Here is a 242,913-nt window from a genome sequence, read left to right as displayed (position 1 = left end):
ATAAATGTCTTTCCCATTTAGATCAGACAGATTACGGTGTCTCGCCCAATGACGCCAAAGCCCACCTGCCAACCAGCCACCTGCAGTGTGTGAGAGAGAGAGACAGAGAATACCGTTGGTGAGCACAGCACAGAAGAGGAAGTAGAAGCTTGGATCAGGTTAGTTATTTCACAGAACCTACTGCAATTACTCATACCTTTCATACTTCGTTGAATGTGGTAATTGAGAAGTTTCACAGTTGGGTGTATCCCCTGGGTATATCCCCTGAGAGACACCGTATCAATGCAGGAGATCAAGAACTTCATTGATGTATGTGTGTGGCTCATGTTGAACATTTTCACGTGGTTCAACATCACTCTAGATCTCATCCTGCCCCTAGGATATGTATGAGGGTGTGTTATCCAGTTAAGAATTTACAGAATGTTTAAAACCAACTTCCCCTGACTTATTGTGTTGTTACCTGAGGGAGTATGTCAAATCATATAACTTTCCCCTAAGGGTGTGTGCACATTTATGCAAATACATGTATTTGCTCTATGAGAGAGTCGATTCTGTGGAAATCTAGGCTTACGTAGCTCCAAGGTCTGGGATTTCTGAGACTAGCTCCCTGAAGTTTTCACAGTCTCACATGACAAGAAAGTGAAAGCAGCTATGCATCCATCAAACTTTAGTCTGGGAGCTCGTTTTTAGGCCAGGTGCTGATGTGCCAACAGCACAATGTCACTGCTAAACCACCGTCCTTCTGGAGGAATAGAGGAAAACACTAGTCTTGCCAGAGTCCTTTGAGAGAAATGTGTTTTTTTCTTCCATTTCCAGTATTACTATACTCATACCAGATTTACACTATAGGGCCAACCTAAATCGTACTACAATGTAAACGGGTTGCAGCGCATTTGACAGAAACTTACAAGCAACTAGTGGTAAGTTACTGTATTTCATATTGCAGTACATCTACTGTAATCTAAATACAGTATCAAAGCAAGTTCTGTGTAATGAAACCAATACCATGGAATTTCCTACTTTATACTGTACAAAAGTAAATGCTACTGTAATCGATATGAGTGAATAATTGAGTGAGTGAATGGAATTCATTGAAGAGAGATGGGGTTTGTATTTTACAGTATTTTACTTACATGGGATTGGTGCAAGCATGTTGGTTGCTAAGTGGGTCATTCCACCACTACGATGCCTTTTGAGAAGTGTACTTTGATCAAAAAAACAACATTTGATGTCACCTAATTTTATCATTCTGTCATAAAGAGCACATTTTCAACTTGATTTTTTTTTAAATTGTGCATTTTGAGGTTAAGTAAAAATGACTATAGTAAGTCTAAATTAAGTGACAAATAAAGTAACAGGGTTGACAATTTCATCTTAAATCAGCCACGAATCCTTGTGTGACAGGTGGAATGGAAGCTTTTTGTGTGCAACAGGGAGTGGTAATTAAATGCAAGTTTCACCCCCCAAAAAATATTTTCAAAATATGTCTAGCCTGACTATCTATGGGTAACAGGGTTGATGTGTGATGCTCAATCCGCTCAGTTTTTTACCACAAAACACCAGAAAATTGCCAGAAGGAGTAGAACCAGTTCCCCTGCTTTTACACTTTTGATTTTACGTTTTAGATGTTAAATATTTTTTAATTTTTAAAATAATCACCGTAATAATAGAGTTCAGTTCACATAACAGGGTTGATCTTAAAATGAGGGACAAACATAATCACATTTTTACCTTAACTAATCACATGAAATAAATAATAATGTCTTTGTCAAAGCAAACAAATACCTAGGGCTTTACAATGATGGTGAAAATGTGGAGAAATGTTGGGGTTAACCTTTTACTGCAGTGGGCTAAATCAGGGTCACACAGTGTTTCTTGGTCTTAAACCAATCTACTTTGAAACAAAAGTATACATCTCACACACACATGGTTATGGGCTTTGCATCCCAATATTACACTTTATATACACTGCCAGTCAAAAGTTTGGTACTCATTCAAGGGTTTTTCTTTATTTTTACTATTTTCTACATTGTAGAATAATAGTGTAGACAAACTATAAAATAACACATATGGAATCATGTAGTAACCAAAAAAGTGTTAAACAAATCAAAATATATTAGATATTTGAGATTCTTCAAAGTAGCCACCCTTTGCCTTGGCATTCTCTCAACCACCTTCATGAGGAATGCTTTTCCAACAGTCTTGAAGGAGTTCCCACGTATGCTGAGCACTTGTTGGCTGCTTTTACTTCACTCTGCAGTCCAACTCATCCCAAACCATCTCAATTGGGTTGAGGTCGGGTGATTGTGGAGGCCAGGTTATCTGATGCTGCACTCCATCACACTCCTTCTTGGCCAAATAGTCCTTACACAACCCGGAGGTGTGTTGGGTCATTGTCCTGTTGAAAAACAAATGATAGTCACACTAAGCGCAAACCAGATGGGATGGCGTATTGCTGCAGAATGCTATGGTAGCAATGCCGGTTAAGTGTGCCTTGAATTCTAAATAAATCACTGAGATTGTCACCAGCAAACCACCACCAAACATCACACCTTCTCCATGCTTCATGGTGGGAACTACACATGCGGAGATCATCCGTTCACCTACTCTGCGTCTCACAGAGACACAGCGGTTGGAACAAAATATCTCAAATTTGGACTCATCAGACCAAAGGACAGATTTCCACAGTCTATTGTCCATTGCCTGTGTTTCTTGGCCCAAGCAAGTCTCTTTTTCTTATTGGTGTCCTTTACTAGTGGTTTCTTTCAGCAATTCGACCATGAAGGCCTGATTCACACAGTCTTCTCTGAACAGTCGATGTTGAGATGTGTCTGTTACTTGAACTCTGTGAAGCATTTATTTGGGCTGCAATCTGAAGTGCAGTTAATTCTAATGAACTTATCCTATGCAGCAGAGGTAACTCGGTCTTCCTTTCCTGTGGCGGTCCTCATGATAGCCAGTTTCTTCATGGTGCTTGATGGTTTCTGCGACTGCACTTGAAGAAACTTTGCACTTGACTGACCTTCCTGTCTTAAAGTAATGATGGACTGTCGTTTCTCTTTGCTTATTTGAGCTGTTCTTGCCATAATATGGACTTGTTATTTTACCAAATAGGGCTATCTTCTGTATACCACTCCTACCTTGTCACAACACAGCTGATTGGCTCAAACGCATTAAGAAGGAAAGAAATTCCAAAAATGAACTTTTAACAAGGCACACCTGTTAATTGAAACGCATTCCAGGTGACTTCCTCATGAAGCTGGTTGAGAGAATGCCAAGCGGTGCAAAGCTGTCATCAAGGCAAAGGGTGGCTACTTTGAAGAATCTCAAATATTTTGGGGATTTGTTTAACACTTTTTTGGTTACTACATGATTCCATATGTGTTATTTAATAGTTTTGATGTCTTCACTATTATTCTACAATGTAGAAAATAGTAAAAATAAAGAAATACCCTTAAATGAGTAGGTGTGTCCAAACTTTTGACTGGTACTGTACATCAGAATACTGAAATATAACAAAACCGTTTGACATAGAAACACAGGAATTTCTGCAAATTTATTTAAAAATAATATTGATTAATTATGATATTCTGAAGAATATTAATAATGTTAGACTGCAGGTAAGGGTATATGTGGGTTCAAATCTTCCTATAAGTCACAGATGGTGCACGGCGGGACATGTCAATATGCTGAATTTATTACTAGAAAAGACTTACAGCAGAAGTAGAACTGACATTGCACATCAATGGTGTTGATGCATGTTCTACAGATGTACTGAATAGTTTAGACACAAAACAAAAGGAGTTTGAGGAACTTGTCCAGGAAATATCTGGTTTAATTCATATAAAACTTGAGGAAGAGTGTTGTGAAATTATTTTCCTTCAAAATCAGGTTAAACTACCTGCAACACAACTACAGTTGGCAATTGACTATTTCAAACTGGGAAAACCCCTGGCCTTGATGGCATTCCAATAGAAATATACTGAACAAAAATATAAATGCAACATTTTTACTGAGTTACAGTTAAGAGAAGGAAGTCAGTCCTTTGAAATAAATGCATTAGACCCTAATCAATAGATTTCACATGACTGGGCAGGGGCTCAGCCATGGGTGGGCCTGGGAGGGCAATAGCCCACCCATTGGGGAGCCAGGCCCAGCCAACCAGAATTCATTTTTCTCCACAAAGGGGCTTTATGAAGGACAGAAATACTCCTCAGCACCCCCTTTCCCCCTCCTCCGATGTTTCCCAGGTGAAGAAGCTGGATGTGGAGGTCCTGGGCTGGCTGGCGTAGTTACACGTGGTCTGCGGTTGTGAAGCCAGTTGGATTTACATGACAAATTCTCAAAACGACTTTGGATGCGGATTATGGTAGAGAAATTAACATTCAATTATCTGGCAACAGCTCTGTTTGACGTTCCTGCAGTCAGAATGCCAATTGCACATTCCCTCAAAACTTGTGACATCTGTGGCATTGTGTTGTGTGACAAAACTGCACATTTTAGAGTGGCCATTTATTGTCCCCAACACAAGGTGCACCTATGTCATGAGCATGCTATTCAATCAGCTTCTTGATATGCCACATCTGTCAGGTGGATGGATTATCTTGGCAAAGGAGAAATGCTCACTAACAGGGATGTAAACAAATTTGTGCACAACATCTATTCATTAGAGTGCAACTTTACACAATCTACAGATATAAATAGATTTTTGGACAATTGACTCACTGTCCCGTATCATTTCATATCATTCTATCTGCAACAATTGGAACGTTTCACCAAACTGATTTCACCACAGGTCGTTATGAAAACAACCTGATTGGATACAAGTTCAGTTCAGTTCTCTTTTGGTTTTGATGTCTTTTGTCTCCATCTGTAGGAGGAGTGGGGCAACAGACAGAAACAAAGGCCAATCCAGAAAGAGGAGACCCTAGACCATACTCCCTGGACACTTCCCCCATACTCCCCAAACACTTTCCCACTACTTCCTGGAATATCCGAATTTCTGACTGATATGGGAATGTTCCAACTGTATTGCAAAAGTCTGGCTTCTGCAGCACTTCCGTGTAGATAACTTCCTCCCTGTCTCTTCTGAGTTTCCTTTTCTATGAGCCAAATTCTTCACATTGCAAAAGAGGCTTTGCACCATTCAATGACTTATGATGCAGTCCCTTACGGTTAGACATACGCTACTTTGTCTCACACTCTCAGAAGTATACATTCTGAAGATAAGGATGGAGGAGGGTTCTATTATACTGAACAAAAAATATGAACGCAACATGCAACAATTTCAAAGATTTTACTGAGTTACAGTTAATTTAACGAAATCAGTCATTTGAAATGAATTATGCTCTAATCTATGGATTTCATGACTGGGAATACAGATATGCATCTGTTGGTCACAGATACCTTAAAAAAAGGTAGGGACGTGGATCAGAAAACCAGTCAGTATCTGGTGTGACCACCATTTTCCTCATGCATCGCCACACATCTCCTTCACATAGAGTTGATCAGGCTGTTGATTGTGGCCTGTGGAATGTTTTCCACTCCTCTTCAATGGCTGTGCGAAGTTGCTGGATATTGGCGGAAACTGGAACATGCTGTCGTACACGTTGATCCACAGCATCCCAAACATGCTCAATGGGTGACACGTCTGAGTATGCAGGCCATGGAAGAACTTGGACATTTTCAGATTGTGTACAGATCCATGCAACACGAGGCCATGAATTATCATACTGAAACATGGTGATGGCGGCAGATGAATGGGCCTCAGGATCTCGTCAAGGTATCTCTTTGCATTCAAATTGCCATCAATAAAATGCAATTGTGTTCGTTGTTCGTAGCTTGTGCCTGCTCATACTCTTCACAACCACATTCCCTCAAAACTTGAGACATCTGTGGCATTGTGTTGTGTGACAAAACTGCACATTTTAGTGGCCTTTTATTGCCCCCGGCAAAACGTGCACTTGTGTAATAATCATTCTGTTTAATCAGCTTCTTGATATGCCACACGTCAGGTGGATGGATTATATTCGGAAAGGAGTAATGCTCACCATGTAAACAAATTCTTGCACAACAACAAGCTTTTTGTGCATTCGAACATTGGGATATGTTATTTCAGCTCATGAAACATGGGCCCAAAACTTTACATGTTGCATTTTATATATTTTTCAGTATGTATCAAACGTTTTATGAATTATTGAAACATCCACTACTAATTTTCATTACTCATATATACAGTTGAAGTCGGAAGTTTACATACACCTTAGCCAAATACATTTAAACTCAGTTTTTCGCAATTGCTGACATTTAATCCGAGTAAAAATTCCCTGTCTTAGGTCAGCTAGGATCACCACTTTATTTTAAGGATGTGAAATGTCAAAATAATAGGAGAGAGAATCATTTATTTCAGCTTTTATTTCTTTCATCACATTCCCAGTGGGTCAGAAGTTTACATACACTCAATTAGTATTAGGTAGCATTGCCTTTTAAATTATTTAACTTGGGTCAAACATTTTGGGTAGCCTTCCACAAGCTTCCCACAATAAGTTGGGTGAATTTTGGCCCGTTCCTCCTGACAGAGCTGGTGTAACTGAGTCAGGTTTGTAGGCCTTCTTCCTCGCACACACTTTTTCAGTTCTGCCCACAAATGTTCTATAGGATTGAGGTCAGGGCTTTGTGATGGCCACTCCAAAACCTTGACTTTGTTGTCCTTAAGCCATTTTGCCATAACTTTGGAAGTATGCTTGGGGTCATTGTCCATTTGGAAGACCCATTTGCGACCAAGCTTTAACTTCCTGACTGATGTCTTGGGATGTTGCTTCATTATATCCACATAATTTTCCATCCTCATGCCATCTATTTTGTGAAGTGCACCAGTCCATCCTGCAGCAAAGCAACCCCACAGCATGATGCTGCCACCCCCGTGCTTCACGGTTGGGATGGTGTTCTTTGGCTTGCAAGCCTCCCCCTTTTTCCTCCAAACATAACAATGGTCATTATGGCCAAACAGTTCTATTTTTGTTTCATCAGACCAGAGGACATTTCTCCAAAAAGTACAATTTTTGTCCCCATGTGCAGTTGCAAACCATAGTCTGGCTTTTTTTATGGGGGTTTTGGAGCAGTGGCTTCTTCCTTGCTGAGCGGCCTTTCAGGTTATGACGATATAAGACTCGTTTTACTGTGGATATAGATACTTTTGTGCCTGTTTCCTCCATCTTCACAAGGTCCTTTGCTGTTGTTCTGGGAATTATTTGCACTTTTCGCGCCAAAGTACGTTCATATCTAGGAGACAGAATGTGTCTCCTTCCTGAGCGGTATGATGGCTGCGTGGTCCCATGGTGTTTATACTTGCGTACTATTGTTTGTACAGATGAACGTGGTACCTTCAGGCATTTGGTAATTGCTCCCAAGGATGAACCAGACTTGTGGAGGTCTACAATTTGTTTTCTGAGGTCTTGACTGATTTCTTTTTATTTCCCTATGATGTCAAGCAAAGAGGCACTGAGTTTGAAGGTAGGTCTTGAAATACATTCACAGGTACACCTCCAACTGACTCAAATTATGTCAATTATCCTATCAGAAGCTTCTAAAGCCATGACCTAATTTTCTGGAATTTTCAAAGCTGTTTAAAGGCACAGTCAACTTAGTGTATGTAAACTTCTGACCCACTCAAATTGTGATACAGTGAATTATAAGTGAAATAATCTGTCTGTAAACAAATGTTTGAAAAATGACTTGTCATGCACAAAGTAGATGTCCTAACCGACTTGCCAAAACTATAGTTTGTTAACAAGAATTTTGTGGAGTGGTTGAAAAACGAGTTTTAATGACTCCAACCTAAGTGTATGTAAACTTCCGACTTCATGTCACGTTCTGACTTTAGTTCTTTTGTATTTTCTTTGTTTTAGTATGGTCAGGGCGTGAGTTGGGTGGGTTATCTATGTTTTGTGTTTCTATGTTGTGTTTTTCGTTTGGCCTGATATGGTTCTCAATCAGAGGCAGGTGTTAGTCATTGTCTCTGATTGGGAACCATATTTAGGTAGCCTGTTTTCTGTGGTGTTTTGTGGGTGGTTGTCTTCCGTGTCTGTGTGTTCCACACGGAACTGTTTCGGTTTTCAGTAGTTCACTTCATTGTTTTGTATTTCAGTGTTCAGTTCGTTCCATTAAATATTCATCATGAACACTTACCACACTTACCACGCTGCGCTTTGGTCCTCCTCTCTTTCTCCCAACAAAGATCGATACACTTCAACTATACATGATAAACTGTCTGACACAAAAGAGGGGATGATTTCTTTCCTACTGAAGCAGGAGCCAGGGGGACAGTCTCGCAAAAATATTTGAGGCCCCTCACCATTCAATGTTGCGATACAAAAATATTGGGCTAATGTATTGCTCATAGAATTAAAAAGGTCTTAACAGATATTATCAATCACGATTAGACAGGATTCTTAAAAGGAAGATATATTGGAGATAGCAGACAATTATTAAGAATCATTGAAAACTATGAGAATGCAGGGACTATCTTTACAGCAAACTCTTTATGTAAAATATTAAATAATGGTTATTTATCTGAGAAAAACAAGGTTGCCCACTATCACCATACAGTACTTGTTTGTTATGGCTATTGAATTGTTTGCTATAAAAATCAGATCCAAGGTATCAATGTATACCGATGATTCAAGTTCTCTTGCGTTCAATCTTCACACCTGAACAGTCTTATTGAGGACCTGGATTGTTTCTCCAGTTTATCTGGATTAAATCCCAACTATAATACATGTACTATATTACGGATTGGGTCTCTAAAAGAAAGACTTTAAATTGCTAAGTGGTCTCCCGATTAAATGGGTGGATGGTTCAGTTTATTTGCTTGGTGTACACATCCCGTGAAAGTTAAATGACAATTACCCTGATTAATTCTCTAGTGATATCGCAGTTTAAATATCTATTGATGGCACTACCTAGTCCAGGATAATAGTTTTTCAAATTGTGAGCAAATTTCATTTTATTTAGAATGGAAAACCAGATACATTTAAATGTGTATATGTATATAATGAAAACGATTAAATATCATGGAATTACACGGAAACTTTATCAAAATCCAAACTGGTTTTCCAGTAGGCTACTAAGAGAGGCACATCCAATGTTTAAAAAGGTCTCTTTGCTGTTATACAGATTTAAAACTATCAATTTCCAGTGGATTGACAATGGAACCCTGTCTTAAAGTATCCTTATTTTTAAATTAAGCTATACAGAGTTGGCTACAATTCCAATTTTATCCTCCAGAAGTGGCAAAACATATATTACAGCAAATAATATGGCTAATGTCACGACTTCCATCGAAGGTGGCTCCTCTCCCTGTTTGGGGGGTGCTCGGCGGTCATCGTCACCGGTCTACTAGCTGCCACCGATTCCTTTTTCTTTTCTGTTGGTTTTGTCTTGATTGTTTTTACCTGTACCTTATTTGTTGTTAATTCGGGGCTATTTAAACTTCCAGGGCCCGCCTGCTTTTGTGCAGGCATATTCCTCTCTGTCAGTGGTAGAGTTTTTTTTTGCTTATATGTACTTTTGCTGTTCGTTATTTTCCCTGGTTTTGGGGTACTTAACTGTTTATTGGTCATTGTGCCTGTATGTTGACTAGACCCAGCTGAATAAATACGTCTACAGTGGAAGCCTTGCTCTCTGCGCCTGACTCCACACCCACCACTCCTAGCTTTCGTGACAGCTAAACTCCAATGAACTGATAGAGGATGAACCAATTTTCTTGGAGAGAACACGAAAGGAAGGTATCATGTTTATGAATTACATTGTAAACAACGACGGTAGAATTATGTCACATGTAAGGGAAATGTTATGTTTGTGTATCAAAAATCAATCAAGATCAATACTACTTATAGTGACCAATTAGATGGGTTCATGCGGGTGACTGACTGATCGTGTATGGAGGAATCCTCACTTTCACTGATCCTTAACTTGGCAGTACGCCCAGAATATTGCTATGGGAACAACCGAGGTATCTCAGTTTCAACTTGGAGAGAGAGAGCCTCATGAGGTATTGGTCAGTCGCATGTGCGAGCCAACGGTAGGAATGAATGAATTATGCTAAATCACGCAAATATAACTTGTCCGTGCATAGCCGTATATAAGACAACTGTTGGGACTGCCCCAGCTGAGTTGTCTGATAGACCTGTACAGTGTGCAGAGTTTGTTGTAACCTCTCCAGCTAGCTGAAAATAAAGTGATTCATTTAAGATTGACTTCAGGTGTCCCTGGTGTTGAATTTCCACCACACACACATGCAATTAATCAAGGTGTATGGAGATGAATGCTCAAATCAAAATTATAACCAACTCATCGCATCTCTGCTACAAAAATGGCATCGGGTTTATGAACTGATATACAAAACAACAATCGACGCATCAATGCGTTCTTTTCAATTTAAGCTATTATATAAAAATCTCACTACAAAAATGATTCTCAGTATATGGAACAGTCAGACCGGTGCAGACTCGCGGAACCAGAATCAAAAGAGCATCTCTTTTAGTACTGTCGATCGGTGGCTTGTTTTTGGAGTTGGGTCCAGGAATGGAAATATCATTGTGCTCTTGGGTACATTTTTTATCAGTCCCTAGTGAGACACCATGGTAGAATGGAGGGAGATATTACAATGTTTGAATGATGGTTTACTAGGAAAGGTGAGATAGCAGATGTTCTGAAAGAGCTGCAAAACCTGGACCTGTACAAATCAGGTGGGCTAGACAATCTGGACTCTCTCTTTCTAAAATTATCCGCCGCCATTGTTGCAACCCCTATTACCAGTCTGTTCAACCTCTCTTTCATATCGTCCGAGATTCCTAAAGATTGGAAAGCTGCAGCGGTCATCCCCCTCTTCAAAGGGGGTGGCACTCTAGACCCAAACTGTCACAGACCTCTATCCATCCTGCCCTGCCTTTCTAAAGTCTTCGAAAGCCAAGTTAACAAACAGATCTCTGACCATTTCGAATCCCACCGTACCTTCTCCGCTGTGCAATCTGGTTTCAGAGCTGGTCAAGGGTGCACTTCAGCCACGCTCAAGGTACTAAACGATATCATAACCGCCATCGATAAAAGACAGTACTGTGCAGTCGTCTTCATCGACCTGGCCAAGGCTTTCGACTCTGTCAATCACCGTATTCTTATCGGCAGACTCAACAGCCTTGGTTTCTCTAATGACCGCCTCGCCTGGTTCACCAACTACCTCTCAGACAGAGTTCAGTGTGTCAAATCGGAGGGCCTGTTGTCCGGACCTCTGGCAGTCTCTATGGGGTGCCACATGGTTCAATTGTCGGGCCGACTCTTTTCTCTGTATATATCAACGATGTCGCTCTTGCTGCGGGTGATTCTTTGATCCACCTCTACGCAGACGACACCATTCTGTATACATCTGGCCCTTCTTTGGACACTGTGTTAATTAACAAACCTCCAAACAAGCTTAAATGCCATACAACACTCCTTCCGTGGCCTCCAACTGCTCCTAAACGCTAGTAAAACTAAATGCATGCTCTTCGACCGATCGCTGCCCACACCCGCCCGCCCGACTAGCATCACTACTCTGAACGGTTCTGATTTAGAATATGTGGACAACTACAAATACCAAGGTGTCTGGCTAGACTGTAAACTCTCCTTCCAGACTCATATTAAGCATCTCCAATCTGCTTCCTATTTCGCAATAAAGCCTCCTTCACTCACGATGCCAAACATTCCCTCGTAAAACTGACTATCCTACCGATCCTCGACTTCGGCAATGTCATTTACAAAATAGCCTTAGCAAACTGGATGCAATCTATCACAGTTCCATCCGTTTTGTCACCAAAGCCCCATATACCACCCCTCACTGCGACCTGTATGCTCTCATCGGCTGGCCCCCTCTACATATCGCCAGACCCACTGGCTCCAGGTCATCTATAAGTCTTTGCTAGGTAAAGCGTGGCCTTATCTCAGCTCACTGGTCACCATAACAACACCCACCCGTAGCACGCGCTCCAGTAGGTATATCTCACTGGTCATCCCCAAAGCTTTCCTTCCAGTTCTCTGCTGCCAATGACTGGAACGAATTGCAAAAATCGCTGAAGTTGAAGACTTATATCCCTCACTTTACTTTAAGCATCAGCTATCTGAGCAGCTTACCAATCGCTGCAGCTGTACACAGCCCATCTGTAAATAGCCCATCCAACTACTTACCTCATCCCCATATTGTTTTTATTTACTTTTTTTGCTCTTTTGCACACCAGTATTTCTACTTGCCCATCATCATCTGCACATCTATGACTCCAGTGTTAATTTTCTGAATTGTAATTACTTCTCTACTATGGCCTATAGATTTTTCTACTGAGTTATTGACTGTACTTTTGTTTATCCCACGTGTAACTCTGTGTTGTTGTTTTTTTCGCACTGCTTTGCTTTTTCTTGGCCAGGTCGCAGTTATAAATGAGAACTTGTTCTCAACTGGCCTATCTGGTTAAATAAAGGTGAACAAAAGGTATTGTTTTATTTTAGATTTTTTGTTTTGATGTGTTGTTTTGTTCCTGTTTGGACCCCAGGAAGAGTATCGGCTGCTGCTAATAGGGATCCTAATGAAATACTAAATACTAATAATATACTAAATACTAAACTGGCAGTGACTACAGGGCAAAACAGATCAAAAAGACATGGCAAAATGCTCAACCATTAAAGGTTTACTTGCTGCCACTCCAATCTGTCTCCTATCCATTTCAATTTGATGGCACAACTACCACATATCCGTTAAATTGGTACAGCACTCTCACTAACGGCTGCAACAAATTTAGCCTCTTACAAGTCATGCCTCAAAATATATTAATGAGACAGAAAAACACAATACGGTACAGTACTGTATTCTGTGGGAAGGAATTACAGTACCATTAGAAATACAGCAGTTCTTTCCCCGCCCACAAATTTGTCCCATAATGCACCATAATTTACAGTATGCTGCAGTAAAACATTTTACAGTATTTTACTGTTGATAATACCCCAAATTATACCCCAAATACCCCAGTTTTCCGTTACAGTGTAGGCTGGCTTAGATATTTTCTTTTCAAACAAGCTGTGAGGGGTGAGGGGCTTCTCCCAGCCCACTCAGCCCAGAGGTGGCAGGGACTCAGTGTGTTGGGGCGTGTCGTGGGTGGAGGTCGTCTGGCTGCAGAGACAAGAAACAGAGAACTTAAAACGTACTAGAATATACATCTCTGTGTTGAACAAGAAACAGTATAGAAGAACGTATATACACTGAACAAAAATATAAAGGCAACATGTAAAATGTTGGTCCCATGTTTCATGAGCTGAAATAAAAGATCCCAGAAATGTTCCATATGCACAAAAAGCTTATTTCTCTCAAATGTTGTGCACAAATTCCTTTGCCAAAATAATCTATCCATCTGACAGGTGAGGCATATCAAGAAGCTGATTAAACAGCATGATCATTACACAGGCGCACCTTTTGCTGGGGGCAAGAAAAGGCCACTAAAATGTGCAGTTTTGTCACATAACACAATGCCATGTAATTGGTTTGCTGACTGCAGGAATGTCCACCAGAGCTGTTGCCAGAGAATTGAATGTACATTTCTCTACCATAAGCTGCCCCAACGTCGTTTTAGAGAATTTGGCAGTATGTCCAACTGGCCTCACAACCACAGACAACGTGTATTGCGTCATGTGGGTGAGCGGTTTGCTGTTGTGAACAGGTTATGGTATGGGCAGGCATAAGCTACGGACAACAAACACAATTGCATTTTATCGATGGCAATTTGAATGGACAGAGATACCGTGACAAGATCTTGAGGCCCATTGTCATGCCATTCATCTGCCGCCATGGCCTGCATACTCACCAGATATGTGACCCATTGAGCATGTTTGGGATGCTCTGGATCAACGTGTACGACAGCATGTTCCAGTTCCCGCCAATATCCAGCAATTTCGCACAGCCATTGAAGAGGAGTGGGACAACATTTGTCGTAGCTGAATCAGAATTAGTTAGGTAACATAGATAAATAAGATGTTTTATTTACTTTCATAATATGCTTATGTGAGAAAGTTGTCATTAGAATGTCTCTTTTTGGACTATACTGTCGGCAGTTGCATTTTTCCTTTCTTCTCAAGTCACTTGGGGCCCAGAGAGGGGAGAGGTCAGGCTTGTCTTTTACATGTCTGGTAATATGCAGAATATCAGAGAGGGAGAAGTCAGAATTGAACATTGTCTTCATATGTAAATGTATCTGTTAAACCATGTGAAGGGATGATTAAGGGGGAACCAATTATCTCTTGGCTCCACGATGTCTGTGCACAAGTCACTCCCCTCAGTGAGCTTGTCCAGTGAGTGCGGAGAAGAGGGTGTGTATTTGAGATGGATGTATCTAAAGTTGACAATTGATATATGCCATTGGATGAGGTAATGTTTTGGTACTATGAAGTACCAAGAACGAGATCAGAACCTCGTCTTAGAGACCAAACTGAATGATAATTTATAGCTAAAGCTATCTGGCTATGGGATACACCTCTCTCAAATAAAGGGCCTTTTGTGAAGTTTCTGAGATCTGTGGTTCGTCAGTTGAGAGGGGTCTATCTTGTCTATAAAAGCTACTATAATTATTTTGTAAGCACTCTCAGAATTAATTTATAGACACTGAATTGATCTGAGAGTCAAAGGGCTATGGTGAAGCTCATATAATTAAAGATGGACTTGTGTGTGGTTTATAAACTCTCCTCATTTAGTAACAGAGGAAATTACCATGACACATTCCACAGGCCACAATCAACAGCCTGATCAACTATGCAAAGGAGATGTGTGGCAATGCATGAGGCAAATGGTGGTCACACTAGATACTGACTGGTTTTCTGAGCCATGTCCCTACCTTTTTTTTAAGGTATCCATGACCAACAGATGCATATCTGTATTCCCAGTCATGTGAAATCTATAGATTAGGGCATAATTCATTTCAATTGACTGATTTCGTTAATTTAACAGTAACCCAGGAAAATATTTGAAATTGTTGCATGTTGCGTTTAGATTTTTGTTCAGTATAATAGAACCCTCCTCCAAGTCGGAAGTTTACATACCGTTGATTGGAGTCATTAAAACTCGTTTTTCAACCACTCCACAAATTTCTTGTTAACAAACTATAGTTTTGGCAAGTCGGGTAGGACATCTACTTTGTGCATGACACAAGTCATTTTTCCAACAATAATTTACAGATTATTTCACTGTATCACAATTCCAGTGGGTCAGAAGTTTACATACACTAAGTTGACTGTGCCTTTAAACAGCTTGGAAAATTCCAGAAAATGTCATGGCTTTAGAAGTTTCTGATAGGCTAATTGACATCATTTGAGTCAATTGGAGGTGTACCTGTGGATGTATTTCAAGGCCTACCTTCAAACTCAATGCCTCTTTGCTTTACATCATGGAAAAATCTAAAGAAATTAGCCAAGACCCAAGAAAGAAATGTGTTGATCTCCACAAGTCTGGTTCATCCTTGGGAGCAATTTCCAAACGCCTGAAGGTACCACGTTCATCTGTACAGACAATAGTACGCAAGTATAAACACCATGGGACCACGCAGCCGTCATACTGCTCAGGAAGGAGACGCGTTCTGTCTCCTAGAGATGAACATACTTTGGTGCGAAAAGTGCAAATCAATCCCAGAACAACAGCAAAGGACCTTGTGAAGATGCTGGAGGAAACAGGTACAAAAGTATCTATATCCACAGTAAAACGAGTCCTATATCGACATAACCTGAAAGGCCGCTCAGCAAGGAAGAAGCCACTGCTCCAAAACCGCCATAAAAAAGCCAGACTGTGGTTTGCAACTGCACATGGGGACAAACATTGTACATTTTGGAGAAATGTCCTCTGGTCTGATGAAACAAAAATAGAACTGTTTGGCCATAATGACCATCGTTGTGTTTGGAGGAGAAAGGGGGAGGCTTGCAAGCCGAAGAACACCATCCCAACCATGAAGCAAGGGGGTGGCAGCATCATGCTGTGGGGGTGCTTTGCTGCAGGAGGGACTGGTGCATCATGAGGATGGAAAATTGTGGAGCTATTGAAGCAACATCTCAAGGCATTAGTCAGGAAGTTAAAGCTTGGTCACAAATGAGTCTTCCAAATGGACAATGACCCCAAGTATACTTCCAAAGTTGTGGCAAAATGGCTTAAGGACAACAAAGTCAAGGTATTGGAGTGGCCATCACAAAGCCCTGACCTCAATCCTATAGAAGATGTGTGGGCAGAACTGAAAAAGCGTGTGCGAGCAAGGAGGCCTACAAACCTGACTCAGTTACACCAGCTCTGTCAGAAGGAATGGGCCAAAATTCACCCAACTTATTGTGGGAAGCTTGTGGAAGGCTACCTGAAACGTTTGACCCAAGTTAAACAATTTAAAGCGAATGCTACCAAATACTAATTGAGTGTATGTAAACTTCTGACCCACTGGGAATGTGATGAAAGAAATTAAAGCTGAAATAAATCATTCTCTCTACTATTATTCTGACATTTCACATTCTTAAAATAAAGTGGTGATCCTAACTGACGTAAGACGTGGGACTTTTTACTTGGATTAAATGTCAGGAATTGTGAAATACTGAGTTTAATGTATTTGGCTAAGGTGTATGTACACTTCCGACCTCGACTGTATACTTCTGAGAGTGTGAGACAATAAAGTAATGTACTTCTAACCGTAAATTCGCAAGGGACTGCATCATAAGTCATTGAACGCAGCAAAACTTATTTTACAATGTGCAGAATTTGGCTCATAGAAAAGGAAAATCATAAGGGACAGGGAGGAAGTTATCTACACTGAAGTGCTATAGAAGCCAGGCTTTTGCAGTTGGAACATTCCCATATCAGTCAGAAATTCGGATATTCCAGGAAGTAGTGGGAAAGTGTTTGGGGAGTATGGGGGAAGTTTCCAGGGAGTATGGTCTAGGGTCTCTACTTACTGAACGGGCCTTTGTTTCTGTCTGTTGCCCTACTCCTCCTACAGATGGAGACAAAAGACATCAAAACCAAAAGAGAACTGAACTGAACTTGTATCCAGTCAGGTTGTTTTCATAACGACCTGTGGTGAAATCAGTTGGGTGAAACGTTCCAATTGTTGCAGATAGAACGAGATGAAATGTTACGGGACAGTGAGTCAATTGTCCAATAACATCTATTTATATCTATAGATTGTGTAAAGTTGCACTCCTGAATAGACCCAAGTCTACTGTAGCCTGATCCTTGGCTTGGTGGCCCCCCTTTCCCCTCTAAAGGGGAAGTGCAGTACACTGGAGACACCAAGGGCTGTGTGTAGGGGCCCACAGTTCAACAGGGTCGTGGGAGGGTGGGTCTGGCTGTGCATGTGACTGTATGTGTTCGAGTGCCTGCATGCACGTGCATCAGTGTATGAAGGTGATAGAGTTTAAAAAAAATACAAATAAACAGGAGTCAGAGAGAGAAAAGGAGAGAGAGAGGTTAATAGTAGCAGGCATAGGGGAAGTGGGATCGGTCAAACATGTTGGAGTCGACGTCTGTTTCCCCTTTGAAACCACAATGGAGGGAGACAGAACACTTCTTATCAACCGGGCCAGTCTAGCCCTGCGGTGAGCGAGGAGAGGCAAGAGGCCTACTACACTCACCCCCCCATATACTCATACACATAAACACACAGTCTTGTATAACTAACAATGTGGGGACACACAATTCAGTCCCATTCAAAATCCTATTTCCCTAACCCCTTACCCTAAACCTAACTCTAACATTAACCCCAAAACCTAACCTTTACCCTAGCTCCTAACCTTAGCTCCTAACCCTAGCTCCTAACCCTAAAGCTAATTCTAACCCCAACACCAATTCTAACCTTAACTGTAAACCCCCTATAAATAGCATTTGACCTTGTGGGAACTAACAAAATGTCCCCAGTTGGTAACATTTTTGTTTGTATAACATTCTTGTGGGGACTTGTGGTCCTCACAAGTATAGCTAAACACGTCCACACATATACATGTACACACTGTCTGGAGCTGGGGTCTGTAGGGGGTAATTGATGGCTTCCTGCTCAGTGCTGTGAGAAACATGCCAGTGAGCCCGCCTCTCCCTGACCACAGGACTACCGGTACGCCCAGGCGTGTGTGTGTGTGTGTGTGTGTGTGTGTGTGTGTGTGTGTGTGTGTGTGTGTGTGTGTGTGTGTGTGTGTGTGTGTGTGTGTGTGTGTGTGTGTGTGTGAGTGTGAGACAGCCCAGGCCTGGGTGGTGGATAAGGGACTTCCTGTCATATTTCACCCCACATTGAAGCCCTCTAATCTGGGTAGGACAGAAGCATAGGACTGGTGTCTCAGAGGAAAGAGGGTGTCCACTCAAACAGGCTTTGCAGAGACAATGAACTCCCTCTCTCTCCCTCTGCCTCCTGCACAACCATGACAGACACACACACACACACACACACACACACACACACACACACACACACACACACACACACACACACACACACACACACACACACACACACACACACACACACAAACACACACAGCTATGCTGTGAACCTCATACACTACATGACCAAGAGTATGTGGACACCTGCTTGTAGAACATCTAATTCCAAAATGATGGGCATTAATATGGAGTTGGTCCCCCTTTGCTGCTATAACAGCCTCTGGGAAAGCTTTCCATTAGATGTTGGAACATTGCTGCGGGGACTTGCTTCCATTCAGCCACAAGAGCCTCTGTGAGTTCGGGGGCTGATGTTGGACGATTAGGCCTGGCTCGCAGTCGGAGTTCCAATTCATTTCAAAGATGGGGTTGAGGTCAGGTTTTGGTGCAGGCCAGTCAAGTTCTTCCACACCGATCTCGACAAACCGTTTCTGTATGGACCTGGCTTTGTGCACGGTCATTGTCATGATAACACAGGAAAGGGCCTTCCCCAAGCTGTTGCCACAAAGTTGGAAGCACAGAATCGTCTAGAATGTCATTGTATCCTGTAGCGTTAGTATTTTCATTCGCTGGAACTAAGGGGCCTAGCCCGAACCATGAAAAACAGCCCTAGATAATTTTTCCTCCTTCACCAAATTTTACAGTTGGCACTATGCATTGGGGAAGATAGCGTTCTCCTGGCATCTGCCAAAACTCAGATTCGTCCGTTGGACTGCCAGAGGCGGAAGCGTCATTCATCACTCCACAGAACGCATTTCCACTGCTCCAGAGTCCAATGGCGGGGAGCTTTACACAAGTCCAGCCGACACATAGCATTGCGCATGGTGATCTTAGGCTTGTGTGCGGCTGCTCGGCCATGGAAACCCATTTCATGAAGTTCCTTATGAACAGTTATTGTGCTGACATTGCTACCAGAGGCCGAACTCGGTAGTGAATGTTGCAACCGAGGACAGATGATTTTTACATGCCTCAGCACTCGGCGGTCCCATTCTGTGAGCTTGTGTGGCCTACCCTTTGGCGCCTGAGCCGTTGTTGCTCCTAGACGATTCCACTTCACAATAACAGCACTTACAGTTGACTGGGGCAGCTCTAGCAGGGCAGAAATTTTACGAACTGACTTGTTGGAAAGGTGGCATCCTATGACGGTGCCACGTTGAAAGTCACTGAGCTCTACAGTAAGGCCATTCTACTGCCAATGTTTGTCTATAGAGATTGCATGTCTGTATGCTCGATTTATACACCTGTCAGCAACTGGTGTGGCTGAAATAGTGGGTGTGGCTGAAATACTAATTTAAAGGGGTGTCCACATACTTTTGTATATATAGTGTAGTTCAAACATAGCCCTGATCCAGCATGGCTGTGGACCACACTTTGTGTCCCATAATCAGCCAATTCTGGAGGTACCATTCTAATCCTCCTCTGTTGTGTGCTCCTGTTACTTAGCTACCGGTGGCTGCGGTTGCCTGGGCTCATCACGTTTCCCTGGCAACCATGCCAATTGCATTGTCTGCGATCCTGCGGTGGTTTTTCTGGGCCTGTCCCAAGGCTGCCCCCTCCCCCACACAGCCATCCACCCAGCCGCACTCCACTCTGCATATCAGGGGGAAGGCAGGACACAGATGACAGTGCCCACACACACACACACACATATGCATGTACACACACACACACACACACACACACACACACACACACACACACACACACACACACACACACACACACACACACACACACACACACACACACACACACACACACACACACACACACACACACACACACACACACACACACAAACGGACAAACAGGGCTTCCCAGTGCACTAGACTTGTGAGCACACACACCAGGTGCGTGTCTGTAGGCTAATCTAATGGATTGTGTAACCTGCAGGCTGTTTCCTGTTTCCTGCTGCAGGATGACAGTCAGGAGAATTCTCATGCACAGCATTTGTTTACGCTAATCATTAACAATGCAGCCGGTTTGTGCCTCGGAACAGGGACGGCACTCTCTCGTCTTTTTTGTTTGTTTACACGCTTTGAAACGAGAACCAGTTAATTGAGTCTCACGGCTATCAAAGGAAGAACAAATACTGCAGGGAGTAACTGTGTTAAATCTGGTGCTGAGGTGTTGCGATTCTCCAAGGGGACGCAAACAACAAAAAGCAGCCCAGACACCCCTGCTGTTTCTAAGCTTCTGCTATTACCATTAACTCTTGTTTACTCTTCCACCAGCCACACATGTTGATGATCATGAGAGAAAGAACATCAAAGCCTGATTTATTCATTTATTTAAGGGAGTTGAGGTGCCTTGCAATGGGAGGCTGACGTGAACACACATACTGTTGTTGTTCTCTGTGAAAACCAAAAGCACCGACCGAATGCTTAACCAGTGATTTTCACTAAACAGGAGGGCTGAAGCAGGAGTGGAGTATATCTATTAACTTATTGATTACAACGAGATGCCGAGGACCAGAGTGGTACGTACTGTAGGTGAACACAATGAATAGGGTGGAGAGGTGGGGATTAAAGGGTTGGAGCTGGGAATCAATGGCATTTATTCTCACTACTCTCAAATTCTACAGAATGAGATCATTTGTTTTAGGTAAATTTCAAATGATGAGCTACAGTCAAACAATATAGTATTATTCAGATCGAGAAGTGCTGACTTTATTTTATGAGCTGCACTTGCACACATGTAACACCAGAGGACAGTGTGGCATAAACATTCTCCATACAGATTGGGTGCAAAAACAGTGGTTTTGGATCAAGAGATTGTTCTATGTCTACTGAACAAAAAATATGAACACAACATTTAAAGTGTTATTCACATGTTTCATGAGCTCAAATAGGCACAAAAAAACGTATTTCTCTCAAAATGTGTGCACAAATGTGTTAGTGAGTAGTTCTCCTTTGCCAAGATGATCCATCCACCTGACAGGTGTGGCATATCAAAAAGATGATTAAACAGCATGATCATTACACAGGTGCACCTTGTGCTGGGGGACAATAAAAGGCCACTCTTAAATGTGCAGTTTTTCACACAACACAATGCCACAGATGTCTACATTTTGAGTGAGCATGCAACTGGCATGCTGACTGCAGGAATGTCCACCAGCGCTGTTGTCTGAGAATTGTATGTTAATTTCTCTACCATAAGACGCCTCCAACAGCGTTTTAGAGAATTCGGCAGTACGTCCAACCGGCTTCACAACCACAGACCACGTGTAACCACGCCAGCCCAGGACCTCCACATCCGGCTTCTTCACCTGCGGGATGATCTGGGACCAGTCACCTGTTCAACTGATGAAACTGAATAGTATTTCTGTCTGTAATAAAGCCCTTTTAAGGTGAAAAACTCATTCTATTAGGCTGGCCCTGGCGCCCATGCCCAGTCATGTGATATCCATAGATTAAGGCCTAATAAATGTATTTTAATTGACGGATTTCCTTATATGAACTGTAACTCAGTAAAATCGTTGCATGTATTGTTGCATCTTGCGTTTATATTTTTGTTCAGTATAGATTTGTGGCGGGGAGAGGTTGAGTTTGGGTTTGAGTTTATTTTTACAGGGACAGTGCACATTAATCAACGTTTCAGTAAAAGTGCCGGTTTTAGCCAGCCGGCTAATTTTCAACCGCAGTCCCTGGGCAGGTTGGGGTGTTGAAATAAAAAAAAAATGTATGTATGTATTTGTTTATCTTGTGCAAAATGCCATTATGGAACATATTCCTTCAATACAATTGCTCAGAAAGAGATTTTATAATACTTTTTTTCCCAAAAATATTGGGTAAAAAATTATTGCCAATTTTTTTTTCAATAGCCTTCAATATCTCACCATGCGAGGATAATGGTAATAATAATTTTTCTATAATGTTTTATGAGTTGGAGAACAATGGGAGGGATCTTAGACCATTCCTCCATACAGAATCTTTCCAGATCCTTGATATCCTTCGTCTGCGCATATGGACTGCCCTCTTCAATTCAAACCAGAGGTTTTAAATGGGATTTAAGTACTGAGACTAAGATGGCCATTGCAAAATGTAAATTTGGTGGTCAATTAACCATTTCCTTATGGGTTATAGTGTTCTTGGGGTTATTGTCTTGCTGGAGGATAAACAAGTTTTGGGTTTAAGTGTCTTGCTCATAGGCACATAGACAGATTTTCACTTTGTCGGCTCGGGTGTTCAAACCAGCAACCTTTCGTTACTGGGCCAACACGCTAAACGCTAGGCCTCCTAACAAGATTTTTGGCAAAAATGTCCTTTTACTGGATAAAGTTAATGATGTCATTGACCTTAACAAGGGCCCCAGGACCAGAGGAAGCAAAATAACCCCATAACATCAAAGATCCACCACCATATTTTTACAGTAGGTATGGGGCTCTTTTCTGCATATCAATCAATCAAAAATATTTATATAGCCCTTCTTACATCAGCTGATGTCACAAAGTGCTATACAGAAACCCAGCCTAAACCCCAAACAACGCAGGTGTAGAAGCACGGTGGCTAGGAAAAACTCCCTAGAAAGGCCAGAACCTAGAAAGAAACCTAGAGCGGAACCAAGCTATGAGGGGTGGCCAGTCCTCTTCTGGCTGTGCCGGGTGGAGATTATAACAGAACATGGCCAAGATGTTCAAATGTTAATAATGACCAGCAGGGTCAAAGAATAATAATCACAGTGGTTGTCGAGGGTGCAATAGGTCAGCACCTCAGGAGTAAATGTCAGTTGGCTTTTCATAGCCGATCACTCAGAGTATCTCTACCGCTCCTGCTGTCTCTAGAGAGTTGAAAACAGCAGGTCTGGGACAGGTAGCACGTCCTGTGAACAGGTCAGGGTTTCATAGCCGCAGGCAGAAGAGTTGACAGGCAGGATATAACCCCACCCACTTTGCCAAAGCACAGCCCCCACACCACTAGAGGGATATCTTCAACCACCAATTTACCATCCTGAGACAAGGCAGAGAATAGCCCACAAATATCTCCCCCACAGCACGAACCCAAGGGGGGGTGCCAACCCGGACAGGAAGATCACGTCAGTGACTCAACCCACTCAAGTGACGCACCCCTCCTAAGGACGGCATGGAAGAGCATCAGTATGCCAGTGACTCAGCCCCTGTAATAGTGTTTGAGGCAGAGAACCCCAGTGGAGAGAGGGGAACCGGCCAGGCAAAGACAGCAAGGGCGGTTCGTTGCTCCAGTGTCTTTCCCGTTCACCTTCACACTCTTGGGCCAGACTACACTCAATCATAGGACCTACTGAAGAGATGAGTCTTCAATAAGACTTAAAGGTCGAGACCGTGTCTGCGTCTCTCACATGGGTAGGCAGAACATTCCATAAAATTTGAGCTCTATAGGAGAAAGCCCTGCCTCCAGCTGTTTGCTTAGAAATTCTAGGGACAGTAAGGAGGCCTGTGTCTTGTGACCGTAGCGTACGTGTAGGTATGTACGGAAGGACCAAATCAGAAAGATAGGTAGGAGCAAGTCCATGTAATGCTTTGTAGGTTAGCAGTAAAACCTTGAAATTATCCCGAGCCTTAACAGGAAGCCAGTGTAGAGAGGCTAGCATTGGAGTGATATGATGAAATCTTTGGTTCTCGTCAAGATTCTAGCAGCCGTGTTAACACTAACTGAAGTTAATTAGGTGCTTTATCCGGGTAGCCAGAAAGTAGAGCATTGCAGTAGTCTAATCTAGAAGTGACAATAGCATGGATACATTTTTCAGCATATGCATCTTTCCTTCGACGCAAGACCCACCACTGTCAATCATTTTTACCCCTATCTTTTTTAGAAAAAATCTATTACTTGTTAAACAAAATCTCTTTCTCTGGGCAATTGTATTAGAATAACATAATATAATTGGCTCCCAAAAATGTTGTATCATTTATTTTATACAGTCTTTTTTGCTCATCTTTATCAACGGAGCCAATAATTACATTGCCTTCGGAAAGTATTCAGACCCCTTGACTTTTTCCACAATTTGTTACGTTACAGCCTTATTCTAAAACAAATCTACACACAATACCCCATAGTGACAAGGCGAAAACAGGTTTTTAGACATGTTGACAAATAAAAAATAAATAAAAACCTTATTTACATAAGAATTCAGACTCTTTGTTATGAGACTCGAAATTGAGCTCAGGTACATGCTGTTTCCATTGATCATCCTCGATATGTTTCTACAACTTGATTTGGAGTCCACCTGTGGTAAATTTAATTGATTGGACATGATTTGGAAAGGCACACACCTGTCTATATAAGGTCCCACAGTTGACAGTGCATGTCAGAGCAAAAACCAAGCCATGAGGTCAAAGGAATTGTGCGTAGAGCTCCGAGACAGGATTGTACCAAGGCACAGATCTGGGGAAGGGTAGCAAAAAATGTATGCAGCATTGAAGGTCCCCAAGAACACAGTGGCCTCCATCATTCCTAAATGGAAGAAGTTTGGAACCACCAAGACTTTTCCTGGAGCTGGCCGCCCGGCCAAACATAGCAATTGGGGGAGAAATGCCTTGGTCAGGGAGGCACCTAATGACTCTCAGACCATAGATTCTAGATTCTCTGGTCTGATGAAACCAAAATTTAACCTGAATGCCAAACGTCACGTCTGGACAAAACCTGGCATCATCCCTACGGTGAAGCATGGTGGTGGCAGCATCATGCTGTGGGGATTTTTTGTAGCGGCAGGGACTGGGAAACTAGTCAGGATCGAGGGAAAGATGAACGGCGCAAATTACAGGGAGATCCTTGATGAAAACCTGCTCCAGAGCACTCAGGACCTCTGACTGGGGCGAAGGTTCACCTTCCAACAGGACAACGACCCTAAGCACACAGCCAAGATAACGCAGGAATGGCAACGGGACAAGTCTCTGAATGTCCTTGAGTGGCCCAGCCAGAGCCTGGACTTGAACCCGATCGAACATCTTTGGAGAGACCTGAAAATAGCTGTTCAACGACGCTCCCCACCCAACCTGACAGAGTTTGAGAGGATCTGCAGAGAATAATGGGAAAAACTCCCCAAATGCAGGTGTGCCAAGCTTGTAGCGTCATACTCAAGAAGACTCGAGGCTGTATTCGCTGCAAAAGGTGCTTCAAAGTACTGAGTAAAGGGTCTGAATACTTCATTAAATTAGTAAAAATGTCTAAAAACCAGTTTTGATAAAGCTGCCAACAACAGATGCAGCCATACAGGTGTTGACTGAGTGTCACCTCTGAAATAAAAGAAAAATTATGCATGATGAGGAATAAAAATATCCAGTGTTAAATGGACTGGAATATTCCCCTAGCAGCATGGTGTAACGGCAGATTTCCTCCTCTTCGTCTGGAGAGGAGGTGTAGCAGGGATCGGACTAAGACGCAGCGTAGTAAGTGTCCATGGTTTTAATATAATAAACTGAACAAGACACAATAGAAAATAACAAAAGTAAATCTAACCAAAACAGTCCCGTGTGGCACAAACACTGACACAGGAAACAATCACCCACAAACCAATAGTGAAAACAGGCTACCTAATCATGGTTCCCAATCAGACACAACGCAAAACACCTGCCTCTGATTGAGAACCATATCAGGCCAATATGACAAACCTAAACATAGAAACACAGAACATAGACTATACACACCCAGCTCACGTCCTGACCAACTAAATAAAGACTAAACAAAGGAAAATAAGGTCAGGAACGTGACACATGGAGGGTTTTGACAAAGTTTGCATCCATTTCCATGCTTAATTAAGGCATTGTTATGCACACCCACTAAACCAGGTGGACCAGGCATTGGTTATCATCGTCATTTTCAAGAAGACTTGCGGCTGTAATCGCTGCCAAAGGTGCTTCAACAAAGTACTGAGTAAAGAGTCGGAGTACTTATGTAAATGTCATATTTCAGTGTCATATTTTTTATTATAAATTAGCAAACATTATTAAAACCTGTTTTCGCTTTGTCATTATGGGTTATTGTGTGTAGATTGATAAGGGAAAATCTATTTAAATACATTTTAGAATAAGTCTGTAATGTAACAAAATGTGTAAAAAGTCAAGGGGTCTGAATACTTTCCGAATGCACTGTAAATTATTCAATGCCAACTGTTATATTTCATTACTAACAAACCTAAATTTCAAGTCGCAACCTATTTCTTTGAACTCTCAACTTGCTTTTAATTAACCTTTGGTTAAACCTACTGAATAATATCAAAACAAACGAATATTTTATGAAAATTAAATCCATCTTTTCAGCTTGTTCCAATTCCAATTCTCTTTGGAGATAAAGTTTGTTCCATAAAATGAAATAAGTCAAGGGGTCTGAATACTTTCCGAATGTACTGTATGTAGGTTCAATGATCGCCATAGCCGTGGTTATGATGATCACTGGAAATTGTACAGTGGCTTATGAAAGTATTCACCCCCATTGGCATTTTTCCTATTTTATTGCTTTACAACCTGGAATTAAAATAGATTTTTGGGGGGTTTGTATCATTTGATTTACACAACATGGCTACCACTTTGAAGATGCAAAATATTTTTTTCTTGTGAAACAAACAAGAAATAAGACAAAAAAACTGAAAACTTGAGCATGCATAGCTATTCACCCCCCCAAAGTCAATATTTTGTAGAGCCAGCTTTTTCAGCAATTACAGCTGCAAGTCTCTTGGGGTATTTCTCTATAAGCTTGGCACATCTAGCCACTGGGATTTTTTGCCCATTCTTCAAGGCAAAACTGCTCCAGCTCCTTCAAGTTGGATGGCTTCCGCTGTTGTACAGCAATCTTTAAGTCATACCTGTCATGATCGTCGTAACGTGGAAGAGAGGAGGACCAAGGCGCAGCGTGATAACAATACATCTTCTTTATTTGAAGACGAAGACGAAACGAACACTATACAAACTAAACAAAAACAACAAACCGACGAACGTGAAGCTATATAAACAATAAGTGCAGACACAGGCAACTTACACATAGACAATCACCCACGAACTACCTAATGAATATAGCTGCCTAAATATGGTTCCCAATCAGAGACAATGATAGACAGCTGTCTCTAATTGAGAACCAATCTAGGCAACCATAGACATACACAACCCTAGACTACACACTGCCCCATAAACATACAAAACCCCTAGACAATACAAAACACATACATCCCCCATGTCACACCCTGACCTAACTAAAATAATAAAGAAAACAAAGATAACTAAGGCCAGGGCGTGACAATACCACAGATTCTCAATTGGATTGAGGTCTGGGCTTTGACAAGGCCATTCCAAGACATGTACATGTTTCCCCTTAAACCACTCGAGTGTTACTTAGCAGTATGCTTAGGGTCATTGCCCTGCTGGAAGGTGAACCTTCGCCCCGGTCTCAAATTTCTGGAAGACTGAAACAGGTTTCCCTCAAGAACTTCCCTGTATTTCGCACCATCCATCATAACTTCAACTCTAACCAGTTTCCCAGTCCCTGCCGATGAAAAACATCCCCACAGCATGATGCTGCCACCACCATGCTTCACTGTGGGGATGGTGTTCTCGGGGTGATGAGAGGTGTTAGGTTTGCGCCAGACATAGCGTTTTACTTGATGGTGCCATATTCTTTAAAAATTAATAATTTAATAATGGATTTAATGGTGCTCCGTGTGATGTTCAAAGTTTCTAATATTTTTTTAGAACCCAACCCTGATCTGTACTTCTCCACAACTTTGTCCCTGACCTGTTTGGAGAGCTCCTTGGTCTTCATGGTGCCGCTTTCTTGGTGGTGCCCTTTGCTCAGTGGTGTTGCAGACTCTGGGGCCTTTCAGAACCGGTGTATATATACTGAGATCATGTGAAACTTAAATAAAGTCCACCTTTGTGAAATCTAACTAATTATGCGACTTCTGAAGGTAATTGGTTGCACCAGATCTTATTTAGGGGCTTCATAGCAAAGGGAGTGAATACATATACACGCACCACTTTTCCGTAAAAAAAGAAATATATATATATTTTTTTTTCACTTCACCAATTTCGACTATTTTGTGTATGTCCATTACATGAGATTTTTATTTGGATTTATTTAAATTACAGGTTGTAATGCAACAAAATAGGAAAAAATGCCAAGGAGGATGAATACTTTTGCAAGGCACTGTACATATGCTTTACATACAAGAGCTGTGTGCCACAGACGAGGCTGGTGTGAGGAGCTTTAGGAGGACAGGCTCATTGTAATGGCTGGAATGGAATAAATGGAACGGTATCAAACACATAAAATATATGCAATCCACGTTTGACTCTGTGTCATTTATTTTTCAGCATGTCTAAGTTTATTTTAAAGAAGTCAGTATGCTTCTCTGCATCTCTGCTAAAATCTGGGTAAAAGATTGAAAGAAATGTGAGTCTTCTTCATTACATTTAGTAATTGCTTTCTTTTCTAAAGTCTATCAAACTTGTCAGCAGGCATGCCAGCTAAAATAGTTAGACAAGCTAGCTACTCTAACTTGATTGATATATATGGCTTTTGGGCTTTTTGGTAGCTAGTAATGAGGTTGGGAGATTGGGAAACTATCTGGGATAGCTAAAGCCAACTTCATAAAATTGCTAGGTGGCTAGTGGTATTACAAAGATTTAAAAAAAAAAATATATATATATAAGGCAGTGTGGATCTTCCATCCACAACACACAGAGGCGTCATGTCCACAGGGTGCATGTACCCCCTCAGATTTGTCCTGTAAAACATATACATATGTTTTACAGGACAAATCTGAGGGGGTTGTGGATGGAAGATCCACACCGCTTTATATGGCTGCCTGCGTATGTGCTCTACTAACTGTCCGTAGCGGAAGAGGACTAGAATCTGACATGGCCTTCACAGAGACAGACTGCCATTTCTGTGGGAGTGGGAGGTTAGTGTTCAGGGTTGACCACACTGACTGGTGGGTTGAGGCACCACCTATGACTTAGGAACGGGAAGACATCCTGACTATTCATTGCTATAGATGAGAAAGGCATGTGATGGGAAAGAGAGTGATACCATAGAAATATGAACATGTTTACAACAGATGGCTCATTGAATCCTCTATGGACAATCATGTTTGCACTGTGTGTCCGCTTGCAGATCGAGTTTGAGGGGCAAGACGAGAGATAAAGACTGAGATATGTGATGAAAAGTAGGAAAGAGAGATCAATAAGAATGGGTGAGTTGAATAAAGGAGAGAGAGAGAGAGACTGATAGCTGATAATATAACACTTGAAATGTATATATTTTTTAACCCTTTTTGAGAGCAATGTTTACTGTTCATTCGTAATATTTTTTTGTTGATGTTAAATTTACTTCTTCTGACTTTTGTTTATGGTTTATTTCACTTGATTTGGCAATGTAAACATTGAACTGAGAGAGAGAGCGCGGTCCAGTTGCCAGGACCATAAATACAAATTCCATCTCGACACCGTTGCCCTAGAGCACACAAAAAAACTATATACAGTTGAAGTCGGAAGTTTACATACACCTTAACTAAATACATTTAAACTCAGTTTTACACAATTCCTAACATTTAATCAGAGTAAAAATTCCCTGTCTTACGTCAGTTAGGATCACCACTTTATTTTAAGAATGTGAAATGTCAGAATAATAGATAGAAATATTTATTTCAGCTTCCATTTCTTTCATCACATTCCTAGTGGGTCAGATGTTGATTTACACTCAAATAGTATTTGGTAGCATTGCCTTTAAATTTTATAACTTGGGTCAAATGTTTCAGGTAGCCTTCCACAAGCTTCCCACAGTAAGTTGGGTGAAGTTTGGGCCATTCCTCCTGACAGAGCTGGTGTAACTGAGTCAGGTTTGTAGGCCTCCTTGCTCGCACACGCTTTTTCAGTTCTGCCAACAAATTTTCTATAGGATTGAGGTCAGGGCTTTGCGATGGCCACTCCAATACCTTGACTTTATTGTCCTTAAGCCATTTTGCCACAACTTTGGAAGTATGCTTGGGGGTCATTGTTCTTTTGGAAGACCCATTTGCAGCCAAGCTTTAACTTCCTGACTGATGTCTTGAGATATCCACATAATTTTCCGTCCTCATGATGCCATCTATTTTGTGAAGTGCACCAGTCCCTCCTGCAGCAAAGCAACCCCACAACATGATGCTGCCACCCACGTGCTTCACGATTGGGATGGTGTTCTTTGGCTTGCAAGCCTCCCCCTTTTTCCTCCAAACATAACGATGATCATTATGGCCAAACAGTTCAATTTTTGTTTCATCAGACCAGAGGACATTTCTCCAAATAGTATGATCTTTGTCCCCATGTGCAGTTGCAAACCGTAGTCTGGCTTTTTTATGGCAATTTTGGAGCAGTGGCTTCTTCCTTGGTGAGCAACCTTTCAAGTTATGTTGATATAGGACTCGTTTTACTGTGGATATAGATACTTTTGTAACTGTTTCCTCCAGCATCTTCACAAGGTCCTTTGCTGTTGTTCTGGGATTGATTTGCACTTTTCGCACCAAAGTATGTTCATCTCTAGGAGACAGAACGTGTCCCCTTCCTGAGCAGTACGACGGCCATAACATGGTGTTTATACTTGCGTACTATTGTTTGTTCAGATGAACGTGGTACCTTCAGGCATTTGGAAATTGCTCCCAAGGATGAACCAGACTTGTGGAGGTCTACAATTTGTTTCTGAGGTCTTAGCTTATTTCTTTTGATTTTCCCACGATGTCAAGCAAAGAAGCATTGAGTTTGAAGGTAGGCCTTGAAATACATCCACAGGTACACCTCCAATTGACTCAAATTATGTCAATTAGCCTATCAGAAACTTCTAAAGCCATGACATCATTTTCTGGAATTTTCCAAGTTGTTTAAAGGCACAGTCAACTTAGTGTATGTTAACTTCTGACCCCTTCGAATTGTGATACAATGAATTATAGGTTAAATAATCTGTCTGTAAACAATTTTTGGAAATATTACTTGTGTCATGCACAAAGCAGATGTCCTAACCGACTTGCCAAAACTATAGTTTGTTAACAAGAAATTTGTGGAGTGGTTGAAAAACTAGTTTTAATGACTCCAACCTAAGTGTATGTAAACTTCCGACTTCAACTGTATATAGTTTCACAGACATATTCTTGCATTTCTTCTGGTTTGTGCGAAATCGTTGAGAATAACATAAAACCAGTCTGCACACCACCAAGGCGAAATGTTTTAGTCTTGACTCTTTGTTGACAGTGTTGGGGGATGGGTAATGTTATGATGCTCGAGTGCCAAATTTGTTTCTATTTGTCTTTGTTACTTCTTTAATATATTACCTAAGTGTATGTAAACTTCCGACTTCAACTGTATACCTCGGCCTAACCATCAGCCCCACTGGTAACTTCCACAAAGCTGTGAACAAGGCAAGGGCCTTCTACGCCATCAAAAGGAATATAAAATTTGACATACCAATTAGGATCTGGCTAAAAATACTTGAATCAGTTATAGAACTCCATTGCCCTTTATGGTTGTGAGGTCTGAGATCCACTCACCAACCAAGAATTCACAAAATGGGACAAAGACCAAATTGAGACTCTGCATGCAGAATTCTTCAAAGATATCCTCTGTGTACAATGTAAAACACCAAATAATGCATGCAGAGCAGAATTAGGCCGATACCCGCTAATGATCAAAATCCAGAAAAGAGCTGTTAAATTCTACAACCACCAAAAAGGAAGCGATTCCCAAACCTTCCATAACAAAGCCATCACCTACAGAGAAATTAACCGGGAGAAGAGTCCCCTTAGCAAGCTCGTCCTGGGGCTCTGTTCACAAACACAAACAGACCCCATAGAGCCCCAGGACAGCAACACAATTAGACCAAACTAAATCATGAGAAAACAAAAAGATAATTACTTGACACATTGGAAAGAATTAACAAAAAAACAGAGCAAACTAGAATGCTATTTGGCCCTAAACAGAGACTACACAGTGGCAGATTACCTGACCACCGTGAGCATAGCCTTGCTATTGAAAGAGGTTGCTGTAGGCAGACAAAGCTCTCAAGAGAAGACAGGCTTTGTGCACACTGCCCACTAAATGAAGTGGAAACTGAGCTGCACTTCCTAACCTCCTGCCAAATGTATGACCATATTTGAGACACGTATTTCCCTCAGATTACACAGACCCACAAAGAATTTGACAACAAATCCAATTTTGATGACTATTTGCACATCGCATGTAGCCATAATATGACATTTTAAATGGCTCTATTCCTTTGGAACTTTTGTGAGTGTCATGTTACCTGTTAATTTTTTTATTGTTTATTTCACTTTCGTTTATCCATTTCACTTGCTTTGACAATGTAAACATGTGTTTCCCATGCCAATAAAGCCCATTGAATTGAAGAGAGAGAGAGAGATGAGTTTAATCTGAGAGTGGAGGGAGAGTAGAAGCAGGGAGGGAGGGGACAAGGTGAGCCCCAGGGCACAGCTGTTGTTGAATGAGAGAGGAACAGACAAAAGCCCTGGAGGGCATGAGGAGACAGAGAGGTCTGAGAGAGACAGGCTGGGGGCAGAGAACGGTGTTGCAGGGAAAATACCTACCTCGCTCTCTCTCATTCTCTCACCCTCACACACAAACACACACACACACACACGCACACATACCAGACCAGACCACTGACTGAGTCAGAGACAAATTGGAACAAATAAGGTTTGGTTCAAAAGTCTCCCTGGTGCAGGATAGATAGATACCTACTGATATATAATGGGCGTGGCCATGTCTGTTTCTACAACATCGTGTGCTGTATTGTAACATCAGTGCAGTGGATAGTGGATACTCATGTACATGTGGGACAACGACATTATTTTGGATACTGTATGTCATTATTTCACGTGTACAACTGTTTGCTGTTTTATTTACTCTCCTTTTTGTGTAACTCTGCAAACACTGCACGCACACACACCCACGTGCGCACGCACACATTTTCCAATGAAGTAACGGAAATATCAAGCCCTGGTTTACAAAGAAAATCGCAAATGAATGAGGCAAATCTCTTCCCCTGTCTGGGCTATGATGCAATCAGTGTTAGCAGCTCTCTCCCTGGACCTGGCAGGTGCAACCACAACAGGTCTACACAGAGAAAGGGCTAGGGCTTAGCGAGAGAGGGCGAGTAGGATGGAAAGATGGAGGAAGGGGGGGGGGGGGGGGGGGGGGGTTGTTCAGAAAACCTGGACATGGAGGCTTGCTGGGTGGGGGGGGGTGTCCTTTTAATTACGGCTAAATGGACTCGCCAAAAGTGTGAAAGCTGGTGTAAAATTACTCACCCCCACCCCCGGCTTGGGTCCCCTCTCACCCCACCACACCCCCACCTCCAAGCTCCATCAAGGCAGCTGCATGGGAAGCACACGCCGGCCCTGACCTGGGGGCATAACTTGATAGGCTGGAGAAGGTCAGAGGTCATGTGAGTCAATAGGTTCTGTGACATCTTCCTTAGACAGATGGACTGAATGTGCAGCTCAGCAAGCTGATAAAGGCTCCCTTTTAATAGTGTGTGTGTGTGTGTGTGTGTGTGTGTGTGTGTGAGTGTGGGGTGTATTTGTGTGCACTCTCAGAAAAAAAAACTGTGATGTGTAAAACCATTTGTCCGTGTAGGAGAACCCTCTGGAAAAAGGTTCCAGATAGAACCCATTCAGGTCAGATAAACCCTTTCTGTTACAAATAGCACCCTTTCAAGGGTTCTGTGTGGAATCAGAGGTTTTATGTAGAATCGAAAAGGGTTCTATCAGAAACTTTTTTTCAGAGGGTTCTCCAACAGCAGGGGTAGGCAATTAGATTCAGCCGCTGGACGATTTTAGTCCGAGAGGATGATCGGGGGACTGGAACATAGTTATAGTAATTTGTACACTGCAAATTGACCACAAGTAAGCCCAAAAAGAGATTGTATTTCAAAATTCAACATAATCAACGTATGAAATGATTGTAACACAAACACATCTCTTTTTATTTGTGGTAATAATTAGGAACAGATTTCCTGAATTAAAATCATTTCAGCTGAATTCCTAATGATTTTAATCTTCTTCTTTTGTTTACTAAAAACTTTGGGGGGCCAAAGAAAATCCCTCCTGTTGCCGACCCCTGTCCTACAGGGAAAAATGGTTCTAGGTGGCATTCTTTTTTTCTGAGAGTGTAGACTATTTGTGTTTCTAACGCTCATACAAATCTGTGTTGGAAATTCTCACTACTATCCTGTCATTGAATCTCAGGCAATCTTTGGCATGTTGTTCCTGGCCTGCACACATGGGGACTCGGTCTCTGTCACACACACATACACACACCTGGACATAATCGCATAGTATGAGAACAACCAAGCACAGGCACACAGAGCAAACGAAAGGTTGTGTTACTGCTCTGTTGTCCTTCTGGGGTTTATATTTTTACCGTTCTGACTCCAGTGACTCTGTCCTCCTTCTGATGTACACCCCCCCCCCCCCCCTCCCACCCCACACTGACACTTCGCTTCGTCCCGCTATTGGGACATTGGGTTGATACAGACACAATTTTTGCGGCATCCCTTGTTGCAGGACGTAGTTAACTGACACTCAATATTAGTAGCTCCAGTGTGTGTCTGTCTGACCGGCAGGGACAAGTCTACCCAGCGATCATAGATTTGCATATTTTCATCGGGGGGGGTGGGGGGGGGGGGTTGTTTCTAGGGGATGCAGTACTCTGCTCCGAGTGGGGGGATGGGGAGATGGTATGATGCTGAGCCTGTACGCTCCCTCCCTTCCAGCCTGCAGCAAGGAAACAGGGGATAGTAATGCGAGAGGGAAAGAGCGCGATGGAGGGAAAGAGAGAGCGAGAAGGGAGGGAGGGAGAGAGGGATGGAGGGTGAGTGGAGAGGTGAACTCTCAACTCAGAAGGCTGTCCCCTGTAGCTCTGTGTGACGACCACACACACACACACACACACACACACACACACACACAAATAATCTGGACACATCCTTCATGAACAAAGAACAATACAGTCCTAGGATATCTTTGGTATTTATTATATTATATAGGCCTGTGGACTTGGCTGTTTAGTGTAACATTTAAATGACCCTGTGCACAACTGCTTCGTGAGTAGGCTAATGAATATTTGCTTCCATTGCCGACGTTCCATAATGTCCCCATAGTTGAACTCTCCCATTTTGAGAAGTGGCCTAACCTTACTGTATCACATTTACATGTTTTAGGTTGATACTGTATGAAAAATGATGGATTCATTTGAGGCGCTGTGCGGGGCCCCGGAGCATGGGGTGCCGTCTTGTTTAGCTGCTACATAAGATGGATAGAAGGTCATTAAATAGCCATCATGGTCTGCTGTACAGGCCTCAGACACCGCAGTTATTAAAGCCATGCTTATGGATCAGTGGGGCGACTGCTCCTTTGGTGTCTAATTTACCTGTGGGATGCAGTCTTGGATGGATGGTAGGAAGGTGCTAGATAACAGTCTTTGCGGTACAGTCAGGTGATTTATTTACAGCAAGGCTATAGTGTTCAGCAGTCGACTTGGATATTTACAGATGGATCCTCAGAAAAATAAGAAAAAGCTGGAATATATCGCTTTCTTGCAAACACTTCACAGTGTAAGGCCTACAGCTGACAACAAGTATATCACAAACAACTTTCAGCCATTTACCACTTCCTCGCCCTGAAGGTTTGTAACAGACTTGCATAAATACTAGTTGGTAACCTACCTCGATTGGGTCATACCAACACAGTTCACAGAAAGGGGACATTGGCCTAGATTCAACCCACATAGCTGATGGTTTGCCCGGGTCTAAGGTGCAATTGCATCGGCACTATCAAATCAGTGAGCAGCTTGATCATTGTCACGAAGACACACCTGTCACACTCGCGTTAGAAGTTCAGACCTAGATGGAAAAACTCCAGGTGACGATGGTTTCAGTATAGGATCAGAACACATTGTCTCCCTCGCTTGTGCTACTGGATGGTGACATAATTGCCAAACGGTATTGAGCATGCATTCTGCCACCAAAGTCAGGAAAGGATCCTATGCAAATGTGCAACTTTCACCCTTTGAGTTTATTGAAGAAGTATATGGTTTGCCAATATCCTTGCTATGAACCTAGAGAAGGCTAGGTTCCCCTCTTTATTACATCTGGATCAGGTGGGGTTTGTACCAGAGTGCCTGTCCTCCAATCACATGAGACTTTTTCACGTAATGTCAAGGGCTAGCAGTATCGCTGGATGCAGAGAAAGCTTTTGATAGAATAGAGTGGTCTAACCTGTTCTACGCACTCTCTAGATTTGGTTTTGTGCCTTTTATCATACAATGGATTAGGGCACTATCATGAACCTGTTGCTTCAGTTAAAACTAATGGTATGATATGGTGTTAGATCATTTAGCTTGGTAAGAAAGACCAAAACACATATTGAATTATCACTCAATATAATATATTTTGGCTTGCTTAGAACTAACTTTTTGAAGTGTAGGTAAAATGCTACAGTTGTCCACGACGCATCTTGAACATGCAACTTTTGGTCCGTAGCTGTACTCCCATCTAGCAACAACCGTAGAGGCCATTAGTTCCGAGAAACCATCAGTATTACCACACCAGCATGAATAGGCACCCAATCAGGCGCGTCACCTCCCCGTAGGACCTGTGTTACATTCAGTACGGCAGAACGGTGTGCAACGTTGAATTAACCGGAAACGGAACTGTCCCAAACTACTAGTTGAATAACCTTGTGATTATGGCCACCATATTGTGTGCTGCACGAGTTTTACGATTTCAGATGGTCACACCCATGTTGATCAGGCCACACCCACCAAATAGGAGCAAACGTCCCTCAAAGCAAAGACAGTACAGTTTAAAGATTGGCAGAAAGTTATTCTCCAATAGAAATCCCCGATAACACTTGTAGGCAATGTCATGGCAACGTTGGCTAGCCAAGCTCATCCGCAGGCCACTGCAAACCGTCACACAATGTAGCAAACGTTGAAGTGAAATAAACACAACCCTGGCCTCGCCATACTAGGAAGCACGTGGTGTTGGACAAGCGGGAAACAAATAAGCAGGCGATTAACGTTTCTAACGTGAGTAATACATTACTTATATTAAATAGTTAAACGACTGCAAAATGCATAATACGTTTAAATTAAGTTTCATAAACCAAATTTTGGTGTGAGACTGAGCAACTGACGGTGATGGTGAAAACGAACATGCACAGAAGCAAATTGAATGGAGCTGCTGGGCACCAGATTACTATACCATATGTGGTTAGTTGATAGGAAAAATACCTATCCAGGCGTTGTAACATATGTTACAAAATGACTTTGATAGGCTAATAAAATAATTGCTGGGGTAATCCTACAGCATAAGAACAAAAGTTTATCAATTAATTCTGTAACAGGTACTGTAGTCAATCAAATGAATGCATTGTTGGATGGAGTATAAGGGGGAACATTAATTTAGTGTTTTCTTACTGTGCGAGGCTGACGCTAGGCAATTGCTCAGAATAATAAATACTTGTTAAACAAAATCTTTCTTTTCTCAAAAAGAGTGGGGTGAAAACAATTGTCACCCGTTTTCAATACTCGGGCACGCTCCACTTGCGACAATAACAGCACCGAGCCATTTTCCAAAATGTTTTATGAGATTGGAGAACACATTGGGAGGGGTTTTAGACCATTCCTCCATACACTCCTGCTCGACGCCGGTCTACTAATCACCGGGCCTGGCAACCCACATTGCGCACACCTGGCAACCATCATTGCGCACACCTGCTCCTCATCGTTAAGCACACCTGGACTTCATCACCACCCTGATTATTCTCCCTTCACATAGCCCTCAGTAAGCATCCGGTAGTATTGGTTACGTTCAGTACATTTCTCCTGTTTTGTATTTTCTTAATGTTTGTTACTATTAAACTCACCTTTTACACCTGCTTCCTGACTCCCTGAGTATACTTTACAATGGTGTATTTATTGTACAGAGTCTTTATTTTGCTCAATGGGTGCCAATCGTTTTGAAGATGACTGTTCGAGGAAGAAATGTATTTATTATTTAACCAGGTAGGTCACAGAGACACATTTTTATTTCTAGTGAACCTTGGCTAAGAAAAGCAGCATATGTTTTGTTATAGGCTACATGTATTTAGAGCCATATCTCTGGATTTTACTCGAAGTGGTCATTCTTTTCTACTCTATCCACAGCGTTCGAGCTGCACTGCATAGAACCTAAACTGAACAAAAATATAAATGCAACAGTTTAATGATTTTACAGAGTTACAGTTCATATGAGGATATAAGTCATTTTAAATAAATTCATTAGGGCCTAATCTGTGGATTCTACATGACTAGGCAGGGGCTCAGCCATGGGTGGTGGGCCTGGGAGGGCATAGGCCAGGCCCAGCCAATCAGAATGATTTTTTCCCTACAAAAGTGCTTCAATACAGACAGAACTACTCCTTGAGTGTCCGGGTGGCTGGTCTCAGACGAAATCAGCAGGTGAAGAAGCCGGATATGGAGGTCCTGGGCTGGCATGGTTACATGTGGTCTGCGGTTGTGAGGCCGGTTTGACGTACTGCCAATTTGTCTAAAACAACGTTGGAGGTGGCTTATGGTAGAGAAACGAACATTAAATTCTTTAGCAACAGCTCTGGTGGCCATTCCTGTAGTCAGCATGCCAGTTGCATGCTCCCTCAACTTGATATATCTGTGGCATTGTGTTGTGTGACAAAACTGCACATTTTAGAGTGGCCTTTAAATGTCCCCAGCACAAGGTGCACCTGTGTAATGAGCATGCTATTTAATCAGGTTCTTGATATGCCACATCTGTCAGGTGGATGGATTATTTTGGCAAAGGAGAAATACTAATTAAAAGCGATGTAAACAAATTTTGTGCACAACATTTGAGAGAAATAAGCTTTTTGAGCGAATCAAAAATGTCTGAGGTATTTTTTTTCAACTCATGAAACATGGGACCAACACTTTACATGTTGTGTTTATATTTTTGTTTAGTATACATATATATTACCAGCAATCATATGCAGCTTCCTTATAATGTATTTCCAGCTGTGAACCAACACCTTTGCGCAACAAGTCAAAACAGATATTGATCTGGTGGGGGTTTCAAAGCCAAACATGTATTTCCTTATTTGGCTTCCTGTGTTCTAGATGGTGATGTATAGATGAAAGCATCAGAGTATTGACTCAGTCTGACTGACTGATAGACTGTGCTACAGTGTAGGTCTGCTTTTGAGAGCAATAGATATGGGACACAGCACAGAGACCTCAGTAACAAAGACATGGGTTATATCGAAGCTCTGTTTCTACCTTTTGCGCCTGTCTCTCTGAGGGTGTGTGTGTGTCTGTCTGTGTGCGTGTTTTCTCTAGCGTGCACAGCATGCCCTCTTATTGTGTGCATGCCAGTGTACCATCGTAATCAAAAATGATAGCTTCCCCAGTTTTGTTTGCTGAGCTGTGCATATCAATGTGTGTGTGTGTGTGTCCGTACACGCATGTGAGTGTGTGTGCTGGTATGATGTTAGTCTGTGACAGTCTTTCCTAGGACCCTGCCTGCACACACATAGAGGCAGGATGGCGAGGATCAGGCGTCCTAAACGCCCACTTGCAGTCCCTCCAGCTGACTGCCGTCATGGCAACGCAGAGCTCTAGCTAGCCGAGCGAGTGAGGGAAGGAAAGGGAGCAGAGCAGCGAGGTCCTGGGTTTGTGTGAAGCCAGGAGCAGGGCAGCCTCAGCAGGCAGGCAGGGGGGATGCATCAGCCATTGGCCCGGACAGACACCAGACCATTTCTGTGTGTGTGTGTCTGTGTGTCTGTGTCTTCAGGGGTGGGGGGTTAGGGCTTGAGTTTACTCACTGTGTTAGGTCAGGGGGAGGAAGAGATGCTCTCTCCAATTATACAGGAGGAACAGGCTAGTGTGTGTGTCTGGGGAACTGAACAGGGCTGTGTGTGTGTGTGTGTGTGTGTAGAGGGGTGGGTCGCTAAAAAGGGCTGACTGTGTGTGCGTGTGCGGTTTGGGGGTACTGAGTAGGTCAGTATGAGGTCGATTTTATTCTCAACGGAATCCGGTCAGGGATGGGAGAAGATACTAACTCCATTAATTCTGAGGCAGGTGTGGTGTGCGTGCGTGCAAGGCACCGTGAGCTTTGTTCGGCATACCACTAATTCAGAGATAGGATCATCCTCTGTTTCAATTTAGACTCAATAACTCCCTGCTGTGCAAGTCATCCTATTAATGACCATTTAAACAAACAAACCTTATGAAATCATATGGTCAGGGTCTTAATTCATAGCAAATGTCAGAAGCATGTGTGGCCTACTAAGGTCACCTTTCATTGACTTCTTTGCTGGTTAGTTTCAGGCAGTCGCCATGTGAGGCCAAAGGAGCAGACACTATATTTTGCTTGATATGCACAGTGAGAGACAAAGCACAGATTTTGCAGAGTTGAATTGTAGATATCACCTAGTTTAGGTTTGTTTATATGTGCTATCGCTGTAAAAAGTGGAACGGGGCTGTTTATCTGAAGTGCTTTTACTGATTGGTATAATTAAAAGGATGCTTTGGTTCATTCAACATATTCCATTCAATTGGTCTGAAATTAAATAACGAATTTGACAAATCAATGCGATTTTTTTATTATTTTTTTATTTAATGAAAGTTTCTAAATTGCTTTCAACCCCTCATGCACATTGCATATTGCATAGAGGTCTGTTCAATGTAGCGCAGGGCAGCTTATCTGAAGAGTTTGAGGAGTGGCTTTAGTTATTTTTGGCCACCCGTGAGAGTGTATATCATTCCAGTTAATATGTTCTGTTTTTGTTTATTTGTATTATTATAGTTGCACACTCCCTGCACTGAATCATAAATGATACCTGCATAAGTGCATGTGAAACTAAAGAACCTGGTAAATGTGCAAGTCTTATTTAAATAAAGTTATTGGAGTCATTATTTCAATTTATGGAACAAACTTTATCTCCAAAGATAAAAATCTAAATGAACAAGATGAAAAGATGGGTTGTATTTACATGAAATATTAGTTTGTTTTTAAATTATTTAGCAGGTTTGACCAAAGGTTAATTAAAAGCAAATTGAGTGTTCAAAGAAATAGGTTGCGACTTATAGGTTTGTTAGTAATCAAATATTGGCAACAGTTGGCATTGAATCGTATATTTGGTTTCAACAAATTGATATTTTTTTAATTGAGAAAACCTCATTTATTTACTTGTAACTATTTAAAAAAAAATTTTTTTTTAGGTTGGTCCAGAGTCTTTTTTTATAGAAGTGTTTGTGCGTATTCCTCTGTGTGGTGTGAAGGCCTGTGTTTCTGTACACATTATATGTAAATGCATTTACACACTACAACACTTAACCTAGTGTTTCACAATCTTGTGAGGGAATAGACAAATATTTACATTCGAATAACAATGTCAGCTAATCACTGGCTCAATGTAACAGAACCAAAACAAGACAACTCAGTCAGGACAGCCCCGTAGAGGTGAGAACGACCCCGGGCCCCAGCCAGCGCTTGGGATTTCCACAGACTTTTCACAGAAACAGGAATGAAGTGTTAACCACACAGGACTAACTTGTTTTTTCCCGAACCGGCCGGTCACTAACTTCCAGGAGCCCTGAGATGAAAAAAGATAAAAATAGGCAGAGGGAGGGGAAAAAAAGATGGCTGCGTTTTGTAACACACTTTCTCTTGCCGTGGTGAAGGTCTATTCTATTTTCATTCCCTCCGTTGCAGTTTTTTGTCTTTATTCCTCTGGGGCAGGGACTCTTATTAATAGATAAGCCTGTGAAGCACACCCAAAAAATGGTTGAACCTCAATGTAACATTAATACAACATCAATGCAAAGTTATCTCCTGAGTATAGCCTATCTTCATTGTTGTTGTTGGGAGCCTCTCCCCTGCTGTATTCAGTTTCCTCCATGGTTTGGTGGTGGGGTTTAGGGAGCCTGGTGGGGCCTTTTGTTTAGTCCCTGTGGTCTCACAGGAACAGGTGTCACCCCAACAGCCCACATGCAGCGGTGGCAGAGGGTTGGAACTACGCCGTGACAATGAGACTACTGTGGCAACAACAGGCACATGTGTGTGCACTGACTGTACAGGCTACATTGACACAGGTATTGACACAGGCACAAACCATTGCACTACAGAGCATCATGGTCAAATTAGATGGCATTTCAAAGCATCCTGTTGTACTGTAGCATCCCAGCCATCCACTTTATACATGGGTGGGACTCTAGTGCTCTCTTTGACATACTGACTGCTAGGGTCAGTGGTTGAGCAATAAGCATGACATTTACTTCAACACAAACTGTGATGTTCTGTAGATAAGCTCTTAATAACAGAACTTCAACTTAGACAGTTGATTGGCCAAAGGACAAGGTAACAGAGACATTCTTTGGAGATAAACTGGAACAAAGTTGTGGTGTATTTTTGTTGGTGTAAATGAGAATTGTCATGCCACATATCTGGTATATTCCATAGATGGTAGCTCAACTGGTGACAGTGGTCTATATTTTCTAACTCCAGGGCAATCTCATTCTTTAAACAAACTCAATATTCAGCCAGATCACTAACAATACATTACAAAAAAACTGTCTTTCTCATACAGAATACCAGTTTAAGGGTATGAAGGGGTTTGGGATGTCCTGTTCCGGGGCTTGTACACCCAGACAGGGCCCCCTCATTGACACAAACATACTGTAGCAATTTGGGCACACAGTATCCATGCTCCTGTCTGTACCCACTCAAGGTTACTCGCAGCCCCAACCCAAAAACACAGCCTCCAATTGAGTTGTTCCCAAGCATACAGCCTTTGACAGCATTAGAAGCCCCTGAATTAATCAAACAGTCAAGTAACCATGTTAGTACTGGTATAAGTAGTGATTTTACCCAGATGGTTCTGAGTGTCCTCTATACACATACATGAAATACTGTATACTATACTTAAATAGTATTTTCATTAAATATATGGGGAATGACTTGCACTGTACAAACACACATAGTATGGTATGGGAATTACAGCAAGAGCTATAGGTTTTTCATTTTGGACAACGCACCTTGTATATTCTGTGACGTATTTCATCAAGGGAAGCAGAAACAGTGGGTCAATATACTAGGTCATAAAATGCCATTGATCCAACATGATGTTCCATGGCCTGTGATTGGGCTGTAATGGGATCTTCTGTTTGACTGTTCATCTAAACGATTGGATGTTATGAGCTGTTATCAATAGCAATAACAGTCTGGGTGTTTCTTTAGGGTAAGGTAGCCTCTCCTATGTAGGCAAACAGAGTCTAGACAGTTGTTTTATCTATTACTATATGACATACTATACAGCTGACATGTTGAGTATGTAGGCTACAAAATAATATGCATGGCCTGGTGAATGAAGAATAGGAATAGTTACAATCTTAAATTTGAGGACTCTTGAGTAAAATTGGGTATATTGGATGATGTGTGGTGGCCTCTTATTTTGATGTGTGAGTGTTTTTGGGCTTTGCGTCAGTGATTACATCTGGACATTGGATGGAGCCACAAAAGGCAACTGACTGTTGAAAGAAAACTAAACAGTAAACTGAAATGTTTTTCCTAAACAAACACGAAGATCAGGTGGAGAAAAGCCACTCCAGAACATATTGCTGCTGCTTGTGTTCAAACCGGCCACACTGCTTTTTCAACACATTCTCCCGTCTATCTCTAGCCTATCCGATAAACATCAAATATGTGAGGAGTAGAATAATATCAATAATGAATAATTAATAATGTTTAATCAATTCATTAATACTTAATTCCACGACAGTATTTATATTATCATTATGCTATATCAATAGGTTATCCCTTCATGACAATATGGATAGTGAAAAAATGAGATATTATTTTACAATGGACCAGTCATGTGCTTAAGCTATGCATGGCTCAAAACCCTGCATTTTATAGAAATTAGGTTTTTGTTACAATGGGAAAAAACATTAATTATTCACATGACCAATTGCCCATCAAACGAAAGAAACGGTGCCAACGGCTATTTGGTCCCGCATGGGACGGTCGCGCAACCACGCTTTGTGTGCGTTTCGGCTACTGGGACTGCACTTCCTGGATTTCGGCTAGACATTGCGCGCACCCATGTCCCATCGACGCGACGGAGTTCGTGTGGAGAAGAACAAGAGCCTGTCCATAATATATACCATTTGCTCATATTAAGGCTTATTTTAGGCTAGATCAATTTAACGCGTTATCCAGTAGAGAAACAGGAGAGACATCGATGCGCTTTGATTTCCGTCTACGTAAGACGGTTCGGGACAGCGGCGTTCTGGTCCGATTCAAACAGGTGGAACACGAATCAGGTGGAGTTGGGAGGAGGAGGGTATCACGACAGACCGGGCTGCTATAGCCATTCCTTCTAATTAGTTGTGGACCCGTGCTAAAATATGCACTCCTTATTCTAGCCTTACTTAACGTCAAATAGGCTACCACGTTGTGTTGTATGTGATATTCAAACAGCGAATCTCTATAGATTGGAGACCTTTAATACACAGGTGGGAGATACCCGTTTAATAGGACGGCCCCTCTTTCAGTTCCTCAGCGCAGGATATGAGCTACTGACATTTGTTATTACCCTTTGGGACAGGAGACGAACGGTTTCCGCTAACAGGTGTGAGAGCACACCAATCGTCATTGCCTGATACGGAATCCTTCCTCATTGCTCGCAGAAATATAAATCTAACTCGTATATGGCTCCCCTTCTAGCCAGGAGAGGGACATTTAACAGTTAATTGAAATAAATCGATAAATCGAATAAAATAGTGTATTATTAGTGTTGAGTTATTTTTGAGACCCCGTCCTCCTATCTAAAGGGACACGGGACATCAGAGGGAAATCATGTCAACGAAAAAAAACTGCGTGGATTTACCCAAAAGGAGCAGAAGCCCGGTGGTGTTAGAAGGAGAGATGTTCGGCGAATTTCAGGACTGGTGTCTCCGTACTTACGGGGACTCTGGTAAAACAAAGACAGTCACCCGGCGAAAATACAATAAGATTCTCCAGACCCTTTCACACACCGATGATTCGGACCCTGTCTACATCGAGAGCAACCACATCAACGCCAAATTCAAATTCTGGGTGAAGTCCAAAGGGTTCCTTGTTGGGACAATTCAAGGGGACCAGAACAAGAATGGAGCCGCCGACAGACCTGTCCTGTATGTCCCCATCAAGGCGACGGTTAGTAAATGTTCCTCTTTCCTTACTGTGCGCGTAAATGTGTGTGCGCACTGTGACGATGCCCATATTTTCCTATGTAAATATGTTTATGGAGTCCTGCTACTGCTCTATGGCAACTTTCCCTGGCCCTTTGATCCAGTCCGTTCTCACTGTCATGGGTCGGGCAGTGCCATGGTGCCATGCGCGCAGCGCTCTCATTACTACCCTGTTCGCGCAAATAGCATCGCCTAGACAGTGATTTTGGCTCCAAAGAAAAATGAGACTAGTAAACTCGGATGGCATGATAGTCCACTGTGCGTGTGCGCGCGTTTGCACACATGAGGGCAAGCTTCCAAGCTATATTGTTTTTAAAAAAATCGGAAATATTTCATGCGTAGAAAGTCGTTTTGTCAGTTCCCGCTATTTACATAGTGTTATTTATTTAGTCTCAAATCAATTAAATTCTGTTCATGCGCAATTTCCTATAGCTCATCAATGATGAACATGGACATATGTGATGCATTGACGACATGGATGCAACTGAAAAGAATCATTGAATTTCACCCCTGTGTGCAGAGTGCTAGAAACTCATTCTAAAATTGTATCTGTGCAATTGTGTAGCCTATTCTTTAAATGTTCTTCTAGTGGCTCTTGGTATTGAACGTTAAAGGGGGGTGGAGAGACTTGAAAAGATAGACATCTGTGACTGTAAATGACAATGGAAACTAAATTCTAGTTTGTAGAGGTCCAGGTTCAGACAGGGGGGACAACCACAGACCATTCATTGGGAGGATTTGTTACAAAGATGAGTAGGCTACACATTTCAAAGTCACACATTTACCTGCTGAGCTTGTAATGCAGCTGTTTGCTGCTGCTCATTGCCTCTGCATCTAAGTCACATGAAAAAGTTTGAGCTCCTGTCTTCTCCACACTTGATAATGTGTCTGTCCTAGATTTGAAGAGGCTATTCTGAATCTCTCTCTCTCTCCCCCTCTCCCTCTCCCATTGTACTGATTTCATTGAGGTTGTCTTAAAGGGTTGAATAGGGAGTCTTTTTAGGCATAGGGGACAGGCTTCTGGACTAGAGTCTGTTACTTCTGTTCCACACAGGTTCAAGGCTCTCTCTGATTGCTTTCGAACCATTTGTAAACGGCCATTGTTGATAGTTACTCTGTGAAAAGATGATATACAATAAACGCCTCTAAAATACTTTGCAATCATAAAAAAAGCATGTCAAATTGCGCCCTCTTCCCTATATAGTGCACTACTGTTGACCAGGGCCAATACTTTTGACCAGGGCCCATTGGGCTTTGGTCAAAAAATAGTGCACCAGGAGTAGGGAATATGGTGCAGCTTGGGAAGCACCCCAGACAGTCATATGACTTGTTGACTTGCTCAACTCTGACAGTAGGCTAATTTGAGCTGGCCGGCTACAGGACATTTTTGGAGGAGCTGTTAATCTGCTGTCTGCTAAACACAGAGACAACCTCACTCATAACAGCGTCTTGGCAGAAGCTAAGGCAGTAGCTGTAAGTCTGCTTTCTGTCTGAAGGCAGCAGGGTCATATTTTGACTGATTGACTGTGAGACACAGCCTGCTCTCACCCAGTCCTGCTGCTATTCCATTGCTATTCTACTATAGTGGGCTGTGCCAAGCAGAGCGTACAGTAGAGAGATGCTGAGCGATAGAGCAACAGTGATGATGGGAAAAACAAATAATCTTAGCATCTTCAACAGCTGTAAAAAAATAAAAATAAAAATAATAAATAAATAAATAAATAAAAACTCTAAGTTTAAACCGAATATTGTATTGTTTGGTTATTAATATTCAATTACATTTTTATATTAGAAGAAATCAACTGCCAATGTTAATTAATTAAGTGTTGATACACTACCCAATTGGTCCAAGACCTTCATGTAGGCTACACACAGAATCTGATCTAGGATATTTCACTTTAGGATATTTGGCTGCTATTATAGGCTGTACTGTAGGTTTGGTGTGTATGTGTATATTTTCCTTCCTTCTTCTTCTCTTTATTTAATATTTGTTTTCTTATTTTTTGTGATGTTGCTCCCCCTGTGTGCTGCTTGTATGTACTGTTTATTCCTTGAAAAATGGTGATGGAGACAGTCTTGCTCGCCTTCAGGGTTCTGTTGGGACGCATGAGCTTGCACCCTCACTGCTTGTTTTGTATTTGAGGTTTTGTCCACTTTTAAATTGGACTAGTATGCTGTGTAGTGTGTGTGGGCGGAAGGGATGGATGTGGGGGATGTATGTTTAAGCTGGGTAAATTGTTCTAAATTCAACAGTATGTATACATTTGTTGTGTGTGTATACGTGAGATTCCTGAGTGAGCAGGTTGTAAATGTGTTCTAATTGCCAGTAGAGAGCTGTGGCCTGATAGGCAGTGTGTGGATGAATGAGGCCAGAGCTCTGGAAAGCTGCCTGAGGCCTGGAGAAACCTGGAAGGAAACGCCACACACACTGGTCCCACTCCCAGTGTGTGTGTGTGTTCACACGTGTGTAATACAAGAAAGTGTGTGTTAATGGAGCAAAAGTGTGTAATTCCCTCACATACATGTTTGTGCAACAGGCAGCTATGTAGGCCTGCTCCCTCACACCTACTCATTCAAGGGTTTTTCTTTATTTTTACATTGTAGACTAATAGTGAAGACAAACTATTAAAAAACACATATGGAATCATGAAGTAACCAAAAAAGTGTTAAACAAATCAAAATATATTTGATATTTTAGATTCTTCAAAATAGACACCCTTTGCCTTGATGACAGCTTTGCACACGCTTGGCATTCTTGGGGTGGCAGGTAGCCGAGTGGTTAGAGCATTTGACTTGTAACCCAAAGATCGAATCCCCGAGCTGACAAGATAAGAATCTGTTGTTCTGCCCCTGAACAAGGCAGTTGACCCAATGTTCTTAGGCTGTCATTGAAAATAAGAATTCGTTTTTAACTGACTTGCCTAGTTAAATAATAGGTAAAATAAAAATTCTCTCAACCAGCTTCATGAGGTAGTCACCTGGAATGCATTTCAATTAACAGGTGTGCCTTGTTAAAAGTTAATTTGTGGAATTTCTTACCTTAAAGCATTTGAGCCTATCACTTGTGTTGTGACAAGGTAGGGTTGGTATACAGAAGATAGCTCTATTTGGTAAAAGACCAGGTCCATATTATGGCATGAACAGCTCAAATAAGCAGAGAGAAATGACAGCCCATCATTACTTTAAGACATTAAGGTCAGTCAATATGGAAAATGTCAAGAACTTTGAAAGTTTCTTCAAGTGCAATCAAGAGCAATGATGAAACTGGCTCTCATGAGGACCACATTTTTTTTATGGAATGTTGGCATATTGGCCGGTAATTAAAACAATTTATGGAATCATTCCTCTAAAATTTGCTGATTAACTAGCTAACAAACATACAGTGCAGAAAAATTCTTCAAATTCATTATTTTACACAATGTCTAACCACAGCACTGCCAAACCATTGTTGACCAACTCCCTGACCAACATGGCTGACCAACTCCCTGACCAACATGGCTGACCAACTCCCTGACCAACATGGCTGATCTTCATCCCATCATTAGAATGTTCATGTCCATTCAGGTATTCTAATACCTAATTCTATTGGAGAAGCATAAAGTTAGAGAGACAGAAAAAGCTCAATCGAAAAGGCTCCTCTAGACGGAACTCTATAAGCAATGTGACCTTTAGCACAGGAAAGTAAAGTCAGATGATAACAACAGAGAATAAGATCATGTGAATCATTGCTCAGGGGAACGACGGAGCGATGAAGGGTTTTAGTGGAGGAGACACAGGTAGGGCTGTGGCGGTCATGAAATTTGGTCAGCCGGTGATTGTCAAGCACATAACTGGCGGTCTCACGGTAGTTGACCATTAATTAACGTGAATACATTTAGGATCTCCTGGCTTCCATGCACAGCCTGCAGGCCACTGATGCAGAACTTTGGAACATCTACATTTTAAAAAGTCTAAATCAACACCAATACAATAAATCTCTTATTTATTTTAGACAGGTGTAAAGAAACATGATATGCAGAAATGTAGTCTATTTCAGAAGAACAGAATAGCATACTCTGAGTTGTCCTTATGTTAGGCCCTGATATGGCCATGCCATATAGCTGTGAGCTACACTAGTTCATTTAGCAGACAAGATTTGCTTAGAATTCTGTGGCATTATTTTATATTATTTTACAGTATGAAGAATACAATTGTACATAGCTGAATAAAATAAACGATTTTTTCTCCAAATGATTTCTGAGGGAGTGTGCACATATGGCTATTCTGTGTTGTGCTTATAACAAAAAACAGGTCCTCTTATATACTTAATTTAGAGTTATTAATGTAACTTTAGTTGTGGGACAAACCTTGGGCAATATGTTTTAAATTTTAATACAATCTAAGGCTTCATGATGTGACTAATGTTGATTTGAAAAAAGTTGCATGAAAGGCATGAGCTCTGCTTTGTTTCTTGCACAGGCTGCACACACTTCATCAGTCTCTCATTCACAATTTGACAAGCACTTGATAATGCGTCAAATTTATCGGTGGCATCCCCCTAGTGTGTCTGTAATGCCTTCTAAAATAATCCATGCCTTTCGCGGCCAGTGGCCGTTGTGCCCTTGGGCTGAATATAATAATCATAATTTCCTTCTCCTGGCTGCGTGTTCCGAAGCACCTCTCACTCACATGGCTCTCTCAGATATCGCAATTCTTATTAGCCAATGCCCATCATGTTATTGGGTTCTTCTCACAGGCATCTATCTCCGGTTCGAAGTAGGCCAACAGTGAACGCAGACACATCGGGAACGCAACTGCACACGTCCTTTTTGAATTCCGAGGCGCATATGTCCACATGTATTTTTCGTCAGCCAACAAGATGATAAAATGACACCGGAGAAGAAGACAGATGTTTTACATGCCCCCAACTGTTTTTTTGTTTGTTTATTTACATTGTTTGTAACTTAGTTTTTAACTTATTTTGTATGTAATGTTGCCACTACCGTCTCTTATGACCGAAAATAACTTATGGACATCAGGACTGCGATTACTCACCATGGACTGGCAGAATCCTTTTTTTCCTTTAATGAGTCTGATGAGCCCGACGCGAACGATATACTGCTTTCTCAGGAACAGGCCCAGATCCCTGTCATTTGGGTGAAGAGGAGGTGGAGAAAAAGGGTCCGGAGGGCGGGCTGCCTTCTGAGAATTCCTAGGCGATTGAATAAACTCCCACTTCCTTCAATTCTGCTTGCAAACCTGCAATCTTTGGACAATAAAATAGATGACCTACGCAGAAGATTAAACTACCAACGGGACATTCAAAACTGTAATATCTTATGCTTCACGGAGTCGTAGCTGAGCGCCGACACTATCAACATAGAGCCGGCTGGTTATACGCTGCACCGGCAGGATAGAACAGTGTTGTCTGTTCTATCCTGTTCTATCCCGAACTATGTATTTTTGTAAATAACAGCAGGTGCATGATAGCTAAGGAAGTCTCGCGCTATTGCTCACCTGAGGTAGAGTATCTCATGATAAGCTGTAGACCACACTATCTACCTAGAGTTTTCTTTTGTGTTTTCCATAGCTGTTTACATACCACCACAGTCAGAGGCTGGCACTAAGACCGCATTGAATGAGCTGTATTCCGACATAAGCAAACAAGAAAACGCTCACCCAGAGGCGGCGCTCCTAATTGCCGGCGGACTTTAATGCAGAGAAACTTTAATCCGTTTGACCAAATTTCTATCAGCATGTTAAATGTGCAACCAGAGGGGAAAAAAACTCTGGACCACCTTTACTCCACACACAGATATGCATACAAAGCTCTGCCTCGCCTTCCATTTGGCAAATCTGACCATAATTCTATCCTCCTGATTCCTGCTTACAAGCAAAAAATTAAAGCAGGACGCACCAGTGACTAGATCAATAAAAAAGTGGTCAGACGAAGCAGATGTTAAGCTACAGGACTGTTTTGCTAGCACAGACTGGAATATGTTCCGGGATTCCTCCGATGGCATTGAGGAGTACACCACATAAGTCATTGGCTTCATCAATAAGTGCATCGATGACGTCGTCCCCACAGTGACTGTACGTACATACTCCAACCAGAAGCCATGGATTACAGGCAACATCCGCACTGAGCTAAAGGGTAGAGCTGCCGCTTTCAACGAGCGGGACTCTAACCTGGAAGCTTATAAGAAATCCCACTATGCCCTCCGATGAACCATCAAACAGGCAAAGCGTCAATACAGGACTAAGATCGAATCATACTACACCGGCTCTAACGCTCGTCGGATGTGGCAGGGCTTGCAAACCATTACAGTGACACAAGCCTACCAGACGAGCTAAACTACTTCAATGCTCGCTTCGAGGCAAATAACATTGAAACATGCATGAGAACACACGCTGTTCTGGAAGACTGTGATCACTCTCTTCTCAGCCGATGTGAGTAAGACCTTTAAACAGGTCAACATTCACAAGGCCTCAGGGCCAGACAGATTACCAGGACGTGTACTGCGAGTATGCACTGACCAACTGGCAAGTGTCTTCACTGACATTATCAACCTCTCCTTGTCCAAGTCTGTAATACCAACATGTTTTAAGCAGACCACCATAGTGCCCAAGAACACTAAGGTAACCTGCCTAAACAACTACCTGTAGCACTGAAGTGGTTTGAAAGGCTGGTCATGGCTCACATCAACACCATTTTCCCAGAATCCCTAGACCCACTCCAATTTGCATACCGCCCCAACAGATCCACAGATGATGCAATCTCTATTGCACTCCACATTGCCCTTTCCCACCTGGACAAAAGGAACACCTATCTGAGAATGCTATTCATTGACTATAGCTCAGCGTTCAACACCATAGTGCCCTCAAAGCTCATCAATAAGCTAAGGACCCTGGACCTAAACACCTCCCTCTGTAACTGGATCATGGACTTCCTGATGGGCCACCCCCAGGTGGTAAGGTTAGGTAACAACACATCCGCCACGCTGATCCTCAACACAGGGTTCCCTCAGGGGTGCTTGCTCAGTCTCCTCCTGTACTCTCTGTTCACTCATGACTGCACAGCCAGGCATGACTCCAACACCATTAAGTTTACTGATGACACAACAGTGGTAGGCCTGATCACTGACAACAACGAGACAGCCTATAGGGAGGAGGTCAGAGACCTGGCCGTGTGGTACCAGGACAACAACCTCTCCCTCAATGTGATCAGGACAAAGGAGATGATTGTGGACTACAGGAAAAAGAGGACCGATCACGCCCCCATTCTCATCGACGGGGCTGCAGTGGAGCAGGTTGAGAGCTTCAAGTTCCTTGGTGTCCACATCACCAACAAACGAACATGGTCCAAGCACACCAAGACAGTCGTGAAGCGGGCACGACAAAACCTATTCCCCCTCAGGTGACTGAAAAGATTTGGCATGGGTCCTCAGATCCTCAAAAGATTCTACAGCTGCACCATCGAGAGCATCCTGACTGGTTGCATCACTGCCTGGTATGGCAACTGCTCGGCCTCCGACCGCAAGGCACTACAGAGGGTAGTGCGAACGACCCAGTACATCACCAGGGCCAAGCTTCCTGCATCCAGTACCTCTATACCAGGCGGTGTCAGAGGAAGGCCTTAAAAATGGTCAGACTCCAGCCACCCTAGTCATAGATTGTTCTCTCTGCTACCGCACGGTAAGCGATACCGGAGCACCAAGTCTAAGTCCAAGAGGCTTCTATACAGCTTCTACCCCCAAACCATAAGACTCCTGAACATCTAATCAAATGGCTACCCAGATTATTTACATTGCCCACCGCTCCCCCTCTTTTACACTGCTGCTATTCTCTGTTGTTATCATCTATGCAAAGTCACTTCAATAACTCTACCTTCATGTACATATTACCTCTACTAACCGGTGCCCCCGCACATTGACTCTCTACCGGTACCCCCCCCTGTATATAGTCTCGCTATTGTTAATTTACTGCTGCTCTTTATTTACTTGTTACTTTTATTTCTTATTCTTATCTGTATTTTTTTAAACTGCAATGTTGGTTCGGGGCCTGTAAGTAAGCATTTCACTGTAAGATCTACACCTGTTATATTCCGCGCATGTGACTAATAAAATTGGATTTGATTTGAATATGAGTAGGCCTAACAAACAGCAAATGCACCTGAAAGATGATGGTATCCTCCTATTTTTAATAGAGGCCATCAAAACTCTGTTTTCTTACGCAATTGCATAGCCTATAGAAATGTTGCGCAACATGATCTCATGGGCTCTCATGAAGTGTTTGATCTGATTTTCGATTACATTTACGTCAGAGTGATTAGAGGGACAATAGAGTGCTGAGTACCAGGCTGTTAGAAGTTTGGTAGGCTACTAATGACCATCAGAGCTTGGAGATGCCTTGTTACCATAACTAAAAGGTCATGTAGAATTTGACTGCGGTCATGACTCGTGACGGCTAGTGTGGCCGTAATACGGTCACCATAACAGCTCTAGACACAGGTGGCCTTTTAACACTACTGACCCGAACCGATCCGAACTGTGCCGGCCTGGTTCCGCATCTACCATCGTTGCTGGAACCATCCTAGGACTGGAAAAAATATCAGAACCAGCATATTAGGGTTTAGGTCGACACAATAGTGTGAAAAGGGTAATGTTGTGATCTTATTATAAGAGAGAGTGGATGGAGACAGCAGAGTGGTAGCACAGTAGTAGCACACCGAAAAACAGACGGACAGACAGACAAATAGAGAGAAAAGTGAGGTAGGCACAGCATTAAGAATAGCGAGAATAAGGCAGTGAAAGAGAGAAGAACAAAACGGGACAAAGAGAGAGAGGAAGAGGTGTGTGTGTGTGTGTGTGTGTGTGTGGCTTAGAGGAAGCAGCGCCACAGCTTAGCCATCACAAGCAGTTGACACCAGCGTCTCAGCGGCTCCTATTAATAGGTCTTAACGTTTTTCTCCTTCCTTCGTTTTGCTCTCGCTCTCTTCTCTCTCTCTCTCTCTCTCCCTCCCTCTCTCCCTTTCTCTTTCTCGCTTTCTCTCTCTCTATCACCTGCTGCACCTGCTCTTAGAGGGGGCTGACTTAGTTAAGTGCAGTTTGATCAACTGTTGCTGCTCTGTGCCCATGCTCTTCTCAGGCCGCTGTCTGTCAGCTGCATTCTTTAACCACAAACAGAGAGGGACGAGAGGATCGAGGGAAAAGAAGAATGTGTGTGTTCTGTTTATACACAGACTTGAGTTATGTTTGGCTGTCAATTCTTAATGTCTGTGTACCAAGCGTCTCAGAGTGCTAATCTAGGATAAGGTCCCCCATGTACATGTAATTGTATTCGTTGTGATCTAAATCAGCACCCTTACTCTGAGACGCTTGATACGGCCCCAGTTTAGCTGTTCTCAGGTCAGATAGTAAGAGTAGGAAGTGAGGATTTCTGCAGTAGGAGTCAGTCAGAAGGTTATCGAAAACGGTTGAACGAGATGTCGTCCGTCAGTGGAAACAGGAGACAGATGGGCATCTGAGGTTTCTGTGTGTGGCACCATACGCAATTACCAGTAATATGGCAAATCTTTCCACATAGGGTCACATGAGCGTCTGTCCTGGTCGGAGCTGTGTACGGCAACAGCCCCACACTACAGGGCCATGTTCATTAGTCACCAAACGTAATAAAACAAACTGAAACTGAAAGAGGACTGGACCTGGACTGGTCTAATAAGAAACGTTTTCTGTTGGGTGCCCTAATGAGCATGACCCAGGGCTCAGTCACAACCCATCCTCTACTCTCCTGTGCTGAGGGGGGAAACAGGATAATAGAAATATAGTGTACAGCACAGGAAACTGAGATGGCTCTTATCATGCGTTTTAGGGTTAGTTTTACACAGACAGGACACACAAACTATCTGCCTGTTTTGTATGTGTTTGACGAGCTATTTGTGTGTTCATGCATGACGCATGCTCATGTTGGGGGTGCATGATGGGAGGATGCACTGTATGTTTTTATGTGTGTGTCTATTTCCCGCCCCCCCCCCTCCTCGGTCCTCCCCCTCCCGCTGCTTTCCATGGCGGTGACGTGGCGATGGCCTAGGGTTTAATGGTGGCCCGCGGGGGTAACTTAATTGGGACGGCCCTCATATCAGACCTGGGATCTCTCTAATCTCAAAGGGGCCCTTATCCTGCAGAAATAAATACGACTAAATTGATGTGAATGGGTAGGCCTCTGGTTGTGTGACCCCCCCCCCCCATCCCTGCCCCTGCTCTCTGAGGCCCGGTGCGTCTGTTTCTCTGTTGAGGGGTGGTAGGAGGGCGATGAGGGAATGGCCGGGGTGAAGCAGGGGGCATGCTCCCCTCTCTGAACCGAGGGGCTAAAGTCACATCGGTCATCCAGCAAATGTCACTCTGCAGCGGGGCAGGGCGGGGTACGGTTATGGTCAGGTTGTGGAGCTGGGGCAGTTGAGGTGAAATACAAGATTCCTTAAGACCCGTGTCCCCTCAGATTTGTCCTAATTTCATAGGTTAAATTAATGACTAAACTTCATTTTTTTAAGCCCATGTTTCATAATATTAATTATTTATAAAAAAAGATCTATCAGCCAAGGTGTTCTTTCCAAGGTGCACGGAGCAAAGACATGCACAGGCAGGACACTAGATACTCTATTGCAGGGTTCCCCAACTGCCCCCCCCCCCCCTCCATTGTTGGACAAAAACATTAGGAAATAAGCTCCAAGGGATTTTATTTAAGAAATCTCTTCCAAGGTATTCCCACACATAATAGGGAGACACGTGATCGCATTCAAATGTAAGCAAGGTTTGAAATTATTATATTTTAGTCAAATATTATATCTGTTTGGGCTTCTTGCGGTCAATTTGCAGTCTACAAATTATTTGTAATTCCGGCCCCGGCCCCCCCGACCATCCGCTCAAGAAAAAAACGTCCCGCGGCTGAGTCTAGTTGATGACCCCTGCTCCATCACGTGCAGTATCGTCAGTGGAGGAGCAGAGAGAGTGCAGAGTAACACACACAGCGGTTGATTTGATTTTAGCTGCCAGGGTGGGCAGCAGGTATGTTTGTACATTAATTTGATCAATAGCCTATTGATTTCTTTTGGATGAATAAAAAAATATATATTTATGTTTTGTTTCTCTGTGATACTAGCCACCTAGCAATTTTATGAAGTCGGAATTCATAAATATTTTCCACTGTGAAATTCATAGCGAGAGCTATGCATGTAAAGATTGACAGACATTTAGATGTGTGACATACCAGTGTGACAGTTATAGTAAACTCCTAAGGCGTAAACGTTCTGAAGGAATCAATGTGCATCATTCATTAAAATGTTAATTGAACAGGTAAAGAGGTATGCTTAGATTGCAGGAAAAAGCTGCAACATTCTCCAGCTTCAGGGGGGGGGGGGACGCAGCCTCCGTCTTCACATACTTTGTGCCCCCTCTCAAATAATGGGTGCAGGACGCCCCTGGTTACATCCACAAAGATACATACTGTACGTTTGTTCTATGTAATTCAATGGCTACATCATTGTTTAATTTTCACTGTCGTACATAGCAGCAGGCTTTCGCCAATCAGGTCCCTAAACCTCTCCTCCCGCTCTTTGTCGGGACCCTGCCTGAGATCCAAACAGTAGGTGACTGCACCACCCTGCCCCTCTCACTACCCTTATCTACCCTGTCTGGCCTTGTTCAAACACACAGCCTCCTATGCTCCTTACTTTCTCTACCCCCCAACACACACTCTCCTCTCTTTTTACAATGAACTCACTCACTCACTCACTCACTCACTCACTCACTCACTCACTCACTCACTCACTCACTCACTCACTCACTCACTCACTCACTCACACCTACTTTCGCTCTCTCCTGGAGCCTTAAGTAGCCACCCATTTAGGTGTGCTGCACTTATCAAAAACACCCCCACTCCTGCACCCCCTCCACTCCACCTAATACCCCAACCTCATCTTTGTAGTGTCATTCATACAAGTGTCACATATCAGACGGCAGGATGCAGGCGGACCTCTGTGACCCCCCCCCCCCCCCCCCCTCCCGGATAGCTGGAGAGGAGGGGGCCAGGGAAGGGAGGACTGGAGGAGAGAGACAGAAGGTGGTGGGGTGGAGGAGCACTAGGACAGGTGCTCCAATGTGGTGACCAGAATTCAGAGTGAATGTCATTGGTGACCATAGTAAGTAGGTGACCATAATGTTAGCGAAGAAGTGTCAGAAATGTGTATTAAACACATTTGAGCCTCACTGTCTCGTGCAAAGTCAACGGCTGTCTTCTAAGAGGTGAACGTCACGCGTAGTGTTGTGTTTTGGATGGAGAGTGAAGATGAGCTCCACGCTAATGGGGAGATCCTCCCTGGTGCTGTGTATGCGCCCACACCCCTAACCTCCCAAGACCGTGGGTGTGTGTGGACAGCTACCTGCTGGCTGTGCAGCTGTAAGTCGTTGATTGGCAGTAATTGTGTTACTTTGGAGTCCTGGGTTACAGAGAGAGTGAGGGAGGGGAGGGGGTAGAACGACAGAACAACAGAGAGACTGGATGGGGCAGGAGATTAGTTTGTTTTCTTTGGCCACAGGCCACCTATAGTATAACAAAATCCACTTCATTTAGAGTGGGTTCAATGGAGGAGCCATCCAAAGTGTCCTGGGGCTGTTCCATATATCTGACGTTCGATCTGGAGCGTTCTGGGGGGTTTGTGTATTTTGGTGTGTGAGATTTGTGTATTTCTGTGTAGGATAGTGCTTTTGAATGATTTCGTTCAATCAGTTCGGAATTTATGAAACATACCTCTGTGGCTCAGTTGGTAGAGCATGGCGCTTGCAACGCCAGGGTTGTGGGTTCAATTCCCACGGGGGGACCAGGGTTCAATTCCCACGGGGGGACCAGGATGAATATGTATGAACTTTCCAATTTGTAAGTCGCTCTGGATAAGAGCGTCTGCTAAATGACTTAAATGTAAATGTAAAGGAAATGCACACTGCAGCTTGGCAGACTGCATAATATTAGGAGTCCCTCTGTAGAATTAAAGGCATACTTCACTCAAAGTCAATGGTATATTAGCAATTTCACGCTTCATGTCCAAATCATCTATAAGTAACTTAATTGAGTCACACTATACATTTTTTTATACTTTAGGATGCTTTGGACATGATAATAAAATTCTAATATAGGTACCATTGACTTGCATCGGATTTATGCCACAAATGCTAAAAAGTATTTTGAACAGTGGCCAGGTAAACAAAACCAACGCGTGTATTGCTGTCATACCTTCTCCATAGACTGCTTACAGGGTGAGGAAACCAATATGTCATTTTGTCATTTGGGTGAACGATCCATTAAGCAGCATATTAATCAAAGCGCATAGCAGGCAGGAGACAAGAACGGCAGCTCCAGCTATGTGTTATGAAGCCTGTGTGATCGGCTCTTTAAGGAGTAGAAAATATCTATCTACACTATATGCTGTGTGTGCTGAAACAGGCACGGTGGTGTAACAGATTGATTTTGACTCTCTTAGATAATCAGGGCCAGATTACAATCTCTGTGAAATGACTGTCTGGAAGAAGACGTGGAGTGTAGGGTGTAGGGTGTAGGGTGTACGTGGGTCTGGATCTGAGGGTATAAATGCACACTCAGGGTGTGTCCAAAATGGCACCCTATTCCCTATATAATGCACTACTTTTGACCAAAACCCCATGGGGTCACTGCCTGTCAGCACAGTACATGCCAGGGTCCAGGGGTAAAGATGTCAGAAGTTACCGATCTATCCCATAGAGCAGGGAAGGATACTCAAATCTAACTCTTGAGCCTGCTGGTTTTCTTTTCTTCCAGGTAGTTGATTGATTGATACAATTGCCCAGATTCTACTCGCTTGGTGTCCTCAGGTCTGAATCAACCCCTGTTTAAAGGCTGAGAATTCAAATTGGCATCGGCATCATGCTTCTGACCTCAAGAGGCTGGAGGAAACATGATAGTGAGTTGTAAGGCGAGTGTCGGTGCACACTATCTGTGAGTGTGTGTGACACGGGGTCATTGAATGGTTTTAACCAATGATTTATAAACTCAGCAAAAAAAGAAACGTCCTCTCACTGTCAACTGCGTTTATTTTCAGCAAACTTAACATGTGTAAATATTTGTATGAACATAACAATATACAACAACTGAGACCATAAACTGAACACGTTCCACAGACATGTGACTAACAGAAATGGAATGTGTCCCTGAATAAAGGGAGGGGGGGGGGGGGGTCAAAATCAAAAGTAACAGTCAGTAAGCACTGCAGTGTGTCTCCCCCTCATGGACTGCACCAGATTTGCCAGTTCTTGCTGTGAGATGTTACCCCACTCTTCCACCAAGGCACCTGCAAGTTCCCGGACATTTCTGGGGGGAATGGCCCTAGCCCTCACCCTCGGATCCAACAGGTCCCAGGCGTGCTCAATGGGTTTGAGATCCGGGCTCTTCGCTGCCATGGCAGAACACTGACATTCCTGTCTTGCAGGAAATCGCGCACAGAACGAGCAGTATGGCTGGTGGCATTGTTATGCTGGAGGGTCATGTCAGGATGAGCCTGCAGGAAGGGTACCACATGAGGGAGGAGGATGTCTTCCCTGTAACGCACAGTGTTGATGGCCTACAATGACAACAAGCTCAGTCCGAGGATGCTGTGACACACCGCCCCAGACCATGACGGACCCTCCACCTCCAAATCGATCCCGCTCCAGAGTACAGGCCTCGATGTAACGCTCATTCCTTTGACGATAAACACGAATCCGACGATCATCCCTGGGGAGACAAAACCGCGACTCGTCAGTGAAGAGCACTTTTTGCCAGTCCTGTCTGGTCCAGCGACGGTGGGTTTGTGCCCATCGGCGTTGTTGTTGCTTGTAGTTCTGTTACAACAGGCCTACAAGCCCTCAGTCCAGACTCTCTCAGCCTATTGCGGACAGTCTGAGCACTGATGGAGGGATTGTGCGTTCCTGAACTCGGGCAGTTGTTGTTGCCATCCTGTACCTGTCCCGCAGGTGTGATGTTTGGATGTACCGATCCTGTGTAGGTGTTGTTACACGTGGTCTGCCACTGCGAGGATGATCAGCTGTTTGTCTTGTCTCCCTGTAGTGCCGTCTTAGGCGTCTCACAGTACGGACATGGCAATTTATTGCCCTGGCCACATCTGCAGTCCTCATGCCTCCTTGCAGCATGCCTAAGGCATGTTCACGCAGATGAGCAGGGACCCTGGGAATCTTTCTTTTAGTGTTTTTCAGAGTCAGTAGAAAGGCCTCTTTAGTGTCCTAAGTTTTCATAACTGTGATCTTATTTGCCTACCGTCTGTAAGCTGTTAGTGTCTTACCCTAGAGAGGTTATGTGGGACGGTAGCGTCTCACCTCGTCAACAGCCAGTGAAACTGCAGGGCGCCAAATTCAAAACAGAAATCCCATAATTGAAATTCCTCAAACATACATGTATTCTACACCATTTTAAAGATACACTTGTTGTAAATCCAGCCACAGTGTCCGATTTCAAAAAGGCTTTACGACGAAAGCAAACCAAACGATTATGTTAGGTCAGAGCCAAGTCACAGAAAAACAGCCATTTTTCCAGCCAAAGAGAGGAGTCACAAAAAGCAGAAATATAGATAAAATGAATCACTAACCTTTGATGATCTTCATCAGATGACACTCATAGGACTTGATGTTATACAATACATGTATGTTTTGTTCGATAAAGTTCATTTATATCCAAAAATCTGAGTTTACATTGGCGCGTTATGTTCAGTAGTTCCAAAACATCCAGTGATTTTGCAGAGAGCCACATCAATTTACAGAAATAGTCATCATAAATGTTGATGACAATACAAGTGTTATACATGGAATTTTAGATCCACTTTTCCTTAATGCAACCGCTGTGTCAGATTTTTTTTTAAACTTTACGGAAAAAGCAAACCATGCAATAATCTGAGTACGGCGCTCAGACGACAAATCAACCCAAAGAGATATCCGCCATGTTGGAGTCAACAGAAGTCAGAAATAGCATTATAAATCTTCACTTACCTTTGATGATCTTCATCAGAATGCACTCCCAGGAATCCCAGTTCCACAATAAATGTTTGTTTTGTTCGATGATGTCCATCATTTATGTCCAAATTCCTCCTTGTTGTTCGCGCGTTCAGTACACAATCTAAACTCACGACGCGCGTGCAAGTCCAGCGGAAAGTACGGACGAAAAGTCCAAAAAGTCATATTACAGTCCGTAGAAACATGTCAAACAAAGTATAGAATCAATCTTTAGGATGTTTTTAACATATAACTTCAATAATGTTCCAACCGGAGAATTCCTTTGTCTTCAGAAATGCAATGGAACTCAAGCTAACTCTCACATGAACGCGCATGGTCAGCTCGTGGCACTCTGGGAGAGACCTTACTCAATCCTCTCTCATTCACCCCCACTTCACAGTAGAAGCATCAAACAAGGTTCTAAAGACTGTTTACATCTAGTGGAAGCCTTAGGAAGTGCAACATGACCCCATTTCCACTGTATCTTGGATAAGCATAGAGTTGAAAACCTACAAACCTCAGATTTCCCACTTCCTGATTGGATTTTTTCTCAGGTTTTTGCCTGCCATATGAGTTCTGTTATACTCACAGACATCATTCAAACAGTTTTAGAAACTTCAGAGTGTTTTCTATCCAAATACACTAATAATATGCATATCCTAGGATCTGGGCCTGAGTAGCAGGCAGTTTACTCTGGGCAAACTTTTCATCCAGACGTGAAAATACTGCCCCCTACCCAAGAGAGGTTAACGACCGTTCCACAGGTGCATGTTCATTAATTGTTTATGGTTCATTGAACAAGCATGGGAAACAGTGTTTAAACCCTTTTACAATGAAGATCTGTGAAGTTATTTGGATTTTTACGAATTATCTTTGAAAGACAGGGTGATGACTGATAGGGGGCGCTGTGTTGAAGCCACTCCCCCACCATTGTAAAAAAATTAATATACATTTGTTTTTGTCACACTTATTCTGTTACGGACACCTTAATGCATACTTTTAAGTTATATTATGTGAGCTAAACATAAAAGGAAAAAAGATATAAAACATTTTCTTTAAAGTATAATTTTTTGAGATTACTAATGTTACTGTCCCCACTACAAAACAAAAATACTAAAACACATGTAATTTTGTCCTGAAATACTGTATAATTCCTTTCATTCCTATGGAGGACTGCTCCTACTGGGGAGTGCCAAGATGGCCGACCAGTGGCTTCAAAGCCTCTCGATACATAGCATCAGCAATCCAGGGTTTATATGCTTTACATCATTGGTTTTAACCAGGCTTTTAATTGGCTTGGTGTCAGTGAGTACCCTCCCTACTGTGCATGCTCAGGGCCCACGCTCCTGACCCAGTCAAACTTCACTGCTGGCTTCACATAGAGAGGAAGTAACCCACTGGGCACACACTGGTTGAATCAACGTTGTTTCCAAGTCATTTCAATTAAATTACGTTGAACCAACGTGGAATAGACGTTGAATAAACATCTGTGCCCAGTGGGAAGATACTTTGCCATTCCAGTGTGTCATCTTATGTCATAATTTACTGTATTCTACCTACTGTACAATATGTAATTTAGCTTGGGGGTATGTTCCCATAGCATGCTGGAGGTCATTTGGTGTCATTAACACACGTCATGTTACAGTATGTACCCAGCTAACAATTCTAGGGAGAGAGGATGTTTTTGTAATGCTACCCGTAATGTTGCCCTAATGTTTGAGTGTCCAGTTTTCCGTTAGTTAGGGGAACATTCTATCTATGTTAGCAAAAATCCTTTTGAGAACCTTTTGTAGCATGTTTGTGTGTTAAAGTTAGGAGAACATTCTCTTAATGTCAAACGGAATTCACCTAGAACGTTTTTACAATGTTCTCAGAATATACAACATTTAATGTTCTAGACACGTTTAATGGGACGTTGCAAGAACATTCAGGTGTCCAGTTTTTTGAGGGTTGGGAGAATATTCCATCAACTTCCCACCAAACATACACAGGATATGGTTGCCACGTTGCAAGAACATTCTTGTATATCAGTCGTCAGGACATCGCCTGATGGTCCCAAAGAAACGCCCCCACCCCCCCCAGAGAATGCCAAGCAGTCATCAATGCAAAGGGTGGCTAGTTTGAAGAATCTCAAATATAAAATATATTTTGATTTGTTTAACACATTTTTGGTTACTACATGATTCCATGTGTGTTATTTCATAGTTTATGTCTTCACTATTATTCTACAATGTAAAAATAAAGAAAAACCCTGGAATGAGTAGGTGTGTCCAAACCTTTGACTGGTACTGTGTGTATATATAATTGTTTGTGTTTCAAAAACTCCAATAAGTCACTAGTGGGCATCCAATGTGATGTAACAATAGTGCGCCCATAGCCTGCCTGAGAACCGCTGTATTCACAACTTAAGCCAAAGTCTTGCTATGAGATGGATCCATTTAGCCATACAAAGAACAGTGCACTAACATTCTTCAGCTAAACAGCTAGCTAGCTAGCTAGCAAAGACGAGATCTAGCTAGCTGTACATAGCTAGCCTGGCTTGCTGACATTTCTGACAAGTCAAAAACGTTACCCTGTTTCTTGTGTATGTAGTTCATGACACTCGTTTGCTACAACAAGTCGCAACTTTGTTTCAAAGTTTCATCACGGAATTGTAAAGCGGCACCGTTACCGTGGAAACGTTCTCAGCTGCACATCTCCTGTGCTTGATCTGAATGCCTCTTCTTTAGTCAGCTGTTGTACAACACATTCTAAAACTAGCTAGTTTTATCTCTGATCTAGGTTAGGGATGGTCAACTCCAGTCCTCGGGGGCCCTGATTGGTGTCACTTTTTCCCCAGCCCCAGCTAACACATGACTCCAATAATCAACTAGTCATGGTATTCAGTTTAGAATGCAATTTGTTTAATCAGGTGTGATAATCTGGTGTGATCGTTAATCCTATAGACAAAATACTCACCAAATATTATATTTAATCTAAAGGAGACTCTACAATATCAAGTCTCAAAGGTGAAGTGTCTACGCTTTGAAAACTGCAAAGGACTACATCGACATCCCAGAACTCCAGAGAGCAGTGTTGAGAAGACTGGGCTCTCATTTGTGGCTACCAAGGAGAATGGTCCTGTGATCAGATGACCCAAGACTACCTGAAGTACCAGCAACAACAGCTGCTACAACTTTGAGGAGACGTGGCCAAGCACACCGTTGAGTTGGGAAGGACTGGAGCTTTTCCTGATGTCAGACTTGGTGGTTCCTAGGAAGTGTGAAAACCTAAGGAGTACTCAGAATTGTTGTTGAACGATGTGGGCCTAAAAACAAACACATAAATCATACAAATAAGGGAAGTTTGTGCGGGCAACTTTAATTGTGCTTTAAAAAAAAAAAAAAAATCTAGCAATAGTCATCATTATTGTACTTTTGGAATGGATTTAGAATGATTTACTAAACTGTTCTCTTTTCTGGATATCTATGCTGTTGATGGTTTACACTTTATATGAGCAGATAGTAGATATCCAGAAAAACGGATGGACTACCCTGGTGTAAATAGACTGCAAAACAAGTCTGTCCGATTACACAGACCGGTCAAATCGTCAAGAATACAAGGTAGGCTCTGTAAACTTCCTCAAAATAACAAAAGCACAGTGTAAGGGAAATGTTCTGATAAAGTACTGAACTGATATCACCCAGACCAAGGAAAATTTCACACAAAAAAAAAAGATTGACAAAGATATCACCAAATGGAGTATTTTTTCTAATTGGGATCCAAATGAAGAATAAAGTACAGTGTAGTCATGGAAAGTGTTAACCTGTTGTGTAAATACACTGTACTTGGTAATAAATAAATGGAACATTACAGTGGTGAAATGGCAGCAGTTGTGTGTTGTAAGGTGCAGGAGTCTACCTGCAATTCATGCAGGTGTACCAGCGATGTTGTTCCGGAGACCCTGGGATAGCTCTCCGGTACTCCAGGATGTCAAAGAAATCATTCCAGGTAGACGGGAAGCGGCCAGCTCCCGCACCTCTCCCCTTTCTTCAAAGAACAGCTCTTGCAATTTTTCCTGTAATGATAAGAAAAGAATCAACATGAAGTTACAGAATGCATCCAAATGTGATATAATTATGTTGTGAAACGTGTAAACAATACCACAGGTGAACGATTTTGACTTGCCTTCATCACGGGCTAGCCTCTCTTCTTTCGATCGGGAAGCCCTTTCAAGGTCTTCCTGTCCAGTTCTATCTGCAGCCCTGCCTGTGGCTCTAATGTACTAAAGCTATCATCATATTACTATCTTGTACATGGCAGGGTGTCACGTATACTCCCTCTCCGGCCATCAGGCTGCTGATTATCCCCCGCACACCTGTCACCACCCTGCCTCAGCCGGATCGCCGGGCTCCCCTGATTCCACCGGCTCGCCGGACTTTCATGCCTCTGCCGGAATGCCGGGCTCCCCTGCTTCCACCGGCTCGTCAGGTTCTCATGCCTCTGCCGGAACGCCAGGCTCCCCTGCTCAACCGATCTGTCAGGTTCCCGCACCCCAGCTGACTCGACAGCTTCCCGTGCCTCAGCTGGCCTGACAGATTCACGCGCAACAACAGGGTGTCCGCTCCTGATCCCCGGGTTCGTCCCCTTTGACGGCGTCCTGCGGCTGGAGCCGCGCATCGGGGAGCGGGTACTGTCACGTATACTCCCTCTCAGGCCATCAGGCTGCTGATTATCCCGCACACCTGTCACCACGGTCTCGCGCACCTGCACCTCATGACACTCACCTGGACTCCATCACCTCCTTGATTATCTTCCCTATATCTGTCACTCCCCCTGGTTCTTTCCTCAGGTGTTAGTGACTCTGTTTTCATGTCGGAGCATTTGTTTCGTGTTTATTTTATTTATTAAAACACTCACTCCCTGAACTTGCTTCCCGACTCGCAGCAATCTTCAATCTTGTCTGTAACTGTTATCGTATTGGCATCCAGTCTTAAATTTCCAGACCCTTTTGGGTTGTCACTAAATACCACAGCCTCAAAATTGGCTAAACTGGGTTTCCGCTAGCATTGGATCAGTAGTCGGAAGGTTGCTCGATCGAATCCCCAAGCTGACAAGGTAAAAATTTGTCGTTCTGCCCCTGAGCAAGGCAGTTACCCCACTGTTCCCCGGGTGTCGAAGACATGTAGGTCGATTTAAGGCAGCCCCCCCCGCACCTCTCTGATTCAGAGGGATTGGGTTAAACACAGACACATTTCAGTTGAATACATTCAGTTGGATAACTGACTAGGTATCCCCCTTTCCACTATGTAACACAGCCACAAAGTCTCAGAGAGGATGTTGGTGCCTCATTCAAGCGGCGACAACCAATGAGAGCTGGGGTTTCTGGGATATCGTGTTCTAATCTAGAAAAAATACTGCAGTCTTGCCAGAGGGGTCTCCAAAAACACCTGTGCACACAGTTACGCAGTGCAGGTTTAAGGGAATGCTCTCTACAGTTGTGGGAATGTTTGTTTGCTGGGTAACCTTGAATCTTTAGTACACTCCGAATTGCCGACAGAAATCCCCTTCATTACAGCTTCCATCTACTGTATTTCTCACCCACTAACCTCTCCAATGAAATTATTATTTACCTTTATTTCAACAGGGAAGTCATATTGAGACTAAAGTCGCTTTTGCAAATGAGCCCTGAACAAAAACGAACACATCAATAGGCAAGTATAGATAAACCAAATATACACATTAAGATACAAAACCCAGTAAATAAAAAAAACACATTCTTCATTATAAAAATCCTCTGTCAGCTGTCTGATTGCCCTAGGGATACCAAAGCATCCAATCGAAACGTATTTTGGAGATTATTCCAAAGGAGTCTCCAGAGTTAACCAACCCTGTGAACGGTTTTGATAACTTGTAATTTAAAATCTTAACAGTGAAGTTAGGTAAGTTGGAAGCTTGTGGAGCAGGGCTTTGTGAACAAAAAGAGCTTAATGATGTGATCTACGTGACTTCAAAGAGGTTCAGCCAACTTTTTTGGTAAAGAATTCAGTGATGAGTAATAAAACTGTATACGGTGATAAAACGAAGGGCGCTATAATAAACAGCATCCAGGGGTTTAAGAGTAGTGGCAACTGCAATTTGATAAATAGTATCACCATAATCAAGAACGGGTAGAAAGGTTCACTGGACAATCTGCTTCCTGCTGACTAGAGAGGTCTGTTTCTGTAAAAAACAAATCCCACTTTAAATCTTAGCTCCTTTACAAGCTCATTCATACGTTTTTTTTAAACAGTAAATCATTGTCAATCCAAATACCAAGGTATTTGTATGCAGGGACTTGTTTGATTATAGAACCATCAGATGAGTGAAGATGTAATCCATTTGAGACAATCTTACGAGAACATTAAAACAACATGTGTTTAGTTTTGGCTGTTTTAAGCAAGAGTTTTAAATCAGTATGGTGTTACATCTGCGCCTGCCATACCCTGTACTGCTCATCCTGTGTCTTCATAACCTGCCGCCAGTCCCCCAGTGCTCTCTCCCTCTTTCTCTGTGTGTGTGTGTGTGATTGTGTGGGCAGAAACAGGTGTGCTGGAGGTAAAGCAGATTCTCACCATCTGCAATCTGTTCCATAATCAAGACCTCTACAAATACTCAGCCCTGCCACTTCCACGCTGCCAGATCGTAACCTCTGCTCATTCTGTCTGCTCTGACCCTGGTACCTGTCTCCAGTCCCACGTCTCGTCAGTCCTGCTATCCTGTCCTGGACCCCCCACTCTCTACTGCTTCCTTGGATTCCTCTCCGAACCTGCCCACCCAGCCCCAACTCCCCTCGCTCCAGCCTTAGCCTATGGCTCCCTGCAACCCGCTCAAGCTTTCCCTGGCCTGTACCCCATCTTCCCCGTCTTTCAATAAATACCTTGGTTACCTCATCCCAGTCTCCTCGTCTGAGTCTGCTCTTGGGTTCACCTGCTCCGCTCTGCGAAACATAAGGTCTTCCTGCACAGTTGCAAAAAATCTGACTGTAGCCTTGTCACGGCCAGGTCTGCCGTCGGGGGAATTGCGTACATAATAGTATCATCCGCATATAGATGAAATGTACAATTTTTAACAGATTGACCAATAGCATTTAAATGAATAGTGAAAAGAGCAGGTCCTAGTATCGACCCTTGCGGGACGCCTTTATGTACTTCAAGAAATTTGGACTTAACCCCATCAATCACGATGACTTGAGTTCTATCACTAAGATAGTCAGGAAGCCAGGCCAATCGAGGGCAACTTGTTCAATAAAATAGCATGATCAATATCAAACACTTTTGACAAGTCCACAAACATGGCAGCACAATACATTTTAGCATCTGAAGCATTGACTGTTTTATTAACTACTAATGTGGTTGCTGTGATAGTGCTGTGACCTACCCTAAACCCAGATTGATTTACACTGAACAATAAAATGTGAACACAACATGCAACAATGTAAAAGATTTTACTGAGTCACAGTTCTTATAAGGGAATCGATCAATTAAAATAAATTGATTAGGCCCTAATCTATGGATTTCTCATGACTGGGAATAGAGATATTGTCACGTTGTATAATGAGGAGACAGGCGCAGGAATGCGAAATCGTTTTTTTATTTCTCTACCCAAAATAGCACACGTCATGAACATGACGGGGACGAAGCCCAAAATGAACACATACATATATTATATAACACAGGGCTGTAACCCAAACAAAGAGCGAGGTGTAAACAGGACGAGACCCGTAATAAAAATACACGGGACGAGACCCGTACTAACAAGCGCACACTAACACGGTAACATGCAAGCCGATACAACAGAGCACAGGTACTCACAAGACCAACGGACATGGAACAAACCGACAACGACAATGGGGGAACAGAGGGCACATATATACACATCCTAATCAGGGGGAATGGGAACCAGGTGTGCGTGATGAGACAAGACAGTCCGGGGTTGGTGGTAATGGTCCAGTTCAGTGGCACCTAGAAGGCCGGTGACGTAGACCTCCGGAGCTGGTGAACGACATGAGCAGCAGTACCAGGGGAATCCGTGACAGATATGCATCTGTTGGTCAAAGATACCTTTAAAAAAAAAAGTAGGGGCGTGTATCAGAAAACCAGTCAGTATCTGGCGTGACTACAATTTACCTCGTGTAGTGTGACACATCTCCTCCTCAAAGAGTTGATCAGGCTGTTGATTGTGGCCTGTGGAATGTTTTCCCACTCCTCTTCAATGGCTGTGTGAAGTTGCTGGATATTGGCCGGAACTAGAACACGCTGTCGTACACGTCGATCAAGAGCATCCCTAACGTGCTCAATGGGTGACGTGTCTGGTGTGTATGCAGGCCATAGAAGAACTGGGACATTTTCAGATTCCAGTAATTGTGTACAGATTCTTGCTACATGGGGCTGTGCATTATCATGCTGAAACGTGGTGATTGCAGCGGATGAATGGCACGACAATGATCTCGTCACAGAATCTCTGTGCATTTAAATTGTCATCGATAAAATGGAAATTGAGTTCGTAGTCTGTAACTTACGCCTGCCCATACCATAAACCCACCGCCACCATGGGGCACTCTGTTCACAACGTTGACATCAGCAAATCGCTCGCCCCCCACAACGCCATACACGCTGTCTGCCATCTGCCCTGTACAGTTGAAACTGGGATTAATTCGTGAAGAGCACACTTCTCCAGCGTGCCAGTGGCCATCGAAGGTGAGCATTTGCACACTGAAGTCGGTTAAAACGCCAAACTGCAGTCAGGCCAAGACCCTGGTGAGGACAACGAGCATGCAGATGAGCTTCCCTGAGACGGTTTCTGCCAGTTTGTGCAGAAATTCTTCAGTTGTGCAAACCCCCAGTTTCATCAGCTCTCCGGGTGGTTGGTCTCAGACGATCCCGCAGGTGAAGAAGCCAGATGTGGGCTGGCGTTGTTACACGTGGTCTGCGGTTCTGAAGCCAGTTGGACATACTGCCAAATTCTCTTAAGACGACATTGGTAGAGAAATGAACATTCAATTCTCTGGCAACAGCTCTGGTGGACATTCCTGCAGTCAGCATGCCAATTTCACACTTGAGACATCTGTGGCATTGTGTTGTGTGACAAAACTGCACATTTTAGAGTGGCCTTTTATTGTCCCCAGCACAGGGTGCAGCTGTGTAAGGATCACGCTGTTTAATCAGCTTCTTGATATGCCACACCTGTCCGATGGTTTGTCTTGGCAAAGGAGAAATGCTCACTAACAGGGATGTAAACAAATTTGTACACAAAATTTGAGAGAAATAAACTTTTTGAGCGTATGGAACATATCTGGGATCTTTTATTTCAGCTCATGAAACATGGTACCAACACTTTACATGTTGCGTTTAAATTTTTTGTCCAGTATATATTCAAAATACCATGCTCAGATAAAAAAAGAGCGAAGTTGCTTCTTCGAGAATCTTAGCTAGACATGGAAACCTGGAGATGGGACGATAGTGATCAAGATCACTACTGTCCCCATCTTTATGGAGTGGCAGCACATATGCTGTTTTCTATACTTTTGGAATATTTCCTGATTACAATGTTAGATTTAAGATAGGGGTTACTAAGCCAACAATGAGGGGGGCAGCACACTGGACCAGACCCAGTGGAGTTGGAATCTATTACAAGTAAGGCATCAAGGACTTCCTTTTCTGCGAATGACAGATAACATGTTTGTGAAAGTTTTTCCTCCCTGTGACGTACAACTTTAAGTACTTTTGTGCTCAACACACAGTTCTGCTGAGAGATCTATTTGGAGACATTTCACGAAACAGTTGCCGTGACAGTAGTCAACCTGTGTCATCACTCTACAAGTGGGAGTGTGTGTTAGTCCACTGTCATGTCTCTGAACTGTCAACACCGTTCTGAAACAGCAGCATACTGGAATACTGAAACAGCAGCATACTGGAATACTGAAACAGCAGCATACTGGAACACTGAAACAGCAGCATACTGGAATACTGAAACAGCAGCATACTGGAATACTGAAACAGCAGCATACTGAAATACTGAAACCGCAGCATACTGAAATACTGAAACAGCAGCATACTGGAATACTGAAACAGCAGCATACTGGAATACTGAAACAGCAGCATACTGGAACACTGAAACAGCAGCATACTGAAATACTGAAACAGCAGCATACTGGAATACTGAAACAGCAGCATACTGAAAACTAAAACAGCAGCATACTGGAACACCGAAACAGCAGCATACTGAAATAGCAGGATACTGAAACACTGAAACAGCAGCATACTGAAATACTAAAACAGCAGCATACTGAAACACTGAAACAGCAGCATACTGAAATACTGAAACCGCAGCATACTGGAATACTGAAACAGCAGCATACTGGAATACTGAAACAGCAGCATACTGGAACACTGAAACAGCAGCATACTGAAATACTGAAACAGCAGCATACTGGAATACTGAAACAGCAGCATACTGAAATACTGAAACAGCAGCATACTGAAATACTGAAACAGCAGCATACTGGAACACTGAAACAGCAGCATACTGAAAACTAAAACAGCAGCATACTGGAACACCGAAACAGCAGCATACTGAAATAGCAGGATACTGGAACACTGAAACAGCAGCATACTGAAATACTAAAACAGCAGCATACTGGAATACTGAAACAGCAGCATACTGGAACACTGAAACAGCAGCATACTGAAAACTAAAACAGCAGCATACTGGAACACTGAAACAGCAGCATACTGGAACACCGAAACACCAGCATACTGAAATAGTAGGATACTGGAATACTGAAACAGCAGCATACTGAAATACTGAAACAGCAGCATACTGGAACACTGAAACAGCAGCATATTGGAATACTGAAACAGCAGCATACTGAAATACTGAAACAGCAGCATACTGGAACACTGAAACAGCAGCATACTGGAACACTGAAACAGCAGCATACTGGAATACTGAAACAGCAGCATACTGGAACACTGAAACAGCAGCATACTGAAAACTAAAACAGCAGCATACTGGAACACTGAAACAGCAGCATACTGGAACACCGAAACAGCAGCATACTGGAACACTGAAACAGCAGCATACTGGAATACTGAAACAGCAGCATACTGAAATACTGAAACAGCAGCATACTGGAACACTGAAACAGCAGCATACTGGAATACTGAAACAGCAGCATACTGGAATACTGAAACAGCAGCATACTGGAACACTGAAACAGCAGCATACTGAAATACTGAAACAGCAGCATACTGAAACAGCAGCATACTGGAACACTGAAACAGCAGCATACTGAAATACTAAAACAGCAGCATACTGGAACACTGAAACAGCAGCATACTGAAATACTAAAACAGCAGCATACTGGAACACTGAAACAGCAGCATACTGGAACACTGAAACAGCAGCATACTGGAACACTGAAACAGCAGCATACTGGAACACTGAAACAGCAGCATACTGGAACAGAAGCATGCTGAAAAATAAACATAATGAAAAAGAAGCATACTGAAATACTGAAACAGCTATAATATAATACTGAAAAATAATTGATACACTATCAAAGGGCAAATGTCTAATAAACCACACACACTGTAGCAACATATAATACACACACACACTCACACACACGGGGCCATAGGACCGACCCATTGACAAGCCAAATGGACGGCTTTCATCAAAGACCAGTGAACAAAAAGGCAATTACATCACATCCGAGTTGAAAGGGATGAATGTTATTAGCTAGTTGTGTTCTGGATTCATTAGAGATAATATTGCACCTCTCCAGAGAGAGCCAAGCTGAGGTCAGAGGTGGACACTGCATACAATGCTGGATAGGTTAGTCACTACTGCTACTGTTGCTATAGTAGTAGTGCTGTCTTTTCAGGAGGTTTAATTACAAGTCAAAATCTAATTTAAATAAACTCCCTGAATTGACAGATTTTCAGTTTCTACACACCAGTTGACTTGGCCTTATCTGTGTTTAATCTGTATCTCTGTGTGTTTTGTGTTGAAAGGTATGGCTCGTTGCAGTGCAATGTTTGGCTGTGTCAGCTCTGCACTGCTCTGTGATTGTTTGTTAGAGACGAGCACACTCCAAGTACTACAGATGCTTACACACACACACACACACACACACACACACACACACACACACACACTGACCCACTTCTACTACTTTCAGCCTAAGCTAAGAGGCCTCTGGGTGCAGCCAGTCAGCCACTACCCCTCTGGTTGAAGGATGTGGTATAGCTGTAAAAAACTCTGTACCAAAGCGCAGGCAGGCAGGCAGGCAGGCAGGCGCACACACACACACACCATGTGGTAGGAATTGAAGGCGGGGCATCTCTGCGTGTGGGGCTATGGATGTGGCCTTGTCCTCTCTATGTAACTGTGTGCATGTTGTGTGTGTGCATTTATGGGGCAGTGTGTGTGGTGGCTTAGCTGTGGGGGCGGTGTGTCGTCCAGCTGCCTGCTAGCTCGCTATGTCTTGGAAACAAAGTCGATGTTTGTACGAGAACACGGCTCTGCTCACCTCCCCCCTGGCATTCTCACAGTTGCCATGGTGAACAGCTTTTTTGGTTCTCAATGGAGGAGAAATTAACACCGTTTTTAATTGGCTCTGGGGCCTCAATTTTTGAACCTCCTCCCCCTACATTACCCAGCTAGCTAACCTCCATAAGCCAACCGAAGGGAGTGTGTCGTTTCCTCATTATTAGACAATGGCCCGTCCATATGAACACACACATACATCTGCAGGGCCCTGCTCTACAGGAGGTTACCTTTGCATTCCATTGGCATCCCCCTGCATGTAACCTGTACTATGTGTACGAGGCACGACCCATCCTGACTCGCTCAGTCACTCACTGAATGAACAAGTGAATGTCCTCACACACTCTCGGTCTTCTGTAGGTTCTGACCGAGTGTGCTCTACGGGGTGCGAGAGGGAGACGGCGCGAGGGAGAGCGATGAGGAGAGATGGTGGTTTAGAGTGCTAAGGATGGAGGGATTTAGAGAGCATGGCTTTGTGAATCCCCGTGATGCCTCCTCTTTCTCCCGTCTCTCTCAGGAGAGGATGCTGCTGTGGGACAAAGGACTGCCTCTCCAACCCCCTCCCCCTCGCTACACACCCATCCTCCCATCCCCCTCCTCTCACTGTGCCCCTCTCGGCTCTGCCAACGCCGCTGGATAATTAGCCCTGCTACGGCGCCTCACTGGGACTGGGGCCTGAGTCTGTCTGTCTGTCTGTCTGTCTGTCTGTCTGTCTGTACAGGGTAATTGCAATGCAACAAGCAACGCTCCCTCCCTAAAGCATGCTGTAATGACAACAATGATTATAATACCAGTATCACTTCTGTGATACAGTTAAATACACTGATGATGATGACGATGATAACGACAACCATTGACTACTACCTCTCATCATCATCACCATCATTTTCATCATCAGCATCACCCTTTTTAAATATTCTATTGGTAGTCCCTATAACAGGTGGGCTACTGGGGCATTCATTCCATGATGTTATTGGTAGTCCCTATAACAGGTGGGCTACTGGGGCATTCATTCCATGATGTTATTGGTAGTCCCTATAACAGGTGGGCTACTGGGGCATTCATTCCATGATGTTATTGGTAGTCCCTATAACAGGTGGGCTACTGGGGCATTCATTCCATGATGTTATTGGTAGTCCCTATAACAGGTGGGCTACTGGGGCATTCATTCCATGATGTTATTGGTAGTCCCTATAACAGGTGGGCTACTGGGGCATTCATTCCATGATGTTATTGGTAGTCCCTATAACAGGTGGGCTACTGGGGCATTCATTCCATGATGTTTGTAGTTGTGTTGTATTTCTCCTGCTGCTGGGTGGTACAGTATGTGCAGAAATTAGCACATAGAAACGCGGGCGATAGAACATAGCAGGCAGCGTGTGAGCGCGCTGGGGTGGTGACGAGAGGAGAGGAGGGACGAGGGGAGGATGAGGGGAGGCATAGAGAAGTGATCTGGAGTGTCTGGAGAGGGATATTGGGATTGTCGAGTTTTTTAATCCTCGACTGGAGAGAGAGCAGAGGAGGAGGCCGCCAGCGCCAGCGCCTTAACCCAACTAACGCTAACATAATGAAGCATCGTCAAAGGACTGGAGAGAAGAAGAGGAGGAGAAAGAGGAGAGAGGATGGGGTGGGTGGGGGGGTAGAGAGAGCAGGATAGGGTAAAGAAAGAGAGAGAGGTGGGGGAGGAGAGAGGTGGGGGAGGAGGGAGATGGAACAGGGGCATCTGAAGAATGAGAGCAAAGGAGAGAGGATTTGAGAGAGGGAGAAAAACGGGATGGGGATAGTAAGATGGGGAAGGCTATGCCAGACTGTGCCACCCAGCCCTCCGGAAGCTGTAACGACAGACAGACACAGACAGACAGACAGACAGACAGACACAGAGCCTTGCCCTGGTTGGCACACGCTGGGCACCCTGTGGGCACCCTGATCTGTAATCAGTTTGTTTACTAACGCAGCCATTTAGGGAAGATTGGCCCACAAAATGGGACTGGCTGTTGGATTCACTGTGAGATAACACAGAGCTGTGAACACAATACACTCAACCCTTTTCTCCAGCCTCTTCCCCGTCTCTCTGTCTCCTATTCTTTCTTTCTTTCTTTCTTTCTCTCCCTCTCTCTTCTCTCTCTCTCTCTCTACATCCCCCTCCATCTCTCTCCCTGAGCCCCATCTGTATTGTGTTTCTGGGACGGCTCATCTTAAAAGGGGTGTCTCTTGTTTGTCTCTCTCTCTCTCTCTCTCTGACTGGAGAGAACAGAAGAGAACATAAACAGGTCACCAACGTACGTATGCTTTGTGGAGCCGCATTCCACTGCAGCTGCGCCTGCCTGCAGCCCGCAGCTTGCTCCGAGGCGTGTACCCACTACCCACCACAATGATGAGGTTGCCCGATGCATAAAGAGGATGATTAGGGAATTGGCAGCGGTATATACTAGTACTATATCTGGGCTTAATGACTGTTGGCAAAAAAACAAAGGCATGGGGCTGCATGTACACACACACACACACACACACACACACACACACACACACCTGAGTAGATAGAAAGCCAGGCTGCTTATGTTAGTATGGTTAAGAGATGTTTTATCATTGATGTTATCACACCAGCTGGGTCTTTTGTTATTTTAAGCCTGGGTATGGGATGGCTTTCTGTGTGTTTGATAATGGGCCTGTCTACATGTGTGCTCTTGATGAGCATGTTTGTGAGCATATGTGTGTAAGTGTCCTGTGTGTGTGTGTGTGTGTGTCCTGGAAGTGAAGCAGGTTGTCTGCATCTGCTTGCTTCTGCAGCTGGACACGCTCCCTCCCGTCTGCAGGGGCTGTGCACGCTGCTGCTCTCCTCCTTCCTTCATCCCTTCATTCCGAGCCGCCCACCGGAGAGGAGAGGGGGTGGGGTGGGGTGGGCTGGCAGGGCGAGGGCCAGGCAGCCGTTTACTGAATCGACCCCTCGCGTCTCCTAGCAACAGGGCTGTTTGGAACGGGACGGGGGAGTTGAAGAGAGTGAGAAAGGCAGAAAGAGAGATGGGGGGGTGGAGAGAGGTAGAAGGAGGGAAAGAGAGGAGGAAGGCTGCACTAATTATGTGCCGCTGGAGAGACCACAGGCCTGGAGGTGCGGCGGAAAAGGGGATGTAGCCTGGGAGAGAGGGATTGAGAGAGAGAGCAGGGATGAGGGGAGTTTGGGAGTGAAGAGTCGAGGGAGGAATCACAGAGGGAGATGGAGTGAGTTAGGGATAGAGAGAGGAGATGGGTAGATAGATGGAACGATAGATTAACACCCAACTGTGATGGTGGCACAGTAAGCACAGTTCCTCGCCTTGTAACCTCGTCAAAAAACATAGCAGGACATTTATTTCTTCCCTTTGTTGTTTCACTCTGGTCGTTTTCATGCCCCTCTGTTGCTTTCTTGCCAGGGTCCAGTGTCAGCATTATACACTGCTCAAAAAAATAAAGGGAACACTAAAATAACACATCCTAGATCTGAATGAATGAAATATTCTTATTAAATACTTTTTTCTTTACATAGTTGAATGTGCTGACAACAAAATCACACAAAAATTATAAATGGAAATCAAATTTATCAACCCATGGAGGTCTGGATTTGGAGTCACACTCAAAATTAAAGTGGAAAACCACACTACAGGCTGATCCAACTTTGATGTAATGTCCTTAAAACAAGTCAAAATGAGGCTCAGTAGTGTGTGTGGCCTCCACGTGCCTGTATGACCTCCCTACAACGCCTGGGCATGCTCCTGATGAGGTGGCGGATGGTCTCCTGAGGGATCTCCTCCCAGACCTGGACTAAAGTATCCGCCAACTCCTGGACAGTCTGTGGTGCAACTTGGCGTTGGTGGATGGAGCGAGACATGATGTCCCAGATGTGCTCAATTGGATTCAGGTCTGGGGAACGGGCGGGCCAGTCCATAGCATCAATGCCTTCCTCTTGCAGGAACTGCTGACACACTCCATCCACAAGAGGTCTAGCATTGTCTTGCATTAGGAGGAACCCAGGGCCAACCGCACCAGCATATGGTCTCACAAGGGGTCTGAGGATCTCATCTCGGTACCTAATGGCAGTCAGGCTACCTCTGGCGAGCACATGGAGGGCTGTGCGGCCCCCCAAAGAAATGCCACCCCACACCATGACTGACCCACCGCCAAACCGGTCATGCTGGAGGATGTTGCAGGCAGCAGAACGTTCTCCACGGCGTCTCCAGAGTCTGTCACGTCTGTCACATGTGCTCAGTGTGAACCTGCTTTCATCTGTGAAGAGCACAGGGTGCCAGTGGCGAATTTGCCAATCTTGGTGTTCTCTGGCAAATGCCAAACGTCCTGCACGGTGTTAGGCTGTAAGCACAAGCCCCACCTGTGGACGTCGGGCCCTCATACCACCCTCATGGAGTCTGTTTCTGACCGTTTGAGCAGACACATGCACATTTGTGGCCTGCTGGAGGTCATTTTGCAGGGCTCTGGCAGTGCTCCTCCTGCTCCTCCTTGCACAAAGGCAGAGGTAGCGGTCCTGCTGCTGGGTTGTTGCCCTCCTACGGCCTCCTCCACGTCTCCTGATGTACTGGCCTGTCTCCTGGTAGCGCCTCCATGCTTTCGACACTACGCTGACAGACACAGCAAACCTTCTTGCCATCCTGGATGAGCTGCACTACCTGAGCCACTTGTGTGGGTTGTAGACTCCGTCTCATGCTACCACTAGAGTGAAAGCACCGCCAGCATTCAAAAGTGACCAAAACATCAGCCAGGAAGCATAGGAACTGAGAAGTGGTCTGTGGTCACCACCTGCAGAACCACTCCTTTATTGGGGGTGTCTTGCTAATTGCCTATAATTTCCAGCTGTTGTCTATTCCATTTGCACAACAGCATGTGAAATGTATTGTCAATCAGTGTTGCTTCCTAAGTGGACAGTTTGATTTCACAGAAGTGTGATTGACTTGGAGTTACATTGTGTTGTTTAAGTGTTCCCTTTATTTTTTTGACCAGTGTATATCAAAACGTTTTGTGTCTGTGTGTGTTGCCTGCTGCCTCGGACTATCCCTCGGTTAAATTGGATGCTATCCAGCTGAACTTTGTTCTCTACGACCATAATTCCCTCCCATGCATGAGCAGTATTTACATGTGTGTATGCATGGGTGCACGAGGGCTGCCTGAAACGGCAAAATAAAGGAAACACCAACATAGACAATAGACAACATAGACGACATAGTCTTAATAGGGGGTTGGTCCACCACGAGCCAGAACAGCTTCAAGGCACCGTGGCATAGATTCTACAAGTGTCTGGAACTCTATTGGAGGGATGCGACGTCATTCTTCCACGAGAAATTCCATCATTTGGTGTTTTGTTGATGGTGGTGGAAAACGTTGTCTCAGGCGCCGCTCCAGAATCTTCCATAAGTGTTCAAGAACCACACCTGTGTGGAAGCTCCTGCTTTCAATGTACTTTGTATCCCTCATTTACTCAAGCGTTTCCATTATATTGGCAGTTACCTGTACATAGGCTACATATTTATGTATGTATGTTTGTTTGTTCGGTCATGTGTGGCATGAATGCGGCAGGGCAGGCAGCCTTGCCCTAGCCCTCTCTCCCTTTCCTTTTCTCTCTCCCTGTGCTGTGACTTTGATCCCATCGCCGCGCAGGCAGGGAGTGGGGGTTGGAGGCGAGTGGATGCCCACTGTCCTGTCCTGTCTGCTGTGACCCCCCCTTCCTCCCCCCCGTGCCCCACATATATCCGTACACGCCGGTTTCTGCTGTCGCACACGCTATCGTCCCGGGCCGCTGATGTGCCCTACAACCGTATGGGGGCAGAGGGTGGGGGCGGGGGGGGGGGGGGGGGGGGGGGTTGCGTCATCATGTGTCCCAGGCAGCCACGGGGACAGTGGGTAGGCAGGCATGCAGCTCACGTGTCCTTCCCTAGTAGTAGTCATACCTCCTGGAGGTAGAGTGGTATGGTGGTTGTGGGCCAGTGCATTCCTCTCTTTTGACCTCCCTGTAAAGGGCATGACTGCTGGAGCTGGCACAGTGGCACACCATGCAGCTCTACAAGCTTGAGAGCAGGGTTGTATTCATTATGACACACTTAAGTAAACGTTTTTTTGCAACAGACAAATAAGACCCAGCATTGTCCTATGTTAATGTCAAATGTTATCCGCAAAGGGCCTTGTCGTTTTTCTATAGAGTAATCAACAACAGTCCCCTTGTCTCATCGATGCCTCTACCTGTCGATGAGAAATACCATCCTCATCATCATCATCATCATCACTAGTGTTACGTCGGGCGTGTAGAGAGCTGGCGCTTTAGAAGCATGCAGCCCCCTCTGCCCCGCACGCCATAGAAATATAATGAATAGAACGGGCTTGAAACCTCTAACCTTGGAAATTTGACTGGTAAACTCATGGGTACACAATGACTGCCTGGTATTGTGACACAATCATTTCCTTGGTAATGTTCATTCAAATGATGTTAACTGATGTGGCTTTGTTGAATCAACAAATCACGTGACTCATTTATGGGTACACTTCCTGCTTTTATTTCCTGCTTTTTGTTCCTGTTTTGCTCTTATGGGTACACTCGCAATGGCCGCCAGTCCATCCAATAAGCCATTCCTTTTATTTCTATGCCGCACGCTGCTCCATGCTGCCATGGCAACCCTCGTTACCTGCCGCTAGTGACAGCCGGAGCGAGGGAGAGCAGCAGAGGGATTGAGGTAGAGTGAGAAGGGTAGGGTGAGACCGAGGGGGAGAGAGAGAAAGACTAGGCTAGCAGAAGGAATAACTTGTAGACTAAGGGAAAAAAAAGGATTTGTAAGGGGAGGAAAAAGGAGGGTGGTGAGGGATTCCGAGAGGATAGAGAGAGTTTAGGGGGAAGGAGGAGTGCAAGTGGGGTTGGGGGGGTGAGTGCGTTAGTGCATTGACTGACTTCCTGACTATTGCATCTGTTAAAGGAGGCCCAGGGATCAACGTTTTAAACAGTAATGAGGAGAGAAGTACCCCCCCAACACACACACACACCTCCCCCATGTTCACCTGTCGGCTCCAATGAGTCCCACACAAAGCCAGTGGAGGGGCGTGCCCAGCAACACAGAACAGACAGACATCTCAGCTCAGCTCACATACTGGGAATATACTCACATTAGGAGAGAACGACTGTGGAGAGATGAGACCAAATGAAAGAAATAGAAGGTTAGAGCATAAAACAAGGGCAGATGTAGATAGAGACAAAATCATGAGGAACGAGTCAGAGAGAATGTGGTGCGTGTGTAGGGTGTAGGGGTATTTTGGATCATGCGTAAATCCACACACCGTTTGTTGTGTTTGTGGACACAATTCCAGTTTAACTAGGTGCAGCCTGTGTCACATGACCCGCTGCCCCGCACACCTGCCCAAGAGGTTGGCACTCCGGTTGTCATGGCAGCAAGTTTTGCCTTACGGTGAGCAGAATGCTGGTTGGAAGTAGAAGAGTTTTTTTTCCCACACCCATTTCTAGCCAGGACCTGTTTGTGTTGTGTGCTGCTTTGTGCTGTTGAAGCTTGAGCTTGGATCTCTAAACAGGACTAGTGTAAAGATAGGCAAGGGATCCCGATAGATTCCTTATCAATTGTGAAGATGGAAATATGAAGAATTCCACAAAATGAGAATGAAATGACTTCATTAAATGTAATGTTTTGAGCTATGCAAACCTTTTAACTATGGTGTTGATAACCTTATCAATGTTTAGTTCATATTTTCTAAGGTGGAGAGTACAAACGACAGATTCGAGTTTCCTGGCTCTTTAGTTTTGGTTCTGTTGCTTCTGGTTGAAGATCCTGAACAAAGAGAAAAGATCTCACCCCTCTTACCATGACAACTTTGTCAGTTTGTTGACCACACACTTTAGCCGGGCGGAGAATACAATGATTCAACAGCCAGTGAAAGAAAGAAACAACCAAACAAAGGCTATGAAAAAATAAGCTTCAAAGAGCCATTTCACTGTAGTGATTTAAATGCATCACCTGCTGTTTTCTCACAGGGACTGTGTGTGTGTGTGTGTGTGTGTGTGTGTGTGTGTGTGTGTGTGTGTGTGTGTGTGTGTGTGTGTGTGTGTGTGTGTGTGTGTGTGTGTGTGTGTGTGTGTGTGTGTGTGTGTGTGTGTGTGTGTGTGTGTGTGTGCGCGCTCCTGGCAGGTATCCCCCCTCTCAATCTCCCTCCCCCTACTACACACACAGCTCTCCACTGGCCTTGTGAGAGAATAGGGAGGTTCCCATCAAGACTCCCAGATATTCCAGCATTACTCTCCTTCTCTCTCCCAGTGTGGGAGATACAGAGCTGGGTGGGAATCTCCTCCCTGCCTTATTTTCTTTGTGTGTGTGTGTGTGTGTGTGTGCAGGGCCGGATTAAGAAATCATATGCCCTATTTATTTTTTTCGGACCCTCAAACCCCTTCCTGGCACAACATCATTTTCTGTAAACAATGGTACTTTTACTGTTGACGAAAAAGCACTTTTATAATAAAGCCATAGTAACATTTGCCATGTGGCATAGGCTACAGGATTTTCACACATGGGGATTTTTGTTGTTGTTGCAGCGTCGAATTATTATTTGTTTTGCATTTTTAAAAACTATTAGCTGAATCTTGTTTAATACCACACCAATGACCAACATGAGTGCCTACTCTGACAAACTGAGATCAATCTGGTCTTGAATTCAAACAAACCCAGCCCAATTCATTAGCCCAGGCCAATGAAGCGACACACAGATTGTCAAATATTAGGAGGCAATATATATATACAGTATATATATCGTAGGCTACTAAATAAAATGTCCACTGGCACACTGACTCATCTAATGATGAAGAGGAAGCCATGGGCTACTCGCGGCGATGGCCGACGCGCTCGGCATGGCAATTTCAAGATGAGCTACTTTGAAAAACAGTGCTGCTGTTAGCTACAAATTGCAGGTTGTTGAGAGAAAAGGGTTAGTATTGGTTCTACACTTCTCTTTGCAGCAGTAGGCATTTGCTTTCCAAACTGTGCGTTTTTTCCTGCGATTGTCGTTTGAAATCTGCAAAAGGCAAACCTACAGCTTGTGTGTATAAGGTAGTTGTTGTGAAATTGTTAGATGACTTGTTAGATATTACTGCACGGTCGGAACTAGAAGCACAAGCATTTCGCTACACTCGCATTGAGATCTGCTAACCAGGTGTATGTGACCAATAAAATGTGATTTGATTTAAATTACAGCTGCAACCAACCATAGAAATATAATTTATAGATGGGCAGTTCCCATTCAAGTCAGGACTGGCATCCATTGCTAGTGTACCCATGAGCTTAACAGTCAAAATACCGTGGTTAAGTGATACAAAAGCCTTCTATGGATTATATGTCTATGGCCCAACGCAACAAGCTGTAGCCTATACAACGCAACAAGCTGTAGCCTATTTAGAACGTATGATGCCCAAACTGTGGCCTTCCTGACTGTAGTCATACCAGCCAAAATAAAGGAAACCCTTAAGTAAACAAAGGATAGAAAGTATATGTTATGGTGTGGGGTGCATATTCCTGGCATGGTTTAGGTCCACTTGTAGAACCTATGCCAAGGCACATTGAAGCTGTTCTGGCAGCTGATCGTGGCGCAACACTCTTTAAAGACGCTTTCTGTTGGTGTTTCCTTCATTTTGGAAGATACCTGTATGTGCTTGTGATAACACTTAAACCACAGTTCTTTTTAATAAACTATTGATCCTCTGTGGCTAAATGATGCTCTCTGGTGTACTTTGAACATTTAGAGCCGGCTCCTGTGGTTGAATTAAACCTTTTTTTTAACGTTGCCTCTTGGGCCCAGCTCCTGACTCACACAGTTGACCAATCACATTTATTTATTATGCGGTTTTTATTTTTGTTTTATTAATACGTTACCCAATCAAGGCAGGGCCCCGCAGTTACCCACGTGGGCCCCCTACCTCCTCTCCTCCCCCCATCTGATGATTAGAAGAGTGGCAGCAGGAAGTAGCAGGCTGACTAGATTGGGATACACTCACTAGATTGGGATCTTCCTGTGGTTGGCGGTTGCAGTGAAAAAAAACATGAAATATAAACTACATATATAATATATATATTTCCTTTTTTTTTAACCTTTATTCAGAACGATTTATCTTCATTTTTTTTTGCTGCCTTTTGTGCCACCCTGTGGGCCTGGGCCAAGGGGCTTCAGCCCCGGTAAGCCCCTGCATTAGTCCGGCCCTGTGTGCATACCAATGCTGCTATTGGCTAGGACATTCTCTGCTTTACAGTTGAGGTGAGGCTGCAAGTTCTACCCACATAATACAGCCTAGCACTCTGGTACCCTGCAAACCATGATCCGTTTACACCCAGAGTTGTAACGGAGTCTGTTGCACATGTTGTTAATGGTTGCCGTTCATATAAAGACTTGTACATTGCTAGAGATGACCGCCTTGTCGACCTGGTCACTACTGAGGTGAAAAAGGTGGTCTCACCAACAGCACACATACACAAACATCCTCTTGTCAGCAGAGCCTGGATTGATGTTGATGATAATGTGTTTTCTTGTATGCTGATTAAGCCAGATCTTGTTTTTGCGGGGGGGGCTGATTTTGGAGGTGGACTGCTCATTGGACTGCTACATGGAGCAGGCCTTTTCTGACAAGCTGCTTAAATACCAGGCCCCCGTGTCACTCCTGAACAGCATCGGATATCAGTGCAAGCTTGCTGTGGTGATGTTGGCAAGTCTCGGTCGTGTTCACAGGCTGACAGTACCTGGCCTTCAGATAGCAGGCCTACATAAGAAGCAGCTAGCGATGTCCTGCTCTGTGTCGGCAGTCATGGGCAGCCTTGCTGTGTGGAGGAGAAGGTGCTATCTGTCCACATATCCCTGTCCTGAAATGTTACAATCCTTCTTGTATGAATTATGATTTGTGTGTGTGTGTGTGCGTGTGCGTGCGTGCTCCTGGCAGGTATCCCCCCCTCCCAATCTCCCTCCCCCTACTACACACACAACTCTCCACTGGCCTTGTGAGAGAATAGGGAGGTTCCCATCAAGACTTCCTGAAAATTCAGCATTACTCTCCTTCTCTCTCCCAGTCTGGGAGATACAGAGCTGGGTGGGAATCTCCTCCCTGCCTTGTTGTCTGTGTGTGTGTGTTTGTCTGTGTGTGTGCTTGTGTGTGTGTGTGTGTGTGTGTTCGTTTGTTTGTTTGTCTGTGTGTAGCCTTGGTGCCTGAAGGCCTCAACCGAAGGATCCAGCCTGCTAACATACCACTCCTTCTCCTCTCCTCCTCTCCTGCAGTGTGCGGATGGGGGCTCTGGGTCCGACTCCTCTCTGAAGAGGGTGGCAGTGGTGGAGGACTTCTTTGACATCATCTATGCCATGCACGTAGATATCAGCGCCGACCCCGGCAAATCACCCAAACACGCTGGACAGAAGAAGACCTACAAAGCGGTGAGAAGACACTCCTTCCTTTCACTCAGTCTTTCTCTCTATCTCTTGTTTTTCACTCTTCCCCTTATGCTGTATCTTTCTCTTCTATGACACAGTCACCCTTACTTAAACATTCTCCTCCTTTACCACTATATCTTGGCCTACTGCCTCTCTCTTTTTCCACTCCCTCTGTCTGTATGGGACACTCTTCTTTGTAGGTTCTAAGGTTCTAAAATTGCCCTCCCTACCATGGTATAAGACGCATAAGGGCGTCTGCATATGTAACAGTTTAACTTTAATCCGTCCCCTCGCCCCGACCCGGGCGCGAACCAGGGACCCTCTGCACACATCAACAACAGTCACCCACGAAGCATCGTTACCCATCGCTCCACAAAAGATGCGGCTCTTGCAGAGCAAGGGGAACCACTACTTCAAGGTCTCAAAGCGAATGACGTCACCGATTGAAACGCTATTAGCGCGCACCACCGCTAACTAGCTAGTCATTTCACATCCGTTATACTCACCCCCCTTTCGACCTCCTCCTTTTCCGCAGCAACCAGTGATCCGGGTCACTGCACCAATGTAACAGTTGAACTTCAGTCCGTCCCCTCGTCCCGACCCGGGCGCGAACCAGGGACCCTCTGCACACATCAACAACAGTCACCCACGAAGCATCGTTACCCATCGCTCCACAAAAGCCGCGGCTCTTGCAGAGCAAGGGGAACCACTACTTCAAGGTCTCAAAGCGAGTGACATCACCGATTGAAACGCTATTAGCGCGCACCACCGCTAACTAACTAGCCATTTCACATCGGTTACACATACTAGGTTTGCTTCTAGCAGAACTCGGCACAAGCGAAGTGAAAGTCTGTGCCTCGCATACTCCTTTAAAAACTTCGCTTGAAAAACAAAAAAAAAGCGGCAATATTACGGTTTGTCCCTCTTGAGATGCCATAACAACAAGTACATTTCCAAATGAATCTAAGCTAACTCAATCTGTAATAAATGTTTACCTATTTGGGGAGGAGGTTTTAGTTCCACAATTTTACATCGAGAACTAAGATGTTTGGTGCAGTATTTCTCAAGTGAAAAAATGTGCATGAAGTATCGTTGTCTGTCGTTGAATGACAACAAACACTTCATTGAAGAATCCCTACTGTGGACCAATCACCGACGAAGGGGCGTAGACTTCAGCTACCGAACTTTGACTAGACTCATGAAAAAATGACAAGGGCACGAACATCCAGAAAAATTTGTCAAAGACTAAAACGAACGAAAACGTCACAAAATGTTGTTATATATGTACAAACTTTTTCAAACTGTTTTGGATGGGAAGCATGCGGACGCGTTCACAGTTCAACGTTCAACAAAAAAGAACACCAAGCTCCTCTGGTGGAAAAATCATAACAAACATTTACACAACACAAGCCCCTTTGTTATCTAACAGCTATTCTTCTTCTAAGGTCCAAAAACAAAGCAATCGAGTAACAAAAGATTAAACTATGTGTTTTAAAAACTGTTGGCCTTCATACCTAGGGTTTGTCATGCCCATATGGCATAGGGAAAGTTTTTCTTTTGTTGCCAGTTTATTTATGTATTGGCAGTTCCACACACAAGCATAACACATCAATTCATACGTTCCTAATTCCTTACTTTCATAGTGAATTCATAATCACATTATCATAGGTAATATTTCATAATAATATATTCTAAATATAGCACAAATAAAAAAAAATCGAATTTGTCTTGAACAGTCTTTGATTATTTGGCAATAATATGCTGTTCTCTGTTCCTCTCTGGCCTTTAGTATTAATTCCTGTTTCGTGACCTGTTTCTCTTTCTCTGTCCGTCTGGTCTTCAGATTCACATTCAATAACACTAACACTCTCACTTTCTCAGAATACCATTGAAATGAATGGAAACGTTTAAATCAGGGAGGGCAACTGGCTCCCTATAGTATGCCAGCGGAACAATATATATATATATTTTGTACATCTTTGCTATCACGAGGGGCAAGGTAGTGGATGTGGCTACGCAGAGCCATGAGCCACTGCGGTCCCTCATGATGAGTTCCATCTTTTTGTGGCCTTTACCCCCATCAAAGTTGCCCATCCCTGGTTGAAGTATTTGTATGATACTTCTAGACAATCATCTGAATATTTTTCTTACAATGCAGCAGGAGTCACCACTGACCTGGAACATTCATGTTGGGCTTGGCCTTTTTCTCTTCAGTTCATTCACAGAACCTCCAGTAAACTTCATTTCAGATAAATACACCAAAATATCAATTCAATTCGAGTCAATAACTTTGACTCAATCTCTGTGACACATACCACCTCCATAACTACACCACTTTTCTTTTTTTCTTTTACCTCACTTCTACAAGAAAATGCCTGAGATTATATTTTTTTGGTGCGTATGAAAGGAAACGTTTCACACTTTAGATTAAATGGGGCTGGGGAGGATATGAGATTCCGGTGCCAGGCTGACCTTGTGGTCGCTGGGTGAAAGTATTCCTCTGTCTCCCCTTGACAACTATTCAGCCTTTCTCTCGCTCTGAACATCGCCACAGTCGCTGAAGGCCAGATGTCTAGTTATATTTAGATGAAGGGTGATGGCCGCGGTGCAAAGCACACACCTGGGCAACATTCTGTTCATCATTCCTTCCTAGCTTTGTTTCAAATGGGGAGTTTTAACATAGTCTGCCATTTGGAAAATGTTCTTCCTCCCTGTACTAAAGTCAATGGGAGAAAACCTTTCATTTGCCCAATGTGTTCTAGTAGGATACTTTGCGTCTCAATTGGTGATACTGCCCTCTTCTGGTTGAACATGGTAACTCATCTTTCCCTCAGTACTATAAAGCACATGCGCTTTCATTTTTAGGATTTCCTTTAACTTCTAATGGATATGAATCAAATGAATTCATAAAATTACTGAAAATCAGTATCACATTCGTAGTGAGTTAACAGAGCTGTGACTGTGTAATGAACAGAATACTTCCTCTGTTGCTGCATATTAACTCTCGATTTCCTTTGCACACTGCCATGGCTTCCAGGGTACTTTGCCACACATTGGGTCATGAAATGTTTATTACACACACACACACACACCACATTGAAGGACACAGGAACCCGTTGTTCCTGTCTTTCGCTGGCAGCGCTGCTCAGCCAACTTTCTGCCTACTTCTCCTCTCTGTCCCCCTGTGTGTGTCGTTACAGTTCTCTAGACCAGACAGAGCTGCGTTGGTGGGCATGCTCACCACCACAGGCCCTTTCCAGACCCACAGTCCCACCCTGTAGGCTACATGGGCTCTCTTTGTGAGCTTCTGTTGGGACTGGGAAGACAATGGCGGTGGAGGCTAGCTAGTCGTCACACACAGAGAGTCAACTCATCTGAGGGGAGTCGCTGTCTCGTTCCCCAACTCCCTCCCTTTCTCTATATCCCCCCCCCACTCATGTCACCACCAGCACCCCTCTGGCCAGGATGGCATGGCCGCTCCTGTTTGTTAGAGCCTGAAGGGGACAGTGGCGTGTGTGTGTGTGTGTGTGTGTGTGTGTGTGTGTGTGTGTGTGTGTGTGTGTGTGTGTGTGTGTGTGTGTGTGTGTGCCATAAGAGCCACAGAGGGGGGAGGAATAGAGGGAGACGTGTTTGAGGGAGAAGGGGAGAGGTTGGAGGAAAGGATGACTGCAGGGACCGCATAGAAAAGAAAGAAAGGAAAAATGGGAAGTTGACAGCAAGGGAGGGGGAGAGACAGGGAATACATTGAAAGGGAGTAAGAGAGGATTTAGCAAAGAAAAACATTACTGTTTATGGGTAGTCTCTCTACCAACACATCCCTCTCTATCTCTCCACCTCTTTCTTTGTCTCCCATTAAAATCCTCTCGGTCTGTTCCGACCGACGCCCTGTCTCTCCTGTCTCGCCCCAGTTGCAGTGATGATATGCAGAGGGCTACGTGGTGCTTTGGGTGCATGTGTCAGATTGCCCTCTTGTCCTGTATGGGCTCGTGCTCACTACGGTTCTCCTAGAGATAATCTGGTGACACCAGGCCGCGTGTGTCAAATGACAAAGTGACAAACTGTCACCAAAGGCTGTGACTGACATTTGTATCCGTTTTATTCTCAGAGAGTAGACAGCACCCCGCTCTCTTCGTCACGCACGCACACACACATGTACAAACCCTTTAAACCCTACTGCCAATCGCTGCCTTTACTCTTTGTGAAGGGTTTATATATTGTTGGATGCCGGTTTAACAGGAAGTCCAAACGGAGCCAGTAGAAACAGTAGAGAAGGAGATAGAGAGGCTAATAGGCAGAGTGGAAGTCGCTGACGTATCTTGGTCACCAGTAACGGGCTGAGACAATGTGGTCTTTGTGTGAAGGGGGAAGAAATTACATCTGTCCCAAGAACCTCAATCTTACCCTTCCTCAGCTTAGCCAATACACACAGACACACACAGACAGTAATCGACGTCCCATTATGGTATAGCATTATAGAAACAGGTCTAATTTCCCCTCTTTTCCTCTTACACTTTTTTTCTTCTCCCGTTTCACCTCTTCAGTGCTCATTATTAGAATAGCAGCATGTTTATCAGCCATGGCTCTTGTAGTGATCTCTCTCTCTCTCTCTCTCTCTCTCTCTCTCTCTCTCTCTCTCTCTCTCTCGGATGGGCAGATTGCGGAGACGTATGCCTTCCTGCCCAGGGAGGCAGTGACCCGTTTCCTGATGAACTGTGGCGAGTGTCAGAAGAGGATGCATATCAGCCCGGGTGGAGCAGAGTTCAAAGGTTAAAAAAAAACATCTCTCTTTCTCTGGACCAGACTGCCGACTATCATCTCCGCTAGGCTCCTGGTGTGTCTAAATGGCACCTTATTCACTATATAAAGCACTTTACCAACAGGGTCCATAGGGCTATATAGGGAATAGGGTGCCATTTTGGACGCAGTCTCTGTTTAGGCCCATTTGGTAAAACTCTAGCTGTTTATTACATTTTTAGACATCACCAAATATCATATTATACGTCTCTTCATAACCCAGCCTTCTGTTACTGCGACTGTCTGTAAGCCTGCTGTTACTGCAAGCGCATATTACCATGGATGAAGGAAGGGATTTTCATAGGAGTTGTGACAAAAACGGTTTTGAGAGCTGCTTTGCGCCCTCTTCTCCTCCTTCTCCTGCTGTTGCTGTTGCCACCCTAAAGGCAACCCATCCCCCCATCTCCCACCCCCTCCCTACACCAACCCCAGCCCCCCTCAGTCCTATTCAAATTAGTCATTGGAGTGTCCTGTATCGTTCCTAACACACTGCAATTAGCCCAATTAGGGGGCTTTTAACAAAGGAAATGGCCAGGAAACAAGCTCTTTTCTACAGTGAGAGCGACCGGAGGGTGGGGGCGGGTAGTAGAGAGAGAGAGAGAGAGAGAAAGACTAGCGGGGTTAAGATGGAAATGGAAAGAAATCTGGAGTAGGACAGAAAGATGGGGCAGAAATAAAGGAAAAGGTGAGGAGAGTCCGAAAATGGAGAGAAATATTCAATGGCTGCCCTGCTATTTCATACATATTTTATTTGTCTATATTCAGGGTCCCTCCCATATTGACAGAGGGGCTGTCATAACTTTATATATGGAGGGCCCTTACATATTCCCACAAGAACAGAACATGGGTAGTATGTAAAGTAAACCATGCCAATTAACATTACCCCCCCCCCCCCAAAACCTCCTCCTCCGTCTTCATCTCCATCCCACACACACAACCCAGTGAGAGAAGTGCTCCCAGGCCCGATCTGTCAGTGTTGTGTCAACGATGATCATTAACGCTGGGTGTCGCTCATAAAGAGAGCAGCTAATTGGCTTCCTGTCCCGTGGGGGTCCTCCCCTTCCCACCCTGACCCCTCATCCCTCCAACCCCTCCAACCAAACACACCCCTCCACTCGCACGAAAGTTCAGTGCTGAATTATTGAATGCAATTCATTGCTGTATGCCAGGGCTATTTTTAATTGACTTCTTCAGGCAGTCTTTTGAGTCAGGTCTCTTCGTCTCTTCGTCTCTTCGCCTTCGTCTCTTCAACCTTCATCATGCTGTACGGGTGATGCAGTAGGAACAGGTGTAAAGGAGGTGAAGGTTTGGGCCCATATTCATGAATCCTTGAGAGTAGGAGTGCTGACCTAGGATCCGTCTTTTGCCTTTTCAATCATGATGAATTAAATGACATGGACAGGGGGACCTGATCCTAGATCAGCACTCCTAGTCTGAGACAGATTAATACAAGCCCAGGTCGCTGGCCCTGTGACGATTTCAGTCCTTTCTTATGCTGAACTCAATTTCTTAGCCAGCGTGTCTCATCTCTGTCATTTAATTCCTCTGCTGACCTACTAAGGGACAATGTTCTCAGGTCTGGAGTCCTGAAAGGGCGGAAATGCAAGGCAGACGATCAATACTTCTGCAGTAAATAGACAGGAGCGCCATCATCAATTACTGATTGATAATGTGTGTGTGTGCACGTGTATGTACAGTCCCAGTAGGTAATAAGTCGTTTGATAACGCTGATTGATTAGTGTTGATATGATCCTTGGAGAGGAGGACCCTGTAAGGAAGACGGACCATTGCTTGCACTTGAGGGATAATGTTAGTGCAATACAAGAGAGGATACCAGTTCAGTTATCAAGAGTTTGCAGTTATTTTGCTGTATGCTATGTCATATATTTTTGTAGAGTCTTTATAAATGAACTGCTGGTATACACACACTACCGTTCAAAAGTTTGGGGTCACTTAGAAATGTCATTGTTTTTTAAAGATAAGCACATTTTTTGTCCATTTAAAATAACATAAAATTGATCAGAAATATGGTGTAGACATTCTTAATGTTGTAAATGACTATTGTAGCTGGAAACGGCAGATTCTTTATGGACTATCTACATAGGCGTACAGAGGCCCATTATCAGCAACCATCAATCCTGTGTTCACATGGCACGTTGTGTTAGCTAATCCAAGTTTATCATTTTAAAAGGCTAATTTAGAAAACCCTTTTGCAATTATGTTAGCACAACTGAAAACTGTTGTTCTGATTAAAGAAGCAATAAGACGGGCCTTCTTTAGACTAGTTGAGTATCTGGAGCATCAGCATTTGTGGGTTCGATTACAGGCTCAAAATGGCCAGAAACAAAGAACTTTCTTCTGAAACTCATCAGTCTATTCTTGTTCTGAGAAATGAAGGCTATTCCATGCGAGAAATTGTCAAAAAACTGAAGATCTCGTACAACGCTGTGTACTACTCCCTTCACTGAACAGCGCAAACTGGCACTAACCAGAATAGAAAGAGGAGTGGGAGGCCCCGATCCACAACTGAGCAAGAGGACAAGTACATTAGAGTGTCTAGTTTGAGAAACAGACACCTTACAAGTCCTCAACTGGCTGCTTCATTAAATAGTACCCGCAAAACACAAGTCTCAACGTCAACAGTGAAGAAGCGACTCCGGGATGCTGGCCTTCTAGGCAGAGTTGCAAAGAAAAAGCCATGTCTCAGATTGGCCAATAAAAAGAAAAGATTAAGATGAGCAAAAGAACACAGACACTGGACAGAGGAACTCTGCCTAGAAGGCCAGCATCCCGGAGTCACCTCTTCACTGTTGACGTTGAGACTAATGTTTTGCGGGTACTATTTAATGAAGGCGCCACTCTCCCATCCTCTGGTCATTCTCGTCTCTCTTCCTTTTGGAAGAATCAATACAGCTCCTGAAGCTCTCAGAGGCCAGAAGTGGGGGGAGGGGCCGTTCACCGCAGCCGCATCTAAGCCCTGCTCAACTGATTCCATTGGGGACAGAGAGGGGCAGTCATCAGTCCACACCATGTCCTGTCCCCTCCCGAGTGGAGCACAGACTTCCCCCCACCCCATCACAATGGGGGAAAGGTACATATGTGATCCTACAACCCTTCGCCTTTTGCAGCGGCTCATTTCAATGTAGCCGCTCACAGTGAAGATGGATGGAGCTCACTTTACCCCCAAGTGCCCTCAGTACCAAAGCTCTCCTCCCGGCTCTCGTTCAATTAGCCGGGGCAGGAAGACAAAATGTCAGTTGCCACCAAGCACTGTCTCTATACCACAGTGTTTTGATACCACCCCTTTCAGTAAAAAAGTATCTGTCGCATCGAAGTGTCTTGCCAAGGGCGCAGAGAAAAAATCAACAAAGGGGCAACTTACCATTAAACGCTGCCAGAGGGCCCTCTGGCACCACTGGCGGGTGACTGTCATCTGACTTGTGGGTGACTCGCTGCAAGAGCAGGGAACTGGAGCGCATGCACAGGCCGACTTTGGGTCTTGTTCGCAGTTACAAAGGTGTACAGAGTGCAGTTCACTATGAAGCCAACCATTTTCAATGGGACCCTAGCTTCAAGAATGAGTGGCGACTCGGCTCGCATACTAGAGCAGGAAATCTCCTCTCTATTGCGCAAGAGAGAAATCAGAACAATACCAGCAGAAGAGAGCCATTCCGGCTTCTACTCCCGTTACTTCCTGGTTCCCAAAAATGGTGGGAGGGATAAGCCCCATTCTGGACCTATGGCTATCTGTGAAAGTTTGCGTTTAACGTGCTCTCTCGGTCTATTCTTCGAGGTGACTGGTTCACTTCAGTCGACCTGCAATATTCTTATTTTTACAAAAGTTTTCTGCCTGCACACAGGAGGTTTCTCAGATTTGCCTTTCAGGGCACAGCCTGCGAATACCTCGATGTCCCTTCGGGCTAGCAGGGGATTGAGAGTTTATATACATGATTACCTGCTTTGCTCCCGTCACACGTGCAAGCAGTGCGAGACATGGCTTCCATTGTAACCCACCTCACCGAGTTAAGAGTTGAAGATCAACCAGAAAAATAGCTGTTTGGTGCCCACACAGAGAATAGAATAGTTAGGCGTAAAGCTGGATTCTCTCTGTTATCGCGCTACACTATCGGACAACCGCATTACGTTGTCCTAACAGTGCCCTTTCCTGTTCCACAGGGGGTGCTCGGTTAGGCTCAGAAAGTGTTTCTGAGTACTGGGGTTGATAGCTGTGACGGCCGCACCGCCAGACCGCACAGGGAAAACCCCTGCCTAACGAATGTCCTTTTCATTTCATGCACATTAGCCCTTACTTTGCTCTATGCACATGGAGATACACATAATATATACATTACGACATTAACCAGTTAACCATTTATTATTCTCAAACAAATAAAGTTTTATATAATGTCTTCTGTTTACCTCTGTGCCTCAGCAGTTACCGACATCATGTCTGCAGCATGGAAGCCGGCTGTGTTCTGGTAAAGGAACCGCCACTGAAGTATAATTCTGGAGGGGATTTGGAAATCAAATCCAATTTTATTTGTCACATGCGCCGAATACAACAGTTGTAGACCTTACAGTGAAATGCTTACTTACGAGCCCTTAACCAACAATGCAGTTTAAAAAATACCGATAAGAATAAGAAATAAAAGTAACTAAAGAGCAGCAGTAAAATAACAATAGCGAGACTATATACAGGGGGGTACCGGTACAGAGTCAATGTGTGGGGGCACCGGTTATTTGAGGTAATATGTACATGAAGGTAGAGTTATTAAAATGACTATGCATAGATGATAGCAACAGAGAGTAGCAGTGGTGTAAAAGGAGGGGGGGGGGGGGGGGCAATGCAAATAGTCTGTGTAGCCATTTGATTAGATGTTCAGGAGTCTTATGGCTTGGGGGTAGAAGCTGTTTAGAAGCATCTTGGACCTAGACTTGGTGCTCCGGTAGCGTTTGCCGTGCAGTAGCAGAGAGAACAGTCTATGACTAGGGTGGCTGGAGTCTTTGACAATTTTTAGGGCCTTCCTCTGACACCGCCTGGTATAGAGGTCCTGGATGGCAGGAAGCTTGGCCCCAGTGATGTACTGGACCGTTCGAACTACCCTCTGTTGTGCATTGCGGTCGGAGACCGAGCAGTCACCATACCAGGCAGTGATGCAACCAGTCAGGATGCTCTCGATGGTGCAGCTGTAGAACATTTTGAGGATCTGAAGACCCATGCCAAATCTTTTCAGTCTCCTGAGGGGTAATAGGTTTTGTCGTGCCCTCTATGGTAAAATGGCGCCGGAGAAGAAGGCAGATGTTTTACGTGCCCCTAACCGATTGTGTTTTTTTGTTTGTTTATTTGCGTTGTTTGTATTTTTGTACATAATGTTGCCGCTACCGTCTCTTATGACCGAAAATAACTTCTGGACTTCAGGACTGCGATTACTCACCACGGACTGGCAGAATCGTTTTTTTCCTTTAACAAGTCTGACGAGCCCGACGCGAATGATATATACTGCTTTCTCAGGAACAGGCTCAGATCCCCGTTGGTTTGCGTAAAGAGGAGGCAGAGAAAAAGGGTCCGGTGGGCAGGCTGCCTTCTGAGAATTCCTAGGCGATCGAATAAACCCCCACTTCCTTCCATTCTGCTAGCAAACATGCAATCTTTAGACAATAAAATATATGACTTACGCGGAAGATTAAACTACCAACAGGACATTCAAAACTGTAATATCTTATGCTTCACGGGGTCGTGGCTGAACGCTGCACCGGCAGGATAGAACAGTGGCATCTGGCAAGACAAGTGGCGGCGGACTATGTATTTTTGTAAATAACAGCTGGTGCACGATATCTAAAGTCTCAAGCTTTGAAAAGCTGGTAATGGCTCACATCAACACCATTATCCCAGAAACCCTAGACCCACTCCAATTTGCATACTGCACCAACAGATCCACAGATTATGCAATCTCTATTGCACTCCACACTGCCCTTTCACAACTGGACAAAAGGAAAACTTATGTGACAATGCTATTCATTGACTACAGCTCAGTGTTCAACACCATAATGTCCTCAAAGCTCATCACTAAGCTAAGGACCCTGGGACTAAACACCTCCCTCTGCAACTGGATCATGGACTTCCTGACGGGCCGCCCCAGGTGGTAAGGGTGGGTAACATCACATCCGACACCCTGGTCCTCAACACGGGGGCCCATCAGAGGTGCGTGGTCAGTCCCCTCCTGTACTCCCTGTTCACTCATGACTGCACGGCCAGGCACGACTCCAACACCATCATTAAGTTTACTGATGACACAACAGTGTTAGGCCTGATCACTGTAAACTATGAGACAGCCTATAGGGAGGAGGTCAGAGTCCTGACCGTGTGGTGCAAGGGCAACAACGTCTCCCTCAATGTGATCAAGACAAAGGAGATGATCGTGGACTACAGGAAAATGAGGACCGAGCACGTCCCCATTCTCATCAACGGGGTGTAGTAGAGCAGGTTAAGAGCTTCAAGTTCCTTGGCGTCCACATCACCAACAAACAAACTAACATGGTCCAAGCACACCAAGACAGTCATGAAGAGAGCACGACAAAACCTATTCCCCCCCAGGAGACTGATAAGATTTGGCATGGGTCCTCAGATCCTCAAAAGGTTTTATAACTGCACCATCGAGAGCATCCTGACTGGTTGCATCAAATCAAAATCAAATCAAATTGTATTGGTCACATACACATGGTTAGCAGATGTTATTGTGAGTGTAGCGAAATGCTTATGCTTCTAGATCTGACAGCGCAGCAGTATCTAACAGGTAATATCTTACAATTCCACAACAAAACCTAATATCTAACAAATTCCACAACAAAACCTAATACACAGAATCTAGTAAAGAATGTGGATAAGAATATATAAGGATAAAATATATAGATGAGCAGTGACAGAGCGGGTAAGATGCAATAGATAGTAAAGAATAGATAGTGAAGGATACAGTACATTATATACGTATGAGATGAGTAATGCGAGATATGTAAACATTCTTAAAGTGGCATTATTGAAGTGACTAGTGTTCCATTTATTAAAGTGGCCAATGATATCAAGTCTGTAGGTAGGCAGCTTCCTCTCCATGCTAGTGGTGGCTGTTTAACATTCGGATGGCCTTGAGATTGAAAAACAGCTTCTATCTCTCTGTCCCAGCTTTGATGCACCTGTTCTGACCTTCCCTTCTGGATGGAAGCGGGGTGGACAGGCAGTGGCTCGGGTGGTTATTGTCCTTGATGATCTTTTTTGCCTTCCTGTAACATTGGGTGTTGTAGGTGTCCTGGAGCGCAGGTAGTTCGCCCCCGGTGATGCGTTGTGCAGACCGCACCACCCTCTGGAGAGCCTTGTGGTTGTGGGCGGTGTTGTTGCCGTACCAGGCGGTGATACAGCTCGACAGGATGCTCTCAATTATGCACCTGTAAAAGTTAGTGAGGGTTTTCAGTGACAAGCCACATTTTTTCAGCCTCCTGAGGTTGAAGAGGCGCTGTTGCGCCTTCTTCACCACACTGTCTGTGTGCATGGACCTTTTCAGTTTGTCGGTGATATGAACACAGAGGAACTTAAAACGTTCCACCTTCTCCACTGCTGTCCCGTTGATGTGGATAGATGGGGTGCTCCCTTTGCTGTTTCCTGAAGTCCACAATCATCTCTTTTGTTTTGCTGACATTGAGTGAGAGGTTATTTTCCTGACACCACACCCCAGGGCCCTCATCTCCTCCCTGTAGGCTGTCTCGTCGTTGTTGGTAATCAAGCCTACCCCTGTTGTATCGTCTGATTGAGTTTGAGGCGTGCATGGCCAGGCAGTCGTGGGTGAACAAGGAGTACAGGAGGGGGCTGAGAATGCACCCTTGTGGGGCCCCAGAGTTGAGGATCAGCGGAGTGGAGATTTTGTTTCCTACCTTCACCACCTGGGGGCGGCCCGTCAGCAAGTCCAGGACACAGTTTCACAGGGCAGGGACGAGTTCCCGGGTCTCAAGCTTAATGATGAGTTTGGAGGGTACTATGGTGGTAAATGCTGAGCTGTAGTCAATAAACAGCATTCTTACAAAGGTATTCCTCTTGTCCAGATGGGATAGGGCAGTGTGATGGCGATTGGATTATCTGTGGACCTATTGGGGCGGTAAGCAAATTGAAGTGAGTCTAGGGTGACAGGTAGGGTGGAGGTGATATGATCCTTGACTAGTCTCTCAAAGCAAAGTTATTTAGTTCATTTACCTTAGCTTTCTTGGGAACAGGAACAATGATGGCCATCTTGAAGCATGTGGGGACAGTAGACTGGGATAGGAATTGATTGAATATGTCCGTAAACACACCAGCCAGCTGGTCTGCGCATGCTCTGAGGACGCAGCTAGGGATGCCGTCTGGGCCGGCAGCCTTGCGAGGGTTTTACCCACGTCGGCCACGGCGAAGGAGAGCCCACAGTCTTTGGTAGCGGGCCGCGTCGGTGGCACTGTATTGTTCTCAAAGCGCGCAAAGAAGTTGTTTAATTTGTCTGGAAGCAAGACGTCGATGTGCGCGACGGGGCTGGTTTTCTTTTTGTAATCCATGATTGTCTGTAGACCCTGCCACATATGTCTCGTGTTTGAGCCAGTGAATTGCGACTCCACTTTGTCTCTATGCTGACATTTTGCTTGTTTGATTGCATTATGGAGGGAATAACAACACTGTTTGTATACAGTTATGTTTCCAGTCGCCTTGCCATGATTGAATGCAGTGGTAAGTGCTTTCAACTTTGTGCGAATGCTGCCATCAATCCACAGTTTCTGTTTAAGGAAGGTTTTAATAGTCACAGTGGGTACAACATCTCCTATACACTTCCTTATAAACTCGCTCACTGAGTCAGCGTATACGTCAATGTTATTATCTGAGGCTACCCGGCACATATCCCAGTCCACGTCATTGAAGCAATCTTGAAGCGTGGAATCCGATTGGTCAGACCAGTGTTGGATAGATCTGCGCACGGGCGCTTCCTGTTTTAGTTTCTGCCTATAGGAGGGGAGCAACAAGATGGAGTCATGGTCAGATTTGCTGAAAGGAGGGCGGGGGAAGGCCTTGTATGCATCATGGAAGTTAGAGTAGCAGTGGTCGAGCATGTTACTCGCTCGTGTACAACAAACAATATGCTGATAGAATTTAGGTAGCCTTGTTCTCAAATGAGCTTTTTTTAAATCCCCAGCTACAATAAATGCAGCCTCAGGATATATGGTTTCCAGTTTGCATAATGTCCAGTGAAGTTCCTTGATGGCTGCCTTGGTATCCGCTTGCGGGCGGATATACACGCTGTGACGATAACCGAGGAGAGTTCTCTTGGGAGATAATACATCTCATTTGCATTTGATTGTGAGGAATTCTAGGTGAACAAAAGGACTTGAGTTCCTGTATGTTGTTACAATTACACCATGAGTCATTAATCATGAAATATACCCCCCCGCCCTTCTTCTTACCGGAGAGATGTTATTCCTGTCGGTGCGATGCACTGAGAATTCCGTTTGCTGTATGGACTCCGACAGCATGTCCCCAGCTAGCCATGTTTCCGTGAAACAGAGTATGCTACAAACCCAGATATCTCTTTGGAAAGCAACTCTTGCCCAGATTTTGTCGACTTTGTTAACTTGGGACTGGACATTAGCTTGTAATATACTCGGGAGCGGTGGGTGGTGTGCGCGCATCTGAAGCCTCACTAGAATACTGCTCCGGTACCCTCTCCTCCCACTGCCTGGTATGGTGACTGCTCGGCCTCCAACCGCAAGGCACTACAAAGGGTAGTGCGTACGGCCCAGTACATCATCGGGGCCAAGCTTCCTGCCATCCTGTATCTCGATACCAGGCGGTGTCAGAGGAAGGCCTTAAAACTTGTCAAAGACTCCAGCCACCCTAGTCAAAGAATGTTCTCTCTGCTACCACATGGCAAGCGGTACCGGAGCACCAAGTCTAGGTCCAAGAGGCTTCTAAACAGCTTCTACCCCCAAGCCATAAGACTCCTGAACAGCTAATCCAATGGCTACCCAGATAATTTGCATTGCCCCCCCCCCCCCCCACCCTGTTCTATTGCTGCTGCTACTCTCTGCAGTAAACTCAGCTGCGTTGACATTTCACAAAGATACACTTGTTTTTGTGAGAATTCTTCAAAAAATTAAAGGAATTTCACATTATTATCAAATCGTATACTATAATATGAAAATTCTACATGTCATGCCTCATAAATCGATATCTATCTTACCTCTATTGTTTATTGTCCTTTGGATTCGAGAGGAAAGATGATGATTTCAGCGGGAAAGTGAGCCTGTCAGGTAGTTATTTCACGCACAGCATCCAGCCTAACTGATGCGATGCTGTGCAATTTTCCTTACTTCTTACAATTATTTTTCTCTGGCCTCCATTGATTTAGTCACCATAGTTTTGGCCGCCCTACAAGGGTAAAAACTCAAATTACTTCCGAAAGGATTATGATAGAGATGAGGCTTGAACAATTGGTTTTCTTAGATTAATATATACACAATTAACATAACATTTTCCCCATTGGTCAAAATATGTGTTTTTGATTGGACACTGAGGACAGTATGTGTAGGGTGTCCAATCAAAAACCAATGGTTCAAATAAAGAAAATTGTACAGCATCGCGTCAGTCTGGCTGGATGCTGTGCGAGAATTAACTACCTGACGAGTTTAGGGATGATTCTGTTGGGACTGGCTTCGGAGAGCATGTCTGCAATATGGGTGTCAGCCATATTCCCTTATGTGATACATAAAAAAATGAGAATTTAAAAGAGAGCTCAAGCTTATTTTTTCGTAACCCTGGTCCGCAAGAGCCACTCTCAGAGGACGGAAGAGTTGCGTCTCATCTCATTCGCCACTCGACCTGTTTGTCTCCGACAGACATTGTGTTGTGATTGGTTCTTCGTAGTGATCGTGCCTCCATCGAGTCCCCATATGTGATACGTCTCACTCATATTATCAGAGAACCAGGGTTATGAAAGTAATGTTGAGTTATGGGAGATTGAGAGTCATAATACATTGTGTGTGTTTGATCTTCACAGAGAATGACAGACCGACATCACTGGTGCCGGATCTCATCGACTACAACATGCCGCTCACCACGACCTATCTGAAGCAGATGAAGCTTCAGTACATGAGTACAAATGAGCAGGTAAGAGCCTGTACATTATGTTGTCCAGAATAGGTGAGGGTTGGATGGAAGTGGCCGTCTTCACAGTCCTTTCTATCAGGCTCTCTGTGTGCCACACACACACACACAACCCCCCCTCCCTCGACAGCCCCCTATCTTCCATCCCCAATGCCAGGTTGGCTATCTGTACAAGAGCATAGACATAATCATTCAGGACTGCCAATTAGGCACACATAGGAAAGTGTGTGTGTATGTGTGTGTGCGTGCGTGCTTGCGAAAATATGTGTGTGCACCGATGAAAGTGTGTGCATGAATGTAAGTGTGTGTAAGTGCACGTGTATGTGTGTGTATGTGTGTGTGTCTGGTATGATAACCAAGGAGGGAATGGGGTTCAGCTCATTCCAATTAACAAAGCCTCTAAGCGGCAGTCTAATTAACTGAGGTGTGAGAAAAGTTTATTGTCATGAATCTTGTCCTGGAGGCACAACTAAGCAATTTCCATTTGATGGGCCAACTGCAAAGTCAAAATTGTCAATATCGTTAGGGTTAGACATTAGGGTTAGCAGTGTGGTTAAGGTTAGGGTTAGGTCTGTGCCAACTAGTGACCACTCTGCAGAGCTGCCGTGGCTTTTAGCTGGAGATTTTCAGCAGGCCCTGAATTGAGGAACAATGACTCATCTTTGAAAAAAGGGTGCACGGTGCAGGTAGGGCTTGGATTTGGTGGTTGAGGGGTGGACGCAGGAGAGAGCAGGAGCGAAAGAGAGAGAGCGAGCGAGAGCGAGAGAGATGGAGGGGGTACTACCCCATCAGGACACGCATGTCCAGCCCAATTCAATAAAGGAGGAAATTACCAAGCATCCTTCCTGTAGTCTGTAGACACTGGGCGGTGGCTCTGCCCGCACCATGATGGGAGGGGAAGAGAGGAGGGGGAGGTGTGACAATGGGGAGAGAATTAAAGAGGGATGGTTCATTATCTATTATGGACCCTTTTCCCATTTATTCTGTCTTCTCTTGAGAAAACTCATTTATTTCTTTGGGGTGGGAGGTGGCAGGGGAGACATAGAGGTGGGGGTAGGTAGGCTATAATTACTAGAGGGCTAGAGAAAGACACCACATAAGATACCAGTTAAAGTAAAGACTAGTTTATAGTTTTATGATGCAGACAATTACACTGATGGAAGTGACTAACTATTCGCAATATTAAAGATGATCCACCCCCTAAAAAAATGTTTTATAAAAAAAAGACTAGTTTATAAAATGAGGAGTAACACGATAATGATGATTAATAAAAAGCAGTCCATTTATAAGATCAAACAGGTGTCATTTGCATATTGAAAAAAGACAGGCTGTGGGCTAATATAGATCTTCTCTTTCTAACCTATATGAGTTTTATAGAGGGGAGAACGCAGCTTAGAATCAATGTATTGTCTTGGTCACTATAACGACGGGGATTGGAGATGCTGACCTTTTTTATTTATCCTGTATTTAACTAGGCAAGTCAGTTACTTACTTACTTACTTACAATGATGGCCTAGGAACAGTGGATTAACTGCCTGGTTCAGGGGCAGAACGACAGATCTTTACCTTGGGGATTCGATCTAGCAACCTTTCAGCTACTGGCCCAACGCTCTAACCATTAGGCTACCTGCCGACCTGCTCTAATATATAGTGGTATGGACCATTTCAAAGGACTACACTCATCAATATTTCATGTTTGTGTTACTGGTTCATGTATTATAACAGAACCACATTGGATCCAGACAAATCTCTTGTTCTTCGTTGTGAAATGGTGTTTTGTTTAGACATACACTTTCCAAGTTTCGCCTGTAGGTGGCAGAAGTTCCCTATAAATCTGTCTCAAAGGGGGTAAATCCAGTTTATTGACACACAAAGCATCTGTTGACTCCCTGTAAACGGACTCACGTGGATAGGGTATAAATCTTTTTAAAAGTTAGACTTTTTTTAGACCTTTTTACTCCATTACTAAAAAATCCTTTAGAATGAAAGATTACTATTGTGTGGTCAAACCTTGAGGCATAGACATTCATTTAATAAATGCCTCCTTTGTGTCGTGATCGCTCACTTATTTGTATACAGATTTTGTTATTTTGATATATCAATTACATATTTATGTGGTAATGCTTCATTCAAAAGCAAGTTAAATCATCAAGCCTATTTATTATAACCCTGTATCAGTATTTAGAGATCGAGAGAAGATTTCCAAAGGTTTAACCAGTTATTCCATTTATTATATACTTTTTTATATACTGCCCAAAGGCTACCGGACTAACAGGCCTACTCTTTGGCTAAGTAAATTATTAATCCACGTTTACATTTTAATTTTACTTTCCTGTCAATGAAAAAGTGAGAGTAAAAAGATAGCATAAAAAGTCAGGTATGGGCATTTGTAGAGAAATAAAGCAATGTTCTGGGAATTAACAAAGGGAAGAGGAGAGATGGGAAAGGCAGAGGGACGGTAGTAAAGCCTGTCTAAAGAAGCCAATGACAATTTAAATGGATTTAGTGAACCCACTGTATAGCAGTCCATCTTTTGCACGAGGTGTGACGTCAGTTATCGCCGCCACGCCTCCGTCTTTGGGGCTGGTTGCCAGTGCGAGTCTCGGAGGGTCCTGTACTTGCTCCCATAGCAGGACATTGTCTTTAGAATTAAAAGCGAATAAAGAGACCGGCAAGGGGGAGGCAATTATAGAGGGGTTTGACATTCACACTTGAAAATTCACCATCAGAAGTGAAGGTAAGCATTTCTTTCACATGATATGGTTGTGTTGTTATTTTCATCTGCTGAGCTGTGCGCTATGTAGAAGCTATTTTCGCCTGCTGTGGGAAACAATGTTGTGGCAATTACACCTCCACTTTTCTCTTTATTCTTACGCAAATATATAATAATTTCAAAACAATTAATAGCTGAAAAAAAATGCTTTATACATTTAGTTTTCTATAATAGCCCTAGGCCTTATAGCCTTTCGATAAGCCCTAGGCTATATTTTCTATCAATGCATTTATTATAGCGAATAGTGTGCTGTAGAAGTGAACAATCTATTCGATTCTCTCACAACTTAACATGTAGTATAATAGCCTACCATTCCAATATAATATAAATATCAAACATTTATTCCAAGAAGGTACTGCACCTGACATCTAACATCGCACATAAATGTGTTATTATCCATCCTTATTATCCAATTAAACAATATGCGCTGATTTATTTGATTAATTAACATAATAGCGTTTTATAAATTGACCTAGTGATAATTCAGCATGTTCTTTAGATGTTCGCTATGCAGCAACACCACACTGTTAAAGTGCATATTTACGTATAGTGTGTATCTCGCAGGCCATTCTGTATGTCACATTGTTCCACATTGTTCTCTGTGGGATGCAGAATGACCAAGCACAGTACAATCCCGCACCGCACAGTACAATCGCGTGTCCATCTGCATTAATACAGTAATCACTTCAGAATAATACTGTACAGCAATTTGCTTTGTATATTATATCTTCCTAGTTACCTGGCCGCAGAGAAATTTGCAAGCCTGGGCAGGATACATCGTAGCTATTAGAATTTCATCCTGAGAGGTTTGAAATAATGTGACATAGAAGTTCAATTTCGAGGTTCAATGTTACTATGGTAACACTTTCCCTGGACGGTTCCCCCTGATGGCCAGCGAGCCGTTACCCCAAAAGATCTAGCTAGCTACTTTAAAAAAGGCTAAACATTCAAACGTTAATTACCTGTCAGCTTTTGTATTTATATCTGGGGTACGTTTGTAAGCTCTGTCAACATTATTATTGCTTCAAAGTAGCCGAGCCACGGTATTTACGGTAAGTGAATGGAGGTAGGTAGGAGGAGCGTTAGCTTGCCAACATTTAACAGTTAGCCCAACGTTTGCATCTCTGGTAAATTAGCTTGCTGGATAGCTAAATAGATAGCTAGCTATCTGGCTGTCTTATAAGAGGATACTTTGAGATACTGATGAAACGGCATGTTCCCTCAGCACTAATATGTTCCCTCAGCACTATGTTCCCTTAGTCCTACAGTCCCTCAACGCTATGTTCCCTCAGCCCTCTAAGTACTTGTTCACTGAACCAATTTCATTCAAGAATCAGAACCACCTTTATTTGCCAAATAGATTTGCATACAGGAATTGACTTTGTGAAATGGTGCTTCTACAATAAACAGAATATATAGTCAGACAATAAACAGAAAATAATGACAAAATATATGGAAGCAGAATTTACACAATCCAAATACAGTAATGTATAGTATGTACGCTATGAACACAAGCTAAAAACTACGCAATGTGCAGCTCTATTGGGCACAAATGCTTATTATAAGGCAGAAAAGGCTGATTATTTCAGCATTTTCCATATGATTATGTAAGTAATATATGGGACCTACTGAATTATGTTCAATCACTATGACCTTGAACTTTTGTCAATATACCAATGACTCGAATAGCATTTTCTGAGAAAATAAATAGTATCTCAGCACCTACTATATATACACACTAACACTCACACAAAACCCACACCCCTTCACATGCACTACGTAAGCACACACATAACACACACATAACACACACATACCAACAACACAAACACACATACACACACCAACACAACACAAACACACGCACGCACTTTTACACTAATTGTATGCTGCTGTTACTCTGTTCTTTACTCTTATTATTATATATCCTGATGTTTAGTCACTTTACCCGGCTTTCATGTACATATCTACCTCAAATACCTCCTACCCCTGCACATTGATCTGGTACTGGTACTCCCTGTGTATACAGTGCCTTCGGAAAGTATTCAGATCCCTTGACTTTATCCACATTTTGTTACGTTACATACAGCCTTATTCTAAAATGGATTAAATACAAATAAAAAACTCAGCAATCTACACACAATACCCCATATAGACAAAGCGTAAACAGGTTTTTAGAAATGTTTGCAAATTTATAAAAATTTAAAAATCTAAATTCCTTAAGTATTCAGACCCTTTGCGATGAGATTTGAAATTGAGCTTAGGTGTATCCTGTTTCCATTGATCATCCTTGATGTTCTACAACTTGATTGGAGTCCACCTGTGGTAAATTCAATTGATTGGACATGATTTGGAAAGGCACACACCTGTCTATGTAAGGTCCCACAGTTGACGGTGCATGTCAGAGCAAAAACCAAGCCATGAGGTCGAAGGAATTGTCCGTAGAGCTCCGAGACAGGATTGTGTCGAGGCACAGATCTGGGGAAGGATACCAAAACATGTCTGCAGCTTTGAAGGTCCCCAAGAACACAGTGGCTCCATAACCTTCCAGAAGGACAACCATCTCTGCAGTACTCCACCAATCAGGCCTTTATGGTGGAGTGGCCAGACGGAAGCCACTCCTCAGTAAAAAGCACATGACAGCCCACTCTGAGTTTGCCAAAAGGCATCCAAAGAATCTCAGACCATGAGAAACAAGATTCTCTGGTCTGATGAAACCTAGATTGAACTCTTTGGCCTGAATGGCCAATCGTCACGTTTGGAAGAAGCCTGGAACCATCCCTAGGGTGAAGCATGGTGGTGGCAGCATCATGCTGTGGGGATGTTTTTCAGCGGCAAGGACTGGGAGGCTAGTCAGGATTGAGGCAAAGATGAACAGAGCAAAGTACAGAGAGATTATTGATGAAAACCTGCTCCAGAGCACTCAGAACCTCAGACTGGGGTGAAGGTTTTTTATTTAATTTATTTCACCTTTATTTAACCAGGTAAGCTTGTTGAGAACAAGTTCTCATTTGCAACTGCGGCCTGGCAGTTGCAAACCTGGCAGACCTGGCAGAGAAAGCATAGCAGTTCAACACATACAACAACACAGAGTTACACATGAAATAAACAAAACAGAGTCAATAATACAGTAGAAAAGAATACAGTAGAAAAATAAGAAAAAAGTCTATATATAGTGAGTGCAAATGAGGTAAGACAAGGGAGTTAAGGCAATAAATAGGCCATGGTGGCAAAGTAACTACAATATATCAATTAAACACTGGAATGGTAGTTGTGCAGAAGATGAATGTGCAAGTAGAGATACTGAGGTGCAAAGGAGCAAGATAAATAAATACAGTATGGGGAAGAGGGTAGTTGGATGGGCTGTTTACAGATGGGCTATGTACAGGTGCAGTGATCTGTGAGCTGCTCTGACAGCTGGTGCTTAAAGCTAGTGAGGGAGATATGAGTCTCCAGCTTCAGTGTTTTTTGCAGTTCGTTCCAGTCATTGGCAGTAGAGAACTGGAAGGAAAGGCGGCCAAAGGATGAATTGGCTTTGGGGATGACCAGTGAGATATACCTGCTGGAGCGTGTGCTACGAGTGGTGCTGCTATGGTGACCAGTGAGCTGAGATAAGGCAGGGCTTTACCTAGCAGAGACTTGTAGATGACCTGGAGCCAGTGGGTTTGGCGACGAGAGTGAAGCGAGGGCCAGCCAACGAGAGCGTACAGGTCGCAGTGGTGGGTAGTATATGGGGCATTGGTGACAAAACGGATGGCACTGTGATAGAATGCATCCAATTTGTTGAGTAGAGTGTTGGAGGCTATTTTATAAATGACATCGCCGAAGTCAAGGATCGGCAGGATGGTCAGTTTTAAGAGGGTATGTTTGGCAGCATGAGTGAAGGATCCTTTGTTGCGAAATAGGAAGCCGATTCTTGGTGTAATTTTGGATTGGAGATGCTTAAAACTGCTTATGGCTGCAATCCCGGTAACGGGATCGATATGACAACAGCCAGTGAAAGTGCAGGGCGCCAAATTCAAAAAACAGAAATCTCATAATTAAAATTGCTCAGACATTCATGTGTCTTATACCATTTTAAAGATAATCTTGTTGTTAATCCCACCAAAGTGTCTGATTTCAAATATGCTTTTCAGCGAAAGCACCACAAACGATTGTTAGGTCACACCAAACCACAATAAGCACAGCCATTTTTTCCAGCCATTTTTCCAAAGATAGGAGTCACAAAAAGCACAAATAGAGATAAAATGAATCCCTAACCTTTTGATGATCTTCATCAGATGACACTCATAGGACTTCATGTTACACAATACATGTATGTTTTGTTTGATAAAGTTCATATTTATATAAAAAAATCTGAGTTTACATTGGCGCTTTACATTCACTAGTTCCAAAAACATCCAGTGATTTTGCATAGCCACATCGTTTCAACAGAAATACTCATCATAAATGTAGATGATAATACAAGTTATACACATGGAATTATAGACATACCTCTCCTTAATGCAACCGCTGTGTCAGATTTCAAAAAAACTTTACGGAAAAGCAAACCATGCAATAATCTGAGACGGCGCTCAAAACAATAGTCAAATTAGCCGCCATGTTGGAGTCAACAGAAACCAGAAATTACATGATAAATATTCCCTTACCTTTGATGATCTTCATCAGAATGCACTCCCAGGAATCCCAGGTCCACAATAAATGCTTGATTTGTTCGATAATGTACGTTATTTATGTCCAATTAGCTACTTTGGTTAGCGCGTTTGGTAAACAATTCCAAAGTCACGAAGCGCGTTCACTAAAACCTGACGAAATGTCCAAAAGTTCCGTAACAGTCAGTAGAAACATGTCAAACGATGTATTGAATCAATCTTTAGAATGTTGTTAACATAAATCTTTAATAACGTTCCAACCGGAGAATTACATTGACTTCAGATGAGCGATGGAACGGAGCTCCCTCTCATGTGAACACGCATGGTCAAAGAATGGTCACCTCATGGCAGTGGTGACTAATTCTCCTCTCATTCGCCCCCCCCCCCTTCACAGTAGAGTCATCAGACAAAGTTCTACAGACTGTTGACATCTAGTGGAAGCCGTAGGAAGTGAATACTCATTCATATCTCGCTGCGATTTCAATGGGATCTTGGTTGAAACTCGACCAGCCTCAGAATTTCCACTTCCTGTTTGGATTTTCTCTCAGGTTTTTGCCTGCCATATGAGTTCTGTTATACTCAGACATAATTCAAACAGTTTTAGAAACTTCAGTGCTTTCTATCCAATACTAATAATAATATGCATATATTAGCAACTATGACTGAGGAGCAGGCCGTTTACTCTGGGCACCTCTGTGCTCCTTTCATCCAAGCTACTCAATACTGCCCCTGCAGCCATAAGAAGTTAATGTGAGTCTGGAAGGAGAGTTTACGGTCTAGCCAGACACCTAGGTATTTTTAGTTATCCACATATTCTAAGTCAGAGCCGTCCAGAGTAGTGGTGCTGGACGGGCGGGCAGGTGCGGGCAGTGATCGGTTGAAGAGCATGCATTTAGTTTTACTTGCATTTAAGAGCAGTTGGAGGCCACGGAAGGAGAGTTGTATGGCATTGAAGCTCGTCTGGAGGTTAGTTAACACAGTGTCCAACGAAAGGCCAGAAGTATACAGAATGGTGTCATCTGCGTAGAGGTGGATCAGAGAATCACCAGCAGCAAGAGCGACATCATTGATGTATACAGAGAAGAGAGTCGGCCAGAGAATTGAACCCTGTGGCACCCCCATAGAGACTGCTAGAGGTCCGGACAACAGGCCCTCCGATTTGACACACTGAACTCTATCAGAGAAGTAGTTGGTAAACCAGGCGAGGCAATCATTTGAGAAACCAAGGCTGTTGAGTCTGCCAATAAGAATGTGGTGATTGACAGAGTCGAAAGCCTTGGCCAGGTCGATGAACACGGCTGCACAGTAATGTCTCTTATCGATGGCGGTTATGATATCATGTAGGACCTTGAGCGTGGCGGAGGTGCACCCATGACCAGCTCTGAAACCAGATTGCATAGCGGAGAAGGTACGGTGGGATTCGAAATGGTCGGTAATCTGTTTGTTAACTTGGCATTCGAAGACCTTAGAAAGGCAGGGTAGGATAGATATAGGTCTGGCAGTTTGGGTCTAGAGTGTCTCCCCCTTTGAAGAGGGGCTTTCCAATCTTTGGGAATCTCAGACGATACGAAAGAGAGGTTGAACAGGCTAGTTGCAACAATTTCGGCAATTTCGGCAGATCATTTTATAAAGAGAGGTTCCAGATTGTCTAGCCCGGCTGATTTGTAGGGGTCCAGATTTTGCAGCTCTTTCAGAACATCAGCTATCTGGATTTGGGTGAAGGAGACATTTGGGAGGCTTGGGCGGGTTGCTGTGGGGAGTGCAGGGCTGTTGACCGGGGTAGGGGTAGCCAGGTGGAAAGCATGGCCAGCCGTAGAAAAATGCTTATTGAAATTCTCAATTATAGTGGACTTATTGGTGGTGACAGTGTTTCCTAGCCTCAGTGCAGTGGGCAGCTGGGAGGAGGTGCTCTTATTCTCCATGGACTTTACAGTGTCCCAGAACTTTTTTGAGTTTGTGCTACAGGATGCAAATTTCTGCTTGAAAAAGCTAGCCTTAGCTTTCCTAACTGCCTGTGTATATTGGTTCCTAACTTCCCTGAAAAGTTGGTTCACCTTCCAACAGGACAACGACTCTAAGCACACAGCCAAGACAACGCAGGAGTGGCTTTGGGACAAGTCTCTGGATGTCCTTGAGTGACCCAGCCAGAGCCCGGACTTGAATCCGATCGAGCATCTCTGGAGAGACCTGAAAATAGCTGTGCAGCGAAGCTCCCCATCCAACTTGACAGAGCTTAACTTCTCTAGGGTATGTGGGACACTAGCGTCTCACCTCGTCAACAGCCAGTGAAACTGCAGGGCGCCAAATTCAAAACAACAGAAATCCCATAATTTCAATTCAACAAACATACAAGTATTTTACACCATTTTAAAGATACACTTGTTGTAAATCCAGCCACAGTGTCCGATTTCATAAAGGTTTTACGACGAAAGCACACCAAACGATTATGTTAGGTCAGAGCCAAGTCACAGAAAAAGACAGCCATTTTTCCAGCCAAAGAGAGGAGTAACAAAATCATAAATAGAGATAAAATGAATCACTAACCTTTGATGTTAGTTTGTGAAACGTGACTACAAAGTATCTCAAAGGTTATCTGTAAACTTTGCCAAAACATTTCAAACTACTTTTGTAATACAACTCTAGGTATTTTTTAACGTAAATAATCAATAAAATTGAAGACGGGAGGATCTGTGTTCAATACAGGATTAAAACAAACTGTAGCTAGCTTTCTGGTCATGCACCTCTAACAAACAGGACACTTCGAGTGACCCTCGTTCAAGAAGGCCATACTTCTTCATTACACAAAGGAATAACCTCAACCAATTTCTAAAGACTGTTGACATCCAGTGGAAGTGGTAGGAACTGCAAGAAGGTCCCTTAGAAATCTGGATTCCCAATGAAAGTCCATTGAAAAGAGAGTGACCTCAAAAAACAAAATCTGAATGGTTTGTCTTCGGGGTTTCGCCTGCTAAATAAGTTCTGTTATACTCACAGACATGATTCAAACAGTTTTAGAAACTTCAGAGTGTTTTCTATCCAAATCTACTAATGATATGCATATCTTATCTTCTGGGGATGAGTAGCTGGCAGTTTAATTTGGGCATGCTTTTCATCCAAAATTCCGAATGCTGCCCCCAACCCTAGAGAAGTTAAGATTAGGAGAAACTCCCCAAATACAGGTGTGCCAAGTTTGTAGCGTCATACCCAAGAAAACTTTATGCTCTAATCGCTGCCAAAGGTGCTTCAACAAAGTACTCAGTAAAATATCTGAATACCTATGTAAACGTAATATTTTATTTTATTTTTTATTTTATAAATTAGCAAAAATGTCTAACACTTTTTTTGCTTTGTCATCTTGGGGTATTGTGGGTAGGTTGATGAGGGAAAAAATCAATTTCATACATTTTTGAATAAGGCTGTAACATAACAAAATGTGGAAAGGTTCAAGGGGTCTGAATACTTTCCCAAAGGCACTGTAGCTCCATTCTTGTGTATTTTATTCATTTTGTGTTAATATTTTAACTCTACATCTTTGGGAAGAGCTCGTAAGCAAGCATTTCACGGTAAAGTATACACCCGTTGTATTCGGCGCTGACAAATAATATCGGATTTGATTTGATCTACTCAAGTAATTTGGATAATTGGCTCAAATATGTACAATTATAATGCCTAGGACACACTGAAGTATTGTATCATTGGTGACAGGTGACCGGGGCTGAGGGAACATGGGACGGAGGGAACATGGGCCTGAGGGAACTGAGGGAACATAGGGTTGAGGGAACATACTGTAGGGCTGAGGGAACATACACATAGTCCCAACAGCAGAAGTTAACTTTAGTTAGTTGGAAACCCACAACTGCAAGTGCTTGTGAAGATGCTCACTGAAGTTGTTTAAATTGTGTTAAAGGCTGTAACTTCACAATACTCCTGTGCACATTAGATTTTCGACTACCTTATGCCCATGCCAATGAATATTATAATGCATTTAATATCTTTGGCCAGACACGCCACCAACTCGTTGAAGGCACGCCTTGTCATCCCACTTCTAACACCAAGTAGCCCAAGGGTCACACAAATCTGTGAAGTTTTTGCTTCCCAATTACTACACCAAAATGTTGATAAGTCTACAATTCGAAGGCTTTGGTTGCTACTGTACTGTCAAATAATATGCACAACAGTTGTATCTTACCACTACAGTCGGCAGTCCACTGCTTTCCCAATCAGAACCATGGCAACAGAGTATCTTCTGCTGTCAAATGGTGTTTCTGTGGATGGAGTTGGCAGAAAACATTCGAGGGAAGACAACATAACCTTGCTGGCTGAATCCTAAAGGGACTGTAGCTGGTTTCCAGTAGACTAAGGGTTAAGGGCTTTAAAACCGCCTTTAGCATCCCCTGCCTTCGGCCAGCGCCTCACAAGGATAAAGCCTTGCAACAATCTTGACCCCTGTAAGTCAGTAAGTCAGCCAGTTGGAGGGGTAGACTGCCTGCGTCGTCCTTCCCTTGAGTCAAGCTCCAGAACTGTGGCAGTGGGTGTTTCCCTCTCTCCCCACTCCTCCGTTGCCTCTCCCTAATATTTCTCCATTTCATCTGTCGCTTACCTCTCTGTTGTGATGGTATAGCCTATTGTTTTGTGCTTCCCCAAGAGTACCTCTATGAAAGTAGGACATGCTCATTTGGAATGATGTTCTTTTTTGGGAAGATGATAATGATGAAAAACGGAGACGTCTGCAGTGTTTATGTACACCTGGCTGACTATGGAGGATGGAGGAAGCACTGTGTTTCGGTACCACATCATAGGCCCCACTGTAGTATCCTGATGTATCCCAGTTTGTTTCCTCTCAGGGCAGACAGTGCAGTGTGTGCAGTTCTCGAGAGGAAGATGTGAGGTGACAGAGGATCGAACCCCAGGCTCCCTGTTGCCCCTGGCTCCCCACAGCTGCTCTCTCTGTGCTCAACCAGTGCTGCCTGCCCTGTCTGCCGTGGGATGTGTGTAAGGCTTCGCTAACGGTGCTGCTGGTGCAAGGCTCTGCTTTACTTACCATTTTACTAAATCACTAACATGCACCTCACTCAGTTTGGCTCAGTTATAGGCTACATCCTTGGTAGTAGGCTATAGCCTAGCCTAACCAGAAGCAAGCACAGTCTGCTTTTCACCTGGAGTGATATACTCCTGCCTCTTTTCGCAGGATTGGTTCCAGAAGGGAAAGGGGTTAATCCTCATACCCGTGGTAGATTTGTGCCTGACTGGATTGAACAGGAATAGGAGTGTTGGACAATACAGTAATCTCTCCAGGTATTTGTTAGAAATCGGGGTCCTCATCACATGGGTTTTTATCACAGCTGTAGATCAACATATGACTCAGGGTTTTCTGAATCATTTGTACAAAACTATACAGGGACACAATGCTCAAATAGCCTTTGTGGTTTAAAATCACCCATGTTGGTTTTGTTTGCCATTGTTAACTATAGTGACCGGTCTTCGTTCTCCTGTCAGTTGAAGCCAACATTTACAAAATAAATAGGTTAACTCATCCTAAACTAGTCCTCACATTGAAATGATTGGAAACCAGACTACCATAGGGCTCACCAGCTTGTAGTCCTAAAACCTGCAAATAAGTTAACTCTGGTTCGTTCAGCATTCCTTTGGGGAAAATGAATAGGGAAAGAATCTGGTTTTGGGATAAACTTAGAAAATAAGGTCTGAGGTTGACACAGGCTTAGGAGATCTTATACATTTTATTCTATGGGATAATATCAGTCAGTTAACATGCCCTTAATGAATTATGAAACCTTTATTGTGCTTTATGTGCTTTTTTGAATTACATAAATGCCTCAAAATTCACAAAAAGTGACGTTAGCTGATGAAGATGATCTCATAGAACAAAACGTGTCAGATCTCCTAAGCCTGTGTTTACCACAGACCTTATTTCTGCCGTTTAACGAAAAACTCTACCAAAACTCCATTAATTTGCCCATAGGCTTTGTCCAACGAATCATGGCGTAGTTAGTGCCTACAAAAAGACGCCATTACTATTGCTCTCTATTGACAGGTGGATTAAGATAACGCACATGGGGTTGTAGAGGTCATTGAAAGTGTGACTTTTCTCCACTTCTCATGTGAAATCTCTAAAGCTGCTTCTCCCTCTCTGATCCGTCCTCTGGAGGGGTGGTCAGATAGGCTTAGTATATTGACTGAGGTCACCAAGGGCACTGCTTAATTAAATTGGAATGTGCATTCCCTTGGTCTGCACTGCAGTGTACATGTACTCTGTAGAATAGGACAGGGGTTCTCAAACTTTTTGGTGCCGCGGTACCCTTTTGTGATAGCAAATTCAGAACACAACTCAAGTAAAAATTTTTTTTAATACATTTACAAAAAGCATGCAGTAAGTTTTATTATGACTTTGGCAGTCCATGGCTTGACAAACCAAGTCGCAGGCCCTCGGTAGGAACATTTTAAGAGCCTGCCTTTTGGCATTGGAGAGAAAACGTGCATATTTCAAGCTAATTTCCTGCAATTCTACAGATTTCGTCATGGGGCAGAGATTTTTTTTTTGATGTAGCTATAAAGCTAATATCCTGCAATTCTTCACATTTTGCCATGAGGCAGAGAGAAAACTTAGCTGTTTTAAAGTTTAAATTATAGTGCATTTATGTTTTGTTTTTTTAACTATACAAGAAGTATTGAGTTGAAAAATGTATAATTGGTGGAGGACTGCAGTGGATACCAATCCCTGTGACCAGGCCTATGATGTTGATTCATAATATTACATTGTATTGTATTACACCCTCTAAATTTATTCCACGGATCCCTTGTCCAAAATTAGCTTATTCTGTTGTTAGTAATATTAATTAAAAAAAAATTTTTTAAATAAAAATACTTTGAGAACCCCTTGAATAGGCTACTTGGCTAATCATGCCATGGCATGGTAATGTCATGTTGGTTTAAGCATGTTCTTTTTACATTTTTTTTATCTTGATTTACTGTTGACAATGTTGAGTGGTAACTAAGGCACTTAAACTAATTCAGAGAGTACTCGCTGAGAGAGAAGAGTAGTTGTCACCCACACCCTTTGTGGAAGAGTGTGTTCATATCTCTGTGTTTGAGAGGATGTCATGTTCCTGAAAGCATCCACCACAACCGAACCCATCACATTCAGTAAACCTTGGTTTGTGGAAGGAGATCAGGGGATTTCCTCCGCTGTAATGAAGTCGCGCATTCATGCATTTGAGAAGGCAAAGTATAAATATGTATGACCGTGATTGTCACTCTGAGAAACATATCTGAATTCACTACATCGGCCGTCTGTTCCTATCAGCATCAAATGAAGCCAGTCGGCTTCTCCGAGGTAGAGCTGAAGCCTTGTTGTGGGGACTGTCAGCTAGTCAGACGGTGCTCATCAAGAGGAACTGTTGACGTGGTGTGTTGCTTTTAACTCCTTCAACCGGAACACTTACTGAATCTCTAGGACTTGGCTATTTGTTTCTCATTGTGGGTTATTGAAAAGACTTGTGTCTGTCTGTGGCTGTCTTGTCTGTCAGTTATGTTTAGCACTATATTAATAGCAAAGACTTTTGCCTCTGTTTATTGTTGTTCAGACATGGCTAACTGAAGGACCTGCCAATCTGAAGTCAGTCAGGAACAGGGACCAACTTGGCTTTTGTCACAGTACTAGGGCTGGCACAATTACTGTATAACCGTGTATCCCCGGGGTCCCCAACATTTTTCACACAGGTCCCCCTTCCAGCTTTGAGAAACATCCCGCTCCAATTTCCTGCAATTCTACACATTTTGTCATAGGGTGCAGAGAAAATGTTGCAGTTTTAAAGCACATTTTATTGCAATTCTATACATTTTACAATGCCTAATGTGTATTCATGTGATATTTGATTCACTCAAAAAAATCTATGGGCTAAAAATCCTAGCTACATTTTTTTTGCTGATATGGTCTAGGTTATCTGGAAATTTGATGATGCATTACCCAATTACAAAATTTCACCTTATGCATTCTACTATTACAACTTTCAAGAGTTGAAAGCCGGACTGAGTTCCTTTTTAAAAAGGAAGACTGTCATGAAAATAAATAACCATATTTTTGGGCGAACTTACACCTGACTGAAGACGGGACAGCCAGGCATTCATGCAGTTGAGTCCATTTCTGCTGTACTTTTGTATACTTTTTAGCCAGTAGTTCTGAAAGTAGCGCTCCTGAGCCAAAAGTGGTCCCCGAAAATTGCGTACTACGTCACATATGTGCCGATATGTGCACCACGTCTTTGCTCTCTCGCTCTGCTGTGTGTGCATCTTGCTAGCTGTCACTCAAATGGCGAGGGGCTGAAGCTCATTGGCTAGAACTCAAATTGCCAGGGGCTGGCCCACGTGGGGGAAAATGTAGGAAAAATGGCACAGCACAGGTTCCAGAAAAAAAACACAGTAATTCTGCTCATAGATTATGCATGTATGAACTACACAGTGACACATCCAGCCCAAAGTGGGAGGTTTCAAAAAGACTTAGTAGTCGCCAAAGTTCCGGAGCATGTCTTTAACAACGTGATACATCTTTGTTACTCTTTGCTGAAACAAGCAAGGTGTTGTAGCATATAATGAATAGAATGGACTTGGATCTCTAACCCTGGCAATTTGACTGGAAAACTCATGCGTGCACTCACAATGGCTGCCTGGTATTGTGATGAAATAATTTCCATGGTAATGTAGAATGTTCATTCAAATGATGTTAACTGATGTTGCTCATGCAATGGAATGTATTTTTTGTAATGTCAGTTGAGTTGAATCAAAAAATCACAGCGCATATTGATGGGTAGACTTCCTGCTTTTACTTCCTGCTTTGCTCCTATGTGTACACTCGCAATGGTCGCCAGTCCACCAATTATGCCGTCATTGACTTGAATGGGGACGCCCGTCCTATTCATTCTATTTCTATGGCAGCACATGCGGTCAGGAGTGGAGGAAAGGAGAAAATGTCAGTCAAAAAACACTATTCCAATGATTATGATGGAGACTGCTGTCTTTGGCTGTCCAATTACCGTCATTCACAATTCCCTGACCATCACAGCCCTATTGTGTACACCAATGCTTTGAGCTAGCAAGAGGGAGCCTGACCAAGCACAAGGTTACAGGTTGTGTTCACTATGATTCAGGAAGTCCCCCGCACACAAGCTCAGTCTCTTGATGGGGATGGCATTTTTGGTTGGCATTTCATCAGGAGTATGGTCTGGTGTCTCAGAGAACTAAATTAGCTCTGTAGTGAGCTCCTCGTAGCTTATAACCAGACACGAACAGTCATGCGGAGCTCCTACAGCAAAGCAGAGAGGAGATGGACAACTAGCCCAAGACCCTATCTCCATCCATGGTTCATTTAGGAAAGGCCACCGGAGAACAACAACACAACGGGATGCATGAATTTTCTTTCGATGCGATGTGATTGCAGGAAAGCCAAATCTGGCTTCCCTTGACACTTTTCTTTCGTTACGCAAGGACCATTCACACTTGAGCTAACTCAGTTTAGCTCAACGCTGATGGGCGATTATTACATTTTTATTTTTTATCAAGGGAGACCAAATGCTCGCTGGCTTCCCTTGGATTCAATGCTACGGGCGGCAACAATGTCATACTCTTTTGAACCAGACAGCATCAGATAGGCGGCCTACACAACGCTGGTTCACTCGCTCGGATGCTTTCTCCGGTGAGATACATTCAGCCTCTTGCGAATTGACGGAAAATGATAAAACACAGACAGACAAAAGATACATTATTTTTTATGTTTATATGGTACATTTTTAGGTGAACCCTGACTTCCCGTGGCATCCATGCATACACGCCACTGGTTCAGGCAGATTCTAATTGGAGCGCTCACTGTTAGTAAACGTTTCTAGTATATTTTGTAGTATCTTTGTCTTGTTATAGCACATGATGCACTTCATGTAGGCCTGAGTTAGGGACCAAAGAAAACATGTTTCTGGGTATAAGCCTATCACCCGAAACATGGTTTCTTTGGTCCGTAGCTGCATCATTTTCCTTCTCTATTTAGCATCAGGGGCTCGGGCACCATATCAGCAAGGTACTGTAATTAATAGGCTCGGAGGCATGACATTTATGGATTTGCTTTCCTCTTGGTCATCTTGTTTCTTGCTGGCATCTTGTTTCTTGCAATCTGCTTTATATACCCATGTGTCTGCCTGTCTCTGTTTGTCTGTCTGTCGCTGGCTGTACATTGTGCAACTAGAGGAGCATCCTGTCTGTCTATGGCCTTGCGGTCAGAAATTATGGGACACCGTTCCAACGTCAGATTCCGCTGAGATTCTGAAACACAAGTCGCGGATCGTTCCGATGCCCTGTAGTCTGTTGCCTTTTTTACCCCTCACGTTCTCTGTTGTCAGAGAGCACTAGATAGAGTAACATGCAGGGGCAGTGTAATTGACTCTGGAGATATAGTTTCAGAAGCAGTTTCCCCCCTCCTCAGGCCCAGCCCAATCTCACGGTGTGACTACCAGCCCTGCTCAGTTAGCTTCTCACCAGGCTCGGTGGCTGATCAATTAAGGTCCGTTTGAATCACTGATTATTGTCCATCCTGTCTTCACAGTAATAGAATACTTTTTATTTGCCCTTTGGCGGACAGGCCTAGTGGTTTAATATCGAGCAACAGACATTGATATTCATCTGTCTGTGTGTCCATTACCATGGCTATCCCAATCCTCATCCACTTTTTTAGCTATCTTCAGTTTGCATCATTTTTGTCTTTCTGCCCCTGTTACACTGTAGGTGCATACAAATGTCTGCTATCTGTGTGTAGTGAATGGGTGTGTGCGTTTCTGAGTGTGTGCACGTGTCAGTGGTGGTATTTTCCTCTCCTCGCGGCTGGTTTTCCGTGCGATCAATACTCTGCAGTGGAGGCTTGTAGTCTGCACTTTGTTAATCCTCCCAGGTCTGCCTGGGACTGCGAGGTGTGTGTGTGTGTGTGTGTGTGTGTGTGTGTGTGTGTGTGTGTGTGTGTGTGTGTGTGTGTGTGTGTGTGTGTGTGTGTGTGTGTGTGTGTGTGTGTGTGTGTGTGTGTGTGTGTGTGTGTGTGTGTGTGTGTGTGTGTGTATTTACATTGCGCCCCAGCCAACAAACGCCACACACTTATCAATATCCTATCCTCACCTCTGTTCAGAAATGATACACTCTTCCTGCTGCTCCCCCAACATCCTCATTGATTTCTAAGAAAAAGGGGGTTGCCTGTTAAGTTAGCTTACATTCTCTCTTTTTGTTAAAAATAGGTCCGTGACGGTTCTAGAATTTTGGATGATGGTATTGGCCAGCCAAATGAAAATGAGGGTGGTCACTGCTCATTTTCTCCCCTCCTCCGCTCCTGACCGCATGTGCCGCCATAGAAATAAAACGGGTGTCCCCATTCAAGTCAATTATAGTATAATGGATGGAGTGTACCCATAGGAGCAAAGCAGGAAGTTAAAGCAGGAAGTGTACCCATCAATATGTGTTGTGATTTGTTGATTCAACTCAACTGACATTACAAAAAATACATTCCATTGCATGAGCCACATCAGTTAACATCATTTGAATGAACATTCTACATTCCAACAAGGAGCAACAAAGTTCCATCACGTTATGAGTCCATGTTACCGCAGAAACGGACTCAACCGCACAAATGCCCCGCTGTCCTGTCTTCAGTCAGCTGTTCGTTGATGGTTATGACAGTTATTTTATTTACATGGCGGTCTTCATCCATAACCGTCGTTTACACGATTATACGGTAATTGTGCCAGCCCTAGTTAAAAAAAAAATTTTTTTTTTGGAACTTTATTGAATTTATTGCTGTTGACATGAATGTGTAGCTCCATGTTCAGTAGGAGACGTTAGAAAGAAAACACCACAATTTGCACGGAAGTCTGTTATGTCAGATTCAGTCTTGTCACATGGCCCCAGGCCTCTCTAATTTGGTCAATCACATCAGTTGGTTAAACTGGGATTTATCCTACTGAACATGTCTGCATTACATTGCCTGGAGTCTGAATACTCCTTGTATTTTAGCCTTCATCTTCAGCAGTCGTACTGTGCGTAATTTCTCTCCTCTTCAAATTGCTCAGAACAAGAATTGTTCAGAATCAACTTCATTTCCAAGGCTACTGTTCCTGATCAGTTTCCATGGCAGCCAATAAACATGCTCTCCCTTCCTCCCTATTTATAGAGAGAATGCATTGCTGCTACTGCTCCTGTTGAAATACCAGCATCCATGCAGCATGCATCCATGTGATTGGAAGAGGAGAGGAGGAGGTGGAGGAAAAGTGCAGGATAGGGAGGGGGCAGGTGGAAGAACGCCAATTTCATCAGGGAGGGTTTGTTGCTCACCTGCCTGCTCCACACTTTAACAAAGAGAACAATAGACAGAGTCTAGAGAGCTGGCTGGATATGAGAGCAGAGCAGACACGTCCGCTTGCTAACTGCATTAGCTTGAAAAGTACTTTCTCAGTTCCGGCCTCTGTGATAAAAGCACTTCAAATGGGGTAATTCTGCGTCGTCTGCTTTCTTTACATTGGAGTGTGGTGGGGCTAGAACTAATTGTCTTGGTAAATACATACTGTTTTCTACTGTTGAATTAGAAATAAATGGGATGGAATTTAAAACCTTATACAAGCCTGTGCTTTAGAATATGTTTTTTTGTTTGTGTGAATGACGTTCCTTAGGTAGAGTGACAGTATGAAAAGCATAGCCTTTCGACTTTTGTTTGACGGCACATCAATCATTGAACTTACTGCATACGGTCCCATATTTAATGTGGCGCTTAGCAAGATGCCATATCAAAGCAGTGTTTTCATAGAGCTGGCCCTCCTCCATTCTGCTGTGCTCGACACAACTTCATCTCCGCAGTCCACTTTACCTGTGATATGGAAGAATGCACATTGGAAGCTTTTTACTCTTCCACCGTGTTAAAAATAGAAATGGAAGCACTCCCAGTTAATTAATCATTTTTTTGAAATACTTTTTTCTCCTATCTACCTGCACTGTCATTGTAAACAGACTCATTTTGCTAGGCGCTTCTGTGGAGGCAGTGGCAAACTGTACCACGATTTAGAAGAAATTCAGAGAGCACCACGGCCAATGGTAGCCTACATGATTTGGTAGTTCATTCAGCTCCTTCAGCTTTGCGACAACTTGCTGATGTAAAACGGGCTGTATAAAATAAATCAGGTTTATTGATTGATTGATTGAAACAGAATGTGCTCGGAGCCAAGTAAGATGGATCTCCATCTCAACGCCCCAGTCGTTTACGAAGCCGGTAAACCGAGTCACTCGTTCACACAATGTGAAGTATTAGGTCGGATCTTAATTAGCCTAGGCTTAGATCTTTAAACATAGGCTATTTGATGTTGTGCAGGAAAGGGAGCGGTGCTGTTGTATTTCATTCAAGCCCAAAGAGATCACACCCGGGCTGTGATTTATCAGGGAGGGATATCTCTCTTCTCTCATCTGCATGTAGATAAGATGAGAGCGTTAGCGAGGGATCATTGATTAAAAAAAAATCTAAATGAATAAAAGGAAGGGCAGCAGCCAGGATTGAGCCGTGGGGATAAAATGAATGCAGACAGATGGAGTAATACTGTAGGTAAATAGAAAATAAAGTTATGCACTGGATTCTCTCCCCGACCGACACACAATGACGGACCAGTTCGTGTGGTTTTATATGCTTGTAATTGAAATGGCGTTAAGACGCAGATTTAATGAAGGTCGTTTAGGATCCCTCACTTAAAGTTAATTCATGTGCTAACGATATTGGCCAATGTGTTATAGGTGTTATACTTAGATCTTCAAGTCTATTTTCTCGTCAAGGCCTGTACTGACTGCCAACCAGTTAATCCACAACGAAGACTAGCCTAGCTTTATGTGCTCGTAAGCCATCAGCGTATTCCCTCAGGATGTCAGGATTGTTGAGCTCAGACGTGTGTGTAAACCTAACTCATTGTAACTGTGGAAGAAGAAGAAGACAAGCCTATAGTGAGACCGTGATGATGTCAGCTAACAAATACTTGCAGCCTCCAGTGTGAGCTATAGGTAGCTGAGAATCCAGCTGGCAGCATCAGAATGCTGATTATGTCCTCCTCTGATCTGCTTGACCTCAATAGGACATACTGCCCCTGACCCCTCGACACTCTCAGTGACTGATGACCCAGTGACCCCTCTATCTCCTCTCCACTGCCTAAGGACATTTGTTCTTTAGGTCCAGTGTGACAGCAGTCACAATCTAATGACAGTCTTCCTCTACAGTTTCTTCATATGGCCACCGGTTCTGTACTTAGATCCTGTCCCTTGTCTTGATGCCTTCAACTGTGCCATGCTGTAGTTCTGCACTTGAGTTGACTTAACAGCGGACCCGTCAGTTAGGTAGCCTGTATCTCTCCGTGCACAGCAACGCATCAATAGGTCAATAGGTCAATTTGCAAGTGAAGCAAGTTAACCAATAACGGAGGTGCATAAAGATGGCGGCACCCATACACTAATCACAATTTCCATTTCGGCGTGTTGTACATTGCTCTTCGTTACTATTTTGTTTGGTATGGGCATTAGCACAGTATATTTGATCCCAAATGTAGCATCAAGACGGCTGCAATTTTGAAAAAACGAAAAAGTAGATTGTGCTGAATTATTGACGTATAGAAACATGTCGCGCGCCGTAGTTTAAAAACTCTGGATAGTGCTAAAACAATGATGTCATATCTGAATTCTGCCATCTTTATGCACGTTCGCCATTGAAGTGCGTGCTGGGCAGCCAGCATGGGGACAGATGGTGACTGACAGGTTCTGTGGGCTATGCATGCAGGGGGGTGGGCGGGGGGCTCAAAACCAGCGGGGGACACACAGGCCAAACATTGTCTGAAAAAACTGTTTCATCACTGCCCTTCTTCCAAAGTCAGTACAGGATAGTTTTAGTCTGTTTCACCTTTAGTCCTTTCCCCTAACGTTGCTCAATCAGAAAAAAAATAATTTGATCGGATGTGTGTGTGATATAGTTCTATGACGTGTGTGTGTGTGAGACTGTAAGCCAGGGTTCCCCAACTGGCGGCCCGTGGGTGGTTTTATTTGCCCCCCCCCCCCCCCCTCCCCCCAGTTTTCAGAGAAATAAATGTAAACAAGGTTAGAAATGATGTTTTAGTCAAATGTTATATCTGTCTGAGGTTCTTGCCATCAATTTGCAGTTTACAAATGATTTGTAATTATGTTCTGGCCCCCTGACTATCCTGCTGTAGGCTAAGTGCATGTGTGCGCTCATAAGTGTGTGGAACCAAGGGGGTTAGATAAAGAGCAGTGCAATGGATGGGTCTGAGGTTTGAGCTAAAGGCTGTGTCTTGTCAGTCTAGCTGTTGTGTTGCCTGAAAGGCAGCTAGCTTGCTGCAGCACTCTGGACCTCATTACTGGGAGTGGCGGCTCTCAGATCCTCCTCGCTCTTTGCTGCAGCCGGCGGAGCCACACTGACACAAGCAGGCATGAAATGAACACCCACCAAATACGGGTAGATTTATGTATTGGCGGGTAATAATGTCTATTTCCCCAGCCACGTTGGTGGGTGGTCAATTTGCAGGGCTCTACAGTGCAAGCATTACATTTGCTAATAAAGTCAAGTATGAGCACATGGTAGGGTTAGAAAAAATGCTGCAGTAGCTGTTTTCAAAGTATTTCGGATGTTTTATTTCATAGCTGCTAATTGCACAAAGAAATACGAATCCTATACAATATCCAACCTTGCCCAGCAACACTGCCTGGCAGGAGAGCTGTGTGCAATGAAGTTAAGTGCTGATATAGATTCATTTTTGGAGGCGCTGCGCACAGGCCTAAAAGTTGGTCTAATTTACTCGAAAGTCTACAAAGTCAGACTTTGTCCTTGTGTTGCTTGGCTATTTAAATTGTTTTGTTCATAAGCTCGGTTGTTTTTACACGTTAGTTTAATTCTGCTGCTTCGACTGAAAGCGAAGAGATACCCTAACCTAGTCAGAACTCACATTTCACACACACACACACACGCACACACACACACACCTGAACAGGACTCGAGTGGCCATGTTACCACGGTAACCTCCCACCCTTAAAGGAGCAAGCTGAACATTTTGTCGCTGATATTTTGGTTAAAAGACTCGGGTCACAAAAAAATGAAATGAATTTGAGCAACATACCACATTACTTCTTACTTATATATATCTTTTGTTTTAGAAACATTACAAAGCATGGTCATCTGTTTTTGTGTGTTTTTTATTTAATAATGGTGAAAAAAATCTGAGTGGCGGGTAGATTTTTAAATCTATTGTACCTGCCACAGTGGCTGGTGGACCAAAAAGTTGTACACAAGTCAAACAAACACCAGTGGAATGAATGTAGAATGAATGTAGAATCAGCTCCGAAATGGAAATGAAGACCGGGGCCTCCATCCTTATGGGGTCATTAGGATGGTTGGTTCTGGGCCTGGGTTTGGTCAGGCAGGGTCATTGTGCCTCAGCTGATCTGCTAATGCTTAAAGACTCTTAATGCTTCGAGACTCTTAATGCTTCTTATGCCTGGTATGGGTCTGCTGATAAAGGTTCCTGCTAAATCAAGTTCTTAATGTGTTTCGTCTGTAGTCCTAGGGACTTCACAAATTTCAGACAGTTGACAAATCACATTTCACATGTGGTTTTGAAGGCCCAATGATGCTCTGCAGCTCCTTGCTCAATGTGGTGAGTAAAAAGGGAGACATATTGAAGTGACTGATGCATCCCACTGGGCACATACCTCAATTCAACATCTATTTCACGTTGGTTCAACATCATTTCATTGAAATGAGGTGAAAACTGCATTTATTCAACCAGTGTGTGCCCAGTGGGATATCACTTTGCTATATTGAAAATGTGCAACGACAGGCTGCCTTTGAGTTTCTTCCATTTTCGCACACTTTCATCATAGTGAATTGTTGCCAGTTATGTCATTTTTATCTATAACAAATAGGCCTAACACTTTGTAGTCCAGACACGCGCCAAGTGTCTAACTGCAAAATGTAATCCCCATTTAGGTCTCCCTGCTGTCACAAACAAGGTAGCCTCCCTCCGCCTCTTTTGGCAACCTCTCTGATGTCGGAGATCTGGTCAGTCATACGTTACGTCTGATATCTTCCCATCTCTTTATTTTCTTCCTCTTCCACCTGTCTAAGCTGTCCACGGAATGACATGACTGACTCTCCATTTCTCTTTCTCTCCCTCTCTCTCTCTCTCTCTCCCTCCCTGTCTTTCTCCGACAGGATGAGAGTTCAGTGAGCAGTGAGGACTTTGATATGACCGACCCCACATGGATATCAGCTGATCACGGCCCTGCTTCCGACCTGAGTCCCCCGAACCGCGGAGAGAGAATGCACAGCCCCCAGAACTCGCACATTAAGGAGGAGGACGGTAAGAAAGAGCTACTACTGCTGCTTTCTCTCTCTCTTCTCCTCTGATCTCCCTTCTCTCTCCCCTCTCTCTTTGATTGAAATGAAATTCCTTATTGGTATGGTTTGTGGGGGAAACGGGGAGCATTTCCAATGTCACTTCCCACACTCACACTCACACAGTCAGTCAATGTGTAAGTTAGGCTGGGAGAGAGCAGGCTTTTTGGACTGTGATGTGAATGGAGTGGAAGGCCAGGGTGAGGGGAGAGAAGATGTTGGAATACATTTAGATCAAGCGAGCCTCACCCTGCTGCCGTGCTCTCTCTCGCTGCTTCCGGTGTGGGGGAAGAGCTACTGTTCCCACACCAGGGAGGAAGGGTGTGAACGGAGGGGGTTGGATGTTATGGATAGAGCTGGGGAAAGAGGGGCAGGGAGCCTGGTCAGGTCCTCTAGACCAGCTAGAGAAGGCCTCAGGAGATGGGGAAAGCCACCAGCACCACCTGAATGGTGTTACCCTTGAACTCTGTGTAGAGTCATGACAAAGGGTCGACGTATTCTAATACACACTCTGTAGCATCCAAGTACGAGTGGTACTGAGCAGAGAAACATTTTCCCCTTAATACGAGTACGAGTGTGTTTTACTATGCACCATAATGCCTTTCCATGGCTCCATTTGTCAGTGGGCTGTAGAGATGCTTGGCTGTCGTGGGTGACGAAGCGTTGCCTGCTGCAGCTGCAGCTGCAAGGTAAATGTGCAAAGGTAATCTTCCCGGAGAGAGCCATCATTACATGTCCGCTCGTGGCAAGCAGCAGCAGATGGGCCCTGGGAGCAGCATCGCACCCGGCGGGTGGATGCACCGACGAAAATAAGCTAATAAATCAAATAGTTAACAGAGGAGAACACTGCCAGCCGTGCTCTCTCCTTCTCTAACTCTTTAGCAGACAAATATTGTCGAAATCCTATCGGCTATTCTTATATGCAAAGTCGAAACGTCTATACAGAACTGGTTTGTTGTTAGCTAGCCATTTGTGTTGTAGCCTATTCGTTTTGTCAGTGCATCAAGGGAAATGTTTTCTGGCTGGGGATATGAAGTGTTAACAGACAATCTTGACTTGCTAACAATGTGACTGGGAATGATTTACCGGAGGGAGTAAACCTTGCTCCTCAGCCACACTAGCTGCTTATTTGAATGGACTGGCTCCTCTCCCTCCATCCATCCCATTTGTCTGGGGGGGGGGGTCACATTTTGACTCGGAGAGCTGTGCCATGTTCCAAGAGGTTCCCCAAGAGGTTCTCAGGCCCTGTGGTTAAGCGTGGCTATGATTTCATTGGGGCTCCAAAGGGAAGCAAGAGGGGGTGACTTCCTGAGCCTGAGAAGCTCCTCAGGCAGCTGGCTGAGCTGTGGACTGGCCACTCGAGGCGCTTTTACTGGAGATGTGACTGGAAGGGTCATTGGGCGATTGTCTGTGACAACAATATTTACTACTCTGTAGTACCTTAGGCACTAGGCACTCCGTCCCTCACCAGGGATCATTCATAGTAAAAATGCTTTTCTCCTCCAAGTACTCCCATGGTTCCGCTGCTGCAGAACCAAGAACGTCCATTACAAGTGATTTAGGAAGTTGTCCGTTTGTTTCTGTGTGTGTTTCCTGCTTTAGATTCAGCGCTAAAATAACAGAGCACTACTGTACTTTTTTAGGTAGCTTCTGTGATTTCCCACACTGAAATACAGCACTGTGCCGTATAGGGATTGTGGTGGGAAACACTATGCTATATGAGCACAGGCAACCAGGACTACATGGTCCATGTCTTGTGTGTAGTACTATGGCTAGCTTTGAGCACACACACATACACACACAATACGAGGCTAAACTGGCTGTAGGAACCATCAGACTGGCTGAGTCATTTCCCTACATTTCTCATGACCGTACAGTGTTTACGTCCCTGCTTCCCCGCCTGGACAAGAGGCAGAGAGAGAGCAGAGCAGAGTACTACCACTACCACTACAATGCTGCAGCCTCTAGGCCAGTGGCACACACGATAACCTAATGTGTTTGAAGTCACGGAAAGTAGGCCAGTTGAAAATGACAAGAGGATTTTGATCCTCCTCCCCCCCGGAGCTAAGCGATCGAGGTCAACTGTTCCAACAAAACACATAGATGAGAATAGCAATGCTGGATTATCTAATAGTCAGCGTAATGAACTGAGGAGGCCCGGTGGCAAAATATTCTTGATGTATGGACGGCTGGAATATGGATAGTGTTGCTAGGTAATGAACCCCCGCTGCGCCAAAACACTCTTAATAGGACAATACCTAATAAGTCCTAGCCAATACTTCTTATAAGCACCACAGACTCCTTTCATCAGTATCGGATAGTGTACCAGAACAACAGTTATCACTGAGAAAATGACATGAGAACATATGTACTGTACTGTGCCAACCAGAGAAATTCCTTGGACAAATTAGCACATTTTGATTGATTGATGAGGTTTTCAAGGTAATGGCTTAATGTTATGTGTAATGAACAGGGATTTGAACTCAAGTTTATTGATCTTTTTTTGAAAATATAACCCATGGGGGGGGGGGACACAGCTGACCTTCAAAAACAGAGAAAAACAAAGTGTTAGGCTTCAGGCACAATTGGGATTAAAGATGGCCGACCCATTGGAAACGTCAGTGTGTTTTGAGTGACCGCGCCATGAGAAGCCTCATTAGTGTCAGCCGTGTCAGGTCCATTTACGTGGTTTCTCCAAGCCAGGGATTCCTTGAGTACTGTCTGTCCCTGACCGTAGTGTTGTGTTTAAGACGCAAGCTAGGAGGCCATCTGAATAAACCTGCCTCTGTTGAGAAGAAAAGTGGTTACATTCCAACAGGCGCCCTATTCCCTATACAGTGCACAACTTTTGACCAGGGTCATTAGGTTGCCATTTGGGCTCGGGTCAACACTACTGCATTATATAGGGTGCAATTTGGTACGAAACCAGTATTTCTACTACTGCAAAACGCATACAAGGGGAGGTGATACAAAATCGTGGCGATAATCATGTGATAACCTAATGGAAATACTCTGAAATATTCAGCGCCGTTAACATATGATATGTCACAGTGTGTTCTATTTGATTATGAGTGGGTTTGCCAAGTTCATCTCTGGGAGTTGGGGCTCGAGCAACCGCACGAGCACGAGAGAGAGGCTGCAGAGTGAAGATGAAATCGAAAGGCGTCTTCAGATGAATTATGGGAAAGGAACAGGATAGGAGGACTAGGCTGCTCTTTTGTCCAGCTAAAATATACCCCCACCTACCCCCAATTCCACAGGCTTCTGAGAGATGCCAACTACCCAAAATGTATGCACGCTAGCATACGTGCTGGCGTGTGGTGTGGGAGGATGTCTACCACTAGTTGTGTCCTCATTTGTGCAGGGGAAGGATGCTTTCCACTGAGATAGGGCCAGAAGCCTGTTAATTATTAACTGCGCCCCCCTCCACGACACACACAAAAAAATAATAAGGCAAGTAAATTAATTATTACAAGCAAAAGCTCACTCGCAGGGAGAGAGACGGGTAACAATTTGTTTTGTTTACAGGAATGAACACCAGCTGTGATTGAACGCCTGCCTTCCTGTTGGCGTATTTATAATCAGTGTGTGTTTCTCGGGGAAATTGCAATTAGATGCCTGACTTTTAGCAGGAACAGTGTCTCCAACCTGGTCTTAATGAGGCAGTAGCAGCTTTGAGTGACTGGCTGGATGCAGCCTCAGAATGTTGGGACTCTCCCTCCTGGCTGGCTGCCATAGAGGATAGAGAGGTTTAGTGACCTCCATCTGCTTTCTTCCCCCTGCTAGCTAACTGGTAAGCTCTTCCCGGTCTCATTCCCTGGCTGAGTACAAGGTGTGTGCGTGTGCGTGTGTGTGTGCGTGCGTGCGTGCGTGTATTTTTAAGACCTTGGGATCACTCCCCACCCATGTCTCATATTGTTTTATGGGAGGGTAGAAGGGTGCATTTCAGAGAACCGGCGTAAAGGTTGCCCCATAAATCTCAAAAATCTGGAAGTTTGTACCCGTCCGTATCAGTCACTCTCCTGGTTCACCCCACTCTCAACACCCAATTGGACACCTCAGATAAGATAAGTTGCGACGACGGAGTGTCTGTTTGTCTTTCTAAATTTGAACGTTGGTTCCTCAGCAGCAGCCAGTGACCTGAGGTATTGTGACAGCTCAGCAATATCAACAGAAGGGTTCATAGCAGTTGAGCAGCACCCTTTCGTTGCTTCACTCTGTTAGTGTGAAATAGCTGCCTGTTTCACACGGCTAAGCTTGCTACGTATGCATAGAGTCAGCATGTTAGGCTGCTACCTACATACAGTGGAGTAGAGTGCAGTGTAGCACAGTAAAGTACATTACAATAGTACTGTACAATATAGTGCGGTGCAGTGAGTGACTAGGTCTCCCTGCCTAGACTAATGGAAATATTCAGTTCAGTCGAGTACATGCTTAACTGAATGAACGACAAAGACGGAATGCAATATGACATTTTATTAAATAGTTTGGGGAATGGCCTCGGAGCCAGATGATGTGATGGCATGTAGCCCTATGCGGTGCTGCTGGCATGGAAACCCCCCGCTGGGGGAAAGGAGTTCCAATGATGGGCCTTAAGGTTATTATAGCTGGTAGTGGTGGGGAGGTGGATGGCTGTCAAAAACTGTTGCTGGAAAACAGCAACGACGGTAAATTGACGTATAAATACGTCCCAAGATTTACGCCCATTGGTTGAGAGAGAGGAAGGTGATAATTGCAGGAGTGAGCCCATAGGCTAAACAGCAAATATGAGGAGTGTCCATTATTGTGCTTATAGACTATAAGGTAAATAGGTGAATGACATTCCACACATGTCTAGTAAGAAAGAGGAGAAGAAATAAGACGCTATGATAATATGTTTGTATTCATTCCCACAATGCCTGTAGAAGAGGAAACAAAGTGAATGATGTTATGCTTACTAGATGACGTTAAGCGAGCATTCAGACCAGCCTTCCTGATTTGAACTTTTGTGAACTAGATCTGTGTTTGTCAGTCTTAACACAGCCCGGTGACGGTGTATGTCCCATCCCTCCACAGTGGGGAATGGGGGCAGAGTAGTTCCAGAGCTTACAAGACGAGACAGATGTTTCCAAGAGAGGGAATATGAGATCACCCAGGAACCCAGCTGCCGGATTAAGCCTACTACACCGCCTACTGACGTGGATAGGGCTGTGGCGGTCATGACATTTTGTCAGTCGGTGAAGCAAATAAGCAAATAACTGCCGGTTGCACAGTAATTAACCGTTAATTAACATAAACACTTAACATCTCCAGGCTTCCACACATAGCCTACAAGCCACTGATGCAGACCTTTGGAACATCTACATTTAAACAAGTCGAATAGCCTACACCATCACAATAAATCCATTCTTTATTTTAGACAGGTCTAAAGAAACATGATATGAAGAAAATGTAGTCCATCTCAGAAGAACAGAATAGCATACTCTGAGTTGTCCTTATGTTAGGCCCTGATCTGGCTATGCCATATAGCTGTGGGCTACACTAGTTAATTTAGCAGACAACATTTGTTTAGAATCGCATGTCATTAGTTGATATTATTTTATAGTATGAAGAATACAACTGATCAAAGCTGAATAAAATAGAGAGGATGTTTTCTCCAAACGATTTGAGGGAGCGCGCACATGCGGCTATCCTGTGTTGAGCGTTAACAAAGAAACAGGTCCTCCTATATTCTTAATTTAGAGTTATTTATGTAACTTTAGTTTTGATACAAATGTTGGGTTATTTGTTTTGATTTTTAATACATTCTAAGGCTGCATGATGCGACTCTAATGATGATTTTTTTAAAGTCTCATGAAAGGCATGAACTTGTTTTTTTGCACAGGCTGCACACACTTCATTAGTCTCTCATTCACAATTTGACAAGGACTTGATAATGCGTTGAATTTCCTGGCTGCATCCCCTTTGTGTGGCCGTAATGCCCCCTAAAAATGCCTTTTGTGGCCAGTAGCCTTTCGGCCCTTGGGCTGAATATAATAATTATAATTCCCTTTTCCCGGCTGCATCCCGAAGCACCTCTCATCTCACTCACATGGCTCTCAGTCACATGATCGGGTCTTACTCACAGCCTGCAAGTGAAGACAGACACATCGGGGACGCAACTGCGTGCGTCCTTAGCCAATTCCAAGGCGCATATTGAAGATATTGGAAGAATTGTCCACATTTACTTTTCGTCAGCCAACAAGATGACTAGGCCTAACGAACAGCAAAAGCACTAGCATATGTCAGTCTACTATCCCCCATAGTACAAAAGTTGACCTATTCTGTGCGAGAAATAAATATTCCAAACATAGTCTGGGACAGTTGTGGGATGCGATGGATCCCAAATTAATACAACCACTAGCATCAAAAAACCTGTTTTAAGCAATGAGCCTGACGCAACAGATGAGAACGTTTAGCTTAAAACGTTGATAAACTATTAGGCTATTTCATCACATTATAAGCACAGCAATGCGCACGTGGCAGTATGGCTATATGTGCAAATGTTCCATTAGTGGGAAAACACCATTATCAAAAGTGACCGCAAATGCGATTATGCATGTAACGCTTTTATTATGAAGGTACATTCTTATGGTGAAAATGATCTTCCTCAAACTTGAAACTCACACGCTGCGTATATATGCCAGTTAGGGTCTACACCCATTGTTGAGTGGATTAATGTGCTTTATTTTAAGAAGTTATTTGGCCACTTTAGTTGTGATACAAACCATATCAAAACATATAGGCCTATGGGCTAGGCTACATGATGTGTGCGACTATGATTTGAAAAAGTTGCACATAACAAAAGCATGCGCAATGTTTGCCTTAAGGTGGGCATCATTCACAAGTGATAATATATCATTAGGGTGGGAGGAGCTCTGGGCCACAACACTGACAAACCCTCCATAGTCTCGAAGGTGAAGATTAGCATGCTCTCGTAGCCATATTTACACTTTGCATACAGTAGGATCTTCATTTGTTCACTTTTGTGTTTGCTGCGGATGTTCCTGCAGGAAATGCGAACTTGTAGTGTGTTTAAGGGTTAAAGGTAGCCTCAGTGAAATGACGTTGCCACGACCAGAACTGCAGATATTGAGATGAGCGAGATGCATGACTTTGCTCTCGCACAGTCACACACTGTTCACAGCGTGGTAGCCAGAGCACCAAAACAGTGGAGAATAGAACAGCCCATCAGTTAGAATAGAACAGCACATCATTTAGAATAGAACAGCACATCAGTTAGAATAGAACAGCCCATCAGTTAGAATAGAACAGCGCATCAGTTAGAATAGAACAGCGCTTCAGTTAGAATAGAACAGCGCATCAGTTAGAATAGAACAGCCCATCAGTTAGAATAGAACAGCCCATCAGTTAGAATAGAACAGCCCATCAGTTAGAATAGAACAGCCCATCAGTTAGAATAGAACAGCCCATCAGTTAGAATAGAACAGCCCATCAGTTAGAATAGAACAGCGCATCAGTTAGAACAGCCCATCAGTTAGAATAGAACAGCGCATCAGTTAGAATAGAACAGCGCATCAGTTAGAATAGAACAGCGCATCAGTTAGAATAGAACAGCCCATCAGTTAGAATAGAACAGCCCATCAGTTAGAATAGAACAGCCCATCAGTTAGAATAGAACAGCCCATCAGTTAGAATAGAACAGCCCATCAGTTAGAATAGAACAGCGCTTCAGTTAGAATAGAACAGCCCATCAGTTAGAATAGAACAGCCCATCAGTTAGAATAGAACAGCGCATCAGTTAGAATAGAACAGCGCATCAGTTAGAATAGAACAGCGCATCAGTTAGAATAGAACAGCGCATCAGTTAGAATAGAACAGCCCATCAGTTAGAATAGAACAGCCCATCAGTTAGAATAGAACAGCGCATCAGTTAGAATAGAACAGCGCATCAGTTAGAATAGAACAGCCCATCAGTTAGAATAGAAAGCCCATCAGTTAGAATAGAACAGCCCATCAGTTAGAATAGAACAGCGCTTCATATTAGTGTTAGGAATCCTTTCATCTATACAATTTTGTAACTAACAGACCAATTATTTTTGCTTTCCCCAATAACATGCAGAGCAGAACAATGCTCACTACATGTAGCGGTTTATCCTATCTTCTTTTCTCTCTTCCCTTTTCCTGTTTGTCTCTTTTAAGGAGCTCTAGTCTGCATATATCCCCTGCCCTCCCGAACCCACCCTTCCCTGTACTCTCCCTCACAGTGCTGCTACTGCCTGCTGCACCCTGTGAGCAGTCTGATTCCCTGCCTTCTGCCTTCCCCCGTGGGGATTGGGTTTTTGCTAGAGGGAAATGAGATCAGATAAAGCTCCCTCCGGCTCTGACTCTAGCCCTGGCCCCACAGTATCCTACACTCCAGTCACTCACACAGCCACAGCCTGATACTGCTGTGCTGCACTTGCTGGCCATGGAGGGAGACAAGGCAGACAGGACAGGACACGGCATGGCTGGGCCTGAGGTGGGACTGGGACTGGGCTCTGCTGAGGAGATGCTGTCACATGAATACTTAGTCAACGTCATGCTTACTAGCTAAGCTAATGTCCACGGCCATCAGAAATACGGTATCATTCATATCAGGCACAATATATAAGATTAACAGTGTTATTCTTGTGGCCCATGTTACTCTTATACAGCACATTTCCAAATCCTTTTCTTTTCCCAAGATACTCCCAACATGGCCACTTCCACTTGGATATTTGTGCATAGATGGATTAAGGCCAGAAGAGGAAGTGGAAAGTGTTACCTATCTGGGACTTCTAGCTCCCATTCTGAGCAAAGCTGAGGTCATCATTTACACTGTACACAGTTTTCTGTTTCTGTACACAGTTTAAATGTTTACATTCACGGGTCAATTTTCTCATTCTACTAACCTTCAACCCCACTCGTTTATGTCCCTCCTAGCCATGAGGATATTGCCTGGCTGTGTTGTTCTGGCTGATGGAGGAAGGGGGAGTCAGGGCTAGGGGCTTGTGCCGGGGCTGCTGGGGAGTAGGTGAGCTTTAGAGTCTGCCTACTCCAGGGACAGGCACTCCCTGATGATGAATGGAATTGGCTATGTACAGTACACTATGTACTACGCTAGGCTAACCCCAGACACTGAGACACAGTCAGACTAGCTATACAGTCTGTATAGCAGTCTGGCTGCACAAACATGGTCCCCTCCCTTTCCTGCTCCGGTCAGACACTTTCTAGGCTAAGTGTTGCTTGTCTCCTGTTATTCCCCTCGTGTAGAGCTCAGTCATAGACATACGGCAGGTCTAACTAAAGTTAGTGGGCAGCGCAATATCAGTATTCTATGTGTGATTTTTGTTTGCTTTTCTATTGTCAATGAAACGACTTTGTAAAGACGTACCCAAGATGATGCCAAACTGACATCCATAGGTAGAGAGAAATGTTCATGGATAATGCAGAGAAAAGTCAAGTATGCCTAGGAAACGTGCATAATGGGCGAGTGTCTGACTGGCACGATGTCAATGTGTCGTGTGAATGGCCAAAAAAAGTCGAATCAGCTCACCTGCTTTTACACTATGATTTGAGTGTTAGATGTGCATTGTTTCTTTTGAATAAAACATATGTACACCTTCCTAATATTGAGTTGCACCCCCCCCCTCTTTTGCCTCAATTCGTCGAGGCATGGACTCTACAAGGCATCCAAAGCGTTCCACAGGGATGCTGGCCCATGTTTGGGGTTAACTCCAATGCTTTCCACAGTTGTGGCAAATTGGCTGGATTACCTTTGGGTGGTGGACCATTCTTGATACACATGGGAGACTGTTGAGTGTGAAAAACCCAGCAGCTTTGAAGTTCTTGACAAAAACCAGTGCACATGGCACCTACTACCATACCCTGTTCAAAGGTACTTAAAACTTTTGTCTTTCTCATTCACCCTATGAATGGCACACATACACAACCCATGTCTCATTTGTATCACGATTTAGCCATCCTTCTTTAACCCGTCTCCTCCCCTTCATCTACACTGATTGAAGTGGATTTAAGTGACATCAATAAAGGATTTTTCACCTGGATTCATCAGGTCCGTCCATGTCATGGAAAGAGCTGGTGTTTTTAATGTTTTGTGCACTCAGTGTAGTTTCACCATATTAAAAATGAAAGTTCAGTCCACATAACAGGGTTGACCTTAAAAAATAAATATTTTTCTTTTTCTTAAAATGTATCACATAATAATAATCTTCAGAGATGTCTTTGTCAAAGCAATAAAATAGCTAGGGCTTTACAATGATGGTGAAAACTTGGGAGAAATGTTGAAATGAAGTGGGTTAAAATCTTAGAAGTCACAGAGAATGCACAGAGGGACGTGTCAAAATGCAATATTTGTGCACAATTTCTACTTAAAATATCAAAGGTACGCAAAAAGCACTAATTTCGTGGAATGACCCTTCTTTGCTTATTGTTCAAAAATCTTTTGGAGTGTTATTTGTACTGAAAACAAAGCGGCAGAAAAATGAGACACTGCTGGTGGTTGGCTTTGAACTCGGGAGGAGGGGAGTTAGTTGGATGTGGGGTGGGGGAAGATGACGTGTGTTTGTGCACTTGTGTGTGTGCGCGAAATTGTGCATATGTGAGTGTGCATATAGGCTATAGCATTTGTGTACTGGCTAGTGAGTTTGGGAGGGGGAGGCACAGTCAGAGAGTGCCAGCGCTTAGCTCCAGTGGCTGGTACTGCCTCCATCTTGTGCAAGAGAGCATAAAGTTCAATGAGAACAAAGGTCACACACAGACAGAAACACACAGAAAAAGTTATCTTTAGTGCTGTATGTTCCCATTGTCATCCTCCATGAAACAACACACACAGACAAAAATACACAAACGACACAAGCTACTTTTCTTCTGAATTGAGTGTGCATTAGAACTTTAGCCAGACAGGATCAACATCTTGATTGCAGTTGTGCAGTTTTACAGCAGGCCATAAAGTGTTAATAATCTTTGGTACAGGGACTCGGGGAGGAAGGTACTGGGTGTAAGGCTGTCAGAGTGGGCTGCTGTTAATGGACCGTTGAGGCCCAAAATAATGGGCACGACACAGCACCCTGTGGCCACCCCTGTATAACACACGCTGGCTCACACCTCTTTCAAGGGTGAACCCTCGGACATGGGATAATCACACTCACCGATATGCGCTTCACTCTTCGCTTTTATTTAGTAGCCTACATCAGTGCGCTTAAGCAAGGTAGGAAAGGTTTTGTCGGAGCAAAATAGGTTATGTTTGTTGTGTTAATTTACTAAAATAAGCTGCAGACACAGATCATAGCCTACACTCTTAGAAAAAAGGGTTCCAAAAGTTTTTTTGGTTGTCATCCCTTCTGTGGAAAGCAGTGGAGGTGCTGAGGAGAGGACGGCTAAAAGTATTGTCTGGAATGGAGTAAATGGAATGGTATATAACACGTGTTTGATACTATTCCATTCACTCCATTCCAGCCATTAAACTCCATTCCAGCCATTATTATGAGCCGTCCTACCACCAGCAGCCTCCACTGGTGGAAAGGGCTCTACATGGAACCAAAAGGGTTCTATCTGAAACCTAAAAGGATTATCATATGGGGACAGCCGAAGAGCACTTTTAGGTTCTAGATAACACATTTTCTTCTAAGAATGTAATCATACTTTGTTTCCAGCAGTGTGCATGTATCAGTGCTACCTACCTCTTCCCCCTTCCCATCATCGTTATTCATTAGGCTAGAAAACCCCCATTGGCTATTAGCCAAGAGAAAGTGAGAAGTGTAGAGTCTTTGTGCAGCGCTTCCCGGACAAATAAAAGGCAGCTGCTGACTCCTCCTCCTCCTGCGCCAGTATCGATAACCAGCGCCCCCCCAATCAGCACCTACTCCCCGCATCCAGCAGACAGCCAGCCCAGCCACCCACCCTGCCTCTGCCTGCCCCAGTCTCCCAGAATACAAGTGACAATGCCACAGAGCGCTCAGTCCCATCACCATCCCCACCACAGACCCACACAACTGGGGCAGCCTCTCCTCTTTTGTCTCTCTCCATCCCCTTTCTATCCCCTTTTCTTTGTGGCAGGCCTTCAGTTGAACGATTGCATTCTCCAAAATATGATAGAGTAAGCCTACAGTAGGCCCTATGTGTAGGCTACTATGTGTGGATTGTAGCCTAGTGTCAATGTTATTAGTAGGAGAGGAACTCTGAAGAGATGGTTGCGCTTGTCCAGTTGAATGAATCAAGAGCATCAGGCTTCTTCTCAGAATATGGCTCATGTTACTGAGGAAGGCTGTTAACACCAGAGATGTGTTCTGTCCTATTCTGTCCCTTCCTCTAATGTTAGTCGTGGGGGTTGGACTGAGTGGGAGATGAGGCACTCTTCTGCTCGCTCTATCTCTCCCTACCCCCCATTTAGTACTGCATGAGGGATGCCTGTCATGGTCACCTCCTCTCCTCACCTCCGCTATCTATTCCTGGTTGGGTTGAGACTAAGCCTGCTCCTCCTCAGTACCTGCACGCCTGTCGTATTGTACGAGCATGTCATTCTGTGGACACCTCATTTTGTGAATGTGTCACTCCTTGACATAGCTGTCCTGTATCTGAGCCTCCTGTCACTCCCCATCATCACCGGGAGATATGTGAGCACTGAGCGGCAGACAGCCACACGCGCATGTGCGGGCTCACACACACACACACACACACACACTTTCTCTCTACTTAACTATGAGAGCACTCTCCCAATACTGTTTCCTGGCCCTCCATCCTATGTAGGATGCAAAAATGCCTGAGCTGCCTTCTCTCTCCACCGCTCCCCGAGCTGCCAGACGGAAATGTTTATCCCCTTGTCTTCCTCTGGCTGTGAGGTCAGGTTGGACTACTGATGGTATGTGTGGACTAGGTGGTATGTGTGTTGGTATTGTGTATGCCGGGCTTGGAGGCAGTGTGTAGGAGCGGGGCCAGGTGGGGCTCCACAGTCTGGCCCTCTGTGTGGCTGCTGTGTGGGAGGGAGAGCAGGAAGGAGGGGGCTTTTCTCTCTCTCTCCTCTCTCTCTGTTCCTGTCTCTCTCTTCTCCTCAGCACTGTATTTTGCCTCTTAAGGCCAGAGACAACACATGCTGCGGGCAGCACCTCAGACAGTCCGTGCAGCACCGTGGGAGAGACGTGGAGAGGGGGAGGACTGTGCCACTGACAGAGGGAGGAGGGGGGAGACAGTGGGTGAGAGAAAGGGAGGGAGGACTGAAATGATACAGAGAAGGAAGGGGGAGGACGTTAAGGATACAGAGAAGGAAGAGGAAGGGGGAGATGTTAAGGATACAGAGAGGAAGAGGAAGGGGGAGATGTTAAGGATGCAGAGAAGGAAGAGGAAGGGGGAGATGTTAAGGATACAGAGAGGAAGAGGAAGGGGGAGATGTTAAGGATGCAGAGAAGGAAGAGGAAGGGGGAGATGTTAAGGATACAGAGAAGGAAGAGGAAGGGGGAGGACGTTAAGGATACAGAGAAGGAAGAGGAAGGGGGAGATGTTAAGGATACAGAGAAGGAAGAGGAAGGGGGGGGACGTTAAGGATACAGAGAAGGAAGAGGAAGGGGGAGGACGTTAAGGATACAGAGGAGGAAGAGGAAGGGGGAGGACGTTAAGGATACAGAGAAGGAAGAGGAAGGGGGAGGACGTTAAGGATACAGAGAAGGAAGAGGAAGGGGGTGACGTTAAGGATACAGAGAAGGAAGAGGAAGGGGGAGGACGTTAAGGATACAGAGAAGGAAGAGGAAGGGGGAGGACGTTAAGGATACAGAGAAGGAAGAGGAAGGGGGAGGACGTTAAGGATACAGAGAAGGAAGAGGAAGGGGGAGGACGTTAAGGATACAGAGAAGGAAGAGGAAGGGGGAGGACGTTAAGGATACAGAGAAGGAAGAGGAAGGGGGAGGACGTTAAGGATACAGAGAAGGAAGAGGAAGGGGGAGGACGTTAAGGATACAGAGGAGGAAGAGGAAGGGGGGGACGTTAAGGATACAGAGAAGGTTGAGGAAGGGGGGGACGTTAAGGATACAGAGAAGGAAGAGGAAGGGGGAGGACGTTAAGGATACAGAGAAGGACGAGGAAGGGGGAGGACGTTAAGGATACAGAGAAGGAAGAGGAAGGGGGAGGACGTTAAGGATACAGAGAAGGAAGAGGAAGGGGGAGGACGTTAAGGATACAGAGAAGGAAGAGGAAGGGGAGGACGTTAAGGATACAGAGAAGGAAGAGGAAGGGGGAGGACGTTAAGGATACAGAGAAGGAAGAGGAAGCGGGAGGACTTTAAGGATACAGAGAATGAAGAGGAAGGGGGAGGACGTTAAGGATACAGAGAAGGAAGAGGAAGGGGGAGGACGTTAAGGATACAGAAGGAAGAGGAAGGGGGAGGACGTTAAGGATACAGAGGAGGAAGAGGAAGGGGGAGGACGTTAAGGATACAGAGGAGGAAGAGGAAGGGGGAGGACGTTAAGGATACAGAGGAGGAAGAGGAAGGGGGAGGACGTTAAGGATACAGAGAAGGAAGAGGAAGGGGGTGACGTTAAGGATACAGAGAGGAAGAGGAAGGGGGAGGACTTTAAGGATACAGAGAAGGAAGAGGAAGGGGGGTGACGTTAAGGATACAGAGAAGGAAGAGTAAGGGGGTGACGTTAAGGATACAGAGAAGGAAGAGGAAGGGGGAGGACGTTAAGGATACAGAGAAGGAAGAGGAAGGGGGAGGACGTTAAGGATACAGAGAAGGAAGAGGAAGGGGGTGACGTTAAGGATACAGAGAGGAAGAGGAAGGGGGAGGACTTTAAGGATACAGAGAAGGAAGAGGAAGGGGGAGGACGTTAAGGATACAGAGAAGGAAGAGGAAGGGGGAGGACTTTAAGGATACAGAGAATGAAGAGGAAGGGGGAGGACGTTAAGGATACAGAGGAGGAAGAGGAAGGGGGAGATGTTAAGGATACAGAGGAGGAAGAGGAAGGGGGAGGACGTTAAGGATACAGAGAAGGAAGGGGGAGGACGTTAAGGATACAGAGAAGGAAGAGGAAGGGGGAGATGTTAAGGATACAGAGAAGGAAGAGGAAGGGGGGGACGTTAAGGATACAGAGAAGGAAGAGGAAGGGGGAGGACTTTAAGGATACAGAGAAGGAAGAGGAAGGGGGAGGACTTTAAGGATACAGAGAGGGAAGAGGAAGGGGGAGATGTTAAGGATACAGAGAAGGAAGAGGAAGGGGGGGACGTTAAGGATACAGAGAAGCAAGAGGAAGGGGGAGGACGTTAAGGATACAGAGAGGGAAGAGGAAGGGGGAGATGTTAAGGATACAGAGAAGGAAGAGGAAGGGGGGGACGTTAAGGATACAGAGAAGCAAGAGGAAGGGGGAGGACGTTAAGGATACAGAAAAGGAAGAAGAAGGGGGGGGACGTTAAGGATACAGAGAAGGAAGAGGAAGGGGGAGATGTTAAGGATACAGAGAGGAAGAGGAAGGGGGAGATGTTAAGGATACAGAGGAGGAAGAGGAAGGGGGAGGACGTTAAGGATACAGAGGAGGAAGAGGAAGGGGGAGGACGTTAAGGATACAGAGAAGGAAGAGGAAGGGGGAAATGTTAAGGATACAGAGGAGGAAGGGGGAGGACTTTAAGGATACAGAGAAGGAAGAGGAAGGGGGAGATGTTAAGGATACAGAGAAGGAAGTAGGGGGAGGACTTTAAGGATACAGAGAAGGAAGAGGAAGGGGGGGACGTTAAGGATACAGAGAAGGAAGAGGAAGGGGGAGGACGTTAAGGGTACAGAGGAGGAAGAGGAAGGGGGAGGACGTTAAGGATACAGAGGAGGAAGAGGAAGGGGGGGACGTTAAGGATACAGAGAAGGAAGAGGAAGGGGGTGACGTTAAGGATACACAGAAGGAAGAGGAAGGGGGGGACGTTAAGGATACAGAGAAGGAAGAGGAAGGGGGAGATGTTAAGGAAACAGAGGAGGAAGAGGAAGGGGGAGGACGTTAAGGATACAGAGAAGGAAGAGGAAGGGGGGGACGTTAAGGATACAGAGAAGGAAGAGGAAGGGGGAGATGTTAAGGAAACAGAGGAGGAAGAGGAAGGGGGAGGACGTTAAGGATACAGAGAAGGAAGAGGAAGGGGGAGATGTTAAGGATACAGAGAAGGAAGAGGAAGGGGGAGGACGTTAAGGATACAGAGAGGGAAGAGGAAGGGGGAGGACGTTAAGGATACAGAGAAGGAAGAGGAAGGGGAGGACGTTAAGGATACAGAGAAGGAAGAGGAAGGGGGAGGACTTTAAGGATACAGAGAAGGAAGGGGGAGGACTTTAAGGATACAGAGAAGGAAGGGGGAGGACTTTAAGGATACAGAGAAGGAAGAGGAAGGGGGAGGACTTTAAGGATACAGAGAAGGAAGAGGAAGGGGGAGGACTTTAAGGATACACTGAGCGAGGGAGGAGAGTATGGGACGACTAAAAGAAGACAGGGTGTGTAAGGCCTAAATGTTAGAAGGGTATGAGCTAGAGGAAGGACTGAAAAGATACTGATACCAAACATAGAAGAGTGTATGTAGGCCTACACTTTTCTATTGGGTTAAGAATGTAAACGAGTGTGTTTGACAACTGCGACTACAGTCTTCTCTTCAATACATGTTTGTATGAAAGGAACTGAAAAGATTGAACATTTTGGGTGGAATCACTGATAAAGTGAATGGCATGCACTGTCAATAACTCCATGAACCGTACTAGCTGTGTTTTACACTATGGGCATTATTGAGGAAGAGATTAGGGTCCTGAGGCCTAAAAATCCCTAACTGTCTATCCAGTCGAAAACATTAGCCCAGACCCTAGGTAATAGCCTACCCTAACCCTACATCTCTACTAGCTGTGAAAAGATTTCCTGTTTTGCCTCAAATAAATAATAATACTAATAATAAAGTAAAACATGGAAATATGTTGCATCGATAGTATGGGAAGTTTTGTTTTCTACGTCTCGTGGTTCTTTGTTAGCCTCCCTGAAGAAACACCCTACGCCTGCTCCCTTCTACACCTAGAATGTACATTTCATCCCCAGGTGTATATGCCTACGCCTAACTGTTGCAACTGGCCCCCAGTGGCTAGCTGTAAATGACTATAGCCCACAGTGATACAGTGGCTGGTACGCCTAGACACTCTTTCTCCAGGCGAGCCCAAGGGTGCAATTTCACACTTCCTGTTGTGGATTGAAAAGTATTAGATTGGTGTGTTAGTATTGCCTGAAGAGGGAGTTTCTACCATTGTTAAATATTTGACAGTAAGTTTACAAGGGCACACCTCAGGCCAAAAAACATGATTCCCCCTTCCCCTATCTTAGAAAAGACAGTGTGGGGGTGGATTGTAGATTTGATTAAATATTCTGTCGAAATTATTCATCCGATTTGAATCTCAAAATTGTTATTCGAAGACAGACCTTTATTGAATAGGGTGCCGTTTCAGACACAGCCTGTGTCTTTTGGCCTATCTATTAAAGACAGCCAGGGATCAGGGAGGAAGAGCAGAGTGGCTATCTGTAGTATGGATGAAATGAGGCAGACACCTTGGTGTGATGGTGATTAATGGACTCTACAGTATGTAACAGAATATCTGCTGCTGCACTCTGTAATGAGATCATAGTATTAAAGAAACCGCAGTGAACTGAGAGAATAGGACTTTTCCCCATTGGAATTGGAGCTGAATTCAGCATTTAAGCCCCTAAGTCATTTGATATGGTGTTTCTGGATGCATTGTGTGTGTTCCACTTTGGGACGATGCTTGGTGATTCCAGTAAAGAACCAGTGAATAACCGCAGAGCATTTTGCGGATATCTGTAAGTCTGCAAATTGTCTGACTAGCTAGCCTGCAGTTGTTGTGTACTTTTATTCATTTGTGCGTTTTGTGCAAAGAAAGCCTAAACATCATTCTGTGTGTATAGTAGGTCTCGCCAGTCTTGCCAAAGGTGATGATTGAAAGCTGTAATGAGTTGAGTCATGTATTCTATGGAAATAGCTGGCAGTTCTTTTCACTGAGGACTGTGAGAGAGTGTGTGGTCTCGAGTTTAATGAGAAGGGGTTTGTGGTTACAGCATCACCACTTCCTCCCCTAGCAGACTTCTTTCCCCTGAAGGAAGTCAGTCAGGGAGAGATGGAGAGATGGAGACACAGTGAGCAGCAGCACTCCTCTTGATAGACAGAGAGAGACAGAGAGAGACAGAGAGAGCGCGAAAGATGAAAAATAGAAGACCTAATTAGTCCAGAAGAGGGATGTGTCTTAAGCAGTGTCCCCCCCCCCCCCCCCCCCAAAAAAAAAAAAACCACAGAGTGAGTGCAGCAACGGCGAGGCTTAGTGCTAAATCCCACTGCAGGCACGGTGTGCACTGGCCCACCAAGCGTAATGAGCATGAGAGGCTGCGTATTAAACATTCTCAAAATCCTAATGACATGCCTTCGAGGAGAGTGACCACGCTATATTTCAGTGACCCAGATTGAGATCATCTTTCTGCTGAATATTTTATGCGGAACTAAAAATGTTAACAAATTCTATTTACCATAGCCAAGAGATGTGTGGTAACGCAATGGGGTCTGTGTGGGTGCGTGCGTGTGTGTGTGTGGGAGGGTGAGTAGGTGAGGTAGAGATTTGGAGTGTCACAGGGAGAGGATACGATCTCTCGCCGATATGATTTTCACGTTGTCTCTTGGGAATTGTGTCCATGTTAGGTTGACAAGTTGACAAAATTCTGGTCTAGGGAAACCGCCCCATACAGCATATTCTGATATGGAAATCCTGCCTATATCAACAAGTGCCTCTACCTTCTCTCATTTTCCCCCCCTGAATCCAATCTGTATCAATATGCAGTGGGAGAGAAAAGCGATATGGACACTCGGCAGTCTGTTCCCAGAAGGCATTGGAGCAGGAAAATATTTACTTTATGCACACAATTAAAGCAGCGGTAAGCGTCTGGGGAATTAGTCTCCGTGCTTTCTGCATTAGGTGTCAGTAAGAGTGAGAATCCACCGTTCTGCGTCACAGACTGTGTGGCAACACACGTGCACATAGCAGGATAAACAACCGTCTTATCAGTGTAGATGTTTAACTACCCCAGCATTCTCCTCAATGGATAGCAGTCAGTAGCTAGGCTTCCATCCGATTGGCGACCAGATTTCATGCAAATGTTCTAAAATCTGCATGAGTAAAATATGCGCGTTTTTCCTACCAGTGTGACTTGTTGCGGATGAAAGAAAAGAACAGCGCGAGATGACTTGGTGCACATCAAATGTACTTTTCCCCTGAAGTTTTCATTTAAAGTGTGTTTCCATCGCATTTTCAACTCTACTGATAGTTTTGTCACATGAACTGTTGAGTTAAATCGCCAACGTGCCCACTCTGGTCTTGACAGATGTGCTCTAGTCAACAGCTGACAGATACAGTGCGGGTATGGCTGTACGAGTAGGCGAGTCTACATGATGAGATTATTATGGATGAGAGCGAGAATATTTGTATTTGTCAAACGCCAGTCATTCATTGATCGTCATGTCACCAGAATAAGACCCTCTGTATTTATTGGAAAGTAGCATCAAGATCACTGTACAATTTCACCACTCAGAAGTCATTGTAGCCTAATTTAACTGCATGGTTTCCCAAGTTGTAGTGGGAGGACCACACACCATATCATCACGTGACTCCCAAGTTTACTTTGATATAATGGTTATTTTACCAATATTTGCACATAAAGGTGTTTCCACTGCCATTTCTCACATAATACGTTTTACTGACACAAAAAGATCCCGCCATGTTGAACGAACAAATTATCTGCCGGCTTTTATAAAATTGTACCGAAACTTCCTGTTTCCATCACAACTTTCGTCAAAATATAAATATACGGTATGAATTACTCGCATATAAACTGTAACAGACTGCATTTTTGTTTTCCGTTGCAAACCGTTTTGCTACAGTGTGCCCTAATGAACAAGACCCAGAGTGAGGTCCTGAGCAGCAGCAGAAGAAGAGGATAGTCTCTGGAGCTAACGGGATTTTTCTCTCCGTCCTGTCTTACTGTTCAGCCCCTCTCTCTTCTCATCTCCCCTCCCGGGAAACCACAACAAGTCATCCTCGCAAATAGGTCAGTCAAGTCCTCTGCTTGGCTGGGGCAGACAGCAAATGGCCACGGACAGTCAGGAAGAGCTTCCCTACCTCAGGCTCTTAATAGTAGATCAGTCAGTGCAGTCACAAACAGTCACACAAGTCGGCCCGACAGGGCGTCACCGTTGAAGTCCCAGATCAGCTCTGAGGGATCATCTATCCTTGGACACGCCAGGGCGAGGTTAGGGCTAGGTGCTCTCCAGGGCAGCCAGGGCTTTAGTGAAAAGCCCAGAGGTCGTTGATAAGTGCAGTTTAAAGTAACGCTAGGCTAAGCGGCTTTGAGATCGAGGAATCACCGTCGGAGGATGTTGTCCCCGTAGAGCGGTGTTGAGCGCCAGAACCACACCCACCAGTCCCCCTGCAACCATTTTACTCACATATGCGCATAAATATTTTTGCTGTGCGACCTAGAATTGTAATTTAGGAGCACCAGTGCGCCTAGGGAAAAAATCACCCAGATGATAATTGTTGCAATGATTACTTCACTGTGCCACAGCCCCTGAGTGCCATGGAGAATACACCGAGCGCAGATTTAAAAGCGCCACGCTTGCGCCATTACTACAAAGAAAACGGCTTGCTACCTCAAAGTATTTTTCAGTGGGCTCCGCCTTTTCGTTGTGTGCTCCTACATTTTTCAACTGTATCAAAGGTCAGTGTGGAGCCCTGCTTTTGTGCCGTCTCACCCTTGCTGCGGTACTTCTCAGAGAAGTTTATGGAAGTTGTTTTCGAAGGCCTTCCCCGTGGTTCAACTGCATGGTGAAATACCCTACATGCACCAGTGAGCGAGCAGGTACTGCAGTGGAGGTCAACGCTGTACTGACTGAGTCCTCTATCATTCCTAATGATCTTGTCTAGGAGTCTTTAACATGTTTAACCCGTCATTGCAATACCGCCATGGCTCTGAAAGCAAATGCTTTGCTTCCGTAGCGCTGCAGTAGTGCTCTAGACCTTTGGGAGGAAGCAGACAGCAGAGAGGTGGAAGACTGGGTAGGTGGACAATTCTAATTTAGATATGACTCATCACACGCACACACCTCATTGTGAGGAGGGGGCGGGAATGTGGGCTCTTTAAATAGAGCCACGTTGAGTCATGCGGTAATTGGCCTGGTGGACACTACAGGTTGGTATGTGTGTGTGCACGTGCATGCGCGTGTGTGTGCACGTGCATGCGTGTGTGTGTGTTAGTTTTTCTGTGTGCATGCTTGTGTGTGTATGATCAGCTCTTTCAGCACAGGCATAGAGAATGTGAAATATTCTGTAGCAGAAATACTCTGTAGCAGAAAATCATATGTAGCAGAAAATACTCTGTAGCAGTATTGAAGGAGTATGTTTACTGTACTCCGGCTCTGTTGTCCAAGGCACTGTTCTCTGTGGAGGTCTCAAGCATTCAAGTGTTCAGTCTCTCTCTCATCCTGACTGCTGTTGACTGAGAAGTCCACATTCCCTCTAGGGTTCTCCTTCCTTCAATAATCCATTCTGTTGAAGGTTTGTGAGGGGAGGGGTGAAATAAGCATGGGGAAACCCATCGTCAAGCCCATCGTCAAGCCCATGAACGCTCTAGCGATAATTCTGTCCATCGTATAGTTCAATTGGAGCTTTATCCCCAAACTGAACATTGACTGAGGGGAAGGCCTCGAAGTGCAGTAGGATTTTCTATTTTTCTTAGTTTTGCTGTATTCTAAGTATTCCTCGTTTTACAATACAGTACACCAGTACCAGGCCAGTCAAATCTATTCTGTGTGTGTGGATTCTTTAGCACAGAGATGAGGACGAAAGAGAGGCCTCTTGGGTTCAGGTTGTGAGAAAAAAAAAAATATGGCACTCTGGTATTGAATCTCCTGCATGTGAGTGAATGCTTTTAGCTGGGAAATATTTGGTATCTGCAGGCAGAAAAGGCATTTGCTTGGTTCCCCCAACCCCCTCTCTCTCTCCTTCCCTCCCCCTTCTGCTTGCAATTTGTCTCTCCTCCTTTGTCCAGCCTCTGCTCTCTCTCCATCTCCATCTCCCTACCCTCTTTCCCACACTCTTTCCCTTTCTCACTCACTCTCTTCTCCCCATTTGCAAAAGGAAGATGGTTCCTTTAACACCACACATGTTCCTCTCAGGCCCTTCCCCCAGCCCTCTGAGTCCACCCCCATCCTCTGCCTTTCCCTCTCTCTCTCTCTGCTTTTTTGCTCTCCCTCTCTTTCCCTCTCCTCTGCTTTGAAGCTGCAGTTTTAGTCCAAAAGGAGCGGCCCGTTGTTGCCACCCCACCCTCTCCTGATCTCCTCTCCTCTCTGTGGCCATTCTGTTCTGTTCTGGCCAGATGCCACTCTTCCAGGGCGTGTGCGTCTTGTCGAGACTGATACACTTAAGAACACTAACTAGACTGGCTGCCAGCCTCCTACACCCTTTGTGTTCCAGTCTTAGTTCGGTCTTGGGCTGCTTCTGACACACTAATGGGTGACCTAACACACTACAGGGAAATGCCTTTATCATGGTGCCTCCCGCCCATTCCTCCTCAGAAAGCTATTTCCTTCCAGATTTTCCCCCTCCATGAATATTGGAAATCATTCAGTCTGGGAAAGATGACAACCAAATGCACCAAATGAATGGCTGTGTGGCTCTAAAGAGAGGGGGGCCTGGGGTACTATTGTAACCTATCTGTGTGTGTGGATTCTTCTCCCCGCTCTCCTTTTTTCAGGCGCATACATGATGCAATATTCATTTGCTTTGGATCAGAGGAAAGAAAGATGTAAAGCACGGTAGCGACTAGTTAGTGTGTTAGATAGTTATGGGCAATCTAGTATTCTTTCTCTTCCTTGCTTCTCTTCTCCTCCCCTCGTCTTCCCCTGGGGAGAGCGACACTACAGATGCAACAGTAGATCAGTGGGCCTGAGTGACGGGAGAGAAGCAGGAGAATGGCTGATGAGTCATTAAACATTGGGGGTTTTCTGTAGATCAGCAGATATCCAGCAGGTTCTTTATAGATCATCTATAGGTGGCTCCCATTTGGTTTAGAAAACCAGCATGTCAATATAAGACACTATAATATACTTGGGGACTCAAACATTACAACAGTTTTTACAGTGGACGTGGTATTTTGCTAGAATAGGCCCAATTGCATAGGCTAATTACTACATCCCTATTTGTCCCATACCCTATACCTCAGAATAGAACATTTAATGTTTCTTATTTTTGTTTGATACATTTTTGCAGATTAGCGTTGATATGGCACTTGGTTTATTAATATGTTTACTTCATCGGCCTGCTCCAGCCCATGTTATTCAACACACTACAATATGAGTAAAGAGATACAGACGTAAACTGTATTGAGCTGAATAAGCTCTCTCTCTTTATCTCTCTCTCTCGCCCTCTCTCTCTCAGTGAGCGAAGTGAGGGAGGCATGGGACTGCAGAGCGTGTGATTTGTCATCCGCTCCTCCTCTCCCTCCTCTCTTCCTCTGCATTGGCGTCCATTCCTCCTTTCACAAGGCCATTAAATGGGCTTTTTGTCTCTCCCCTTTTAAAGCGTACAATCATATCTATTCAGTAGGGAGACCTAGTCTAGCCTATCCCCCTGTTCTCTTCTGTTTGCTGCTGCCTGCCTGCTCCCCATCCAGGCCCCAACCTAGGCCTGGGACTCTGGTAGCTATCGAGCCTGCCGGCCGTGCTTTAACGCTATTCCCACTGGGGCAGGATCCAGAGAGAGAGAGAGAGAGAGAGAGAGAGAGAGAGAGAGAGAGAGAGAGAGAAACACACAGAGAGAGAGAGAGACAAAGAGAGAGACCCCAAAGAGAGAGACAGAGAGACCCATAGAGACACAGACAGAGAGAGACATAGAGACAGAGCGAAAGAGAACAAGAGATACACACAGAGAGAGACACAGAAAAGGAGAGACAGAGAGAGTGAGACAGAGACACAGAGACAGAGACACAGAGAGAGAGAGACAGAGAGACAGACCGAGAGAGAGAGAGACAGACAGAGAGAGACACAGAGAGAGACACAGATTGATGGAAAGCGGTGTTGGGGGAAGGCATATGACATTATAAAATCAAGGAACACAAACCACAAGTGTGCAGTTAAAATTGGCAATAAACACACAGATGTCTTTCCTTGGGGCTATGGGGTGAGGCAGGGATGCAGCTTGAGCCGCACCCTCTTTAACATATATATCAATGAAATGGCGAGGGCACTAGAACAGACTCAGAAATCAAATGTCTACTGTTTGCAGATGGTCTCATGCTTCTGTCCCCAACTGGGGAGGGCCTACAGCAGCACCTAGATCTTCTGCACAGATTCTGTCTGACTTGGGCCCGACAGACTCTGCATGCAGAATTATGCAAAAATATACTTTGTGTACAATTCAAAACCCCAAACAATGCATGCAGAGCAGAATTAGGTCTATAGTTATCAAAGTCCTGAAAAGAGCTGTTAAACTCTACAACCACCTAAAAGGAAGCGATGCCCACACATTCCACCACAAAGCCCTCGCCTACAGAGAGATGAACCTAGAGAAGATTCCCCTCAGCCAGATGGGTCTGGGGCTATGTTCACAAACAGACCCCACAGACCCACAGGACAGAAACACATTTAGACCCAACAAATTGACAAAGCAAAAAGAGAACTATTTGGCACTGGACAGAATCAACCAACTAACAGAGCAAACTAGAATGCTATCTGAGACACATATTTCCCACAGATCACACAAACCCACAAAGAATTTGAAAACAAATCAAACATTGATAAACTCCCATATCGGTCAGGCGAAATAACGCAGTGTGCAATCACAGCAGCACGATCTGTGGCCCGTTGCCATGAGAAAAGGGCAACCAGTGGAGCACAAACAACATTGTAAATACCACCTAGATGCATCTGTTTATTTATCTTCCCTTTCTTACTTCAACTATTTGCACATTGTTACAACACTGGACTAAGCCAATAATAGAACGTTTGAAATGTCTATATTCTTTTGAAACTTTTGTCAGTGTAATGTTTACTGTTTATTTCCCTTTTGTTTATTGTCTATTCCATTTGCTTTGACAATGTAAACATACGTTTCCCATGCCAAGGAAGCCCTTTTGAATTGAATTGAGACACAGAGAGAGACGAGAGAGAGAAAGAGAGACCTTAACTTTCATTTTTCTCATCCAGTTATTATTAAGAGGAGAAAAGGCCAGCAGAGAGAGTACCCTGCAGTCACTCAGTCAGTCAATTCTCCCTACTGTTTCAGCCTCCCTCCATGCTGCTGGCATGATTGTTTACTACTCAGTGCTCGTCATCGTATCCGATTATGAGTTGACTGGCTGCCCAGATTCCGCATTTGCAGTATTTTGCAAGCAGCTCAACTGTGTAATGCCGTGCAGTGTTTTATGGTATTATTGTCCGGAATCCTAATAATTGTTGTGACTGTAGTGATTATTTCTATCTTTTGTGGTTTCCTGAATAGCCATTGTTGTTCCTTTTTGTCCCTAAGAAGTCATGTTGAGCGTACGTGTGCTGTTGGTGTGGGTGATACTGTAACACTAAATGGTTGACACTTGGATGTGTCGTGTTCTAAGGCAACCGGGCAGACGGACACACTGTCCTCCCCTGTGGCTTTGTGCCTCTCCGTGATCCGTCCTCCCTCAAAACATGACCCGGCCAATGCTGCCACTGTCTGTGTGTCACCCAGAACAATGAGAGGCTTTCTCCCGACCCGGTCCCTCCAAGGCTCGTTTCACTGACACCCAAAGAACGGGCCATCCACCGCCTGCCAGACCTCCAGGAGAACAGAGAGGCTGGGCTTTTGTTCCCTCTTTCGAGGAGACTGTTGTTCCCCCCTGCTGAACTGTATTGTAGGCATAGCTCCTGCTACGTCATGTTCCCTATCGCGGTGGAGGCAGAGCTGAGGCTGAGGCCCCTAGCTGTGGTGGTCCTGAGAGTGAGGTATTAAGGCTATAGGGAGAGGGCTCCACGGTAGAGCTGCACGAGGGGCCCTACTGAGTCTGGAGGGAAAGGGCTTCACAGTGGAGCTGCGCAACGGGACCTACCCCCTGTACTGCAGGATGCCAATTAGGAAGACCCAAGGAGGAGGAAAACTGCGGAGCTTTGCAAGCCCCATTCTTCAAAGACAAGACGCCTCAGTGGTGTGAAGGAGAAGTGAGGAGAAGGGTGTGTGTGTGAGGACTTTCCCTTTATTAAAGATGCTGTTGGGAGATGATGATGAAGAGCCTTCCTCTAATTATGTGTCTCTGTGGCTTTTAACTCCAAACTGATGATGGGCCCTTTAACTTTCAATCAATCTGATTACACTCCCTGTGATCACATTCAGCGGCAAATAGTTAAATAGAATCAACTGTAGTGTTGGTTGTGCTATGATATGGTGGCGTGGTGTGTCCAGCGTGTTTGCCTGCATGTGTGTGACTGCGTGCCCGCATGCTTAAGTGTGTGTGTGTGTAACATGTGCCGTACCATGTACATGTTAGTGTCCGGTGTGTCTGTGCACACATGGGTCTCTCAGCGCAGTGCGGCTCCTGTTCCCCAGGTGTTACAAGTGAAGATTATTGGCCGTGTCAGGGGGCTGCTGAGACAGTAGAGGACAAACCCTCCTGGTCTGCTCGCCACTCTTCCCCCCTCTTTTCCTCTTTCACTCTTACACTTTCTACCTTACTCCATGTTGTCATCTCTCCCTCTTTTCTTTTTTTGTAAGAATATACACTGCTCAAAAAAATAAAGGGAACACTAAAATAACACATCCTAGATCTGAATGAATGAAATATTCTTATTAAATACTGTGCTGACAACAAAATCACACAAAAATGATAAATGGAAATCAAATTTATCAACCCCATGGAGGTCTGGATTTGGAGTCACACTCAAAATTAAAGTGGAAAACCACACTACAGGCTGATCCAACTTTGATGTAATGTCCTTAAAACAAGTCAAAATGAGGCTCAGCAGTGTCTGTGGCCTCCACGTGCCTGTATGACCTCCCTACAACGCCTGGGCATGCTCCTGATGAGGTGGCGGATGGTCTCCTGAGGGATCTCCTCCCAGACCTGGACTAAAGCATCCGCCAACTCCTGGACAGTCTGTGGTGCAACGTGGCGTTGGTGGATGGAGCGAGACATGATGTCCCCGATGTGCTCAATTGGATTCAGGTCTGGGGAACGGGCAGGCCAGTCCATAGCATCAATGCCTTCCTCTTGCAGGAACTGCTGACACACTACAGCCACATGAGGTCTAGCATTGTCTTGCATTAGGAGGAACCCAGGGCCAACCGCACCAGCATATGGTCTCACAAGGGGTCTGAAGATCTCATCTCGCCCAGACCGCCTTGCTCACCCCCCCATCTCTAGCGCCCGCACCACCCTCCGTGACGTGGCCTCAAACGTCACCATTTTGTTTCTCTCCGTCACCCACGCACTTTCAACGTCTAGATAGTAAAGCGTTTGACTTTTCCATTGAGTAAACGATGGCGGATTGGTTGATTTCCCAGTTTCTAAGTAGACGTTTTTTTTCAAGATGATTGAGGAGAAAAGTATCGTCCGACCCGTCGGGTACCTCACTGCACCCTCATATGCCACGTCTTGTAATATGCAGACAGACGAATTCAAAGTACATTTATATTCTAATACTTCTGACAGCCAACTTTCTAACTCCATAACTTTTGGACTTTATAGCGTTCCCAGAAGGCATGGATTATTGAGTCATTGTTAGTTTTACCCTTAAGACATGACTCTGCCGTTGTGCTGTAGAATTTGTGAATTTTGTCTCGCGTGTAATAAATTGTATACATTATTTTATACTAGATGAAGCGTACATTTTCAGTAAAGGGACATTTTACGAATATAAACTATTGGAACGAAGACTTAAAAAGAACTGATATTGGCACAAGATGGAGGGAATGTTGGAACATAATTAACGAAATTACAGTTAAAGGGAAACGTCACCATTTTTTAAAACTTCATATTCATCATCTCCAGCACCACCCCAACATCAACGTATGTGAAAATGGCACCTTTCTATGTCTTGTATTCAAAAAGATAGAGGAAGGTAAGTGTTTCCAATGACATCATCAGTAGGCCATGCCTACTCATAATTGGTTAAAATCACATGATGCACACTGATGATGTCATTGGAAACACTTTATCTTCCTCTATCTTTTTTCCCACAAAACATAAAGGTGCCATTTTCACATATGTTGATGTTAGGGTGGTGCTGGAGATGATGAATATGAAGTTTTTTTTTTATGGTGACATTTCCCTTTAACTGTAAATGAATTAATTATGTTCCAATATTAATATTAATTATGTCATGAAAATACATTTATTTCCTATTACCAAGTCATTTACAGTTTCGAAACCTTTAGTTTTCCATGTGGACCAATTTATCGGTGAATTCTGAAAAGCTATCCAAGGATTGTTCCATGGGGTTGTGTTTTTAGGGAGTGATTTTGGTTAATGTAGAAAACATTTCATTTTCTTCCATAATGTTATAGTGTTCTTAACTATGAAGTTGTTATTGTTAGCTTTATCCTTTGAAAATATACACACGTAAAAATGTCCATCTTCAGTGTTCGACTTTAGTGCATTTCAGATATATGTCACAAGTAAAAGCCCTGGGTGGCGAGTTGATACAATTCCAAGTCTAAAATGGCTAAAACCACCCTCAGAATGTCTTCAGTGGGGTAATTGGTATTACTGAGAATAAATATGAAAACTTTGGGAGCCATGCCATTCTGCAGCGGTTTATTCTGCCTGTAAGATTCATGGGAAGATTGTTCAATTAAATTACTGTAGATCTGCTTACATATTGTTAAGTAATGGGATAAAGTTTTCTTTCTCTCCTTCATTCTCTCCCTCCCTTTCTCTCTCTCACACACGTCCTTCTGGTCTTTCTCCCTGGTCTCCCTAGTCTCCCTAGTCAGCGTCCCCCTACCTTGTCCTTCTCCCTGTATCGGTGCTCCTTTGTGATGTCCCTCTCCCGCTCTCGCCCCCCTGCTCCCTGCTCCCTGCTCCACACCCTGGGTGGGCCGGGCTTTCAGAGGGGGACAGCTGTCACTGCTGCAGCAAAAGGGGGAGGGGGGCAGAAAAGAGGAGACGATTGCCTGCGCAGGGGAGGGGAAGAGAGATGAGGGGAGGTGGATGGAGGGGGGGGGGGTGGCAGCAGGGAATGGCTTGTTGCTATGGGGATGCCAGGGCCTTGCGCAAGCATGGGGAGCAGCTCGTGCCACTTCTTAGTGGGATAATCCATTGTAATCCCGCAGAGGGGAGTCAGCACGCCCCCCTCACCCTCTCTCATCCACCATTCCCCACACCCGCCTCGGGGAGATTGGAGAAGTGGGAGTGAAGGAATTAGCATCTGTTAATGCTCGTGCTCAGGTCAGCTCCGCTGAGGGGAGAGGGAAAAAAAGCCTCAAGCTGTCAGAACGTACTGGAGCCACTAATGAAAAACGACAGGCCGCCCCATTAGAGCACCCACCCTCCTACCTCTCTCTCCCACCCCTCCCCTGCTCCTCTCCATCCAGCACCCACCTCCTCACTGGGCCCTCCCATCGGCCACCACCGCACCCGTCTAATCAACACCTCAGCTCTGCTAATGACAGAGAAAATCGATTCGTCCGTATTAAAAACCAAGGGGAAAATTGTATAACAGTAATAGGACGAACTGCGGCAAGTGATATTATTTGTCCGGCCGGGTCACATGTCATTAGCAGTGTCTGAAGGAGAGAAGCGAGTCAGCTGAGGTTTGGCTATGGGATGTTCTTTGGTTTTGTAAACACACAGGCTTGACCTGGCACGGGTACAGATGGCACAGGAACCACAGGAGTTACCACTGCCTGGGTTCCAGCCTCTCCCTCTCTTTGCTGTAGCTGGCCCCTGGGGGCCTGTTGTACACACAGGGGTATATTTTTAACACGCACAAGCATGCATGCACACACATATACACAAACACACACACACACACAAACAAACAAACACACTGGTTGTATCACTAACTGGTATGGCAACTGCTCGGCATCCGACCGTAAGGCACTACAGAGGGTAGTGCGTACGGCCAAGTACGCACTACATCCGCCACGCTGATCCTCAACACAGGGGCCCCTCAGGGGTGCGTGCTCAGCCCCCTCCTGTACTCCCTGTTCACTCATGACTGCACGGCCAGGCACGACTCCAACACCATCATTAAATTTGCCAATGACACAACAGTGGTAGGCCTGATCACCGACAACGATGAGACAGCCTATAGGGAGGAGGTCAGAGACCTGGCCGTGTGGTGCCAGGACAACAACCTCTCCCTCAACCTGATCAAGACAAAGGAGAGGATTGTGGACAAAAGGAAAAAGAGGACCGAGCACACCCCCATTCTCATCAACGGGGCTGCAGTGGAGCAGGTTGAGAGCTTCAAGTTCCTTGGTGTCCACATCACCAACAAACTAACATGGTCCAAGCACACCATGATAGTCATGAAGCGGGCATGACAAAACCTATTCCCCCTCAGGAGACTAAAAAGATTTGGCATGGGTCCTCAGATCCTCAAAAGGTTCTACAGCTGTACCATCGAGAGCATCCTGACTGGTTACATCACTGTCTGGTATGGCAACTGCTCGGCCTCCGACCGCAAGGCATTACAGAGGGTAGTGCGAACGGCCCTGTACATCGGTGGGCCAAGCTTTCTGCCATCCAGGACCTCTATACCAGGCGGTGTAAGAGGAAGGCCCTAGAAATTGTCAAATACTCCTGCCACCCTAGCCATGGACTGTTCTCTCTGCTATCACGCGGCAAGCAGTACCGGAGCGCCAAGTCTAGGTCTAAGAGGCTTCTAAACAGCTTCTACCCCCAAGCCGTAAGACACTTGAACATCTAGTCAAATGGCTACCCAGACCCCTCTTTTACACTGCTGCTACTCTCTGTTTATAATCTATGCATAGTCACTTTAACTACTTTAACTTTACCTACATGTACATATTACCTCAACTAACCTATGTTTTACTTAACACTTATTACAAAAAAACAAATGTTAACTTCTTAAAGCATTGTTGGTTAAAGGCTTGTAAGTAAGCATTTCACTGTAAGGTCTCTACACCTGTTGTATTCGGCGCATGTGACAAATTAAATTACATTTTATTTTATTTTGATTTGAAAACATATCAGTGTGTACAGTGCATTCGGAAAGTATTCAGGCCCTTTGACTTTTTCCACATTTTGTTATGTTACAGACTTTTTTTTAATGTATTAAATAAATAAAAAATCCTCAACATTCTACACACAATACCCTATAATGACACAGCGAAAAAAGTTTTTAGTCATTTTTGCTAATTTATAAAAGAAAAAACTGAAATACCTTATTTACGTAAGTATTCAGACCCTTTGCTATGAGACTCGATATTGAGCTCAGGTGCATCCTGTTTCCATTGATCATCTTTGAGATGTTTCTTAAACTTGATTTCAGTCCACCTGTGGTAAATTCAATTGATTGGACATGATTTCGAAATGCACACACCTGTGTATTTAAGGTCCCACAGTTGACAGTGCATGTCAGAGCAAAAACCAAGCCATGAGGTCGCACATGACAGCACGCTTGGAGTTTGCCAAAAGGCACCTGAAGACTCTCAGACCATGAGAAACAAGATTCTCTGGTCTGTTGAAACCAAGATTGAACACTTTGGCCTGAATGCCAAGCGTCACATCTGGAGGAAACCTGGCACCATCCCTACGGTGAAGCATGGTGGTGGCAGGATCATGTTGTTGGGATGTTTTTCAGCAGCAGGGACTGTGAGACTAGTCAGGATCAAGGCAAAGATGAACAGAGCAAAGTACAGAGAGATCTTTAATGAAAACCTGCTCCAGAGCGCTCAGGACCTCAGATTTGGTCAAAGGTTCAGCTTTCAACAGTACAACGACCCTAAGCACAGAGCCATAACAACACAAGGAGTGGCTTCGGGACAAGTCTCTGAATATCCTTGAGTGGCCCAGTCAGAGCCCGGACTTGATCCCGATCTAACATCTCTGGAGAGACCTGAAAATAGCTGTGCAGCAACGCTCCCCATCCAACCTGACAGAGCTTGAGAGGATCTACAGAGAAGAATGGGAGAAACTCCTCAAATACAGGTGTACCAAGCTTGTAGCGTCATACCCAAGAAGACTCGAAGCTGTAATCGCTGCCAAAGGTGCTTCAACAGAGTACTGCGTAAAGGGTCTGAATACTTCTGTAAATGTGATATTTCAGCTTTTAATTTTTTATAAATTAGCAAAAACTTCTAAAAACCTGTTTTTGCTTTGTCATTATGGAGTATTGTGTGTAGATTGATGACGAAATGTTTTTTTTTTTAATCAATTTAGAATAAAGCCGTAACCTAACAAAATTTGGAAGAATTCAAGAGGTCTGAATAATTTCTGAAGACACTGTATACATCAAAAACCCAAACTGTCTGCTCGGAGAAGTACCACACGCACACACACAACACAACACATGCATACAAGCTGAAACAGACAATGTAGCCCATAGATACATATGTGTGCTTTCCCTGGCCCTGGCTGAATGAAGGCGTTTGTGCGATTGGTCGTGCTTTTGTCACAGGGCTCTACCATGTGACCATCCTCAACCACTGAAGTCACATGGTCCCTTAGGGGCCAGGCAGACCGCTGCTGTGATCCCTGCGCAATAGATTGACCTGACCTTCCTCTTCAGTGACCCCTCCTGCACACGTCTCTACTCTCCTTTCTACACTCTCGTCTCTCTCAATTCATATCAAGGGGCTTTATTGGCATGGGAAACGTGTTAACATTGCCAAAGCAAGTGAGGTAGATAATATACAAAGTGAAATAAACAATAAAAATTAACAGTAAACATTACACATACAGAAGTTTCAAAACAATAAAGACATTACAAATGTCATATTATATATATATATATATATATATATATATATATATATATATATATATATATATATATATATATATATATATATACAGTGTTGTAACAATGTACAAATGGTTAAAGTACACAAGGGAAAATAAATAAGCATAAATATGGGTTGTATTTACAATGGTGTTTGTTCTTCACTGGTTGCCCTTTTCTTGTGGCAACAGGTCACAAATCTTGCTGCTGTGATGGCACACTGTGGAATTTCACCCAGTAGATATGGGAGTTTATCAAAATTGGATTTGTTTTCGAATTCTTTGTGGATCTGTGTAATCTGAGGGAAATATGTCTCTCTAATATGGTCATACATTGGGCAGGAGGTTAGGAAGTGCAGCTCAGTTTCCACCTCATTTTGTGGGCAATGAGCACATAGCCTGTCTTCTCTTGAGAGCCATGTCTGCCTACGGCGGCCTTTCTCAATAACAAGGCTATGCTCACTGAGTCTGTACATAGTCAAAGCTTTCCTTAAGTTTGGGTCAGTCACAGTGGTCAGGTATTCTGCCACTGTGTACTCTCTGTTTAGGGCCAAATAGCATTCTAGTTTGCTCTGTTTTTTTGTTGATTCTTTCCAATGTGTCAAGTAATTATCTTTTAGTTTTCTCATGATTTGGTTGGGTCTAATTGTGCTGTTGTCCTGGGGCTCTGTGGAGTGTGTTTGTGAACAGAGCCCCAGGACCAGCTTGCATAGGGGACTCTTCTCCAGGTTCATCTCTCTATAGGTGATGGCTTTGTTATGGAAGGTTTGGGAATCGCTTCCTTTTAGGTGGTTGTAGAATTTAACGTCTCTTTTCTGGATTTTGATAATTAGTAGGTATCGGCCTAATTCTGCTCTGCGTGCATTATTTGGTGTTCTATGTTGTACACGGAGGATATTTTAGCAGAATTCTGCATGCAGTCTCAATTTGGTGTTTGTCCCATTTTGTGAAGTCTTGGTTGGTGAGCGGACCCCAGACCTCACAACCATTAAGGGCAATGGGCTCTATGACTGATTCAAGTATTTCTAGCCAGATCCTAATTGGTATGTTGAAATTTATGTTCCTTTTGATGGCATAGAATTCCCTTCTTGCCTTGTCTCTCAGATCGTATCACAGCTTTGTGGAAGTTACCTGTGGCGCTGATGTTTAGGCCAAGGTATGTTTAGTTTTTTGTGTGCTCTAGGGCAACAGTGTCTATATGGAATTTGTGGTCTCTCTCTTTCTCTCTCTCTGTACTCAACTATCTGCACTCTCCTTTCTTTCTCTCTCCCTCCCTTTCTTTCACTTCTTCTCTATATTTCTCCCTCTCTCACTCTCAATTACTCCCTCTCTCTTTCTCTCCACTAGCCTTTACTCTGTGCTCAAACACTTTCTTTTGATGAATCTCTCATAGCTACACAATACCCTGTTCCCACGCTCTCCCTCTGCCTTTATGACAGGCGGCTTAGCCTTTTAACAAATGTCAAACGTTAGGATGCCTTTTTACAAGGGTCTTATCACTGCAGGGCTCTGCGATGCGACCATTTTACTCGCATTTGCACCTAAATATTTTGTTGTGCAACCTGGGATTTTAATTTAGGAGCACTAGTGCGCCTAGAAAACTTAAGGATTCTAGCTTTATTACCTCAAATATTTTTTGTTGTGCTCCTAAATGTCTTTGTGAGCGACTATGTTAACCCTGTAAAAAAAAAAAGGTTAGCATGGAGCCCTGCACCGTCTGTGTGAGAATAAAGGGTATGTAGCGTTGGTTATTATGTAGGCTAGGACTGTGTTGTCGTTGCCATGTCATGCTTCCATCTGTTCAACTCTGAATGTTTTTGCACATGTATGCCAGCAAATTAATGTGCTTTTGTGTGAGCGCATTTGTGTCAGTGGCTCGGGACGCTACTCGCCGCCAGTCTGTGTGCTTGTTTGTACGTGCACTTTACTCTATGGTTACTGGTTTGTGTGTGCGCACGCCCATGCGTATGTATGTGTGGATTCTCCTACATGTCTGTTCGTTCGTGGTGTGTGTGCTCTCCCTCATGGTTGAGCAGTATTTCTTTCTCCCTGTAGCTTCATGCTTTAGTTGCTCTGATGCAGTCGAGCTGATTGAATCGTGGACAGACAGTGTTTTTTGAGGCAGCAACGCGGTGAGTGTCTCTCTCCCTCTGCACAGTGTGGACCGGAGAGCCGCCGCTGCCTGGTTTGTTTCATTTATCACCACATTAAATAAATAATCCCCTTAATTAATGCCAGGTTTTAATCTGCCCGGTTTATTTAAATCAATGTACAAGAGGCCAACTACAATAGAAACATTGATTTACGCACACAGTCCCGGAAAATATAGAATTGTCGCAACAGATTAAATCATATTGATTAAAATGTTTGTCATTTCTGACCAGGTGGGGTTGTGATATATTGCTAACTTTTTGAATAAACGAGTTGTTTCTCTCAGCTCTAACCGCTGTAGGAATGGCGGCATATATCTTCTGTTCAATTAGAAATTGGTAGATTACTGGCAATGAACATTGACCTGATTTAAAAGGCTCACACTGGGATTGTTTGAAGGTGTCCACCTGTCTGAAATGATCAACGCTGCTATAATACTCTCTGGTGTGCGAGAACAGTTGGAGATGAATGTTGGCTGATGTAGCGTCCTCCTCCTCTTCTCTTCCTGTGTCTGTCTGTCTGCTGTAGAGGAGCATGGGTAAAACGTTGATTGACTGTCTCACCCCCACCCTCTCCTGCCCCTGCCTTGGTCCCCTGAGCCTGCCTCTGCCCTGGCGGCTTGAAGGCGCAAAGGCTTTTTAAGCGTGTGTGTGTGTGCCAAGCGCTCGGAGACCTTTTCTTCTAGAAGGCTCAAAGCGCTTTTTAGGTGTGTGTGCTCGTGTGTGAGCGAGCACCTGTCCTTGCATGTACGCGGATGAGACCTTGGCGCTCAGAGACCTTTCCTCTTTTAAACACAACCAGCTCCTTTGTGCCCCTTGGCCTGCTAAACACTCCCATGTATCAAAGTGACATTCAGAATTCACAGGGGCCTGCTGCGCGCCACTGTCACTCCTCAGGATAGGGAGAGCTGAGGATAGGGAGAGCTGAGGAAAGGGAGAGCTGAGCATGGAGGGAAGCAGGGATGGATTTATATTTTTCCAAGCGAGAGAAGCAATGCGATTTTTCATCCCTGCTTTTATCTTCCATTCATATAGAATAGAAACAGATCTATCCCCTAGCCAAAATATGCTGTTCTGATCATATCCCAGAGAGAGAGAGAGAAATGTAGATATTTCTGAGAAGAGGAAAGACACAGGTAGAGCAGAAGAGCAGCGTTTAAAGCAGGGATGCATGAGAAAATCAGCCCAGTCTCAATGAAGACACTGGTTCATCAAAGAGTATTGCTGCGGTTGACACTGTTCTCTCCACTATGTACTCTGTCACCCCCCCCCCCTCTCTCTCTCTCTCCCCCTCCCTATCTCTTTCTCTCTCACCCTCTCCTTCTCTCTCTAGCTCTCTCGCAAACTTTCAAGGAAATTAGCGTAACTTGTTGCTCTGCTGTCCTCTGCTTTTAAAGCCACTTTAGCCTCTGGTGGACAGAAAAGTCAGTGTGTGTTGATACCTAATGGCTGGTTAGATTGGAGCGAAACACTATGGCTATGTGCCAAATGGAAACCTTTTCCCTACATAGTGCACTACTTTTGACCAAGGTCTGTATGGAATAGTGTACGGTGCCCTTTGGGACGCAACCCAATACCCATATCTTATCTGTTGTCTTTTGCCCAGATACCGTGTGTCCTCTTATAGCCTATAGCCTGCTGAAGCTTCCCATGTTATTTCAAGGGCACTCACCGCACTTGCTGTGCCCAGTGTTTGTGGTCCTAGTTGCCTGGTAGTACAGCACATCGATGTACTGCAGCATTGTGTGGAGACTGGAGAGGTGATCATATGTACCGTGCTGTACCTTCAAACAGTGTACATTTTGCCCATGCTGAAGACAAAAACAGCATAGACTAACACTGGCTTCGCTGTGTTTTTGCTGGTCATCAGCCTTCGCTGTGGTTTTGCTGGTGATCAGCCTTCGCTGTGGTTTTGCTGGTGACCAGCCTTCGCTGTGGTTTTGCTGGTGACCAGCCTTCGCTGTGGTTTTGCTGGTGACCAGTCTTCGCTGTGTTTTTGCTGGTGATCAGCCTTCGCTGTGTTTTTGCTGGTGATCAGCCTTCGCTGTGTTTTTGCTAGTGATCAGCCTTCGCTGTGTTTTTGCTGGTGATCAGCCTTCGCTGTGTTTTTGCTGGTGATCAGCCTTCGCTGTGTTTTTGCTGGTGATCAGCCTTCGCTGTGTTTTTTGCTGGTGATCAGCTTTCGCTGTGGTTTTTGCTGGTGATCAGACTTCGCTGTGGTTTTTGCTGGTGATCAGCCTTCGCTGTGGTTTTTGCTGGTGATCAGCCTTCGCTGTGTTTTTGCTGGTGATCAGCCTTCGCTGTGGTTTTTGCTGGTGATCAGCCTTCGCTGTGGTTTTTGCTGGTGATCAGCCTTCGCTGTGGTTTTTGCTGGTGATCAGCCTTCGCTGTGGTTTTTGCTGGTGATCAGCCTTCGCTGTGGTTTTTGCTGGTGATCAGCCTTCGCTGTGGTTTTTGCTGGTGATCAGCCTTCGCTGTGGTTTTTGCTGGTGATCAGCCTTCGCTGTGGTTTTTGCTGGTGATCAGCCTTCGCTGTGGTTTTTGCTGGTGATCAGCCTTCGCTGTGGTTTTTGCTGGTGATCAGCCTTCGCTGTGGTTTTTGCTGGTGATCAGCCTTCGCTGTGGTTTTTGCTGGTGATCAGCCTTCGCTGTGGTTTTTGCTGGTGATCAGCCTTCGCTGTGGTTTTTGCTGGTGATCAGCCTTTGCCGTGTTTTTGCTGGTGATCAGCCTTCGCTGTGGTTTTTGCTGGTGATCAGCCTTCGCTGTGTTTTTGCTGGTGATCAGCCTTCGCTGTGTTTTTGCTGGTGACTTCCAGCCTTTGCTGTGTTTTTGGACCAGCATGGACTAGCTTGGTCACAAGCATACCAGCATCCCCAGCATACATGCATTACCAGCATCCCCAGCATACGCTGGTCACCAGCATACATGCATTACCAGCTCCCCAGCATACGCTGGTCACCACCATACATGCATTACCAGAATCCCCAGCATACGCTGGTCACCACCATACATGCATTACCAGAATCCCCAGCATACGCTGGTCACCACCATACATGCATTACCAGCATCCCCAGCATACGCTGGTCACCACCATACCTGCATTACCAGCATACGCTGGTCACCACCATACATGCATTACCAGCATCCCCAGTATACGCTGGTCACCACCATACATGCATTACCAGCATCCCCAGCATACGCTGGTCACCACCATACCTGCATTACCAGCATCCCCAGCATACGCTGGTCACCACCATACATGCATTACCAGCATCCCCAGCATAAACTGGTCACCAACATACCAGCATGAGCTTGTCACCAGCCTAACCAGCTAGACCAGGGATGGGCAACACGGCCCGGATCCAGCCCGCGAGCACATTCAATTGGTTCTGGGGAAGTTTGAGTAAAAATACATATATATTATGTTTTGTGTTAAGAAAACACTCCAGGCCACTCTTGAACATCTAAAACTAGATAGAAAGTAAGTAGGAATTATAATACATTTTCAAATAAATGCCCTTTTTCTGACCCGCAAATTGCTTTTGACGAACAAATCGGGCTGGAAAAAATCTGTGTGGTCTGTGAAATCCTGATGTGGCCCTCGAGACTAAATTATTGCCCACCCCTGACCATGCTGGTCAGACTAGCTTGATCAGCATAGACCAGAATGGACCGGCTTGAAATTTAGGCTGGTTTACGCTGTATTTCTTTCTGCAGGAACTGGCTAGGCTATATGGTTCAAAATTGCATCCAATTCCCTATATAGTGCACTACTTTTGACCAGGGTCCATATGGCTCTAGTCAAAAGTAGTGCACTATGTAGGGAATTGGGTGCCACAAGACTCAGCCTATGTCATTCGTAGACATTAAAGCTGTGGGTGGGAAAAAGCAGTCTCTGTCACCCTCTGTCAGTGTCCGCTCAACTTTACTTTAGCTGTCTGTCTGTCTGTCTGTCTGTCTGTCTGTCTGTCTGCATCCGTGGACAACTAATAGCCTCGGCCTAGTGGTAGTCTGCCATAAAGTGGGGAATGAAACAAAACCTGCTGTGTGTTTTCATCTGTAAGCCTATGCGTGTTACTCAGTCCTGTCTGCCCGTCTCAGCAGCTAGATCTTCTGTAGTGTTATAGTAAACTAGCCTACGCGTTTTCCAGTTTGCCATATTTTCACGTATGGTTTCTTTTAATAGGGACAGGTCGCCTACAAATTCATTGGCACGTTGAATAAACAATCATCCGATGTGTTGCGCCCCTAGATCGTTGCTGCTGACAGAACAGTAGAGTAGTAGAGTACAGTACAGGAAGGACACCGAGGTGTCGTGTGCCTTTAAGAGCAGTAGAGGAGGGTGGCTCCCTCAGCAGGCGACCACACAGTCTTGATGAGGGGGATTTGTGTTGAGCTGGCAGGAATTAGGCCTTACTCTTCATGCATGAATACTTTTTATACTCTAGTAAATGCACACCGCCTGCCTCCCTTTCTACGCTGCCGTAACCCACCACCACATCCTCTCCATCGCTCTCCCGTTCTCCTCTTCTATCCTCCCTTTCCTGCCTTTTTGCTTTCCCCCTTCCTTCTTCTCCCCTCTCTCTCTCCCTCCCCTGTCTTGCCTGTCCGTTTCTCTCAATCTCTCTTCATCCCTCTCAGCCCCTGTCTCACGTACCCTCCTCCCACTCTATCCCCCTCCTCCTGCTCTCCCTTGCGTCATCCTCCCTCCTCTTTTGCTCTCTCCCTCTCCCTGACCTGCTCCCTACCCCCCACCCCCCTTTGACCGCTCATCTCCCCCTCTCTATCCCCACACACTGGTCTCTACTCTCTACCCCTACCACCCTCAACCATGGACTAACCCACTCTCTCTCATCCCTCTCTCTCTCTCTCTTTCTAAATCTCTACCTCTTCGCTCTCCCTGCCCTTGCTTCTGGCCCGCTCTAGCCCCACCTCCCCTCTCCTGCTCTCCTCTCCCTCCCCCCTCCTTCACGGTCATTGACCTGCTCTATGGCTCAGGCTCTCCCCCCTCCCCCCTCCCCTCCCTCAGTGGAGGCTTTGGAAAGCTGACCCCAATACTGCCCTTACTGCACACACGCTCTCCACGCGGCACGCAGGCTTTAAGTCCACATTTACACACACACATGCACTGGGAGAGGCACATGAACCCCTCTCGGTCCCACTCAGAGGGTTATGCATACAGGCCAGGCAGTGTGTCTGTGAGAATGGGGGTCTGTGTGATGAGCACAGGCTCTCCCCACCCCACCACAGCACTGCTCGCAGCTGCACAAGAGACACTACAGTCCTTACTCTTCCTAGTCATAATGGGGCTGTGTGTGTTGTCTTTTGTGTGCCGTGTGTGTGTGTCTAGTGTGTGTGTGTGTGTTTGTCTGCGCGTGTGTGTTTCTGACAGAGACGGGAACGAGGAGGACTGTGGGGGGAAAAACAGGCCATCCATCAGCGTGTCAGTGGCAGAGCCGTGCACTAAACAATCCCTTATTTACTAGCTGCCTCTGGTTGAGTTGAGGATGGGGAGGGGACAACTTTCCCTGGTGTGGAGAGAGAGAGAGAGTGTGTGTGTGTGTGTGTGTGTGTGTGTGTGTGTGTGTGTGTGTGTGTGTGTGTGTGTGTGTGTGTGTGTGTGTGTGTGTGTGTGTGTGTGTGTGTGTGTGTGTGTGTGTGTGTGTGTGTGTAGAAACAAGTCTACATGCTCGGCTCATGGATGGTCAGACTTGGTATTAGTTTACCCTGGTACTATGATGTGCGCCGTTGTACAGTGTAGCTTACAGTGTGTGACTGGGGTACAGGGGAGGTGGAGTGCCATGCTCTCATGAATAAGTATCACTGGCTGCCTACCTGGCCCCAGTCCAGCTCGGATGGCTTTAATTAACTAACAGAGCACAGCACCACATGTCCCTCTCTGCCTCTTTGCCTGTCTGCTTCTCTGCTACCGCTCTCCCTCTCTGGCTGTCTGCCTCTCTGCCTCTTTGCCTGTCCGCCTCTCTGCCTGTCTGCCTCTCGGCCTCTCTGCCTCTCTCTGTCTCTCTGCCTGTCTGCCTTTCTGGCTGCCTGCCTCTCTGCCTGTCTGCCTCTGCCTGTCTGCCTCACCATGGCTGTAACACTCTGCTGACTGCGAGTGCAAATAGAGCCACACCACACCAACACACTGAGTGTTCCATGTGTATTCTTACTGACTACAACAGCTCGCTCTACTGCTAATCAATGGTACTGACACACTGAGGCCTTGGCTGGGTTGAGAGTGGGATTCACACTCAAGGTGTGATGTAGGCTTCACTTTTGATTTCCCCAACCTCTCATTGACTGAAATATGTGGTTTTACATCTCGAAATACCATCTCTATGTGTTGTGTGTGATGTGATTCTACCAGTCTAACTGGTGTTCCTCCGTATGTGTTTCCACAGACGACTCATCCTCAGAGAGCGGCAGCGGGAACGGCATGCACACCATGACACCTCCGTCTGCGGGTGGGGTGGCCCCGGGGTCGGAGGGGGGAGCGGGCGGACCCCCTTACAGGGAGGTGGTAAACGGCAACGGGCCCCCGGCCCCGCTGGACTTCAGCACCACCTCCTCGTCCTCATCGTCCGAGGACCAACAGGCGCCGGTTAACCTGAGTGAGACCAGGCTGCCCGGGTCGGCCCTGATGGGCCCCTTCCAGCCCGACCCCCCAGATGAGCTGCGCAGGAAGTACCCTGTCAAGCCCCTCCCCCATGCCGCTGAGCTGCGACTGGACAGAGACTCGATCAGGGACTACGGCAACAAGGTGAGGCCTTCTGCTCATAGCTGGGTTTGAAATGATTGCAAATACTTTAGCTGAGATTTGATTGAGCTTATACAATACAATGCAACTTTCCTGGTACAGTGAACCAATAGAATAGTCACAAAACTGCAAGCGCTGCCCACCTGGCACTCCAGGCAGACTTAAGTAAACACTGAAAGTAGGTCTGACGGTAATATATTACACACAGTGCTGAGCAGTGAGCCCACCAGAACTGTGTGAATAATAGTCTGAAAGCTCAGTGTGACCGTTGTTATAGATGACCACTGTCTTGCTATGAACTATGCACGGTGAAGTATATGTGCAAGAAGGTGAGGTTCATTGGCAGGCCATTGGACAAAGCTGAGAGAGGTATCCATTGAGATCCTGCCACACTGCAATTACCTATTCATTCTCGGTTCGGGAATCCAAGACGTTATTCTTGACATGAAACCAGAAAGAGAATGTGCATGAGAGCAGCGAGAGTGGCTGTGCCACAGGAAGTAGTGTGTTGCTGTGCTTGTGATGAGCTGTGGTGAACGTCCGTACAGGAGTCAGTGGAGGACAGTGCCATTGGGCCTGTAAGAAAGGAGACTAGGGATAAAAGGTCATTCCTTTCTGCTCTCTGGCTATTGAATGGGACACACACTTCACCTTGCTCTGACAATGCAGCCTTGTCCTTGAAGGCATCTTCTTTGCCGCATTGTCACAGACGAGCGCCATTGGAAGGATCTGACTAGTAGAAAAGTTTGAGCACAAAAACAGCAAGCAGTTTTTTGTCTCACTGTAATCAGTGTTCCTCACGATTGAGATTTTGCCGGCTGCTTTCAATGTGAGGGGAGCATACAGACGGACTGAAAACCTTACCCCGCTTTGTATCTTCCTTCTATTTATGTGCCTGTTCTCTCTCTGTGTGTGTGTGTGTGTGTGTGTGTGTGTGTGTGTGTGTGTGTGTGTGTGTGTGTGTGTGTGTGTGTGTTTATGCATGCACCTGTGTGTGTGTGTGTGTGTGTGTGTGTGTGACAGTCTCCTCAGTACAGCTCAGGAAGCTACGACTCATTGAAGATGGAGACGTGTGCCGAGGACCTGACCGTGACCAGAGGTGCGGCGGCGGCCGAGGACGATGACGATGACCATGAAGATCACGACGACAGTGACAAGATCAACGACACGGAGGGCGTGGACCCCGAGAGATTAAAGGCATTTAACGTAAGAGCTGCTCTCACCTCAGCTAGACATGACCGAACACACACACACACACACACACACACACACTGTACACTACACATATTAGAGCTCCTCTCACCTTTTCATGACCTTCACCTCCGGAACACAGGAAACAGCAAATAGCTAGCAGAGCAGACACACAAAGATTCTTCTTTTCAGATGTTTGTGCGTCTGTTTGTGGATGAGAACCTGGACCGTATGGTGCCCATCTCCAAGCAGCCAAAGGAGAAGATCCAGGCCATCATTGAGTCGTGCAGCCGCCAGTTCCCCGAGTTCCAGGAGCGCGCTCGCAAACGCATCCGCACCTACCTCAAATCCTGCCGCCGCATGAAGAAGAGCGGCATGGAGGTACCTCCCATACCTCATCCTTCTCTTATTCCTACTCTCTTTCATATTCCACCCCTGTCTTTCTTTTTCCTCTCTCATTCAGTGTGTCCAGACGTACCACACCTACCGTACTCCCTCTCCTCTCGCTCTCTCATCCCTTTCTCTTTCACCCCTCTCGCATTCATAACCCCTCTATCAAATCAAATTCAATTGGTCGCATACACATATTTAGCAGACTTTATCGCGGGTGTAGCGAAATGCTTGTATTCCTAGCTCCAACAGTGCAGTAATATCCAACATTACACAACAACATACATAAATCTAAAAGTAAAAGAATTGAATTAAGAAATATATGTCCGGAGTCCGGAGTATAAGTTTACTGAACAAAAATATAATTGCAACATGCAACAATTTCAAATATTTTATTTTAGTTACATTTCATATAAGGAAGTCAATCAATTGAAAAAAAATCATTAGGCCCTAATCTATGGATTTCACATGACGGGAATACAGATATGCATCTGTTGGTCACAGATACACTATATATACAAAAGTATGTGGACACCTCTTCAAATGAGTGGATTCAGCTATTTCAGCCACACTCGTTGCTGACAGGTGTACAAAATCGAGCACAGAGCCATGCAATCTCTATCGACAAACACTGGCAGTAGAATGGCTTTACTGAAAAGCTCAGTGACTTTCAACGTGGCACCGTCATCGGATGCCACCTTTCCAACAAGTCAGTTCGTCAAATGTCTGCCCTGCTAGAGCTGCCCCGGTCAACTGTAAGTGTCGTTATTGTGAAGTGAAAACATAGAGGAGCAACAACGGGTCAGCCGCAAAAGTGGTAGGCCACAAAAGCTCACAGAACAGGACCACCGAGTGCTGAAGCGCGTAGTGCGTAAAGAAATCCTCTGTCCTCGGTTGCAACACTCACTACCGAGTTCAAAACTGCCTCTGAAAGCAATGTCAGCACAAGAACTGTTCGTCGGAAACTTCATGAAATGGGTTTCCATGGCCAAGCAGCCGCACATAAACCTTAAGATGACCATGCGCAATGCCAAAGCGTCTGCTAGAGTGGTGTAAAGTTCCCCGCTATTGGACTCTGAAGCAGTGGAAACTAGTTTTCTGGAGTGATGAATCACACATCACCATCCTGGCAGTCCGACGGACGAATCTGGGTTTGGCGGATGCCAGGAGAACGCTACCTGCCCCAATGCATAGTGCCAACTGTAAAGTTTGGTGGAGGAGGAATAATGGACTGGGGCTGTTTTTCATGGTTCAGGCTAGGCCCCTTAGTTCCAGTGATGGGAAATATTAACACTACAGCATACAATGACATTCTAGACAATTCTGTGCTTCAAACTTTGTGGCAACAGTTTGGGGAAGACCCGTTCCTGTTTCAGCATGACAATACCCTTGCACAAAGCGAGGTCCAGACAGAAATGGTTTGTCAAGATCAATGTGGAAGAACTTGAATGTCCTGCACAGAGCCCTGACCTCAACCCAATCAAACACCTTTGGGATGAATTGGAATCTTCACCTCCTTCCTGTAGGCTGTCTAGTCATTATTGGTAATCAGGCCTACCACTGTTATGTCTCCTGCAAACTTGATGATTGAGTTGGAGGCGTTCGTGACCACAGAGTCATTGGCAACCATTGCGAGTGTACCCATAGCAGAGACAGAGGCATCCCACTCACATTTTCTTTCTGGTTCATATAAGGTCAATGAACTAAGCAGATCAGGCTCAGGTGCTAATACATTGTGAGAGCCACCCCCTTAAGCAGATAGGAACTGACCATCTTTTATTTTGGGGGGGTAAAAGGCCTGAATGGGACATTTTCATTCATGCACCATTTGCCCATAGGAGAAAAGCAGGAAGTAAAAGCAGGAATCAACTCAACGGACATCACAAAAAATACATTCCATAGTGTGAGCCATAGAAATGTTGTATCACCATTATTTATTAGATCAGAATATTATACTTTCATTTTGTTCCTTACCTGGTGAAATATTCTGTTAAATGTAGTGCTGTTCAGTGCTCATGTATTTGGTTAGGAATGATACTATCTGAAATAGAGGAGTTGGAATAACTTTTTGTAATGAGTAGGTGCAACTGAACATATTATTAGTGTAATATCTTCTGTATTATTAATGTTGAACATGCCCCCTGTGGTCAATGTGGGTACTCTGGCGTGGGGATGAATTTGTGCTGATTGTCTCTCCCCTGCTAGACACGACCCACACCACCTCACCTCACCTCAGCCATGGCTGAGAACATCCTGGCAGCCGCCTGCGAGAGCGAGACACGCAAGGCTGCCAAGAGGATGCGCCTGGATGTCTACCAGGCACATGTGAGTGCTCTGATGGTGTGTGTGTGTGTGTGTGTGTCTGTGTGCACATCGGGGTGTGTGTGTGTGTACAGGTGTGTATCTTTTCAGGTGGGTGGATGTACTGTGTATGTGTTCTAATAGCCAATGGCAAAGTCTGTTCTTGACCTTGAGTATATTATATAGATGGAAGTGGGACTGAAATCTCTCTCGTCTCCACCTCAGGAGGAGCAGATAGCACTTGACAAGCCCAGTTCTCGCGAGCCGGCCTCCCTGGCCCACTCTGCCTACTCCCTGGCCGCCTCGGCCTACTCCCAGGACCAGCTCTACACCAACGGTGGGCTCAACAATAGTTACCGTGGTTACGGGGGTCTGGGAGCTAGCATGCAACACCCAGTCTCCCTGACAACCGCCACTGCTCAGAGCAACGGTGAGAGAGCATGCTTCGCCTCTTTATTTGGCCAGAGCATGGCAGCTTAGAGTAGCAGCATACCTTAGCTTACCTGAAGCATGTTGCTCGTACTGTAGCCGCATCACTGGGCGAGTTTAGAACAGACGGACACTTATTGAAACGTATCGAGAAATCCAATTCTTGCCCATATTTGGACGTAGAAAACATTTTTTTTTAAATACAGGTGGAACTCATCTAAAATATATTTCCTACAGTGGATAAGAATGCATATTTATGATTTTCAATAGTTACAATTATAGTAAAATGTCCTCAGTATGTGTCTTCATTTGAGTGTGTTGTCTTTCCCCCAGGCCCTACTGACCTCAGCATGAAGTCCCTGGGGTCAAACTCTTCATCGGCAAGCTCAAACAGTCACGGGCGGAGTGCTGGTGTCATAGGTGGCGGGGCCTCGGCACAGCTCAGCCCAACAGAGATCACGGCCGTGCGGCAGCTCATCGCCGGCTACCGCGAGTCGGCCGCCTTCTTGCTCCGCTCGGCCGACGAGCTGGAGACCCTGATCCTGCAGCAAAACTGAGCCGGAAACTCCTCCTCCCCGTCTCCCTCCTTCTCCCTCTTTCTCTCTGACTCTCCCACACGACCCCTAACCAACTACTCTCCCACTCACTAGATCCATCTGTCTGTCTTTCGTCCTCCACTGACCTGTATATTCTCCCCGTCTCCAGGAGGGAGGCATGCAACAGTACTACCTTCCTCTAGTCTAATATTCTAACCCCCCCCCTTGATCGTTTTAACATCAGTGCGTGGAGAGAAAGAGCACTGTCTGCTACGACTTGGGAACAGCGTTTCTCCCCCTCTTGAACCACCTGTAAAGGAACATGCTCCCTCCCAATCATAACAGCTCTCCCTCACTTCCACAGCTCTGTGGAAAGAAGAGGGGTGACAGGGAGAGAGCCGGAAATTAGTCTACCTAGTGATGTGGGGGAGAGTGGTGGGGCTGGAGCACTGGAGAACACTGCAGGGTTATGCTGTGATGAGGAGAGAACAGCGCCCCCTTGTATGAGGAAGAGAAGTGGATCCTTTCGGTGTGCCAGTAAACTCAACGTGTTATAGTACACAGATCACAGATCACCTCAACAAGCTCGCCTTCCCCAATAACAATGAAAACGAGACTCTCTGAACAGTAGTAACAAAATGTTTGTTAATGACAAATACGTTTGATTTGAGATCTGAATTTGTTTGTTTGACTATAAGAAGACATTTTTGAACCACTTTTTGGATGAACAGAGGCTGAAGAAGGCTGGAACGAAAGAGACAACATGTTGCGCTCGGTGTAAATAAACTCTGTGTCCTAAAGCACTTTCCCATGATTCAGACCTCACCTCCCCATTGAGTAATAAAGAACTCGATGTGCACGGGAGCAACACTTTAACTTATGCATTATGGAGATGCCATCTATTCCACGTGGAAATACCTCAGATCTATCAACCAACCGGTCTAGTACTTCATTTCCTACTGAGTGGCGACGTCACACAACGCTCATCACACAACACTCACCAGTTACTACCTGATGTGTTCAGTGTTTTCATAGACCTGCAGGAAGCAAAGTCTTAACCATTTCAAGATGTTTCCAGAGTAAATATTGTAACTATAGTTCGAATTTTAAAAAAGTATTGTTTGTCCTGTTATTTGTGTACTGTAAATACTCAGTCCATATTTGATTCTAGAAACACCATGAAGAGAACATGGAAAAAGCATCAGTAAAGTAAAGGACTGGGGGCAAGGTAGTATTTTCCGTGGGAGACTGAACCTCTCCGACGATAGCTGGTAGTTTTTTTTTTTTTTTTTTTAAGTCCCCCATTTTTTCCAACCCTCTTGTGGCTCATTGCTCTCCCATCAATTCCAGGTTTTGGTTTGTCCCGACTCATCACTCGATGATACCCTGTCTTTTTCTGTGTCCGGTTCTGCATTCCTCTCTCGAACCTATCCCCCTCCTCTGGACCTATACATCCCCCACCCCCTTCTCCTCCCTGACCTGAGCCCAGTCTAGCTCGGTTCTGGGAGGGATAACGTATGTGTTTGTCTATTGACTCTTTGAGATGGCCATTAATCCACGCTGCTGCTATATGTACCGGACTTTTGCCACAGACCTGTAACCTCAAGTCAGGACGCCATCCTCCTGCACAACCAGAGCACCTCAAGACAACAACACAAACGACAAGAAGCTAAAACTACTCAAAACCGATAACAGAGACTAAAATCTAACTTTTAAAAACGACATGCCATCCCAGTCAGTTGTTTCTCTCTGCTACTAGGCACTCTGGTTGATCTTTTTGTTCTTTCATAGGGCTGTGTTGTTTGTACAGTGACTTTTTTCCTTTCTTCATGACTTTGAATCTCTGGAGGCATATAGGGATCAACTTGCTCCTCTTGCAGCCACTCACAAGGGTGCTCTGGGCATATCTATCTTAACTGTGCAATGTGCAGTCAAAGTCTGGGAGGTTTGTACCTTTTAGAATGAGTGTGAGAGAAAAAAAAAATGCAAATTGTTTCTTCAAGTGGGAGGCCTGAAGGGGCTGACTGTTGTGTCACTGCAATTTGCTCCCTTTTGCACACTGAAGCAACTGAAATCTGTGACGGAGGCCCTGCTTGTTCAGGGCTCCATCTTGCACTGGCGAGGTGTGTCCTACTAAAGGAAAGAGGAAGAGTATTTGCAATGCAGTTGATAATCATTCTGGCCCTTGACAGCATAGTGTTAACAGGGGAAAAAAACAGTGTGGGTGCTACGACGTATCACAACCACGACTATTCGGTGGGGTGGGGGGGGGGGGGGAGACCTTGTGTAAATGAAAGCCGTTGATGTAGATGTGCTAGATCCATGGCCTGAGATTGAACGGAGCACTGTGCTCACTGGTGACACACTCTGAACCACAGAACAACACCTTGATAAAGCCACCCAGCATACATGTGCAATGTCAAATCCAATCTCCATAATGAGTACACATTGATGTACAAATATTTAATTAATGGAAATATTATGGCTAGATAGAAAGTAGAAAATGGACTCCCGAGACGTTCTATTTATCTCTGAGCAAGCTCATGATTAGATCTGCGTGGTGGGTAAAAACGACACAAACACAAGAGAAATATGCAAAATGACCAGTCAAGAGGAAACCCCTCACTGTGTTCTCTCACAACGTGGCTGTGAGGGCTTCAAAATGTGTTTTCTTATTGGTATCACCCTCATTTCTGCGGATCCATCTCTCACTCTGCTCCTGCCCTGAGGTCTTAGGCTACAATGACCCCAGCACATACAACCACAGCAGTGTATCAGTACAGTAACATAGTAGAGGAATTACTGTATCACAGGTTTTTTTTTTAGTATGGGAGCTAACTTAGTAGAGGGATCTGTCTTATTCACTTCCATCTTAACACTGCCTTTTTTGCCACTGAGTTTTCAAATGATTGCCAGACACGCAGTGCTCTGGCCAAACTGTACATAGGGCTGTAAGTGTTTATGATCTTACAGAGCGGACGCTAGAGCCAGTGTTGTCGTCCTATGTATTTCCCTATTACCCCGGGTCAACACAGAGTGATGGATTGATGGATCGAGCCTCTTTAGAAATGACTGCTGGATATTGTAATGTCACATGCCACAAAACATCTGCTATATGGTTTTGTGAAGAAGAAGATTGTGACAGTTATGCATTTCTAATATAGACAAGGGACAGTTAAATGTATCTGTACAAAGGGAGTAAGAGATGAGATGATATAGTAAAGAGGCTCTTGCGAAATACTACTCCCTCCTCTGTTTGAACCCTTTGGGGTTTGCTCTGTAGTTTCTCATAGACAGCTACATACGTTAAGAAAACATACTGTAAAAATAGGCAAAGACAATCTTGGAAAGGTGCAACTTGCTCACGGTTTGATTTCCATTCCTTTTCTGTGTGCAGCTATTGTATACAGTGCGTCTTGGAGATGACAAGAGTATTTTAGCCATAATCAGAGGATTCTTACTCAAACTTCTGACTCCTCAAGAGCGGTGGAGCACTCATAGTGGCCCACTGTCGATACACATTCTTATCTGATTTCTATTTTTATTATTCATTTTGTTATTATTTTATATATATTTTGTAGTGCAAGTAAGTGGTCTTTTCAAATAATATTTTGTACAAAAACCAACATCTCAAGTGAAGTTACTCTGTATGCCTATACTGTACATTCCAAACAAGGATGTCAACACGTTTAGCAACCGACCTGACCAGCATCACGTTTAGTGATCTGACCTCAGATCAGAGGGAGTGCCCTCTGTTAAGATTAGCATTGTTGACCTTGTGAATAGCGTCAAACATGTTGTTGATTGGAGCCATGATTCTTTTCCTGCTTAGGGCCAACAAGACTTTACATGCCAGAGAATGTGCCAACCAAGCACAGACCAAGTCTACGCCCTTAACCATGCCCTTCATGAAACTCCAACTCCCAGACTACTGTATGCATCTCTAACCCCGTGAATGCTATACGGTAGTGTCAGCACTTCAGTGCTTCAGTGGAGAAGTGTTTTGAGTGACGAGCAGGGGTATTTTGCTGTGGGAAAGGTGTGATTACCTTTAGCATACCGTTTTTAGCTCCAGCTGAAATTGGATTACATTGGAACTCATTGACTTTACAAATGACGCCCCCAACAGAGACGGTTCCACTCGGACAGGTGTGGTGCTGGTCAGGGTACCGCGAATGAATACACACTTTAAAAATATATATCTGCTTTGGTCAGATGTATAGCTCGACACAAAAAAAACAATAGGGGGAGAAAAAAAAACACATTTATTTTTCTATCAGGGCAGTGTACAGCTACAGTCAAATCAAAATGGTTTTTCCAACCATAGTCTGTTTTATTTAATCATTTGGTGGTGCTTTAGATTCCTTGGTTCTGTTTTAGGTTTTCCTCTTTACCTACTGTACCAGAAGCTGATTGTCTTTTTCTCAGTTTCGATTTGTACCTAATACCAATGTGAAACTGTATTTTCCTCTTGAGTTTGGACTCGGTGGAAGTGTGATGTTTACATGTACAGATTTTTTTTTGTCATTTTATTTAATTTGGTCATTTCTCTCCTCCTCCCTACTCTGTTAATCTAATACCTTGTACATTGATGGGAAATGGGACCGTGTCGAAATAAGGTTAATGTCACACATTTAGAAACTGGTTGTTGGGAGAGCTGTGTGCTTGGCTTAAGGAATGCCCTCTCCTTAGCTGACCTGGTACACAAAAACCAGGGGTCACAGTGAACTGATGCTCTGGTGTGATTACTTTACCAATATATGAGAATTTGTTCCACAGTGAATGATAAGCCATTGACATACCCTTTGCAGGGTTTTCTATACTATTAGTATATTTAGCGAGGAAAAAACTAAACTGCAGACAAAAACCTCAGGAAAAGGACATCACTTTTTTAACATGTCTTACTGAAGGGCCCATTTCCCTCTTTGATACCATATAAATTATATAAAAAATAAGTATTCTTTTTTTTATATTTATTGTGTTAAATATATAACAGTGGATACCTTTTTTCCAGTACATGTGGTTAAATATTTGAATTCTTTAGAAAAGTGTTGATAATATATATGTAAAGCAACTTAAAGATTGAAAAAAAACGGAGAAAAAAAACGATTTCTGTTTGTTTAATGCGAAACAGCATGGGTGGTTATTTTACCTAACATATCACTTTGATTCATGAAAAACCAATGATTTTAAATTAAGCTTTCTTCGGTGTGATGTCACTGCTAAGGTAAAATGTTTTCAAATTTAAAAATGATACTTTTTTTCTCCCAAGCTGTATGTCACAAGTCTAAATATACTAATAAAACAGTGTGCTATCAAACAGAAACCGATGTATTTTGTAATGGTTGTAATAAAGGAAAGGTTGTTCTTGTTCTTACAAAATATATATTATCGGTAAATACCTTTAATGGGTATTTTGTTATTGCATAGTATATGTTTACATTAATAATATTGTGTTAATTGTATATGATGCAATAGATCTAAACCAATGAGGAATTGGTGTAAGCAACACCGATACCATATTTCTATAATATAGCCTACTTCTACATAATACACTGCGATGACCAGCAATATATTATAATTATGTTACCAGCAGCTTTTTTTAAACTATAGCAAAAAAAAACATTAATAGTCAATTAATTTGCTAAGGGAAATTATGCATAATTAGATAGGGAATTTAAAACGCTGTTTTGCTTATACGTACTGAGTAGATCCCTTGCACCAGAGTCAAGGGCGTACATATATATATATATATGGACATATAGGCCTACCCTTTGGTGGTGTTGATTTAACCGCCAAGCACGAGCAGTGGGCAGACAGGTTCACGGATGTAGGGACAGCGGGCGCTGTCGAGTGTTCCAAATCAAAACCCTGGGACTGTAAGCATGTCGTGGTCCTGGCTCAGCAAATGCAGTTCAGGTGTTGACCGTATTCCAGAGAGATGCGGTAGTTGGTTATCATTCGTTGGAGGTCAAGTATAGATAGGGTATTTCGTTTTTTGTTTTTTTGCGTACTTTAAATGAATCAAGGATCAATGTGGGCATGGATATCGTCTCCTCTCCCGACAATATATCGTTTCCGCATTCCCGCAGCCATCGGTATTGTGTCCCTGATTCATCGCAGCACAAAACCGGTTTATCCTGATTGTCAGCCTAACTATCGCTGATGCTGCACTATGTTTGTTGTGAAGGGAGAAAAGGGAGATCGAAGACGTCTCGAAACTGTAGGCTAATAGGCCTCTGGCGTTCCTAAATAGGCACATTTATTTTCGCGTCGTATTTGTCGCGGTTCCCTTCAAAAACCTGGGATACCTCGGCGTTGCTATTGGTTTGGGATGGAGGGTTGTTGTCGTTGTTGCATGCCATGTTGTAGTCGGCTGTGGAACTGGATATGGCCCGAATTCCATTACCCAAATATCACCCGACCAGCCGAAATCCCCACTATTTCAGGTGATATCCGTGCTCCTTCCCCCAAGAAGAAACCGACTCAGCTCTATGCGGCTCTGTTCGATTTCGAAGCCCGGAGCGAGGAGGAGCTGACTATCAAGGAAGGGGACAAGCTGTCGGTAATAGAAAAGAGGGGGGATTATGTGCTTGCCAAGAAACTTACCGGTTCGATGGAGTCCGGACTGGTCCCGGCTACTTATGTGGCCATTTTACAGGACGAGTTTGCTAATCACAAGTGAGTGGCGCTTCTGTGAGCGGGAGCAACCTCAATATTGTTTCATTCATAATATGCTTTTGACAATTCACCATGTCCAATATATTGTGTAGGACCATGTTTATCAACTATGTCTACCAGGTTTATCAAGAAGGTAGGCTATCTTCAACATAATGTTAATTGAGCCTGCATAAACACGATTTGGCCTTATGATCATTCATTCAAATAGGCCTTGTTCAGATTTAATAAGGACAGTGTTAACAGAGAAGTGACAATGCAGCACCCATCCCTCCCTTCCTATTCACTACTGCACAGTGCACAACATTGTAGTGTATAACAATCACACTGTATTACGTTTCTGTAGGCCTATGTGGCTATACAAATAATTCCTGCTTTTGTGGTCAGATTGGTGCAAGTGCAGCAAAGTTGTAGCTTTCAGAACCACACTAGGTACAGCAGTCGATACACAACTTTTGGCAACTACGGTAAGCTTTCCACTCAGCTCACACCCACACCTGACAGTTTCAGGTGAAACCTGACCATGGAAATGTGCATGGCGTTTGCTGAACAGCACAGGTGCACCGCACCCATTCTTGATAATAAGTGTGAATAGCCTTCCTTACTATTTGGCTGCAGTCTAGCCTATAAACCACACCTACTTTTCCACTCAAAGCAGCTAGAAGGGTGTTTTCACACACAGACCGCTTTAAAGTGAACTCTGGGGTAAAAAAAGAAGAAGCTAAATAACTCTGTTCTCTTTGTGTTCACACTGCCCTTGTCTTTGAATGAGGACTCCACTCTTTTGCCAGTTCATGTCACCTATTTTGTGGTCTGAATCCTCTTTGCATTCACATTGAGAAACTAACCGATATCTTTTTCCAACGTTCACTCAATGCACTCTGGGTTTTTTCAAATCAAATTTGCTTGGACGGACACATATTTAGCAGATGTTATTGCGGTTGTAGCGAAATGCTTGTGTTCCTAGCTCCAGCAGTGCAGTAATACCTAACAACAATACACATCGAAAAAGTAAAATAATGGAATTAAGAAATAGAAATATTAGGACGAGCAATGTTGGAGTCCGGAGTATAAATAAATATTATATACAGGACCAGTCAAAAGTTTGGACACACCTACTCATTCAAGTGTTTTTCTTTATTTTTAATATGTTCTACATTGTAGAATAATATTTGGGTTTGATGGATGCCAGGAGAACGCTACCTGCCTGAATGCATAGTGCCAACTGTAAAGTTTGGTGGAGGAGGAATAGTGGACTGGGGCTGTTTTTCATGGTTCAGGCTAGGCCTCTTAGTTCCAGTGATGGGAAATATTAACGCTACAGCATACTATTCCATTCTAGACGATTCTGTGCTTCCAGCTTTGTGGCAATAGTTTGGGGAAGGCCCTTTCCTGTTTCAGCATGACAATGCCCGTGCACAAAGTGAGGTCCATACAGAAATAGTTTGTTGAGATTAGTGTGGAATAACTTGACTGGACTGCACAGAGCCCCTCTTCCAACCCCATTGAACACCTTTGGGATGAATTGGAACGCCAACTGCGAGCCAGACCTAATCGCCCAACATCAGTGCCCGAACTCACTAATGCTCTTGTGGCTGAATGGAAACAATTGCCCGCAGCATCTAGTGAAAATCCTGCCTCCACCATGCTTCACCGTAGGGATGGTGCCAGGCTTCCTCCAGATGTGACGCTTGGCATTCAGGCCAAAGAGTTCAATCTTGGTTTCATCAGACCAGAGAATCTTGTTTCTCATGGCCTGAGAGTCTTTAGGTGCCTTTTGGCAAACTCCGAGTGGGCTGTCATGTGCCTTTAACTGAGGCATGGCTTCCGTCTGGTCCCTCTACCTGTATGGTGGCGTGATTGGTGGAGTGCTGCAGAGATGGTTGTCCTTCTGGAACTCTAGAGCTCTATCAGAGTGACCATCGGGTTCTTTGTCACTTCCCTGACCAAGGCCCTTCTCCCCCGATTGCTCAGTTTGTTCAGGCAGCCAGCTCTAGGTAGTCTTGGTGGTTCCAAACTTCTTCCATTAAAGAATGAAAGAGGCCACTGTTCTTGGGGACCTTCAATGCTGCAGAAGTGTTTTGGTACCCTTCCCCAGATCTGTGCCTTGACACAATCCTGTCTTGGAGCTCTACGGACAATTCCTTCAACCTCATTGCTTGGTTTTTGCTCTGACATGTACTGTCAACTGTGGGACCTTATCTAGACCAGTGTGTGCCTTTCCAAATCATGCCCAATCAATTGAATTTACCACAGGTGGATTCCAATCAAGTTGTAGATACATCTCAAAGATGATCAATGGAAACAGGATGACCCTGAGCTCAATTTCGAGTCTCATAGCAAAGGGTCTGAATATTTATGTAAATAAGGTATTCCTGTTTTTAATACATTTCCCCAAAAAATCTAAACTGTTTGCCTTTTTTATGGGCTATTGTGTAGATTTCTGAAGTTTATTTCAGCCATTTTAGAATAAGGCTGTAACATAACAAAATGTGAAAAGTCAAGGTCTGAATACTTTCCGACGGCACTGTGTATTTATGGTACCACTCAAAAGTTTGAACACTGACTCATTCAAGGGTTTTTCTTTATTTTTACTATTTTCTACATTGTAGAATAATAGTGAAGACATCAAAACTATGAAATAACACACATGGAATCATGTAGTAACCAAAAAAGTGTTAAATGAATCAAAATATATTTTAGATTCTTCAAAGTAACCAACCATTTCCTTGATGACAGCTTTGCACACTCTTGGCATTCTCTCAACCAGCTTTATGAAGTAGTCACCTGGAATGCATTTCAATTAACAGGTGTGCCTTAAGTTTAAGAAGAAATTACACAAAATGATGTGTTTGAGCCAATCAGTTGTGTTGTGACAAGGTAGGGGTGGTATACAGAAGATGGCCCTATTTGGTAAAAGACCAAGTCCATATTATGGCAAGAACAGTTAAAATGAGCAAAGAGAAATGACAGTCCATCATTACTTGAAGACATGAAGTTCAGTCAATCTGGAAAATGTAAAGATTTTTGATAGTTTATTCAAGTGCAGTCACAAACAGCAACAAGCGCTATGATGAAACTGGCTCTCGTGAGGATCGCCACAGGAAAGGAAGACCCAGAGTTACCTCTGCTGCAGAGGATAAGTTAATCCCAGAACAACAGCAAAAGACTTTGTGAAGATGCTGGAGGAAACCGGTACAAAAGTATCTATATCCACAGTAAAACGAGTCCTATATCGACATAACCTGAACGGCCGCTGAGCAAGGAAGAAGCCACTGCTCCAAAACCGCCATTAAAAAATCCAGACTGCGGTTTGCAACTGCATATGGGGACAAAGATCGTACTTTTTGGAGAAATGTCCTCAGTTCTATTTTTGTTTCATCTGACCAGTTTGGCCATAATGATCATCGTCATGTTTGGAGGAAAAAGGGGGATGCTTGCAAGCCAAAGAACACCATCCCAACCGTGAAGCACGGGGGTGGCAGCATCATGTTGTGGGGGTGCTTTGCTGCAGGAGGGACTGGTGCACTTCACAAAATAGATGGCATCATGAGGGAGGAAAATTATGTCGATATTTTGAAGCAACATCTCAAGACATCAGTCAGGAAGTTAAAGCTTGGTTGCAAATGGGTCTTCCAAATGGACAATGCTTGTAGTACTGGTACTTGTCCTTCCAACTGTGAATGGTTACTTTTTTCTTTTATATATATATATAATTATAAAAATATATTTTTTTCATATGTTTAAAAAATAAACTGTTTTAGTGTGGGTGAAAATAACCAGGTTCTATTTTGTATTAGTTACTTCCAAAGTTGTGGCAAAATGGCTTAAGGACAACAAAGTCAAGGTATTGGAGTGGCCATCACAAAGCCCTGACCTCAATCCTATAGAAAAGCTGTTGGCAGAACTGAAAAAGCGTGTGCGAGCAAGGAGGTCTACAAACCTGACTGTTACACCAGCTCTGTCAGGAGGAATGGGACAAAATTCACCCAACTTATTGTGGGAAGCTTGTGGAACGCTACCCAAAACGTTTGACCCAAGTTAAACAATTTTCAAAGGCAATGCTACCAAATACTAATTGAGTGTTTGTAAACTTCTGACCCACTGGGAATGTGACGAAAGAAACAAAAGCTGAAATAAATCCTTCTCTCTACTATTATTCTGACATTTCGCATTCTTAAAATAAAGTGGTGATCCTAACTGACCTAAGACAGGGAATTTTTACTAGGATTAAATGTCAGGAATTGTGAAACATTTAAACTCAGTTTATTTGGCTGAGGTGTATGTAAACTTCCGACTTCAACTATAAGTGGGTAAAACGGTATGTAAACATTATTTAAAGTGACCAGAGTAGCATTATTAAAGTGACCACTGTTCCATGACTATGTACATAGAGGCTGTTGCCCTAAGGTGCATGGGAGAGTAACTGGGTGGTAGCCGTCTAGTGACTAAAGTTCTGTGCAGGGTACTGGGGGTCAGCTAGTGGTGACTATTTAACAGTCTGATGGCTTTGCAATAGAAACCCCAAAGTGCAGGACAAGCCATTCCATCAGAATGTGTTATTGGAATGCTACAGTAGATATACCTACTTACATTTTGGACGCTAATAGATTGCATTTAGTTAAAAGATGAGACATAATATTTGTAATCAGAAGATCCAGTACTATTAACATGTAAATATTATTGGTAACAGAATAAATAGCGCTGTAATTGAAAATTGTACACACAATTTAGGCTATTGCCCCTTTAAGAGCTAGAATTGATTTTGTACTTTTGATTGAAATTCTCACCAAACAACATCTTAAACTATCCAAACCCCACAATTGAATAAGAAGCTTTCTTAGCCTATAGATGACATATTGCAAACAAATAATCTGAACTAAAAACTCCTTGACAATCGCTAATCAATATCCCAAAAACGGCTCGGGTTTCTTTTCTCCGAACCGTCACATCATCCTCCTCTTTTGTGGCACTAATGTGAGGGGTTATGGCAGGGGAAACGGTGTTGCTCTTTTTTAGGGGTCGGAGTTCATTTGGAGGGTTCACACTGCACAAAAAAATAAGTCCTCATGTAAGACAGAACACTGAGCCAATTACGGCACAACGCTCCATATTTTCTGCTGGCTTGCCCCACCACAGAAAGCACTGAGCTAGGCTGAAACACCTGCATTTTGGAGCTGCCTTACTCAAGAAAACAAAAAAGAGACTATGTTTGTATGTGGCTTTATTAACTCACTGATATATATTCTTTTTTTTTTACATTGTTTGCAAACTGATGTGACACGTATTAGTTTTTTTCAATTGCTAACATGCATTGGTCAAAACTCTTCACATAGTCAGCGAAACAGAAGTGTATGTGAACCAAACTGTGAATCATTTTCCATTGCTTTCACACAAAATGCATTCAATGACCACATTCTCCGATATCCATGAACTCAACCATATTTGCAGCACGTTTTCAAACGCTAACACACTGTTTCCAAAACTGTTAACACATTCAAAACAGAATGATGGCAAATGTCGTACATTTCTGCAGTAACCAGATTGAAACGGAGAATCTCACGAGAACATTTAAACATTCCAAACACAGCTGATTGCAATTTCAGTTGAAAGCCTACCCAAGTGTCCTGTTTTTAGTCTCGTTACCAAACAGACAAACTGCACATTCATCTTTGTGGATGAAGCTGGATTCAACCTGGCAAAAACACGCCGCAGGGGAAGAAATGTGATTGGACAGAGAGCAACCGTACATGTCCCAGGCCAAAGAGGAGCTAACATCACAATGTGTGCAGCACTGTCCAATGATGGTTTGCTGTTACACAAACCACCCCATAGAAAGGCTCATTTTTATTTTCTGGATGACCTGCATAATCGACTTGTGCCAGCGGAGGAGAGGGGCAAGAAACTCCCCTACCTTCGTTGTTGTGTGGGATAATGTGGCATTCCACCACTCTGCTGCAGTTAGACTGGTTTGCTGCACATCCCAGGATGTCAGTCCTATTCCTGCCTCCATACTCCCTGTTCCTAAACTCCTCTATGGGTTTTTTCTCTGCGTGGAGGTGGAAGGTTTATGACCACCATCCAGATGTCCTTACTGGATGCGATGCATGTGGGGTGGAGACACCTCTCCTGAAGACTGCCAGGGTGTGGAGACACTTCTCCTGAAGACTGCCAGGGTGTGGAGACACTTCTCCTGAAGACTGCCAGGGTGTGGAGACACTTCTCCTGAAGACTGCCAGGGTGTGGAGACACTTCTCCTGAAGACTGCCAGGGTGTGGAGACACTTCTCCTGAAGACTGCCAGGGTGTGGAGACACTTCTCCTGAAGACTGCCAGGGTGTGGAGACACTTCTCCTGAAGACTGCCAGGGTGTGGAGACACTTCTCCTGAAGACTGCCAGGGTGTGGAGACACTTCTCCTGAAGACTGCCAGGGTGTGGAGACACTTCTCCTGAAGACTGCCAGGGTTGGATTAGACATTCCAGAAGATACTTTCCAGAGAAGACATCAGATGTGATGTTGATGAGAACTTGTGGCCAAATGCAGCAGAGAGCGAGAACTAGATCTATCACAGTACTGTATAGTATGAGTGATTTATACTATACATGTTGATGTAATTATTATTGCAGCCCTGGAATTTGCTTTTTGTTTCAAACACTTTATTTTTCACAAGTAAATTACTATATGCAAAGATATAGAACAAATAAAGGCTATTGAAGCAAATTGATGCATTTCTGATTCATTCATTCTTGTTACATATACTTCAGTACAGTCAAAGTGAAAAGGTGTTATTCTTATTTTATAATGAAATACTGATTTATGTGAAAAATCATTCAAACTTCAAAGAAAAAAGTTAATTTATGTAATGCTCCCTATTAGTGTTTTGAGGTCAGTGTTTTTATGAGTGAAAATGTATGCTTTCTGAGTGAGAACTGTTGCCAGTGTGAACGAGCTTATTTTGAGACATGTATGAAGTGGTTTGAGTGAGTTTTGGAGGTGAGATGAACTGTTTGGCCAAGATGCATGTTGGTAACGGAGACTGTGTGAAGAGTTTTGAAAAAGTGGCTTCAGTATTGACCGAAGCTTGTTAGCAATTGCAAAATACTGTAATGCCAAAATAACATGTAAAACAGACAAGCTAAAAATGTAGGGCTCAAAACAGGTGGTGCTCTGCCCCAACTGCCCTGAATGACAGGTCGCCACAAGACTTGAGGCTGTAATTCCTTAGTAAAGGGTCTGAATACTTATGTAAATGTGAAATGTATTATTCATTTAATTTAAAAAATAATAATAATAAACAACTTCATGAACTGCACCGAGTTCACGCACATTGTCTGAAAGGGACCAAGTGTGAGAACACCTTAGCCTACCTCATCATGTTCATCCAATCGCACCAGCGTGTCGTGTGTTTGTGTGTTGCTGTCGGGGGGTGTGTGCTCTTGTCTGCTTGTGTGCAATTGTGCATGTCTCTTTTTTTTCCTGTGACTGACTGTCTGCCTCTTTCCCTGTCTGTTCATCCATCTGTCTGTCTGTCTGTTGAGGTGGTACTATGGGAACATTAACCGGGTGAAGGCTGAGAAACTGCTCCTGGCCTCTCAGAATAAGGATGGCTCGTTCCTGGTGCGCATCAGCGAGAGCCACAGCGATGAATACACCATCTCAGGTAAGCCAATATTGCATGGCAACGTTATAATTACTTTATGTTAACCTATTAAGTACATTGTTAATGAATTCCAAAGAAACTAACAAGTGCCATAGGCTCCATATGGTAGCCTACACACTCTGTTGAATTCATTGTAGTAAATACCAGAAAGAGCCCATTGTTACCCATAGAGATCCTATTCCACTGATAATGCCCCAGAAGCCGGTGTTTGTTGAATATATTGGCACGGGTGTTCCAGCCACTATATCCAACACCGGCTTTGAGGGCATTATCACTTTTATACAACGGGTTACCAGCATATTCAAATAATGATAAACATATTTTCATGAAACGTTATTTTGATTTTAATTTATTCGTACTATTTCATCCTTCCACAAGATATAGTCCCGACACATCTAGGGTTGCTAGAGACGCGACGCAGTCGTTCGTTCTGTTTGTTCTGTATCTATGGACGCGACCCAGTCGTTGGTTCTAAATGTTCCATTGCCATACTGACTGGCAACGTTCTTATCCCTGGCTTGCTTTTACAGTCACGTCAAAAAGTGTAGCCAGAATGAAAGCAAAGTAGCTGCATTTGCATTTGTTGAAGCTGTTTTCTAGTTAAGATTGACTTGGATACATCCATAGCAAGGAACTTCTGATGCGTGACTTTGCCTGGCAGAAACAAAATTGCTCTCTTGTCAAGACACTGGTCAGACAAAAGAAAGACACGCCATGACATTCATTTGAGCTGATTTTACTAAATGAAACAGTCTCTTTGTTATCCACCACAGCTGACATAACTACTTATTGTATGTCACATTTATCTGTCGGAGTCTGCTACTACTTCTGCTGACTTGCTTCAGCCTTTTAGGTGTTGATGGTGCTACAGTGTTCTCTTTGTTTTCGGCCAGGATGTTGCCCCAGCGTTTTCTGTCGGTATTTTATTTTTTATTTCACCTTTTATTTAACCAGGTAGGCTAGTTGAGAACAAGTTCTCATTTGCAACTGCGACCTGGCCAAGATAAAGCATAGCAATTCGACACATACAACAACACAGTTACACATGGAATAAACAAAACATACAGTCAATAATACAGTAGAAAAATAAGTCTATATACAATGTGAGATAAGGGAGGTAAAGGCAAAAAAAGGCCATGGTGGCGAGGTAAATACAATATAGCAAGTAAAACACTGGAATGGTAGATTTGCAGTGGAAGAATGTGCAAAGTAGAAATAATGGGGTGCAAAGGAGCTAAATAAATACAGTAGGGGAAGCTTCAGAGATTTTTGAAGTTTGTTCCAGTCATTGGCAGCAGAGAACTGGAAGGAAAGACGACCAAAGTAGGAATTGGCTTTGGGGGTGACCAGTGAGATATACCTGCTGGCGCGCGTGCTACGAGTGGGTGCCGCTATGGTGACCAGTGAGCTGAGAAGGCGGGGCTTTACCTAGCAGAGACTTGTAGATAACCTGTAGCCAGTGGGTTTGGAGACGAGTATGAAGCGAGGGCCAACCAACGAGAGCGGACGCCAGTAGCTATGGAGCGAACCTTCGCACGATGCCCACTGACTGACAATCTCCCTCGCTTCTAAACCAGCATTGGCCAGTTTCTGGACTGTCGTGGTCCTGATGCTGTGATTTGTGTATGTAGCTGTTTCCGCTGCCCTGCAGATATTGGGTAGAAGTGCTGCCAGATAGTTCACGCCCATCGGCTCTGACGTGTACCAGATCGAGTCCCGGATACACTCTCCTCTCCTTGGATGGAGATAAAAATGCAAGGGCGTTCTCCGGGCATTTCGATCGATATTTCCCCAGTGATGACACCGGACATAGTGGGTTCCCTGGCTGCTCGAACATGAATCCCCTCTTGGACTCCCTGCCCCTCTCCCTTGGGTCCAGATTCTTTGTGTGGCCTTGTTATATGCGAGAGTGGCGTATCTGAGAGAATGTGTTATATTGTTTTCCAGTAGCCTAATTACGAGTGCAACTTAGAAATGACACAAACAGGCTATGAACAACATACCGTAGACCGTTCTCGTCTTGTTTTTACGAGGAATGAGTTGGGCTTTTGTCTATTCCCCTCTTTTCCTCTTCGACCCAGATGTAACTGGAGGTCGAGCCACACTTTCTGGACCAGACCCCTTGGTGTACCGGGATTCACACTTTCTGGACCAGACCCCTTGGTGTACCGGGATTCAGAGCCTGGGAGTTTTGGAGCTGGGCCATGTCTTTATCAGTGATGGATATAAATTCCTTGCCGCCTTAGCTGTTTGATGTTGCCCAGAAATACATGATTGGAGGTGGTAAATTCAGTGTCCTTCATAAGGCACAAGTTGCTACCGATGGGTGGGTCATTTAGAAACTGGTTGAGCCCACTACGGAGTGCCAGGTAGCTATTTATGCTGTATGGCTCCCCCTTCCCATGTCATACATTTCCATAAAACTGTCGGAGGATGTTCAACTCTTCCTTAGTGACAGTTTTGAAGTCAAACTTTTTTTTAAATCTCTGCTATCCAGCCATCGAAGCAACACACAGCCCAGTTTGTATTCTTAACTGTGTTTTTTCCGTTCCTGCTTTTCTCTCGGACATTCAATGCAGTATCCTCCAAATCTGCATGCCTGGGTATTATTGCCATCTATTTTTCCCATTCATCCATACTCATACCGCCGAAAAGATCAAAAGAAATGTTCCGCAGTTTTCGCAACAAAGTATCAATTTAGGCAGTCAACTGAAAAGTGTTGTATGCTGCTATGACAACCAGCTCAATTTGCTGTCAGTGTCGTTCGGACACATTCACTTTATATGGGACGGTGGAGATCGCAATTCAATATTGAAAAGGTCGGAGAGACGGCAAGGTTTATACAAATCTCTGCTGTTGAAAACCAAATGCCAGTCTAAAAGAAATGGGAGGAGATGTCTAGATGCTTTTTATAGTGGAGATCAAGTCCATACATTTCCTGGCAGGGTTGATGAGACCGTGGATTGCGCAGTGAGATGGAACAGAGTAAATAGGCATTTCAACGTCATAGATTTAGCCGGTGGTAACTTGTGAAATAGACACCGGTTGGAATGCCGTTTTAACCAATCAGCATTCAGGATTAGACCCACACGTTGTATAATACATTACATTAAACAGAGTTCTAATATGTAATTCTATGCTGTTATGCCACCATTCCTTATTAAATAATCTGAAAATACCAGTGGAAACAATGGTGTAAAAGGACTGCTACCGTTCATTCACCAGTGGGTGGCAATGAAATACTTCTTTAGTTGCAAACCTCCTACATCTCATCACCCACTGTACTGTAAACCGAGAGAGCAATCTCTAAGTCAATGCTTGTATGTCAAGTTGTGATTCATTTGGTCAAGCGTGTGTGAGACATGTACAATTTAAAAAAATAAATGCTTTTGGAGTTTGTCACCACTCTTTGAAATGTTTTTTTTATTTTTTTTTAAAGATCTAATCATGTTTGCCTTGTCCATAGGCAGAAACAGTGGGAAAGTCTTCCATTTCCGAATCCAGCGTTCATTGATTGGGGCATACTTTGTGTCGGACAAGATTTCCTTTGCCACTCTGGAGGAGTTGATCCGATACTACCAGAACAACTCCAGGAGTCTAGGAGTGCCTCTGGATGAGCCATGTGCACAGCAGGTGTGTGTGTACCAACCAACTCTCTCACACACACTTACACTTTGTGGATACCATTCACAATCCAGTTATTTTAATTTTATTTTGGATGGTGAATATGTTAGTTTTTGGGCCATATATTCCCTCAATCAAATCATATTTGTTAGAAATATGTGTTTTACTTTGACATCATTAGGGAATCAAGAAAATGTAGTGTAGAGGCAGGGATCAGGCTGTTTTTACTGGAGGCCTCTCCGTGATTCCAGTCTCTTCTCTCTTCCTTTCGAGTGGAGACGATGAGACTGAATCTGAGGCCGTGGAAAGCCACACAGACACACACGCTTGCCCTTCACTCCAGGCCCGTTTTAGTTCACCATTTTGTTATTTCAAAATGTTCTACTTTTCAATTAATTTATTTACATTTTTATAGTGTTAGCCTTTATCTTTCTTAGCTGTTAGACTGATACTGTTGCCATTTCATACACAATTTGATTGTAGATGTAGTTTTATTGTATCCAAAATCATTTCTGTCCTACATGTTCAATTTGACCAACTCGGTGGCCTTGTGGTTAGTGTCCGCCCTGAGATTGGAAGGTTGAGAGTTCGATCCCCGTCCGATTCATACCAAAGACTCTAAATAATCTCTGCTTAGCACTCCGCATTAAGGAGATAGATTGGAGGTAAGGCCCTGCATTAGACTAGCATCCTGTCCAAAGGGTGTACTTGTACATGAAGCTGCCCCACGCTACGGAAACAGGAGATGGGCTCCTGCTCCTATGAGCTGTTCTGGCTTGCACAAGCCAAGGCTCGTGCAAGGCTACTTTTTATTTTTATGTTCAATTTGACTAAAGAGAAGAGTACATGAGAAGCTCATACCAAGACTGTTTGACCTCTTCATGAGATTGAAATTAGCTTTTTTTTTTACAAGTCTATTTGTCTTTTCTTCATTTAATTGTGTTGTGTAGTTAGATTTTCCAAGACCATCACAATGTTAATTCCACAGTAATTAAAGTATATAAAGATCAGGGATCATCAACGAGATTCAGCCGTAGGACGTTTTTTTTCTTCTCCTGAGTGGATGGTCGGGCGGCCCCGCAAGAAGCCCAAACTAAATAATATTTGACTAAAACATAATATTTTCAAACCTTGCTTACATTTGTATATGATCACTATTATGTGTGAGAATAGTGTGGAACAGATTTCCAAAATTACAATCCCTTGGACCTGATTTTTTGGTGTTACAGTATTTTATGTACAACAAGGAAAATGCAAAAAAATATATACAGTACCAGTCAAAAGTTTGGACCCACCATTCAAGGGTTTTTATTTATTTTTACTATTTTCTACATTGTAGAATAGTAGTGAAGACATAAACTATGAAATAACACATGGAATCATGTAGTAATTAAAAGTGTTAAACAAATCTAAATATATTTTAGATTCAAAGTAGCCACCCTTTGTCTTGATGACAGCTTTGCACACTCTTGGCATTCTCTCAAGAAGATTCACCTGTAATGCTTTTCCAACGTTCTTGAAGGAGTTCCCACATATGCTGAGCACTTGTTGGCTGCTTTTCCTTCTCTGCGGTCCAACTCATCCCAAACCATCTCAATTGGGTTGAGGTCGGGTGATTGTGGAGGCCAGGTCATCTGATGCAGCACCCTGTCACACTCCTTTTTGGTCAAATAGCCATTACACAGCCTGGAGGTGTGTTGGGTCATTGTCCTGTTGAAAAACAAATGATGATCCCACTAAGCGCAAACCAGATGGGATGGTGTATCGCTGCTTAATGCTGTGGTAGCCATACTGGTTAAGTGTGCCTTGAATTCTAAATAAATCACTGACAGTGTTACCAGCAAAGCACCCCCACATCATCACACTTCCTCCTCCATGCTTCACGTTGGGAACCACACACGGAGATCATCCGTTCACCTACTCTGCGTCCCACAAAGACACGTCTGGTTGGAACCAAAAATCTCAAATTTGGACTCATCAGACCAAAGGACAGATTTCCACCGGTCTAATGTCTATTGCTTGTGTTTCTTGGCCCAAGCAAGTATTTTCTTCTTATTGGTGTCCTTTTAGTAGTGGTTTCTTTGCAGCAATTCGACCATGAAATCCTGATTTAATACAGTCTCCTCTGAACAGTTGATGTTGAGATGTCTGTTACTTGAACTCAAAGCATTTATTTGGGCTGCAATTTCTGAAGCTGGTAACTCTAATGAACTTATCCGCTGCAACTTTCAAAGTTTTTGAAATTTTCCAGATTGACTGACCTTCATGTCTTAAAGTAATGATGGGACTGTTGTTTCTCTTTGCTTATTTGAGCTGTTCTTGCCATAATATGGACTTGGTCTTTTACCAAATAGTGCTATCTTCTGTATACCACCCCTACCTTGTCACAACACAACTGATTTGGCACAAACGTATTAAGAAGGAAAGACATTTTTTAAAACTTTTATTTGGTTACTACATGATTTCATAGTTTTGATGCCTTCACTATTATTCTACATTGTGGAAAATAGTAAAAATAAAGAAAACCCCGTAAATGAGTTGGTGTCAACTTTTGACTGGTACTGTATCTTTTTTTGTTCTGAAAATAAAACCACCCTGCCACCAGTTGGGGAACCCTGATGTAGATTATTTATTGATCATTTCTTGATTGACACATTTCTTTTGTAGCAGTTAATGATCAATGATAAATGTGTATTTTTAAAAGAGCCTGTGTTAGCTTTAGTACATTCAAAGATATCCCTATCTGAGCATCACACATGCTTAATTAAGCTTGGAGTTTGCAATTTCGGGACTACTTAATTGGTTCCATTGAATTGGGCAAACAAAATGCAGCGCAGCTCAAGTATTTGAAAGTATTCGCCATACTCGGTAGCTGTGAGTTCTGTGTGGCTGTAACAGTGTTGTGGTGTCCATTTGTATGATGCTGGTCGTAACAATGGTGTTGTGGTGTCCTCAGAGAGAGCTGTTTGACATGGAGCCTTGGGAGTGTCCTCGGGAGGAGTTTAAACTGCACGTGAAGCTGGGGGAGGGACACTTTGGAGAGGTGTGGGAGGCCCTGTGGACCAGCCAGAAAAAAAGGGTGGCCATCAAGATGCTTAAACAAGGTAAGCATGCTAGCTCTCTACTATCATATTAACTACAGTGTTATACATTATTCCGCACACTACAAGCAGAATTTTGGCGTAGTCTTTCTGGGCATGATCACTGATCAAATTCAACTTGACGAATTGATGAGGGAATTATTTTCAACAACATGCTGCAATGGTAAAACGTTATTGCAGGCCAACAAAATTACACACTCGCTCACCAAGTCAGTCCATTCAGATCAGGGCCCTCGCCTTGTTCATGAAGTGATTTATAATGCGTCATAAGGTCAGTCCTAAGCTCCTTATCTCTCACACTCCAACCTGAAGAGCACTGTTCTCAGCCTCGCTCTGTCTTTTTGTCTCTCCTGCAGAGGACACTAAGCTGGATGAGTTCGTGAAGGAGATCCAGGCCCTGAAGAACCTCCACCACCCCAAGCTCATCCAGCTGTTGGCCCTGTGTTCCAGAGGAGAGCCTGTCTACATAGTCACTGAGCTCATGACCAAGGGCAGCCTCAAGTCCTATCTGGGCAGTGAGTTACACACCCACATGTTCGGCTGCATGCAGTGTATGTTATTGATCAACATAATCATCTGTGAACACATAACACTTGTAGTCAACACACACACAACTTTTCATAGGGTGATAAGATGGAGAAAAAAATAATGTATAGGGCTCAGGGCTTGATTGCTCCAACAGTAACCGAACCAAGATAATTTTGGTATCGAAAACCAGTAAAGGTATATGTTGGGGCAATTGAGTAACTATTCAGACCCTACAATGATCGATCCAAACCAGTCTGCTCCCTGTGCTGTTCCAGCGCCGGAGGGTCAGGTGCTAACCTCTGCCCACCTCATCTACATGGGCAGCCAGGTTGGTGAGGGCATGGCCTACCTGGAGGACCGACACATTGTGCACCGGGACCTGGCGGCCAGGAACATCCTGGTGGGAGATGACCTGGTCTGTAAGGTGGCTGACTTTGGCCTGGCACGGATCATTAAGGTAAGGATGGAATGGATGTGAAATGTGTGGGGAAATTAAGAGCGAGAACAGCCAATAAGTAAAGTTTTAAAAAATGCTGTAGAAAAATATACTGTATGTTGGGCTGACCTATCTGCTTTAAGGAAAAAATGTTCACTCAGATGAAGCAAGGAAAGTTCTTGCTTAAAAAGCAATTTTTTTCTGGACATTTCCAGAAAAGGGAATATGGGAAAAAATGATATGTAAACGTGTGTGTGTGTAGGACAGTGTGTACACGGCCAGTAGAACCACTAAGATCCCAGTGAGATGGACAGCCCCTGAGGCTGCTCTCTATCAGCGCTTCTCCGTCAAGTCTGACGTCTGGTCCTTCGGTGTACTGCTCTACGAGATGATGTCACGAGGAAAGATGCCATACGACGGTGTGTCAAACCTTTTCAAGACCATATTCTCTGGACTCTATTTTGTTTTTTTACAATTATACACCACGTTATCACAAGAGGAACCGTCAATCCTCATGACAGTTAATCTATTACCTCTATCTGTAAAAATGCTTTTCAATATTTCCCTCTGAAGGATATTTCTTCCTGATTTAATATTTTTCTTCTCTCTCTTTCTTTCTCTCTCTTCTCACACACACACACACAGGGAAGAGCAATACGGAGGTGCTGGAGCTCCTGTCGACAGGCTACAGGTTGCCCTCTCCCAGTAGGTGTCCCCCCAACATCTATCGCATCATGTTGGATTGCTGGAATGCCGAGGCCTCCAAGCGGCCCTCCTTCCACGCCCTGCACAGCCAGCTAGACACCATCTACACCCGCATCTACTTCAAGACCATTGAGGTCTAGAGCTGAAGGAGGAGGCCAATGTGTGACTGCACTGACATAGACACTACAAAGCAGAGGGGACTGCAAGACATTGTCTGAAATGGTGATCCTTTTTTTAACAGGCTGTAGTCTATTTTGCCGGTTCTCTTGGTGGTTTTTAAATCAAGGTTATGTGCAATATAAAGCTCTTCCTGGAGGAGGGCAGGAGAAGTGGGGCCACTGTTAAAGCACACGGATGCCCTATGCTACAGTATGCCCCACTGCACACAGGCCAAATGACCAGTCCTACAGAGAGTGCCTATACACTGACTATACAAAACATTAGGAACTCCAGCTCTTTCCATGACATAGACTGACCAGGTGAAAGCTATGATCCCTGATATCACCTGTTTAAAGCTACTTCAATCAGTGTAGATAAAGGGGAGGACACAGTTTTAAGAATGATTTTTAAGCCTTGAGACAATTGAGACATGGATTGTGTATGTGGGATTAAGGCAGCCCTTCGCTCCTTTCTGATTTAGGGAGGTTGGGTTAAATGCGGAAGACACATTTCATTTGAATGCATTCATTTGTACAACTGACTAGGTATCCCCCTTTCCCAATCAGAGGTTGAATGGGCAAGACAAAATATTTTAAGTGCCTTTGAACGGGATAGGGTAGTAGGGGCCAGGCACACTGGTTTGTGTGTCAAGAACTGCAATGCTGCTGGGTTTTTCACCCTCAACAGTTTCCTGGGTGTATCAAGAATGGTCCACCACCCAAAGGACATTCAGCCAAGCTGACACAACAGTGGGAAGCATTCCAATGGAACGCTTTCTACACCTTGTAGTACATGCCCTGACGAATTGAGGCCGTTCTGAGGGGAAAAGGGGGTGCAACTCAATATCAGGACGATGTTCCTAATGTTTAGTACACTCTGTGTATGTTTACACTACAGAGACATGGCTCATAGAGACTTCGCTCACACAGTACACAGTGATGGAGGACGTGGCCATTGAGACTGGAGAGTGATGAGCCATAGAGGACATCTTCTGGAATTTACTGCTCTACCAATGGAAGACAACTTTTTGAACTGTCAACGCATGATATTTAGAGATGTACTAATACAGTTTTGGAAATATGAGCCATAAATGTCATTTATTCTTCCTTGATTTGAGTTTCTTCCATATTTGAGAAGGTGTCCTCTCGATTATGCCATTGGGTATTTAACAGAAATGATGATAATAAAATATTTTTGGGATAACTGCCCTGTTTCATTGTGTGTGACCAACCAATATATTTTTCAATCCTCCATACGATAAGGGGAAAGCCACACCAAACTTAGCTGTCCATTGTTGCTGACCTCATATGAATAGGCCTATACGGTTAATCTTTTAGTGATAAGCTACTTGCTGAAACCAGCTGTATAAACTAACAATAATTAACAGTTTACAATTTAGGCTACCTATACACGCCTGTATGAATATTTAATGGTAAAATTCCCATAATTGTATGCACAAATGTGGTTATTACATACTGTAGGTAAGATTAATGATTTATACATACACTAGATGACTACCAGTGGGTGCTGTTTTGAAGCCACTGGGCTTTCATCTTGGCACTCCCCCACCATTGTAAAAACATTTTGGAACTATAGAAATACATGGAATATCTACATTTATTTTTGCCACGTTTATTCTATTACAGACACCTTAAAGTTGAAATATGCATAAATCTTTCCGCCATTTCCTGGTTGCTAAAATTGTAATAGTTTGCCTAATTTCAGTTTGCGACAAAACAAACAGTGTAGAGAATCATTGTATCATCTAAACCGCTGTGAAATATCTTAAATCTTAAACATAAAAATGAATACATATATATTTTATTTCACCTTTATTTAACCAGGTAGGCTAGTTGAGAAAAAGTTCTGCGACCTGGCCAAGATAAAGCAAAGCAGTGCGACACAAACAACAACACAGAGTTACACATGGAATAAACAAACATACCGTCAATAACACAATAGAATAAGTCTATTTACAGTGTGTGCAAATGAGGTAGGATAAGGGAGGTAAGGCAATACATAGGCCATAGTGGCGAAATAATTACAATTTAGCAATTAAACACTGGAGTGATAGATGTGCAGAATATGAATGTGCAAGTAGAGATACTGGGATGCAAAGGAGCAAAAATAAATAACAGTATGGGCATGGGCATGAGGTAGTTGGATGGGCTATGTGCTGGTGCTTAAAGTTAGTGAGGGAGATATGAGTCTCCAGCTTCAGTGATTTTTGCCATTCGTTCCAGTCATTGGCAGCAGAGAACTGGAAGAAAGGCGGCCAAAGGAAGAATTGGCTTTGGGGGTGACCAGTGAAATATACCTGCTGGAGCGCGTGCTACGGGTGGGTGCTGCTATGATGACCAGTGAGCTGAGATAAGATGGGGCTTTACCTAGCAAAGACTTATAGATGACCTGGAGCCAGTGGGTTTGGCGATGAATATGAAGCGAGGGCCAGCCAACGAGAGCATACAGGTCGCAGTGGTGGGTAGTATATGGGGCTTTGGTAACAAAACGTATGGCACTGTGATAGACTGCATCCAATTTGCTGAGTAGCGTGTTAAAGGCTATTTTGTAAATGACTTCGCCGAAGTCAAGGATTGGCAGGATAGTCAGTTTTACGAGGGTATGTTAGGCAGCATTAGTGAAGGATGCTTTGTTAGGAAATAGGAAGCCGATTCGAGATACTATTTTGCATTGGAGATGCTTAATGCGAGTCTGGGAAAAGAAAATATAATATATCCTTATAAAATATAAAATATCCTTAAAGTATAATGTTTTGAAAGTTCTGAAGTTATTGTCCACACTGCAACAAAAAAAAACTTAAATACATGTAATTTTGTCCTTGAAACATTTAATTGAGCACCACAGTGGAAACGTCATAATACTGTTAAAACCTAGTGGTCAAGCATGGAAATGCTTCCAATCATTTGCCCACTATTCATTTTACCCATAGGGGATTGTAGAAACACTTCAAATGAAGTATGTGTTTGGTGTAGGCTTACCTTGGCATGAAGTTTGGATAACTGTGTAATTCTCTCTCGGACAAAGTGAATTTTATCAATATATTCGCCTCAATTTACTCTCAAAAATTCTAAGATGCTAAATAGCAACAGAGAAGACCTCATGCAAAACTACAAATTCCTGTAAGAAGCTCCTGAACATCCTCTCTAGCTGACACTGTCAGCTACAGTTCACCAGCACAAGAAACCTTCTGCGTCCAGTCCATGCTGAATCCATGTGCTGTACTGAGATGAATTGAATAAAGTGTTGGACTTCTTCTGTCCCCTTTCTCTCTGTCTTAGTTAGCCACTGACTACACTTTAGCTAGCTCATTAGCAGAGCAGTAGATCGGTAGGCTAGATAAAAAATATATATATATGTTTTACTTAGCCTAGATAATTGTTTGTACAGTATGTCCACTTTGATGTCTATTTCAGACCTTATGGCATTTTTCAAGGATGAGCACTAAAAGGGGAGAAGACCACTAGAAGTCTGGTCATGTGGAGAAGAGCACTAGAAGTCTGGTCATGTGGAGAAGACCACTAGAAGTCTGGCCATGTGGAGAAGACCACTATGTCTGGTCATGTGGAGAAGACCACTAGAAGTCTGGTCATGTGGAGAAGACCACTAGAAGTCTGGTCATGTGGAGAAGACCACCAGAAGTCTGACCATGTGGAGAAGACCACTAGAAGTCTGGCCATGTGGAGAAGACCACTAGAAGTCTGGCAATGTGGAGAAGATCACTAGAAGTCTGGCCATGTGGAGATGACCACTAGAAGTCTGGCCATGTGGAGAAGACCACTAGAAGTCTGGCAATGTGGAGAAGATCACTAGAAGTCTGGCCATGTGGAGATGACCACTAGAAGTCTGGCCATGTGGAGAAGACCACTAGAAGTCTGGCCATGTGGAGAAGACCACTAGAAGTCTGGCCATGTGGAGATGACCACTAGAAGTCTGGCCATGTGGAGAAGACCACTAGAAGTCTGGCCATGTGGAGAAGTCCACTAGAAGTCTGGCCATGTGGAGAAGACCACTAGAAGTCTGGCCATGTGGAGAAGACCACCAGAAGTCTGACCATGTGGAGAAGACCACTAGAAGTCTGGCCATGTGGAGAAGACCACTAGAAGTCTGGCCATGTGGGGAAAACCACTAGAAGTCTGGCCATGTGGAGAAGTGCACCTATAGTGAGGGGCAATTTCCTGGTTGGTCAGGGCCAGCATTAGGGATAATCCTGTGTTGGTGTGTACATTCTCACTCAAAATCAACATTTATTTGGCATATTCACAAGATACAGTGGGGTGTATAAGGGAATATGACATTACATTGTACTGTGTACTATTTAAGTAACAAATTGTTTTATGCTTTCCCACAGTGCCAACAACCCCCACAGAGCCCTCGTGTCCCACTACCAACCAAGCAAGAGTTTTTACAGGAACATCAGTGCAAAGGGCTTGGTAGGAAACTTTTGTTCATATAGAATGGCGCTCGTTACGAGTTACGCTCGTTACATTACGCTCGTTACGAGTATTTTGAGTATACTTGAGAAATGAATATACAATTACATTGAGTTCGAATATTTACCTACCTCCTCTCTCTCAGGTGAGACCATGGCCAGTATGTTACCAAGCATCAATTCATTGACGGTTAAATTCATAAATGGTATGTACATTCTCACTATAATTGACTCATATTCCATCAATATTATGTTATCTAAAATCAAAATCTAGGTTTATTTGGCAAATTCACAGGATACACTGGTGTGTGTATACTGGAATATGACATTGCATTGTTCCATGTACTACGGAAGTAACAATTTGTTTTATGTTTTCACACAGTGCCAACAACCCCCAAAGACTCGTCCCTCCTGTCCCACTACCAACCAAGCAAGCGTTTCTCCAGGAACACCAGCGCAAAGGACTTTTGTTCATACAGAATGGCAGATATGCTCGTTACAAGTATTTTACATTTTCCTGATGAAACTTGAGAAATTAATATAAAAGTTCATTGACATTTGCGCAAATAAGTGAGTTCAATACATTTCAGTGATATGATTTTTTTTCTCCCAACAGCTTCCAAACCGCTGTGAAATATATTTTCCTTAACTAAACATATTGTATTTCAGCTGTTTGAAGCTGGTGTACAAAACCCAAAAGTAAAAGAAGCAAAAACTAAACTTAAGAACGGGAAGCATATTGCAGCTTTAACCGAGGCAGTATTGTTCAGTACTATTTGGTGACGGATTCGGCCATAACTAGCTAGTTCCACTACAAGCTAAGTTTAGCTAGCAAGTTGTGTTTGCTATACCTAAAATGTACTGTAGTCTAACATTATAGCAAGCTATCTAACTAGCCTCAGTGCCTTTCATTAGGTGCAGAACTGTAGAAATGTTTTGACAATAATGGCGGAGAGTAAAGTAAAGACTTTCGCTTGATGACTCTTATTAGTCTTGGTGTAACTATATCTGTATGCTGTAGCTAGCTAGATAGCTAACATGTGTCTGTGAGATGTCACATATTCTACACTATGCCACTACAGTAGGAATACAGAGAACACCACTTGTGGCAAAGGTTTTCCTAAGAATGCTGAGCTGAAGAAAATAAATCACTATGTGGATGGGACATTTCTGCTGGGATGGAGTGAGAACATTCTATAACTGTCTGTGCCATGCTGAGAGAGAGAGAGGCAGAGACAGCCCTCCCTCGGCCTAAACATCAGCACCACAGGTAACCTCCACAAAGTTGTGAACGATCTGAGAGACAATGCCTTCTATGCCATCAAAAGGAACATAAAATTCGATATACCAATTATGTCAAATCAGTCATAGAGCCCATTGCCCATCATGATTGTGAGGTACGGTATCCGCTCACCAACCAAGAATTCACAAAATGGGAAAAACACCAAATTGAGACTGTATGCAGAATTCTGCAAAAATGTTCTCGGTGTATAACATAAAACACCAAATAATGCATGCAGAGCAGAATTAGGCCGATGCCGGCTAATTATCAAAATCCAGAATAGAGCTGTTAAATTCTACAACCACCTAAAAGGAAGCGATTCCAAAACCTTCTATAACAATGCCATCACCAACAGAGAGATTAACCTGGAGAAGAGTCCCCTAAGCAAGCTGGTCCTGGGGCTCTGTTCACAAACACAAACAGACCCCACAGAGCCCCAGGACAGCAACACAATAAGACCTTGGTAAATCATGAGAAAACAAAAAGATAATTACTTGACACATTGGAAAGAATTAACAAAAAAACAGAGCAAACTAGAAAGCTATTTTTGGCCCTAAACAGAGAGTACACAATGGTAGAATACCTGACCACTTTAACTTAAGGAAAGCTTTGACTATGTACAGACTCAGTGAGCATAGCCTTGCTATTGAGAAAGGCCACCGTAGGCAGACCTGGCTCAAGATAAGACAGGCTATGTGCACACTTCCCACAAAATTAGGTGGAAACAGCTGCACTTCCTAACCTCCTGCCAAATGTATGACCATATTAGAGACGCATTTTCCTCAGATTTCAGACCCACAAATAATTTGAAAAGAATCCCAATTTTGATAAACTCCACAAGAAAAGGGCAACCAGTGAACAAACACCATTGCAAATACAACTCATATGTATTGGTTGTATTTTCCCTTTTTTACTTTAACTATTTGCACTTTGTTACAACACTGTATATAGACATAATACGACATTTGAAATGTCTTTTTTATTTTTGAACTTTTGTGAGTGTAATGTTTACTGTTCATTTATTGTTTATTCCACTTTTGTTAATTATCTATTTCACTTGCTTTGGCAATGTAAACGTATGTTTCCCATGCCAATAAAGCCCATTGAATTAAATTAAGAGAGAGCATCTAAGGATGGGAGAGCCATCACTTCTGACAGATCTCCTTGCTGATGATGGCGTTAAACATCATGCAGCCATTGCTTTTCCTTTACCTTTTAAATATTGGAAGTTAGTAATTCCACTAAAACTGTTCGGCTAGCTAGCTGACAAACAAACTCTGCAGATATATCTTCAAATTCATTGTTGTAAACTATTGTATCATATTTGATGGGTTACTGACCTGTCCGTCCTCAGGCTCGATCTGCTGTAGTCTCTACAACTGGACGGTCACCCTCGGATCACACTGGCACAGGATGTCCATGCACCGGATGGCCTGAGGGATGCACTCCTGTTGGACTGGAAAACAAAGAGACATTTGGTCAGTGGTTGTTTTTTTCAATGCTTTATAACCATCTTTATCTGTACAGGAAATGCATTGTTTATCATAACACAAACACACCTTGGACAATGAGACAAGTGGTCCCTCAACACCCAATCCTCGTGTCTCATTGTTTGTTCTTGTTTTCCCAATCAACAGCTACTTCACTGATGAGTGGGTCTTGGAGGTTTACAAGTCTGCACCAGCTCATTACTATAACGACGCAGATAAGGTGCGATGAATCTCATGATTTTTAAATCTTTTCGTCGAGCATTTGCCATCTCAACATGGATCCTGTTTCTCTATATGTCTTTTGTGAGATGTATCTCACTCTCTGTTAACATGCCAGGGTTCAGAAATGGAGGAATGTTCACAGTGACTCCTGCAGGCATTAAGCTCTGGATCAAGAAACCTTTGCATGCCAAAATCATGTCTCCAGATGTGAAGATCTTCTCAAACCCTGACTTCTGAACAATGGCTTTGTCCGACACTGGTCCTGAATACAGATCGCTGCAGTATGTTATCACCGAATTAGGTGCAACTCCCAGGAGTAGCTTGAAGGAGTGCATTGAACGGTACACGGAATAGGTTTGCATCTGCACGTCCATATGACCTGGAGTAGCAACTTCTATGTCAGTACAGTCAATGACCATCCTCCAGTTTTTGCTGGACCGCTGAAAAGAAGCAGACAAGTACGTTTGGTTCTTCTCCTGACTTGTAACAGTCGTCATGATGCTAATGAAAAAAAATCTTGTGGATCACCTGAATAAAAGTGATGGTAACATTGCTGACTGCTTGCACTTCAACAGAATAGTTGCGCCAGGTACAAGTTGGTGTAGCTGTGACCCAACTTCATAAACTCCATGAACACTTAATCCTCAAATGACAGCACCTCAACCTTCCACTTGGCAAAGTAGACGACACAGTCCTTGTAATGTTCCAAGTAGTCAACAAATATTTCTCAGATGCCAGAGCTTGTGAATTTAAATAGACTTTATTACAAAAAGTAACAAAGTCAAGCAATTCCATGGAAGAATTGACTCTCTATTCTTAGTACTTTGCTTTTATACAGTCTTACCCTTACATTCGCTAGCAAAAAAACTTTATCTTGGCCAGGTCGCAGTTGTAAATGAGAACTTGTTCTCAACTAGCCTACCTGGTTAAATAAAGGTGAAATAAATAATAAATAAAACATAACATTGTCACCTCACTTTCATGTAAATTATTGATACCTTCTAGCCTTGGCCACGCTAAACTTGCTGCCTTTCTTATTAGGGCATAAATTATATTGGTGGCATGACACACAGACATGCACACTCCTACTGCAGGTCTAATAGTGCCTATAACTGATTAGCTAATGTTCCTGTCCAAAGGTCTTCACAAGTTCAGGCCGATGTTGCCTTCACATGACCAGATATGGCCCAGACCAGTCACATCTTGTTGGTCTACCTTGCCTCATCCACATGAATTCTGCTTATGTTTGGTTTTTTACATGTCTAATATTTTAACTTATATCGATTCTTCTTTCTTTTTCAAAGAGAACAGTATAGGTACTGAAAATCACCAGATGACTGGAAATTCTCTAACAGCGGCAAGTAACTACAGTTGGTGGTTACCTAGCTAATTTTCATAAGCACCTAGCTAGCTAACCACAGATATTTTACCTACCCAAAATAGCTTGTTAGCAGCTAGAAAACAGGACTTACCTTATTACACGACTCCAGTGACGTCTCTCGCTTACAGAGGTCGGGAAATTATAAAATACACGTGTGCTTATTAGAATAGTGGTTACAATCCGGTACATAGCACTGAACCATACCTGCTTCTGATCAACGGAGATGCCTAAGGTTAACTAGTTAGCTACAAAGGCCAGGGTCATGCAAAAAGTTATAGTAATTAAAAAATGCTAAGATAGGTAATTTGAAAAATGCTAAACGAGAAATAAACAATATAAATTATTTAAACGAGAAACTACAAAAACGCTATAATATCTACTAGTTATTCTACTTGCTAGGTTACTTTCTACTTGTCGATGAGAGTTTGCATGGAGAAATGTGGACTTTTTTCCTAGTTATGATGTCAAAGCTTGCAGAGGATGTGTAGTTCTGTATGATAGCCACATTAGCGGCTAATTATCATTTCATTTCGGGGGTAAATACAGGCAAATATATTGATAAAAGTGAGAGATTTACACTGTTCTCAAAACATCACGTCAGGGTAAGATTACATGAAAGACAGACCTTATTTGAAGTGGTTTTAAAATCCCCTATGGGAAAAATGAATGGTGGAAAAACAATTGGAAACATTTCCGTGTTTGACTGCGAGCCTAGGTTTTATGTGTATTATGACTCATACTGTGGTACTCTACTGAAATACTGTATAATTACATTCATTCTTATGGAGGACTGCACTTTTTGGGAAGTGCCAATATGGCCGACTGGTGGCTTCAGAGCCTCTCACTTACCAATACATCAGCAATCCAGGATGTATCAGGGGAGATTGTAGAAGAGAGTGTGGGGCGTAGCGGCGGAGAGGGTGTTTTCGTTTGGCTCTAACATGATACCAGTAACGGGAACACAGCTATGGGACAGTAGACATATCCTTGATTTCATGCATTTCGGCGGTAACGCTATCTGGCTCACTGCTAGGACGACTATCAAAAAAGGATGGGTGGCGCAGAATAAATGAATGAAGGCGAATGATTTTGGAAAAACTAGCAGCAGCAATTGACAGAGAAGTTGCGCAGGCTACATAGCCCAGGGCTATCATAACAGCCTCGTAAACCGTTTTGCATGTAGATGCATTCACGTCAACAGCATCATGAAGAAGGTGACATATGGCGTTTGTGTTGTGTCTACGTTCCTACATTGTCTTAGATAACACAGTGACACGGCGTTCACAGCAAGATTTGTAGCCGCATAAGATCATTTCAAAGAATCACTTCATCGCGGATCTCAATTTGGAGGATTGGCCTATTTTTACGGTAGGGCGGGGGTGAAAAATCCAGTAGTACGCTAGTTGAAGTGACCCGTCAGAATACCGGGAACATTTTCAGTTGAATGTATCGCCCATTTAACTCAAACAAAATGATGAATTCGATGGTCTTTGCTGAGGCTTTGTCATCTTCGGGTGCCGCTAGGTTCCCAGTAGGAGCGCCAGCCTCTGGTGCTAGGGTGTCTAGTGCCCTACGGAACGATTTGGGTTCCAACATTCATGCCTTGAAAACCCTTAACCTGCGATTTCGATGTTTCCTAGCTAAAGTTCATGAATTGGAGCGTAGAAACAAGTTGTTAGAAAATCAACTACAGGAAGCTTTAGAGCAATCCCGCTACAGAGCCTACTTTAGCCGAGAACAAGCCACCCAAACGGGATATTTTGACTTATTTCTGGCTCGGCCACGGGTACCCGGTACGATATGGAGCTTTTCCCAAACAAGGAGGTTTGGGGACCGAATCGAGACTTTCCACAGCCCCGGGGTGTCTTGGATGCAGCCGGATGGTGTTGGAGTTCAAGTCGACACCGTCACCCCTGAACTGCGAGCCCTTTACAATGTGTTGGCTAAAGTCAAAAGAGATAGAGATGAGTACAGAAAAAAGTAAGTGATGTCACTTTCTTTTAGCACTTTAAATTGTTAAATTGTCAATCAAGCCATTGTCCACGTGTCTGATATGTTGTTTTTACTTAGACTATTTCACAGGTTGTTGAGAAACTTGTTGAACTTGGTTACAAGTTGTTGACAAGGTGTCGCTTACGTTATTACATGTACATAGCAATAGACCTTCGGTTCAGAGGTTTGAGCTTCTTGGTGTAATGCCTTAGTCTTTGGCTGATGGTCCCAGGTTCAACTGTTTTTGAATAGATTTTCTATTGAACCTTTATTTAACTAGGCAAGTCAGTTAAGAACAAATTCTGGTTGGGCTACTCCCTGATATGCTACATTAGTGTCAGAAGTGGGATGGCAATGTTGGGAGGCCAATGTAAGCATGCCTCATTGATATGAGGCGAAAGTTTTTTTTGTAATAGTGAAGCGCAGGATGTGCTCTCAGAAATTAGACTGGTAGTTAAACGTACAACACGTCGAACTTCGTTAAGAGGTTTGAGCCCCGTGGTATACTGGCTGCGGTGTTGGTCTGACAGTTCGAACACAATCCCTAAACCCTGAATTCACTATGTGCACCAAATAATAGCATTCCTATTGCCACTACTATGCAATTACAATGCAATTACACAATTACTATGGTACATGTTAACACAATGTCTTAACTAGTGTAATTACAATGTTATTACAAAAGTCTGAATGTCAGTTAGTACCTCAAAAGGTTGATTCTGTATCTTCTACCCATGCCATATTTTGTATATTGTTTTGTTTTTTAAACATCAGCAAGTTTACAAAATGTTTGTCCACAGTACCCAAATATACACTGTTCTAGAGGAACTATAGTGTGCCTTATCAGTTTTCACAGTTAATCCTAAGGAAATTTAACAGCGAACATTCTCATCTCTGAGGAATTCCGTCCTCATTGTGAGAGGTACCTCCCATTATAATCAGAGGATGTGAGTCATGCTATTTTTACACTTGAAAAGTTGAGGAATGCTTCTTTAAAAGTATGAGGCAGTTTGCCTTGAGGATGTTACCCATTTGTTCTTGTCTGAACTGGGAATGAAAAGGCAGCATGCCATCAGACACTCCTCAGCTCAAAAACTCACCCGACCACCCACCCAAAACTCTCTCTCTCTCTCTCGTGCTCCCTCTCTCGTGCTCCCTTTCTCAAGGGATTTGTGGGTTCGATTACAGTCTCAAAATACCCAGAAACAAAGAACTTTCTTCTGAAACTCATCAGTCTATTCTTGTTTGGAGAAATTAAGGTTATTCCATGCGAGAAACTGCCAACAAACGGAAGATATCGTACAATGCTGTGTACTCCTCCCTTCACAGAACAGTGCAAACTGTCTCTAACCAGAATAGAAAGAGGAGTGGGAGGCCCCGGTGCACAACTTACATAATGCAAAAACACATTGTTGGAGAAGAACGTAAAAGTGCAATATGTGCCATGTAAAGAAGCTAACGTTTAAGTTCCTTGCTCAGAACATGAGAACATATGAAAGCTGGTGGTTCCTTTTAACATGAGTCTTCAATATTCCCAGTTAAGAACTTTTAGGTTGTAGTTATTATCGGAATTATAGGAGTATTTCTCTCTATACCATTTGTATTTCATATACCTTTGACTATTGGATGTTCTTATAGGCTCTATAGTATTGCCAGCCTAATCTCGGGAGTTGATAGGCTTGAAGTCATAAACAGTGCTGTGCTTCAAGCATTGTGAAGAGCTGCTGGCAAACGCAGGAAAGTGCTGTTTGAATGAATGCTTACGAGCCTGCTGCTGCCTACCATCGCTCAGTCAGACTGCTCTATCAAATATCAAATCATAGACTTAATTATAATATAATAAACACACAGAAATACGAGCCTTAGGTCATTAATATGGTCAAGTCCGGAAACTATCCTTTCGGAAACAAAACTTTTATTCTTTCAGTGAAATACGGAACCGTTCCGTACTTTATCGAACGGGTGGCATCCATAAGTCTAAGTATTGCTGTTACATTGCACAACCTTCAATGTTATGTGATAATTATGTAAAATTCTGGCAAATTAATTACTGTCTTTGTTTGGAAGAAATGGTCTTCACACCATTCGCAACGAGCCAGGCGGTCCAAACTGCTGCATATACCCTGACGCGAATGTGCTTCTGTTAAATCATCACCCGTTTGGCGAAGTAGGCTGTGATTCGATGATAAATTAGCAGGCACCGCATTGATTATATGCAACGTGGGACAAGCTAGTTAAACTAGTAATATCATCAACCATGTGTAGTTAACTAGTGATTATGTAAAGATTGATTGTTTTTTATAAGATAAGTTTAATGCTAGCTAGCAACTTACCTTGGCTCCTTGCTGCACTCGCGTAACAGGTGGTCAGCCTGCCACGCAGTCTCCTCATGGATTGCAATGTAATCGGCCATAATCGGCGTCCAAAAATGCAGATTACCGATTGTTATGAAAACTTGAAATCGGCCCCAATTAATCGGCCATGCCGGTCGACCTCTAATGTCGTTCGACCTCTGTCTACGCTGTATTTCTGATCAATTTGATGTTATTTTAAATGACATTTCTAAGTGACCCCAAACTTTTGAACGGGAGTGTAGGTTCAGATCTGCCAGTGTTTAGTTCATTCTAATGTCGTGATTACAGGTCTTTGTCTTTCACTCTCATACAGGTTTAGTCGCAGGTCATTTCACTCCACACTGACCGATGCTTCCTCTGATAGGAATAATACAGTAGGTCAGAGGAGTAGAAGTATCTCATTGCCTCTCTGCTGGGCTCAAGTGCTCATTGCCCTGTCATTCTCCAGTGGAATGCATTCTCAGTGTTATTTATCCCTGGGTCGGAATTCCAGTGCCAATGTCATTCACATGTTTTTATTCATAATAGAGGCCATTTATTAAAGCATTAAGGACACACACACATAAACACACTGAGGCGTATTAAGCCGATATAATGAAAGAGGGGTCTCTTGTTTTCCCTCTCTGTGCCGCTGATGACTCAAAGCTAATTGACCAATGGGTGTTCATGGTCGATTTCTCTCAAAGTGCCCGTCAATAGGAATAACCAGGATACAGGGCCTATTTATAAACCTGGATTGTGGAATACTAGCTGTTATGCAATTCATGGGCATTCATCAATGTAGTTTCTGACGTAACTGTATGGGCTAACAAACCGTTGGCATATGACGTGCCAAACTGAACATGACGGTGTGGCTCAGTTGGTAGAGCATGGTGTTTGCAATGCCAGGTTCACAGTTTCAATTCCCATTGGACTCAACAATACAAAAATGTATGCACACACTACTGTAAGGTGATTTGGATAAAAAATATCTGCTAAATGGCCTATATTTGGGCTTAATTTGTGTTTGAAGGTTTGGAGCCATATGTACTTCAGAGTTGTGGTGTGTTCCACTCATTAACTTTGAGAAGCTTTAACAGGGGCCCATTGTTTCAACAAACAGAGAAGCCTGTGTTTTAAAAATACAGAGTGCTGAGAGAATGAGCTGACTTGGATGACAAAGTGTTATTGTGAGTGCAACCAATTAGGTTTATTTGACAAAGAGGGCATTGGAGTGGCATTGTTGACCTGTGAACAGTGAATTTCAGGTTCAAAGTGCAAACACGATTTTGTTTGGACACTTGATGTTATACCCTTGAAATGTTTTTGTTGTTGTTTGAAGCCTGTTGATATTCATTAGGATTAAAATGGGCTCGATACTTTCAGGTACTGTAACTGAATTGTAATGTTCAGGTAGTACCGCCCACCACGATAGTGGTGCGAGGGTGAGCTGTTTGTTCACCTGCACCCGCCTGCAATTGCTAATAACCAATCCATAACCACCCAACTATATGGATAAAGTGAAAACCTGACCCTAACCCGCTAATATACAACATGCGCTGTAGGCTACAGTCTGAGACGGCAGAATGATTTTTGGACAGGGTGTGCAGGATTTTTTTGTTGCCTAATTTAGATTTTTTTCTGTTTATAATTTCTGACATTTTGGTAGGGCATTTTTTATTCAACGTGTCTATAATTAGACACAGTTTAAGTCGGAAATTTACATACACTTAGGTTGGAGTCATTAAAACTCGTTTTCAACCACTCCACACATTTCTTGTTAACAAACTATAGTTTTGGCAAGTTGGTTAGGACATCTACTTTGTGCTTGACACAAGTCATTTTTCCAACAATTGTTTTCAGACAGATTATTTCACTTATAATTCACTGTATCACAATTCCAGTGGGTCAGAAGTTTACATACACTAAGTTGACTGTGCCTTTAAACAGCTTAGAAAATTCCAGAAAATGTCATGGCTTTAGAAGCTTCTGATGGGCTAATTGACATAATTTGAGTAAATTGGATGTGTACCTGTGGATGTATTTCAAGGCTTACCTTCAAACTCAGTGCCTCTTTGCTTGACATCATGAGAAAATCAAAAGAAATTAGCCAAGACCCCAGAAAAACAAATTGTAGACCTCCACAAGTCTGGTTCACCCTTGGGAGCAATTTCCAAAGGCCTGAAGGTACCACGTTCATCTGTACAAACAATAGTACGCAAGTATAAACACCATGGCACCACGCAGCCGTCATACCGCTCAGGAAGGAGACGCGTTCTTTCTCCTAGAGATGAAGGACCCTGTGAAGATGCTGGAGGAAACAGGTACAAAAGTATCTATATCCACAGTAAAACGAGTCCTATATCGACATAATCTGAAAGGCCGCTCAGCAAGGAAGAAGACACTGCTCCAAAACCACCATAAAAAAGCCAGACTACGGTTTGCAACTGCAAATGGGGACAAAGATCGTACTTTTTGGAGAAATGTCCTCTGGTCTGATGAAACAAAAACAGAACTGTTTGGCCATAATGACCATCGTTATGTTTGGAAGAAAAAGGGGGAGGCTTGCAAGCCGAAGAACACCATCCCAAACGTGAGGCACGGGGGTGGCAGCATCATGTTGTGTGGGTGCTTTGCTGCAGCAGGGACTGGTGCACTTCACAAAATAGATGGCTTAATGAGGCAGGGAAATGATGTGGATATATTGAAGCAACATCTCAAGACATCAGTCAGGAAGTTAAAGCTTGGTCGCAAATGGGTCTTCCAAATGGACAATGACCCCAAGCATACTTACAAAGTGGTGAGTCAAAATGGCTTAAGGACAACAAAGTCAAGGTATTGGAGTGGCCATCACAAAGCCCTGACCTCAATCCTATAGAAAATTTGTTGGCAGAACTGAAAAAGCGTGTGCGAGCAAGGAGGTCTACAAACCTGACTCAGTTACACCAGCTCTGTCAGGAGGAATGGGCCAAAATTCACCCAACTTATTGTGGGAAGCTTGTGGAAGGCTACCTGAAACATTTGACCCAAGTTAAACAATTTAAAGGCAACGCTACCAAATTCTAATTGAGTGTAAACTGACCCACTGGGAATGTGATGAAAGAAATAAAAGCTTAAATAAATCCCTCTACTATTATTCTGACATTTCACATTCTAAAAATAAAGTGGTGATCCTAACTGACCTAAAACAGGGAATTTTTACTAGGATTAAATGTCAAGAATTGTGTGAAAAAAATGTATTTGGCTAAGGTGTATGTAAACTTCCGACTTCAACTGTACATGCAGCTTCTCTTCTGTCATTATATGTTGCCCTAGATGACTAAATGAACCCTTACTCACCAGAATAACGTCACAAATCGATAGAATGAATGCTTAAATCTACAGTAGTTGACATCTGTAGTTTTTTTCTGTAATCTCTGCTTCTTTCGAGGATTATAGACGTTTTAGGGACCAGGGATTAAATGTAACAGTACAAAAGCGGGAAAGATTTTCTATGCAAAATTCCCAAATTACATCAGTTTGACCACTTGTAAGGAAATAGAAAGCTATGAAAACGACCCTTGTTTCTGATAAGATTTCAGTTCAGTTTGGATGCATGTTTTATGTGGTTAAAATACTATCAGCTTTTATTATGCTGATAAAGAAAGCACCTCAGATGGTATCTAATTGCACATTGGCATTCTCTCGAGATGCTGACATAAATAAATCCTACTTCTCCAATCCTGTTCCTAAGTCAACATTTTGCCTACATTTGGTGTATCATTTTACCTCAAGAAATTCTTAATTATTAAGGAGTACATATTAAGGCTATGCGAGAGGTTATAGACCTGCAGTCAGTGTCCAGATTTAAGTTTCCATTTAACCCATCCAAACACTAGGTTACATTCCCGTTTGACGTGTCATGGGCTTATTTGAAGTCCCCGTCTTGCAACTGTCAAATTTGTAAAGCGCCTCATAATCATCACACATAACATAACACTGCTATCATCTTCATTTACCACTTCACCAAATCTTTCGCAAACTTTACTTTTCTGGCCCTCCCTTCTCTTTATTTTAAACTCTCCATTTCACAGCTTTACTCTTATTGAATTAAACACCGACATTGACTTTTTTGTCTCCGTGGGTTGACGTTAACTTTTTCTGCCTGTTCCCAAATGCATTTTGCGATTGGCGTGTAGGCTATTTAGTTAGGTCCTAAAGTTTAGCCTAAAATAATGGGGGTAAAAACTCTATGTAGCCTATAGATATAAATTGCACCAGAATTAGACATTTATCAATTTGTTTTAAGGTATTGTTTTCTCTTTATTCAACGCGCCCTTCATCCACCGCGGATATAATCAAATATGACCTTGTGGACATCGACACCACTCTGATCTGACCATGCCTGGCCTATGCCAGTGTGTTGCTGATGGGCTGCACAAAGAAGCAGCAAGCCACACTGGATAGGGTACAGAAAAGGTTACAGAAAAGAGCAAGCAAGATAATAACAAAAAACTGAGACATCCCATTGACCCTTCCACCACCACAGGCACAGCAGTAAGATTGGTCACTGACATGCACCAACCTGACCACCCTCTCTCTACATGATCTCCTACCACAGAGAAGGAGATACAGCGCTGGCAGAGTCCTCCGCAACCAGAACCAACTGTCCAGCATCAAAGCAAGAACAAATAGACTGAAAAATTTGTCCATAGCCACTGACAGACTTTTTAATAACAAATGGACATTTCAACTGTAATTGGTTAGGACCTTTTCAATTGAATGTAGTATCCTGTGTATTTTAAGAATTTAACTAAATGTAACTGCATTCTGCATAATTCAGTCTCGTCGACTGCAAGCATGAATTAAATAAATCTAAATCAGGGTTATGAGTCAACCCGCGCATCACTAGAACACAACCCTGATCAAGGACCACATAACTAAAGTAAAAAATAATAAAAACTAACACAATACACTAACAATAACGAGGCTATATACAGGGGGTACCGGTACTAAGTCATTGTGCGTGGGTACAGGTTTGTCAAGTTAATTTGTACATGTAGGTAGGGGTGAAGTGACTATGCATAGATAATAAACAGTGAGTGGCAGCAGTGTACAAAACAAATGGGGTGGGGGGGGGGGGGTCAATGTAAATAGTCCGGTGGCCATTTGATTCATTGTTCAGCAGTCTTATGACTTGGGGGTAGATGTGGTTTTAAGGAGCCTTTTGGTCCAAGACTTAGAGCTCCGGTACCACTTGCCGTGCAGTAGCAGAGAAAACAGTCTATGACTTGGGTGACTGGAGTCTCTGACAATTTTTGGGGGATTTCCTTTGACACCGCCTAGTATATAGGTCCTGGATGACAGGAAGCTTGGCCCCAGTGATGTACTGGGCCATACGCACTACCCTCTGTAGCGCCTCACGGTCAGATGCCAAGCAGTTGCCATACCAGGCGGTGATGCAACCGGTCAGGATGCTCTCGATGGTGCAGCTGTAGAACTTTTAGAGGATCTGGGGACCCATGCCAAATCTTTTCAGTCTCCTGAGGGGGAAAATGTGTTGTTGTGCCCTCTTCACGACTGTCTTGGTGTGTTTGGCAGCTGGCGTCTGGGTTTCCCTTTGTAGTCCGTAATAGTTTTCAAGCCCTGCCACATGCAACAAGTGTCAGAGCCGTTGTAGTAGGATTCAATCTTAATCCTGTATTGACACTTTGCTTGTTTGATGGTTTGTCTGAGGGCATAGCGGGATTTCTTAAAAGCGTCCGGATTACTGTCCCGCTCCTTGAAAGCGGCAGCTTTAGCCTTTAGCTCAATGCGGATGTTTCCTTTAATCTATGGCTTCTGGTTGGGATATGTACGTACGGTCACTGTGTGGGGATGACGTCGTCAATGCACTTATTGATGAAGCAGAGGACTGAGGTGGTATACTCCTCAATGCCATTGGATGAATCCCGGAACATATTCCAGTCTGTGCTAGCAAAACAGTCCTGTAGCGTAGCATCCGCGTCATCTGACCACTTCCGTATTGAGCTAGTCACTGGTACTTCCTGCTATAGTTTTTGATTGTAAGCAGGAATCAGGAGGATATAATTATGGTCATATTTGCCAAATGGAGGGCGAGGGAGAGCTTTGTATGCGTCTCTGTGTGTGGAGTAAATGTGGTCGAGAGTTTTCTTCCCTCTGGTTGCACATGTGACATGCTGGTAGAAATGAGGTTAAATGGATTTAAGTTTGCCTGCATTAAAATCCCTGGCCACTAGGAGCGCTGCTTTTGGATGAGCCTTATAGAGTTGGTTGAGTGCGGTCTTACTGGCAGCATCGGTTTGTGGTGGTAAATAGACAGCAACGAATAATATAGATGAGAACTTTCTTGGTAGATAGTGTGGTCTACAGCTTATCATAAGCTACTCTACCTCAGGTGAGCAATACCTCGAGACTTCTTTAATATTAGACATCGCGTACCAGCTGTTATTGACAAATAGACACACACCCCCACCCCTCGTCTTACCAGATTCTCTGTCCTGCCGGTGCATGGAAAATCCCGCCAGGTCTATATTATCCGTGTCGTTGTTCAGCCACAAATCAGGGAAACATAAGATATTACAGTGCAAACTATCTGATGACTGCCTCCTCTAAATACATCCCATATTCTTCCAAAAAGGCGTAGCCTATATTTTATTTGTTGAAATAGTCAGAGTGGCTCGAAATATTACAGATTGTTCTTAAGAGTGACCAATATTCTAACCCTCAGCACATGCCCCATCCTCATCCAGTGGATGGTGATATTAGGGATGGATGTGTTGTTTTGTTAATGTTACGGGAGTCTAGCCAGCACTGCGTCCTGGCTCCCGGCACAAGGACCTGCCTCCTAATGGGATTGGTGTCTGTCTGTGTAACCACCCCGCTCCCCTCCCCACCCCAGGCCATCCTGCAGAGCGAGATGGAGGCTGCACTTCTTAATTCAAACCCCATCCTATTTTGGAGTCTTTGTGAGTCATCAAATATAGATGTGTCAGGAATTTACCATCTGTGGAATGCTTGATATCACGTTCCATGTACTTTGAAAATGAATGTTTACGATTGTCATATACTGTATATCAGCTAAGCTTATGCAGACCCTTTAAACTTTTTGAACTACAGTTCTGACCTAGCTAGTTTACTGAGTGGGTGGCAGTAGTTAAATAATATGATAGCACACATTCAAAAAAGTCCCCTACACCAAAGGCAACGTTGCAGATAAAAAATAAGACGATATGCTTAATTTTGTGGTTTCAGTAACATTTTTCTTTGAAGATTATTCACTACCTGATCAACAACATTGAACATCTCATTCCAAAATGATGGACATTAATATGGAGTTGGTTTGCTTTGCTGCTATAACAGCCTCCACTCTTCTGGGAAGTTTTTCCACTAGATGTTGGAACATTGCTGTGGGGACTTGCTTCCATTCAGCCACAAGAGCAATAGTGAGGTCGGGCAATTAGACCTGGTTCACTGTCGGCGTTCCAATTCATTCCAAAGGTGTTTGATGGAGTTGAGGTCAGGGCTCTATGCAAGTAAAAGTTAATCCACACCGATCTCGACAAACCACCTCTGTATAGACCTCGCTTTTTGCACGGGAGCATTGTCATGCTGAAACAGGAAAGGGACTTCACCAAACTGTTGCCACAAAGTTGGAAGCACAGAATCGTCTAGAATGTATATTCATTATATGCTGTAGCGTTAAGATTTCCCTTCACTGGAACTGAGGGGCCTAGCCTGAACCATGAAACACGGCCCCAGACCATTATTCCTTCTCCACCAAACTTTACAGTTGGCACTATGCGTTCGGGCAGGTAGTGTTCTCCTGGCATCCGCCAAACCCAGATTCTTCCGTCGGACTGCCAGAGGGTGAAGTGTGATTTACCACTCCAGCCGACGCTTAGCATTGCGCATGGTGATTTTAGGCTGCTCGACCATGGAAACCCATTTCATAATGCTCCCGACGAACAGTTCTTGTGAAGACGTTGCTTCCAGAGGTAGGTAGGGAGTGTTCAGCACTCGGTGGTCCTGTTCTGTGAGCTTGTGTGGCCTACCACTTCGCGGCTGAGCCGTTGTTGCTCGTAGATGTTTCCGCTTCACAATAACAGCACTTACAGTTGACCGGGGCAGCTCTGGCAGGGCAGAAATTTGACAAACTGACTTGTTGGAAAGGTGGACAAGTTGAAAGTCACTGAGCTCTTCTATAAAGCCATTCTATTGCCAATGTTTTTGTTTATGGAGATTGCATGGCTGTGTGCTTGATTTTATACACCTGTCAGCAACAGGTGTGACTGAAATATCCAAATCCAATAAGTTGAAGGGGGGTCCACATAATTTTGTATATATAGTGTATAAAAACGGTACCATTGAAGTCAAATGGCCTTTGTTAAATAAACTAGCGTGGTGGCTGTGTAGCTCAGGCGGTAGGGCATGGAGCTGTCACGTTCCTGACCTGTTTTATGTTATTTTTGTATGTGTTTAGTTGGTCAGGGCGTGAGTTGGGGTGGGCATTCTATGTTTTGTGTTTCTATGTTTAGGTCACTTGTAATTAGCCTTATATGGTTCTCAATCAGGGACAGGTGTTTGATGTTTTCCTCTGATTGAGAACCATATAAAGGTTGGCTGTTCACAATGTTTGTTTGTGGGTGATTGTCTTCCGTGTCTGTGTCTGTGCACCACACGGGACTGTGTCGGTTTGTTTGTTCGTTTGATGTAGTCTGTTCCTGTTCGTGAGTTCTTCGTGTCTTTATGTAAGTTCCATGTTCAGGTTTCGTCTACGTCGTTTTATTATTTTGTAGTTTGTTGAAGTGTTGTCGGTTTACGTATTTACTTTAATAAACTTAATTATGTATTCACAACCCGCTGCATTTTGGTCCTCCGATCCTTCTCTCCTCTCCTCGTCTGAGGAGTAGGAAGATCTAGACACCCGTTACAGGAGCTTGCAACGCCAGGGTGGGTTTGATTCCTACTAGGGCCACCCAGACATAAAATGTATGCACGCATGACTGTAAGCTTTGGAAAAAAGTGTGTGCATATAAGTAGTATAAGCAAGCCGATCCATGTTGACACGTTAAAAACAGCCTTGGTGTTTTTGGATGAGCTACAGAATATCAAACACATTTTGCCTCAAGGTTTTTTCATTTTGTTCACAAGCATGGGGAACCACAGAGGTGAATCTCAGTCACAGTTTGACTGTTTATTTACAGAGTCAACAGCTTTCTCTCCACGGATCTGCTCTCCAGAAGAACAAGGACTTCTTCAACTGATAAAAGTCTGTGTACAAAGGAGACAAGCCTACTGATCTAGAATTATGGCTTGGCCATAGAGTAGCCTAACGGTGTAAATGGCAGAAAAAGAGAGAGAGAGAGACAATCTGAAATGCATGTTAGGCCAAAACAACGCACTCATGTAACTGAATCAAGTGGCGATTCTTGGCTATCCCTGAGTCGTTAGCAAATGTGGCAGTGGCAGCCTATGTTAGTCATATCTCACCTATCTTTTCACGCATCGCTTACCTACCACACACAGGCACACGAATCAATGTATTCTCTTAAATTACCCCGTCTCCTGATTCTTCAAAGTGATAGGGGGCCACTGAGTGCATAGTGTTGACAGTGAGATCACGCTCTTATTCCTTGTCCACTTTGTAGCGTTCCCCGAAAGAGAGCTGCCGTTTCCAGTTTGTCCGAGTACACAAGGACAATTGTCTCGGTGACAACCCTATGAAGGCGTTACGTTGAAATACTTGACACACTTCAATGTCGCGCTAAAGAAGGATGACGGCAAGTGACGTCTATGACAACCATATTGACAATAGGCCTTTTGATGATACAGTGAAATAAAGTGTTTGAGAACATTGAGCGGTTGACGTTGTAACAGAGCAAAATAAAGTACGGCTATCTTCTCTTACGACCCGCCTCTTTGGACTTTTATTCTCCCCGTCGCTGTAAGTAATGTTTGCCCACAGGATGGTAAAAAGTCATAGCAAAGAGAACAGTCCAATGTTATTTGCTTAGCAATCTTCCAGTGTGATCTCTCTCTCTCTCTCTCTTAGTCTACATAGGCTGCTGTCATCGCTGTCCGTACAAGGCTTATTGCACTGTTTTTAAAAGCAGATGTACATAACAGACCAGAGCCGACATCAACATCACAAGCGCGCATGGCTTTGGGGAAGCGGAAGCTCAACCGAGACAAGTTACCTCATTGGTACCTGTTGATGTATGCCTGATACAGTGTAATAATTCATAATGACTTGGCCATTTGTCTAAAGTTGGTCACATTGTTTCCGTGACTCGGTGAGAAGAAGGTCAAAGTAGGCGTCAACCACGCCTGTGTGAACGAGGAACCTTGCCAGAGACCTGAAACTCCCCGAGCTAATGCCTAGGTTTTAGCTCATCATGCTAACACGGTCTTGTGTTGCGCTGGAGACCTGAGTTCGAACCCAGTCATTCCACATGGTCGGTTGAGCCTCAGCCAAGGCGACTCTCCATTGAACAGCAAGACTAGACAGAGGAAAGCACAGTGTTTACTACATAGCAACAAAGCTGTGGACAGTTACAGACTTCGCTGACATTGTATCACTCTCCTCCATGCATTTAGTGGACAACAGAGAACAAAGGAAATGGCTGAATGAGTAGGAAAGACTTTCTGGCTTCCAGGTTGATGATTTCACATGGTTAGTTGATTGCTTGCGCTACTAAGGTGATTGTGAGTAAACAGGCTACAGGGGTGTCTGCTCAAGTGATCTGGGTTAGGATTTATACAGGGCTGACCCTGGGACTGCACTGACCAAACCGTGTGTGTGTGTGTGTGTGTGTGTGTGATGTGTTCCAGATGGGAGGAGGAGCTGTCTAAGCGCCAGCAGCTGGAGGCCGTGGTGGAGACACTACAGGAGGTGAGAGCTCGCCATTTTAAATCATCACACCTGTACCATACTCCCTCTTCTAGCTCACCGCATCCCAATACTCCTCCTGAAGTATCCAGGCATGGGCAAGAGGGAGTTTTCAACATATTTCTTAGAACGGTCATTTTCCTTTTAAATCCAAAGTTCAAATGTCATTGGCCATTAAAGCTAGAATCCTTAGTTGCTATTAGTATACACATGGTACAAAACATTAAGAACACCTTCCTAATATTGAGTTGCACCCCCCTTTGGCCTCAGAACAGCCTCAATTCGTCGGCGCATGGACTCTGCAAAGCGTTCCATACTTTCTTTGTCTTTCCACTTCACCCTCTGAATGGCATACATTATTATAATCTATTTCTCAATTGTCTCAAGGCTTAAAGATCCTTATTTAACCTGTCTCCTCTCCTTCATCTACAATGATTGAATTGGATTTAACAAGTGACATCAATAAGGGATCATTGCTTTCACCTGGATTCACCTGGTCAGTCTATGTCATGGAAAGAGCAGGTGTTCTTAATGTTTGGTACACTCAGTGTATCCTCATTGATTCTTGAGGAATATAACTTAGAAATGCCTCATGAGCCTAGATCGTACCCCATCAGAACCCCAAATATAAGCTTGTTTTACTCTGTTGTAAACAATAGAAATATAAACAAAGACTGTATAGCCTCAAAACATAACATCTGTCATTTTGATTTCGTGGGTGGTCAGTTCTTACATCCATAGCTCTATGTATGAATGGTCTCTAGCTATGAGTGGTTATATTTCTCTAGGCCCATCCCTCAACTTTTTACCAAAACAGAGGCAGGGTGACCGCTTTGGTATTGTTTTAATAAAGGATTCTAGCTTTAATTAAGGGACAATCCATGAAGGCAAGTGAATAAGTGCACACTTACAGATTCTTGGGATGCAGGCTCAGCCTCTGTGTCATGTTTGTGTGTATTTTGCATGATTGCCAGTAAGCTCCCTATTCAGCAGTTGTGATAACATATCTCCGGATGCCTCTGACGTACTGTAATGTGCTCTGTGTCTGTATTCTACAGAACAGAATGGCAAAGTTCATGATAGAAAACAGATATGGGTGGGGACTTCACATGCTTTAGTCCCCCTGTGTATATGTTAGTCAGTGGGAACAGTGGTGTGTTAATGTGTTTTAAAACCCCCCCAAAGACCGAGATCACATTACCCCCCAAAAAACACTGACTCTCCCCGACTAGCTATGCCTCAACTGTTTCCTGCTAGCTGCATTCCAGATTACTTTTATTGGAGCTCTTGGCCCAAAACCCAAGACTCAATCCACTTTGGAATGTTGTTGTTGTGATGCATCAAATGAGTGGATTGTAGAGTAATTAAATGACTCTTCGAACATGTTATGCAGACTTTTTCTTCAGAAAAACTCTAATAATAGGAGTTGAACTCACGTTTTTTGTAAGGTGTTTTAGGACACAGTTTCAAAACACATCCCTTCCGCATGGTTATTCGTAAATGTGTGTAAATTGTATTTAGCCGTGGTATGTCAATAGATGAGTTGTAGAGTGTGATGTGGCTGTCTGTTCCACGGTCTGCCCTCTCCAGAGTGCCCAGGAGTCTGAAGTGGTTCAGGTGGAGCTCACTGAGAAGGTGGAGAGACTGAAGACAGAGCTGGTGGTCTTCAAGAGCCTCATGAATGACAATGTAAGTATGACACTCAGGCTTTCTTCAACAGTTCCTTATTCTCCCGGTATTTACACAGAAATGTCATGGTGAAAGGTTAAGTAAATAGTAATCACTTAGTAGTTTTGTGTGCTCCATTTAAACTAGAAACACCCAACCAACTTTCAATTGTGCGGACTGGTTCAACTTACTGTAAGTTGCAAAGCTTTTTGACACTATTTATACTTTGTTTTTAAAATCACACCCATTTATTGCCACCCGCCCAACGTAAATCTATTCATCCATCCACCCACCTCTTCTGCAACTGATGCATGCTACCACTCTCTCCTGTCGGTGATATGTACAGCCTGGCAGTCAGAATGCTCACCACACATTTTTGTCATACCACACATGGACACTCTCCCTTAAACCCTGAGGCTAAGACATTCCTTTGGAATTGGTTAGAGCCAAGTTAGCTGCACAGGCAGGCAGACGAACGGATGGGCGGCCGGGCGTGACAGATAGACAGGCAGAGTAGCAGTGAGATGAGAAACCCCTATGGCTCGCCTCACACAGCCTCCGCCTGTTCTTTGAGGCCCTGTGGTTTTGGCCTGCTTTCTAATGAACTCCAGCTGGGCTCCGGACTCGCCCAGTCTGTGGTCTGGAGTAGCTACGTTCACAGATTAGCCAAAACCCGGCCCAACTACTGTTTCACACGCAACCACACTTTGCCCTTCCCAGCCACTTTTGAACCCTTTCAAGTTAATTTGTTCTTTGTTAAAAAATGGCACTGTCTGTTAAAGGGGAAGTTTACCTTAAATCCAACATTACCTATGTGATTCCATACATTGAAACTATACTGAACAAAAATATAAACGCAACATGTAAAGTGAAAAAGGATAAAAGATTTCCTTAGCACAAAAAGCTTATTTATCTCCAATTTTGTGCACAAATTTGTTTACATCTCTGTTAGTGAGCACTTCTCCTTTGCCAAGATAATCCATCCACCTGACAGATGTGGCATATCAAGAAGCTGATTAAACAGCACGATCATTACACAGGTGTACCTTGTGCTGGGGACAATAAAAGGCCACTCTTTTTGCAGTTTTGTCACACAACACAATGCCACATATGTCTCAAGTTTTGAGGGCGTGTTGAATTGCCAGAGAATTTAATGATAATTTCTCTACCATAAGCCGCCTCCAACGTTGTTTTCGAAGATTTGCAGTACGTCCAACCGGCCTCACAACCGCAGACCACATGTAACCATGACAAACCAGGACCTCCACATCCGGCTTCATCACCTGCGGGATCGTCTGAGACCAGCCACCCGAACAGCTGATGAAATTGTGGGTTTGCACAACTGAATATTTTCTGCACAAACTGTCAGAAACCGTCTCAGGGAAGGTCATCTGCGTGCTCATCATCCTAAGCAGGGTCTTGACCTGACGGCAGTTCGGCATCGTGACCGAGGTCTGTGGGTAAATGCTCACCTTCGATGGCCACGGGCAGGCTAGATAATCCAGGTTTCAACTGTACCGGGCAGATGGCAGACAGCATGTGTGGTGTTGTGTGGGCGAGTGGTTTGTTGATGTCAACGTTGTGAACAAAGTGCCCCCTGGTGGTGGGGGGGGGTTTATGGTATGGGCACGCATAAGCTACGGACAACAAACACAATAGCATTTTATCGATTACAATCTTAATGCACAGAGATACCATGACGAGACCAGGAGGCCCGTTGTCGTGCCATTCATCCGCCACCATCACCTCATGTTTCAGCATGATAATGCACAGCCCCGTGTTGCATGGATCTGTACACAATTCCTGGAAGCTGAAAATGTCCCAGTTCTTCCATGGCCTGCATACTCACCAGACATGTCACCCACTGAGCATGTTTGGGATGCTCTGGACCGACGTGGACGACAGCGTGTTCCAGTTCCCACCAATATCCAGCAACTTTGCAAAGCCATTGAAGAGGAGTGGGACAACATTCCACAGCCAAAATCAACAGCCTGATTAACCCTATGCAAAGGAGATATGTCACGCTGCATGAGGCAAATGGTGTCTACACCAGATACTGACTGGTTTTCTGATCCATGCCTCTACCTTTTTTTTTAAGGTATCTGTGACCAACAGATGCATATTTGTATTCCCAGTCATGTGAAATCCATATATTAGGGCCTAATGAATTTGTTTCAAATTTACTTATATGAACTGTAACTCAGTAAAACCTTTGAAATTGTTGCATGTTGTGTTTATATTTTTGTTCGTTTAGTTAGCCTTCTCCCCTTCTCTCTCCCTGCAGTCTAGAACTGGAAAGTTGCAAAAACGGGTCAGGTGACTTGTCTTTGTACTGCTAGCTCTGCTCCGTTGTCAGTGGACACATTCTTTGTTTTATTGAAAGCTTACGTCCTAATGAGACATTTTTTTAATCAAAAGTACTATCGGTCAGGAAATGTGTACTTCTCCAACTAAAACAATTTGGATGATTTTATATAATTATTTTATGTGGCCGACTGCAACACCAGAGATAGGTAACAACTGTGCATGTGTGCTCTTGTGAGGAAATACCTTTACATAAAAACAGATTAGGTATGTGAAAGTAAACAACAACCTACAAATATGTCTGACAACGTAATACTCGCGAGTAATTAATACAACTACTGGGGGGGCGTTGATGGTGTCGTCGAACCTGATTTATTTGAGCCTGAGTATTAAGAATTGAGGCAAATTGAGCTTCACATGGCCGCTGTCGTTCTTGCCACCGAGGCCGCAGCAGCAGGACCACAGCCCCAGCCTTTCCCAGGATGAACGCAGATTGGTGGTGCAGCTGTGGTAACTGTGCTTCAATGTTGAAGAATGCTTATGCTGCAGAGAATTTGATGATGAGGAGCAGTTAGTTTGCTTTCGCAACCACAGGGATTTTGCTGTCCACTTCAACTCTGGTGCCTGGAAACATTTTTCAGTATCCTAAAAAGAAATTGGAGACGCAACCCCGTTCCGGCTGGGCCAAATGGACAGTTATCCAACAAGTAAGTAGCTGTTCTTTACTTTATTGAATGATCGCTTATCATAAAGCTCAATGAGCTGGACCGTTGTGGGTTTATGTTTTTACATTAGCCCAAACACTGTCTTGATATGTTTTCACATTATCACAATGCTATTTGAGTAAGATATAGGAAATATAGGCCTACATATTGAACTTGAAATAACAGCAACAACTACGAACAGAAAATAAGAACCTGTTTTCATATTGTCAAAAAAAATAATGGCAAAAAATAATGGCAAAAAAGTATTTAGTCAGCCACCAATTGTGCAAGTTCTCCCACTTAAAAAGATGAGAGAGGCCTGTAATTTCCATCATAGGTACACTTCAACTATGACAGACAAAATGAGGGGAAAAAATCCAGAAAATCACATTGTAGGATTTTTAATGAATTTATTTGCAAATAATGGTGGAAAATAAGTATTTGGTCACCTACAAACAAGCAAGATTTCTGGCTCTCACAGACCTGTAACTTCTTCTTTAAGAGGCTCCTCTGTCCTCCACTTGTTACCTGTATTAATGGCACCTGTTTGAACTTGTTATCAGTATAAAAGACACCTGTCCACAACCTCAAACAGTCACACTCCAAACTCCACTATGGCCAAGACCAAAGAGCTGTCAAAGGACACCAGAAACAAAATTGAACACCATCCCAACAACTTCCTTCACAAAAGCTCTGTGCTGCTCCGCGAGGCACAAGAAGTATGAATGCCCTGACTTCTGCAGAGGCCATGTCACCGTAAATGCTGCACAGCCAATGCAGACGTCGGATTGACCATGTAGAGCATTTTAGCACTTCGTTGCCCTTCTTTGACTCTGCCAGAAGTTTCTTTGTCAAGCCTATTAGAGGAAATGTCAACATTTTACCTAAACATCAAAAAACGCAAACATGACAGTGAAGGACATCTCTGCTGTTGGTGGAATAGTTATAAACTTACCCTTTGAAACATGCCAGCAATCCAGCTCATGTTGGGTGTTCTTCTCGCATTCTTTTTCTTATTGATGGTGAAAGGTAGGCTGTGACGATTATGGAATTTTTTCGGTAACGATTAATTGCCATGCAGATGGCCACGGTTATTGTCATAATTGTCATCTTTGTTGAAAAATGTTTTGAGCTTGTAATGCATCTCTGAAAAATAGCTATGACAAACTTGAATATGATTACAACACAGCTTTTCCTCCCAACGATGCAGTTCTAACCGTAAAATGAGTACCAATTTGACCCACTTCATGTTCAAATTGAAAACCGCTATTGGGTAAACTATATCTACTTGAATATGAAGTTGAATCCCCCTTCTCCTAAAATGAATATGTATTAAGACAATCTTATTTTTAAGTTCACGTTTATTGTCCATAATTGTCTGTTACACGATTATACGATAATTGTGCCAGCCCTGGTGAACAAGAGTAGTTATAAACGATACAGGTACACCCTCTGTCAGTATGCTGTTCAGTCCTCTCCCCGAAATCCAACTGATTCAATTGAAATTGAGCTGCTGGCTTCAGTGACCTGTTTTGGAAAATACAAAAAATAAGAGGTATACAAAAACAGATTTGAAATAACATGAACATTTGACCATTCACATTGACTATACTGGAAGCAATAACTGCAATGAATGGACCTACCGAAATCACATTAGCTTGAATGACTTTCTTGGTCTTGTCATCCATGAAGCTGTATAAATGAAGGAATGAATGATTTTCATTGTCAAGTAGAGAACCCATTGTTTCATACGTATGCTATGCAGAACTAAAATGTCCCTTAAAAAAATATTGATTATGATATGAATATGATTTATTATGATCTGGTTATAATTTCATTTACCTATATGTCATAAATTTAGCGGAGTAGCCAGCCAGGGCTGTCATTACTTCCGTCACCACAGATGTGGACAGCCTTCCCTTCATTTCCATCCTGAACCATAGTGGAAATGATCTTTTCCTGCTTCCGTCTCTGTAATCCTGGGTTGTGACGGGTAGGAAGTAAGAGGACTGAAAAGTAGGTTGAAAATTATGTTGTTTTTTGAAGGGAACTGTATTTGACATAGTTCAGCCTAGTAATTTATGTCTGTGAAAGTGTTACCAGTGAACAGCACTGAAGACAGTGCAACTACATTCGCCTGTAACATCCTTCTAACATTCGGGCAAGATTCCCAACTTCCCATACATCCTTTAATGCGCTCTACCAGTTGATCTTGATTTGGCTTCCTTTTAATATTTTGCTGGTGTTGATTATGGCAGACCCACACTTTCCGATAAGCTTGATGAGATGCATGATCTTGGACTCCATGCACAATCCACTTCGTGGCCAAAAGTTTTGAGAATGACACAAATATTAATTTTCACAAAGTCTGCTGCCTCAGTTTGTATGATGGCAATTTGTATATACTCCAGAATGTTATGAAGAGTGATCAGATGAATTGCAATTAATTGCAAAGTCCCTCTTTGCCATGCAAATGAACTGAATCGCCAAAAAACATTTCCACTGCATTTCAGCCCTGCCACAAAAGGACCAGCTGACATCATGTCAGTGATTCTCTCGTTAACACAGGTGTGAGTGTTGACGAGGACAAGGCTGGAGACCACTCTGTCATGCTGATTGAGTTCGAATAACAGACTGGAAGCTTCAAAAGGAGGGTGGTGCTTGGAATCATTGTTCTTCCTCTGTCAATCATGGTTACCTGCAAGGAAACACGTGCCATCATCATTGCTTTGCACAAAAAGGGTTTCACAGGCAAGGATATTGCTGCAAGTAAGATTGCACCTAAATCAACCATTTATCAGATCATCAAGAACTTCAAGGAGAGCGATTCAATTGTTATGAAGAAGGCTTCCGGGCGCCCAAGAAAGTCCAGCAAGTGCCAGGACCGTCTCCTAAAGTTGATTCAGCTGCAGGATCGGGCACCACCAGTAGCTTGCTCAGGAATGGCAGCAGGCAGGTGTGAGTGCATCTGCACGCACAGTGAGGCGAAGACTTTCGGAGGATGGCCTGGTGTCAAGAAGGGCAGCAAAGAAGCCACTTCTCTCCATGAAAAACGTCAGGGACAGACTGATATTTTGCAAAAGGTACAGGGATTGGACTGCTGAGGACTGGGGTAAAGTAATTTTCTCTGATTGTTTTGGGCATCCGGAAAAAAGCTTGTCCGGAGAAGACGAGGTGAGCGCTAACATCAGTCCTGTGTCATGCCAACAGTAAAGCATCCTGAGACCATTCATGTGTGGGGTTGCTTCTCAGCGAAAAGAGTGGGCTCACTCACAATTTTGCCTAAGAACACAGCCATGAATAAAGAATGGTACCAACACATCCTCCGAGAGCAACTTCTCCCAACCATCCAGGAACAGTTTGGTGACGAACAATGGAACAAGGGAACAAAACATCGATATTTTGGGTCCATGGCCAGGAAAGACCTTAATCCCATTGAGAACTTGTGGTCAATCCTTAAGAGGCGGGTGGAGAAACAAAACCCCACAAATTATGACAAACTCCAAGCATTGATGAATGAAGAATGGGCGGCCATCAGTCAGGATGTGGCCCAGAAGTTAATTGACAGCATGCCAGGGCAGATTGCAGAGGTCTTGAAAAAGAAGGGTCAACACTGCAAATATTGACTCTTTGCATCAACTTCATGTAATTTTCAATAAAAGCCTTTGACACTTGCTTGTAATTATAATTCAGTATTCCATAGTAACATCTGACAAAAATATCTAAAGACACTGAAGCAGCAAACTTTGTGGAAATAATATTTGGTGTCATTCTCAAAACTTTTGGACACGACTGTAGTCAGAGCCCTGGTCCTGGTAATCAGGGGAGCTAAAGCTGGTGTCCAGCTGGGAAGGTGGAGATCAGGACGAGGTGGAGGAGGCTGCTGTAGCTGGATGTATTTCCCTGATCCTCCTTAGAAAGACAATACTCAAAAATGGCCTTAGAGTTCAGAAATTATAACAGCGCATACTGAATAAGACTTTGCTATATGGAATCATAGAAAATATGTCAATTGTCCTAGGATACTTACCGACGACTCGTAGATCCTTTCTGGTGAATCTGAAGCTCTGGACACAGTTGCAAAGCCCATGGACTTAAGTTGCTGAGAGAAGATTGACCGCATAATGACAAATTTAAAGCCGCTTTACTGTCACCCGTTTGAATCAAACGTATAAAACATGTTTTCATAATGCAATGCCAAGTGCCAATTACAGAGCTGGTTACCTCCTGCCTGGTCTTCTTAGTAGTAGGGGACACATGGGTAGAAGGTCCAGAGCTTTAAGAGACGGGTAGGGGACCAGGATGCCTGAAGGACATCAGGCCCCGGCTGGGTGGAAGGCCCGGAGCTTTGACTTGTTGATGCAGTCTTTCATAAAACAAATGTAATGCAACATTAGCATTCTGTCAGTGCATACAGTATTTATATACAAAAGGAAATGTGACAGGGATTAACAGTTGATATAGTATGGGTTATATGCCAAATTATTATTGTTATGTGTATTGACAAAGAAAAATGTCCACCCTAACACACAAGTGATAGCATGTTTACTAACCTGTTTACTAACCTTACTAACATATGGCCATAGTGCTGAAAGTAATTATACCCATAGGGAGGTGGGGCTTACAAATACACAATAGACAGACTATGGGCAATCATATACCACAGGTGGTTCCTTGGGCCAGGTATTCCACGTAAGGCTATACAGTTGCCTGAAAGTTTGTCACGCAGATAAGCCATAGCTAGCCAACACATCAGACATTGGGGAAAAGTGTGAACAGTTGCAGTAGACAACATCAACTCACATGGGTGCAAGAGGAGCTTGCAGTTCTTTGGGGTCCTTTGAAGACCAATCTATTGAGCCCAGAACCTGCGAGTGAGTTGATATCATATGGGTTATATTCTAAAGTACTATTGTTATGTGTATTGACAAAGAAAAACTTCCATCCTAACTGTTGGATTCTAATTTCTGGTACACAAATCCCGACGGACTCCCAAGAAAAACTCCAGCTCGATTTATTCACCACACTGGGTGTTGCAGCTGCAAAACCACCCCTACAGGTCACACAAGCACATATATTTATACCTTCCGATTAGGCCGAGTGACCTTCTTGTATTTCTATGTTAAACAATCCATCTCTGTTGCTGGGCAAGAACTGAGTCTGTTCCTCCCGTTGGTGTTATCGTGTTCCAGCCTAAATCCAGAGCTTTCGTATTCCTCCGTGCCTTTCACGGGTCTTCGTGTCAGTCAGGAGAGGCCTTGAGTTATTGGAAGTACACATTCCTACAGTACACTGCAGACCACTAGATAATTACACTTCTCATACACAAAGAGCTTCAACCTAACGCTAATTTCAATCTCTAAGAATATATAAAAAGGGTATATTCACAGCAAGAGTATATAAAGATATAAGAAAGTGTTATAGATGAGTAATTATGATCTGTCAGCGCTAACTCCAGACACATGACTGCTATTCAACCCTCGAGGAATCATTCTTGGCCTCAAGAGACAGGCCAAGACAGGCCCTTTCCCTCTGCCCGAATACAATGCGCATAGATCATTCCATCTAACCCATAACACAATAATTACTGCCGCTACAAATACAATGAACATAGATCATTCCATCTAAACCATAACATGATAATTACTACTGCTAGGCTAATTATACAATTATAAATAGATTAACACAGGATCAAGTCAGATAGTCTTTTAACAGTAACACACAAGTATAATGTGATACCACATTTATAATCTGTAATAAAAAATGTTGTGGCCATGGGGCTAAAAGTAATTAAATTGTTATGATACTCATGGCCACTATCGACAGGGGGAGGTGGGGGTTACAAATACACAATAGACCAGACTACATGCAATGCAACCAAATAGGCCTGCCCTAGGTGGTTCCTGGGGCCATGTATCTCATGCAAGGCTATACAGTTGTTAAAGCATGAAATGTTCTCATGCAAATAAACCATGGCTAACCAACACATCAGACATTGGAGATTATGATTATGAATAAAAGCGACTAGACACAATAAGATCAACTCGGACTGCATTGATTAGACTACATACCTCCGCACAACATTTCTTATTATTCTGTATGTGAATCCGAGACACCCCATTTAGTATGATATGTTACGTTTTGTATGGTATGTATTCATTTGTGGATGTCCATCAACCATTTCATATATGTTACAAATTGCAAGTCATATGATATGTTAGGAATACAATTCGTACAATAGCTTACGAATTTGCAAAAAAAGTACAGTATGTTACGAATTTGCTAAACTTATATGTTACGAATTCCAATTTGTTGTGGCTAACGTTAGCTAGGTGGCTAACGTTAGTGTTAAGGTTAGGAGTTAGGTTAAGGTTAGAGTTAGGGGTAGGGTTACCTAAAAGGGTTAAGGCAAAAATAAAAGGAGGGTGGTTGGTCGGGGTGGATGTGTAGGTATATAAATGGTGTATGGTGCGAACGTCTAGCAACATAAAGGTCATGTGTTTTAATCTCATCACGGACAACTTTAGAATTTTAGTTTATTAGCAACTTTTCAGCTACTTACTACTTTTTAGCTACTTTGCAACTACGTAGCATGTTAGCTAACCCTTCCCAAACACTTTTAGCTAACCCTAACCTTAAGTAACCCCTCTATCTTATATAACCATATCAAACATAACTACGGTATATCATACTAATTTGAGTGTCCCGGATTTACGTTTACTGTTCCGTCTAGTCTATGAGACCAGTCTGCTCTGCACGCTCGCTTTGATGCTTTCCCTTCTCAAATGCTCTTCTGTTTTTTAGCATGACACGTGATCCATTCCATGGGTATACAGAATGAACAGCTGTGTCTTTGAGTTTTCTTTGGTGTTTTGTTCCGATTGTGGTCGGAACAAAACACCAAAACCGGAACAAAACACCAAAACAACACGGATCTCTTTTGTAGTCATTGTCAATTAAGTGCTTACTACAGATACGTAAATTAGCAAGATGGGCTGTCGGAGTGTTTACATATTATTTACTTGTTTTTATCGCTACTTCTGCATCTGTCAAAGGACCAAATATTTATTATATGTATTATATAAAGTGCAGCCAGGGACCGAACACCAGCTTGCTCTTGCTGTCATCTCTTCGGGTTTTCACTTTTCAGAACTAACTTTAGGCTATCGTTGATAAGTCTTTCAACTTTTGCGGCAGCTCCTTCTCCCCCATTTGCTGCAATAAGGGCACCGAGTTTGAGCCACAATAGCGCACGTGCAGATTTTACCCATCTTCACTGTTGTTGCAGTCGGTCAGGTTGTTTAGGCTGTTTTAACTTTTTCCGCAAAAAAAAATGTTCATCTGTGATTGTGAATAAGGGCCGTAGATTCAGTTTTCAAGCACGAGATAGTTACCCATATCTGCTGTGTTTGCAGTCTTCACATAAAATAATCCCAATCGTTTTATGTTGAAAAGTATACATTTCCTGACCCAAAATCGATAGTACTTTTGATTTTCTATAAATGTCTCATTCGGCCGTAGGCTTTCAGTAAAACAAAAACAAATTTCCACAATTTGCGGATTTCTCAATCATTCGTTGACTGACAACAGCGCAGAGCTAGAAGTGCGCAAAAACACGTCACGTGACCCGTTTTTGCAGCTTTCCATTAGTAGATTGCAGGGAGAAAGAAAAACTCCGCCTAACTAGTTTCAATGTATGGAATCACAAAAAAATATAAATATTCTTATACTTCCCCTTTAAGTGAGTTTATTACCTTTAAACTGCAAGTCATTGCCTTGAGATACTATGAGATTAACTAAAAAATGGGATGATGATGATGGTTGAGGTCCTGCCTCAGAAAACTGTACACTCTTACTTGCAGTATTGGGCAAATAGTAGACGGTGACACAGCTCATGGGTATAATATTCTCTGATCATCATAACCAATGAAATATTTATTGTAGGAAATGTCAGACTTGGACACTGCGATCCAGAAGAAGGCCATGAAGGTGGACATGGACATCTGCAGACGCATTGACATCACGGCCAAGCTTTGTGACGTGGCTCAGCAACGCAATTCAGAAGACATGAGCAAGATGTTCAACATGAGCCCACACATGAGCCCCTCCAGAGCACCCCCAGAGAGCAAAGTAACTGGATAGCTTTTCATATGTACCCCTTGTGTAAAGGGCTCATTTCATGTAGAAAATAGGACACAAATGTCCATTAAATGTTTTTTCCACACACACACACACACACACATTTTCACTCTCCTTCACACACAGCTGACTAGTGTGTGGTGTGTGGTTTCACAGGGGGCTGCATCTTGCAGGAGGAAAGAGCGTAAGGCTGTCTACGAGGAGAGGAGTCCTGAGATTGAAACTGAGTCTGGTGGTGGAGAGGAGGATGAAGAGGAGAAGGAGCAGGTCGTAGAGTCACTCAACATCACAGACGAGATGAAACGCATGCTCAATCAGTTGTGAGTGGCCCGAACCTTTGACCTGTGTTAAAAAAAAGCTATTAAGTGCTAGCTGATCGACTAGGGTCGATATGTTATCCAACTAACTGTGTTGTTTGAGCCATATGATCTCGTTCTGTGAATTAAATCCCCACTGTAGTCTGTCGCGTTAGATAGCGTCTCATAGTCAGTTTCGTGTGTGCTTTATGACTTTGTCATGTTTTCATCTGTCAGTCACTGTCTCTGTTGTTTTCTCTCTTCCCTGTCCTCTTCATTTGCGAACCCTTTTAAAATGTGCATGCCTTTCCGTTTGGTTTTGGCTTTCCTCCTTTCTTTTTTGTCTTCTCTCTTTTCTCCCCTCCCTTTCCACCTCCATGCCTCCTCTCTTTTTCTCTGTCCCTCCCTCTCCCCTCTTCTCCCTCCCTTTCTTCTATGCAGAACTTGCTCAGATGATAATTCCTTTGTCACCAGGAGAGAGACGTTTGACTTTGATGACGACTGTGACAGCCTAACTTGGGAGGAGAATGAGGAGACACTGCTCCTCTGGGAGGACTTTGCCAACTACAACACCCCCTGTGCTGCAGCCAGTGCTGCTGCAGCAGAAGGACAGGGGGAGGGCCCTGGGCAGGTTAGTGCTGCCCCCTACTGCTCATCCAAAAGCAGTGTCTGGGAACTTTTCAAATATGTCCGATACAGGTAACTGCCAAAATAAAGGAAACACCAACAAAAAGTGTTTTAATAGGGCGTTGGGCCACCACGAGCTGCCAGAACAGATTCAATGCGCCTTGGCATAGATTCTACAACTGTCTTCCACAAGAAATTCCATAATTTTGTGTTTTGTTGGTGGTCTCAGGTGCTGCTCCAGAATCTCCCGTAAGATGTTTAATTGGGTTGAGATCTGTTGACTGACACACACACACACACACACACACACACACACACATAGACACACACAGAAATAGCATTTAAACCCCTTATGCTTCTTTGAGACCCTCTTTCAAAGTCACTGAGCTCTCTTCTTCTAAGTCATGGTAGCCAAAATAATGGACAACTGGGCATTTGTATACATGACCCTAAGCATGATGGGATTTTAAATGCTTAATTAACTGTGTGAACCACCTGACTCATTTACTCAAGTGTTTGCTTTATTTTGTCAGTTACCTGTATGTCTCTGTCAAGGATTTTTTTAGGCCTTCCTATTTCCTCATTTTTAAAAAACCTTTATTTAACTAGGCAAGTCAGTTAAGAACAAATTCTTATTTACAGTGACGGCCGAGGAACAGTGGGTTAACTGCCTTGTTCAGGATCAAAACGACATATTTTTACATTGTCAGCTCGGGGTTTCGATCTAGCAACCTTTTGGTTACTGGCCCAACGCTCTAACCACTAGGCAACCTGCCTCATGCCCTTGTTGCTGTAAGACATTTAATCTGAGTGGCCTCAGAAACTGTTACGGAATATATGTAAAAATACAATTGTGTCGTTATTTATTTGAATTGATTGTTTGTCTAATTGTGTGTTGGTGTGTGTATTGCTAAATTGTGTGTTCGACCGATCCCACTGGGCAAAATTGATTGAGTCAACGTTGTTTCCACGTCATTTCAAACTAAAAACTCAATGTGATGGTGTTGAATCAACGTGGGAAACTGACTGGATTTGAAAAAAAGTCATCAACGTAAAGGGCATTTTGTCTTTTTTTTAACCCAACTTCAACCTAAATCCAATGAGATGGTGAAATGTTTTGCTGATTTCACGTTGAATTAATGTTAGTTGACAACTCAACCAAATGTAAATCGAAACTAGACGTTGAACTGACGTCTGTGCCCAGTGGGATATTTATCTACCTTATCTATCCTTTTTACGACTGTACGAATGTAAACTGTATGAAAGTGTTTATTGTCGATAACGGTGTCTCCAAGCTGCAAAGTAAAGTCTACTACTGCACTTTGAACGTTGCTACAGTACACATAGTTTAAATGGGTCTGTTGGGGATTATTAGGCCTCTCAGGATGGCAGTTTGGGCAGCCTGATCGACGAGACCGAGATGCTCTTCCAGAACCGAGAGAAGGAGTACCAGGAGACCATGGGTCAAATAGAGGTAAGAGACCAAGAGAAGAGAGGTCAAGGTTCATGTGTGCAACTCACTCTCCTGTGTGTTAGTCATCAATTATTACTGCAGAGCGTCTTTGCCCCTCAATCTCTGCGCCACTTTCTCTTTTCAATCTCCCTCTCTGACTCACCCTCTCACATCTCCTCCCACTCTTTTGCTCTTACTCTCTTACATCGTTCACCTATCTTACTCTCCTTTTGACTCCCCCTCTCTCCCACATCTTGGATTCTCGCTCTCTCCTCAGTATGAGTTGGCTACAGCTAAGAGTGATATGAACCGTCACCTACAAGAGTACATGGAGATGTGTTCTATGAAGAGAGGCCTGGATGTGCAGATGGAGACCTGCAGGAGACTCATCAAGGGCTCAGGGGGCACCGGCAGGTCAGAAACACCTCTTTCTCCACACATGGAAAACAATGGCATTTCTATGCAATGGTGCATTGTTCCATTGAGACGTGTCTTGAGAACGGCCTTGCTACACAGTAGGCATAATCACACAGATATCAATGACTGACATCTGTCCTTGTTTCCCCTCTCTCTGGTGCAGGAACTCTCCATCGTTCAGCTCGGTAGCGAGCAGCGACTCAGGGAACAGTGATGAGATCCAGGAGGAGCTGGAGAAGGACGGAGAGGCAGTAGGAGGGGTCAGCTGATAACTGACCCTTGACCCTCCGGCCCCTGGCTACCCCACCACCTGACCCAGAGAAGATGATGGAGGAAATGCCTTTGTTCCTCAATGCTGTGGTCCCCCTTTTCTTCAGCAGGTTTCCAGTTGATCTAAGAGGAGCCCTGTGGAATCTATTGGTGCTTCACCGGTTTACCCACATAAGGATGAACTTGTATTCCACAATAAGGTGCAGTGTTGGTTCCTCCTCACTGCTCCTCATTGGCCTACCACTGATCTGAGGGGTCACCCCTACTAAACACAAGTATCTCCACACACACTCAACTTACTGTACACCTATGGTCATTTTACTGTGTATTCACCCCAGTATTCATCCTAACCATGTTAAGATAAAGGAAACCGGACATATTCAGCCATTAGTGATCTAGCAAAGCATTCAGTGGTCCATATGATATATTTAAGCAATAAGGCCCGAGGGGATGTGGAGTATGGCCAATTTATTACGGTTAAGGGCTGTTCTTAAGCACGACACAACGTGGAGTTCCTGGATACAGCCCTCAGCCGTGGTATATTGGCCATATACCACAAACCCCGAGGTGCCTTATTGCTATTATAAACTGGTTACCAACGTAATTAGAAGAGTCAAAATAAATGTTTTGTCATACCCGTGGTATACGAGCTGATATACCACGACTTTCAGACAATCAGCATTCAGGGCTCGACCCCACCCAGTTTATAATTCAAAATAAGGGCAAGGTTCTATTAGATCCACGCTAGCCGACATCTGCAGAGCAGTTGTTTTGGTGGTGCCTGAGGTGGAACTGCATTAGAACTGTCAAATCCACAAGCGGCTCCGAGCATTATACCTAAAGCAGACATCGCCGTTAGCTGCAGAGTCGCATTAACAGAAATCCCATGCAGCGTTGTTTACAAGTTGGAACACTGAACCGTGAGACATAATCTGCACCTGGATTAGGCTGATAGAAATCCTCATTCAGTTTAATGATTTTCAATTTGAGCATCATTATTTCTACATACAGTTGAAGTCGGAAGTTTACATACACTTAGGTTGGAGTCATTAAAACTCGTTTTCAACCACTCCACAAATTTCTTGTTAACAAACTATAGTTTTGGCAAGTCGGTTATGACATCTACTTTGTGCATGACACAAGTCATTTTCCCAACAATTGTTTACAGATTATTTCACTTATCACAATTCCAGTGGGTCAGAAGTTTACATACACTAAGTTGACTGTGCCTTTAAACAACTTGGAAAATTCCAGAAAATGGTGTCATGGCTTTAGAAGCTTCTGATGGGCTAATTGACATGAGAAAGGAAAATGATGTGGATATATTGAAGCAACATCTCAAGACATCAGTCAGGAAGTTAAAGCTTGGTCGCAAATGGGTCTTCCAAATGGACAATGACCCCAAGCATACTTCCAAAGTTGTGGCAAAATGGCTTAAGGACAGCAAAGTCAAGGTATTGGAGTGGCCATCACAAAGCCCTGACCTCAATCCCATAGAAAATGTGTGGGCAGAACTGAATAAGCGTGTGCAAGCAAGGAGGCCTACAAACCTGACTCAGTTACACCAGCTCTGTCAGGAGGAATGGGCCAAAATTCACCCAAGTTATTGTGGGAAGCTTGTGGAAGGCTACCCGAAACATTTGTCCCAAGTTAAACAATTTAAAGGCAATGCTACCAAATACTAGGATTAAATGTCAGGAATTGTGAAAATCTGAGTTTAAATGTATTTGGCTAAGGTGTATGTAAACTTCCGACTTCAACTGTAACCTACATTTTTTCATTCAGAACTCTGGCTTAGTGGCAATGATCACAAGAGCAGCTGCTCCCCTATTTGACAGCGTCAACGCAGTTACACCTCCGACACCGGCAAAATATCAGCTGTGTGGGTGTTGGCTATCGCCGTTTAAAGCTTGATCTGATTGAATCTAGGCCTACGCGTTGGCAGGGGAAATTAATTTCACGTACTGGACACGAGGTCAATCTTCACTCACTGAAGTCAGATTTAGATTCATTCGGAGATTGCCTTAATGTAGATGCCATTGCTTATGCGCATACAAAGAAGGCCCAGAGTGCCTTTGCAGGTACTGTATGAATTGGTAAACTTGTCCAAGTTCCCCCATATCTGGACATCACAGGAGGGGTAAAACTTGAGTTGAAGTACTGTACTATGCAATAAGCAAGCCTTATTTTTCTGGACTAACCTCCATTACTTAGTTTTTTTTGCTGGGAAATGATGATCCGTCTGTTAATCTGACAGCCTAGAAGACTTGGGGCCAGATATACTTATAATTTGCACCAGTGCAAATGTGCACCTATCATTTTCAGAAGGGAATCAAAGAGACCAAAATACAAAGCTAAAAGCTCTTTACCTTTTTCCTAACTTTTTATGTTAGAAATCTCTCTAAAAATGAACCGGTTTCAAACATTGCACCAGTGCCAAAGCTCAGCACATCTGGCCTCAACGTGGTGTGTCAAATGACTCCACTCTCTCTGAGGAATGGTGTCACTCAGTATTTTCAGAGGGTAAATATGACCAAATATGGTCATCTAAATAATACCCGTGTGCCTACTGATACACTAGCCTGGTCTCAGATCTGTTTGTGCTGTAAAGCCAACTCCTATGGTCGATTTGGCATTAGAACAACCATAGGAGATGGCAAGACAGAGCAAACCGATCTGGGACCAGGCTTACTGATATGCTGGACTCAGAATCAATATGAATTGCCTTATTACATTGTTTTATTTTTGTTAAATGCTACTTTAGCACTAACATTTATGAATCATGATACACACAGCCTGTTATTGATGTACTGTATGTCTAGATTTCATTATAGTTTGTATGCTCTACAAAAATGGAAGAGCAATTTTGAATCGTATAAAGGGATAATCATGTGTAAATTGATTTTTGACATTCGTATTTGAATATATCTGTTAGTTTCTTTGGGAACAGTCATGGGTGCCAGGGATTTGCTAGCTGCGAGATTCATATTTGTATTTTATGTGCAGAATGCAGCTGAATGCAGATGCTTGCAAATCTACTGTGTGACTGAACCATATATTTAATAAAAATTGTTTTAATAAAAAGACGGCTCTTTATTTTAACGTTATCTCTTAGGGCAGATAGCAAATTGACAGCCTACTGTGTAAGATTTCAATTTGTGCTTCTCTTGGCTTGATGACAAATATAATTCATCTGAATTACTAGAATTTTGCTACACATTTCAGACAGTTACATTCACCACTGTGTGAAATATTAGATAGAAAAGATATACTGGAACAAATATATAAATACAGCATGCAACAATTTCAAATATTTTACTGAGTTACAGTTCATATAAGGAAATCAATCAATTAAAAAAAAATGTATTCCCACATGACTGGGGAAAGAGATATGCATCTGTTGGTCACAGATACCTTAAAAGGGAGGGGCGTGGATCAGAAAACCAGTCAGTATCTGGTGTGACCATTTGCCTCATGCAGCGTGTCATCTTCTTCGCATAGGCTGTTGATTGTTGCCTGTGGAATGTTGAAACCACTCCTCTTCAATGGCTGTGTGAAGTTGCTGTATATTGGCGGGAACTGGAACACGCTGTTGTACACGTCGATCCAGAGCATCCCAAACAAGCTCAATGGGTGACATGTCTGGTGAGTATGCAGGCCATGGAAGAACTGGGACATTTTCAGCTTCCAGGAATTGTGTACAGATCCTTGCGACATGGGGCTGTGCATTATCATGCTGAAACATGAGGTGATGGCGGCGGATGAATGGCACGACAATGGGCCTCAGGATCTTGTCACGTTATCTCTGTGCATTCAAATTGACATTGATAAAATAGTTTGTTGTCCGTAGCTTATGCCTGCTCATACCATAACCCCACCTCCACCAGGGGGCACTCTGTTCACAACGCTGACATCAGCAAACCGCTCGCCCCCCACGACGCCATCTGCACGGTACAGTTGAAACCAGGATTCATCCGTGAATAGCCCACTTCTCCAGATTGCCAGTGGCCATCGAAGGTGAGCATTTGCCCACTGAAGTCGGTTATGACGCCGAAATGCAGTCAGGTCAAGACCCTGGAGAGGACAACGAGCACGCAGACGAGCTTCCCTGAGACGCTTTCTGACAGTTGTGCAAACCCAGAGTTTCATCAGCTATCCGGGTGGCTGGTCTCAGACGATCCTGAAGGTGAAAAAGCCAGATGTGGAGGTCCTGGACTGGTGTGGTTAGATGTGGATTGCGATTGTGAGGCCGGTTGGACATACTGCCAAATTCTCTAAAATGACATTGTGTTGTGTGACAAAACTGCACATTTTAGAGTGGCCTTTTATTGTCCCCAGCACAATGTGCACCTGTATAACGATCATGCTGTTTAATCAACTTCTTGATATGCCACACCTGTCAGATGGATGGATTATCTTGGCAAAGGAAAAATGCTCACTAACAGGGATGTAAACAAATTTGTGTACAAAATTTGACAGAAATAAGCTTTTTGTGCATATAGAACCTTTCTGGGATTTTTTATTTCAGCTCATGAAACATGGAACTAACACTTTACATGTTGCGTTTTATATTTTTGTTCAGTATAGAGAGAAAAGACCAAAGCTACAATTAGATAAATGCAATGATATTTAACGAGTTCATAATTTGAATTCCTCCACACATGTGTCAAACTCATTCCACGGAGGGCCGCGTGTCTGCGGGTTTTGGCTCCTTTTTTGCTCAATGACAACTTAGACAAAATATTGTTATTGTTACAAAAAAATAATATAATAACATTTTAACCAGCACATCTGTATATCTCTTGTCTACCTTAGAGTTGATCTTGAACATCTTTGACAGGAAGCTGAACTTCCCTCTGCCTTTCTGGACAGCCTCAGCCTGAGGAAGACTGGCATTTCTCCGTTTCTCAACAGCAGACTCAGTGGGGAAGACAGACGTTACCTATGTCATTGATGTTGCCTCCATCTTGAGAGGTTCCTTGCTTTCTTATGGGCTCTATCTCCATTGAGGGATAAGAAAACTGGGAGAAGTTGTCCATCAAGTAGCCTTTGTGAACAGATTCACAGCATTGGCGTAGTGCTATGAGGAGTTGTTAGAGACCAAAAGAGCCTCCACAAGAAGTGCTGCTTGAGCTTTTCTGGGCAGAGACACCAGTTGGAGCCTGTGAGGCTTCCTGATCTACCCCCCAGGATGCAGTAGGTATGAGAACAGGGAGACTCAACCTCTTCACTACCTCCTCAGTAAAGTTATAAATAGGTTCAGAGGAGAAAAGCTTCCCTCATTGTTTTTGCCTCATTAAATATGTCGATAGGACAGTGTCGGAAACACTTTTCCCAGCTGCCAACGACTCCAAAATAAATAGTTGTTAGTGCTCCATAATTAGGTTCTTAAGTTCATCGACCAGTTGATCATATGACATAGAGCAAACCTACCCCTGGGCAATTACTTCCTCCAGTCTCTTGAAAGCAGAATCAATATGAACCTTCCGGCTGGATTGACAGTATCCAGGATGATACTCACAACGTCAGACATGGTGACAAAGTACGGAAACTTTTGCCCTCACTACTGTAAGATGCTCTGGATAAGAGTGTCTGCTAAATGACTAAAATGACAATGTAAATGTTAATAGTTGCACTCTTAACAATTGGACAACTATTGACTGGTACCTGAGTTGGAATAGGGGTCCCTGGCAGTGAAGTTTTAGTCCTAAAGACCTTGATAAGGAGGAAGTGGTCCTGGGTGGCTTGTACTCCAGATCTCCATTGCGTTCACAGTCAACCATTCTGACGGTTTCCACCATAGTAGCCACAATATTCTTATGTCTGGCAAGCTCCCCTGCAGCCTTCATGTCGTCGAACATGGACATGTCCTCCTGCGTGGTCAGTAAGATTCGACTGATACTTTTTGGGGCATTAGCCACGGTAACACTGCTTTTGACAGCTCTCACTAAGCATTTACCGACTGCTACGTCTTTTTTATGTATTTTTTTGAGACCGGACGTCTTATGTTTTAAGACCGGTCGTCTGATGTATTTCAAATACTCTGAAATTTGGTCCAGACCGGACCAAATCTGAACCAATCATAGATGTCTATGTTTGGTTCAGATTTGGTCCAGCCCAGACTTTATTTGGCCAAAACATAGATGTCTGTGGCTTCACTTACACAGGCAGCCCAATTCTGATATTTTTTTCACTAATTGGTCTTTTGACCAATCACATCAGATGCTTTCACATCAGATATGTTTCAGAGCGTATCTGATTGGTCAAAAGACAAATGAATGAAAAAAAGGATCTGAATTGGGCAGCCTGTGTAAATGCAGTCATAGACAGGTTCAGATTTGGTCCGGTCTGGACCAGCCGCGATTTCAACGTCCACAGACATCCGGTCTGGACCGGACTATATTTGGCCCAAACATAGATCTCTATAACTGGTTCAGATTTGGTCCGATCCAGACCAAAAATCAACATCGTTGAAATCATGGCCGGTCCGGACAGCACCATAAAAAAATCAGACGGCCTGTCCCGACATTACCAAAAAAAGACGTCCAAAAGACCAAATCTGAACCAATCATAGATATCTGTTTCACAAGTTTGGACAGGAAAGCACAGTACAGTAGAGTAAAGCACAGTATAGTACAGTACATTACAGTACACAGTACAGTACAGAAAAGTAGCGTATAGTACAGAAGAGTACAGTAAATAAAAGTAAAGTATAGTGTACTGCAATGTATAGTGTACTGCGACGGAGCTCATTAGCACAAGT

At 43.7% G+C, this 242,913-nt stretch overlaps 3 protein-coding genes and 1 long non-coding RNA gene across 13 annotated transcripts; 3 read left to right on the top strand and 1 right to left on the bottom strand.

The window, feature by feature from the left end:
- Window positions 1-44,519: 44,519 nt before the first annotated feature.
- On the top strand, window positions 44,520-178,665 carry LOC129830288 (nucleolar protein 4-like). 5 transcript variants are annotated; one of them, XM_055892754.1, is made up of 11 exons: window positions 44,520-45,660; window positions 85,589-85,741; window positions 90,393-90,504; window positions 101,590-101,699; window positions 126,400-126,547; window positions 168,137-168,495; window positions 169,516-169,698; window positions 169,876-170,064; window positions 172,279-172,398; window positions 172,600-172,711; window positions 173,137-178,665. In XM_055892754.1, exons 1-11 carry the CDS (start codon window positions 45,322-45,324, stop codon window positions 173,358-173,360), a joined length of 2,049 nt encoding a protein of 682 aa, XP_055748729.1. In that variant the 5' UTR covers window positions 44,520-45,321; the 3' UTR covers window positions 173,361-178,665. The 5 variants fall into 5 exon arrangements, with proteins under 5 accessions (XP_055748729.1, XP_055748728.1, XP_055748731.1 ...); XM_055892753.1 differs by having other exon boundaries at window positions 172,600-172,804; XM_055892756.1 differs by lacking the exons at window positions 44,520-45,660; window positions 85,589-85,741; window positions 90,393-90,504; window positions 101,590-101,699 and adding exons at window positions 104,243-104,433; window positions 125,747-125,842; window positions 126,175-126,246 and having other exon boundaries at window positions 172,600-172,804.
- LOC129830290 (uncharacterized) lies at window positions 170,450-179,201 on the bottom strand. Its single transcript, XR_008755511.1, has 2 exons — window positions 179,111-179,201; window positions 170,450-173,705 (listed from the first exon to the last, which is right to left on the bottom strand). It is a non-coding gene; the product is annotated as an uncharacterized LOC129830290 (long non-coding RNA).
- Window positions 179,202-179,673: 472 nt separating this feature from the next.
- On the top strand, window positions 179,674-197,434 carry LOC129830289 (tyrosine-protein kinase SRK3-like). Its single transcript, XM_055892758.1, has 8 exons — window positions 179,674-180,020; window positions 187,557-187,678; window positions 191,145-191,311; window positions 194,259-194,406; window positions 194,760-194,918; window positions 195,207-195,388; window positions 195,630-195,786; window positions 196,013-197,434. The coding sequence occupies exons 1-8, from the start codon at window positions 179,674-179,676 to the stop codon at window positions 196,210-196,212; spliced, it is 1,482 nt and encodes a 493-aa protein (XP_055748733.1). The 3' UTR covers window positions 196,213-197,434.
- Window positions 197,435-205,830: 8,396 nt separating this feature from the next.
- Window positions 205,831-239,225, top strand: LOC129830287 (intermediate filament family orphan 2-like). 6 transcript variants are annotated; one of them, XM_055892746.1, is made up of 10 exons: window positions 205,831-207,036; window positions 220,215-220,275; window positions 221,863-221,961; window positions 222,088-222,132; window positions 232,893-233,078; window positions 233,244-233,407; window positions 233,621-234,014; window positions 235,386-235,484; window positions 235,741-235,877; window positions 236,044-239,225. In XM_055892746.1, exons 1-10 carry the CDS (start codon window positions 206,501-206,503, stop codon window positions 236,147-236,149), a joined length of 1,827 nt encoding a protein of 608 aa, XP_055748721.1. In that variant the 5' UTR covers window positions 205,831-206,500; the 3' UTR covers window positions 236,150-239,225. The 6 variants fall into 6 exon arrangements, with proteins under 6 accessions (XP_055748721.1, XP_055748723.1, XP_055748722.1 ...); XM_055892748.1 differs by having other exon boundaries at window positions 205,832-207,036; window positions 233,825-234,014; XM_055892749.1 differs by having other exon boundaries at window positions 205,833-207,036; window positions 233,858-234,014; window positions 236,044-239,224.
- The last annotated feature ends 3,688 nt before the right edge of the window (window positions 239,226-242,913 follow it).

The sequence above is a fragment of the Salvelinus fontinalis genome, chromosome 31, assembly GCF_029448725.1.
Source record: "Salvelinus fontinalis isolate EN_2023a chromosome 31, ASM2944872v1, whole genome shotgun sequence".
NCBI classification, from domain to species: Eukaryota; Metazoa; Chordata; class Actinopteri; order Salmoniformes; family Salmonidae; genus Salvelinus; species Salvelinus fontinalis.
This window is presented reverse-complemented; position numbering and strand designations above follow the sequence as displayed.

Coding starts and splice junctions, on each gene's coding strand:
- LOC129830289 (XM_055892758.1), top strand. CDS start 179,674: ATGGAGGGTTGTTGTCGTTGTTGCATGCCATGTTGTAGTCGGCTGTGG. Junction 180,021..187,556: donor GACGAGTTTGCTAATCACAA/GTGAGTGGCGCT, acceptor CTGTCTGTTGAG/GTGGTACTATGGGAACATTA. Junction 191,312..194,258: donor ATGAGCCATGTGCACAGCAG/GTGTGTGTGTAC, acceptor TGGTGTCCTCAG/AGAGAGCTGTTTGACATGGA.
- LOC129830288 (XM_055892753.1), top strand. CDS start 45,322: ATGTCAACGAAAAAAAACTGCGTGGATTTACCCAAAAGGAGCAGAAGC. Junction 45,661..85,588: donor ATGTCCCCATCAAGGCGACG/GTTAGTAAATGT, acceptor CCTCTCCTGCAG/TGTGCGGATGGGGGCTCTGG. Junction 85,742..90,392: donor AGAAGAAGACCTACAAAGCG/GTGAGAAGACAC, acceptor TCGGATGGGCAG/ATTGCGGAGACGTATGCCTT.
- LOC129830287 (XM_055892746.1), top strand. CDS start 206,501: ATGTATCGCCCATTTAACTCAAACAAAATGATGAATTCGATGGTCTTT. Junction 233,408..233,620: donor AAACGCATGCTCAATCAGTT/GTGAGTGGCCCG, acceptor TTCATCTGTCAG/TCACTGTCTCTGTTGTTTTC. Junction 235,878..236,043: donor GGCTCAGGGGGCACCGGCAG/GTCAGAAACACC, acceptor TCTCTGGTGCAG/GAACTCTCCATCGTTCAGCT.